The sequence below is a fragment of the Centropristis striata genome, chromosome 22, assembly GCF_030273125.1.
Source record: "Centropristis striata isolate RG_2023a ecotype Rhode Island chromosome 22, C.striata_1.0, whole genome shotgun sequence".
Taxonomy (NCBI): Eukaryota; Metazoa; Chordata; class Actinopteri; order Perciformes; family Serranidae; genus Centropristis; species Centropristis striata.
In genome coordinates this window covers 11730379-12018736 of record NC_081538.1, presented here as the reverse complement: position 1 = coordinate 12018736, position 288358 = coordinate 11730379, and the positions used below count along the sequence as shown (strand labels likewise).

The 288358-nt window shown below is 39.1% G+C and overlaps 1 protein-coding gene across 3 annotated transcripts; it reads left to right on the top strand.

Moving 5' to 3' along the window:
* Window positions 1-110733: 110733 nt before the first annotated feature.
* On the top strand, window positions 110734-286484 carry tafa5a (TAFA chemokine like family member 5a). 3 transcript variants are annotated; one of them, XR_009389667.1, is made up of 5 exons: window positions 110734-111425; window positions 216675-216824; window positions 267578-267705; window positions 276990-277218; window positions 285154-286484. XR_009389667.1 is itself a non-coding variant. In XM_059325636.1 (4 exons), the coding sequence occupies exons 1-4, from the start codon at window positions 111314-111316 to the stop codon at window positions 285160-285162; spliced, it is 399 nt and encodes a 132-aa protein (XP_059181619.1). In that variant the 5' UTR covers window positions 110734-111313; the 3' UTR covers window positions 285163-286484. The 3 variants fall into 3 exon arrangements, 1 of the variants encoding a protein (XP_059181619.1); XR_009389668.1 differs by lacking the exon at window positions 110734-111425 and adding an exon at window positions 168821-169383; XM_059325636.1 differs by lacking the exon at window positions 276990-277218.
* Window positions 286485-288358: the final 1874 nt, after the last annotated feature.

Sequence of the window (288358 nt, the reverse complement as noted above, 5' to 3'; positions counted from 1 at the left end):
CTCAGCGACAGAGTCACCGGTTCACATGGTCTCTCAGCGACACAGTCGCCGGTTCGCATGGTCTCGGTGGCAGTCACCGGTTCGCATGGTCTCAGTAGCAGTCACCGGTTCGCATGGTCTCAGTAGCAGTCACCGGTTCGCATGGTCTCAGTAGAAGTCGCCGGTTTGCATGGTCTTAGCGGGAGAGTTACTGGTTTGCATGGTCTCAGAGGCAGAGTTACTGGTTCACATGGTCTCAGCGACAAAGTTCCTGGTTCACATGGTCTCAGCGACAGAGTTACTGGTTCACATGGTCTCAGCGACAGAGTCACCGGTTCACATGGTCTCTCAGCGACACAGTCGCCGGTTCGCATGGTCTCAGTGGCAGTCGCCGGTTCACATGGTCTCAGTAGCAGTCGCCGGTTCGTATGGTCTCATTGGCAGTCACCGGTTCGCATGGTCTTAGCGGGAGGGTTACTGGTTTGCATGGTTTCAGAGGCAGAGTTACTGGTTCACATGGTCTCAGCGACAAAGTTACTGCTTCACATGGTCTCAGCGGCAGAGTTACTGGTTCACATGGTCTCAGCGACAGAGTCACCGGTTCACATGGTCTCTCAGCGACACAGTCTCCGGTTCGCATGGTCTCAGTGGCAGTCGGCGGTTCACATGGTCTCAGTAGCAGTCGCCGGTTCGCATGGTCTCAGTGGCAGTCGCCGGTTCGCATGGTCTTAGCGAGAGAGTTACTGGTTTGCATGGTCTTAGAGGCAGAGTTACTGGTTCAAATGGTCTCAGCGACAGAGTTACTGGTTCAAATGGTCTCAGCGACAGAGTCACCGGTTCACATGGTCTCTCAGCGACACAGTCGCTGGTTCGCATGGTCTCGGTGGCAGTCGCCGGTTCACATGGTCTCAGTAGCAGTCACTGGTTCACATGGTCTCAGTGGCAGTCGCTGGTTGGCATGGTCTTAGCGGGAGAGTTACTGGTTTGCATGGTCTCAGAGGCAGAGTTACTGGTTCACATGGTCTCAGCGACAAAGTTACTGCTTCAAATGGTCTCAGCGACAGAGTTACTGGTTCACATTGTCTCAGCGACAGAGTCACCGGTTCACATGGTCTCTCAGCGACACAGTCACCGGTTCGCATGGTCTCGGTGGCAGTCGCCGGTTTACATGGTCTCAGTAGAAGTCACCGGTTCGCATGGTCTCGGTGGCAGTCGCCGGTTCGCATGGTCTCGGTGGCAGTCACCGGTTCACATGGTCTCAGTAGCAGTCACCGGTTCGCATGGTCTCAGTGGCAGTCGCCGGTTCGCATGTTCTTAGCTGGAGAGTAACTGGTTTGCATGGTCTCAGAGGCAGAGTTACTGGTTGACATGGTCTCAGCGACAGAGTTACTGCTTCACATGGTCTCAGCGACAGAGTTACCGGTTCACATGGTCTCTCAGCGACACAGTCACCGGTTCGCATGGTCTCGGTGGCAGTCGTCGGTTCACATGGTCTCAGTAGCAGTCACCGGTTCGCATGGTCTCAGTGACAGTCGTCGGTTTGCATGGTCTTAGCGGGAGAGTTACTGGTTCACATGGTCTCAGTGGCAGAGTTACTGGTTCACATGGTCTCTCAGCGACGGAGTCGAGATCATGGGGGTGCGCGAGCTGCCGTTAGGGGGTGTGCGAGATGAAAAATGTAATGGCGGTCTGATAATAACACAGTTACATTTTTTCCCCCTACACAATAAAGAAGTGTAAATTAACATTTCCTTTGTAAAATGTAAAATCAAAAACTGTAATATTAATTAATAAATAAATGCAGGCTATTCAAAATGCACTTCATCTTCAAATGAAGCGTAGAAGAAGTTATCTTCTTCCATTTTTCCAACCTGTGTTATGATTGATGATTATGATGATGATACGATTATGACTGGTTGTTCAGCTCCACGCTCATTTAAACTTGCTGCAATTTTTGTTCAACGCGGCTCAATATTATAACATTTTCCCCTACTTATGTGCTTTCTGCCTCTGATCCTGAGCCTGTCATCATCCTCTTTGCTCTTAATATTGAAACTGTGTTCAGGTTAATTCAAATGCGAGACTGCATTGTTGTGATGGTGATTATTTTATTATATGTGTTCTCATTTAAGCATGATTAAACATTCCGCCTTTAACACGGCTATAAAAAAGCTTATTGCATTTTGTTTTTTTTTTGAAGGTGTGGAGGATTGGGCGTGCGTCAACATGGTTGGGACATAGAAGGGGGTGCGCGGCAAAAAAATGTTTTTTTGGGAACCGCTGAGTTAGAGTAAACTGTTTTCAGTTAAGATGTCTTTGTTGGAGGGGGGGGGGGTTTGGTAGTTAAGCAACCAGGTGGCCAGGTGGAGTCGACCAATCGGAGCAGAGCAATCAACTGAAATCAACTGACGGTGGAGACAGTTCCGCCACACTGAGCAGCCAGAGGTCGACAAAGTGGAAATTCTGGCCTCGAACAGAAAGCATTTTTGGCAAAACCATAATACCTATCATTGATCCGACTTCACTTTGAGCGTCCCGAGTTCTTCCTCAACGTCTACATATGTTGTTTTTTTTAAGAAAAATAAAAAAATGGCTTTGTCAGAGCAATCTAAAAAAACTGTTAGATCTCCTTTTTGTGTGGGTTTTTTTTGCTCTCACTAATTTAGCAATGTGGCTAGCATAGTTACTTAGCCGAGAAGCTAGCGTTAGCATTCATTCAAACCTTACCGTTCTTTGTACAACTTCAAGTGCCGAACAAAGTCTCCGTCTGTAATCTTCGACCTGCATGTTTTGCATACTGCAATTTGTTTTTTGTTGACTACTTCGTAGTTTTTATACCTGAACGAAACTATCTTTGGTGTCATTTTTGTCAACTGGCGCAGTTTGTTGACAGTTCTTCATATTTATACACAGAGAGATAGAGAGGTCCTTAGTAACATACTTTTTAATCTTTGGGTTTTGGGGAAAGTATCAAGTCTTTTCAAGTCAAAAGGCTCAAGTCCAAGTGAAGTCACAAGTCCAAGTCGAGTTGCAAGTCTCATTTTTTCAAGTTGGTTCAAAAGTCATCAAATTCATGACTCCAGTCTGACTCGAGTCCAAGTCATGTGACTCAGGTCCACACCTTTGATTGGTAGTATTTCATGATGCTAACCATGTGTTTAAAACTGTAGTTTGTGTCAAAACACAATGTTAGTATTTGGACTGTAATCCAGGAAAAATGTTTTTCCTTTAAATTCAATTGAGAATGTAGTTTTGCTGCCAATAAACATAAATTATAAGAGACAGTGTTGCCCAGAAATGTCCTAAATAAAGCAAAAATGAAAATGAAAGAGAAAATACAGGCAGAGAATTAGTCACTCTATTCCGCATAGTATACCTTTTTAAAATAAGACATTCAAATAAAATAAGACCTCACTGTTTGAACTTACAGTGAAATTGTAGAGTGATCAAAGTGCAGCTTGTGGGTGTCGCTTATCGTAGTGACACACACAAATTCTGACTAGAGGCCCTTTCACCCCGCAGCAAGATTTTTTGTTATGAACCTGTCACATTGCCTGTAAGAACAAGGTTATTTCAATTTGGTTTGTATTCTTCTGCTAAGTTGAGAGTTTAGTGAGTTCAGCAAGCTTGCTGACAGGAAGCAGACTGTCATTTTATGACTCTAAATATTCATTGATTCCACAGCAAATATAGCCAGTAAGATAGCAACCTGCTAACTTGAATTTTAGCAGTGGTGTGGATGCTAATCTGGCCTTGAGTTCTGCTGTACATGTTCATTAGATACATCTTTAACTGTCCTTATTTTCGACATATAAACAATGTTTAAAGGTTGGATGCTTATATTAAACATGGCCAAAGTCTCAAATGCTAAGATTGAACATGTTTGATTTTGTAGATTTTGGTTTAGAAGCCTTTATTGGAGATTTATCACAGTGTAGTGCTGCTATACTATGTTAAAATCATTCCTGTGGCTGCAGAAACACCAAACAGAGCAGACTTCTTTGGGAGGGGGGTCTTAAAGAGACAGGCACCTAAATTGGAGCGTCTCAGACAGCAGGTGAACAGAAGTGCTGAAACTGTGTGCCGAATGAGAAATAGAAAGTGTTTTATGAACATTGAAGCATGTAAACATCCACCCATATTACAATTACAAGTACCCTATAATACAAGTATAAACCAGAAAATTTGAACAATAGGTCCCCTTTAAAATCCTTATTGGAGCATTGAGGGGCAGAGATGGGACTCAGGAACAGTCAGTTCAACATATAAATGTACATGAATGACCTTGTTTCGCTTCTCCTCCTTGCTACATTGATGTAAAAATATAATATTAACCTATTTCGAAAGAATCCAATACCCCAACCCTGCCACCAACATGCTGCCCTCGTTGTGTATCTTCTCTATAATTCAGGCAGTGAGACAGCAGAGCCTGTTACAGACAATGTGAATTTGCAGGAGACAAAAAACAACTCCACACGTGGGGATTCTTACATGGGTTTGAGAGACGGCTGCCTTATGGACTGTGCCATAGCAGTCCCAGACCACAAACCATGGCCATCTGGCAAGTAAGGCAGGCTAAGGCAAACAGTCGAACTTTCCAAGTGGATTTCAATCTCGAGTACAGAAACCCCACCCCTCTCTCTCTGTCACACAAACACACACACAGAAACCTACGGCACCCAGCATCACTCCATATCCTTGGGCTTTGTGCTTGCAATTCTTGGCATTTTTGGCTCTATAAAACGGGACATATCCTCATTTATTCCCGCTCAGTAAATGCAACATATTAAGTCCAATAAACCAGTTCTTTCATAAGAATTCACTTCAAACACTTCAAAAGTTGTCTCACTGTATTCCCAGCTCACTCATCCCACAAGTTTCCTTCTTGCATTGTTCTAAGACTGAACCATTTTTGAGACTGCTGTTTTTTTTCTTGCTTTGTTAAGATTTTAAACTCCCGCTGAGTTATTTCCACCTACTGTGTTTATCTACGCGTGGCTGCCACAGCATTTCCCTCACTCAGCCGTGATTTGTCAAAGCAGTTTGAATTTCAAAGGAACACAAAGCAACACAAAGAAATCAACAATGTTAAAAACTGTATTTTAATCAAGATTATGTCAGAAACGATTAGACGCCATTCAATCCAGCTTTACCCAGTTATCCTTTTGCCTTCATTATGTCCCTCTGTGCCTATTATTCTGCGGGTTCCTCTCAAAAAGCAGGTAATTTAGTTCAAAGGGAAACACAAAGGAGCTCAAGTGAAAGAAACTCATGTGTAATAGCTGTATCTCCACTTTGAGTGTCACTCACTGGCTTAAATTATTGTTACACAACCTCAATGGAAAATTAAAAAGTTATTGTAATGTAATACGCCTTTTAGGGGATAATTTAGGATTACTTATCCTTATCTGGGCCTTGAATCATTATCATCAGCTCTCACTGCCATAAAATATAATGGAGAATGAGGAAAGCACATTCCTATAATGCAGTGTAGAAACAAATCCACTGCAAACCCTCCGCCTGCCATCATCACCGCCCTGTCACAGTGAATGAAAGAACGTGCACAGCGATTGCATGGAATAGTCTGCTGTTAAGTAGTGAGAAACCATCACAGACTAAAAGAATGAATATAAACAGAGTGGGCAATATAATTAAAGAATGTATGGCAGAGTCATGGACGCTGCATCCATCTACTGCAGTACTTCGTGGTGCTGACAATGGGTAACATAGACATAAATAATCTTATAAATTCAGTGTAAGCACGTTATCAGCTCTGTGAGGCTGTCCTTGGGCTTCAGCATGCCAATGTGCTCGCAATAGCTATTTTTCCATTCAATTGACAAGTGAAGTTTTAAACAACCTTTTAAAACATCAAAGAAAGAAAATTAAGCATATTTCCATTTACTTGTTTGGAGTGAATAAGCTTCAGTGTAGTTTAATCAGTAGTAAGCTACGTATGACAGTGATCTGCCACTAAACACACAAGGTGAAGAAGATGTTGCAAACTGGAAACATAAAGTGGCCTTGGCCGTCGAACCCATCGACAAGAGAAAAATGAGGAAAGGTCCTCAGGAATCTGGTTCAGTTGGGCTACATTTAATTGTACTTTCATGTCAGCCAGTATTGGCCATGTTTCATGCGGTCAGGAGCGTTAACAAAAAAGATGCCTACAGCAGAAATAGCTGATCGACCATGTTAGTTAAAGTTTGCTACATCAGAATCTATTGGGCAAAGGGAATTTCTCGTTTAGCATGTCAACAAAAAAAAACACCTTAAGCAAGTGTATTGCGAGGAAGTTTTATGGAATTTCGCTGGTTTTATTCAGCTTTTCCAATGTGTATTAAAGTAATGGAAACATGGCAAATGACAAGGCTAACATGCTGGTGTTTACCAAGTGTAATTTTTGGAAATTTTACCAACTCAGTTTAGCATGTTAGCATAACATTTGCCAATTGACCAGTAAGTAAACAGTCTAATGGGAATGTCATAGTTTTGCAAAAAAATTATGATTGCTATGCTTATTGAAAGCCAAATGATAACCAACATCATTACATTTGTTAAAAAATATAAAAGTAGGAGGCAAATGTCATGGTAATCCCTTCAGTTCTTGCAGTAATTTACACCAGAAATGTTCAACGTACTGGTGTCCCTAGGGGTAAAGGTTAAGAGACTTCAGTTCATAGGGCTCCATCGTTTGGAAATAATGAATGTCTTTAACAAATTTTGTGACAATCCATTAGGTAGATATTGAAATATTCCACAGAATAGGGGAAATGTTTGACCTGCTGCTGGCACTACGGGGAAAGTCGGGAGATCCCCAAAGTTACTAGAAACATCCTCTGGGAACCATGAACTTCACAGTTCATGGCAATCCTTTCAATTGTTGAAAGGACAAGATATCAAGATATTTTACTCAAAACAATAATTGTCTTCTTCATATTGGTACTAGAGGAAAACTAATGGAATAAACAATGCATAAGGATTCATCCTCTGGGGACCATAAGGGATCATTTTCAGGACTTATAATAACCTCAGTATTGAAGGATACCAACAATGGCTTTGAAATACAATATGGTAGATTATGATTAAGATGGAAAATTTTGCTTATCTTTGATGTTACCCAGTATAAAAAATATGGATTCAACACAATTGTCTTTTCTTTAATTTAACTTATTACATACTACATCTCTTTACTTGATGCTATGGCAAGCTGAATTAAAGGAATGAATCAGGGCTAAAGACACTGGCTCAAAACGTGTACCCTAAGGGCTTATGGTCTAATAATTGAAGCATCAGTGTCTGGTGAAAAGGTCAAGACCTCGTTGCTTCGTCACATATCGCCTCCAGAGGAGTGACAATGCTCTCCCTGTGTGTGATTTCTTCGTTATGACCCTTATCATCTTTAGTGACCTTTTTTCTGTTTTTGCACAGTGAGTGATTATCAGGTCAGTTATGGGTTATTTCCTGCATTTACCCATCCAGATTACCCATAGAATGTAATTATACAGAGGTATATGGAAGGTCTGGGGTTAATGGTTTATATGGGTGTGTGTGTGTGGTGCTTTGTCTATTATATGGCCTCAGACAGTGAACAGTGAGTGACAGTTGCTGTTCAACCCACAATCTGCTCTCCCCAAGGCCTAGCCTTTGGCATTGGTCTATTAGCAACTATTATCAGCAACTGCACAATACAGCTACACCTGTTATCAATAGAAAATCTTGCAGTGGCATTTTTATAGCAGGACCTAATAGGATTTTCTGCAACATTTAGGATGCCCTTGAGCAAGAAGCATAACCTCCTCGCTTCTCCAATGATGCTGCCGATTGGCCAACAGGAGAAAGAAATGGATCGAGTGCATTGTTGAATATCTATTTATTGATAGCTTTTTAAATACATTTGTTTGAGTTATTTTGAATCCTGGTGTTGACAATGAATAAATATTCTCTACAACACTCATTAATACATAATCCAATATTGGTATTCAATTTAGAGGGATGTTAGGGTAAAGAAGGCTTTAAAATAAAGATGGTGAGCACCTGAAGGAATATCTTCAGATCGGATTGTGTTTTGAATCTTATGTCAGATTAGTTGTAAGCAGGTTATAAGCATGGTAATGTGAGGGCTAGTTGTGCTGGGGCTCTAAGTAACACTCGCTGGATAAAAAGCAGTCGTGTGTGTATTTATTATAGACTAATGAAATGGACATAGCCACTGTGATGTTACCCACTAGTTTGTTGACTTCCAATTTGAAGGCTTTAATTTGACATTTTGTCATTGACGTGTTGACTTTTGGATCCAGAAGTGGCCATATTTGGACAGAGTGGAGCTGAGGGAGTATCTGTTCAAAGAGGACTTGATACTAGCGATTAAGACCAGAAACTCTTTAGCAAAATGTTTACTGAGGTAGAGATAATGCAGGTTTAAGGCATTTCTTCATTGAGGCTTGGTTTAACGTGCAAAACTATAGACAATGAATGATTACCTTAGTACTGGTTAGCCCAATTTGGAAAATCGGTATGCACTCTTAAACTTAAACTTGGGTTACCATAGCACTTTAAGATAGAAGCTTGCCCTATGTCGAGAGTATCTCAACAACTACCGAAAAGCCATTCATGGCCACAAGAGGATGAATTCTACAGACTTTGGCGATCCGCTGACTTTTTCTTTCGCGTTATTTTTATTTATCCAGCGACATATACCTTATACTGGCACTAACTGTTATAGAGACAATCACGGTCTGCAGAGGATGTGACCTAATGACTTTGGTGATCCCATGACATTTGCGATTGTGCACCCATGAGGTCGACAAACAATTATGTTCCCCAGAATAGAAATGGTTCATTACCAACTGAAAATGACAATCCCATCAGTTGTGATTTCTATTAGTACTACCTAGCAAATGGTAGCATGCTAAAACAAACAAAAAACCTAATAAACAAATACTCTGGTGAACATTGTAAACATATCTTCAGTATGTTAGCATGATGAGGTAAGCATTGAGCTCATGGCTTTAAACTTTTTGTCCCATGTTTCTTTACGACTGCACTTTTCTAATATTACAGCATCACATCATCACTGATTTAATCCGAAAAGGTAATAATGACAGTGCTGCACAGAGTAAAATCAATTATATAACAGAGAGAAATAGAAAATGACAAAAAAAGACAGCAGAATTAGTGCCAGGCGGTGACAGAAACAATACTGATGGAGGCTAAGCATTATAAATAAATGGATATAGTTGGCAAAACAGACAGAAATTGAGATATATATAGTTAGGTAGAAGCTCTATCATCCACCCTCTCTGTGAAATGTTGTGACAAAAAGAAAGATCCAGAGACAGTTTTACTCTCTCTGTTTGGGTGCAGCAAAGACAATGAGAGTCAATAATTTGTGTACTCCCCCAGGTGCAGACACCTGCAAAAAAAAACTGCTTAGTTGTGTTTTCCCTCCTAGGGACAATAGCTATATCTCTGCTTTGCTAAAACTCACAGATCTGTTCTAATGCCTTACTACGGATACATTAGATCAATCGCCCTGATGTACTGTATCACATTACTTAACATGCAGATCAAATGAAAGCAAGTGAAAGCAAGTGTTTTAGGTCAATATCAAGAGTGATTTTTCTTTAAGTGGAAGAGAGAGAAGATGCATCAGAAAATGATTTTGAATGGATGACTCATCGAATTCGCCTGAAGCCATTCTGTACTACTCAGCTAAATGAACCAAAGGGGGAAATTCACCAGGCAAGGCTAATGCCTCTCTTCCTCTGTTATAACCAGCCTTACAGCAATGTATGTCAGTCAGTGGATGGTAAATCCATGTGAAATGGCTCCATGGGTGACAAAATAAAAATAAAATATAGCAGAAATAAGCTCTAATGTAAAACGCACTGATTTGTTGATCATAAAAGTATGTTGTATCGACCCTTGTTACCCACAATAAGGTATAATCAACGTAGTAAAAGAAAATTGTAATAAAACAAAGAAAGATTGTAATAGCAGTGTCGAGTTGAAATGAAATAGATCACATAGTTAATATACAGTATACACAGCTATTTAATTTGCTCTCATAATTTATATTCCACTATGTTACACTTAATAAATGAGGCTCTGTGCACTACAGGTGGGTGCTAGTAAATCAGCAGTTATTGAATGTTTTTGCCTTATTAACACAAAGTAAGTCAGGAGGCCAATCAGCCAAACGAAAGTGTATTTTAATTAACTGTGTATCATAGTGCTGGAAATTAATAAACAAGATGTATACGCATTGGTGTTATATCAGTTGGATGGTGCTCCATGTACCCAGAAGAAATAAAAAGGTTTAAATATATGTTTTACATAATTTAATATTGTTAGGGCAATCTTATTATAGTTCAGACTCCTATAAAACAACATCCGTATGAGGAAACAGAAATATATCTTTGTAATGCCGTAATGCCTTTTAATGGAATTCCACCCAATTTTGAAAAGACCACGGATGTGATATGATCTGTTGGTCGCACCCCTATGTAAGTTACATCACTAGAAAACCCAGGATTCCAAACGTCTGCATGCATGTTGTTTCAAATGCTGGTCTCATTGTCACAAAGGACAAATGTGAATTCTGTTTAGCTGTCTGCCACTATTGTATTTCAGTCAGATTTCTGGTAAATTTGATTTAGGTGCCAAAAATATAACCATGGTACTAAAGATAACTCTATTGGTCAACATTGTTTATAAGTCTGGTTTACAGAAGTAAGCCTGGCTTAACTGGTGTGAACCAGGACCTTATGTGAAATGTACTGGAAATTCCTCATTTACTTATGTCTTATATGTATTTCCAATATGATTACAGGTCATGTATTGTTTCTACGTAGGGTTGCAAAATGGTGAAAATTTTCAGCTAAATTGGGTAATTTTGGAAATATTCCAAATGGGAAACTTTCCACGGGAATTATGGAAATTTATGGGAATTCATTGGAAATTGTGGGTAAATTAAACAATAATAAAATAAAATAAGACATCAATGCAAAGTAATGCAATTAAAAAAACATGACATTACAACAGATATATTTGTGTCTTTTAATCTTTAAGTTTTTATATTTCATCGAACAATCATTTCTTGGATTGAACAACAAAAACATGAATGTTGAGTTATAAACTGATCCTCCCCCGGACCACACCAATTCAAAAATTATGTTTTTTTCCTGTTAACATAAATTCCTGGTAATTCCAACACTGTAAAACCCAACTTGTTGTTTCAACTTAAATATTTGAGCGTCCGTGCTGCGAAATAATTTTATGTCAAGACAACAAAGACAATGGAGTTAACTCAAATTAATCTTGCTATTTTACACAATATTTTAAGTTAAAATGATTTATTGCACAAATCTTTGTTGTATTGAAAAGGAAAAATTTGTGATAACAAACAAGAAACATTGGGTTTTTCAGTGCATGAAAAGTTTCCAGCTCTGAAAATTTGATGACCTACCCACTCTTTCTCATCACGCAGTGTTCCGTCTTATAACTGACGCTGTGGGGTTGGAACATAATGATAAGTGATGTGTGCTCCTCATGGGATCACTTACATGATCTCCTCCTATATTGTGAGTGTGGATTGTTTTTCTCTGTTGCTCGTGTTAATCTTGTGATAATTGTTAATCTTGCTGTTGGGTGTATAAAACGCCCTGATTCTTGATGGCCGGTTCTCATTTGTGCGTCACATTCTTATCGTGTTGCTGTGAATCCTTCTGCAGATATTAAAGTAAACAAAAACACAGGTGTTGGGACTCTGTGCTTTATTCAACAGAATAAATACAAACGCTTCAGCAAACAACCTTTTGGCTTCCACCATCATTTTAAAAAATAACAAAATAAACAATAATAATCAGCGTCTTGAAGATAGATAGCAGTGTGATTATCCACTTTACAAAATGACCTATGTCACATTGTTGATGGTCTGAAGCCAATGAATAATTTCCAGTTCATTTAACAGAATAATAGAATATTCTGGATGGAAATAAATGCAAATTATTTCTCTTGTTCCGCCCTTAGCCTTCTCGCCTGATTTTTGTATTCCTTTTTAGCTTTGCAATAATAATGATTCTGACTTGCAAAACAACAACAGAGTACACGTGTTTGTTCCCAAGCTTACAGATAATGCACTCAAGTATGGAGCGCCAGCTGTTGCCTGCAGTACAGTATGCTAATTGCCACTGTTTTTGAAAGAATAGATATGCATAAGAGCATACAGTATTGCCTCAGCCTGTAAGATGTTGTGTGAAGCATGGATAAAATGCACATTTGGCTATCGTTTAAAGCCATGCTGGAATTACAATGTGTATTTTCTGCTACATCTGCTTAGATCTGATTGTATATTTAGCATTTTATCTCAACAGCTTGCTCATTCAAATGTTATAGTTTACTATATATAGTAAACTGTTATTATCACTGGTATACAGGTGACACCACCTGATACCACATTGCTTAAAGACTTGACATCAAATGTCAAAATCTCTGCTGTGCTTAGCTTAACCATATATAGTCCTGTAACTCTATTCCTCTGATAGCACTGCTTTGTAACCTACAGTGTGTCTGTGACTTGGCTTGCCAGCTGCGTTTACAACAGAGCAACTTTGTCACGCTGCATGCTCCCTAGTGGCTCACCTCAAATATGTAACATTAAATATTAATCAAACACTGAGTTCTGCTTTACAATCCAGTGCAGCTATGTCACAAACTACAGCATCTAAAGTAACCAATGTTGAAGCAACACCTCCCTGCACAGAGCTAAACAAAAACATGAACATACCTAAATATAGCATATATTAAATCCCCCTTTTCCTGGTAGCATATTGGATTATTCCAACTTTCTGAAATACTATCTAGGCATCTTTAAGACATCATGAATACGCTATGCCCTTTGATGGCTTAAATCTGCTGTAGTTTCAGTTTTGCACGGAACGCGAAGAAATTCAAAAGTACAGTCAGTCGAATCAAACATGCTCTTTGAAGTGGGTTATATACATCTATGTTTAAATAAATATATAAAGCTCCAAATTAATTTGGATAAATCCTATAATCACTTTTTTTAACCCAAGTTTAATTATACATGCAGTACATTTGCTACTAATGTTAGCACATACATTTAGGGATCCTTCTGTTTTCATGGCAAAGCTCCTTTATTATTGAGTATTTGCCAATACTTAGTCCTATCAGATACTTTTGTTAATCTAAATGTCGATTAAATTTCATCTTACGCATTGAATTATATGTGTATATGTGTGTATATATATTGAATAATATGTGTAGCCTTTCATAATACGGCACCCTTTATTTAGCACAAGCTACCTCGTTCAATACTCCTGTACTACAACTACATGGCATAAATTATTAATATGCAGTTTCTCAATTTCCATTTATGAGCACAAAGAAAATCGAACAATGGGTCATTTTTTCATTTCAGTTTTTCTATCACAAAACATTTTTTTGTAAAAGGAATAACCAAAATCAGCAAAGGAGCCATTGCCAGATTTTGGATTTCTTATTTCAAAAGGAAAATCCATTGGCCTTAAGGAAGTATGGTGCCTAAACATAACCGTTTGACAGCGATTGGAGTAGTTAAAATGGTGATTGTGAAGTACGGTAGAATAGCGGTGGTCAGGTGTTATGAATAGTCCCTTTTTATAGTGCCATCCCGCAAATGTCCCGCTATATTGCCGGAAAGATCTGTGCCCTTTCATAGTGCAGTCTAGCGTCGCGGAATGAGGTGGGACGATAGTTGGTGGAGACGATAGTGGGAGGAGACGATAGTGGGAGTGACGTGCAACATAGCAACAGCAGTGCTTCGCAGTAGCACAGTGCTAATAGGCTACACAGTTAGCTCTGTACCAGTACAGTATGTATGTGCTGCAGCATTATGTGTTCAGTTAGCCACCTGCGTTTGTTTTGAAAGAAGCACCGGACACTCTGTGTACAGATAGCATGCCGGTTTGTTTACAATAGGCGGTGGACACTGTGCACAGTAAGCGACGGCAGCGGCAGTGAACAGTGATCGGATGACTGTTGGACAAAGTGGGAGGTGTGTGTTAGATGTCACGCGCAACGCCAAATATCTATAAACACCTTTCTTCCCCATTCCGATGCTCGGTTCAGCAGGTCTTCTTCACCATGTCTACATGCCTAAATGCTTTGAGTTGCTGCCATGTGATTGGAAGGCTGATTAGATCTTTGTGTGAATGAGCAGTTCAACAGGTGACCTAATGAAGTGGCCAGTGAGTGTACTGTATATTGATATCTAAAAAAACAACAACTACAACCCCCTCATACCACATGCGTTGCTTAATTACAAACCTCTTTCCATAAAGGTGAAAATTGGGATCAGGACCTCTACTGCAACATTTATTTACCCCCAGAAACACCCTACTTGTTTGCACAATTCACTCACCCAACACTTCACCTGGCCCTCTCTGTCAATGGATGTTGGGCTTGTGGGCAGAGAGCACACACATACACACACACACACACACATACACACACAACGCAACGCAGGACTATTGATTTGTTGAGCGCTGTGGTCGAGCAGCTCTGACTTGCCTTGCCCCTTGGGTGAGACACACAATCGGCAGCGGATGTGCTGCTCCTAAACTGTCCCTGGGCACCATTTCAAATCCCTGTAGATTCATGATATTGATTTGAACCATTTCTCCCTCCGCCAGCGTCTTCTCCTCCTCCATCATGTCCCCTATCGCTTCTTTTTTATCCGACCTTTTGTTGTTTTGTTTCTTGTTCCCAGAGGAAATTCAGTGATAAATAAAAGACAGGCATCAGTTCTTTTTTTTTTCTTAAGAACGCAGCTATGGAGGAGGGACGAGGGGCGGAAAATCATGACAAGAGTCAAATCTAGTTACCTTTGTTGCGGAGGCAGGGGGAAAGCACTGTTATGCAAAGAGATAGAGGAAGAGAGAAAAAAAACATTAGGCTGGTATGATTGCATCAGAGCCCCTTTTGCAGAAATACCCACTTCCATGTGCTGCTATCTCTCCGTCACAGTGAAGTGTCAACCTGGATTCAATCAAACCGGGATATGTGTTGAATTTGAATTAATATGTTTTTTAAACAGAAAATGGAGGATTGAATTCGGCGCCGTGGAGAAATTGGTTTTGTGTACCCTGGCTGTTTTACATTTTCTTGACAGGTGAATAAAACGGGTTACGATTGTGCTGCTGAGTTCTGCTGAGTGAGACCCCCACCTCCCCTTTTCTGTCAATTTCTCCCTCCTTCTTCCCCCTCTTTCACTCACTCTCCATCTCTCTCAGCTAGTTCTCATTGTCAGAGTGTGTAATTGAGGTAATGCTGTTAATGATGTGTGAGTGGTCTCTCTTTTCCCTCTTACACACACATACACACACACACGCAAGCACTGATGGCAGCAGATAGGGCTCTTTCATTAGAGTTGGCACGGCAAAGACAAGGCAGCGGTGGCTTACGGGCACAGACGACCTCGCCGTGGGGGAGCAGGAGCTTTAAACACTAATTAGGATGACTTTGGGAGACAAAACAGGTAGGGAGGGGGGAGGAAGACTGGAGATTTGAAAAATACAGCAGGGAGGGACGGCATAGGTGATGCGTTCAAGTAAAAATGACAGGGGGAAGGGAGATAAAGACATGAGGAATGACACAAAAAGTCACAATAGACAGAGACAGCAGAAGACAGGTAAAAAAAAAAAAAAAAATCATGGATAATTTAGACAGAGTGAAATTTTGAGAGTGAAATTGGCAGATTTACTGCAATCAGACAGGTCTTGCCAGAGAAAGGAGGCGGATGATGCTTCTAAAAATACCCGAGTACCTGATGTGTCCGCACTGCTATTACAAGGCTGCTGTTCACTTCCATGGTGCTTGTTGGGAAATGTAATTCATCACTCATTACTTCCTGCTATTTTTGACTGCGATAGAGAACAGTTATTATGCCCCGCTGACGTCCGCTACTGTTACCGACGTGACAATTACTGTGAACAGAACACAAGGTCAACTAGTATATTTAACACTCTCGCATAAAGAGCTCAAGGTTGTTGTTTTTTTCAAAAAATAAAAGGTAAAACTGGTAAAAAAAAATGTCTGTTCTTTTACCCACAGTCTGCTTTCACTGTAAATGTGAGATAACTGCACTCTAAAATCCATTATTTAAAGGACAAGGACAGGCATAGAGGGAAATGAGAATGTTTTTTTTAGCATTGGGTGTCCGCCGCTGTGAGGGGGCTGTTTAACACACGCAGGAGATCATCAAACAGGCATATTAAGTAAAGGATTGAGCCAATGTATGCTCATACAATAGCTGTGTTTCCATTAATCAAAGCAAATTTTGAAGAAAAATTTGAGACGTTTACATCAACTGGTTTAGAGCAAATAAACAAAGCTGCATGAACACACTTTCATCAGAAGATGGCAGTGTAATGTATTACTGTAGGCTAATCTGTCAGTAAACAGAAGAAGAAGTAGATTGTATGAGAGAGAAAAATCTACATTAAAAAAGACGTTGCTAATTGGACAACTTTGGCCACCCATGAGAGAAAATGGAGAGTCTTCAGGAATTGGATTAACTTATAATTGTTCTTTCATGTCAGCTTGTGATGACCGGCAGAGCAGAAACAGCTGATCACTCATTTGAGTTAAATGTCCGCTACGTCAGAACTTATTTGGAAAAAGCGTTTCCATCTCCTGTTTAGCGCATAAAGTATTTTTTTAAAAGGACAAAAAACACCTCAAACGAGCGTAAAAATTTTTATGCACATTTTTGAATGAAGTTTCCATCAAGCTTTTCTCATGTGAATCTTCAAAAAGCACGTAGAAATTTGTTCATAGAAACAACTAATGGCTTGTATATAATCTTATGAAAACTTGTGCACATATGATATCTTGTGAAATAGACCAGTTTTACGTAATGTTCTAAAGCATTGCACAAGTGCCGTTTTAAAAATGTGACGGTGGCAGTTTTCAACATGTGGTTAATGTGAAACGGAAGTACCTGTTTCGGCAAAAAATGACAACTTGATTTTGTACAGAACTTGGTGACGTAGTTGCGTAGCTGACAAAAAAGTTATGTGGAATGTTGTGTAGCTATGTACGGAAGTGAACTTGCATCGTAACTTAAAATCAAAGCATTGATTTTCGGTTTCACAGGGAACCAAGTGAGAAGGAGTCTCTTTTTGTGTTGAGATAGGACCGGACTTCTTATACAACTGTGTTTTTGACCCCTGTTTGACTTTTGAAAAATTGTAGGCTTAAAGAACATTTGCTCCACTGCTCAGAGCGGATGTTGCTGTCTGGTTGTAATAAGCTGTATCTCCTGAAATGGGTTTTATTATAGTGCATGTAGCTAAAAGTAGAAACTGTGAATTAGAACAGCCTGGTTGAGTGAAGGTTAAAGGAGTTTGACATTTTGGAAAAACTCACTTTCTGGAGTCTCTGCTGATTGCCCAGCAACCTCACAGTAATGACAATGTAATGACTCCAAGAAGTGGCTGCATCTTGCAAGAAATAATGGTGGGCTTAAGAGGTGATGACATAGATATAGATAGGCTACCTGTTTCCCCTCATTTGCAGTTTGTGCTTTACTTAAAAAAAATGCCCAAAAATATAAAGGTCCCATATTGTCAGAAGTGATTCCCTGGCTGCAGTGATGGTGGTGGGAGATTTTTTGGTAGTCCCCCATGATGTAATATGAAATATAAACAGGAGTTTCATTATGAACGTCATGCATGTCATGTCCTGAGGGTGGGTTTAGGGCATTAAGCCAGGTGGGGCATCCTGTTTTAGTACTGCATGGGTTTATGGATGTCCTGTAGTATTTTGACTCCCGTATTTAGGTCAGTCACTTTTGTTGATCAGGAGAGACAACTTTGCTGATTGTTCTCTCCATGGGACCATGTAGGTTAAGGATTTCGATTCATAACACTGGGTCAGAGAAGTAGCAACTCTCATGCTGGATATAGAAATTTCTCCCACATGGTGCAGAGATGGGCTTTTTCAGGAGGGGGGCTCAAAGAGACAGGCACTGTTTATGTTTCATGTTGGCCATTTGAATTATTTTTTTGTCTTAAGACAAGGTAAAAAAATAAAATAGTCACAACAGTTCAGGAAAAAAGAGTTGTTTTTTCATAATTTTAACAAAGCCAAAAGTAATGAAATACAAATTAATAAAATGTTATAATCCAAAACTCCATATGTCATCCTTTAGACTTTCATCCCCACTTGCTCCACATGACAGGAACAGAAACAATACAAACTAAACTAAAACGTTAAGTTATATTGCATTTTTCACTTAATCTCACAGTACTGCACAGCAGCACTTAATATCTTTTCAATCATAAAATGTGTATTGTAGTCGATGCAGTCACTGGTTCAAGGGCATACATGGCACTCAACAGAAGTATTCTGTTCCCATACATGTTTACAACAACAATCTGCAACGTGTCCGTCTCCATTACATAAACCAACGTGTTCTGTACTGAATCAGTTGAGTGTAGGTGCTAAAGCATGGGTGTTATGGTGTATGTACATGTGCATACTGACCAGCTGGCACTCAGTGTAGTAAATAAAGCTAAACTGATCTACTGTACGACTCTGCGTGTGCCATGTCTGTTGTAATATTAAACAACACCTGCTCAGGGGCTCTGCTGCTTTACTGATGTCAGCCCAAAGCCAAAATACTGCTGGACACACACACACACACACACACACACACACACACACACAAACGACTGCTGCAGCCTGCATATGTTGATATGGAGACATATAGTGCATCCAAATGCAAACACACACAGGCATATGCAAAGGTTAACACAGTCCAAACAAACACAAAGGGACACACACACACACACACACACACACACAGACTAATTATGACAGCACGTGCAAAACCACATGTGATGGTCACACACACCCACATTTGGATCATGACCACACTCCAAGGCCTTGTGTATTCCAGTACAGATAATGCATATGACCATGGATACACACACAGACACACGCAAACACACACACAGATGCACATGCATACACACTTTGCTTTGTTGCTGCTGTCAGTTTAGCCAAATCGCTGCTGGAACTGCTCATCACTACAGCACCTCATGGGCTGCTTCAGCCAGCAGAGGACAGATGCTGCGTAGGAGTGTGATTGTGTGTGTATGTGCAATTGCATGTGCCTGGGAGGTGTTATGTCGAGGAGTGTGTGTGTGTGTGTGTGTACGATGGTGCCTGCCTAGCAGAAGCAGGACGGGCTAGATTAGCTTAGGGCAACAGTGCCACACACACGCACACACACATCTGCCTGCCTCCGAGCCATCTCTCTCTCGCTGCTCCACAGTGCCCTCCCTTCAGCAAATAACACCATTCATTATCTGCATGAAGCCCTGAAATCAGCTCCATGGAATAGATTTGTGTGTTGGTGAATACAAACAGATTCCTTCTTTCTAACGTATACGACCAACAGCTGCTGTTTTGGGAAAACCTTGCAACTGTTGTCTTCAGTACTTCTGCTAATTGAACCTAAAGTTTTTGTAGTGTAATTACTTGTGTTATGTTCTCAGTGTGACACCATGAAACACACAACTTCAAAGTGCGGGTAAAGAACGGAAAGTACTTTTAAAAAATGACAATATATAATGAGGTTAGGCTGCAATGTTTTAGATGTTTTTGAAACAGAACTGGGGAGTTAACAAGACAAGGAGCCTACAGCTATGCTAGCGGCTCTGTGAGGCTGTGCTTGGGATACATACTAATATAAGCATGCTCACAATGAACATGCTGATGCTAAGCAGGAACCAGGTTTAACATGTTCATTCAATGCGATCTGAAGGGAAGTTGTATCAATAGCACTTTTGCATGTCATGTTTAAGCTTTTTCAGCTTTTTACATTTTCGTCCATCTTCCTGTTCTCATTCCCAACTTGTCACATACAGACACGTGGTCAGCACCTTGGAGCCCTACATGTCAAACTATGACCTTCACTATGGTTACAGTTTTTAACATGTAGTTCATGATGTGAATTCGAAGAATACTGCTTAGTTTTAGGATAAGACAATGGTTTAGGATAAATGAATATGCTTGTTATGTAAGAATAATTTAGGTAAAAATATATGTCAATTAAGTTGTGTACATAAGTAGTGTAATGGTAAATTACCACATGGTATAACAAACTGACATGTGCTGCACCACCTGAAACACCAACTGATATCGCAAGTGATGTTTTATGACCTACAGCTGTGTGATCTTGGAGTGATCATGTACTCTATAAAAGGGAACCACAGAACAGACTCGGTACACTTTAGTCTGCAACACTATGTGGTTGATGCGTCCTCTTGCAAGAGTCTTAATATACCACTAAGACCACTTTCTTGTTGTCAGTCAGGACTTCTTGGTGAAAGTCTGACTCATCCCTCCACCCTGACCTCCTCTCGAAGTATCCGGCTCTTTATATTATGTCATTGAACTTGCTCTGAGCTTCTAATATTAGTTTGTTTTTGACACATCACAAATGTTTCTAAAACTCACTTACTGGAGTCTCTGCTGATTGCCCAGCAACCTCACAGTAATGACGAGACTCCAGGAAGTGGCTGCATCTGGCAAGAAATAAACGTGGGCTTAAAAGGTGATGGTAGAGATAAAGGATTTTGATTGAACACTTGGTCACAGAACTAGCAACTCTCAACATGGCAGTTGTAGAAATTTCTCCCACATGGTACAGAGATGGGCTGTTTCAAGAGGGGGGCTCAAAGAGACAGGCACTGTTTTTGTTTTATCTTGGCCATTTGCATTCATTTTTGTGTTAAGACAAGGTTAAAAAATTAAATAGTCATGACACTTTCTGACAGCAGCTCAGGGGGAAGAAAAGTTGTTTTGTAGTATTTTAAACGAAGACAAAAATCATGAAATACAAATAAATAAAATGGTTAAATCCAAACTCCTTATGTCCGTTTCTAATCAGGACAGGGTCAGGGTGGGTCAAACAAACATAGGATTCATACCATGGAGACCAATGTTTATGTCCTGTGTTAAACCACAAGTAAACAATAACTTATCTTTACTTGGAACTGAGGTTAACTTACATGATGTGCTTAACTTCACATAACAACATAGTATTTTTGTTGCCTAAACCTAACAAAGTAGTTCTGTTTTAAATTCAACAAGTAAAAATGTCCCTGCAAAAGTTAATTGAGAATGCAGTTTCATTTTATGGGACTTGTTTTTTGGGACAGGCTTGTTATACCATGATGCAGTAACAATTTTGGGAAAATAAATCGTCAAACATTTCATAGATAATCTAGAACCAGAAAGTACTGTCTGTTGTTGGCCAATCAACCAAATTAAATAACTGAAAAATAAACCCAATTCACCAAAGCAATACTCCTTAAAAATAAAGTTGTGCTTTAAACCAGACCTCATACATTTTAGAAAATTGCCTTCAATGACCTGCCAAGGCCAGATATATTACAGGTAACTAAATGTAAACAAGAACCTCTATCATCTCAGGGCAAAGAACGGAACGTTGCCCAACCCAACTTGAGATTCATAAGCCATCAGTCTGCACTAAAAGCCTCATAATGACTTGCTGGATGCTTATCTGCCAAGCAGATCTGCATTCTGTCATGCATTTCTCTATTATTCCTTGCAGATTTAGGAGCATCTGAGAGCAGCTATTTCAATACAATGCACAGACTCCCAACCAGATTCAAGTCTGGGTTTTTGGCTGCAAAACCTTTACATTCTTGTTCTGAAGACAACCATGGTTTATTTTGTTGTATGATTAACTTGTGGAACACACATTATCTTGTTTGAATTAAAATCTCTTCTAGAATCCATTTCCCTCTATGAATGTGCCTGCATCTGACTCAGTTTATTCCTCCCTCAATAGTCACAAGTCTTAAAGTCCCTGCCACAAAAAGCCCCCGCCTCAGCCTGATTCTTCCACCTGCGTGCATCACAGTAGGATGGTGTTAGATGAATGATGAGCTGTGCTGTGCCGGGGGTTCTGTCAGACATAACACCGGCTGAAGGTCAATTTTTGTTTCATCAGACCACATATATTGTGTCATGCTCTCAAAGATTTAACATTCCTTATTTTTTTTTCTAACATTTGGCCTGCTGTTTTGGGTCTTTGGTCTTCTTCCTCCTCCACCATCGTCCTTCACACACGATTGCTCACTTTGATGATGAAAGACGTTGCAGAAAGACTAATGATACATACCTCTATTAGTGCAGTAAGTTTTCGGAAAGTACCGATTATTGGTCTGACAATGATCTAGCCTCGATGGGCAAGGGCAGAGGTTTCTTGGGTTGTGGTATAGCGGTAACCAGCACATATCCAGATGATGGATATCCAGAGACCAGACTTCATTTTCCATCTGTTGGTCATTGTTTACGGTCTGATTAGCAACTTGAGATGAGAGAATGGAGTTGAGAGATGACAAATATGAATGGATTGTTTAAAGGTAGCCAGGTTATATTAATTTTGGTTAAATTAGCAAAGCTACTTAAAAGCTAAATAGCTGTCAGATGATAGCTGATGGTAAACTTAAAACATCACTGGGTTTGCATTGTCACTGTGAGCATGTTAGCATAGTATTTAGCTACAAGTTCACACTTTAATAACTGTCTTTAGGTATGAACTTGTAGCTAAATACTAATGTCAGCATGCTAACATGCTCACAGTGACAATACTAACCGACCAATGTTTTACGTTTACCATGTTGCCGTAGCTGTAGGCCTCTTAGTCTTGTTTAAGCATGCATTTTCTTCTGAAATTATCATATAGTCATATTAGCTGTATTTTTGGCAAATTATACTTAATAAGCTCTTATTGTTTGTCTTTATTTGGGGTTGTGACCACGTTCCCCCTTTAGTCCTCTTTTTCTCCTCTCAGGCAAACACAATAGTTAACTGACAGATAAATATTTATGGGATCAAGCTGCATCTGGGTTTTCACCAGGGTTCCCTATGAATTTTTCATCCAGGGCAAAACTGCAGAAGTGCGTTGGGAGCTGTTCAGGCATCTTTGTGAACCTAATGTCTGGAGGCGCAGTGGGCCGATGTCACAGTTACTCTATAACTCCAGTGATACTAATGCTGCAGGGCTATGGCAGGAAACACATGTCAGAGGATTAAATTACACACAGGGTTACATTGTAGAGATAGAGTGAAGGGGGCAGATGCTCCCTTGAACTGATACCTGTGTGGGCTTATGTGAATGTGTGTGTACAGATGTAATGGTTGAGAGCATGTCTTCAGCTGGTGCATGTTTTATGCACTCCCCTCTTCAGTCTTTCTCTTCTGTTACACCATTAGGGGTCAAAGGTGACACCACAAGGTTGGGGGCCAGACAATCAGAAAGACATCTGTGTGTAGGGAAGCATTATCTGTCGATGTCTCAGGAAGCCGAGTGGCCAGTAGAGGTCTCGGTTCATGACAGAGGTTACAACCGCACTGCACTTGTGGTTGGGTATTGAATCTGTGTGTGTGTGTGTGTGTGTGTGTGTGTGTGTGTGTGTGCGTCTGTCCTGTTTACAAGGGGTCAGGCTCATTTGTAAGCTGTCAAACAGAGATGCTCGGACAGAGATCAAGAGCAGCTCACAGGGGTTGGTCCTGCTCTCCAGGGGAAATGGATTCTGTTTGATGTTCAGTATGAGAAGGAGAGAGTGATGGTGGGTGGCAGAGTGAGAAGAATGGGGGAGAGTAAAAGAGTTTGGGTACGCAGATGGAGAGAAATAAAGGGAAAGATAAGTAGAAAGAGGAGAGAAAAAGTGAAAGAAAGCAATAGACTGGTTGGGAACTTCAGCAGATTAAAGGCTGATGAAAACAGGGAGAGCAACAGTTTGTGATGAGGTAAGAAATCCGGAGCTTGACTAATGGCTGCCAGGGAAGTAATACCTCTAACTGAAAGGGAGGTGAGAAGAGAGGAGGGAAATGCTTTTCTGCTGCTAATACTCATCAAAGTGTTAATGAATGCTCTTGTATGCAGGTCCAAGCCAAATTTTCATTATCTCCCATGCTCTGGAAACTAAACTTCGTGAGCGGACCACAAAGGGAATGAAAAATGGAAAATCTGGCATAGTCAAAAGCGAGCTACATGTAGATGGAGGCCATTATTAACATCGTTTGGAGTACTCAACAAGGACATTTTCCTCATCAAATATTTAATTTCCTTAATGTTGAGAATATTATGGACTTTTCATACTAATAATAATCATGACTACAGGGTGATATAGATAATATCAGTTCTGCAATGTGTAATTTCTTAATTACAAGATAAAATGATGAGTGACACAGAGATGTCAAAGGGTCGGTTACCATGGTATAAACGGTATGGAAAAAACCTCAGCAGACATATTTATATGATCGGACCATATATATAACACAATACATTGATTAAAATTGTCATGAGTGGTACCAGATAATTGTCATTCCATCATCATTAAATCTGTCACCGCTCAAAGTTTTCTACTAACTCCAATGTAAACCCATCTAAGTGCTCCAGAAGTCAAGTGATTTAGTATAAAGAGCAAGAAAGTCTACATATGGAGGAGGAAAGGGTGGATGGACTGATCAAACAAACATGACTTGTACCTAGGAAACTGCTGTCAATGTTGACTTTTGGTTTCACATGGAACATGGACTTATTTGCATTTACATTCAAGTTACGAAACAAATGTCATTAATGTAACCTAAACAATGATGTTTTTCCTAAACCTAACCAAGTATGTTTCCCAATGTAATCACCACTTGGATTTGATTAGTACCAATAATGTCCGTAATTTATACTCCTACTCATCTCTAATATGTGGGGGGAAAAATGTTTATTAAACTGGTAGGTACAGGATAGTTATCTCCACAAAGGACATAGTAATGGCACATATTCCCATGATACTGTACTATATTTGAATTTTAAAAAAACAGCTCCCCGGAGGTTTTTATGTATAATTCTTGTGGGTATAGGAACGCTGTCATGGCATCAGATCATTCATAAGTACATCCACGGCACTGGAACCCCGCTGGGAATCGAGGCCTTTATAGGCACCATATGGCTAATGTATGAAAATGTGTCATTCAGAATAATATGATAAAGAGCTTTAACAAATACATGATGAAATAGTGCAATTGTTCTTTGTGGTTCAAGTTATGCCAGCAGCTATTATCACTATAGTGCATTGGTTTACAGCCTATTTGGCTGTCAGATGAACTAATATCACGTTACCCCTTTGATGATTCCCGGTGCATTGTCCAACTGTATAACAACATTCGTAACTTAAAAGTGGAATTCATTTTTTCATACAATTGAACTATTAAAATTTAGGTCGGTTTGGTCAGCAATCGTACTAAATATTTAGCTACTATTACTTAATTACAAGCTAATGTTACTACTTGGAGTGAAGCTGGATTACTGATTTACCTGTAGACCTGTTAACTGTTTAGCCATTAATGTTACTTTTATCTAGCTACCTCTATATACCGTTTTTATTACTTTAAGCTCATTGTTTCAACTGTTTAGTCAGTATACCTTTAGCACTACTTCAACCATTTTAAATTACTTTTCAGTTAATTGATTCAGTTTATCCATTACTTTTAGCAACCTATTTTAATCGTTGACCCATTAGCTAACTATTTTAACCCTTTCTCTCAGGCGGCAATCTCCGTGTCTGAGCCACCAGGAAGTGCATAAAGCCTGCAATTCACCGAAAATTCCAGTAGAGGGTGCTAAGTTTGGCTGCAAAAGAAATCTGCCCATTCATTTCAGTGCTAAATTTGAAAACTTCTCACTTGATTTATTACCTCAGAAAAAAATTTCAGGGACAACATTATGGTCTCAATCACTAGTAAAAAATCTTCTTCAAGACAATTTGATGTCAATAGTTCTAATAATGGCCCCATTTAGAAGAAAATAGAAGATAAAGAATCGTATGATTTGGGGCGTTTCTAGCTTTGATTGACAGGTCACTGACAAGGCGAGCCGTCACCAGGAGAGAAGCAGAGCAATGCGTATCCATGGAAACGTGTCAATTAAGTTATATATAACGTTATATAGATAGAAAAGAGGACGTTTACTGATTTGATCTCATAACTTTGACCCTTTCACACTGTATTTTCACTTAATGACAGTTTATTTGAACGTTTTGTTCAGTAAAAATGTCTTGTTCAGTGTTTGGTTGGACTAACAGACACTCCAAGGAGTTGCTGCTCAGTTTTCTGAGGTAAGAAAGATACATTTTGTTTTTGTTTTTTGCTAGCCAAAACTACCATCCCAGTTAATGCTCCAATTAATGCTAACATGAATTAGCAGCGGCTTCTCTCAGTCGGGTTGCCGGTGTAGAGAGGCTGTAGTCAGTGTCGTCAGATCCCTCGCGCTCCGCCACAGTCCAATTATGGTCTGCTCCGCGTATCGGAAACAAGATTGCGACGCAAGATGGCGATGAGTATAACGCTGAACTCGAGGCTTCCAACGGGCAGTCCACAAACCAATGGGTGATGTCACGGTGACTACGTCCATTATTTATATACAGTCTATGCTTTCTCTCCATTTTTAAGCTAGTATTAATTATTTGAACTGTTTTGTTAATACTTTCAGAAAACTACTTCCAGCCTTACTTTTAGCTAGTTCCAACATTTATTCATACATTTATAAATCTTCTTCATTTTCATACTTTTAGCTAGGCTGACTGTTTAAACTTCTGTGCTCCCTTGCTGACTAAATTTCAAACACTCTTACATAACTTAACATGTAGTTAAATTTGACTTCATTTGAATATGTGGATATATTCTTTTAATCAAACGATCATTTCTATTTTTTTTTTTTTTTCAAATTAGTTGAGCTACTCCATAACCTTTCCAAGTACCAACTGGCAGTTGGGAGAAAAGTTGGCGGAAAGTTGGAACACTGTCATAAACGTAAATAAAACAGGATAAGACTATTCCTTGTGACATATATTACATTAAAAATATTAGAAAGACATTACACTGTAAAAAAAGATAAACAATAGCTACTCAATAAAATTGAGGAAACAGATTGCATGCAATATTATTAATTAAATCTAACTACATTACAAGTTGAGTTAAAAACAACTTAACAGGAAGTGACTGTCAGTTAAAAGAATATATTTAATGTGGTCAAAATAAGTAGATTCTATCTCAAACATTTTTATATTAAAGTTACTTAAACAACTGCCTCAAAATCAAGGACGCATTTATATTAATACATTTTATCAAATATATTAAGTAAAATCAAATGACTACAGAATCATTTATTACAGTGTATATTTTATGTTCAAACCATGACTTTTGCTATTGTAAATATACACTAACTAAATTTGACGCACACATTTTATTTACACAGCATCCAAACTTAAAAAAAAATCTGGATTGTAGTTGGGGAATCACTGTACAAAAAACTATAAAATGTCACAGAGCAGACATATACAGGTGATATATTGTAAAGGCTGCCATATCTTTTTTCACAGGTGGCTGTGAGGGTGAAATCCTGGTCATCATCATTTTGTAATTACACTTCGACACTTTGAGATGGAGTGAGAGGTATAGAGTCCTAAAGCGAGAAGAAATAAGGTGGGGGGAGTCTATCTTTCTGTTCGTAATACCTTGTAACATATCTCCATGTGTCTGCTCATCATCTCCTCTGTCAGCGCCTCTCCCTCCCCTTCTCCTCTTCTCCTCTCACTCCCTGATTTTCCTATCAAACTTTCTCCACTACACTGTCTTGCTTTCTGTATCCATCTCTCAGTCCCTGTCTGAATCCCATTCCATCTCATTCTCACCTCTCAAACTCTTACCCTCCACTATCCATCTCCTCCTCCGCCCCCTATCCATCCTATTCTACTTCTGTTGGCATGACTGATTGCTCAAACTGGAGCTGATTCTCCGCCGCGCTGCCTGCAAAGTATCCCTTACAACCACAACTATGTCACCCCCGATACCCAGCCTCAGCGTGCATTGATTACCCCACATTGCACAGGGATAATCAGTGGGCGTGACCAGATTTTGAAACATGATGGGTCCGTGCTTGTGTTTAAATGAAGCTGATCTTGCTGGTTTTTAATCAGAGGCGCAGAGGACGCTTAATCAAGCAGTATTTTGATGGATTCACGGAATGGGAAACCCATTCATCAAGTCAATTACACATTAATCATGAGCTCACCCACAGATTTGGGAGTGAGACACAAGGAGGGGCTCCACTTTGTTCATGGAATGAATTGCAAGCGGCATTATGTAAAACCCTCTTATCCATGGCAATGAGTCTCTGAATTATTGTACAATAAAATTCGGCCTGTTGAAGGATGTTGATCAGCCAACCATTTGTGTGTTTTACAAAGACGGATTTTTGAAGTGCCGCCATTTGATCAATACTTTGTAAATGTCGCTGTGAGAATATTAGTCTACATCAAAGGACCATGTACAGGATTGTAATGAGTCCAGAATGCATTGATTGCGTTGTCTGTACAGTAATACAGAGCTCTGAACGATGTACACGAAATTGGATGTAAATTAAAGTCCATTCAATTCCAAGTGTAGACACCGTGTGATTGATATTTAAATATTGATTATCATATCCCCTCGCCTTTGGACTGCATTGTACAGAACATTTAATTTGCATACGTCTCAATGCCAAATCCCATTGGGGTCACAGGTGAACTATTCCCACAAACCTCTCATCAATAAATCATTCAAACTGACAAGCTCTCAAGGCCTGTCAGGAAATCAAGGATAAAATATAAATTATGAAAGCTATGGCAGAGATAGTGTGTGTATACAATGATGCTAGTTGGCTCTAAACACAATACATCTTGGCAGCAGCTGAGGTGAACAACTGAGGATCTGAAGAGCAAAAAAGGAGAAAAAACGTACTCTGGTATTTCTGTAAATTATGTACATCTCTTTCTATAAGCTCCACATACGCCTAGGAACTGACCTGAATATTCAGAGCTTGTGCATATTCATAAAGGAACACTTATGTAAAAGTTTTTTTTAAATATTTTTTAACACCAAAGACACTCGCAGATGTAGGGAAGAAGTTAAAGCTAAAAAACTCTTAAAGTTTACTTTGTGAAATTCCTATTACAGTTCAAGTATAAAAGTCAATCAAAAGTTTATCATAGCAGTGTATACAGAGATATATGGTCCTCGTCTGATAAATTTGTAATGTTATGTTGTAATGAGGTTCTTTGATTCAAAGCCAGTTTGACAAGATGTGATTCAGCTGCTTATAATTTTATACTAATGTCTATAAACAGATATAAATGAATTTGAATAACAAATGCAGAATTTGCAGGCAATAGAACGAGATTTTGGTATGGTTCTCTGGTCTGAGTAGTATTGGCCAATCACATTTGAGCAGGCTTGATTGCATGCAGGTAAACAGTTTGTGTGGAGACCAAAAGCTCATTGGCCAAAATGCAATCTAAGAACACATCAGCTATGGTCTGAGGACAATTTTAATCTAGCTGCATTCATAGGCAGGGAAACAATCCAGCTTTGTGTCTCAACTCCAATATGTATTCCTAAAGGCTAAATCATTGTGACGACACATCTTTGATTACAATGGTTCCACTCAAAACTGGTGGAAACATGGACCAAGGTTCTAAGAATCATGAGTAAATTCCTTGGGCCGAATTTTGTTCCTATGTACTTTTGTCCACATAGTTAGTGAAGAGGTCATTCTCTAGCACAACTCAGAAACAGCTGCTGAGACACTCACCCACGCCTTCATCATACCCAGACTCGACTACTGGAATAGTCTACGGTTCACCATCCAAACACTGAAGAAACTACAATATACCCAAAACTCTGCCGCCCGTCTTCTCACCCACTCCCGCATTTTTGACCACATTGATCCTTTCCTCCATTACCTCCACTGGCTCCCTATCCCCCAGCAAATTCACTTCAAAGTCCACACCATTAGCTACAAAGCCCTCCATAACCTGGCTCCCTCCTACCTCTCTGAGCTCCTCCACGGGCACACTCCATCCCGCACTCTACTGTCTGCCGAGGCCAACCTCTTTTCCCTCCCTACCAGGACTAAACACCACACCTGGGGTGACAGGGCCTTCTCCATTGCTGCTCCCACCCTCTGGAACTCACTCCTTACTCTCCATCTTCAAGAAATCCCTCAAAACTCATCTTTTCAAATCTGCACTGCAAAAAAGCCAACTTGTATTTTTTGGCCTAAAAACAGTGATTTAATTTGGTAAAACTTGGAAATATAAATTATTGACATTTAGGGCTCAATTTCGTTGTACTTGTACTTGTACTCTGTGCAATGACAATAAAGGGTTCATTCATTCATTCATTCATGTAAGTTAGCACAACAAAGGAAGCCAGTTGTCTGCTCAAAAAAAAGTTTTTGAGTTGTTGTTACTTATATCTTTAAGTTGGGGTTCACAACAAGGGACAATAGTTCTGCTAACTCTTATTTCTTTGTTGTGAAATGCGGGAAAGCGGTGAAATTCGGTCATTGGTGACAGCTAGCGGCTAACTGATGCTAACGGCTAACTGATGCTTGTTACAGCTACAAGAGTAGCCGTTAGCGTATCAATGCTAACTCAAAATTGTGGTCGCAATATTAGCTGACATTTCATAGCGCCGTTACAATCGTGCCAATTCAGCATGTTGCAGAAGTTAGCGGAAGTAAGGATTAAAAGTTATTACAATGATAAATAAAATTATAAGTTAGTACGACTTACAGTTGGGTTGACAAAAATCTGAATTCATGGTTGAGCAAACTGAAAAACAAAACGTAAAATATTTAGTTTAATTGTCCAACTTAAAATTTTATCAAAGTTTGTTGCCTTGAAATTTTGAGTTCATCCAACTTTTCTTTTTTTGGCAGTGTGCCTATCACTGGCAAACTGTTCTTCTTCTCCCTTCTTTTGGACTAATTCATTTGCATACAGTTTTTTTGTTGTTGTGGATATAAAGTGCCTCGGGTATCTACAGAAGCGCTATACAAATTGAATGTTTTATTATTATTATTATTATTCTTTTTTTAACTCCAATGCAAGAGATTGGGGACAAAATCCAGAGGCTGAATACATTTTTCCCAAAGATCACCTGAACCAAATAGGCTCCTTTTTTTTTTTTTTTAAATGAGTAGATCTTCCCAAGTTTTACTCTTTTTAATGCATATTTCCCTCTTTATGTTTCAAACATTGTTTCCATGCGGAACTCCTGTGTAGGGATAGTAACACAAATATGGAATTTTGTACCAAGATGACCCACCTCCTATTACTATCAACTGAATTCTTTGTTCTGTGATTCCCATGTAAGACATGTAGGGCACAATGGGATCTCATCACAGCCTGTATAGACAGGAAGTATAATGCCAATGACCAAAAACCAGTTTAAAGTATACATGGGCATGGGCATATAAATACTGTGCCAAGACTTGAAAAGCATATCCTTTAATCTATGATCTGAGCATGCAGGCTACACGAGACAGAAAGTGGCTGCACAATATTTCCTTGTTGCTAAGACGTCTTTTTTCGTTTTTTACATTCGTTTGCTGATTCAGGTTGTGGGAGAGATTAACATGGTGTGCAGCAGGTGTTAGTCCTTATCTTTTATAAATTGCAATTAACCTGGAAATCCGGTGCTCCTAAACAAGCTTGATTCACAGCAAGAGGACTGAATAAATGTATAATTACAATAATGAGTGAAATTAAAACAAAGTCAATGACTTCTCAAGGGTACAGTACAGATCTGGACTGAAGGTGCATTGCGCGGCTCATATTGGTCATCTGGTTGCAGTTTAGGGGATAACACAATCTTTTTTTTTTTTTTTTTTACAGCCAGGTTGTGTAGTACATGATATAATGCTGAACAATATTGCAGGCCTCCTTTGGTTGATGAAACATTTTCACCCCACTTGATTACAGACAACATTCACTTCTCTTTTAGAAACCAATGGTGCATATTATGATACTGCGTGCATAACTGTGTGCAGTGTAGCAGACAGTCTGCTGTGCACCTCACATAAAAGCAAAGAGAAACCAGGGTTTTAAGGCGTTTCCAAGAAGGAGCCATCTATTTAAAATATGCCCAAAATGCTGCTAAATGGACTAACTCAGCAGCCGACATGTTGCGCAACCACATTTGTCAGAACCACTTTTGCATCACAAATGATTAGCACAGTGATGGAGCATTATTTTTTAATCGCAGAAAACCAATTCATCATCCTTAGGTGCCCTTAATTTAACATGAGTGCAGTCAATCATGGCAGTTACATTTGGGTAAGTGGACTTTGCTGCAAATTGTGTTTTAATAGCTGCCTGTTCACCTGCAGAGTGACAGAACCTAATGTACTCAACTCAATGATATTTCTCTTTAAGATGTGTGTGTTTCTTCCTGAGCATGAGCAGATATGGCTCTTTCTGTGAATATATATCAGTCAAATAGAGGAGTGGTGCATTGCGTCAACAGATTTACACACAAATATAGCAGCAATAAGGCTGCCACTGTACATTGTTAGGAATTGTGTACCATAATGCATTGGTTACCAACCTTTCTTTGTCTGAGGTACCGCCCCAGCCCTGTCGGATGAAGTCATGTATAATGTATAACACTATTTATATATACTGTTAATTTTTTCATACACTTTAACTGTTATTATATAAGAGTATATATAAGAGTGAAGCAGATGTTTCAACCATTTATCCATTAGGCTACTAACTATTTAAACTGTTTATCAATTAATGTTACGTTTAGCTCACTATGTCCACAGTTTATTTGTTAGCTAATTATTTGAACCATTTAATCAGTACTTTTAGCTAACCATTACAGCTGCTTGTGCAATACCTTTAGCTAACTATTTGAACCGTGTTTTTTGTTTTTTTTAAACTGATGGTTTCAACCGTTTATCAATTAATGTTACTTTTATCTCACTATGTCCACAGTTCATCCCTTGGCTAATTATTTGTTCCATTAGTACTTTAAGCTAACCATTTCAGCTTTGTGTGCAATACTTTTAGCTAACTATTTGAACCATGTTTCCATTACTTTTAGCTAACGCTTTCAACCGTTTATCAATTAATGTTACTTTTAGCTCACTATTTCAACATTTTATCACTTTAGTTTATTATTTGAACCGCTAACATTATTATTTGGTTCAGCTAACCAGCAGCTACTTGTGCCATAATTTAAGCTAACTATTTTCACCATTCATCAGTTAAGGTTACTTTAGCTAACATTTTATACATTACTGTACTTTTAACCATTTTGAATTGTTTAGGCATAACTTTTAGCTATTTATACAGTTAGTAATAACTGTTTTGTGGGCAAGTGAAGACATTCTATGTGTAACGCCTGTATCAAGCCACGATACTACAACATGGTTAATAGTCACATTAACTTTAAGCAACAGTTCACTTTTGCTTCGGCTTCTTTATCTTGTAATTTTAGTTTCTATATTATGTTTAAGATAAGTGTCCTCCCTCAGACAGCATGCCTGAAGAAAGTCATTATGCTGGAAATAGTTCAGTCTGTTTCTTTATTGTGCCTGATGTGTTGTGATGAATCGCTTCTACCAGCAAATAAAACAGTTGCTGTACCATTTGATTAAATCTGTTCTATTATTACATCACATTTAGAAATTGGGCACATCACATCAGAATATCTTATCACAATGGTGCTGATTTTGAGCTTCTGCCGGGTCAAGCCCAGTCCAAGTGTAGCTGGGTGCTTTCATCCTCCCCTGGATTTTAAGCCATGAACGGTTGACTGTTGTTGGCCAACCTTGGCCAATAGATTTTTCTCCCAGAACCCCTTTCTCCTCTGGCAGTCCCCAAGACCATATTTCTCCTGTCACTTCACGTCCAGACCTGGAGTAAGCCAGCTGGCCTTTCTCAATCACTGTCCCCAGCCAGAAAGCCATAGGGCTCTCTATCCGCCGAACAATTTCAGCCAGGAAAAGTCACACTTGTCTCCCTGTGCCAAAACAGCAACGAGCCATATGCACATTAAGTTCTCGATGCATGGCAGAGCTACAAAAGATTGCATGAAATGAAAAGACCAGGAACAAGCTGTCATTTTCACTTTTAATATCAAGTGAAACTATGTAAGGTCCGATCAAGCTTCACCTATGAAAACTTATTGACTTACAATGAAAGTGCTAATGGCTCAAAACTGCAGCCACACTTGGGAATCTTTATCTGTCTTTGCATTCACCCTGCTTTACTTTCCCATATAGATTTTTGCCTGTAAATCCTCATTGATGTGTCTATCCACACAGCCTCTGAAGCGAGATAACCTCAGCAAAGTTGGGTCACATCAGTCAGATATCTTGGCCCTAAAATCGCAGAGAAACTCACTTGTATCAGATACAAAGCTACTTCTGTTGGTGCACCAGATGACAAATAACTTCCCAGTCATGATGGGCCATATATTCTCAGTGAGGAAAGTAATATAATCAGCTTTAGGGAACAATGAGCTAACAAAGACTTATTAAGTGTTGCCGAAACACATTGAATTTCAAATACGAGGATCACAACTGTAGAATTATCTTTTATTTTGGTACGGCTTTGACATTTCCGTACTAAAAAAAACACATCTTCCTTTTCTATGAATGTATTTTTTTATACATCTCACTTCCTTAGACGATATACTCTATTCATTTGGAACATAATCTTTTTCTTCTGTCAGATAACCAGCCAAAAGAGTGCTGAGCAACATGCCTGTGATCAGGGCCGCCGGGTCCAGGGACCTGACTTTGAATAATGGTGCTTTCAAGCTCCGTGTAGATAAGACTGGCTAGAAACATACTGTAGGGATCTATCTGACCAGCCAAATGAGACACCCTAGTTTGCTCAGTCACTGGGCTGAAGCCAGAAGAAAAAAATATATTTTTCTGTAGCCACCACTCGCCAAATGCACTCTCACAAGGCGTCTCTATTATAAAGTCCTGCATATCCTGCATCCTTCCCTCTATTTCAGAAACTTCAGATACTTAAAATATGTGTTTTTATTTTTAAGGTATATTCAGATCATGAAAAAATTTCCAGAGCACTTTAAGACTTATTTTAAATGTAATTCTCAGGTTTACTCTTGTCCAACACGTCAATCTTTTGATCTTCATCTTCCAAGATTTCTTAGATGCAGAGGTCAATTTATTGTTACATTTAGGGAGACTAAATTATGGAATACCTTTTCCCATCTGGCAAAGAACTCCATCTCTATAATGTTTCAAAAGATGTCTTAAAGTCCATCTAACTGCTGTTTTAAAATTCTAATTCACTCACAAATACACATTTATATCATGTTAATTTATATATTGTTATTTTTGTTATTGTCATTATAACTTCTTGATGTTATACATATGTTTTTTCTATTATCAGTTTGTTATTACTTTCTTATAATTAACTTATAATTATGAAATTTCCTGCACTTTACATTATTTGTTATCTTCGTCATTTTATGTCATTATAACTGTGCAAATAAATAAAATAAAATAAAATAAACGTGTGGGACTAACTATTTTTGTGTCATCCTCACTCAAATATATGGCTTTATTTTGCAAAAAAATACATTCACCAATATCTCAAAATATTTCCAATGCAGACATTAATCATACATAATTTTATTTGACTAGTTTAGGTTTTACACCATATTAAATTCTGTTGTCAAAGGAAGTTTTTAAATATGTTATCTGTTATTGCCTCAGAATAACAATGGCCTTCATGGGGCTTTACAATAAAATTTTTTTTCCTGAATTAGTTTAATTTCACTGAATTTGAAGCCAAGGCCTCACAAAGCACAGTGATTGGCAAATGTAGTAAACCTGCTGAGTTGTTTTTCCGTCAGTGTGTCAGGTTAGATGCTGCAAACTGGTGATTACAAAGAGAGAAAAACAGTCCCGTTATGATGCTTTTACAGGAGTTAGCCCACAATTGACTATTTAAAAGTTACCATTCTTATGATTTTTATTCAATACAATCCCATTTTTATACTAAATATGGTCTGCATTTTTGTGCAATAGCAATTAAAAAACCCCTTTGAACGTTAAATGGCTGTTATCAGTTAAACTGTACCTACCAGTTTGCTAAAAGATGCATTTCCAATGCTATTAAATGGTCACAGTTTCGTTGGGTTTAGGCGCCATTGTAAGAACTGCCACCAACTCTTCTTATTTAGCCCCAACTAAACCATTATTTAAACAATTGCAACTACTTACAATTTATGAGGTCAATAAGTATCAAACAGGGGTTCTTGTGAACCTTTAGTTTTTGTGATAGAGAAGTGTGTGTGGTTTTACCTAAATTTGATTGGAAACATGATGAACACACGTTTAATCTTGTACTGGGAGAGTACCTTTTCTGAAATTGGAGCTAAAAGACAATAAAATCAGGGACTATGTTCTAAGAACTTTGTTCTAAAACAATGAAAAAGCTGGTCCAAAAACACCTAGAGTTTGATGTGGAAAATTGATGTTCCAATTTAAGCTTCAATGTGGTTGCAAACTGTAGCTAGGCTTCTTTTTCAATGATGGTCTATTTAGCCTCACACACAGTGGGGAAAGATTTAAATTGGTGCCAAAACAATTAATTGGCTGTTCACTTGCCAGATGTTTTACTGTCATTTTGAAAATTGATGATCTCAGAGTCAAAATGCCAAATATTCTCTTTTTTTTATTATATAATTGTGGATTCAATCTCTTTGGATAGGAATTTAGACTGTTGGTGGAATAAAATAATCAAATTGTAATGAGCATTTTCAATATGTTTTTGACATTTTCTTGTGTATAAATTCATTTGCCTTCCTGCTTCTCTACCTATTTCTTTTTAATCATAGTTACTTTAACTTTAATTCTCATGAACATCTTACAAGAAAAAAGAATTACTTACATATTCCTTTCTGTAGGACCTCTGTTGCTAAATTGTCATTTGTCTATCAAGGTGCAGTGCTGTGGGATGACATACAAAAATCTAACAGAATCATGTTCCTCTTTGAATACATTTGAGACCAAGCTAAAAAAAAATCCCTACAGATGTTATAATCACCTTTGTATCATTGTTTTGCTTGTATTTTTGTTTGTTATTTTTTTTATTTTCATCTAGCTATGTAATTTAAGTAAAGGATAGTTATTTATAGGCTTAAGAGCGAGGGTCTCTTATAAGCCCTTTGGGCTTTTTGATCTATCATGCACATTTTTATCTTGTATCTGTTTCTTGTACTGTTCTTTCTTTATGAATTTTTTTTAACAACAATAAAAAAAAACCACATAGTTAGAATCACTGTAAGGTTATATAATAAGTTTCATAATGAAATGTAACATAATGTGATTAATTATACATTACTTACGCACACATTAATGTACATGTTAAAATAAGTCAACATTGAATTTTGGTTTCACACAGGATACAAACAGTCTCCTGTGAAAGTCCTGTATTTTTCTCCCTTTATATCACGTCTTCCTTCTCCACTTGTGTCATAATTAAGATGGCCGCCTATCAATAAATGTAAGTACAGGAGGTAGTAAATGTCACTTGTATTGTAATGTTGATCAGTCGTCAGAATGATAATATTCTTCTGAACCTATTAGTAGGTGTAGCAGGACCCTTCTAACCCGTATATATGAGTTTAATAATCACTGATAATGTCCGTTCAAGTAACTGATAACATTTGAATGCACAGCATTTATGTTTTTTATACTCTCTTTGTAAAGTAGTTTTCATTGTTGGCAGAGGAGTCAGCCACTCCTACGCTGGATTCAAATGGCCTTCATACATAAATATCGATTCACAAGAAATAATGATAATCCAGCTTGAATGAATCTTTGATAACAGCCTTTGTTAACTTTACACTTTCATTGCACCACTTCAGAGCTGTCAACAGTTACTGCTAATGCAAAGTGTACATCCAAGAGTTCAGCTGAATAAACACAGGGTGGCTTTTATTGTGAAACAGACAGGAAAGACTGCATTTGTCAGCGCAAATCACATTTTGATAATATATTAAAAATGTGTGTTCAGGGCAAGACCTGGTCGATTTCTCTATGTTAAAAATATTTTCTATTATATGTATTTTTAAAGCAATGTCAGCTTGTTTGGCTGCACTGTGAAACAGATACACCAGCTGCTTTTCTGTTTCTGTTTCTGACAAAGTAGCCTTCGAAGAAGTTTTTATATTATTAACCAGATTGGAAATTTAAGAACACAGGTAGAAAAAGTGTGTATTAAAATGTTGAAATGATTAGTGGATTAATCTATTATTCATTAATTAGAAAATTAATTAGCATTTCTTTGAACTACTTCATTGTATTTTTTTAGTACTTTTTTCAAGCAAAAGTGTCGCATTAATAGTGTTTTCAAGCAAAAGCTGAAATGATTTGTGGATTAATTTGAGTATTCAATCAATAGAAAATGAACTGGCAACTATTTTTTTTAAACCATTTCATTGCAGTTTTATTTTACTGATTTTTTCCAAGGAAAAGTGTCAAAACTTTTGTATCCACTGGGAAGATTTGAATATTTTCTTGATTATAAATTTAGAACAGTTGGTCAGACAAAACAAGCGACCACATTATGCTCTTGGAAATGTTAATTGGCTCTTTATATTATTTTCTGACATTTGATATCCTAAATTATTAATCAATGGTTGCAGAAAATAGCAATAAAGATAACCATTAGTCCCAGTCATGGTTTATTTAAAATATTTGTCGATATCTGTGTCAGAATGTTACTTTTTAACAGTTCAGTTTAAAAGTCTTACTTGCCTCTTGCTTTAAGGAGAAGAACCTTTTTGACCCATTGCAGGCTATATATACCGCAGCTGTATCTTGAAGTCACAGCCAAAAGCAAGGGCCGCAGTGAAAGCAGCACACTGAGCAGTGACAGCGCTGCTCTGCCTGTAAATCACAGAAATACCCAGCAACAATCGGCAGCTGTCCTCGAAAAACTGCCAGTGAGCAAGTGGAAATTGTCACCATCTATCATTAATTGTTGAGTGGTGATGGATTACCTTAACTGTGTCATTGTCCACATCAGTTCCTGGCATGTAATAACTGGTGAAGATACAGGGGGCCACGCAGATGTAACTGTTTGGAAGGGGCCTGGGGGTTTAAAATGCCAGGGCGGATTAATTCACCTCCTGCCATGGCGGCTGCCTGCTGTTTAGATCCACAGCCCGACAGCTGTCCTCACTGGCTTTGATATGAGAGGGCTGGGGACGCCGAGACAAGACGGGAGGGAGAAGGAAGGAAAGGATGGAGGGAATCAGAAAAGAATGAAGAGACAGGGAGAAGGAGGATGAGTGCTTTCTATAACCAAGGACAAAGTCCAGATTGGAGGGGTGTGCGTATGATTGACAGTGCTTTGCTTTTGATCGGCCTGGGGAGAAATGGGATGGGACAAGTGTGAGTGTGTATGTGTGTAGCTAGGAGACAGTCCCCATGGAGACAGCTACACTAAGCATTCAGTCAAGAGTGGAAGTGAGCACAGAGGGCAGTGTGTGTGTGTGTGTGTGTGTGTGTGTGTGTGCATGTGTGACTGTGTACAAGTGTGACAGTGATGTGATGAGACTGATGTCCAGTTTTGATCCTTTGGTTCTGGACTGTGGGAGCATGTTTCTACTGCTAATAGGAACATAGTGCTATGATGGGGCTAGTGGTTGAACACGTAATCTCATGTATGACCACTACAGAGTGTATACACAGCATATATAGTGTAAATATAAGGCCTGTTAGAGACTGAATATGTGAGCAGGGAAGTTAGTTATGTTTCAACCTGTTGTGTATGAATGTGCAAAAAAGACAGTTCATTGAATGTGCTCATGTTTTTGGTAAGAAGATTACTTTATTAATCCCACAATGGGGAAATGCAACCTCTGCATTTAACCCATCCTTTTTTACACACAAGTGAACACACCATGCAAGGAACAGTGGGCAGCACATTACTGCGCCCAGGGAGCTGTGCAGGTTGCCTTGCTCAAGGGCACTTCAGCAGTACCGGGATTCGAACCGGCGACTCACCAGTTGCAAGCCCAATTCCTAACCTCTAGGCCACAGACTGCCCTAAACACCCTCACTCACCCTAAACGGTGATGGGAACATATCAGTTTGCAAGAGAGTGAGTATCATATCTATGACCCTGTTTAGACTGTTTTAAAATGTGTCATGGGCAATTGGATCACAAGTGGACAGATGAGACACATCACCGTTGGGGTGTCTGTGGTTCAGTCGGTAGAGCGGACACTCACTGATTGGAAGGTTGGTGGTTCGATTGCTGACCATGGCAGCATACATGTCGAAGTGTCCTTGGGCAAGATACTGAACCCTAAATGGCTCCTGATGCTGCGTTCATAAATGTATGAATTAATTCCCAGTGGTGGCAGGTGGCACTGTTTACCCTTTTACCATTTACCGTTTATACCTGTGTGTTTCATGCGTCTTCAACAGTGTCCAGCTGACCTCTTGTGTTGGGATTTCGTTTCTACGTACATCACTTCCACGTCCACTTCCCTCTTAAACAGCATGGTAACGATATGAGTCGTCTGGTTTTCTTCGGATTGAATCTTCTGCTCAAATCTGGATTAGACATCTGGTTTCAATTGCACCCCAACCAGGTAAATCAGTGCTCCATATTCATTTTTATGACCGTTGGCGCACTGTCAACGAAATGGCCACCACACGGCCTGCATTGACGTATTTTCCTGTTACGTCCTTGTCAGGGATGCATCAGCGTTTATACTACGAAATGTGGGCACATGCGTCCTAGACCACCTTGGCAAGTGGTTTGAGTGATCCAATCACAATGCGTCTTGCCCAAGAGGCATTTTAAAATCAGTAAACGAGGTCTATGATGCCCATGCACTGTTTTACAGAGCCTGACATGCCTATGTTGAAATGTTGCAACTTTTAGTTTTTGTGATAGAGAAGTGTGTGTGGTTTTACCTAAATTTGATTGGAAACATGATGAACACACGTTTAATCTTGTACTGGGAGAGTACCTTTTCTGAAATTGGAGCTAAAAGACAAAAAAATCAGGGCTATGTTTTAAGAACTTTGTTCTAAAACAATGAAAAAGCTGGTCCAAAAACACTTAGAGTTTGATGTGGAAAATTGATGTTCCCATTTAAGCTCCAATATGGTTGCAAACTGTAACTAGGCTTCTTTTTCAATGATGGTCTATTTAGCCTCACACACAGTGGGGAAAGATTTAAATTGGTGCCAAAACAATTAATTGGCTGTTCACTTGCCAGATGTTTTACCGTCATTTTGAAAATTGATGATCTCAGAGTCAAAATGCCAAATATTCTCTTTTTTTACTATATAATTGTAGATTCAATCTCTTTGGATAGGATTTTAGACTGTTGGTGGAATAAAAGAATCCATTTAAAAATGTCCCCTCAGATTCTGCCATATTGTAAGGAGCACTTTCATTGTGTTTTTGACATTTGATCTACTAAATGTTTGGTTAATGACGCATTTTCCCACAGAAACCAATAGCTGACTTTGTCACAAGGATGCTTATTGTCACCCTGCAGATCAGTCAATCTGTCATCAGAAGCCTTCATAAAGACCGTCCCATCATGCTTCATCTCATTGTCCAATGCCGCTAAATGGCAGATTTGTTCTCAGATACCCTCAATCAAAGAGCCACGGTACTTGACAGTAGGTCAAGGAAAAAGGGCGAAAAGACTTACAAATGCCTCTGGGCTCCCAGCGGCTATATATATGTACATGCAGTTTCGAAGCACTTCATTACAGCAATCAATACTTCCTGAATCAGAGATGAATATAATCAGTGAAGTCACTGAACTCTAATGAGTCCTTTGATGGTTTATAAATGATACAACACCAAAAGAAAATTTCAATTAAACTCAAATTTGTGCTATAGAAGAGTGGGTTGATGCATTATTTAATCTTAAGATGTATTATTAATGCAGGTTAATGAATGAAATGGCCAGAGAACATTATTTAAAATGTACTTTTTTCCCCCACTGGTGTTAATTTCATCCATGCATTCTGGTCACCGCAACACCTTTTTGATGTATACAGTATATTAATAGCAAATAAATAGAGCAGCACTGATTTGAATTGATTTTTAAAAAAACAAGGTCTAGGAATAATTTCACATTGTGACTCAACAAATGGACCATGTTCTTAATGCGTGTCATGCTGTTTGATTGATGTTGAATGATGAGCTGGACCATTTCATTACCACTGTTTGTGACGGCCCCTTCTTGGCAGGGTTTTCTGCATTACTAAAGGAGCCTAGGAAAGAAATTAATCATATTTTAGGTTCTCAATTCTAAGCAGGGGCAATGAATAGAAACTATAATTCAAGTGGCAACATTCTCCACATAATCTTGAGGACAACAAACCGACAAAACGACCTCCCCTCAGAGAACATCTCCTCACAGTGGGTCTTCCATGTATCCCATCCGAACACCCCATCAGGCCCATATATCAAACTTAACTGCCATTTGGCAAAGTCTAATGTTGCATCAGCAAGTCAGATTTAACAAAGGTAGCCAATTAAAAGCAAGCTGTACATGTTGGGTCTAAGGATGTCGTATGCTGTACAGGCTGTAAAGCCCCTGAGGCAAATGATTAATAACATTGGGCTGAATAAATAACATTGACTTGACTGTTTGAATAAAGTAGGAATCCCATTTCAGGCAAAGTGCTCATGTCATCAACTTTAGCCCTTCACAGCAATGAAAAAGTTACTTGATGGAGGTAGCTCGCTCTGTCCAGCCTCTTTAACACACACACATACACAATCGTGTACAGTGCATACTAAACAAGGCTGAGCATCTTAAGGCTGAACTGGTGGTGGAAAAAATAGAATACATTCAATGCATTGGAAATGAAACCCTCTACAACAACATTCAGAATCAGCCAGCAACAGCTTAATGAATCCAAAACTGACTCGCCAGATTGGGCTCTCTAGATCTGTAAATGGAGGCAAAATCCACAATGAACAGAATATCCAGGTCTTTGCCAGCTGGCAAATCCTCAAAGAATGGAATTTTGAAATTAAGTTATGGTACTTGTTGAAAGTTCTCAAAAAGTATTACTCTGGATATTCTATGTAATGGACGTTTAAAACACATCTGCAAAGAACCTGGCTGCACACAAGGTAGAGGATGTCAAACATGTGGTCAACCGTATACAGGAAGTCATGTGACATTAACAGCAGGAAGTGGTAGCTCTTTATGTTAAAAAAGCATATAAAAAACCTTTGCTTTGTATGTTTTAAAAAATAAATAAATAAACATTTGAAAATCTTCTTTTATTTATTATACATTTCTATCAAACATATTAGTGACCCTTCAGCGTATTTATAAGACACACTCGGCCTTGAAGTAATTCAAATCCACATCTACAGTCATGGAAAAAGTGATAAGACCACCCTTGTTTTCATTCATTTCTTGTTCATTTTAATGCCTGGTACAACTAAAGGGACATTTGTTTGGACAAATAGAATGAAAACAAAATTAGCTCATAATTGTTTAATTTAAGAGCTGTTATTCAGCCATTTTCCATGGTTTTCTTGATAAGGATTTTGGTTATTATCAAGAAAACTATGGAAAATGGCTTTTGTCCAAACAAATGTACCTTTATTTGTACCAGGTATTAAAATTAACAAGAAATTGAAGAAAACAATGGGTGGCCTAATACTTTTTTCCATGATATTAGATGCTTCAAACTGACACTCTTTATTTCCCTTAACTAAATCCTAACCATGTCGGGTTTTTTTTGTTGCTAAAACTAAACCTATTTTTTTGTTTGAATTTAATATTAGCAAATGTAAACTAATGTAGGTCACTCTAACAGCCTAATACCATATCACAATGTGAGCAAAAAATGGATATTTAATTGCAATACTTTCTTTCATGTTTCTAACCAACAACCCAGCATTTCTTGTTTTCATTAGTCATGTTTCTAAGTGAATGCCTAGCTGAACATGTAAATCTAATAACATGGGCCTAACAAAAGGTACACGCAAACAATATGGAGAGATACTTTTGGCAACATACTGTACGTGTAATCATACCATATTGAAACACCATTTTAAGCACTCCTGCTGACCCTGCTAGACAGTTAAAATTGGGACATTATACCTCAATACCAGTTAAGATAAGTAACAATGTTCACCACCTAGTTTTACAAGTATGTCTTCCTTCTCTGTGGAGTGAAAAAAAGATATCACCCAGAACTATCATATTTTTAAATCACTTTTATTTCTCAAACAGCATGACTCACAGTAGCATGACTTTGTCAGCCTCAAACTGTCTGAGGGCCTCACAGGTCAGCAGGACTCTGGAAAACACAAAACATTAATTAGAACAGGGCCAAATATTCTGTAATACTGCTTTAACATGGAATATTATTAGGTCACAGTGTCTGTTATACAAAGAGCTGGTACAACATCACCTGAAAATTTTGATTAATTATCACGTTTATCTCAGTAATAAATAATGAAATAAATGTTTTCTTATTTACCTCTCTGTACAATATTCTTAATCCTCACAGTGGGGATCTTTATTGATGCATTGCACTCAATGCAGTAAATCATGGATTATATGATATTGAATAACAATCATTTTATATATTCAGTAGTTAAAAACACTGGTTGGGATTTGTTTGCTAAAATAGGTTCACATCTATAGTCTACAAAATAAGTTATACTACAATTAGATTTGAATAACACGCTCATTGCTTCTGTAATTACAATGCATCTGCCGGATGTTTTATGGAGTGGCAGTATTTGAACATTACGGTGACATTATTTTACAGGCTTGTATAACAGACTGCTGCATCTGAAACAACCTGCTTAATGCTCCAGACTGTCACAGGGGAGACTGCTTTACAGCTCCCATGTGAAGCTGCAGCTATCTTCAGAGCTAACCCCCGTCACTATTCTCAGCTGCTGCTACACAAAATGCAGGAGCTTTGCTCAGCTCTCAAGGAGCTCTAGCTTTTATTTCTTGACCAACTGGAGCTTATAAACATTCACTCACTCCCGTCTGCACAGACACACCATCTCTCATTCACTCCACACCAATACACACTCAATTGGGATGCTTTTAGTTTCACGCTACAATGGCTAATAAAAGGGTCATTCAAATTCAATAGCCACATCCAGATTAAAGAAGTGGACATAGCCACTCTGTCGTCACCCTTTGGGCTGTAGACTGCTGTTTTGATGGGCAGTGTTGCCAACTCCTCAGTCAGGAAAGCAGCTATTGGCTGTCCTAAAAGTCGATAGAAGTCGCGAAATGACGTCATCGCCTAATTTGCATAATTTACCAAGTGCATGTCATTGTAATGGGTGCTGTAGGAGAGAGGAATAACGTCGTGGGAGGGGCAAAAAGTGACTAAAAAACACCCTAAATATGTTTAGAACTGCTAATGCACTGTCCTCTGTCACAATTCCAACCCTCCTCCTTTACCCTACCTTGGGACCAGCAAAAATGACCCAAAAGAGACACTCTGACTGTAAGACAGCCAGTAGGGACTTCACACATGCGTGATTTATTTGCAGACTTGACGTGAAGGAGTTAACATCTCCTGCTCTGACTGCAGCTTTAGGACGGGGAGAAGCCGCTGGCAGCCCGGCTGCTGGTTAACAAGCAGTGGTGGAATGTACTTTTTGAGGTACTTGTACTTTACTTGAGTATTTCCATTTTATAACTTTATACTTCTATTGCATTACATTTTAAGGTAAATATCGACTTTTTACTCCACTACATTTAGCTGACAGCTTTAATTACTTAAAATGAAAATCATGATACATATGAAGTAATAAGATGGTTTTTTTTTTAATGAAACATCATAGTAGTATATTAAGTAGTTAAAATGAGCCCTATCTTGAGGAAATTAAAATGCTGCTTACATAAATGCATCAATACAAATAATCAAATAATATATTTAGAATATATAAAACAATCAGAATTGGTCCATTCTGCATAACGAGTACTTGTACTTTTGACACTTTAAGTACATTTTAAAGCTGATACTTTTGTACTTTTACTTAAGTTAGGTTTGAATGCAGGAGTTTTACTTGCAGTGGAGTGATTCTGCAGTGTGGTATTAGAAGCCTACTTTTACTTAAGTAAGGGATCTGAATACTTTTTCCACCACTGTTAACAAGAGTAGGAACGAGTCTCCAAAAGTCTCCAATAAAACCAGAGAAGTCGCTAGATTTATCGCTAATCGCCTTTTTGAAAAATAGTCGCTAGAGGGGTCGGACACAGTCACTAAGTTGGCACCCGCCTGTTGAAGGGATGCCACTTGAAATGTTTCACAGTTTACCAGCCTGGCACGGCTAGGTAACATTAGCATAGTAAACATTAGCATAGGAAACGCTAAGTTGCCAGCTAATGCTATTGCTCGCTAGCTTGACTAGCAAGGTAGCAATGCTAACTGTGATATTAATTTGAATGTTAAATTTTGCTAGAGAAAAACTTACTAAGAAGAAAGAGAAGTTCAGGGCTATTTAACGTACACGTTGTCATGGATGCTCATTGCTACACCTCTATGCTGACTGACATGCAGCTGTGCATCACATACGTGTGGGGTCCACACAGACAGCTTTGAGTTTGTAGGAATAAAGAATATATTCAGATTGGCTGAGTTTCTAAATTACGACCGGGTTACTTAAGTTCAAACTGAAGGCATGTGTAGGAGTTCAGCTCAGGCCTGGGCTGTGATGAGAAGCAGGATAGGGAGGAGAGAAAGGATGAAGCTTCAGCACACAACAAACACAAACATAGATTTAGGTCAAGGAGATGTCAAATCCTCAGATGCACGGTTAAGGGGGGCAACCGAAAGCATCCCACAAAAAATTGACCAATTGCGTTAAAAAGCCCACCCAAATGTACTGGGTGTGCCCAACCCAAGAAGAGGAATGTAAAATTTGTAATTACTCTGTCTTGTGGTGCCATTGAGATCACATTGCAGAGTCCAGCGCTGAGCATTGCATTTGGCTATTATTCTTTCAATAAATGGTTAACTTTGTGAGTGTTTTGTAAGACCAAGTTTAGAAAAAAGAGCCCGGGTGAGCGTTGGAGGCTTTAATAGCCCATGCTCTAACAACTTGCTGTGCTGATACAGTCAGCCGTGTCTTTCTATGTTGAATTCTGGCCATCAGTTAAGAATGAATTAAAGTTTGTGTTAATAAAAGAAGGGATTCTGTCCATAAAAAGCCAGAGGGATTTTAATTTAAAAATGATAACAGCAGTCGTTAACTTAAAAAAAGGCCCCAAAACTCTAGATGAGCCACAGCCAACATGCAGCCTAGTCATGCCTGAGCCATGCTGTTCAGGTGGGCTGTGTAGCTGCTTTAACTTGCTAACATGGCTGCCAAAAAAGAAAACGAGCCTCCGTGATGCACACATGCTGTTCAGGTAGACAGGGATTACACATACATTGTAGAATAAAAACCTTAAAGAAGAATCACTCACACCATTGTTGCAATGTAATTTCCTGTTTACAAATGATCATTGTGATTGTCATCTGCCATCTTGTCTAGAGGGAAGAAGGAGTGGTGCCTGAAAAGGGAAGGAAAATTTGGTTTATTCACCGCCATGCACAGTTTATCCAACTGTTAAAAATCCCCAGCCTTTAGTACATCTTTAGTTTCTTTGTGCATGGCGGAACACTTTAGGAATTAAAGTTAGTTTGAAAGCACCAAGAAAAGCCACAATAATATTTGACACCAACCAAATGAGAAGGTCCAAACACATTTCAGTAATTGTGTACCCAAACGACAGCAATCCATATTTTTGTTTTAAATCTTCTAATGGACATTAAGACAAAGTGAATCCGACAGAATCTTACTCTCCTATTCAGCAGATGACAACTCTCCACATTTCAATGCGACTGAGATTTCATCATTAAAATCCACACTTCAGCCAAGTCATTACCAAGGTGCTAGAAAATGAAAATCCTCTCAAAGTAAATGCAGCTTCTTTTTTATTACAGAGTACCTTCATTTAATTTTTTCCCCCAGACGGTTAGGGGAAAGGCTGAGCACAGCAAATAGCTCTGGTTTTTATTACCATAACTTTTTGTTCCCAAGATGCCTTAAAACTTAATGAACAAGAATACTAAATGTTTTATAACAATATTTGGTGAAAAATCTCTCCACCTATCTCCTGCAAGAAACCCCTGTAAAAATCCACATCCTTTGGGGAAGGCCTTGTTTCAAATGTCATATGCTGTGCATGCAGACATTCTGTACAATATAAATGAAAAATAATAGAAGTATTAACATTTTAGACAAATGCCAGGTCATTAAGGCATGGTTTTGAGCTTGTGTTTAAAAGATTTTTAGCTCACCTCAGGTCCTCAGGGAGGCTGTGGCTGTGGGAACATAGGATCTCTGCTGCCTCATCAAAGGTTTCCCTTTTGTACTTTGGCGCAGTTCAAAGTCTGCTCCCATTGGACCTGACCCACCTTGTACAGGCAGGAGCTTTCAGACATGTAGTTCAGGGCTATGTTGTACTTTATAGTCCAAGTGAGGAAAACATATATTTCCATACTGAATATTTGCCAAATATAGTGATTTAGCCCTGGTTTGTTCCACTGTTATGCAGTACAATATGACAGTACACAGGTAGACAAGTACAATTACTCTGTTTTGGTGAGTATTGGCCCATTTCAAGCACTGCTGTCCAGGGTGTTTCCCTGCCTTCTGCCCAATCTTTTTTCCAATGCTTGCAGGGTTTGGCTGTGATCCCTGCTGTGATCCTGAACAGAAATAAATGGGTAAAGATGGTCAAAGAATAGTGACTCATTTCTTACAGTCTGGTGTTGGCCGAATAGCAGATTGTAGGTGTGACTGCGTCATACAATATATATAGAATCACAACTCTAGGGCTATATGCTGGAACTTTTCAGCAGTGGAAATGTTATAAATTGAGTTTCAAACACTTAAAACAATTTGAGTGGGATTTTGAAAGTGTGAATAATGTATTTTGGGTTTGTGACTTTTTTCCCGAAACATACTGGAGGAACCGTCATGCCTGATTAAGGTAGGGTCTTTGAAAGGGATTCAGTGGGAGATAACCAGCAATATATGTGTAAACACTGCATTCTTAAGGTAGCACACATTTGTTTTCAACCTATGCAAGGTCTGTTTGAGGATCTGGGCTAGTGCTGCCTGTCGAATATGCAGCTGTCATGAAGGAGGGAATTTGTTCTAGGGACCAAATCCCTTCTTTTGTATCAGCCTGTTTAACAACAACAGGCAACAGTTTATTTTTGCTGTAAAGTTTGTAATTTTAACATGGGGGTCTATGGAGATTGACTCACTTTTGGAACCAGCCTCAAATGGCTATTTTTAGGAACTGCAGTTTTGTTTTTTTTTAGCTGTGGAGGTTGCTGCTTGATGTTTTTCAATTTTTCAGAAGAGGACATTCCGATCAGTTAAAGTTGTCCGTCTCTTTACAACATTTAACATTTAGGATGACTCTTCCTTCATCTATAATCCAAAATGTTGCCACACAAGTGACAATATTTTGCCATCATTATGTAAAGCTTGAATGGTAAGGCGTGTGCACACCACATGGACTTCATGGTGCATTCAGGTGCATCTCGAAATCTCTGAGAAGTTCAAGCTGTTGTTGTAAAGTACCTTTCTGCCATCCAGTAGCTTTTTTTGTTGTTTCACAGTTTGTTTTCAGTTGACTGTTGAAAAGATTTTTAAAGTATATAAATACCAAATGGAGTGTAGTGCATTTCCCCCAAAATTTGGCAGTTATGTCACATATGATGCCATGTAGCCCATGTAAATTGCGTATAAGAAAAATTGTGTTGAGTTTGGTGGTGCCTGTGGATTAAAACAAGTGTTTCCATGACTGTTGTTAGAAAATCTCTGATTTTATTGTAGCAGGGTTGGACCTCCTTTCCCTCCAGCTGGCCAAGGAAAACTACACTGGCCTCCAGCAGCGTGGTGTTGGTGTTGGCTCCCAGAAGCATGTGTGGCAGTGGGGTGAGGCTGCTGCCATCCGTGGAGCACTCCACCTACTACTGAAGCTCCATTGCCACACACTGCAGCTCCAACTGCAGGTTGAAGGCGACAGCAAAGCCGGTCCATGCATGGCGGGCTGGTCACTGGCAGGCCTGGCTGAAATCAGACCTTAAGGAGGTTCTGATGGACCTGCTTGAGTTTTTTTTGTCAGAATTGGACTCAATGGTACTGTTGGATGCATTCTTTGTAATTGTACCTGAACTGTGTTGACAAGCAGACCATAAAAGGACTATGTTTAGGAACCTTCAATGTACCAAAGTAACACTAAACACTAAAGATTCATTCTGAAGCATGCTAGAACAGAATCTGACATTGTGTGGATTTAATGTGCATTGAACATACTTCTTTGTTTCTTCTCCTTCATCAAACCACAACATAATGCATCCTATCAGGTACCATGGCAAACATTCGGAAAACTATATACTGTATATATCAACAATATGCTGAGGGTCTCGTTTGCTTAAAATTACCAGTTAAAAGTTCCCCTGCTTTACGGAAGTTATTTCCCCCACAGCACAATACATACTCATCAGCAGCCCAGATGTACAATAGGTCAGTAACTATGGAAGTGATTATATAATATAAATAATTTCCTGCTCATTTTATAAACCACTGCAGTTTTAATATATCACTGAAGTGATTTATTCTTATCTCTAATTTTATGCAAGAGGAAAGGTCTGATTTTACACTATATTGATCTCTTAAATAAACATTCACCATCTTTACTCTCTGACTCTGACACTTTTCATCTCAATCTGCAGTACTTCCTCTTCTTTTTCACTCTTTCTCCCACTCAGCTGATCTCCTGCTCACTTGCTCACACACACACACACACACACACACACACACACACAATCTTGCTATCCTACTTCTTATGGTGAACTCTTCAAGTATTACCAAACCATCCTGTGAAAATAAACCCAGTCGCGCTTTCTTTGTCAAAACAGCTCATTCCCTCCACAATTCACCAGCTGCCATTTAAAACAAGTTCGAACACAGAATAAAAAGAGTATCAACATAACACCTGTCACCATTTACAAACTTACAACTTGAAATGGGAGGCAGTGTGAAGGAAAACACTTGGCAGACTTGCCTGAATTCCAATCATTTCTGCTTTAGGAGCTTAGGAGACAGATGCTGCATAACGCCTTTAATTGCAACCTTCTGCTTGTTAATTTACAAGATATGTTTTCTAATGTAAATGAGAATATGGTTGTAGGAGGAAGGGGGTATATGGGAACAAAACACACCTCTGGGAATAATATGTTGGGCAGGTTGTTTGCTGGAGTAGAAAACATGGTGCTATTCACCCTTACACCTACTCTTAATAAGAGTTATTTGGCACCTGTGCTTTTATTCTTTCATATTACTCATCGTTAAATGTCCTTTTGAACTTCTCAAATGCAATCAATCATTCAAATTAACCGTAAAGTGTGCAAACACATTTTTGTCATCCTGCCTACGATCACTGAAAAAAATTAATTGTGTTACTGAAGCACAGAACAACAAAAAGAACTGTTGTACATAAACACTTTTTATTGTTCTTGCACCTAAAAAGGCACAAATATGAATATGGAGGATGCACAAAGAGTCCAAGCAGTCATAAAGTGCTGTAAGTGTGCAAGTAAAAATTGCAAACAGCACTTTCTGCATCATGGTCCTTGACTACTTGACACATTTGTTGGATGTTTTCTACCATATTTGCAGCGATAAATAACCAACACAAAACACATGTCACCACCCACATCACTGCTTTGTCAGAGTAACTCAGTTTGTCGACACTGAATTGAGGTCACAATGCTTCCCGTGCAATCACAGTGTGCAGTCTGTGGTGGGATTTGTGATGTGTAAAAGCTATGAGTGGGCAGGGGAGGGAAACTAGCTGAGCAGAGCCGTTGTTGGACTCGGAGTGGGAGTCTTACTTGACTGGAAGCTGCATGTACTACTGTAACAAGGAATAAAAAAATGTGCCTAAGATTTGTACTATTTAGCATGGCACCAGCTGTACGTGCCACAGCCCTGGGTGTGCATGCAGCTTTATGGAAAGTAATGGGGTCGATAATCTGTTACGTGATATGATTAGACCAATTTCAAGCAGGTTTATTTGAGGTTTATTTGGTTCTTTCCATGCCAGGCACAGCATGAGAAACACAGATGTAATTAAAAACATAAACGATGGCTCTATTGCATTTAGTTTGTGCAGTTTCAGGGGCTATGAATTGTGCACACTGGCTCTCGGGCATTGAATATTTATTGAACAGATCAACTATTATGTACAGCAATATGTACATCTGTGCGTTTCCTACTGAGACAAGTTAACGGGCCGGTTCACCCCAAATTAAAAATACATATTTTTCTTTTTACCTGTAGTGCTATTTATTAGTCTAGATTGTTTTCGTTGCAAATTGTCAAGTATTGGAGATATTGGCTGTGAAGATGTCTGGTTCCCTAGGTAAGACAAAAAATACATATGTTCATTAAAAAAAAAAAAAAAAATCAATCTAAATTGTCTACCTTGTTTTTGCACTTGTGACCTTTTTGAGAAATGATTATGATAATACTTCTATTTGATTGTGAACAATATTTAAAAGAAAGCTTTGCATCTTTTTTTCCCAATGAACAATAAAAAAAAAGCTTTTCTTCATGGTAATATGAATAGTATGTTAAGTAACCAATCATGGATGTATAGAGAACACAAGATGCAGCGTTGGAGGCACGGGGCCCTGTTCATTCCTATGAAAGCTGGTCTGTGGTATATGAAATCAAAAAAGTTTGACTTGGTATCTCTGAGGAGGAAAGTGAATCAGGCATATATCCCAAAATTTCAAGTTTCTGCTATACAACTTGGTTGTTCTGAATCAAAGCCTATCTTTTTAAAAATTGATAGATGAAGTTAATATTTTGATGTTGATGATGAGGAAGTTTCTTCAGAAGTCATATTTGCATCATTATCCAACCTTGATGTCTAAGAGCTGTGCAGCTTCACCTAATCCAGTGTGTGTTGTTTTCTCCACTTGAACTTGCATCACTCTTCCAATCAGAAAAAGACATAGAAGTGCTTTTTTGCCTCCCTTGGTGCAATGTGTTTAGCATAAGGCCTTGGTGCCCGACATATGGTCTCTGAGAGCTCCATTAAAATCAACAGATGGGCATGGGCCTTGACTTCCACAGCTTTTCTTTTCGCCTGCCACCTCAAAGCTCAACTCCACACAAAGAGTCCTTTTAAAGGATTTTGTCCCAAGGTTACACTGACCCCTCATTCTTCAAAAGGCCAAATTTCTTTTTTATTTCTCAAACAACCACTGAAGCAGTGAAATTTTTCAGGGTGATGATGCCATGACTTTAACTCAAATCTGGCCGAAGGTTGCCATTTGATGGGAATTTTAAATTGGTAAAAACAGCAAGAGAAATCGGTGATGGCGAGGAAAAAAGATGCTAGTGGACAACAGACCAATTAGAGATGACAGACGGAGATTGAGTGTCTGTGTGCCTGTCATTGTGTAGTATATAAACATAATTTTTAAGACACAGGAGAGTATTGTGTGTGTAGACAGACAGGTCAAAGTAAATGCCTTTATGCAAAAAAAATTTGATTTTTTTCCCGCTACACTTTCCTGACTGGTTTCCTGTGTCGACTTTTTCCTGACGATGTATTTGTGTGACTCCATGACTGAGTGAGCATGTGCATATGTGTGTCTCTGTGTGCAAAAGCTCATCTCTTTAATGGGACCCATCCTTTGTCTACCACTGACAAGCGTGACCACTGTCCCAATCCCCCTCAATGTAGTTTCATGCATGGTTGAAACTAATCATTATGCATGTGGACACAGTGACAGTTTCACAGGGAAAGATGAAGGATATTTCAGTGGCGTGAAAAGAGAGAGCCAGGCACTGCGCTCTATGTAAATAACACATTTAGAAAAAAATCTCTGTTATCATAGACACCTTCAGCTTGAAGGATTTATTTTGTATTTTCATATTATGAAAGTTTAACTCCTGCACTTTAAGCTTCATAATGTGTGAAAATATTATAACTGCTGTGATATTATTATTCTAGTGCTATGTTTGCTAAAATTGTATTATCTCAAGTTAAAATTGGCTGAGGAAGATAGTTTTGCTCATCCCAAAAGCAAAAAAAATTGGATTAAATATTGATTGAGAGAAAAAACAGTTTAGATGAATAATGCTTGCATTGAATAAGCAATTTACCAATTTCCAGACTCATGGTAATTTTTTTATATGCAAATTTACTACTGATTGATATTTCTGACACTTGCCAGTGCTCCCTGAATCCTTCCAGCTGCTTTTATTTCTACTGTCCGCTGATGGATTCTGACATTAACGGGCGATTTTGGCTGAGACGTTTTGCTTTCTTCTCTCTGCATGCACTGGCAGTGTCACTACAGCTCATTTTGCTATTTGAGTTTAGATTCAAAAGACCTCCCAGCGGGATCTTACAAGCGACCTCACATCTCAGAAGCTCGGGGCTGGTGCTGATAGCGCTGCCGCCTGGCAAATGCCCAGCTGACACTGGCAGAGTGGCGAGCTGGCCAATAAAGAGAGCTGCGAGGGGCCAACAGGTACACTGCAAAAAAGCCAACTTGTATTTTTTGGCCTAAAACAGTGATTTAAGTTGGTGAAACTTGGAAATATAAACTACTGACATTTAGGGCAATAGTGTAAGTTAGCACAACATAGGAAGCCAGTTGTATGCTCAAAAACAAGTTTGTGAGTTGTTGTTACTTATATCTTTAAGTTGGGGTTCAAAACAAGGGACAATAGTTCTGCTATCTCTTATTTCTTTGTTGTGAAATTTGGTCATTAGCGAAAGCTAGCGGCTAACTGATGCTAGCGGCTAACTGATGCTAGCCGCGCTGCTTGTTACAGCTACAAGAGTAGCCATTAGCGTATCAATGCTAACTCAAAATTGTGGTCGCAACATTAGCTGACATTCATAGCGGCGTTACAATCGTGCCAGAGAAATTCAGAGTTGAGCAATCTCAAAAACAAAACTTAAAATATTTAGTTTAGTTGTCCAACTTAAAATTTTATTGAAGTTTGTTGCCTTGAAATTTTGAGTTCACCCAAGTTTTCTTTTTTTGCAGTGTAGACTCCACTGGTAATATTTATTTGGTTCCAGCTCGCCACCAATGCTGCACAACTTCTCCTAGCTTGGCTGCATAGACAATGGATGCTACTCCACTACTATGTCCTCTGCTGCCATTGGCTTACAGCGCTGACAGGGGTACTGACAACTGAGGACAGAAAGAGTGCTCTGCAGAGCATTTGGATTTAAAAAGATTACCATGTATCTATTTTAAAATCCTATTTGACTTGCTCCTGGCTCCTTGCACACTCCCGGTTATTTTGGTATTTTTTATGATATTCACATCTTCCTGACAATGTGGATTAGCCACACTGTTCACCAAATATTCTTTGACAACAATTTTGTGCTCAAAACTAATGATGTATGGCAATAAAAGAGGCTGCGGGTCATGCATCATCCTCCAATCTTTTGTTAAAAGGTGCACTGGGTTGAACTACACCTTGCTAAACAGGCATGACAGTCTTTTGCCAACAACAGATACATTGAATCTTGCAACCTGTCATCATGAGTGAGCAACACAGCTTCAGGGAGGAAAAACAAAATAAATGATGCACTGGATCACAGTTTTAAATATGTGATTAACTTTGTGAATACTAAAACAAAGTACTTGGTTAAGGCTAAGCAACAACATTAAGTGGTTAAGTTAAGGAAACAAACGACATGGTGATCTTTCTTATTACCTCTCGGCTGGATTATTGCAATGCACTTTATTTTGGAGTTAGCCAGTCCTCCCTTGCACATCTCCAGTTAGTTCAGAATGCTGCCGCCCGTATGCTAACTGGAGTACGAAAGAGGGAGCACATCACACCGATCCTGGCCTCCCTCCACTGGCTGCCGGTGCACTTTAGGGTTCATTTTAAGATTCTTTTATTTGTTTTTAAGTCTTTAAATGGCCTCGCCCCGCCCTACCTCTCTGAGCTTCTCCACCCCTACGCCCCTGCACGTTGCCTTCGGTTGGCCGATCAGCTGCTCCTTAGGGAACCAAGGTCCAGGCGTAAGCTCAGAGGGGACCGGGCTTTCTCTAACGCTGCTCCCAGCCTTTGGAACAATTTACCTTTGCTCATCAGGCAGGCCTCCTCACTGTCTGCTTTTAAAATAAATCTTAAAACCCATTTTTATTCACTGGTTTTTAACTCAACATGAGCCTTTGCTCTGTTTTATTTTTTGTTTTTATTTGTTCTTTGTGGTTTTTTAAAATTAAGATTAATTTGAAAATTGAGATTCATTTTAAAACCCACTTTTATTTACTGTTTTGTTTTACCCAGCATGAGACTTGCTTTGTTTTAGTTGTTTTTGCTTGTTCTTTGTTTTTATTGTTTTTATTGTTGGTTTGTCCTGCCATGTACAGCACTTTGTATCAGCTAACACTGTCTTAAAGGGCTCTATAAATAAAGTTGATTTGATTTGATTTGGTTAATGTTCAGAAAATGTTCACACTGCAAATTATTTGGTTCTTACCAAGAAGAAAAACAATTTTTTTTAGAAGTGTTGGATAATTTATTTTGTTTTAAGAGTTAATTTCTTATTTTAAGTGTTCAACATGTTTATTTCTAGATTTAAAAATCTTAATTCAAGAAATCTCTGTCCATGCAGCAAGGTCATTTCCCTCAGGCTTAGTGTTTCTATCTTGTTTTTAGACCCTTTTTTGCAGTGCAGGGTTTGGGTTAAAAAAAAAACAGTATGTATCTACTGGACATACAGTCATGGGAAAAAATATTAGACCACCCTTGTTTTCTCAAATTTCAACTAACTCTACATTTGTTCAGACAAATATAATGATAACAACAAAAATAACTCATAAGAGTTTGGTTAAAGAGCTGATATCTAGACATTTTCCATGGTTTTGTTCATGATGATTTTGGTTATTATCAAGAAAACCATAGAAAATGTCTAGATATCAGCTCTTTAATTAAACTCTTATCAGCTATTTTAGTTGTTATCATTATATTTGTCTGAACAAATGTATCTTTAGTTGTACCAGGAATTAAAATGAACAAGAAATTAAAGAAGACAATAGTCTAATAATTTTTTCCATGACTGTAGTTTAAATATTTTTTAAAACAAAAAAAAACACTACTGGAGGCAGTTTTGAATGTTGAGCATGATTAAGAATGTGACGTATTTACATATGGCAGTTAATTTACAGGTAAACTTAAATATAGTAACTTCAAATTGACTTTTGGTGTAAAACCGGACACTAACACCAGTCTCCTCTCCTCTAATCTCGTCTGGATCTGGGCTTATAAACAGAAAATTCACAAAATTCAGTGCCATAATCTGTCTCCTAAAATACTATGTTGTTAGATGGTTTGATATAAACTGTGCTTGAAAAGTTGATACCATCTGGTTTCCATGATAATCGATTATATCAGGCCATTATCCATTTGCAAAAGAACTGCAAAGAACAGAAAAACAAGAAGTAACTCTGGCAGGAGTGGGGCTTTAGAGGCATTGGAATACTTTACAGACTTTTTTATGTTTACTGGATCTGATATAAAGCAAATGTGTGTCTGAACATTATGTCTCTTACCCATCTGTTTTTACTTAAATGTAATTGCAGTCACAAATGAACAAAGTTTTATGAGGTTGAACTGTACAAAGCAGGTCGTTTCAGGACATTTGTGATGATCAGAAAAAGATGTTCATATACAACAAAGGGAGAAAGAAATCTCAGATGATTTATAAAAAAACCAAAGAACATAATTCAACAAATGAACAGACACTAATCATGTAAAAAAAAAAAAGAAAAAAAAAAAGAAAGAATTTGACATAATCAAAAACAAATTAGCCAACATAAATTAAATGTGATGACTATTTCTATTTAGGATTTTCAAAGGATAGCAAGCTATTCTACACTTTGAAATATGTAACCACAATACCTGAGGAAAGTCTGGCTATATTTCCTTTTGTAGGAATAAAGATGAAGATGATCAACCTGAGAATCACATTTGTAGAAGCTGCTAAAAGATGGTGGGAGCGAGAGTGGAAAGAACATACATTATCACTGAAGTAAGGCTGAATCACACACTTTATGTCCTTTGTTAGTGTGATTTGCTAGAGTTTCACTTCATGGCTGTGAAATACCAGCGAGGGCACTCAAATCTGAAGTCTACAGGTAAATTTGACACTTTTATTGCCCGTTGTGTTTTATGTTTGTGATCAGCATCCAATACTCAAGTGTCCTCGAGCTTGTTTCAGAGGAAAAAGTTAAATGGCAGCAGGAGAAATGCCATGGGACCAATAAGACTGCAGTTTCTGACAACAGGGGGATGATTGATGTGGCTGAGCCTGATGGGAAGATTGTGTTTGACATAATCAGATAATTACTATAATATGGATGACTGCATATAAACGGAACGATTAATGGGATATTCTTTCCCGAGAATCAAAACACAATAATGAATGCATTCACACAGAAGTCATTGATAATTTACCAAAAGCATCAAAATTTTAATTGTTTCCTCTAGAAGTCTCGCACAATAAAAGGCGAGAAGAACCAAAACATTGTTTAATAACTATAAAACCTTGAATATGTCTGTTAATGATGTGCTCGTATCTCGAAGTGATTGCTTATTTCCATTTCTAGTGTCTTCATTAGGCTTGATGGAACATATAAAATTCAATAACATATAACAATACACACCAACTAGGCACAGCGCTAAACTTGGAGCTCAATGTTATCTTGATCAGCTAATTAAACAGCCATTGTCAGTGCATACTTGCCTAATGATAATGAATTCTACCGTTCGTGTAAGTTTAATGAGCACCACGTGTCATCACCTTAAGCAAATTGTACAATTATTTAGCACAATAAACAGTGGAAAGGTCAGAGTTTTGTGGAGAAGAATAGGATATTTACATCCTCATTTATAGTTTATTTGTGTAACATCTTTGAACCATTGAATGGCCTTCAGCTGTATGTGAGCTCCATAATGTGGTAATGAATGTTTTTGCATTGAATTTTAATGGCACTCTTTCACCTATAACTCCACATTATGCAAGTATAAAAAAATCAGGAAATAAGAGCATTAACATGAACTTTTGATTTTGCCATTTATTCCTTTTCAACAAATCAATAATGCAAATTAAAAAAAGATTATGTTTTAAGAAACAGTGCACATTTAGTGTTCCCTCGGAAGTTGAAGAGATCCATAAGTCAACATAAGGAAAGGTTAGGCTACGGTTATGGCTATTGGGTGGCTAACAGCATGCTAGCAGCAGGTCGGCACCATACTCTGCCGAGTTTCAGACAACTGGGAAAAATTTCAGACCTCCTACGAGAAAAAGTACAATGGACCACCACTCAAAGTCAGAGTCCCTACTTGTAAACTTGGAATAAGTCCATCTACCCCAACTCGCACATTATAAATGGTAAAACACCAATTAAAAGGTTGCATAAACTATATTTGCCTTTATTTAATTAATTTATTACAAACTGTAATTTTGTAAAACCTCTTATGATCTACATAGACTTAATTTCAAGAGTGTGGGTTAGCTGAGGCGGGCCAAATGAATCCTGGTTTCTGAAATATGCCACACTCTGATTTATGCACAACACAAAGACTTCCTATAATTAAAGTTATAGTTATATAAAAATTCAACCCATTTACTGTTTTCCTGAAAGGGGAAAATAGCTTAAAACACCAAAAATGTTATTTTTACCACCCTGTAAACATGTTGATTTCTCATGTAAAGTCAGGTATTTTAACATGGTGGTCTATGGGGAATGAGCTACAGTTTCTGGCACTTCTTTGTTGACTTGCACCTGCACTGAATCAACTTCATCAACAAACTACTGCTGAAAAGCATCTTCCTTTTTTTTTTAACAGGAAGAAAAAACTAAATTGCTGCATAATCAATTATGAAATCAATTTCAATTGAATTTTCAATCAAACATTTCAATATGAAAATATTTAACAAAACTAACTACTATTAGTTAACAATATAAAACTAATATTTAATATCTAACATTTTCCAATAATTTATCCAATCATTGTCATTGACTATACACTGTCCTAACACCAAAATATGAACAATACATTGTATTTAGGGTAATACAAAAAGTCGATTCCCTGATTACTAAACCCCCTGTCTCTACGCCGATCATTGGTACAGTCCAAGTTCCCTCTACTGTAAAGCCCATTGGACCCTTCTGCTTCCTGTTTGGCAGTTTGAATCCATGGCCAGCAGGTAATCTGGATGGGAGGTCCTTAACAAACATGTGGGTTGACTGAAGTTGCATATAACCAATAAATGAATGTGAATTGTTTGGAATTTACTTAGCAGGTCAGCATGTTATACCCACATGTGCTAACTATGCTAGCATAACGCAACCAAGTTTTGAAGATTTGTATCTAAGCTTCAAGATAACTTCAAGATAGCATGTTGTCATGTTGTCATGGTAAACTAATTATTTTTATTCTTATCATGCTAAATTTTGTTCATTTAAAGTAGGACTGAGAATGGATTTGTTAATTCTGGAGTGTGTATTCATTTCAAAATAAGCCTGGTCTTATTTTGAAATGGAGGCGACATTAGTAGAGACTTGAAACCATGAGCAGCTTTCACATGTCTTGCTGAGTACTGGTGAAGTATTGTTGTTTTGTTCTACATTGTGTTCCATAATGTTTCATCACAGTGAAACAGTCTGAGTGATGCTGCTGCATGCCGAGTGAGGTTCAGACGAGCGAGGCACTTTTAAGTGATCATCATAAGCCTGTTATGAAAATTCAACCACAGTAATAGCTCTTAAAAGCAGCTTTAATTACATAAACAATTTTCAGCAATGTGAGTTTTGCAGTCAATCATTTAATACATTGTAGTGTTGAAATTACATCAAATTATATATATATATATATATATATATATATATATATATATATACATATATATAATTTCTTTTTTTCTTCTGTTTTATCATGTTAAGGTAACTTTTCAGTATCAGATGACCTGTATGTTCGTATATGAAATCATTATTATATGAACACTATCATTATGAATCTAATAAGGTGAGCCAATTGTATTAAGAATAGTTATGAACAATAGTTCATGAGGTAAACCGTTTTGGTCATGATCCAGCCAGCTGTCTGTGAGACTGACCTTTTGCTGGTTTGGACTTGTTGCTCTGAAAAAAAATGAAGACAGCTTCGAAAAAAACAACAAATCCAGACGGAACAACAGGTCTCAGGGCTGCACAATGTATCAACACACCCAAGACAACAGACATATTGTGCCAACAGGGTTGGATAAAAAAAAAAAAAAGATCTGCAGTAACTAAAATATGTTTGGTGAGAGTGCAACCTGCTCAAGCAGAAGTCTTTATTAGAAGGGTTATGGCTGGAAAACAGCTTAGTTTATTTTCTCAGTGACTGACCCTTTGAAAAAAACTTCCTCTTGTTGCCTTCACAGAGAAAATCTCTTGCACCAAAAAACTGACATAAAATGATATATTAGTAGTATTTTTCACTTTAACTAAGTTCAATCTTTTAACCATCTTCGGTTGAGATCATGACCAAATATTAATATATTTTCAGAACTTTAACCCTTTAAATGTCAGTTTCCCGTGTTGGCATTTAAAAAAACTCAAAAGTTGAATTTTCTGTGTACAAAAATAATGATTTTGATGCATTTTTAAGTGTAAGAAAATAATACTCCTTCCCTTTTTTTTAACTGCTAAAGAAGAAGTGCTATATATTAAAGGTGCAGTTTGTGATTCTGGAGAAAGATTTTTGATTAAACATTTTTTAACTGGCAACAGTCCTGCTAATCACTAATTTAATTTTATTTACATAATGTCACTGTTGTGAAAAAATGCTCAAAATAGTTTACAATTTACTGTTTACTCACAGCATGGGATTTTTGGTAATTGGGAAATGAGAAAATGGGAATTTTTCCTTTTTTTCTGCTCTGGGTTATATCAGTGATTTTGATGCATTGCCTGAAACTTGCAGTGCTCCATTATACAATGGGAAAATAGCATAGGGCAAACATACTAAACAATAAAAAAAAATACATTTTCTAATTGAATAGCTAAATAAATAAATAATGTGTGATATAATGCTCTAATCGCTGTGGGGTCAAAAACTCTGGTTTGAATGGCTTACAGTTTATTTTTGACTAATTATAGGAGCTGAGGTTGTTTCAAAATTCAAAGAAAAACTCACACTCTTGCCAATAATGTGCATTATCACAACCAAATTGATAGAAAAATAGAAAAATGGAAAGCCAAAAATGGATCTCTAAGGATGCATGAGTACAAAGTAAATAACACATTTCCCACCAAAAGAAATGGCAATACCTTTACAGCAAAGCACTGAATCAACAAAGCCATTCGTCTAGCTTTTATAGACTGATTTTATGACTTTATTAGTCCTAGTTCAGTTTTTTCAGCTTCTTTATCAGGTTAACAAAGCTGTATGTTGTCAGTTGTAGTTTAATGTTAAATAAGTGAACTTTAGCTCATGTTTGAAATGCTTTCACTTGGCTGTATTAAACCTCAGTTGGCCTTGATGTGGAAAAATGCCAGTGATTGGATTTTCATCACCCTGCACACACTGAGCTAAAGTTCTATCAATCATGTTAGGCTGCTTTTTGTGTATTTTTCTGTTTCTTTGTGTGATAACTGCTCTCAGTTATTAGGTCTCAAGTCTCTCATTCCTTCTACATTCTTCTCTTTCAGTGAATTGAATCTTTATCTCTGCCACGTGTATTTGACAGTTTACATTCTTGTATCATTTATGTATGTGTACACATACTCTTTGTGTACAACAGAGACTCCATCAGATCCAAGACTGAGGCAGCTTTGTCCAACCTGTGCGGCCTGGCGCCAAGCAGAGCAAGCAGCAGATGTTTAGACCTGCAGATGAAGGCGCGTCCATGTCTGCTACCTCCAGCTAAGGAAAGCTGCTGTTATTGAGGCATTTGTGCCATCGAAGTGTTTTCTGTGTGTGTATCTGAGGTTTGATACCATTTTAACCCTACAAAAGGAAGGACTGGATTTTTTAAAGTGTCTGGTTTGGGGTTTTTAAAGATTTTTTATTTTTTTTATTTTGGCATTTTACTGCTTTATTAGATAGTGACAGATAGAAAGGGGGAGACAGAGGGGAAGACATGCAGCAAAGGGACCTCAGGCCGGATTCGAACCCGGGTCCGCTGCAGCAAGGACACGGCCTAAATGGTACGCGCTCTACCAGTGTGAGCCACCGGGATGCCCCCTGGGTTTGGGGTTTTTGTAATTAGATTTTAATCATAGAGCTATGGGACCACTGTCCCCTCCACGACACTGAAGAGGCATGCCAACCATGACAGCCCAACAGTGTCCAGAGCCTTCAGCATGTCAGGGCGAATCTCATCCAATGCCGGCGCCTTGCCGCCGGGCAGCTTTTAAACTACCTTGGCGACTTCTACCAGGAATACTTATGAGTCTCCCCCTGAGTCTAAAGACTCAGGGGGAGACTCCTCTGCGGACTCCTCTGCGGAGGACGTTTTGGCTGGATTAAGGAGTTCTTCAAAGTGCTCTTTCCATTGTCTGAGGACATCCCCAGGTCGGGTCAGCAGATCTCCTCCCCCTCTTAACACAGCTTTTCCAAGCCCTGCTTTCCCTTCCTGAGTCACCCGATGGTTTTCCCAAACCTCTTTGAGGCCGACCGAAAGCCCTCCTCCATGGCCTTCCCGTATTCCTCCCATACCAGAGTTTTTGCTTCAGCGACAGCCACATCTGCAGCCCTTCTGGCCGAACGGTACCTGTCCGCTGCTTCCGGAGACCCCTCGGCCAGCCAAGACTGAAAGGCCCCCTTCTTTAGCTTGACGGCCTCCTTCACTGCTGGTGTCCACCAGCGGGTCCTCGGGTTGCCGCCACGACAGGCACTGACGGCCTTCAGGCCACAGCTCCTACCAGCCGCGTCAACAGTTGAGGCTTTGAACATGGCCCATTCGGACTCCATGTCCCCAGCCTCACCCGGGATGCTGGAGAAATTCTTCTGCAGGTGTGAGTTGAAGACCCTGCAGACAGGGGTCTCTGCTAGATGTTCCCAGTTCACCCTCACTACACGTTTGGGTTTGCCAGGTCTGTCCAGCAGCCTCCTCCGCCACCTGATCTAACTCACCACCAGGTGGTGATCAGTTGACAGCTCTGCTTCTTTCTTCACCCGAGTATCCAAAACATGCGGCCGCAGATCTGATGATACGATTATGAAATTGATCATCGATCTTTGGCCTAGAGTGCTCTGGTACCAAGTACACTTATGAGCAACTCAACGTTCGAACATGGTGTTTGTTATGGACAAACTGTGACTAGCACAGAAGTCCAATAACAAAACACCACTTGGGTTCAGATCGGGCAGGCCAATCCTCCCAATCACCCCCCTCCAGGTACCATCATCATTACCCACGTGAGCGTTGAAGTCTCCCAGAAGAACAATAGAGTCCCTGGGTGTTACCCCTTCCAGGACACCACCCAGAGACTCCAAGAAGGCCGGGTACTCTGAACTGCTGTTCGGCGCAAAGAGGCGGCCCTCTCGTTCCTTGGGGAGAACTCCAACACAGCGGCGCTCAGCCAGGGGCTTGTGAGTATCCCCACACCCGCCCGGCACCTCTTACCCTGGGCATCTCCGGAAAGGGAGAGAGTCCAGCCTCTCTCCAGGAGTTTGGTCCCAGAGCCCACGCTATGCGTGGAGGTGAGCTCAACTATTTCTAGTTGGTAACGCTCCACTTCCCGCACAAGCTCGGGCTCCTTCCCCGCCAGCGAGGTGATGTTCCACATCCCCAGAGCTAGCCGCTGGAGCCGGGGGTCAGCACGCCCAGGTACCCGCCTTTGCCTGCTGCCCGACTCACTATGCACCTGACCCTTAAGCCTAACTGGTGGCCCACAGGTCGGTGACTCCATGTGATTTTTTTGGGCTGAGCCTGGGTCTGGCTGCAGGAGGGGGCACCGGTTTAACCGTGCTGGGCGAGGTACTCTGGTGATCGTGTTCCCGCTTCATAAGGGTCTTTGGTTCGCTCTTAGTCTGGCCCCTCCCCTGGGACCACTTTGCCTTGGGAGACCCTACCAGGAGATATTTCTCCCGACTACACAGCTCCCAGGATCACTGAAGCACACAAAACCCTCCACCGCGTTAAGGTGGCGATTATTGGAGGAGAACGTAGTTGTAGTCAACTTAATTTATCTAGTTACTGCGGCCTCTCTTCTCTGCTGTTCACTGACTTTGCTATGTGTGTATGCGTGTGTGTGTTTTGGTGTGCACCACGTGGTACCTATCCATACACAATGAATGGCATGTTGGATTTTTAGAAAAGATAGGACTCCATTCACTGACTTGAAAGCTACACTTCACAGAACTTTGTAAACCTCTAAAATTTGTCTTTCAAATGTAGAAAAGTAAAAGTCTTTTTGTTTCACACAATACAAGATACTCAAGTTAAGTACAGGTTCTGAAATGACTGTTGAACTTAGATAAATCACATTTTGAAGCTTAAACAAACATTCTTTAACCAAAATGGAAATCTGTATTTGAAAACATGATAAAAGTGCCAAGAAGCTACAGAAACCGGTAAAAAGTAATTGTTTAGAAAGTCGCATAGTGTCGAGGGGTCAAGGACATGACTCTCTGTAAGTGCTGTTTACTCTCTGCTAGCTTTTCTTTCTCTTTTCTTTTAACTTAAGATGTCCCTACATTCAATGGAGTTATTATAGCTATGCTTTACCTGTGGAACAAATATTCTTGTTTACAATAAAAAAGGCCATGTTTCTATGAAGGACACTGACATAATCGTTTCTTTCTGACCCTTTGCATCTATGTTTTATGTCGCTTTATACTGACACGATGATTCTTCCACATCAGTACCTCATGTTTGTGCAGAGAGTTTCCTTACAAGGAAAAAAAGACAGCAATGCACAGAGACCTCTGCTGCCCTGTCCAAACATCCTTTTCAGACCACGGTAAACAAGATATGTGAGGGTGGGCTCTGACCTGCTCTGTGTTAATCCACTCACAGCACACACACATGCACACACATACACATGTTTTTCATTCAAACCACATTCATCCAATCTATTGCAGCAGACTCAATGTGTTTGCAGAGCAGACAAAGAAGGTAGAGACTCAAGCCAATCAGGGCCTTGCTGTATTTGTATGGTCAACAGGCTCCCTTCGCTACCTCACTCATCAACACTGAAACTAAGCTTGCAAAGCCTTTCAAACCAGGTGTGTGTTTGTGTGTATAGAAGTGAGTTTCCAAGTTGTCCCAATTGATAGGAAAAAAAACTAAAAAAGGGCAAGAAAAACTAAATTTCTAACTACCAGTTGCTACCTAAGTGCCTCTGGCATTAAGAAAATGACCACTTTCTAATGACAGCGACTTGAGAGAGGCTTTCATTTGCGAGTGTTTGTGTGAACTGTTGAGTTTGTGTTTAATCTTGTCACCCTAATAATATCCTCTCATAGTTACTTTATGTAGAGCATTTGAAATTGCAGGAAGCATTGGTAATTGCTAGTTGGTCAAATGAACCCATTCCCTTGGCCAATTATATCTCTTTAGCAATTTTTCGGGTTGATACCATTATTTACATAGATGTGGTGTGAAATTTTGCATTTTTTTGTTTAGTAGAACGGTAAAACGATGATTTGGATTTTTATACAAGAATGGCATTTTTCGACAAATAAATGGCGAGGACAACTGCTGAGAAACTCCCTTGTTTTCGATATACCAGGAAGGCTATATATCCCCTGAATGTCCCAGGTCTGTTTATGTGTTTGTAAAGTTTTTTTATACAGTGGGGTCAAGTTAAAAAAGAAGCTCTCATGGAAATGAAATGGCTACTATGTGAACTAACATCGTGAATATGATTGGGATCAGTGAGTCTCCGCTTTCCAGGCATACCCAATGTTTCGATCAGTCAATCAAACTTTATATATATAGCACTTTTCATAAAATTAAAAATAACATGTAACAAAAAGTGCTTCACACACAATAACAATTTTAGTGAGGAAACACCAGATACAATTATATAAATATATGAAATAACATAAAAACAAATAAATAAGTTATACTAAAAATAAATAAATATAGATGATAATAATTATTAGAAAATAGTAATAATAATAATTATTATTATTATCATTACAATCATAAAACCTGACTGAAGACTATACTAAAAAAAATAAAAAATAGATAATAATAATAATAATTATCATTACATCATGAAACCTAACTGAAGACTATACTAAAAATAAATAAATAAAATAATACATAAATAGCTAATAAAGCTCTATGAAAAAGCGAGACTAAAACAATACAAGACAATAAAAAATTAAGAAATAAAAATAAAATAAGAAAAAAAATGAAATTAAATATAGATTGATAGATAGATCAATAAAACTCAGTTAAAAGCAAGACTAAATAAATAGGTCTTGAGTTTTAAAAATATCAACATTCTCTGCTGCCCTCAATTCCAAGTCTGTTTAGGGACCCCAATAGGCAATCATGTGAAAAACAGAATGTTTTTTGCCCCATGGGATTTGCATAAATTGGACATGTGAGTATAGATTCCATAGAACCCATTTTCATTCTGATATCTTGAGGTCAGAGGTCAAGAGACTCCTTTGGCATAGTTTTGGAGCAAGAGGGGCCCAAGCTGGGAAAGAACCGCAAAATTCTCCTGCTGTAGGGCAACACTGCTAACCACTGCAAACTTAGGAAATTAAAAAAATAGATTATTTTCATAATCACTGGAGCCAAAATTTTAATTCAAAATAAAATAAAATAAAAATAAAAATTTGACTCCTCGCCCAGCCCCCTTGGATATTTTTGTTTGATATACTTTGATCAGGCTCATTAATATGTTTTTAATACAAACTTCCGAAGAATGCTGCTGGTATTAATGAGGGTTAAAGGGATATATAAGTTGGTATATGAGTTTAATATAGTTCTACTATACATCTTCTACTTTGTCCCACAGCTCAGAAACATAGAAATTTCCCATGAATAAATCGAGCAAAAAAAACTGCAACACTGAATCTTTTATTTTGCCAGGGTCAGATAAGAAAGCAGCATCTACTTGTAGCTGTCGCAGTTCTGCAGCTTTGATTTTGTTTTACTGCAGACAAGATCTATATTTGACAGCAAGGTGGAGCAGATGACTTGTCTCTGTATGATGTATTGAATCCTTAACTAGACCAATTGACAGTTACATCCTTCAATACTATCAGACTGCTGGCTGCTCTGAAGTCTTTGCTGTCTGGTCCCAGAACAACCTTTGAAAAATGGTCCAAAGGGCTGTGCTCTTTTGTCACAGTTAAAACATGAGTCCAGGGGACATAACCTGTAATTAATCACTTAATTATTGAGGTAAACTGACACATGTTGAGTATAACTCATGCGAAAAAGCAAGTAGTTTCTTGTATTTAATCATGGACTCAAAGTCATATTTTCCAAATGGAAAACAAAACATTTGAATAGAAGGTCAAATGGGAGCCTTTGGCATCATGAGGTATAATAGTCTCAGACAAGACTCTGCTGCCGTGGGATGAACTGGGTCATGTCTGGTTTTGAACCAGAGCTTGTTTTATTGTGCATTCAGTAGAATAGTTTCCAGGATGTGATTTGGCATCTGGAGCGGACATCTCACGGAATAAGATGTGCAAAGGCTCAGCCCCATGTGTGTGGGTGGAAAATGGACCTTTGCACGGGTCAGGGGCAGTCTGCATTGGCTTAGACATGGATCTTAAGACACTGCATGCCAATTAGCGTAATTGCAAGGCAGAAATTAAGAGCAATTAAAGTAGATGTAATGAGATTTATGACATCTGTAAAGTCCACGGAGGAATGGTTTGTAAGTGTTTGCATGGAGAAACCTGTTTCATGTGTCTTAGGAGGATTAAGTGCAGTTTATTTCAGTGGGCCCACTCAAAAGAACCTGCTAGAGGTGGATAAAAGGAGGACTAACATGCCAACAGCTTGCACTACATTCGTACAGAGTCACTGTTGTCACAAACGCTGTTTATCAAGATGCTAACAAGAAATCGGCTGGTGCCGAATGGTTAGAATCTGGTGCGGAAAATTCCAGGTTGAGTGGTTTGATTATAACTCGGGGTACTCATACTAAAAATAAACATGTGGCAATTTGACAAAATTGTCTACTAAAATCCATAGAATCCCACCTCAGAGCCATTTGAACACAGCAAGAAGATTGCCTCTTCATACATCTTTGAAGAATGCCTTGTTCCTGTGATTACTCACAATTTGAGGAGCATGAGCTGTCTGAAAGTGGTTTTATTTTAACACACTCGCACTGAGATTGGAGGCTTTTAGTAAAATGTCGTGGATGATGTAGACATCACTGAAATGTCAGATTTGTGTTTATATAATTGACATGCAGCTTGCCTTGTAAAAGGGCATGCACATATGTGTTTATTAGAGCAAGTGGTGTTTGTCTGCAAGCATGTGGATGCTTTTTTGGGTGAATATCAATTTGGACCAATTTTGGTGATGCTTTGAGAGTTTAGCCGACTTGCTGTGTTAATATGGCACACCAACTGTTAGGGAAAGAACATCTACAGTCATGTATGTTATAACCTTTGTATAATGTCCCGTTTGTCTGATAGGGATGGCACTGTGAGGACATTTTCCCACCAGTTAGTATACTTGTGGCAACACCAGTAATAGCAACTACACTAAACATTTTAAAAGAAAAGATAGTCTTATTTGTCTTCAGTCTAAAATACTGGCAAAAAGGCACTTTTGCTTTCCATTTTGACATGAAATCCTCTGCAGTTGTCTGAACCAGGCATGTGATAAGTGAAATCGGACTCCTGCTTCTGTGCTGCGACACTGCTCAGGTTATAATTGATTCCACGGGGCGCATCTGTGCTGTTTTCTGGCTGGGTTTTGTTCCATTCAGCTACTAGCATGGAAACCAGTGGAATCTGCTGAGCTTGTGGTTTATTTGCTCTGGCAGATGAATCTAGTCACTCTCCTATTCACACAGATTTCAGATGGTCTGGTCCTGAGCGGGCCAATCACAACTGTTTATCTCATATAAGGCAGATTTGATACAACGACTATATAGTGAACGATCAATTAATCGGTTAATTGCTGCATGAAACCTGGGCAAAATAAAAGATATATACACAGTGCTATGCAAAAGCCTGTTTTGATAACGGACGCTTTTATTTTGAAAGGACAAAAATAGACTTGATCCTGTTGAGCGTAAAACTAACTTAACTGAGATTAAACTGTAAAGATAACGTAAAAGAGTTCAATGTTTTATGTTTTAGCCCCCGAAGAAACATGAGGTTAGTTTTCACAGTAATCTTCATATTTAAATGTGTTTTGTGTTTAAATAAGATTTGGATACAATTAAACCATAATTCATGCTAAGGTTTGATGCAGTAAGCTGGTTTTGCTCCAATTAATACTCTTGTGTTCTGTGTGTTTTATAATTGTTATTGTAACTTTCAGTTTGAAAACTGTAGCTTTATCCAACTTAATTCTCAGCTCATTGGCTGATTCAGGCTCGGCTGTGTTTCAGTTCAGTGAGTACTGATAAACAGTCATAGATAAAATAAAAAAACACACAGATCGATTCAAAATTCCATGTGATCGACCAAATTCTTAACGACCATTAATCGATCATAGATTAATTATTTCCATCCCTAATGACAAGCATCCAGCACAGCTCACAAAATGTAAATCAAACTAGGCAGCGCTGATCAAATATGAATCAAGATTCTGTTCATGAATTGCCTATATATATATATATATATATATATATATATATATATATATATATATATATATATATATATATATGTATACACTTATATTTCAATTGAATATCTCACAAAGGCGAAGCAAATGAATAACATTCTGTTTTATTTACATTTTTTACAACATCCTAACATTTTTGGAACCAGAGTTGTATTTTACAAATTTGTTTTTTCATTTGACGAACGTGGGCATTGATTTGCAAAAATGAATTAAATAACTTTTACTTTCACAGGTAAATACACTAATTTAACATGTGTATGTTGCCAGTCAGCACACCCACACACATTTAACAACATGATTTCATTAAATCAGTTTATTATGAAAAGTCTTTTTAAGTTAAGTTACATTTTAAACAAGTGATGAGGCAAATAAAACTGTCAGAAGAAACCCATCATTAACATATTGATAACTTAACTGAGCTGAGCTTACTGGTCAACATTCACTTTTAACAGATCACTTCTGATTTCATAAGGCTCATTCGGCAAACATGATTTATTATCATTTGTAATGTCAATATGTCAAAATGCTTTTCTGCAATTCACATATATGCGAAGTAGTTTACATATTTTTATAACAGCTAATCTATTAATCTTCCGTCCAGATAGTGAGTAGAACCCTAATGTCCTCGTTTGATCAATACTGTCAGTTGTTGACCATTTTTTGCTTGTCTGTTACTTTTCAGCAATAAAAACTGGGTTAATGAGAAATGAGTAGCTGCACTGACTGCACTGGTCTTCCTGCTCAAAGCCAATAAGCACTGCTATGACCCTTTTAGCCAAGCTTTGCCCATTGGCAATCATGGACAATTAGCACCTGAAAACTGGCCCAGACATAGCCCCCCTGAGATATAATCTAGGGCCAGAAGTGACAATGGAAACAAACCCAGCCTTTGTACGTGCTAGCTTGCCCGTGGTGGGTGGTAGATGAACGGTGGGTAGCAGTGACGTGCGGTGAGGTTGATGGCTGGTGGGGCACTGACTTCATCACAATCAGATTTACAACATATGAACCCTACAGAGTAGCTAATTCATCATTTGATTGGCAGCAGTTAACAGGTTATGTTTAAAACCTCATATCTGCTTTCTATACACGTACACATAAGTGTTGCACACAAAAACAGCACATTTAATAAAAAAAACACATTATTATGATCTTACCTTTACTTATAAATGAAGTCCATGTGCCGCTCCTTCTGAACAAAAGCATCGATAACTTGTTTGTAGAAGTTTTAAATTTTTTTAAAATAAACAGATGGCTGCACTTGACTTGCTAACTGTAGGTCGTAGCTTGCTGTCACTTATTCTGCAGCCAAGGAGTCACAAGAAGAATCAGTGGTATCATGAGTGCCCCCTACCATGAGGCAGGAGAACTGCTGACTCACTTAGTGCCTTTTCGCAGCCGTTTTATTTTTGCTCAGCACAAGAAACACGTTACACACATATAGTAGTTGACAAAAAACATTGTACATTATATACATCAGCTACACTATGGAAATTTAGTTCATATAGCAAAAGTGTTTGAACATTTTGATAGCGACATACAGAGAGACAGCAATACGGTCTTACTGCCTAGCGTGGCAGCACAGTTAGCCGAGTCATTGTCAATCCATGGTGAGGCTCATCTGGCTGCTGCCTCACCGCACTTCTCTTATCACTTTTTGAACAGTAAATGTTAAAATTCAGCGATTTTGAATAAAAAATAATCTAAAACTGGTGGAGTTAGATTAAAAAAAATACTTTATATAGTGCAAATCACTGGATAATTATTAATTGTTTTTTTCATTTTACATTTCATTCTTTCCTTGATGACAGGTGAGGCATGGCCTCTTCTGCCTCCCCTGACCGCAAGTCACTGGTGGGTAGTGTGGCGGGGGGGGCAAATCATTCAGATCGATCCTCAGGGGACCATGAATCTCTCTGAGGGGTTGGAAAAAGTGACATTGCCATAAGAAGGAAACGTGTTGTATTATTCTGAATTGTTGAGACTTTGTGTACAGACATGAAGCCGGTCACACACCCAGTGGTTTAGAAAATGACTCATTCTGACCTTAGTCTCGACTAACAGTGTGTAGGAGCTTCATGCCCTATAAACTACACAATAGACCCAGGCAGGTAAACACAGACGCACCAGGAAAGGTCACCCTATACAGCTCCTAACAAGATTAAAAATGATTCATGAGACCTCAGTGATGCCTTTCACCCTCCTACAGAGAACTCTTCTTCACTTTCCCAGCGTAGGGGGAGGAAGAAATATATATTTTTAAACTTTTCATATACCAAACTATTACGAAGGTGAAGCAGTGGCACGCTTTCCCGGCAAGTCGATCTTGAGAAAGACCTTATAGTAGAGGGTATTCACCACGTATAGCAGTTTAAAATTAGATAGAAGCATAAACTGGTGCCTTCCTTCCTCCACTGCAATCGATTCACATCCACCCTCAGAGTTCAGATCAGGCAAGTTTGTGCCTGTTGGACCGTCTGTGCACATGAGCCTGTGAAAATATTGTCTTTCCAATCTGCATGTGTATATTTGTGTGTGCATGTGTGCATACACAGCATTTGCATCTGTATATATGAGTCCCAGGACTGTGGGCCATTTTATTATCTAAATGGGCCCAGGCAGCGATGGGCTGGAACCAATCACACCAACCTGCTATGATAGGAATCCTGGGGGACGGCATCAACTAAATTCCTTCACTTTTCCATCTCAAATGTGGCTCTTCTTTACTTTATATGCACATGAATCAGCCAAATATGTCCATTTAAGATAACAGCAGTCATGAAATTGTCAACAGAAGAACACCACCTGCATACGCATTGTAGTTGAATACAGAGTCATCACAAATACATTTCTACCTTGCATTTGCATGCACAAAGCCAATGCCTGTATGCTTTTTATTTCCAAAATTGATAACAAAGAACGACCTTTTATGTTATACCTGCTGTCACCAGGAGAAATACAAATCATAATAATAGCCCGGAACAAATCAAGTACAATTGTGTCTTTGATTGTCAAAAACTGGCGTTACTGTGAAGCTTCCCCAGTGATTATGTGGTATGAACTGTTTGTTTCATTTGTTGTCTATAAATTAAATGAGAAAGTTCACTTCAACATAATGAGATGTTCAGGTGCTATTGCTATGTTTTTGTCACACAGTGAAAAATGTCACCAAGAGTCTTTAGCCATGCTGTGAGGCTGTGCTTAGGCATAGCTGTGTGTTATGTTAAATGCCAAATTCTTACAATGACAGTGCTAACATGCTGATGTCAAGTATGTGTAATGTTTTACCATAATCACCATGTTTGTTTAACCTGTAAGCATGCTCACATTTGATATTTAGCACATGCCTTCAGTGTGTGGAAAAATTGAAATGCTGACCTTACAATGTCACAAGATGAGAAATTAAGAACACTCCCATTAATTTAGCATTGCACTCCTATAACATTATCAAAGTTACAATGTACCGTTTCAAAAAGTGATCAACATTGATACAGCAGAAAGGTAACTTCCGGGCATGAACAGTGTAGCCAAGTGCCTTAAACCTGCATTATTTCTAATGGCCAGCAGGGGGCGACTCCATTGACTGCAAAAAGAAGTCAGTTTGTATGTAAGTCAATAGGTAAATTATTGTCATTCTCACTTGGTTTATTACCCCAGTAAACATTTTATAAAAATGTAATAGTCTCAATAGCTAGTTTCAAGTCTTCAATATAGCATGTTTGTAATTTATGTTCCCATTTAAAGTAAAATAGACAATTAAGCAGGGTATACTATATATGGATGGAAGGATGGATGGATGGATGGATGGATGGATGGACGGACGGACGGACAGATAGATAGATAGATAGATAGATGGACTGAGGCCTTCATCATTTGGTGTTCAGTGCCTGTATGGCACGGGGAATAAAAGACCTCTTATATGTGTTCTGGCTGGCCATCGGGGCCCTGAGTCGATGGCCAGACGGGAGCAACTCAAACTCAGAGTTCAGTGGATGTGAAGGATCTACAAATATCTGTTTAGCTTGCCTAAGCACGGCACTGTTAAAGATGTCACCAAGGTCTGTTTGTGGCTTGCCAACCATCTTCCCTGCAGTCTTAACAATTGTGGAAAGCTTGTTCTTGTCCTTCACAGTCAAATTACCAAACCAAGCAGTGATATCAAACTGTAGAATGCTTTCAACCAGTCCCTTGTAAGCCATCTCAAAAACGTGTTGGCTTACACCAAGCTTCCTGATTAAAAACAGTCACTGGTTGGCTCTCTTAAAAATACTCACAGAATTTTCATGAAAACTTAGAGTTTGATCTAAAATCGTGCCCAGGTATTTTAAATGCTCCACTACTTCAACAGGCTGGTTGTCAAATTCAACAGGGTGGGGCTACCTAATGATTGAAGGTTTGCTAACGCAATGACCTTTGTGTTTCTGTTTTAGAATTTTTACCCTTTCAGCTAATCTAAATAAGCTAATTTCACCATTTCAGCTAATCAACCTTCATTGTAACAAGCTTTTAAATATCTTCAGTTTTTGGTTGGACTAACACACAAAACTACCTTGCCAACCAATCTAGCTAGCTAGCTCTAGCATTAGTTAACAAAGCACTAAACGGTGTCATTCCAGCTCCTGAACCATTCCGTGCATGCACTGGTTCCAAAGAACAATATGGTGACGGCCATAAACCAAGATATCGGTGGTAACGAATGCAAGGGATGACGTCACAATGACTACTTGAGTAGAAACTGAGATATTGTTTCTTTTATGACATGCATTCTTCTTCCTCAAACCTTATGCTTATATTACATTTTCATTTTTTTCATTTTCATTGAGACCATAACTCAATAGGAAAATGTTTATTGAGGTAATTAATCAAGTGAAAAGTAGAGCCATTTTCTTCTTGACTTTCATAAATCATGCTGGAATCGCCCCCTGCTGGCCATTAGAGAGAATACAGGTTTAAATCTTTTTCTCATTAGCTTAACTTTTTCAGACCCCGAGGTAGCCACTTGGGACTGACCAACAGGCCGACACTGCCATCCATAGTGTGGCTGAAAAACATTCAGTATTCACTATCCCTTCTTCAAAGCCCAGAGAAGAAGTAATTACCTTACACAAAATCTGTCCACAGCCTCTGTTTATTGCATTCATAATTAAAAAAAAGAGTACAGTCATGAAATGCAGAAGCATATTACTCATTCCAATTTTAAAGTGGTTGGAAGGCATTAGAAGTATGAAAGGAGATTTCTAATCTCAATAAACACCTGCAAAGCTGCTACTTAGCTTCAAGGGACTTACACAATTATTCCATATTAGTGGTGTTGTCGTGACCATGGCTTTGTCTCAGCATATGATAGGAGGGATCTGGAGAGGAAGTGATTCGTGAAACGTGGTTTGTTTGCTTTACTTCCTCGCATCGATGGAAGATGGAAACTGCACCGAGCAGTTGTGCTGCTAAATGTTTCATACAGCATGAATTAAGAATGTGAGGATCCCAAAGGAAAAACAAAAGAAGGCAGACGGGAAGTGAGAGGAGAAAGGTATTGAACACTAGGGGGGATTCCTTACAGAGGCGTGTGTGTGTGTAACTGTGTGCTTTTGCGTGCAACTCGTAGATTTGTTTTCCTGGAAAGCCACTGCACAGATACATTAGCTTCCCTTCTGAGGCACGCACAAACTAATGTACACATGCAAATGAAGTTATTCACACAGACAGACACACACACTTAGTAGAAGTCCACTCATGCATATCTCAAAGTGTAATCCATCCTGAAAGCCGCTTTGCTCGTGTCTTTAAACCTGTTTCAAAGCATATGATTCTTTTGAATTGACGCTGAGATCAAAACCCGTTCAACCATGTTTTGAATCTCCTTAATTCAAATCAATAACAAAAAAGCTTGCAATATCTCCTAAGGCTATTTTAGAATTGGAGAGACGGAGCGAAAAAGAGAGCAAGGGGAATACTGCAGACAAAGAAGACAACTCGCTGGATTAAACTTTATTCACAAATTCATGCACATTTATCCAAGCCAACGTCTGTGATCATCAGACACATTTCTCTTTGATCTCATTCAATAAAACGAAAGCGAACTTGTCTAGACTTCAATCTTTTACCCATTCAGCACATCATGTTTGCAATCACAACATGATGCCTCCTGTTGTGAGCCTCTAATAACACAATTTTATACCAGTTACACTAAATAACACACACTATTTTCTAATGGTGATTTAGAAATAAGAGTTTTTAACAGTATTACTTTTATATTTCTTGAATAAATACAATTTCATGGAAAGTGAATACAATGTTACTTTTAATATAAAACTATTAGTTATGAGTTCAGTGTATTTAATTTTTTAATACAGTCTAAAGCATGAAAATTAAATGCAATGCAACTTAAATATTTAACCATGACTTGTTCATTTAATGTTTTTAATTTTAAAATAAGGTGCCATCAAATGGAAATTAAATGCAATTGTATTAATTGTAACTTTTAATATTGGTCTACTACTCACCAAGTAAATGTTTTTTATAGAGACAAAAGATTTCAGTTGGCATTTTTATTTTAGTGTCCTAAATTATGCTTTATTTACAATGTAAATAGTAAATATGTCCGTGTGTGTGTGTGTGTGTGTGTGTGTGTGTGTGTGTGTGTGTGTCAAGGTGTGTATATGTCATTGAGTGCTATTAGTTTTCGATTAATTTTATAACACCCACCCCTCATGGTATTTAAACACATATTTCTAGCCAAAGCAGTAAAAAGCACAGCCTGATTTAAAGCCAGTGGGTCTTTTCAGGTCGTGTCAGCTTCAGGCATCAGCCTCACACCTTCCTTGTTTATAGACGATTGAACTACCACTGGGCCAAGGAGCGAAAATACACTTGATCTAAATGAGTGCTGAGAGAGAAAGAGAGAGATAGAGAGAGGGGGAAAGAGAGAGGGAGGATTGGGCTTTCCAGGAAAGTGGGCTTTCTTTGAATTCAGTCATGGAAACGAGTGTTGGCTGTAATGGGTTCATTAAGGAGTTTGCCAGCATCCTGAGCACTGGCATCGCTGCTCAAATTGTCCTCCTTTCAGTGAATTCCAGACAGTTGCTTTCCTTCGGGAGGAGAGGTGAGCAGAAAACCAGGTGGCGGGAACAAGGTCTATGGAAGTGCAGAGACAAACAGAATCTGCTGAATTATTGAATAAAAGTTGGGTAGTAGATGAAAAAGATGGCTGAAAATCAGAAGGAAGAACCAACATTAAACAGCTTCAAGGCCCGGGCACAGGAGCATTTAAAATTTCTTGCTAAATCAGTTCCTTGGATTTTCTTAGTTAGGGTGTAAAAACTTTTTGGACTCACGTTCACTTTGGTGAACTTTGATCCACAAATCGGCCCTTTGTCGAATAACGAGTAATCTTAAAAGTGCTGACCTTTGAAGGAATAAAGAGCAAGAGAGTCCAAAACACAGAGGGCTATTATAGCTTATTAGCTTTGTAGTTACACCCACTTTTGTTTAACCTCCTCTGTCAGAGTAGAAAATGCACAACAAAATAAGGATAGTTTGTTGACAGTTAAAAGACACAAGTTGATGGTAGAAATACGCCTTTAAATAATCTCAGTGGACCTGTTGTTGTCACATTCGCTTCCAAACCAACAAGGTGTTAGCCAGCTCATTAGCTCTGAGCTCAATAAAGCTTGATGGAATGACATAGAATACCACGAACAAAATGAATAACCAGCACACTACAGACAAATAGAAAGAACCTCAGGGAGCTATAATGAGACATTGTTCGCAATTTCCCCTTATTTTGACGCAATTTTCTGATGAGGCCCCACTATCAGCAGGATGACAATTGTCTTCTGAAACTGCTCAAAAAATAAAACCATGTTGTGATCCGACACCTCTACGGTTGAGATTTGGTTATTTTTAGGCACTGAAATTATTTGGTTAGAGTAATAGAAAGAATATGGTGGTTAGAATCATGGTCAGACTATGGACTGAGCCAGTGCCCCGGGGGCTTCAGACTACCAGGACCCTCCAGGCCTAAAGTCACATGCAAGCTGCATGGCCCACTAGTTTACCACAAGGGATGAGCAAGTATGTTATTTCTACATCCTTGAGTTGGTGAACTTAATTATTTATATCTGTACATCTGTAGTTTAAATGAGAAGAAGGTGGAACTTGGGCAGAAGTTGATCTTTCAAGCCTGAAATTAATATGGGTTGATCAGAAGTTGCTATATTCATTACTTTTTAGATATTAATTCATAGAACCGCCTCAGCTTTAAGTTAACGGCTTTGATCATAAGAGTAAGAACAATTTCCAGAACATCTATCCAGTGAGGATTTTATTCACACATTATACTTTGATACTTTTACTTGTAAAAAGTATATTATCTGTACCAGATACTCTTTTCATCCAAATACTTGAGTCAACCCTACTGACCACTAGGGTCCCACAGACCCCTTAGCGCCTACAATATGAGGGCCCCCATGCTCCTTGGTGTTTAAAGATGTAAGATCACCACTGGGGCCCCATGGTCTCTTGGTGCATATCATTTAGAATTCCACCTGGGCCTCTTGGTACATACAGTGCATGTTTAAAACGAGTCTCTTGAATACTACATCTCTCTACTGAGCCATTGGTTTTTCAGGCTACAATATTCAACAACAAGTCAGTTCATTATGCATAACAGGACAGTTTGGAGGCTGGTATACTGGCAAGGCATTTATTTTACTTACCGTAGCTTTATTGTAGCTTGCTGCCCATTTTCCCTCCTAGATGCTCAAATTAATTCCCCAAACTAAACTGGCTTGGACACTTACAAATACCCCTTTTTGACCAACGTTAACTCAGTTCTAGAGCTGGTGCTCATTCACAGTCGGTTCAACTTGTGAACCTTTTCAGAACCTGAGTGCTTTTCCACAGAGCCATGTCACTGAAATGCTAGTCCAACTTCAAGCATGATAACAACAAATAAATTGCTGTATCTGCTCAAACATTGGCTTTGTTCTCAAAGCTCCCTCCAATTTATTTTTAACTTCTGTTGAGGACCATACTGCTAGGAGACATTTTGTCTCTTCCACAGACCACTGCTTTGATTTTGCGACCAAAGTGAAGCTCTGTGTTTTTAAAAATTGCGTTCACAACATTTTTGTTGATCTTGTTGGTCCAACCTTGATGTAAGAGGTTTGTGGTTCAAGACCAGCAAAGAGTTGGTGCCACTCTGTAATCAGTCATTTTCCTGGCCGAAAGCTGGTTCTATGGCTGAACCAGCTCTTGAACTGCCCTGGTTGAAAAGGTGTGATAGACATGTGCCCAGGGGCCTCGCAGTAAATGATAAATGGACTGAACTTATATAGTGCTTTTATCCAAAGCTCTTTACACTACTGACTGCACTCATTCACCCGTTCACACACACATTCATGCTGGCGGCCGAGGCTACCAGGGCACACTGGTGCCACCAGCCACCATTGGGAATTCATTCACACACAGATGAATGCAACCATTTGGGGTTCAGTATGTTGCCCAAGGATACTTCAGCATGTTGGCTGCCATGGTATGGGATCGAACCACCAACATTCCGATCAGTGGACATCCGCTCTAGCGACTGAGCCACAGCCGCTCCGGGTCCAAAAATTGTTTTAAAAAGTTCAAAGAATCCAATGTTGAATGTTGATAGTTCATGAAAAATGAATACAGTCCAATGGCGTGTTGACAAAAGTCATAATTTCTCCAGTCTTTGAACATAAACATATCTCATATTTGGGCCGTTGCTTGAAATAACTGATACCCTCTTTTCCTTGGGATGACATTCTCTAATAGACATACAAAACACACAGTGGGCTAATTGCCTAAACTTTGCCTCACACAGTAGTTTGATTTGGTGCACACAGCCAGAGATCTTTGCAAAGGGCAGGCAGAAAAACATAGTGACATTTTAGGTAGCCTTGCAGTCATTCACTCATCTCTCCCACTTCTCCCTCAGACTCCCTCTGTAAACCAATACTGATCCCGAGCCAGCAGAGTGGCTGACTGAGAGGCTGTCTGGTAGACACACTGACTGTGCCCAGTGGTGGATTAATGTGGTTACCATTGAATACCCGGGTTAGCTATTGATCTCTGTGTTCGTGGCATGAATGAATAAGGAGGATAGATCAGTGGGCGAGTGCTTTTTTATGATACGTGTGGGTGTGTAGCGCTCTGCAAGTATGTTCATGTGTGTGTTTGGTGAAATTGTCATGACCTTTAAACTGTGCTTCTGTCTTGTCTACTTCAGATGTGTGTAGAGCATTGATTTCAATCCGCTGCTCTTTTTTCGTCTTTTGTTTTGTCTCCGTGTGCACAGCTTCTAGCCTTCTTGTTAATTGTATCTGCGGGTCATGTCTTTGCTGATCACCTGCCTCCATTTGGACGATGGATGGAGGGCTGATGCCACGATAGGTTTCTTCATTGCCCGATACAGCTCTATTAAATCTAGTCTAATTTCATTTTCCTTGGTGATTTGGCCACATGTCTCCAGCAGCATGGGTCTCAAATGAGCTCTAGATTGAATTGGATCAAGGCACATCAGCTTCTGAAGAGATCAGACTTGCCTTTCCATGGCAGCAGGTGGGTGATTTGTATTTTATTGCAGTTGGAGGTATGATGTGTATGCTTTTGTATGCTGAATCACAATATACATACAAACTGAAACTGGAAATAAACCAACAAGAAGAATTAACATCCAACTAATTGTCCTAGCTGACCCAACACATTTACAAATCCATTTATTATTGTGTTTTCTCAATGTGGCTCCCTTTTTTGTGCTGTAACAGCTGTTATTCTTGCACAGTCATCTCCAAATGACTTTATTAAGATTTCATGCTTTGTCTTATCAGGTGTTCTGGGAAAACGGATCACGCTCTTGTGGTTTTGTTTTAAATTTTTCAGCTTGTAGATTAAATCAGTCTCAAATCAAATCAAAGTTGTAAAACCAAGGAGAAGAAAAAAATGTCCCATCTGGTCTGCTGACACAGATTGATCAGTTATCATGGCATTTCTTTACATATATTGTTCAAGGAAGTATTCATTATTTCATTTTAGTCCTTTGTTACTGAGGCTTTCAAGACTGGTGTTCATTTATTTATTAACGCCTTTATTCACTAATCACTGATACTGAGGATTTGACCGTCGCCAAGTGGTGTAAATAATTGAGACAGTGTAGAATACACATGAAAAAGTACTTATAATAAATCATTTTATAACCAAAAACGTCTGTATGATTTGACGGCGGATTGTTGACATGCACTATATATTTCATAACTAATCTCACACAAGGATAAAGACAGAACACACACACACACACACACACACACACACACACACACACACACACACACACACACAAACACACACAATTCTACAGTGATCTCTCAGCAATTTTGGCAAAATTTCTCTACCACCGCCTCCTCCTCCCACTCGCCAGTTATCACCTCTGGTCTCTAAATCGGTACCTCGCAGTTGCTTCCTTCCAGCCGGCTGCCTCAGTGTCTCCACGGGTGGCTTTCTTTGACTAAGACCATGCAGCAGCGTGCAGCCGCTGGTGATGGATTGTCCCATTACTCTGAGACTTCCCTGCTGTTTGTGTGTGGTCTACCATAGTGTGTTAGAGTGGATTGTAGAGTGTTTGTGTGTGTGTGTGTGTTCTTGTACTTCCTACATAGTGAGGACCGGAACTTGTTTTAAACCAACAGAGTGAGGACATTTTTGCGAAGTGAGGACATTTTGGTCGGTCCTCACTTCTTTAAAGGCTTTTTTGAGAGTTCAGACTTTGTTTTAGGATTAAGGTTACAATTAGGTCTATGTTAGGATTAGGGTTGGGCATTTAGTTGTGATGGTGAGGGGTAAGGGGCTAGGGAATTCACTATTCCAATGAGGGCCCTTACAAAGATAGAAGTACAAGGATGTGTGTGTGTGTGTGTGCGTGTGTGTGTTTGTGTGAAAGCCCTTTTGTATTCCGACAGTTATGAGGAGAAAATTGTCCAAGTGAAGACATTTTTTGCTTTTGGAATTAGTGAGTTTTAAGATTAGACTTTTCAGTCTAGATAAAAGCTGCATTCATGTGTTTAGTTTAGCCGCTTGGGGGAACAAATGAAGATTTGATTTGCGAAAACAGATATCTTCATTTTAATTTATTTTCATAAATTGTGTTGTTGTTTTTTTGTACTGCAGTTCGGGGAATTTCAATCAAACAGATGTTAGGTTGTTAAGATAAGACATCTCAAACTTTTAAAAATTTTTCTACAACCCCAAACTCCCAAAAACCAAAATGAATGTGAAAATCGGCTAATCCCTTTTGACACATATTTAATAAAAATACATTATATATAATGTATATTTAATGATCAACTAAAAGTTTTGATATTAACACATACTCTGAATTTTGAATTTGATGCATTCTGTTTTTAATGTTTTTCACAGCTTCACAACTTTTTCTTAAATAAATCAAAATACTGTTGGCTTATTAATTTAAATAAATCTGTTTTTGCTTATGAACTCATCTAAACACAATATTAAACTGATTCAGTAAGTAATTCTCTCTGGTCTTGTCACTATGAGAAGGGTTTCACATTACACATAGTTATGTGATTCATTGTTGACATACATATGTTAAAGTAATGCAGATTTAAGGTTGTTTCTTGTTAATTTAAGGTCAGTATATAGGTTGAAGTAAAGGTTAGAACTGGGATTAGGATAAAACTAAATGATGGATGATGAAAAAATGTTGAACACTTACAGCAATACAAATGTGTGTTTTTGAACATGCATTCTGAAAGTGTATGTGTATGCATGAAAATCCATGTGTGTTTGTGTGTGTGTGTGTGTGTGTGTGTGTGCGCGTGTGCACATGCGTGCTTATCATAGGCATAAAAAGTCAAATTTGTAGACATAAACACTTTCCCAGAATCCACACTGACAGAGAAATGACATCCTGTATGAATTTGCCTGCATGTGCATTACCAGAACACTGAGACCACGGGTTGCACCAATAAACAATCATGAGCATGGTAAATGATGTGTTATTACATTGCATTTACAAACAGACTGCTCAAATGTGTTTTGCTGTACCGTATTTCCAGTTGGTGTTTGAAGAAGGTCTCTTTTTGAAGACTGCACACATCCCCTTGCTTTGATTTTTAACCGTAACGGCCCCCACACTCATTGGATGTTCTCCTACACCCACCCGCCTCCACATCCCCTTGTACTTAGTCCTCCCACCAGCCGGTATTCTGCAACAATTCCCATCACATGTCATGTTAGTTCTGAAAAGCTCTATTAGACAACCCAAGTGCAGTTGAAGTTTTACAAACACCTGCTTTTTCCCAGCTTTTGCTGGTGAATTATGACATGGCCTCCTGTGCTCACTGGCAGCAATGGACAAAGAAACCATGTTTCCTTCAAGGCCAGCCTGCCCCACACACAGCATTTCAAGCATCCAGGCCCTGAGGCTACTTATTCTCTTTGTTGCACTTCCTCACCATTAAAATCATATTGGGCTGCATACAAGTGCACGCTTTGACGCTGACAACATGTAATAAATGTGAGATGTATTGCCCAATATGGAACCTGATATACTGTACTTCATTCACTCTCATATTTCCCTTCATTCATCACCCTCTCAGCCTCTTGGCTCCTCTCTATTCACATATTTTCCTGCTTCCCTTTATTATCTTATGAGCTTAAATCTAAGAGGCAACTCCCTCCTGATTAATTTCATCCAATCAACTAAGCCTAGAGCTACCACTCCTCACAGGAGCCAATCGCTAATCACTATCCTCTTTATCAATCCAATTAGTCGCACCTGTAGAACACCGCTTCTAGCCTCTCCTGGCACTAATGCAAACATCCAGCTGTGTTTGGATTCCTACCACCGTGGCACATTGCTGTTGCTGCTAAGTGCTGTTTGCTGTGCTCTGTCATCTTGTGTGAAGTGGGAGAGCGAAATCTCCAGAGGCACCGCCTTCAGCCTCGATGTAAACCTGCTGTTGGATCCCTTGGAACGCAACAAAGTATGTTGATTCTGCCTCAAGAAGGCCTGTTAAGGAAATCAAAGTGTTTGCAACACCACTCCCACTGTTGATAGTAGAAGTACAACTTGTTGCTGATGATGTTCATGATATATAGCCTGAAAAGAATGCCATCCGCGTTGGATGCCAGTTTAAACCAAACTCACTGGATAGCAAAAGGAAAACTAAGCTGCTAAAACTTGTCACAGTGGGGCGATAAAAGTTGAAAATGCATTTTTTAATAACACCGACATGAGCTAAACCCTCTCCTCTTACTTTCATGTTTGAAAAGTGAAGCCAATGTGGAAGTGCATTCTTAATAATAGCCAGGGGGAGAGTCCATTGGTTGCAAAGAGAAAACTGATTGTATAGAAGTCTATGAGGAAATTACCGCCTTCTCACTTCATTTTTTTTATTTCAGTTAACATTTTCCTAATGAGTTAATGGTCTCAATCGCTAGTGTGAAGCGTTCATCAATACAACATGATGTCTATTTTTTATAATTTTTGGTCTCATTTAGAGTAAAATACAAGATCAATCTTGAGGATGGGGCAGGGCTACCTTGTGATTTACTAGTCGCTGCCAGGGAAACCTTTTTTGTCTGAAACATTTTTGACCTTTTTACAGTGTGTTTTCAGTTCATGAAAGTTAATTGCAGCACTTTGGTCACCACACTTTCTGGATCAGGTTGTACCAAACTTACCAACTGTAGCCTACTAACTTTAAGGTTTTGGCTGATCAATTTTTTCTTTTAAGTAACATTTAATTTTGTGTCAAGCCTGTTTATCACTAGCCAAAATGACCACCCAATTAATATTCCATTTGATGTGAATTAACGATGCACTTAGCTAAACAAGCTAGCTCGCACTAGAGTTAGCTGGTTTCTTAGCATTTGCTATTCGGCATCAGGCACCAACCAGCTGGTAACCACCATCTCATCCAAATATGGTCACTTCTGTCACCACAAAACAAGATAGTGAAGGCCAAAATGCCAAACTAGAGGCTGCGAAAGGTATTCCATATACCAATGGGTGCATCAGAGTGCCTGCGCCCACTATTTTTATGCAGTCTATGATTTAGCCTCTATTTCCTGAGGTGAAGGTAGTTAGCTTAGCTCACAAGCCTTCACTTATAGATGAAATACAAACCTTGTAGCAAGATGGGTCTTCCCAAATATTAAATAATCTAGAATGACCGATGCCCTATCATCACTGAATTGTGAAATCTTATACATGTTGAGGGCATTGTTCCCAAAAATATCTCCAAAAAGATTTCATCTTTTTTTTTATTATAGTTTGTATTTCCATACACAAAGTGATTGGGCCTAATATTTAAGTTGGAATTTAAAGGTTAGAAAAAATGCATTAGCTGGTACCATAGCCTTCTACGCAGAGAGGGGGAAGAGGAGAAAACTACTGCGAAGCTGAAATACTTTTTTTTCTCTTCTGGAGGAAAGAACAGTTGGTTAGATTCTAAGTGAGGGTGGTTGAAAATAATCCCTCATTTGACTCATACAGATTGAGGCTGTGATTGGTTACTACAGTAAGAACTGCGGATTAATGATTAGGAAGCTTTTTTTTTTTTACCCGTGAGCTGTGCTCAGGAGAGTTATGCCATTAAAATATAGGCTCTTTCTCTCTTTTCCCACAGTGGGTTCCTGGCTCAGGAAATGGCTTTACAGAGTAAGCTCCTCAAGTATTTGGACAGTGACACACTTTCTTATTATTCCGGATGTGAAATGACAGCGTCGCTGCTGACTGCCAGCTTTAATTTCAGGGTATTTTTCGAAACATACTGGTTGAAAAGCAGAGCTACGGTCCTTATTTTCACATCTACCCTTATTACACTGCGCTTAAAAGAATTTCAACAGATTAGGATTGCAATGAATTATCAGGTCTCCTTTTTATTTTTTTATTTTTTTACTTGTCAGAAATTCTTCATGTGCAATTACTTTTGGTAGGAGAGCCGGAGAGATGGCACTCCATGCCGATTTGAGACAAGCAAGGTGACACAGAAAAAGACAGAGATATGGAGACAAAATTAGAGAGGGAGCGGTGAAGGACGGAAAAAGACAGATAGGCAAAAAGAGAAACACCTGACAGCTCTAGCCCTTCATTCCACTTTGCCAGCATGAAGCTTTACACCACGGCAATATTTGCCCCCCCAAACAGCTCCCTCCGTGGGCTGTCAGCCTCGAGACTGTCCCTCTTCACACCCAGTTCGGATCCACAGTGTGACAGGCATGCACAAAGCCTGACGAACACACAGACATGCATACACGGCCACAAATCTAGTACACAGGTATGCTGTCAGGTATACGTACACACACCCCCCCTGATGGCTGCACACACATAAAAACCCACGCAGACACACTCATAAGGCCAAGAGAGGTGGAAGAAGAATCCTATCAGCTGTCCACCTACAGATTGAGAAAGGCTGGAGCAAAACCTGGCGACACACACACACACACACACACACACACACACACGCACACACACACTTGCTTGTCACTTTAACTGTGCTAACTTGCTGAAGCTTGAATCTGATGCTGAAATGTGGATGACAGTGTTCACCCCAAGTCCTCTGCATCCATATAAAAACAAACAAGTAAGGTGAAGTAAGTGACAGTGTTGCATTACAGTTAGCCAAGACAAAATCCTGCCTCCAGGAATCGGTATTGCAGCCATCAACTACTTGAAAAAAACACTTAACTGTTTGATAGGCATGAAACGATTTCTAAACTGAAATTAATCTGACATTATCTCTCTGGCATAATATTCTTTTCAGGTGTCAACAAATAAAAACAATGAGCGGGCAGGAAGCATGACAATTAATTTTTGTGTCTGTGTTTGATTAAGCCCACTCTGGTGGTTTTGGCATTTCAAAATAAATAATAAACACCACGCCTAATCGATGACAATATGTTTCACAGTGCAGCCAAATAGTGTGACACAGGGGGTGTTATTAATGCAATCATCTCCTTTCATGCACAGGTTGTGATTTTGTGTACTATCCCACTCAGATCAAATTTCAGTCTGGATACTGAAATTAAATAAATGAGAAACCACTTTTACAGGTACAAATTCTGCTGTCATCCTCAGTGTCCCATCCATTCTGACATCTTGCAGAGAGAAGAAAAATGGAGACGGCAGAGATTAAGGGAGTGACAAAATAGAAGAATGAGGTATTTAGGGATTAAAGTAAATAAGAAAATGATTAAATTAAAGATCTAGACCGGAACAAAACAGTTGCACAGTGTTGCACACGCTGTGGTATATTATTGAGAATAAGCTGAACTTATACTGACAGCATAAAGATTTGACTGGTGTTGTCATGTGGATCTTGACCTATATTGTACTATTTGCTTTTGGTATAAAACAACTCAGTCAAGTCAGTCAAGGCTCTAAAATAAGAAAAACATAATTAACTTTGTTGGTTTCCATAGTGATGGCAGCATGGTGCTTAGCCTAACAGTGCATCTAGCTGTTTGTATCTGATGCATAGGTTCCTAGGGTCCTATGTTCCAGTTTCTTATGTTCCCAGAGTCTAAGGTCTTATGTTCCTGGGTCTTAAGTTCCTGGGTCTTATGTTCCTGGGTCTTATGTTCCTGGGGTCTGATGTTCTCATGATCTTATGTTCCTAAGGTCTTATATTCCTGGAGTCTTATGTCCCTATGGTCCTGTGTTCCCAGTTTCCTATGTTCCAGGGGCCTTATGTTCCTTGGGTCTTATGTACTCATGGTCCTTTGTTCCAAGGGTCCTAGGTTCCTAGGTTCCCGGGGTCTTACATTCCCAGTTTTCTATGTTCCTTGTTCCCTATGTTCCTAGGTTCCAATGTTCCCTGGGTCTTATGTTCCTGGGTCTTATGTTCCTAAGGTCTTATGTTCCCATGGTCCTATGTTCCCGGTTTCCTATGTTCCAGGGGTCTCTTTGTTGCCAGTTTCATATGTTCCTGGGGTCTTACGTTCCCAATGTTTAATGTTCCTTGGGTCTTATTTTCCCGGGTCTTATGTTCTCATGATCCTATGTTCCCAATTTTATATGCTCCCAGGGTCCTGTGTGTCTTGTGTCCCATTTTTTAATTTTCCCAGGGTCATTGGTTGTTTGGTGGCTTAGGCAGCATGTTAGTTAGCATAACATGTTGTTAGATTAATTCGGTTTTTGGCAACTTTGCCAGTATGCTAGTTAGTATAACATGTTGTTAGACTAATTAGTTGTTTGGTAGCTTAGACATCATGATAGCTAGCTAAACATTTTGTTAATTAGGGCCTCGGGGCAATCACACCGAGCACTACTGTTATACTGTGGATTTTTTCTTATTCCTCTTCCGGATGCAATTTCGTCCCGCTACTAGTCCTACAACTTGAAGAGTTGCAGGACAAATTATATATCAAAACGTGCGGTTTGAACGGGATCGGTGTGCTATTACTTTTCTCTACAGAATACGAATTTTTCGCGACATAAGTCGCGAAAAACTGCCCAAAATTTTGCATTGAAATGAATGGGACGGGTGACAAAAAATGAGCGAAAAAGAACAATAATTGGAGATTTTTAAACGTCTACTTCTCCGGCATAATTTCACCGAGAGACTCCATTTAAACTTTGAACAGTAGACACAAGTCTTGTGTATTGGTGTATTAATTTGCGTTTCGATAGGTCATATAGTTTTTTATCAATCCCTGTTCAATGACCATGATCATTTTTGGAGAAATTCTGAGATTATAATGGGTGTGTATTGCACGGAATGTTCGTGTCACAGTGTGTGACATCATTGCCAGAGTGTAGAGGGAGAGAAAAAATTGTCAAAAAATAAATTTGAAAACTGCACTCCAGGCCGCAAATTCCACTGAATTGTGGAAAATTTGTCTTCTCACTCACAATCCTCTGGTAAAGCTGTCAGAGTTATAGTTTGGGTGTACGCCGCACAGATTCGCCAACAAAACCACCAACAGCCTCATTGGCTCCCATTTTAAAAACGCAGGAAGATTTCGGAAAAAGTGGGATTTTAAATTTTTTTTTAGATCGCTCTAACAAAGCTATTTTTTCATTTTTCTTAAAAAAACCATATGTAGACGTTCAGGAAGAACTCAGGACGCTCAAAGTGAAGTCGGATCAATGATAGGTATTATGGTTTTCACTGTCAGGTGTCAGTTAATTCTGTTGATTGCCTTTGATCTTTGATGTGATTACAGTTACAGATACACACACACACACGCGCGTAAGCGCTCACACTCCTCACACATGCATACACATGCTTCAAACACACATGCGCGCGCACACATACAGGTAACTTCATGTGATTTTAATTACACACACGCACACACACACACACACACACACACACATTTTGAGGTTAAAGGGCATAGTTTGAAATCTCTGAAGAGTCTCATCATAGGGTACACACACCGGCAGTAGCCCCCATGGCCCTTTCAAAATTTCCCCAGAGGAAAATTTCTAGTTGGTTTTCTACTGGCTAGCCTGAATGAAAGATTTTATGCCATATTTTTGTTAGCTTTGGATAGTGACTCTTGGTATTTCTTGGTATTTCCCCCTATTACAAGTCCTTTATGCTAAGCTTAGCTAAAACTCTACCTTCTTTAACGGTAGATAACATGTACAGGAGAAAGATTAATGGCAGAACTGCTATTAGCAAATATGAATGCAGTACATACAATCCAGTTTATCTCTGTGACTCACGACAGCACTCCATTTAACCAATTTTGCAGGAAGCAAACAGACTTTACTGACATTGCTGAGACAGTAACAGTGACATTAGACTGTTCCCACACAAAAATTAGCCCATTTAACGACCTGCCTCTCCGTGTCTCTAAAACATTGAGCTAATATGTACAGCATATCCTCCCACCACCAGTCATAAGGTCCTTACAGTTATGAAAGGATTGTGAATTGTGGACGGACACCACATGATTGACAATAATCCAGGCATGACAAAACTTAACAGCGGCTCCAACAAACTTCACAGCTCCTGTAAGATCATCTCTCATGCTATGAAAACTCCTGATAGCGGTCATTAATCATTCCAGTAATTACGAGGCAGAAAATAAACAGTGGGGGTGTGCAGCTCCTTCACACTTTTTTTCTTTCTGCCATTCACTTAATCTCGTGTCCTTCCTTTGAACATCACATGGTGTGCCTTTGTCTCTTCCTCTTGCTTCAACTATGATCCACACTCTTTTTTGCTCTTTAGCCATTACTGACTATTCCCTCCATCTCCCATTCCCTCCATCTTGCCAATGCATTGTGTCTGTTTCTGAGAGACAGAGAAGACACTGGCAGGTAATTTGAGAGAAAACACTGTTCTGTTCTATAGACTGATATGCCAACAACGATAGTCACCAACTCAACCTTCTCTAATTACTTCCCAGCCAGACGTAGACACTGTTGTTTACTTGTGTGTGAGTTTTTCTGTGCATCTCTGCTGCATTGTTTGCAGTTGGGCATTTTTCATCGGAATGGGACCTTGTCTCCAGAGCTCGCTGGCTAGCTTTGAGCCTGGGCAGTAAAACCCATTTGGGGGGTATTATGGACTGAGCGAGAAAGGTACTGTGAATGGTGGAGTAGATTATGGAGCGATTCCCTTGAGCTCTCCTCCGCCTCTTCACATTACAAAGCTAATACACACACAGGCTCGGTGGCATTGCTTGTCCCCTGGATCAAACCAGATTTTTATTCAGTCAGCTGGGAGCTGGCCAATTCACGGTGCACTCAAAAGTATGGCTAGGCAGACTGTTTTCCCATGGATTTAAATTTGTTCGGCTGTCAACACATTTTGAATATAAGAACAGGTTAGGGCTTGGCTATGTTGCACTAGGAAATCACAAGAAAATGATCCCACCTTTGCAATTTGGAGCCACAGGAATGAGTTCTTAAGCCTCGAAGTAAGTTACCATTTTAGCACCATGGAGTCTAACCTCTCAAACTCAATGGAGATTCTGAATTGGTTGGTGTTTAGATGCCTGAATTAACATCTGTGGTCAACACAAGCTTAAGAGATTTTCGCGTTTTGTTATACGACATAAAATACATTAGGAAATACCCCCACTTGTTGGAGTTTTTACGTGTCCTTATAAAGGCGGTCGCTAACAAGTGGCTAAATGAGACTATCGTGGTTGTCGGGGATAATAAACTTCATAACGCCAGACATGGATGGCACCTCTCTAATTAGAGCGCCTTACTGCTTCTAGTTGTGTTTTTCACTGCTCTTGCAAACTCTTATAGATATTAATTATGTTAAAATAAAATGTATTTGGCTACAGATTCTTTAGTTTGTCAAAACCGCTGGTTAGCTCAGAAGCTAACAGTAGTGACATAGAAGTCATGCGTCCATGGTGTAGTTTGCTATAGCCTAACGTTAGCTTTTAACTTTCATTGGCTACGTTAACACTTCAAACATAATACAGGTGGTGTTCATTTGTGAAGATTATCCTGCTGAACAAAACGCATAAGCATCAGAAATGTGTGTTTCAATAGGTGTTGCTAGCTAGCATGCAAGATTTAATCATGGCGGCAAAATTGAGCACAATCCTAACACTGACATTAGACGCTTTTTATGGCAAATATTTTGTCTTGTCAAAGCGGGAAAAGAACAGGTGCATTAGCAATGGCTGCATGGGAACAAAGCCTGGGCTCAGGCTTTGTTCTTGCTCAATCAATGACTGGGACACTTCATGGAAGTCTGCCATGAAATGGGTCTATTGCTCCCTGAACTATATACTATACACACATACCTATTTTACAAAATACATTTGAAAAAGGGTGTGTTAAAATAAATGTCTGTTCTAGTGTAATGGTTAATCAATTAACATACTTTTTTGTATTGTGTGAATATTATATATCGGTGTGCAAAAGCAAAGTTCCTTTTTTGTCACTAGGTTTAATGGTATAATGTGATTTATTTTTCGAGGATGAATTGTAAAACTTGCATTAATTTTAATATTATAGTTTTTATTAGTGAAAATGTATGAATTGTGCACATATAGGATTCCTCTATCAAAAGATGACGAGCGTAACGAGTTTGAGTTATGAAGGAAAATGAAGACATGTTACAAGGGCCCCCGGTCTCCCCTACAAATATAAAGAAGAAATACCCACCAAACTACCAATTCCTCCTGCAGGCTCTTATCCCCTGAGTTGACTGTATATTGCTATTCTAGCCGACTGAGATTGTTAGATAGCGCAGACACATATCCCATATCCCCGGATCTCTTTCGGGGTTATTTTGTATTTAGCCTTCTAGTGACTGGTCTCGCATGGCTGCACGAGCCTCTTGCTCAACGCCGCGCCGAGAATCCATAAAGCCACCCTGAGGATTCAGGCCTGTCAATTTGTGTTTTTCTTTTCAAGAATACTGATTCCTGCCCTTCATGCTTCTCCTCTATTGCTCAGTCACGGGTTGAGATAAAAAGAAAGAGGCAGAAAGTAGAAAAAGAGTGGGCCAAGCCAAGGAGACTGGAGATGTAAAAAGAGGTCTGCAGTTTGAAAGAGAGGCCGAAGGTAGAGTTTGGCCGTGAGAGAGGTCTTTGGATTTGACAGAAAATATGAAAGGGTGTGATGTGGAAGCCATGGGCTTGGGGGGAGCACAGAGCAAGGATATTAAAATGCTGGAGGGGAAGCTGGGGGCACCAGAATGGAAACAGTCTGAAGGGAATGTGCGGAGCGGTGGAAAGAGCGGAGATAGAAGCGGGGCATTGGGGTTGGAAAAACAGTCTGGGAAGTAAAAGAGAGTGAAGGAATGGCTGGGCACAGTGATCAGGAAAGTTAAAAAAAAGTTGTCTCAGATTGGAGATGAAGGCAGGGGGAAAGGCTAGAGCCGGGCTATGGCTGGAGGAGAGATTAGACTGCTGCCTGGCTGTCTGGGATTGATCTAATACACAACAAGATGGCTGTTCCTGATCGAATATGGATGATAAGCTAGCAGATTGCCAAACAGCCCAAAGCGTGATGGAAAAATGAAATCTTCCTCCACTCCACATGTAAATCTTCGCATTTGTTTATGATCTAATTCAAAAAGTTCCTAACCCATTTAGAAATCAATCATGTTTTCAAAAAGGGATTTGTTTTCACTGAGACACGGTCTTATTACGGCAAAACAATGCCCGTCAGTTAAGTTTCTGTAGGGAGGCACACTTTCCCTTCTATAAATGGCCCTTTTACAGGCTTTAGACTGAGCGTGGCAGATTTAAACCAACGGGAAATTTACACACAATAGCTTTGATAAGAGCTTTGCTTCATACTCGCCACCTATTCCCAGCCTTCTATTTCCAAGCATCTCATAGCATGGCTTCCAAAAAGCCCATATGGGATCATTTCAGATTTCCCAGAGAAATATATTCATTACCATGCAAATTAGTTTGGGAGTCGTTGACTTAAAGCATTCGCCATACTTCATTTCAGAGTCTGTAAATGCAATTAATGGGACCTCGTTCACAAGAAAGAGAATTGCCTGCAGATAATTGTCATTGTCGGGATCCTATTAGAAAGTTTCTTCCCCCCAGTAAAACATAGCGTTGAGTGGAAACGCTAGCCATCGCATCACTGCGACATAGGCCCCATAATGGGATAATAAAACCTCTTTCATCTGCCATGAATGGAGCGATATTCACAACAAAGCAACACAAAATGATCTCCGACATGATTTCTGAGAGCACCCCATTCAATTACCATTCTTGAACAATCTATGCAAATAGGCTACCTGCAGCTCCCAGCTACAGCAGACACTGTGTGAAATCCTACTTAGCAGGGATTGGGGAGGAGAAATATTGAGTTGATGGAGAGACATAAAGAGATGTATGCAATTGGAGGACAGAAGTAATCCAAACAGAGGGGTGCTTTCTTTGAAATACAGCTTTGTCACATGTCAAATCTTGAGGAGGAAGCAGAAGAGGAAGAAAAGAAAGAGTCTTCATGTTTAAATCTGGGCCAGCCGCTCCATTGCTATGGTTCTAATCTATGATGCAGCATGATAGGGGTCAGCAGCAGGTGACAGACAAACAGCCCCGAGCAAATACACATCGAGTCATTGGATTCATGTGTTTGTGCTCAAGCTCAGCAAATCTTTGCTATGGAGACCAAATAACACATGAACTGTGATTGTTTTTCCAAGTATTGGTTGGAAATGTGGCTTCATTGGTGTATTAAGGTCACAACATGAAGTATTAACTTGCTTTTATTAACATTCATTCAGTTAATAGTAAATAAAACTGCAACACAAAAGTGTTTCAGCTCATTATTTTGCTTTTCTATTGCATTTTGTTCAGTCTTTCTTCTCTCAGCAGCACAGTTTCCAGCAGCAACAGGCAGCCTTTTTCACCTCACAACCTGTGATGATGATATTTTTGAGATATTTTTTGAGGAGTAAGTGAGGACCAAAATAGAGCTAATACAGACAGACCCCTCACCAGTAACACGACTCCAAGTGAATGCTGATATTGCTCTGCATCTGCTGGAGGTCATTTTAAAGGATTGCTTCAACATTTTCCAATATATTTGCTCCCTTTCCCAGATGTAAGGATCAATAGCACTTTTATGTTATCTATTATCTATTAAATATCAAACAAGCCACAAGAATTAGCTTAGCTCTCGTTAGAAAGCAAAGTTGACATATTTTTCCTAAATATTGAAGTCTACTACAACTTAAGACTTGATTTGTTCAGGCTGAGTGTCTGTCAGTGTGGAGTTGACCATGAATTGATTAATGGCAAAACCCCATTCAGTTTCAGATTATTTTTTTTGTGCTTCTGTCACATTTTAACTCACTGTGTCCTCGTTTAAAGTCCTGCACCTCAATGAGAACAGCGCAATCATGGCCAAAAGTAGAACCCAAACTGAGAACCCAAAGGGTTTTTTGTGCAGTATCACTTAGCTATAATGCAGTGGTGGAAAAAGTATTTAGATCCCTTACTTCAGTAAAAGAACTAATACAACATGAACCCACTCAGATTGTTTTATATGTTCTAAATGTAGTATTAGATTATTTGCATTGATGCATTTATGTTAGCAGCATTTTCATTTTGTAAAGACAGGGCTCATTTTAAATACCTAATATACTGTTATGAGGTATAATTTAAAAACAAATGTCATATCATTTTGAATGTATCATGTTTTTTCATGTTAAATCTTCACCCAAAAAGTAACTAAAGCTGTCAGCTAAATGTAGTGGAGTAAAAAATACAACAATTGCCTCAAAATGTGGTGGAGTAGAAAAATAAAGTTACATAAAATGGAAATACTCAAGAAAAGTGCAAGCACCTCAAAATTGTACTTAAGTACGGTATTTTAGTAAATGTACTGCATCACTGATATATGTCACATAAAGTCATAAAAAAAACACAACAACAAGTTCAATTTCTGTGATACTTTTTCAGTAAATTTTTGTCATGTGACCATTGGTCTTGAGTCAATCATGGCTTACCAATTGCGTTGAAGACTCCAGAATTAAATGTACAGAATCAAATAAGTACAATTCGTCTTTTGTTGAATGGTAATGGGACATGTGGACTAAAGCACTTTTGTTAAATATCATTAAATCAAGCTTTTGTCACACATGGTTTATTCAAGGACTGTTGGAAATTTGAAAATCCAATGATAACTTCTGTTTTTACAGTTTTGTTTTTTTGAAATAAATAATGATAAATTATGTAATTTTGGCCATTTCTTTGAAGGAAAGCATGTTCGGGGTTCAGAGGACTGTGTTGTCAGTGTTGAGATTGAGTGCTGAAATGTGAATTGTTCCAGATACATTGTTTAATTTAGAGAAATAGCCAATAATTGTTATCTTCCATGTCTGTAGGTTGTATTTGCAATAACATGTAGCTCATTTACATGTAATTTCTCATTTGTGTTCTCTTTCTCCCTCCAGGGTTGATCTTTCACCTTATGTTGAATTCATTAATATATAATGTGATGTGGTAGTTTCATAAAACACGAAAACAATAATATACAAGGTGCAGCCAGGTAATGTAATTTCTATATTATAACTTTTCCTATCCATAGGCCCGTATATCTTCAACAGAACTAGAGAAACAGTTCTAAATAGATTCATACAATATGTGATTTTTCTTTTATAATTGTGGCATTATTCCCCTTCTCCAATTATTTTTTTCCTCCGGCTTTGGGCCTGGTGCCAAGCCAGGAGGCAAAATGAGCAAATGCACCTGTTATCCATTTGTAAATGACAGCAGAGAGATCAGTGCGGGGAACAGGTGGGTCACTCTGTTCCCACCATGTTGTTTACCTGGGATCAGCATTCACCCCTGCTGCTGGAAGGCATATTATCCCTCAGCTGCATTTCCATTAGTCAAATAGCTGTGCTGAAATGTTAATTTGCTGTAAGAAGAGAACAGAGACACGTGGGGTTCAGCATCCTCTGCACTCGGGTCAACTTGTCGATGGAGTAATCATAACTGTCAGCACCATCATCAGCACCGGTGAAGAATGTTTTTTTTTCATGGGAGAAGATACATGCATGCATTTATCGTGCAGACCTGTTCCCTGTGGGATCTAATGTAATCAGAGATGTCACGGGGTTCTGGAATAGAATGTATTCTGATTGTAGTCACACATTAGTCAAGAGGACAATTACAGTATATCATCATGCCATCTCAGAGCAGGGTGTTCTGGGTTATAGCCAGCTGTCAGATAATGTTAACTCTAGATTGAAGTGTGGACAAATTATGTTTCCATTCCATATCATAAACACAGTGTGAATTACAAGCCAAAAACATATTTTTATTTTTATTTTTTTACAGATTAAATCAGGATATTGAATACTAGGTTGAAAAATTAAATTACAACATTTGGCTGATGAACTATCTCCATGCATCACTCAGCAATGCGGTAATAAATGACACATAAAAATGACGCCGGTTTATTTTTCACACATACAATATAAACAGTATATCAGAAGAGGAGGCTGATGTGAAATAATGGATTGAAATTGAAGAGTTCATCGATGATTTAGTGTTTTCACAGCTCATATGTCAACAGGGTAATAAATTAGTCAATAAAAATGCATGTTTTTCCCAGTTATAGGTAGGATATTGACGTCCACCATGACCTGAGAGGCTTCAGGAATGAATGATGGGTGAATGATCAGTGGTACATATTAACTTCTTCATTGCACTCTCATCGCCTGCACCAAACAGCAATATGGTGCAACTGCAGGAAAAGTACTTTATCGATCTTTTGAGAGATATCATTCCCATCCAGTGAAAACCATGTGTAGCCCTATAGGGAATGTGGAATATTTCAAGATCTAAATGTTTACTGATGTTCTGTGTTACATAAACAAATTAATCCCACTTGAATATCAAAGAAAAAAACACTTTCTATAATATAAAAACAATGCTGTTTGTAGCTTGACTTTCCCTCTGATTGAAAGTTTTAAGTGAAATGCCTCCCCAACGATTGAATGGATTGCCATGAAATTTGGTACGGACATTCACGCTCACATCTTGTTGTCAGTATTTTATTAGACCCTTTGCCAAGTCCTGCCTCTTAAATGCAGATTGGCCAGTCGTAGCGTAGCATTGGCTAGCTCCGACAACTTACTCCATAAACTCTGGAGATGCGGCATCGATACAGCATAGTATCGTGATATTTTAAGTGGCAATATCATATCGATTCATGGCCGCCATGTACCGATATTTAGTGTTCTGGCGGCTTCAGGAATTTTTGCCGTTTTCATTTTTTCTGGAGGCTGTAGCGACTGACTTTCATGTCACATCAGGATATCGTGTCAGGAAGTTGTCAAAATAACGCTGCAAAGTTTGGCTTTTTTTATGTTTCATTCAAAAATATTCAGAGCAGTGAAGCTTAAAGTTGAGTAAAGTTTGAGAGAATGCTGCAATTGTTGTCATCCATACATGTTTGATATCAGTTCAGTTCAGTTTGACTGAATACTTTGTTGGTCAGTCTGTGGGTTTGAATCTCATTGTGGAGAAATAAAAAGACTGAAGTGAGATGAATAGACTGAGAATTTTCTCTCATTTGACAAAAACAATTCTTGACTGAATTTAATATTGTGGACACAAAATGCAGTTAAAAAGTTAAATCGCAATATATCGTATCGCAGAATGCTTAAAATGGCAATAATATTGCATTGTCACTCAAGTATCAGGATACTCTGATACTTCCTCTGGTGATTCCCACCTCTACTAAACTGTCTTGCAATTTTTAGATTTCAATGTAGTCATGGTGCAACGCCTGGGGTACTTGTTACCTGGAGATGTTAGAAGAAGATTTAACCTAACATGGAGCTAACATTAGCTAACATTAGCTAACAGTATAGAGCATCACTTCTTTGCTACGCTACTAACAGAAGGTGTACTCTGCAGTGTCCAGAGGGGTCAAACTCTAGATGCTGGGTCATGTAAGGGGACCATTCAAAAGTCTAAAAAGTTGGTGAATTATGTCATACCTGAGTTGTCTGCATTCTAGTACATCAAGCTGGAAAAGGTTAGCCAGACCAGTTTAGCTATTGTTAGCAATACTAGTTGATAGTAATGTATTACACAGTATGTTGTGATACAAACACTGTAGCAAATGTGTTCACAGACAGAAGTTGTATGTGTACAACTGATTTAAGTCACAAATAAGACAGATGTGCTAAAAAAACAGTATATTACCAAAACTTTCAATACTGTTGCCACATGGAGCGGCCATTTTGGATTTTGATGTCAGGTTTGATGAGGGTCTTACGAATTTTGAGTCAGATATCCGACTACAGGGAGCATTTCAGTTGACAATTCTTCCTAGAACTCTGACATTCTGACTTCCCGGTTCAAATTTTAACTGATCATTAGGGTTGTTTAAATGTTGTGACTGCAAAGCTAGAAGTTGGGTTAGTTCCATTAACTTCAAAGTAAAAAAAAAGAAGTATGTTTTCGCAATTCTTCCAATTCTGCCACATTGCATGAACATTGGCCTGCAGGTTAGCAAGCTGATGTTAGCATTTAACTAAAATACAAGTACATGTAAAGCCTCATATAGCTGCTACTGTTGCTGCAGACCCTTAATTTAGTTTTAACGACAATGCATTATTAATAAAAAGACAATGGTGGGTATTGCCTTTCTTCACTGATTTTGTATTTACTTTTCAATTTTATTTTTTCCATTTGAACAAACAATGTCAGCTAGTTGTCAAAAAAGCAGAATAATATTGTACTTATCTGTGTTGCAAAGCTTTTTTGCCACGTTGATATTGTTTTCATTGAAAGCCACAATGAGACGATATTGTCGTTGCTGAAGGCTAAAATGAGAAATGTTACTATAATGCTGACGTGTTATCAGCACAGCAATTAACTTGCTGACTCCATGAAGCTGTTCAGCTCTAGTATTAAGTCTGAGATATCTCTCTTCCTTTCTCTCTGTGGTGAACAACTGTCTCCCAGATATTTAGAGAGCTGAAAGGGCTTCTCGGTTTCCTCTCTTTCTCTTAATCCATGACAGTAAGAGAGAGCCTGCTGTGGTACCAATAAGAACACTCTGTTCACTTAAATCACTGAGTGGCAAGCTAAGTTCAAAGCCCTCCTCGGTGGCCCAATAAAGAGGCAGTGGCTTGTGTCTGGATGGATCAAAGGGAAGACGCACAGAGAAAGGTCAGGTCCCGGACGCTCCCACACTGAGAAGCTCAGTGCGATACAAGCTCCCCACAAAGTTTTCTATTACTGACACAATGGATGCTGCTAGGTTCATGCTAGGTGATGTGTTATTTTACATTTTGGGCCCTAATTTATCTTTGCACAAAAAGAACAAAGAATAAAAGCCTGGGCTCTAGATTGTCTCTGTATACTCAAGATATGTCATTATTTTTAAGATTCTTATGTACAAATATACAAGTGTCATCAGCCTGAAACCAAAGTGCCTCAGTATAGATAAACCCTGTCACATCTAATTAAGGCCTCACAGACTCACCTTGTTTGAACCCAACAGTCCTGTGATCCAGGATTTCCAGGATTTAAGGTGTATGCTACTTAGGCCTCATCCACACGTACCACTTTTTTTTCCCTAATCATAGCTTTTCACATGCTTCCAGGGTGAAGATGTACAGAAACTCTGTTCAGCTTGTGCCATTCAAGCAATAATGGACATGGCCAAATGTTTTGCTATTTCTAACTTTGCTCACAGGACATTTTAGATGTTTACACCTAAAAGTACAGTTATTATACAGTCACTCTTCCAGTATATTGAAGAACAGAGGCAGCAGAATGCACTACAGTGGTCACTGCTATGTTATCCAACACTCCTACGATGCAAACCCCCAAACCACCAACAGCGCTGGTTTTGGATGAGATGCAGTCAGACCTCTAGTTGGTGGGACAAGTTTGAGAACAAAGTAAGTAAGAGTTGCAAGAACCATTGCAATAATAAACAAAGCAAAAAAGGTCTTGGATCAGAAATCACTCCACACTCTTTACTGTTCTCTGGTTTCACCATACTTTCAATACTGTGCTGAAGTTTGGGGGAATAACTATAAAACATCTCTACAGCCATTAACCATCATGCAAAAAAGGGCAATACGGATTATTAACAATGCTGGCTATCAGGAACACACAAACTCATTATTTCTACAGTCCAAATTACTAAAATTTACAGACATTGTGGGCTATCAAACAGCTCAAATAATGTTCAAAGCAAAAAATAATGTATTACCAATAAATATACAGAAATTATTTAGTATTCATGAGGGGAGTTATAATTTAAGGGGTAAAAGTAACTTTAATTTAGCGTTAATTCGCACAAACAGGAAGGGTTTTTGTGTCTCAGTGAGCGGGGTGAGACTGTGGAACAAGCTCAATATGGAGCTGAAGCAATGTCCAAACATGAAACAGTTTAAAATTAGGTACAAAGACACTATTTTCCAGAGGTACATGGATGAGGGAGATGTTGGGTTGCACCAAGTGTTATGAGGATACTGTGTTTATTTATTTTGATCTTTTTACACTGGTTGTCATTTTGTGTTATTGTTTCTTTTCCGTGTGTTGTTGTTCTTTTCCTTGCGTTGTTGTTTCTTTTCCTTGTGTTGTTGTTTCTTTTCCTTGTGTTGTTGTTTCTTTGCCTTTCATATGTATGTGTGCATGTGTTTGGGTATGTATCCAAATGTGGGCGTGTGTATGTATGTATAATTTCGCTGTATAGGTAAATTATATTTATGTTTTTGTAATACAAGACATGTTTAGATAAGGATGTTAACTTGTCATATTTAAGGAGAGGGGGTGGGAGTTTATAAGTTTTACTTCTCCTCACTCCTTTTCGAATATGTATTCTGTCATGTTAAATGTTTTGTCTGACTCTTTTTTTATTTATTATTATTTGTTTTCATATTCAAAATAAACTTAAATCAAATCAAATCAAACAAAGTGGTTGTTGCTACATATCCTTTCCGTAATAGCTTTTTTACAGGCTTGTGATTGCCCAACATCTTCTTCTTTTAGTCATGGCTTTAGGGTTAGTTATATCATTACATGTTGGTTTGGCATGTTCTTGACTTGAGATTTTGTTTTTAAAACTGCTTGTTTTTTCAGAAGAAAAAAAAATTCTCTCTAAAATACCTGTGTACACATGGACTAGGCTTAAAGTTATCATTTACTGGGACACAGCTTGTTTTGCTCACAGTGACCACCCAGTAGAGGTGGAATCAACACGATACGATTATATCCCAATATTTGAGTCACGATACGATATTATTGCGATTTTAGGCATTTTGCGATATGGTGAGTACTGCGATATAATATTGCGATTAAACTGTTTAACTGCATTTTTCAATTCAATCAAGAATGTTTTGTCAAATAAGAGAAATTTCTCAGTGTATTCATCTCACTTCAGTCTTTTTATTTCTCCACAATGAGTCAAAACATCATCAAAAAATATCAAACATACAGACAACAACTGCAGCATTTTATCAAACTTTCAAAAACTTAAAGCTTCACTGCTCTGAATTTTTTTTTATGAAATATAAAAAAACTTCCTGACACAATATCCTGACACATGGTGCCTATAGATTCCTTAGATCTTCTAGTTTCATATGATACCAGGATCTCCAGTATATTGCTAGAAGGGGGCCCGCTAAGGCCTCTGGAAAAAACAAAAATGGCAAAAAATATTGCCATCAGGACACTAAAATCTATACTTGGCGGCCATGAATTGATATAATATTGCCACGCAAAATATGGCAATGCTATTCTGTATTGATTTTTCCCCCAACTCTACCCCCCGAAATGGGCTTCTAATCCCTATCGTAAGAGTTACTCAATGTCAAATCACTTACTAAAATTCTATGGCTTGTCTGTACTTGCTTATACGTACTTCTATCCAAAGTATAAGTCACTTTCCTGCAATGCTTATACATCGTAACACTGTACAACTGTGTAAAGTTCTTCCTGTTCCTCCACTTATTAAATGGTCTTATTAAGGTTTCACTGACTCGTAAAATCCTTAAAATCAATAAAACATTGTGTTGACTGCTGCCAGTAGCAGACCAGCAGCAGGAGGATTATCAATGGGAGAGGCTTGCAAATTGAGACTGAAGTATAGCAATTCAATATTAAATAAATAAAAAATACAATATGAAATAGTTAATCATATGAATAAAACTGCTATTTAAATTTATTTTTTATAATGCCATTTTCTTTATTTCACTTTTCGCAGATTCACTTTTGTATTTCATAATGTCACCTTCATGAATCACATTCCCCCTGCCTTCTTATATATTTGGTAATATATAACCCTAATTCCTAGGAGACAGGATTTAAAATTCACACTTCATGTGATGAGCTTCCTCTGGCTGCAGTACAGAGTGCATTATAAGACTTAAATGAAAGTGTTAGACAGAGCAAACAACATGCTGATGATATAGCTGTTCTTAGAGCATTAGCTGAATGTTAAGTTTGTCCTGAGGGATGGTACCAAAAGGAAAGGTCAGGAGGTCACCAGAATCATGAGGGATTCATCTGGGAAGAGATTTGCTCTTCTGTAGCCAAAGGGTTCTGTAACAATATCCACATAGTGGGTGTTCTTATAGCGCGAAACTTCTTTGCATAAAGACGAGAAACAGGGAAACAGCTGGCCTGACACTGTCCACAAGTGAAAAACACACACGCAATAACAAGTTATGTGTTTAATTTGTGGAACACCAAAGAGTAACAAAGAACTTTTGCCGTTCCATTTTGGAGTTATATGCCCATTACAGACACAGCTGCCAGACAACCACTGGAGAACCAATAAGTTACTATTCTCTACTTAATATCGATCACTTGAAGGCTCCATAGTTAGAGGGACTGATTGATGTTCACAGTCCTGTCACCAGAGGACTCCTGAGGACAGAGAACTTCATGGACAGGGGTCTGATTTCCTCAGGATTTTATTAAAGTTAATTTTACAAAAAATGATCATAATTGCTTGTTTTATAAATATTGTTGGAAGGAATTCAGGGGGGGGGATGTCAAAGTAAATTTAATTTTGTGAGTGGCTGTTGCATCATGATGCCTATGCAAGATTCCCAGTATGTTCTGAGTGCAATGTGATTTTCTTAATTTATGCACTTTCATTATGCCCTTGCAACATTGTAAATCACATCTTGTCAGCACCATATGACGTTTTGTCAGCAAAACAATATGACAGTATGAAGAAATGAAGGCTACTTTAGTCATCAGAGTAACTACACTGACAGCACAGAACCCTCACTCATGACAAAACCACATTTTGAAGTGCTGCTATTAAAAGCTGCATCTGAGCTACATTTTTTTCATGCTGGAGACACTTTATTGCATAAGTAAAAGAAACCATAAAGGGACGGTCATTAGCAAAAATGACCAAATGGCCATCACGTAAAAGCATTTCCATGGCAAGGTGTGAGATCAATGAGCCTTAATGACAAAGACCTGATTGCTTCTTATTTGTTTCTCTGTTGCTCTAAACTTGGATGCAGCCATTAATCATTTCTCATTGCTTCACCTACTGCAGTTAATTTTCTTCATTGTTTAGAAAGAGCGATTGCGTGGTCCTTGTATTAGCTCCCCCCTTCTACTTTCCTTAATTCCATTCAATTGACCGATCTGAAGCCCTACCTCCCTTGGTTGCTGTTGCTAGGTCAAAAAAGCTTGACAAAAAGGAAACATGGCTCTGCTAGGTCTGTTTATCCAGGTGCTACAGTGTATATTAGATTTTGGGCATCAGACAATATAGCTTCATAAGCCAATGGCATGGAACGCAGCACGCTTAGTGTTGGGTTAGTGTAACGTTGTGTATCTCCAAAAAAATTCCTTTTTGGCAGCACACGGCCTGTGATGGAAGAAGTTATCAGATCCCTTACTTAAGTAAAAGTACTAATACCCAATATTACACTGCAAAATGACTCCAGTACAGTAAAAGTCCTGCATTCAAAACTTACTGAAGTAAAAGTACAAAAGTATCAGCATCAAAATGTTCTTAAGGTATCAAAAGTAAAAGTACACGTTATGCAGAATGGCCCCACTCAGATTATTTTATATATTCTAATATATTATTACATTGTTTGTATTGATGCTTTTATGTAAGCAGTGTTTTAATTTGTAAAGATGGGGATGAATTGACTACTTAGTATACTGTGATAAGATTTAGTTAAAAAAAAAAAAGTCTAATCAGTGGAGTAAAATATTTGCCTCAAAATGTAGTGAAGTAAGAGTATAAAGTTACATAAAATGGAAATACTCAAATAAAGTATAAGTACCTCAAGTTTCATGATGCTGTAATTCACCTAGATGCCACTGCAGGTAATTTATACACAGAGGTCCAGGTTTATGAAATGCTACTATGCTGACTAACATCATCACACAGAACTAAAATTGGGCTCACAGAATCAACAAGAGTCTCAGCTTTCCAGTGATACCCAGTTTATGCAATTTGAGGACAATCTAGGGACCCCAGTATGCAGACATATTCAAATTCAATAGGTGAAAACAACACATTTTCATGCATGAATAAAACAATATGGTTGTTACCTTAAACTGCATGTTATTAGCATCACTAGAACCAATTTTCATTCAGATATCTTGAGATCAGAGTTTAAGAGACCCCTTTTAAAATTGCCTGTCAGTTTTTCCCTCTCTAAAAAGGTCTAATTTTGAGCATCCTGACAAGATATAATAATAGAAATAATGGTACTCAATGAATTCCTAGATTGACCCATTTATTTTTCATATGAAACTTATATCTTCTCTGTTGTCTTAAGACTGAGTTTATACAGTGTCTGTAAGAAAAAAAACCAGCAGGTCATTTTGATGCTAAGGTGTTAATGACATGCTGTATTTTCCAGAGCCCAGGGGTCTGCCTAACTGAGTCAAGCACCATTATTTGATTGTAATCATTACAGATTTCTGAGCAATTGAGGCTCTTTTTATCTGCTATTCTTTATGTAATACCATCTGTTGATTTAATTTGATGCAAGGACACATTTTTTAAAAGGAGGTGGCACTTGGATGTCGCCTTTGGAGCCAACATTTCCTGAAAAGCATCATTAGGCATCGAGTAAACAAAGAAGAAGAGAGCTCCTTCGCTGCTCGCTTATCTCTGTGCTGCAGTAGTTGCAGGTATCATTCATTGCTTCCTCTACAGTCAAGTCTCTTTCTAGTCTACAGAAGTCCTGAGCCTGCTGCTAAGATGCAGGATCATATCTCCACCAAAGGAAAATGTTTATTTGATTTTTCAGGAGCTTGTTACACTTGGCAGCAGCGTGTGGATGTTTCACTTGGATTCCTCATCTACGTTTTAAAATACCATTTAAACTGCACAGATACTTTACAAATCCATTTGAACTCAACAGAGGCCAGACCTCAGCCCTAAGCACCAGTGAACACAGAGACTCAATAGAACCAGTGCCACAATGTTGATTCATGTTGTGAAGGAATAAGATAATATTTTTTGATGGTTCACAGCCAGAAAAAAGTGAGTCAGCCAGTATCTTTGTGTTCAACTTTGAAGCCTCTGAAGGGGGGGGGTAACATCCTCCAAAATAGCAATATCCGAGTCAGTGTTTTCATGCCTTGTGTGCTTCATTCTGTTTGGAGTTTTTGAAATGTTATGTAAAAGTGAAGGAGGGGGATAACATATGTAGGCCACAGCTCATGCATTATATCCCAGCAACAAAGCAAATGGCTGCTTTTGTTAGTGTGAATGTGTGAGAGAAAAACAGACCGACAGAGTAAACTGGCGTATATGTGCTTAATTGCATAATTTGCATCGAAATAATGTGTGTGTAGGTTTGTGTGCTGGTGTGTTTGTGTGCGTGCCAAGGAAGCTTTGGCCTCACTGTTCAGTTAGTGCCACAGTCACTGACACAACACTATGTAAGAGGCACCATGCCAGTGCTTTCCCACCAGGGCTGTAATTGACTATCTACATTGAGTCCACTGTTTTTAAAGATCAATGCTGCAACAGGGAAATGGGGAGAAGACAGGAAGAGAGGTGGCAAAAAAAGAAGGGGAGGGTGAAGCACACATGATTTGGGGTAAAAAGTGTCCACTTTTCACATTCTTACTAACTTAGAGCAAGATAAAGCAATTACATACAGAGTTAGAGCTTCACAGGGACTGATAGGGACAAATACAACAATTAACTACTTTACTTTTAAAGATCAGCGATGCAACAGGGAAATAGAGAGAAGACAGGAAGAGAGGTAGCAAAATGGGGGAGGGGTGAAACACAGATGATTTGAGGTTAAAAAAAAGTCCACTTTTCACATTGATAGAGCAATTATGGACAGAGTTAGAGCTTCACAAGGGCTGATAGGGACACATAGAACAATTAACTACTCTACTTTTAAAGATCAATGCTGCAACAGGGAAATAGAGAAAAGACAGGAAGATAGGTAGCAACAGGGGCAGGGGTTGAGCATGCATTATTTGAGGTTAAAAAAAATTACTTTTCAGGGACACATAGAACAATTAACTTCTTTACTTTAAAAGACCAATGCCGCAATGGGGAAATGGAGAGAAGACAAAAAGAGAGGTGGCAACAAGGGGGAGGGGTGAAACATAGATGATCTGTGATAATAAATCCACTTTTCACATTCTTACTGACATAAGTTACCAAATAGAGCAATTACATACAGATTTAGAGCTTCACAAGGACTGATATGGACACATAGAGCAATTAACTACTTCACTTTTAAAGATCAGTGCTGCAACAGGCAAATGGAGAGAAGACAGGAAGAGAAGTGGCAAAAAGAGGGAGGGGGTGAAGTACACGTTATTTGGGGTAAAACATGTCCACTTTTCATATTGTTACTAACATAAGTTACCAGAAAGAGCAATTACATACAGATTTAGAGCTTTACAAGGACTGATAGGGACACATACAGCAATTAACTACTTTACTACACCCAGTGTGGTTTACAGTCTGCTTTACAAGAGCTCCAGTCTAGTGAACATTACAGCAAGGCTAAGCAGGGATAACTTGGAATCTCTATAAAGGAACTTGTTGGAAATGATAGCCCAGCTTTCAGGCTGAGCATCTCCATTTCCAAAATAGAAGCAACATTTTTGGGCTTGAATATTGAGTTATTCATGCTCATTTGTTCCCTATAGACCACAAGATGGTATGAGCACAGGCTTCAGGTTTAGTATGCATGGTAGGGGTTGTTGAGGTGAATGCACAGAGGCCTCCAGAGCTTCACTGCCAGCAGAGAAAGCCAGCTCCAGCTTGACAGGAGCAGCCAGAGTGTAGAGAGCTCAGTGGTGCTGCAACTCCATTGTGGGAGTCTTGGGGCTGAGCATCGGGGCCTGGCTCTGTCCAAGGTACAAACTCTCTCCTGTGCAGCTCATGTGTACTGTCCATGGTGCTGAAAGCCCCTTGGTCTACTACACTATTCTTTAGGCTGTTAGTCACTGGTGCTGTCCATGGTGCTGAAATACCCTAGCTTTTCTGCACTGTTCATTGGCCGACTGGTCCCTGGTGCTGTCCATGGTACCAACTCTCCATTGGTGCTGAAACCCCTTTCTCCATTGGGCTGTTTGTCACTGGCACTGTCCATGGTACCAACACCGCCATTGTGTTGCCCATGAAGCTGTCTGAAAAACTGAGGCACTGACAGTGGCTCTGTTCATGGTCCTGAAACAGTGAACAGTATTCAGATCCTTTACTGAAGTACAATTTGCAGCAATATGATGTAAAAATACTGCAAGTATACAAGTTAAAATCCTTCACTTAAAATCAATCTAACATAACCTGCATTAACTGTTTTCTTGTATTTGCCACTCGGGGCAGCAGTAATACATTGTGAACTCAACACTGACACATAATCCCCTATTGCACTGATGCTGCAAACATTTGCTTATTTACTCATGGTGAAAGATTTGTGACAGACAGTTTTTGATTTTCTATTATGTCCCCTTTTCTGTTTTAAAGTCAGATTGTATGCATATTCTAATACATCACAATATATTGAATCATAACACATTGACTTGTTGATGTTGATTATCACCAATACAGAACCTTATTATTAACACATGTAGAAGTTGTAGAGAAATATTATTGTTCATTTGGAATATTTCTGGCCACTTGTTGAATGTAAGTTTAATATTCACTGTCTTTTAGCCTCCACAATCTCCTGAGGGAAAATCGTCTCTTTAGCAGCTACATGCTGCACACTGTTCACAGGATAGGTGCTAACTGTCTGTCTGCTGTTTGGTGCTAAACAGGGATAGTAGATTGACATTTGCATAATATAATATACTGCACATGTTTCAATAAGATATACGTTTTGGTTAGTTTAATCTATGATGCATCATATTTTAAAAGATTAGAATATCATACAAATGTGTTTTTGTAAAATTCCTGAACTACAAAAACCCAAAGCCATCCGTTACATGTAATATATATATATATATATATATATATATATATATATATATATATATATATATATATATATTATTATTATTATATTGAAATATATATATTATTAGATTATATTATTATAATATATATATATATATATATATATATATATATATATACATTATTATTATTATTATTATTATTATTTTCCATCTGAAATGTAATAGACATATAATGGCATAAAATGGAAGTAAAATTACCTCACTTTCTTTTTTTCTATTTTCTATTTAATAAAGTATTTTAACTTCCAAGCACACAATAGAAGGAGCAACGTTTTCTTTTATTTATCATTTTATATATTTATCTATTTCAGGAAAGTCTGGTTATTGTAATAAATAAAATAAAATAAAATACATGAGTGGGCTCAAGATGGCAATAAAGTCAATTTAAAAATGCAATGTAGAGCTATGATTGTTTTAACCATTCAGTAACATATTCAGTCTGCTCTGAATGTCACATGCATCTTTAAAAATGTCTTTATTGTGCTACATATGCTGACGCGGAGATACCTTCATTCCACAGTAAAATATCTGAAAAACGCATACCTTTGCTGCATAATTTGAAAAAAAATATCTTGGCGCACTCATTATGTGTGAGCTAACTGAATTAATATAAGGTTAATGGGCAAACATCACAGTATCGATTAAAAAAATCAAACAGGCATAATATATAAAATCAATAAAAACACATTGAGTCTTGATTCACGCTGAGTGTATGATGTAAGACCCGCGCGCAGCATCGAGCTGTAGTAATATGACTGTAAACCGCGACCTCAAGTGGCTTATTGCTGACGTAATATCGATTATTTGAATGTTTCACTTTGGGGGAAAAAATCACTTGGAGTCGCACAGTGCGCACTTTTCCTCCCGCTCCTTTCTCCCACAGTCTCTCTGTGTCTACCCATCCATTCTCCATCCTCCGTCCCCTCCTGTCAGCATGCTGTGATCCTCATCTACTTCGTCCCCCAAACCGAGGACTTTTCCCCCCCTCTTCTTTTTTTTTATTACTACCAACCCTGCTTCATCCACCCGGGCGTTTACTCAGCGGATTTTATTGGACCGCGTTTCTTTTTCAACCCCCGGTCTTTGGGCTATGCCGTCGGGGGCTGGTGAGGCTGGAGAGAACCGAGGAAACCTACCACAGGTGAAAGGAGCTTTTACGACGCTGCGGTATACATGATTAAACACTTTGAGCGTTAACTCAGCCACCAGCGCTTTCTTTTACTATAATAAAGGACGCGGAATTGAGGTTAACACACTTTGGGTCAACTAAAAAGGACGTTTTCTAACTTGTGCACAGAAAAAAACACTGCGTTTATCCCCCAAATGGGATTCTTTTAAGGAAAATGTGACCTTTTTCTTTTGCGCACCGGCAATTCGACTATCTTTGGAGCAAATATCTGCTTTTCCATCACTTGCTCCGTTTTTTTGTGGGATTTACACGCATTGTGACAGGCCGAGCTGGATTGTGAGATCTTTATTTTTTTTATTATCACTATTCGTCTCTTCACACAGAGGAAGTGCGTTCTCCGTTTGTTCAATGGCTTCGGTGTCAAGGTTGGCAAGGCGCAAAGATGCCAGTCGCTGGCCGAGGATGTCGTCAACTTTCTGGGCTGTGGTGCTTCTGACAGCGCTACTGCTTCTCTACTGCGGTAAGTCCCCGCCGCTTAGTTGGTGACCACACATATCGGCGGCTTTTTAGGGGGGTGGGGGGGCTGGGCTGGTGCGCAGTGGGTGACCGTGTCATGGAGTTGGGGACAGTAAAATCATATGCCTGGTATTGGCATTATTGATCTCACTGGTGTCATTTTTAACAGGCACTCGCAGCTGCGCGCAAACGCCATCACCCAGCCTTATTTTTTTCCCTCCCCACTCATGCAAACAGACAGAAAAAAGACAGAGATTTGACTCAGATAAGAGGGAAATGTGTCTTCTTGTCTGGTGGAGACACTTACTTAGGACAGGAGGTTGAACTCAAGGGTCCCAGAGGCCTAATTAAGTCTCCTGTGGCTCCTTTTCATGCTCTTCTCTCTCACACAAACACACACACACACACACACACACACACACACACACACACACACACACACACACATACACACACACACACACACACACACACACACACACACACACACACACACACACACACATCTCTGTCCTGAGGGCTGTGTTGCTGTCAGACTCACTTACTGAGGTCAGACAGTCATGCATCTGTCATCTCGTCTCTGGACTTAACACTGGTTGCAGGAGATAAATAATCCCCACGAGGCATGTACAGTATAAAAAATGATTTAAAGAAAAATGTATGAATCTGGCTCTTTTAGTTGGACAAACAGTAAGTCTTACTGCAGGCTGTGATTCAGCTATCGCCTCAGGGGAACCTTGTTAGGGAAATGTATGCGTACACATGGTCACACAATCTCTCTCTGAGTCTACTTCTCAGGCCGGAGATGCCTTTTTTCATTTTCTTGTTCCCTCACTGGCATCCTCACACCTTCTCTCCCTCTTGCATTCCCTTCCCTGACTCACTTTTGAGGAGATATCCAGCTGGCACACTGTGCTCCAGTCTGCTATGTGTGGAGACAAAAAAACAACAGAGGCTATGTGCAATAGCCACAATAAAAAGAAAAAAAATGTAGGTATTTCATTAGCCGCCGAGCTAATGATTAATATAATTGTCTTGGAGCACATCAGCTAAGCTGGAGACACATTAATGACTCGATTTTCTTGAATTTTCCTCTCAGCCACCTGCTCCTTTTTCTGATTTTTCACCCACAATGGACACAAGATTGAGTTTGCTTTGTAATCATACAGACCCCGGGTCAATCAATGCTGGGGGCTTGGTTCATAATAGCGAAAGCTTCTGGATCGGGTGGGCTTTTTCTTCTTTTATGGTGCCTTCGGCCATGTCGATTGATCTTCTGCTTGTGTCCAATCAATGGTGCTTGGATGTTTGTTTCAGTCAGCAGTCTTTGAGCCCCCTCTGAGGATCGCAACCTGCTGCCCGGCAACACCTAACCCCTCGTGGAAGTTAATATTGTGATCTTTGATTCCTTGCTGTGTTTTTTTCCTCCTCTTTTATAAGCTCCTCACCCCGTACTGCTCACAGTTGTTTGAAATGCAACACCGAGGCTTCAATCACTTTTTCACTGTGTCAAAAAAACAATCCAGTCCAACAACATTTCTTTTTCCTTACCACTGATTTTCTTGTGTTAAACTAAAGCCAGAGAGCCTTCTTGGTTTTTCTTCTTGGCTTCTCTTTTTTCCCTTTAAAAAAATAGCTTTTGTCTCAGCTTGTGGTCTTTCTGGCAGATTAATCTCCAATCATGTGAACTCACAGCTCAGAAGCTTTCACTGCTTTTAGCTTTGTCTTTCTTCTCATCCATTTCCAATTTGTTTGACCTTCCTCATCTGTGCTGTCTTTCTGTTTTGTCCTTTTTTTATATAGTTATCTCACCCTCTCCTCTACTTTATTCTTGTGTCCTTCGCTGTCCCGGTCAGCCGTCTGGTCCAGCTCCCCAACGTTACATTATATATATTTTAATCAATTTCCAACATTTTCATCTTGATTTTCCTGATATTTTAATCTCCTTTAGCCTATTTTTGTTGCACCTTTTATTCAATTTTCTTCCCTTTTCTTATTTCTTTCACATGCTGTTATTTTTGGGGCTGTTTTGTGGTGCAGGGCTGAGCTGACTGCTGCTTGTTACTGTATGTCATTCTAACTGAGGTCTCTGCTCTCTCAGCAGATTTTCTTGCCCCTCTCTACTGGCCTCTTCTCTTATCTTCAGTCTCCTTCAGCCATTCTCATAATACTTTGACAACACTTGCATTCACAAATTTAAAAAAATGTAGCCATAAATATCCACTTTTTCTTTGGATTGAGTTGTTGATAAAAGTATGTTCCATATTTAAAATGAACACAGACAGTATAACTCATGCTCCAAGGTTTCGACATTTCAGGGCTGCAACTGATGAATATTTCCATTGTTGCTCATTGCCAATTGAATGCTGAATGCCAGTGACAAATCTTTCAATGCTCAAGGTGATATCATCAAATATTTAATAGTTTTTACAGTCTAAAAATGAAAGATATTCACAACTGTATTGGATGCTAGGACTCTGCAATATATATATATAGAGAGAGGAAGAACTGTGTTACGATGCTTAACATTCTCCTCCATGTGGTAGTAAACCATTGAGGCACTGTTTTGCTAACATGGGAGACATGCTATATCTTGATGGTTAACTTTATAAAGATGTGTAATGACATATATCAGGATACATTAGGGCTGGCTATATTACCCAGTCCTAATGTGGGAAAACAGGGAAGGCACACGAACAGGGGAAGTAGTCAGTTCCCTCATTTTAAAAGCTGGAACCATCAAGTGTGTCATTTAAAAAAAAAAAGTATGACAATAGTTGCTGATTCATTTCCTCTTGATCTATGAATCAAAGCAGTTCTATTACATTTGACTGTATTCCTTCACACAATAGTATTACAGTTGCAAAAATGATGGGGTTTAGTGGCTTTTGAATGCTTTTTTGAACATTTCTTTGCCATAAATACATGTTTGCCTCACTTCTAATTAGAGTGGTGTATATATGATATGATATGGCCAAAATCCTCAAGTTGACATAGATTAATTTCATGTATCAATAGTGATATATATCATGATAAAGCATGTTTTCTGGAATTTTAAATAAACAATAAATAAAAAGTAATGGTGAGGCCTATTTTTGTGTGAATTAAATACTCAACAAATTATAAGTATTTTCCTATTTTATTCAGACCTTTAGTGCAAAAATGAATGTGTCACATGAAATGATCAAGAAAAAAAATACATATTTCAGGCTAAACGATGACTCTCATTATGTAATAAAACAAATTTTCAAATAATGTTCCTGCAAAATATTTTAAATCAGCTCAATTTACCTCTGTATGATTTATATATGACTTCTTGATATGATTCCATTGAAATATTATAAATAATCATTTTGAACAATCAGAACTACATCTGATAACACATTTATATGAAGAAAACCCATAACTGCAACACTGACTGTTAACATATGCACATATACAGCATTTATGCATAAATATGGATAGGAAAATGGTCTGCAGTATTTACATGGTTCCATCTGTTCCATACATTAAGGTGCTTTATGCAAATCTAAACTACTTGCACACATTCTTACCGGACCATGTGGCCATTATTTTGCATTGTAATATGCACATTTCGTTGTCTGAATGACTCTTATTCCGAAAGTGTTGAAGGCTGCGTGAGAGCGCGGGAAGAAGTACAATTTGTAAAAATTTACATGCATGATGTGTACTGTATAGCTATTGTTTGTACCAAGGGCATTTTACTTTGCAGTGCTGCTGTGTTGTGCAGCCAAAAGGGGGTGGGTGGTGGCGGCGATCGAGGGGGAGCTCTGTGATTATGGCTATGACTCATATGGTGCCTGTCACCTAGAATCAACATCCAACTTCACACGATCTGCCGTCCTCACTCAGGCCCTTCTCAGAGGGAGAGATTTAAGAGGAGAGAGAGAGAGAGATGTGGTGAAGGGAAGGGAGGGAGCGAGGGATAGAAGGAGTGGTGTTGAAAGAGGTGAGAGCAGGAGGTGGCTTGATATCCCGGCTAATGCCTTGATAAGAAAGGGGAGAGGTGTGGGGAGAAGAAAGGGAGGTGAAGGCGAGAGGAGGTCGAGGCTGGGACTGATGGAGAGGAGATTTGGAGGATAGAAGGAGGGAAGAAATGGGAAAAGAAAGGAGATGAGCAAAGGGAACAGAAGCCCTGTTGAGGGTGGAAAAAGAAGGCAGTGGAAAAGAAAGTGAATAGATGCCGACAAACAAGCTCAACAATTTAACCGTTTATACCGAAACTTTAATCACACGAGAATGCTTGAGTGCCCTCTGATTACATTACAAAAGAAGAAACATTGTATTCTGTGCACTAGCTCCCTCCTCTGGAAGCTCTCAGCCATGCATTTGTTTGCTGATGGTGCTATTATGTATTCATGAGGCTGTAGGCCTGCATGTGAGCTTGAGGGGGGGCAAAGATAGAGCCACAAGGCTAGCTAATCAGTATGCTAATCTTAGCTTTGGATGGCTAAGGAATGTAGCCACGGCTGTGGTCCTGGTTTGAACTGCAAAGAGAGAAAAGGGGGAGGAAGTGGTAGAGAAAAAGGTTCCACTCTTACAGAAACCACCAGTGTGAAAAATGTGGCAATTGCTGATTCACTCCAGCCTTTAATGTAATCCAATGTGTGCATAAACACACCTACATGCGCAGACAGTTATAAGCACTCAAGGGCAAATACATACATTAGAGATAATAATGAATACAACATCAAAGAAGACACACACATGATTGCATCAAAGCAGTTTTTCAGAGGTCGAACAGACATGAACATCACCCAGATTTTAAGGTTGCACACACATGAGCACACATTCCGCTGCTGTCAGGGACAAAAGCTCTCTGCTGCTGCTTAAATCTGTCCCCGCTCCGTCTCTCAGCGTGGTCTCCTGTGTTCTTCCTTCTGCCTGTTTGTTTATGACTCGCAGTTGTTTCCGCGCCTGAATCGATGGATTGTTGACTGTTGACTGAACCGCAGCTCGGGGGCATCCATGGAGAAAAGATGGTGTGACGCGCCCAGGCATCTCACCTCGCCGCCCGAAGAGCTCAGAACACATAATCACACGTACAGTCGGGTAGTGATACGGCTAGAATCTGCACACACACACATGCACACACAATCCGAGTCATCTGATTCACCAGCAGAGAAAAGGGGACTCGGCTGACCTCGAAAAACACAGAAACTTAAAGGTGAACGCGCGGACATATTTGAATATCTTATTTTCGGCATAGCCCCGAGCATCTTCCTCTGCAGGGAGGGCGACGGAGAGAGGAGCTGCTGTCAGGAAGCGGTAGAAAGGCCTGCCGATGGCCTGGGGACGTAAATTCATAAAGGGAGTCAACTTGTTGAGTTTTCCACAGAGAAAGCGAAAAGCCACATTACGGACCCCCGGAAATGGGGCCAGAGACCGCATGCATATTTGAATGGCTTTTTAGAAGGCTGCTTTGCAAAATTTAAAGACCATGATGAGTGTCATTTGGGCGGGTGTGGCGGAGTGGTTTGCTGTTATCGCGTAATGAGCGTGACACAGATGGAAAGCGTCAAGTTTGGTAAGGCAAGGAAGGAATATTAAGAATTTTGTGACTCGCTGTATAAAATATTAAGCAGCAATGGGATCTCTTTCAGCGTGTGCAGGGACCCATTGACATTAAATGGGAGATGGCAGGGTGGCCACAGGCGCTGTGTTTTTTTTCTGTGCTGCCTGCACTCATGTGTCAACCCTTTCTTGCTTCCCTTTGTCTGGAAACGAATGAAGAGTACAATTTAGAGTTAAGGGAATGCTTGTTGATGGGAATCTTCAGGCATATGGTTGCTGCTCTCGGCCTCTTCTGTGAGGCAGTGGGCATCCATCATCCTGTATGTTTTAAAAATGTGTTGATGTTTGCACACTTTGGACTGTGGAAAGGCAATTACATCAAACCAGGGACCCGTTTTTTGCTTTAACAGTGACATAGTGCTAAAGTTGACAAGTAGATTGCTTCCTTTCTGAACAGCATTTCCCATTTTTACAGCGAACATCTGTTATACTGCATAAAGACTTTGCTGCTTCACCTTGAATTCTAGCAAACTTCAAGCTGGCAATGTGGCTCTATGGATGGCAATGCTGGTCTGTCAGTCTGTTGGCTGGTCCTGACTGAAATGCCTTATATATGAATGGATTGTCAGCACCGCCAGCAGGTCGGCACATTGTGCTTAGATGAACCTGGAAAGCTGGCAACCTCTGTGTCTGAAAAGTGAAACCAATGCACAAGTTTCTTAAACATGCATTCTTTCTAACAGTCAGCAGGGGGCAACTACTGGTTGCTAAAAGAAGATTGTATACAAGTCTATGAGAAACTGGCCCTACTTTTGACTTGATTTATTACCTCAGGAAACATCTTCCTAATAACTTTATGTTCTCAATCGCAAATTTCAGGTCTTCTTCACAGCATGATGGGGTTTTGTTTTGTAAAATATGGTCCCATATAGTGATAGATGATAAAGCAGGCCAGCGTTTGAGCATGGTTATCTAGTATTTGTTCCATCTAAAGACTGTATTTTTGTCTTAGAACTTTGACCATTTCACAGTGTGTTTTCAGTTAATGTAAAATAATTTAAAGCGTGTTAACCCGGCAAGCATTAGCTGATTACTTAACGCCCCCCAAATCAATCTTAGAGAGTAGCTGGCATGGCTGTAGTCAAAATTCAGATACTTTATTTAGTATTTATTTTAGTATTTTCCATGTCCTACACCGTGTAGTGCATGAATTTTGACAGGGCAATATCATCTCAAATTAAGGATGGTTGTTTGCACTTCCTGGAAATAACGATTGCTATTTTCACAAGTTTTGTGGTCACTTTCCTTCCACTACATTGCCCAGATATTGACCATTGAGACGGAGAATAATTCAATGTTCCACACTTAACTTTTTGTCGTTATGAGTACACCATCATTCAGGTACTGAAAGCGACCTGCATTTTGTCATGATTGGCAGTGTGAATTGCACTTAAGCACTCCTCAATTCAATATGAACTGAAACACAGCATTAATCTTATTCCATTGTGGACCACAGTTGTATTGAAGATAAGCAGCTGCACTGAATTCTCTAAAAAACAAAACACTTTAGTTTTTTACATGGAAACACAGAAATCAAACAGAATTATTTTGAAACGACATTGCAGAGAACATTATTCTCTGCAGCCTCTTGCTGAATCAATGAATGCTGGCCTTTTCGTTGACAAGCCTAACACACACAACACTTATAAATGCAGGTATGCAATCAATTACAGCCTCAGTGCTTCTCGTTTCAATATCACCACTTTGTGCGTGCCCGCCTCTTGTTACAGCTATTGATCGCAGGAAAACACACAAGGAAAAACTTGTTTAATAAGAAAAAGATGTAATGTCATCCTCTGGGGTAAAATAGCATGTATATAACAGTATATGCACATGTACAGGCCATTCCATGTATAACGAGTCCTGGCAAAGACACAGTGGCAAGCATTGTGGGCTTTCCGCTGTAACCACACTAAATCCTACAAGTCAGCATCATAGCTGTGTTTTGCAGTTTTGTTATCATAGCTTCATCTGTAGTGAAACAGCACACAGCCTGTTCCTCCCCAGCTGCTCCACAGTCTCAGAACAGTTAACAGCTACAACAGTTGGTGCACTTGTTTACACTGAGATGCAGTAAAAGTTGCATTAAAGCCGCTTCTCTGTCTCACTGATTCTTTTGTTCCTCATCACTTCATCCTCTCCTCTGTTGTTTTTCTCACCCTTTCTGGGTTTCAGGTTGCTTCCACCTGCACCTTGGTGCACCCAGACCCTACTGTGTAAAAAAACAAAACAAAAAACATGCCGTAATAGCATGCTAATATGCTGTGACATTTACTTAATGTGAGAACAAATTGTGAAGTGTTTGGAGTTTGCAGTTAGGCAAAGTATCGCCGTAGCCGCCTCCATGGCTAATTGCACCTTAAATGCTCCGTGTCCCATAGTGAATTAATTTGGTGTCAATGTGACTTTAATTACCATTAAAACTGCATGTATAATATTTACATATCATATTGTTAGTGGTGTATGACTGCGGGGCTCAACAGGTCGCTGTCAAAGAAAGGCTTTGTTTGTGCATAACAGCTCAGGATTTTCTTATTAAAATGAAAATACGTACAGAGAATGTTAAGATTCGGGAGCCCCATTTGGAGCCGTTGACAAAGAAACAGTGATTAATGGTAGGTTCCTGTGACCAATCCTGTAAATTATGTGAGACGGCTTAATTGGGTCGGAATCCGGACAGAGTCTTGTAGTGTGCTCCGCCTCGAGAGGATTCACGGATGTGCACTTGTGCATGTTTTGCCTAGGGCCAGTAAGTCCATTCAGAGAGAGAGATGCTAAAGCTACTCCCTCCTTTATTACTGCAAAAAGCAATTGCTTGGAAGAAAATGCCAGAATGGTGCTTTGAATTCCTGGAGGGGCCCATCACTGAGACGCGGCCCACGGAGCTGAGACAGCTAGCATCTGGAGCAAAGACACGGCGGTAAAGTGGAGAGAGAGAAAAGAGTGGAGGAGGGAGGGAAGTTGGATGGAAGAGAGGCAATGAGAATGGGAGAGTAGGAGAGACAGGCAGAGAGCAACAAGGGAGGCAGAGAAATGGCGAGTGCGAGACAGAGCAAGGGGCTTGACGAGGGAACAGTAGAAAGAGCTTGGGAGAGAAAAAATGTCTGCGCAGGCAATGAGACAAAAGACAGACAGACGAGAACACTCAGACGGTCGACCAATTGACAGCCGGTTGGGGAATAAAGTCAGCTAACACAATGAAGCAGTCGGCAGACAGACTCGCCGTGGAGTAGCCGAGAGGCTCTCAGAAGTAGAAACAAATATTACATTAGAAGAGACAGAAGCCATTTGTCACAGTGGGAGGCCTGAGAGGTAGTTAAGCTCCAGAATATAGGGACCAATGGCCTGGTTGATACATGTCGCCACAAGGAGGAAATTGTGCTGAAGTCAACTCTGTTCAATCAATTGTCTGGTGTCCTTCAATGACTCCAACACTTAACAAGATAACGCCGGCACAAAGTTTTACCAGCCCAACTCTCGAGAACTTGTTATGGGGCCTTCAGGGCCTCCCCTCATTCCCTCTCTCTCTACCCCGTCCTCCCTCCTTTCATCCCCCTTCCTGCCAGCTTGTCAGCAGCACCACCTCCACATCAAGGCCCGGTGACATGCCTGCTGACAGCCACGATTCAATGTTAATGTTTCAGGAAGATAAATCTGCTGGACATTTATGGCCTAAATGACAGCTGCACTCTGCTTGCACCCGGATGTCAGAGACAGTTGAGATTCTGAAACCGTTTCAAGGATTGTTAGAGACAGACGGAGGGAAAGCCACTCAGTCAGTCACCTGGTCAGTCAGTCAGTATGCTTCTGGCTCTGTGCCACAAGGTGCATTACCTGGCTCTAAATACGCACTGCTTTATTAAATAATAGCTGGAGCCTGGAGTTATTATAAATGTTCATAATAACAAAAGCATTTATTTTCTTCTTCTCCCTCTCCCATTTTCCATTTCTTTCCCTCTTTCCTTTCCCTCTCTTTCTCCCCGAGTTCAGCTGCTGAGACTATCCGTGATTGATATGGAAATTACAATGTGCTTGCCCTCATTTATCTTGCACTAGTGCTTGTTGCAGCTCCAACAACCATTTTGGGATGCAGAAACGATGAACTGATTTGTGGCTGCTGTTGTACGGAGCAAAAGGGATATACTGTAAAGATTTGATTTGAGACCCTGTATAGCCCAGAGGATGAGGAAGGTTTCCTGTTTTAATGGAAAAACAACCACTGCCTGCGAAGGAGGCAGTAACCTCAATATTTCGAGAGGCACATATAGAGTCCCAGAAGCAACAAATGTCACTAATCGGATAAGTTAAATGTAGCAGTGAATACAAACATAAATAATGCAATGCAGTTGAATAATTTATAAGTATGTTTGTATGACTACAGAAGACTACGATTTAAGTAACATTCAGCCATGAATTGCGATGAATTTCTAAATTTTTTGTGGCTCATAGCACACGTTAAATTTATTTACTATTTGTCTAACACAACAGTTTCCCCTTATTTCCCCTTAGTTCCTCTGTATGTTATGGATTACAATTGTTCCCAACTTTTTTGTCTGACATACCATCACAACCCTGTCAGATCTGAAGTGGTACCCTTCATCCACATTTTGATTGGTCCTTAACTGGATGCCATTTAACAATATTCGTTTTATGAAAGTTGGTATCAGGACAGTAGTTTTCATATACTTAAATTGTTAACGTTTTGGTCTGTTTGGTCACATTTACATTTGTACTACTACTACCACTATTAGTGACTGTAGCTGTATGTTTCAACCATATATCCATTTGGCTGCTTTTAGCTTTCAGTTTAAGCAATTTTCCTCGACTTATCCAGTATGATGAGCTAACTATTTTAACTGTTTAGCGATTAATTGCTATCTATTGTAGCTATTTATTATTTACTCTGTTTATCTATTACTTTAGCAAACTATTTAAACAGCTAACTTTATGCTAATTCAACTGTCTTTTCATACATGTAGGGTTAGCTAACTATTTCAACTGTTTATAGAATACTTTTAGCTATTTTAGCTGTTTATTCATTGCAGTTAGCTGTACTATTTGAACCATTCATGTATACATTTTAGTGATTTCAACAATTGATTCCTTAGGGTAAGCTAACTCTTTCAGCCGTTTATCTATTAGCCTGCTTTTAGCTATTTCAACTGTTTATTCGTTGCGGCAAGCTAACTATTCATACCGTTTATTTATTACTTTTAGCTAACTATTTTAGTTGTTAATTCATTACAGTTAAGTTAGCTATTTCAACTATGTATGTCATACGTCTGGCTAACCATTTCAACTGTTTATTCATGACAGTAAGTTAGCTATTTCAACCATTTATATTCTCAGTTTGGCTAACTACTTCAACTGTTTATTCATTACAAATAGGTTAATTATTTTAACCATTCATGTTTGGTACGTTTGGCTAACCATTTAAACATTCACTGCAATTAAACTATTTAGAGGACTCTGCTCACTTGCTAACTAGTTCTCAGTCACAATATGTAGTGTAACAGCGGTAAAATATTGAGTCTACATTTCATCCAAATATTGAGCTAGCTGACTCAAGATGTGGATTTTTTTTTACTGCATTTTCTATTTTTTAAAGTAGTCAAGCTACTCCACAGTCTTTCCATGTAGTCTACTCCCTGGCAACTGTATAAATTTTAGGAGCCTAAAAATACATTAGCCTATGAAATACCCAACTCTGTTGAAGACCATCCATCAAAAGTTTTTTATCAAGCCAAATTCACTCCCCTTCATGAATATGTTGTATTATTTCGCCTTATGCACATGATTTACTATCTAATCCAACAGAGGGGGGATGTAACATAAGTGGAAAAGTTCAGGGTAGTCTATAATTAGCAACACGTTTAATATGACATCAAAGCTTAAAAACTCAGTAAAGTTTTTTGTAATAAGGATGTTGGAGGAGAAGTTAAGATTAAAAATCCTTGAACTGGATAAGCCTGATCTTGCGCTACAGCAGCAGAAAAGCGAACTGCTATGACAGAAAACACTGGAGGATGCTGCTGCCTGGAAGGAGACGAGGCAGTCTGATGAAATAAGTAGCAGAGCTGAAATGTTACGGTTTTAGCTTCTTTCAGAGTTCTTGCTACAAGATTCTATCTCAATTTGATAGATGGAGTGTGTTCGCTTTTCTAAATTTAAACTGCGTCGATGTAAGTCAATGCAACAGACATACTGTACGAGTTTAAGTTTCAAGTTCATGTCAATGTTTTGACAGAGACAACAGTCTATCTTGTGTGTAAGCAGACACCTTCAGAGTCTGTAGTATCACACCACTAGTTCTTCTGCGGGGGAAAATGTTGAATCTTTTTTACAGCTGATTTTTTCAAGTTGGGTATGAACCAGGCCCACACTGGTATGCATCCAGGAAATCTCCACTGCCTCGATCACTGAATTAACAAAAGCTTTTGACTTTTCCCACCCACATTTATGTTTTACCAAACTAACCTGCAGTGATCAAGATGGAAACAGCCTTAAGCAGTCCTGGCTGCAGTGCTAGAGACCCATATACTCGTCTTGACCTGGCTTGACTCGGCTGTTGGTGATATAAGTTTTTGTACGTACTTGCTGTCCTTGAGACTTCCTGCACATACTGAACTATTGCCTGTATGCCATAGAATGGCAAAGAAGATACAGCTTGGGGGATCTGGGGCCTTTCCACACTCTTTCATGTATTGTTATCAGACAGTAGCTTAGTGCTTGGTAGCCTGTTCCGGGTAAAACAGGGCTCCCTTGTGCTGTTTTGTAATGCATGAATTTGTTAATTGTTTTGCGTACTGCTTACAATACTATGTGTTTTTACTTGCCACTTTTTTATGATACAACATATATACATGTTGGGTTTTTCTAGACACACAAGCAGCATGTCCAAGTCTGTGGCAAAGGTTCTCTGCCAGGAAATGCTCTATTGCTCCCTCCAGGATGAGAGTGGGTGAGTTCAAGTATCTCAGGATCTTGTTCACGAGTAAGGGCAGTATTGCTGATGTTGTACAGCACCATTGTGGTAAAGAAGGACCTGAGGCGGAAGGCAAAACTCTCAATTGTGTAGCCCATCTAGGTTCTGACCCTCACCTTCAGTACTGAGCATTGGGTAGTGACTGGTAGTGACTCATGGATACAAGTGTTTGAAATGAGCTTCCTCTGAAAGGTGGCTGGCCTTAACCTTCGAGACAGCGTGAGAAACTCAGACAGTCAGAGTAAAATCGCTGCTCCGTTGTATCGGAAAAGACCACTTGCGGTGGTTCCGGCATCTGATCAGGATGCGTCCTTGGTGGCTCCCATTTGAGGGTTTTTGGGCATGTCCAACTGGTAAGAGGCCCTGGGTAGACCCAGAACATGCTGCAGACGTTATATATCATGACTTGTCTGGGAACACCTCAAAGTTCCCCAGGAAGAACTGGAAAGCATTGCTGGGGAGAGGGATGTCTGGAATACTTCTTTTAGCCTACTGCCCCTACTACCGACCTTTTGTTAATTGGAAGAAAATGGATGGATGTTTTGGTTGATGGACAAGCAGTTTGACTGTGAATTAATATGATTGTAACAGTGAAGTACTTTACACTGTTTGAATGTTTGTGAATGGTCTGGTGTATACTCAGGCAACATTACACTCAAACCTCTCAGCACTTACTGGTTCTTGGTTGGTTCTGTGATGTAAAATGGGTGAAGATGATCCCTGCATGCTCTTTTTCTCTTTAACTCCTCTGACAAAGTCTGGGGGAGAGAAGGATAACATGCACGAATAGAGACCGAGAATGCAAGTCAGAAATCCAGAAGAGTGTGAGAAGCGGGGTGGGGCAGAAGGTTAGCATTGCTGCAAGGGACACAGTGAGAAATGTTGCCTGAGAGTGCTCAGCGAGCTGCAGCAGTGTAAACCAGCTGATACTCCTTTTCATTCTGAAACATGCTTTGGTTATGCATGCATGACAACTGGAGGGCATTTTTCTTTATTACATTCATGCCCTCGCACTATCTCAGTTTTTTTTTGTATATAGTATTTCCACCCTCCCCAATCTCCCCAGCGCCTGCTGCTCTCACTCTCTTCCCCCGAGCCTTTGGCAGTGATAAACCCCTGCATTGTCACAGTGACAGCAGAACATGCGAGTTATGCCTGCCTCTCCAGGGTTGAAGAGCTCATTACGACTTCTCAGCAGGGACCCTATAGGCAACAATATATGTGATGTGCATGTGACACAATCAGTGAAATTCATGCAAATGCTCTCTGTTGTGAAGGATATTGTTTGATATTGCTCTTTAACATTCACATTATAGCGGGGAGACCTCATGTTTCATGTGGAGCTATGCATTTACACCAGACCAGCGTGATGGGTACGGTATTCAGATAAAAAGCCCAGCATGGTTGCCTTTGATTTCATGCTTTCCCCCACATTTTCTGCCCGTTTTCTTTCCATGCGTGATATCATCTTGGAAAATATTTAAATGGTATAAGTGGCTGATTGTAAGAACCTTGGTGCCATTTGAGAAAAACTTTTTTTAACTCTTATAATTTGACACCCCCTCTGAGAATCACCACCTTATCGCAATGGAGGGATTTGTGCCATTGTGCCATGCTGTTGGAGGCAATAGGGCCTGCTAGGGTCTCCCAAAGCAAATTGGACCCTGGTGAGGGACCACACTAAGAGCAATTCAATGACTGTTCATGAAACAGCCAGCACCTCTCCTAAACCAGGAAAATTGGGCTTCTCCTGGAGTCCTAGCTGTGGTTAGGGTTAGGCTTCTGAAAGACTTTGGTTAAGGAGAGAAAGTTCTTGGTTTTAGTGAAGCACATCCTGTCTGGCACTTCAAGTCAGCATATATATTTAAATGGTAAACCAAGACCATTATCTTTCTGTAAGTGTATTGAGGTAGTTAATTTTATGCTACTTAAAGGGGGACATATGATGCATATTTTTAGGTTTATACTTGTATTTTAGGTTTTTACTGGAACATGTTGGTCTGGAGTACTTTGCTTATCCTACTGCCCCCGCAACCCGGCCCAGGATGAAAATGGATGGATGGTTGCTTTAATGTTCAAAAACACATTTGCAATAGTGTCTGTCTGAATGTACTCTCTCTAAAATGCTTTGTTGATGCCCCTGTCTCTTTAAGCCCCCCTCCTAAAAATGCCCTGTCAGCTCTGATCGGTCAGTGTTTCTTGGACTTCTAAATCTGTGCTCCTTGTTCCCTGCACTGTTATTGCAGCTGGGGAATTACTATGATGACACTTTAGCAACACATTTATATGATATAGATGCAACTTCACAACCTCGCAAAAGTCCTGACAACATAAAAGTTTCTAAGAGACATGGACATTTCATTTTTTATAAATGGTGGGATGGGACTGTTAATAGTTTTACTTTACTACATTTTAGAGGGAAATATTTACCAGACAGCTGTTGTTAAAAGCATTGAATTAAGATTTTGTATATAAAGCATATGATTTATGATGCACGATTGTAGATCGAACTTTACAATACAACCATAAAAATGTGAGTCAGGTTCTAGTTATGCAAAACATTTAAATATGAACATTTTCAGACTTTGCAGATGTATAGGTTTCATTTATTATGCTGGTAAGACATGGATCCCAGGCAGCATAATTCCTCTCTTCAAAATCTTGATTGACTATTGATCTTGATAGTCTAACAATGACAAAGCAGTCAGTCAAGTTTACATCAAAAAATGAATCAAATCTAAAAACTGGAAGTCCAATTGAATCATAGATATGGAGAATCGTAACACGAATTGAATAAAAAGAAATATGCTGTTTCATATTTTGAATGACTTCCTTTAAAAACTCACATTTTAAATATCCAGACCATCTAATAAATGCTTTACCAGGGTGCATGTTTTATATTAACGAGCAAAACATCAATGACTGACAAGGTATTTCTCCAGATTTTCTATCATGTCTCTTACACTAATTAACAAACATATTTCCTTTAGCTCAAAGTAATTGCTATAGATAAGAGTTTAAACTTAATTGTATATAATCAACACAGTGCTGCATTGAATTCTGAACATAATATTGGGGGGTGATTTCATTTTGGTAAAAAATGATCTGTTATCACAGGAAGACGCATGTGTCACCAGCTCCCCAATTAAATCTAAAGCTCTTGGTAGCGAGCGTTGGTTGATGAATCAATCCTACACACTCACATAAATGTAATTACTTCATTTGTCAACGTCTGGGGAGCCAACGTCGAGCCACGTGTACTCACAGCTTCCAGCGGAGAAATGAATGGAGAGAACTCCTCGCCATTTTGCCCTCCTCCTCACCTCCTGTAGGGTCTGTGCTGTACAACTTAATCACAGCTATAATCACTCTGTAAGAGCAGAAGTTATCATTTCATCAATTCCCTTTGGCCCGTGGAGGACATTACAAGCGGGAGTTTCACATCAAAGTGGATACTACCTCCATACACACACGTAAATGATTGCTGTGCTCTCCTGAAGAAGGGCATGCATTATTCAACAACATGCTAACATCAATTAAAGAAGGATCACATAAAAAATGAGCCTTTTTTATGTATGTGGGGGGTGGGGGTTGGGGGGTGGTTGACATCTGTTGTTATGGGTGCTGTCGCGGAAAGGTGGTGATCAGATGATGGGCGTTATTTTTTTGTATTCTAATCCCATATTGCATCAGGAGGACAGATGTTAGCAAGCTAATTAACAAATCCTTGGGCGATGTCGAAGTATGTCTTCGCATTCAGAGGCTGCAGGAGGGGAGGGAGATGTTTTGTTGGATCATACACAGTCAGCATCTCAATACACAAGCATACACATATTACTAGTGTGTCCTGCCTGTGTGTGTGTGTGTGTGTGTAAGCAGGAATGTTCACTTTCTCCCTATACTACAAACCACCACACTCTAATCCCCGGCTTCTGGAGTGACACATGAGTGCAAGTGAAACCAAAGTGAGAGACACGAGGCGGAGAGGAGGTGGGGTGACTCGTTTTTCCATTTCCTGTTGACACACTGTGTCATCAGCAGCCATCAGCTGATGCTATTTTATGTGAGATGAGACAGAAGCATCACAGCATTGCTTTGATAAATAAGATAAAAGTAAATACTGAATATTTCAACATTTTTGCATCAGAGGAGTATGTAATTATTATAAATCCATTTTCTCAGAAGTTGTAACAGCTACAGTTTACCTCTGTTTATCAGTTATATTCCACATTTCTTTAAAGGGGTACACCACTGATTTTAGCAATAAGTCCTCCAACACATATGACCCCATAGGTTGTTTGTTTCGAACAAGCCCCTAGGAAGAGTGCTAGGCTTTAAAGCCAATCTGACATAGTGACCAAACGGTGGAATTACAGCAAAAGTCATGTGATGCCTTTGGGCCCATAGACTTAAACTGGATAGAGATGTCCTTAAATTAGCAGTTCATTTTTTGTTGCACGTCATAACCACAGCGGCGTATTAGTTAGCACTCTCGGCATACAGCAAGAGGACCGTGGCTTCAACCTGCAGCTCGTCTGTGTGGAGTTTGCATGTTCTCCCGTGTCAGCGTAGGTTCTCTCCGGGTACTAGGGTTGTCAAATGATCCCCCCCCTGCACAGCATACAACCTCAATATATTGTTATGATTTTTCTTGTTTATTGTATTTGTTTATTTTTTGCACTACCTAAGACCTGAAGCTTGTTATCATAGTTGCAGTTTCTTTTTGCACAACTGTTTTTTACTATAAATATTTAGCCTGTGGTTCTGTTAATTTTTACATATTGCATTTTTCTTGTTAAGAAAAATATTTCTGTAAAATTTTGGGGTCTTTGTTTTTATCCTTGTGGTATTGAAAATGGTATTGAATATTTTCCTGAGTATTGGTATCGAGTTGAACATTTTAGTATTGTGACAACCCTACCGGATACTCATACTTCCTCCAAAAACATGCAACTTGGGTTGAAATGGTGACTGTAAAACACCCATAAGAGTGAATGAGAGTGAGAATGGTTGTCTGTCTCAACATGTCAGCTCTGTGATTGTCTGGAGACCTGTCCAGGGTGTACACCGCCTCTCAATGTCAGCTGGGTTCGGCACCTGTCCCCAATGACCCGAGATTGGTTCAGGATAAAGGATGGATATTACCGCAAAATGAGAGCATAAGACATTTTTTTTATTGTTAAGATGATATACATTGTTTAAACATTAAGTTGAGTTAAGTGAGGGGAATGCTACTTGCCATGTGAAAACAGATGTAATGCATTTTTTGTGGATTTTGTTAAACTTTCTCCCCCCCATACAGTGGGGTTTCAATGCTTTTTGATAAAGTTTGGGGCCATACAACTAAACCATAAACTGAAACTTGCTTAAAGATGTGTATTGAGCAGAAAGGGGAAGTGTGTAAGAATGCAATAGAGTTGCATCATGGGAATTTTGTTTTTTCATTTTTACAGCTGGCTACAGACTGGGAATTAGCATATATTGTCTGCATTTTACTTTTTTATTTTGAATGTATAAAAGGCAGTATTACATTGCTGGAGTACCCCTTTGATTCATAGGTATCTGTTTTTTTAAATGTTCCTATTACATAGTTAAGAATTAATTTTATTTAAAAAAAACAACAACAGCACGAATGCAGTGTACCAATATTGGTACAAGCTTTAATTTATTTTGACCTAGAGTCACCCCTGTGTGTACTACAGCATACACACAGTTTGTCTTTTAAAATGTTGAACTGTTTTCCCTCTCACTTTCTGTGCTGATGACTTGACTTGCAGTACCCTCTGGGCCTCAGGGTTAACACTGGCTTTTAAGCCAGCACTTTAGTTGACTCAGCTTTGAGCAGCTGATGGGAGGTCTGAATGTCCATTCACCCTCACAGGGAACTGGGGCTGCCCTTGTCATGGCGGCGGTAAACCATTAGGTTGGTGAGTAGGAAGCTGGCTTATAGGGCACAAGTCTTTCTCTTGAACACCCACGTGGTGTACACACACAAATATATACCATGATATACAGTCAGATGAGGCTCTCTTACTCTTTTTATTGCTGCCTTTTATTCATTTACACTCACATTGTCAGTCTTCTACACAGTCCTCCGTTTGAATTACAACCTGGAGGTTACCCTTAACCTCAATATAACCCCACTTCTCACCCCAGCTACAGTCTTAAGCTTTGTCCTCACAAGTACAGCTAAACGTGATTACACTCGTATCCCCCCAACACACACACACACGCACACACTCATCCATATACGCAGAGTATGCAAATTCATAAGATAGTAGCGAGAGGGTACCAAATAATGAATCCTCTTCCTACTATTGCAGAGAGATGAATGGCCAGGAGGGTGGAAATAGAATTTCTCGATTTCATAACCCCGTTCTTTTGTTGTATTGTCATCCTCCGTAACGAGGTCACCTCTCATCGCTCCTCACCCACTGGAAATCTGGGAAAAGGAGTATGTTAAGGGAGAAAAGAGGCGAGAAAGAGGGCAAAATGTAATGTCAGAAATGTAGTGTTCTCGAGGGCCAATCTTAACTGTGTAGATTTGGAAGAAAATGTGTTGATGCCTTTGAAAAGCTGCGTTTTAACCTGTGGCATCGAGCTCGGATTGAGCGAGAATTGCACTGCTCATTTTAATGTCCGGCTGGAGTGTGTGTGGGAAAGCAGTTTTGTTAAGGTCTGCTGGTGGAGCATGTGGATGCATTGTATGACTGGAATGAATTATCAGAAGCTTACGAGGGAACATACCTTTTGAATACACGCACAGGCTCACCCCATAGACTATAAGCACACAGCAGTGCATTACAGATTCACTACTTTAGCTTTTACATTTCAGAATAAAAGCCCTAGACCTATACACTGCACGGGTCATTCCTGTTCCCCAGCTCTATATAGCACATAACGGGAACCTGAAAAAGATGTTCCCTAGCTCTAAATACACTTAATATGACATGACTGACAAATTTGTCTGCCTTGTTTTTTGGGGTTAAGGTTAGCAAAAAAAAACATGTTCTTAGCAAATAGGATCCAAACCACATTTGGAGGAGGTTTGAAATGCAATTCCAATTGTATTTATAAAGATGCATCTCAGTCCGGACGCTCTGACTGCTCAAATCGGATTTGATGACGGCAACGGAGCCCGACAACTGGACCAATCACCTTACACTTACATCACTCATGGTTCCTCTTAGTTCTTTTTAGAAGCAAAATAGTATCTAGTTCTTGTGGTGCAGACAGAATAAAAAGGTGTTTTTTAGAACTGTGGAAAAGTTCCTCTGGTCTGAAAACACCTATTGACTGTTACGTACCAAAAACTAAAAAAGTGATTATCATAGACAAAAAAACCCCGTCAGAATCAAGGAGGCCTACTCGAGTAGTGATGCCCATCCCTACTTTTTATAGCATGACGTACGTATAATAAAAAGCTGGGGCGGCTGTGGCTCAGTTGGTAGTGTGGTCACCCACTGATCGGAACGTTGGTGGTTCGATCCCTGACCATGGCAGCCAACATGTCGAAGTATCCTTGGGCAACATACTGAACCCCAAATGGCCCCAGATGCTGCGTTCATCGGTGTATGAATGAATTCCCAATGTTGGCAGGTGGCACCAGTGTGCCCTGGTAGCCTCGGCCACCAATGAATGTGTGTGTGAACGGGTGAATGAGCGCAGTCCGTAGTGTAAAGCGATTTGAATAAAAGCACTATATAATTTGCGATTTACCATAAAGACCAAACTACCTAAAATGAAAGAAACCATCTTTTTAAATAAAATTATTTGATGTATATTTTAGTTTTTCTCACTTTGGCCCATGTTCCATCCGCTAACATGCAGGGGGCGGGTCTTAAGATTTAATCTGCAGCCAGCCACTAATGGAGGTGTTTCAGCTACACTTTTGTGGAGCTGTCAGGTCGCCCATCTTTATATACAGTCTATGGCACACATAAATGCTTTCCACTCAATTTTTTAATCGTTCTCACTGTCCCATATAGACGCACGCATCTCTTCCACCCTCCACCTACATCCACAGGAAGGGGCACTAAGTTCTCATCTCTTGGGAACCACCAAGAGAGATTAACGTGAAGTATTTCTCCCTCCACGGTGGTTCACTTCGGTAGCACTGCTAATCTAATGCACACATTATTCAGCGAGGCCCTGCATCTATTAATGGAGAGCCCAGTCAGATTTATCGCCCAGGTTTAACTGTATAGCAAAATAGCGCATTAAGCAGATGATATCACGGCATATATGAAATGATTATGCAGGCTAGCAGGTAAGAAAAAAAAGAAAGAGGCTGAGGGGACCTGCTTAATTAAATGCAAGGTCCACTGTTATACATCATTGGTTTTTCTCGTGCACAGACCACTTAATGTAAACTGTGAGGAAGTGAGCTGTTTTCCTTTTTGCTTCTCTTTTAATAGTAAAGAGCTGATCTGCAGTGTTTTATCCCTCTGCCCACTCCTCCTCCTCTTATTCTTCTTCTCTGCTGTGTCATCTGCAGAGCCGCTGTGCCCAAATTGTGCCGCAAATTTCCTCCTGCTTTCTGATTTTCACAAAAAACTCCAGAAATCTGTTGTTTGTTGTTGTTAAGCTCACAGTTTGTACTCTACAGAGCTGAAAAGGACACTTGGAAAACGGAAAATGGAACAAAATGCGTTAGCACTGGAAAGCTGTAACCTCTCCATGAGGACACGCACTCCGCCAACCCCGCTACACTCCCCGCGACTGCCCGTGCCTGCTCTAGTACAACAAGACGTCCCAACACTTACACGTCCCAACGTCACACTTAACAATGTGCCATGCTACTTTGTAAAGCGCTGCAGCTGTTCCCGAATGAGCATGCAAAATTTAGGTCCTGTTTGGGAAAGACGGATTTGAGCATAATGCAGAAAGCCTTTAAATAAGCCATACATTTCTTCTCTGTTCTTTATCAGGGTAAGCACACAAACCCTGAGATAATTCAGGCAGAATTGAATGCTCACTCTATTTTTCCATCCTGCTCCTCTGAGCTCCCTGAAGCTTCTTTATTGAATAGCCCTAGATGTTGTAAAGGGGAAAAGTGGGAAGGGACCACCAGTGCTGCCAAAAATGGAACAGTGGCTCCAGGGTGAAGTAGTCAAAGTATCAGCATCTGCGCGTACTGTTGGCGGTGGGGGGTATATAATATATTATATATATATGTGCATGCTTTTTATTATATATACAGCACATAGGTATTGTGTGTGAGCAGAGGTGGAATGGTATCATAAGAATTTGCTTCTCCCTACTCCTTTTTTCAATAATGATCCAGTCCTTAATGTCTGCCCTGAGCAGGGCCAGAGCCAGACACTATAAAATTGTTGGGCTCATCCAAAACCTAGAGAGGTCCAGGGTCATACCTCCCCCGAGGTTTTTTTCTTAATCCCATTCATGGCAGCTTTATGCATTATTTGATAATAGAATTCCTAAAAACCTGTTTATCTTTTGGGAAAAAACATGATATTTGCCGAGGAAAAAATCCTCCTTTGAAGCCTACATCATGTTTTGTATCTAACAAAAATGATAGTTATAATTAATAATTGTAAGCCAACTGTCTTCATTGTTATAAAACCATAACACAGCAAATGTTGAGGATGACTAATTTTCACTCCTGCTGCCTAACAATGTGGCAAACACTGTCGGATGTTACTATTTTTAAGTTACATAACATCAGAAGGGTAGGAATGTGGCATAATCAGCATTACTAATCTGGAAAACTACTTTTGTTATACTATGCTGGAGTAGAGTTCATAGAACAAATGTTAAGATGAAAAATCTGCAACATTTGAATCCATCCCATAATAATTTGGGCTGCTCTGATTGCAAATAAAAGGTCCCTAACAAATGCCAATTGAATGTGGTCTTTAATACTCTGAAATGAATATTAGGCCAACAAAAGAACATTTATGCTCAATTATGTTAAGCGATATTTCCCCAGTAACAGAACATTTTCAAATTTAGGATTTGGTACTTGTCTCTGGATGTACCTGTCTTGACTTGGGATCTGAGTGCAAAGATTTGAGACTTACCACGTGACTTAAAAAATAAAGACTTGCCCCACCTCAGCCTTCACTTATGGGAGCCCACAAGAACAGTTACAGTTGTTCCTTAGCAGTGCGAAAAGCTACATTAGATTAGTGTTTTATAAACTATACTTTTGATGTAGTGCTTATAAAGGTTACATAAGGAGGCACTTAGTAAAGTATTCCATGTAGCAGAGCATTTTATTTTTCATTACTTTTACTTTGCAAAATTGATGTTAGTTGCTCATTTTATATCAGTTAGGGTTGGTTTAACAGTGGGGTTAAGGAGAATACAACTAAATGTAATTGCAAAGTGCTTCAGAAAGCTGTGTTCTGTGTGATATTACTAAACTGTGAGCCAAAACCTTTTAATGGTTGCATCATTAAAAAAAATAGCAAAAAGGGAGCTTGATCTAAAGTAGACACCCCAGCTGTGAAGAGCCCTTTGAGATAGTGGGAGACCTTGTGTTTGCTGCCAGGCAGCCCCTTGTGGGCGCTTACCTTGTCTTTAACTGCTCTGTCTCTCTCTCTCTCACACATACACACACACACGCACACACACACACGCACACACACACACGCACACACACAGGTTGTGATTCAGGTTACCTTGACTGACAGTGACTGGGAATGCAGCCATTTAGTCAAGTGGGGAGATAGACCTTCTCATGTGAGCTTGCACTTGTTCTCCACAAGAAATGGAAGCATTTGCAGAAAGATAAACACAAACAACTTCCGTCAGTGTGTAAACCAAGCTATAACTCCTACGGAAAGTACGAACTTTGTTCCCCAGAAGAAACATGTATGCACATACATATACAGTCGCATGCAACATGTTTCATTGTGTTAAATAAAAACACATAAGTGACTCCCTTGAGAGTGTGTAGGTGTATATATAGGGGGCATTTCCGAAGCCCAAGGCACAGTAACTCACTGCACTCTTAGAAAACAGTCTCCTAATATTATAGGCTTTGCCTCAACTCAGTGGGAGTGAGTTTAAAAAAAAAAGAAAAACAGAAAAAAAAGGTTACAATGAAAAGAAAATTCTCTAATAGCACCCAAGATAGTGTGTTGCCATGGGAATAAACAGGCAGACGTTGTAAAAAACAAGCTGTAGTTTTATAGGTGCTGCCCTTAGGGGCTCGATGTATGTGAAAGTGAATAACAGGGAGATTATGTGGCTAGTGGTGAAAACTTTTAAATTGACAGATGCAGCAAACTTCTTTTATTATGTTTGGCAGGTTCTTTCACACCATCTTATCCCTCATATCTCTTATACACTCTACATTCTTAATCTCAAGTTCCTTTCATAGAAATAGAATAGGAGTGGAACGGACATTCGCATTCAAATAGGCATGGCAGGATGATCAGAGTTGCGGCCATTTTTAAGTGCACAGTTGCCATTACTGATTTGCTGACGAAACAAGCAATGAAGTGGTACAAAGGCATGAAGAACCAGGCGCTAAATGTGTAAACATACATGTACACGTACACGTTGTCACATTGTAGCAGTGAAAGCATGTTGCTATTGCCATCTGAGTATCAATTTATTTTTTGTTAAATCAAGGTGGAATTAGCAAGCTAGCTAGCTAACTCATGGGCGGCTGGCTAGCTTGCTAATTCCACCTTGCTTTAATGTTACATTGGTTACAGAAAATGACCCAGTGGCATTATTGAGTCTAACTGTCTCAGGAGAAGAGTGCTAGCTAGCTAACTAGCCAGCAGCTCTGGAGCTGCTGACACACTTTTATGGCCCTGCTAATGTGTTATGTCAGCATAGGAGTGCAATGTTCGCTCTACTCCTGTTTCGATGCCTCCTTCCTTCTCTCCACTTCCCTTTCTCTGTGTCCATCTCTCTCCTACCGCTTAACAGGCCCATCAGCGGCAGCAGCAGAGCTATAAAGTGCTTTATGTTACTGTAAGGCTCCTGGCCCCAAACAACTCTTGGTCAATTTTGCTTAGTCATGCAGTTAAAATCTGTGTCACAATTGCAGTCCAAAACATCAGTTGCTGTCACAGGCAGCAATTTTGATGTGATTTAAATGGAAAGGAAATGTGTACAGAGGCCAATTACCGCTGTGTTTTTTCTTACTAAAGAACCTCAGGTCTACTTCCCTTGTCTACTTTTTCTCTATTTATCCCTTCATCCGAGTCAGTGGAGGGAAGAGGAGTGGAGTGGGGAGAGAGGGAAAGTGATGGCGAGGAAGATGAGATAAGAGGAAAGTAGAGGATGGAGGCACATGTGGAAAATGGAAAAGGGAAAGCAAGGGAAGGGAGTAAAAGACAGTGGATTAAAGATAAAGTACTGAAGAGGAGTGAATAGAAGAGGAAAGTAAACTTGTCTGGGTTTAACATAGAAGAGGACTGGACAGCTAAAGGTGACTTTTTGGTTTAAAAAAGCACTCTATTGGCCATTGTCATACACTGCAAATGTACATGCTGTTCAGGATCAGAATGAGCTCATTGAGTCCTGTGGGAGCATCATGTGTGGGAGTACATCCATGCCTGCAAGACACCATGCATCGTGGTTCATTTTGCAGTCTTTTCAAGAATGCACCATGTTCTCCACACTCCAGTTGACTCAGAATGTTATGACTCAGAACATTTGGAAAATACCACGACTGGAAGTTTGAAAAAAAAATGTTTGGTCTGTCATTCATCCTCCTCACGCCAACAAAATATCTTTTTTTAACCATGTCCATGAATTAATCTAATAATAAATCATGCTTTGTATTTGAATCAGAGCTGCAACAATTAGTCAGTTAATCAGTATTAATTTGTCAGTTAATACGCAGGATAGAGGAATTATAACATAAAAATACAAGTCAGAATTGTGTGAGGTTAGGTATATAATGTGTAATGTGTACATGGTCTGGAAAAACAAAACAAAAAAACTGATGTGAAAAACATCCTTGGCCCATTTGCAGTCCCAAACTTCAGCACCTCAGTTTTCCATCTCACTTTTTAGTCCTGCAAGGTTTCAGGCTTCAGCATTGGATCATGAGTTAAAAATAACCCTTGAGTTAAATCAGTGCAGTGTTGGGAAAGGAAGTCAAATGCATCATCTCATTGGTCAAAAGGAGTCCTGTCCCCCCTACATATATGAGGTGTCCCTGGCAGAGATGCACAAAGATCTTGGGCGTTGCAAATCAGATCTGGGCCTGAATCCTGGTGGCCTCCAAGTGGCCCAGTTTAACAAAGCCTGCCAAAAACAAAGACCAGGATGGCTGATGTCAGTGTCCCGGAGATAAAAGAGGGGCTGAGGTAGAGGATAGGATGGGAGAGGACAAGGCAGGACAAAGGAGGACAGGGCACGGGAGGACAAGGAATAGAAAAGGCTTCATTTTATGGTTTTTGCCTTGAGAGTGTCCTTGTGTGCTTTGCATATTTATGATGACGAGGGGACAGGTAGAAAATCAGAGGCAGGATTTAGAATAATTCCCAATTGACCCTCCTGGCAGTAAAATTGTAATAATCCAGAAGCCATCTGATATTCAAAGGTATATTAACTTAGTGGGTTCACTGTCTCTCTTCTCAGTGGCTGACTATGGACTGGCTGAATGACTGACCATGCTTGACTGCGCTCTTGCGTGACTTTAATTTTATTTAGCTTTTTTTTATTTTGAGCTTGGAGCTGGTTTCATTCCCCAACAATCCACTGTGGCTTTACCCACCTAACCTCCAAATGTGGGCAAGGTAATATTACTTATATAGCTCCTTTTAACAGCAAGGTAATTAAATGTGCTTTACATGAAACAGGCATTTAAAAAAGAGAAAAGAAACACAAGGCAATATAAAAAGAAAATGCAAAAAGCCACACATAAATATGATTGTGAAGAGAGGAGAAGTGATCAAAGTCAATAGACATTTTCCCAGATGATCTGGCGTGAGGTGGGGACGGTCCATAATGGAGAAGCAGATCAAATAGTATTTTGCGTCATAACCATTTGGTGCTTTACAAACCAACAGCAGTATTCAAAACTGATGGAACTGATGAGATCCACTCTCCTGGTTCTACTGTGGACTCTTGCAGTAGCGTTCTGAGATATTATTGAGATGACAGCAGGCAGATTTTGTAATTGTCTTAATGTGAATGTTTATTACACTTAATAAGGAGGCACTAACTTTTAATCTTCCTTTCTATTAGTCCTAACATAATCATTTCAGTTTTATCTTCTGTTAACCTGAAGACATTAAGGCACATCCAATAATTGATTGTTGGTACTGTAAATCAGTGTGTCGTCTGCATAATTACAAAAATTATTCTTTTGTCATTTTCCATAATCTGCACTAGTGGGATCATGTACATGTTGAACAGAAAAGGTCTGAGAGAAGAGCTTTGGGGATCGCAACATTGTGTTACTGACACAAAAAGCCATAAATGTTATGTCCTAGGTCTTTTCCGAACCACCTTTCTATGACCTTGCTTGAAAATGTTAAGAAGTAAGAAAAGGATGTAAAAAAAAAAATCATAAGGACTTAGGAAGAAACCCCGAGTGCTTAAGGGAGTCCATTTGCACTTACTCTAGGCTATGTAAGTATGCAACAGCACAATGTTTTTTACATGGGTCTGCCATCATTAAACTACCATTTTTCAAAGATGAACTAAAAAATTTAACATCTTAGATACTTTGTCCAGTTTGTTCTTACTGTGTTGTCTCATGAAGGAGATATACATGTGGATAACCCAATGAAAAATATTACTTCATTACCAAAGTTGGAAATTAAATTTTAAAAAAGAAGAAAAGTCTCCAATTGCAAAATGATTTAGAATGATGGCTCAATTTCACTTACCTGTCCACTCATATTTATCTACATTATTCCCAATGGGCAGAACTGTATAAAAATTTAATTTACGCAAGATAGATATGATGTTTCATGTTTACATGTAAAAATCTGGATTAAAAAAAACTCTCAAATCCTTTTTTCTTGAAAGGCAGTCTTCTGTGTCATGGTTGATATGATTATGAACAGCCGTATGGTGAGTGGCTTTAAATGTTGCTGCTGCAAGGAATTGTGGCACGGCATTACCTGGATGATCCAGTGTTCACTACCCTAAAGGGGATAAGAAAGGAAGCACTGAAGCACCTTTCCTTAGCGTTTAGAGAATTCGACCAGCTCTTATCATGGCTGCCACTTTGATACTTCCAAGTCATTTCACTCACTTAGGAACCTTCTTAAGCAAAAAAGACTATACGACTGCAGCCTAAGTGGTCCCTGTTCATCAAATAGGATTAAAACCAGAGTAGCACTGTCCCAGAAAGTCCAATCTAGTATTTCAATCTGTCTATTAATATGTTGTGGTTGACTATGGTTAAACTTTTCCACTGTCTGTATTTAAGTAGCTGTCAATGAAGACCTTAACAAGAGCAGTCTGTGCTGTGGTGTGGTCCAAATCCTAACTGGAAAACATAAAAGCAACTATTTAGGGCCTAGAGGGTGGTAAGCGTTTGAAAAACAGCTTTTTCAATTGTTTTATTAAAAAATGGGAGGTCTGATATGTGCCTGTACTTGTTCAATAGCGAGTTGTCTACATTATTCTTTTTTAAGAGTGGCTTCATAATCGCAGTTTTCAGAGCCTGTGGGAAATAGCCAGGGAGTAGGAAAACATTGGCTGTTTGCAGAAGATCTTATGCAATGCATTTAAAACCATTCTTGAAAGAAAGCCTGTAGGGAGAATATCAAAGAAACAGGATTTTAGATGTAGCACGATTTCTGATCAAATTGTGTCATGCTAAGTGAATTGGTTTTAAGTGGACACAGGGGCAATTCAGACGCCATGCATGATGTGGAAGAACTGATGGCATGTCTAATTTTCAGAATAATGGGGAGTGAGATGTCTGTCCTGGGCATCTTTCTGCACTGCTGCCAGACAGATTTTCTTCATGATGATTTAAATGGTGCAGATTCTAGATGTGGCAGTGCAGCTTAGTGGCATCCATTAACATCCCGTTCCGTAATCTCTGATCTCGGCTTGTTAGAGATGTCCCAAAGAGGAGGGAAGTTGGGGAGGAGACTGATGAGGCAAACTTTCGGTGACCTTGCTGGCCTTATCAGTCTCATCAGCCCGGGCAGGACAGAGCTGTTCTCTCATTTTGTCGTCTTCGTTATCAGCGAGGTTGATGTTGCAGAATGTGCTTGGTTGGGGTGGAGGCAGACGGCGTGGCAGTGACCGGGGGTGAGTTTAATGCCAGCGTTAACCAGCCCTTCCCTTTTATCATTGAATCACAAAAGGGGTGAGGCAGGGGAGGAGGAATTAGGGGACTGATCCATGAGCTGATTGTCAGGGTGCATTATCTCAGGCCTGGCTGATGGGTGTCAAAGGCTGAAACAAAACTCTGTAGGTTAGCACTCTACATAATACTCCCATGTCCGCTCTTATCAGACACAGCCATCCACCTTCTGTGTCATTGAGATTTATGCATAGGTCGAACCTGTTCCAGTTGTAATGCCGGGGTTGACTGTGGTCTAAGTTAATGCCCACCTTTGTCTGTCTGGGGTCAAAGTTTTATGAACTGAATCCATAAACCTTAACCACTGTGGGAGTCCAGTCTTGCACTTGTCTTCATGTATTGTACCCAGGTCATGATCGAGCAAATGACTTTACTGGTTTAGTCCAGTGAGTATTGGGGAGGTTGTTGTGTCATTTAGAAATAGCTGTCCATTTAATCTAATGGAGTTCTGATGAGCTAACTCACTCTAGTCTAGGGGTTACACTCACCTGTAGTTTACAAGTACCACAGTGATCTAAGTTCTTGTCCTGTGTGTTGAATGACACTTTGGAGTTGACATCATTATAAGCTGTAGCACAAACAAACAGAAAATTATAACAGAATTCTGATTTAAAAGTTAAGAATTTTGGAAAAGTGAAAGCCCTTGTCTCCAATTTCAGTTGCACTGCAAAAACAATCCAAAAATTAGAATTGTCACTTTTTAAGCATGCTGTGAACTCCATTAGTGTCACCACAAACCCGCATTCTGGCTTTGGTGTGGATGATGTTTGGCTCAGCTGTCACTGACTGCTCGCCATCTGTGATAGAAGATGGGATCATCCGTTGACCCAACCCTAGCAGAGTTGTCTCGATTAGTTAGTTATTATAGGAAACCTTAAATTATGTTGTTGTTTTTTGACATTTCTGGGTCACACTATGAATATACACTACAGATGGCTTCTTTTCATTATTTTCAAATGCTACTGTGATTTAAAGAATGCCGTTTTTGTAAGTGCTACAAGCAGTGTTTATAAGTGACCAAAATACTGGGTGTTAAAAAGACATACACCTCCCCTATGGATTAGGCTCATGTTTGACATCTTATATCACACTCTTTCAATATATTTTGTGCTAAAATCAAGTAAAAGTACTTAAGACATAACATTTGTTTTATGGTATTTGACTTGAGCAGATCCCAAGCTAAAATGCTTTCCAAAAGTCATTCAATCGGCATTTATGAAAAAGTCAAAACACTTTGGCACATTTATGTCATATCAACATCATTCCCCGGCCTCATCAAAACCCCTTCAAACTAAGTCCCTCAGCAGGAACCTGTCAAGCAAATCACTGAGGACTACAAAGTGCATTGAAGAACCTTTTTCCTAGTACAGATCAATTTCCTTTGTGATCAGCCGAGCTTGATGAGATAAAAGTGTTTCAAAACGTTTTAAAGGCAAAGCTGCTTCCCTCTCTGTCTCCCCAGTCAGCCACTTTGAAGGCTTAAGGCTTTTTTTCCCTTTTTCTTCTCTTTTGTTGACTACACTGAGGGTGTAGAAGTGGGCTTCTCATTTTGCAAGCACAGCATGAGACAGCAAGAGGCCACCAGGCAAAATATCATACAGTTATTGTTTGAGACTCAAGAAGTGATGCCATATGTGATATTTTCATTGTTAAACATTGAGAAAAAAACCCTGTCTACCATTCATTCCTTTTGTTTACAAGGGCGAGGTCTTAAATCAAAGCACAGAATCCCTCCCGATATATTATCCTCTCTAATTCAGACATATTTGCCTGTGAAGAGGGAAGAGGCTGTATTGTGGCATCACAATGTGGTTCAGGATTTAAACCTGCATGGGTGGTGGCGGCCTGTGCAAGCGCCAGGCTGTGGTGTTAGCCACTGGTCCTGCCAAGCGAGGCCCCGCCACATAAACAGGATTTCCCCCTTGGCGGGCAGGCTGGCATAGCGGGGCCCGTGGCCCTTTGAAGTGACAGGCTCCCTGAGTCCCCTGGGAGAGGCTTGGGATCTGATCCCTCTGCTCACACACAGTTGCCAGGACACAAATACACACATATTCGCATATTCACATTCGTGCGGGCACATCCGCAAACACATAATCTGTTCTCGCTCAATCAAGCACCCAAAAAATATGATCTACCCTCCGTGTCCGGCACACACACACGCACAGGCAGCAACACACGAGCCAGACTTACATCTCTGGAGCCAGTGCTGATAAAGGGCAAGCAGGAAGCTCCCAGAGTGCACCTGGCTCTGTGTTGATAAAGGAGCAGGTCGCGGCTCCCAGCGTGCGTCCAGGGTTGGGCCAAGGAAAAAAGGATGAGGTTGACTGACAGAGGGGGAGGGGGATAATAGCAAAATAAGATTTGAAAGCAGCTTTATCTTTTCCGTTATTTTGCTATTTTTTTAATTTCATCAACACTTCCGTAACTACTTCTTCCTTATATGTATTAATCATAACCGATAAAGAAATATCTGCATTTCCACCAGTTGCATTTATATTTAACCTTTTGACCCAAGCAGTTTCTAGCCATATTTTTTCTCCCGTCATGTTTTTCTCACTGTGGCCACTGTAGATATCCTTTCAAAATTACATACCTGTAATGCCATAAATCATGATTTTCTTCAATAATGTATTTTACAAAAATTATATATACAGGAATCTCTTCATACAATATTTTTCCAAGTGCTTACAAGTGTTACCAGTGTTAATATTGACATTAATTGTGGGTTCCACATGCTATACATATTGAACTATTTACTCCTCTCCTCTCTGCTCTGTGTAAACAGCCTACAGTTAAGTCATAGCTTCATTGAATTTTCTTCAAGTGAGTGTTGGTTTTTACACTTTCTGGCAATGATATTGATTTAATTTTAGCAATGAAAAAAATAAACACAATCCAGAGGGTTTGGGTAACAACACAAAATCAACACATTTTGCTAAATAACTATTTATGTCATATGGCAACTTTGCTTGCCACTTGTTATTCATAAGTTTTGATTGCTTTACATTTAATATATCATCATAATGAGGCAAACCTCCTCACTATGTCCTCTGTGGAGTTTGAGACACTTCCTGAATTGCCAGTGAACACAAAGCAATTACATTGCTTTAAAATGCACTAGGAACTAACATTTTATAATATATGGATGTAATTTCAAGGAAAAGGTGTTGCAGATGGAAGCTCACCCACATGCATCAGCAAGCTGCTCTATGCTTGTATTCAAGCACCACACACAGACCATTCTTTCAGCTAAAATGAGCCAAATAAACTGTTGAAATACTTTAATTAATTGGCCCTCCCCGTCAAGTGTTTTCCTACATGATTTAAATACTTCTCGGCCTCTGAATTTGCAAATTGACAATTATAATTATTGGATTTTGCCTAGAGGGGAGAAAGCTAATGATTTGAGCTCATTTTATTGGGATTAATTTAATTTATATTTTGAAGATTGTGTGTACTAATTGATTAGCTTTAATCTATCTAAATGTGGGAGTCACTTTGCCCATGGCGGTGTGGATTATGTCATGCTGCTGGGGCTTCACTTGGGTTATTAGACAACACACTTCCTCTAAATGTGTTCTATCACTCATCTGCCCGCAAACTGATAAGTGTTTGTTATACACAACAGTGGTAGACACTGAGATTGATTACACTGCGAATGGTTGAAAAGATTAAGAGAGAAGAGAAGACAGAGACATAAATAAAGACAGAGCTTGGTGGGAAATACAATTGAAAAGTGCAAGAGAGTTAATCAGAAAGATAAAGGGAAAGAGAGAGAGAGAGAGGCCAGAAATCAAGAGAATCAATGAAGAGAGAGAGAGGCTATCAAAAGCTTTCAACTCTGCGCCGAGCTTTGAAAGGGACTTCATCAAAATTGCTCTTCTCACCCCCCCACAGCCACCACCTTCCTGTTGACTGTGGTGCGCTCCATCAGCCAGGGGCTTGGCAGTAGCAATGGTAATTGAGTTGCCTATTATTGATTAGCTCGTGGCAGCCCTCCTTCATTCTATCTGTCACCATTAGCTCTGTGAGTGAGCGGACACAGGGAGTATGAAGGCAACATGGGACTTGGATGGTGAAGCGCGAAGAGGTAGAAATCAAGACAGTAGATTGAAAAAGTAGAATGTCATCAGAAGGCAGTGTGCTTTATCAGGGACTGTCATTAAATTATTTGCCTGGGGAGGGGGGGGGTCAACCTTATGTTCCACTTTCTAGAAAGAAAAGTTCTTTTTTAACACTCTCTTTGACTTAAAAAGAAAGACTTAATGCAGCACCCTCGCTGCAATATCTTTAAAAAACGTTAAGAAAGTACCCTGAGAAAATAAATTTCCTTTCTGTTGTGATGCAAAATAAATGACTACTGTATGCTTTGGAAATACTTATGTGCCTTTTGCTTGAGATAACATTCAATCACAAATAAGATCTGCATTGTGTTGAAAGCAAAACAACATAAGCAATCAAATGAATAGCAAACAAAAGAAACAGCAGCCATTCAATTGAATATATTACAAAGACAAGATATCTAATGTTCAAAAAGATAATTATTTTTTGGTGTGTACATTTACACTCTGAATTCTGAATTTGATGCATACTGTTTTTTATTTACTTTTTTACACAGCACTACAACTTCTTTGAAATCGGGTTTGTATGTGATGGATAGAGATGGAACAAAGGAAAGCATCAGAACAATACATTATGAAGAATATAAGACTAAAACAAAAGAAAGAATGGTAGGAAAAGGAAGAATGAAAGTTAAAAGCAGTGCTGAATAAATAACTTTTCAATTGTCATGTAAAAAACTAGTTAAGAATTAATTAATTTATCAATGGATTGTTTTCAAGACCAATAAAGAGATATTTCAATAATAATGTCAACTTGAAATAAGCACATTAATATGTTTGTTTGTTTTTTTGCATATTTTAGGGATAGGAATGGCTGTACCTTTGAAATATTTGAAATGAAAAAAAAAAGCTGCTTTGGTCACCCCTTTTAGATGTCACGGTAGTCAAGGATAATACTGAAACTTGTGAGTTCCGATTAAAATATAAATGAGAACTAGAACAGTCAGTTTTCATTCATGTGTTTGCTGCAGCCAAACCAGTTGTTAAATGGCAAATGGTTTGGTCATTGCTTGGATTCAATATACAGCTGTGTGTCATCAGCATAGAAGTAAATTGTTCTTCTATTCTCTGATAATATCACCAAATGGAAGCCAGTACAACAAAAAAGCAGAGTACCAAGGCAGCCTCAATACTAAATACTCTACTATACTATAATTTTCATACACCCTTACAAGAAGACTATAGTCTCATAGCAAAGGTTTTGTTTGAATTTTGCCATTTTGCACCGCACACTTTAAAAGCAGTTTCATTTCTTTTTCACTCTTTTGTTCTTTATTTGTTCAACTTCTTTTCTCTCCTATAATCCCCTTTCATTCTCATTTTCTTTTTTGTTTTTCCCTTATTTCCTCTTTTCCTCTCCGCTTCTGGCACTCGACAGCCCATCTCTATCTCCCCCTGCCTTGTCAGGTGATTGAAAGGCATGATGCGAAGGTGGGAACAGGAAGGGTATAATAAACCCAAAGATGAATCAGAGCTCAGGCAGTGAAACCTATATCTCTTCTCTCTCAGTGTCTCACTTCTCTTCCAGGCACAGAAGGGTGTGGTGATGAGGTTGGCAGGGTAGTGGCAAGAACTGCTGAGGACTCACAAATCCTTGCACCTGTTTTTCTTTTTTAAAGGCCCTCCACCGTTAAACGCATGTAAATAGTCGTGTTTTGTAAGCAGTCCAGATGACAGGAGGCAGATGTTTACCCCAGGGCTCAGTAAATCACAGGTTAGTTACTTTGATTATGGACCCTACTCAGTCCCCAGGAGGAATAACCTGACAGGCTTAAAGGCAAGCTTGTGGACTGGATTATAAACAACACGGTCAGGTAGTTACTGCTCTTCAATGGCCATCCAAGGAAACTGTAAAGCCTTTTTGCTTCGAGAAATAGAGCAACACTGAAGCTTAAGATATAAATGTGACAGATTAACTGATAGAATACCTTCATAGAGTCCAACAAATGTCAAATATGTGCGTTTAACAACCCTGTCTTCTATAAAATGCATTTATATACCATTTATTTGTTTGACAACCACTATATGTGTGACAGTCTTATACTGCATAAAAGTCATAGAGAGGACGTTATGTATAGAAACCCAGAGTGGTCAATATAAACATCACATGACTGACTAGATATATGCAATATAGTAAGGTAAAAGTCAAATAATAAAAATTTAAAAACAGCTTATACATTTTTATTAGTGCTACATTCAGAATTAAGAGCCAATCACAAAACAAGTTGTCTTTTTTGTCATTAATGAAAATTGTCATTTTTAAATAAGAGTCTCAGCTTTCCAAGTTTTTCCACTTGATTGATTTCCAATCAATGATTGTTTAGGAATCCCAGTATGCAGAAACATTTAAATTCAATAGGTGAACATGCAACATTTTACTGCATGAGAAAAATAATTGTTTTTGCCTTAAACTGCATGGTAGTGGTGGGCATGTATGCAAATAAGAAACCAATAGAACCATTTTTCATTCTGGTATCTTGAGGTCAGAGGTCAAGTTCGAGCTTTCTCTTTTTCATCTTCGGCAAAAAAAAAATTAAGACATAATTAGGAAGCATCATATACTTCTGTCATTATGTTCTAAACCCTTGTACACTGACCTTCTTATTATGAGTAGGCATCTTACCAAAACACAATTGTTATTGCAGATGTATGAATAGGACTTCTTGACAAACACTTCTGAGCTGCATCTCATATAAGTCTTCAGGTTCCCAGCCTCCAAACAATGTACACCACCTTTATGTGACATCTACTGTTGACCTGCTATCTCCCCCTTAACACCCCTTGTTCCCAACTAAAACAAGAAGGGGTCTGTGGTGGGTCTCTAAGGGAAAAAAAAAAGTTTTAAAATATTGATAATTTTACAATTTTGTGCTTAAATTATATATTTTTCTGTACTTTATATGACTATTTATGCAAAAAAAAAAAAAAGATTTATCTAATATTGAGCACGATAGGCCTCCATAGTTGGGGCCAAAATTAGAGGACTTTGATGCTGCTAAAATATTAGCAAAGCAAATGAAAAAAAAAATGTTTTTCAATATTTAACGAAGACTGCAATGTTTCTTAAAGCTTAAACATAACCATAATAATGTGAATCATGCTTTAGTTCACAGAATATTGTAAACAATCTTTCTTTCTCTCTTTCTTTCTTTCTTTCTTTCTTTCTTTCTTTCTTTCTTTCTTTCTTTCTTTCTTTCTTTCTTTCTGTGTTTGACATGAGATCCTTAAAGCAGCCAGTGTTTTCTTCCTCATAGAAGAGCTTTCCGCTCAGTTGGTGGGAGCACATTGAAGCCAGCACAAACTGCCCATGTGTGTGCGTATGCATCAGTGTGTCTCTGTGCATGTATGTGTGGCAGCCAAGCAGGCAGTCAGGCATCACGCTGCCACTGTATCAAACAACAGCAGTGGATGCCAGCCACACTTCCGCTCCTCACATGAAAGGAGGCAGAATGGAAATGGTTGTGGTTTAGGGGAGAAAATGGGGGGAGAAGAGGTGGGGGTGGAATAAGGGAGGGATGGATGGGGCGGATGGAGGGCCGAGCGGCCCGAGGAGGCTGCCAGGCACCCAACTTCCCTGCACAGATGGAGCCCAACACTGCCCGGCACCAGCCAAGTAGTCCACAAACCGTGTGTGTGTGAAAGATGTATGTGTTGGGAATTTTAAGGTGTTTGGGCTAATAAGTGTTTATGAGTTTGTGTATGAGAATATTGGATTTTTTTTTTTTTTTCTTTAGCTCTGAGTACCTCACAGCATTTGTATGTGTGTGTTTGAGTGTGCGCAGCATTTGCAGAGATATAGGGAGTGGTTATTTGTACAGTAGAGTAGGAAGGAGGGGGTGGTTGGAATGCAAATGCTCTTTCGAAAGAGAAAACTCAGGCCTCAGCTCATTTTTATGCATTTTTTTACGCTTACTGCGCTTGAATCAATCAATAAATAAAGCAAACGTGGGAAAAATAGAAAACGCACATTTGTGGGCAGAAAATTGTTGGTGGATAAATATGTAAATGCTTACTGCTGCTGTGAAACATCGGCATTGCCCTCCAAGCATTTTGGGCCTGCTTTAGATGCAAACACATGAGTGATCAGAGTCAGAGCCTTGCTTGATAGCACTCCTCTGGAGGAAGCTTTCATGACATGAACTCTCTTTTTTTTTCCCCTCTCTCTCTCTTTCTCCCTCTCTCTCTCTCTCTTCTTTATCAGCTTGCCCCTCTCACTTTCAATTAATCAACCTCTCTCTTTCAAACTTCCTCTCTCTCTCTCAATCTGTTACTCTCTACCTCTTTCATACATTTAATTAACCCACCTCTTTCTTTTTTAGCCTGCAGACTTGAGTCACACTAGCAGTATGTTGTTGTCATCACTCCTGTGGTTCATGTAAAACCTGCACCTTTGCGCAGTGAGACAGAAGGTGCATTTGTGTGTGTGTGTGTGTGCGTTTAAATATTAATACCTTTAAAGTTAAATTATTAATTTTTGAAGATTTTTTTTTTTACCATAAACAAACACTCATTAAATGAAAGAAATAGTAGTATACTGTGTATACAGAGGTCCCCTCTTTGATTGGAACATATTACTTCAGGATGAAGGTCCCTCTTGGCAATATCTTTGTAAAAAAAAAAATGGAAAGCACATTTGCAATGATATTATTGGAGAAGAACTTCAAGTGAATTTTATGTTCATTTTTTTGTTTTTACATTACCAGAAATAGAGGTCCTCATTTTGTTGGTGTAGATTGATAGTCCCCACTTGGTAGTATAGGAATGTATGTATGTATGAAAGCTGCATTAAATATTAATGGCTTTAAAGTTAAATCATCAATTAGATGAAATAAGTAGTACAATATAGTGTACTGCAGTATATAAAGGTCCCCTCTTTGATATTATGGTCCTCACTTGGTTGGTAGCCCACGCTTAGGAATGTGTGTCTGTGTGTGTGTACATACCATATCAAAAGAGGCATTTGACTCCGTTTTGACTCCACCTTGACTCCTTCATGGATCAACCGCTGCAGTGAAAGCAAGACTAGACATTTATGCCCTTGGCAGCTACAAAGGGAGATGATTATCAGGCATTGAGGTGCTGTGTTTGTGTGTGTGTGTCCATAAATACTATATATATGTGTATTGTGTGTGTGTGTGTGTGTGTGTGTGTGTGTGTGTGTGTGTCTGGAGAGATGTGATGATGAATATGTTAGAGGCTGCCTTTGACTCATGCAGGATGCAACCTTGTGTGCTGCTGCGCCTGTACATCTGGGCGTGAGCACTGATCTATAAATTCTCGTGTGTGATAATTCTCTCGTCTTTTTTCCCCCCTCACACACTCTCTCTCTCTCTCTCTCTCTCTCTCTCTCTCACTCTCTCTCTCACTCACACATACACACAGAGATACATGTACAGGTTGCAGGGGAGGCAGGCCAGCAAGCAAACATGTGGCACTTGCCAACACCCCACAAAACTAATCTCATATCTACTTTTGCTGCTGGGAGATTGTTTGTGTGACGGCCCTAAGGAGAGCCGAGGAGGCAGAGGGGGGATAAAATCAAATCTAGCTCTTGTCACCGACTCAATTCTCTAAGTGATATGTGTGTGTGTGTGTGTGTGTGTGTGTGTGTGTGTGTGTGCGTGAAAGCTACATGAAGTGAATGTGGGAATGAACATGCATGTGTGTGCTCCCATTCGGCAGAGAAAATCAGGTTTAAGGTTTGCGTTGGTATGCCAAAGTTACAGAATGAATGCGGCTGCCGCTTGAAATGAGTGTCATCCATTCTCCACTCTAGCTCTGTTTGCCCTTCAACTAAAGAGCCTCTCGAGCCTATGAGAATGGGTGAGAGGCTTTTTTTTTTTTTTAAGGCTGGAGCTTCAATATATATATACAGTGCAGGTGGTGCCATACCCTCTGTGCCGTGGAATAAGAGATGAAGATGAAGCCCTCACATCTCTATAGCCGGGGATAATGGGATTCCAGGCCATATTTTCACGGTGTAAAGAGACAAAGCCTGGTTGGAATCAGGGTTGATCCCCTGTCTTTCTAGTGCTGTCAGAGGGAGTTTGAGCCCTCGAGAGGCCAGAGGATGGTGCTCTATCTTTACAGTGTTTGTCTTCATTCTCATATTCCCTCTCTCTCTTCTCTCTTCTGTTTCTTTGTCCATGTCCATCTGTTTTTCCTTCCTCTCCCTCATAGCTCTTTCTCTTGTTGGCACGCTGCTTTTGTCTCCTATTGTCTGTTTCTCATCTTCTCACTATATGCTGTCACAGTCTTTTTCTCCCTGTTAGACAATATTTTAAGGTTGACTTGTCAATGAATTGCCAAAACATTAGTCTACTGATTGAAAATGCCTCTATTTGCAGGTCCATATCAGCGCGTTTTGCTCATTATAGTAACTAACTAGAGACAATCGACCCATCCCTGAGGTCAAATAAGGCCGGAGTGTAAAAGGGGGGTGGGGGAACTCAGCCTGTAAAGTTTTGTGACTACATCTTGTATGGTTGTGGCACTGTTGTGGTGACAAAAGATGTCAAACAGACTTAAAAGCACTGGCAAGTACTCAAATCCTTTTCTGTTGTACTTCCTGCAACAGTAGGTATCTCCAGACCACATTTCACACACACATGAATGTTCATAAGATGAAATCAATACCAGCATTGCTGTCAGGACTGGCAAAAAATAATTACAGTGTATATATAGTATTTTCTGATCTTTTTTCCTTGCATGCTTCGCAGATTTGCGGGTGTATTTTTAACCTTGACCAAAATTAATTGATCTTTATCTGCATTGTCACACAATACACATCCCAAGTAAGCAGAAGCAGGCAGCTCTTTTTCATAACAATGCTCTAGTAAACCCATTGTACACTGGGCCTGCACAAATAATTAAAATGTTATCAAAATTGCAGACTGGACATGTGCAATATGCAAATTGTAGGAGGAGCAAAATTTCTCAAATGCCAAATAGTATCATAGTAACATTCTGAATTAAGTACTGTGGGGCAGCAGCAAAATTATAATTTTATTGTATTTTTCAATTAAATTGTAAAAAAAATATGCTAAAATTATCATTCAAACCAATATCATGAATCCTATCGCAAATGTAATATTAGTCATAATAATCACAATTAGGCATTTTATCCAAACCATGCAGCCCTAATTTACTCTGTGTAGCATCAAATAGAAAAATGGACAAAGGTGGTATAAAAAAGTTTACCTATAGATTACATAACTATTTCCCTCAGAAGCTGGTGGAGACTAAAAACAGGGTTAGCAGAGTTTATATTGGGCATATATTTTGCTGGTGGCCAGAAGTGCAATTCCAAATTCCTAATAATCCCATACAATATTTATTGGATGTGTAAATAAGCAGCTGTTACCATATCGACTTAAAATGTGGCAGGAAAAAGTATTATTGTTGGTTTAAGTGCAAGTGCTTTGTTATAAATGGCATTAAAAGGCTAAAATATATTACCTAACCTCACAACAAAAATACAGAAACACTGAATCTATTTTTGGCATTAGTAGCACATACTCTATTCTATTCCAAAAAGCAAGGACGGTTGGTTCAGAAGGCCATCAGCACAGAAAAGCAACAACACACTGCACATAAGAGTAAGCATAAAAACACATAAAAGCTTCTCACTATTTAATATTGAGCTCGCTGTGTGTGCCTTTATCCCCAAACAACCCCTGACTGCTAAACTAAAGGCCGTGTGTCTACAGTGAAGAGCTGCAACTGAGCAAAGAGGTGGTATGTGGATCCAGTAATGTGTGTCCATCAGCTGCCTGTGGTGACAGACAGACTGTGTTAGTGTCTGACTCTCTACTCAAGCGTTGCTGCAAAATTGTGAATCATCTCACCCTTCATGTCACTCCATACGCTTTACTCCCTGTCGTCCTCATGCGCCAAAAGACAAAAATTAGTTTTTCTATGTCTGACTCCCCTCCTGCTTTTTTTTCTTTCTCTATGCCTCTCTTGCTCCATTCTGATCTAATAATCACATTTCTTTTCAATTGCTTTTCTTTTTTTCTCTCTCCTGGATGAATGCAGGCATGCCAGGGTGACTCAAGGTTACAGCAATTGAGAGAAGAGACTGCTCTTTTTTCTTCTTCTTCTTTCTTTTTACCTTGCCAGACAATGCTGCTACCAAATATTATCATCATCTGCTCTATTTTCACAATTGAATTTTGTTTTGTCCAGAGAGGCCACAGCCTCTCGTGCTATAAAGCTATTGCTGCTTTTCAATTTCCGTTGTATTGCTTTTCATCCCGCAGCAGGTGTACACAAAGCCCGCTGTGCATCATTTATTTACAATGGGCTTAAAGCTGCATTGAAATTCTATGAAGTGGGCGATTAATGACCCACCAACCATTAAAAATACATGTTTGACATATTTCCCATAATATTCAGACTTCACCGGTTATAAATCAATATATGCTAAGTGTCATTACCACACCTTTTACACGATCAATATGCATGAACTGTGGCGCACATGTGCAGTTGTGACATATTGTCACTAACAAAGTGACATTTTATCAATCACAAATCAGTACGCAAGCAATGTCATGTGTGAATGCAAGGTGCCTACAGAGTCTGTCTAGTCATAATTAGGGGGGCGTCATCGGCAAAGAGAAAAACAGTCAATTTCCCGAGCATAGAAATACTTGGAAAGGGCCGCCTCTTTAAACTTGCATGCTAATATCAGCAGGGTGGCAGGTCTTAAATAAAGTCCTTCTGTCACTTGACAAACAACATCACATTCAATAATTAAACATTATCCGTATCTCACAATAGATTGCTTTGATGATACGTTATATTTCACAGGGATTTACACACAGTGCGACCTTAAGAAGTACAGATCCTTGGAGGCCCATGATTTTTTTGTTGTACTCTAATATAATATAAATAACCTAAACTCTGTATTTTTATGTTTATTTGACGTTCGGAAAGCCACACATTAGCTCTTCAGCATGGTATCGAATGCTTTGTTTCAAGGAGTAGCTTGTCATTTTGGGAAGTATGTTTTGAGAAATACACCAGTTTAAAAAAGGTCTTACCCCTCTCATGCCTGTAAAATAAATATGAAGCTTAGCTTAGCTTAGCAAAGAGACTGAAAACGAGCTAGCGTGGCTATACCGAAAAAGTAACTATTTCTGCATTCATGTGATGTCCAAATATTTGGTAAAATGTGTTCCTGACTGGGAAAACTCTTGTCAGTGCTGCAGGATTTGGAACAAAACCTTGATAAGTCAGAAAAAGTTTAGGAGTTGACAGAATTTGCAAAACCATGGTGGAAAAAGTAAACGTCTTTTCAAATTCATCAATGTACATTTTTTAAATACTTTTAAAAGTATTAGCATTAGCAAGTATTAGTCTTATTAATGCGGAATGGCCATGTCACAATAATGTATATCATATCATTGGATTTTTATTGATATTTGATATATTATTGATATATTGATAATTGATATATTCATGTGTTCATCACGTTGACGTAAAGGTGGATTTTACCTTCTTAATAAGCTACTAGCAGAGTAGCTTAATCTATCATAGTACATCAAAATGTATTAGTTGATTCAGTTTTATATTTCATTAATGATAATTAACGATCAAATTAATGTAGTAGGGTAATGCAACCCAATGAAATGTAGTGGAGTTAAATATAAAGTAGCAGAAAATGGGAATACTCAAGTAAGGTATACTCAAACACAATACTTATAGTTGGTTACATTCCATCATTTTAATTTTGTCTCAGGTTATATGTTCGTGTAGAGAGACCTGGACTAATTAGCATGTTAACACAGTGAAAGCACTTATCAGGCAAGTGGGAGAGGCTCCAGAAAGTCACTGCACCCTGCCAAGTATCCGCCCTTGAAAACCACAAATTGACATTTTCACACGTTGTCTTTTTGCACAGGTTTAAAAACAAACAAACATTTAAGGTGTTAATTAGTGAGCTTTAGAGTTGCTGTTATATTCCGACAGACAACATAAAGTTTTTTGTTTCATGACCGCCTCGTGTCCTGACCCAGTTTTATTGCTTTTCTACGGGGCAAAGAGACATGTTATCACCTGGATCAGTGTCCTCCTCTTTTCCTCCTTTCTCTCTGCCTCCTGTCTCACCTCCATACATCTATTTCCCTGCCTGCCTTGTGTACACAATCCCTCGTTGTGTTCACCTGGGTATTCTCACTGGAGCATGTCTGTATGCTGAGAGCTCATACAGAAGGCCAAACATCCTTCTTGAAAGATTTTTTTCTTTGTCTTTCCCCTCCCAGTGCTCCGTGAGGTTGAGGTGGTCTGTTCCTACTTGTGCCAGTTGGAGATTTTGACCACATTTAACACCAGTGAGGATGTTCCACAGACAATTGGTATAAAAATTGAGACTCGGGTCAATTAACGCCATTCCAGTCGATTCCGAATAAAATAGAAACTGTGGTTCATTTAATGTTGATAGGATATTGATTTTTAATTACTTCTTAACAGATTGACTATGACATCCTCATTACAAAAGTTGATCAATATTGAAATGATGAAGTCAGCTTTCTTCCTGAATTGCTTGTATTGAACGTGAGCTGAAGCCAGACTTAGTGAGAGGTTGACGCTGATGTGAGACACTTTTGTGGACTTCATAATCAGGGCAATCTATCAGTGATGGCAAGTTTTTGGCTGTCAAAGCAAAACAAAAGCAAAATAGTTCAAACTTGTAAAGCACTTGGAGATTGCAGACCTTGGCCAAGGCCATGCCCTCGAGCTCTGTGTGGGACTGTTTTCTAATCCCTCTCCAACCCGCAGTGTGTATGTCTGCTCTGGATATGTGCGGATACGTGTTTGGCAAAATCCACTGGTACAATTACATTCACCATCTTTCCAGGATCTGTCCAAGCAACCCCTAAAATTCGTCAATAGAGCTGCCTTGGTATATTCATTGGTTTTTCTAATGGAGTTCTGCTGATACCGACACCAGCACAGAGTGGGACTGTAAAGCATTATTTCCTGCTTGAATCTTTCGACTAAAGAAATGATTTATTTTTTCTTTGATGTAGGGCTGGGCAATATATCGATATTAAAAATATATTGATATATTTTTTAAATGTGATATGGAATTAGACCATATCACATATATTGATATAGTTAAAAAAATATTTCTTTATTTATAAATGCTACCCTTGCTAGGGTTTGTCATATTTAGTTATTTTTCAAAGTTGATTATTCTTTTCTCATATAAATATATTTATTTCAGAAAAAGATTGGCCTATTTTATTTCATAGGCTATTTTTATTGAAGATATATTTTTTTCAAATGTGCACTTCATGGAGCTTTGATAAAATAAAAAAAGTACTTCTGTTGTTATACAGTATTTATGTTCCCTCAATAAATGGTTTCAATAAAAATACTTGTGACTTGTCATATTGGCATAGTGGCCTTGACTATGACTGAACATTTGCTCTCACTTTGCGATAAAAATATTATATATATCGTATATGGATATTCAGCCTAAATTGGGATATGACTTTTGGTCCATATCGCCCAGCCCTACTTTGATTCTCAATGTGCAATCGTCAAATAACAAATTAATTGTATTTAAATTGAGATGTGCTTGTCAATTTTTGGAAATAAGTCATTCTTAGTCGACCAACAAAGAGGGTGCAGCCCTATTTCTGTTCAACTTTATTTGATGACTAGACTGCACATTCCGGTTAGTGCTAGCTAAATATTGAAAGCTTTATTTTTTGACTGGCTGCTCCTACCCACAGCAAAGCTCCCGCAGGATTTGTGTCAATCCCAATGCAATCCTCTGTGTCCTATCTCTCTCTCAGTGTTGAAAAAAAGTGAAAAATAATTTGTGTATCCACCCTGTGATTCAGATCCACTCCAGAATTGAATGAGTTCTTTCTTGGCCCATGCTACATGAATCAAATCGTGCCAGTAATTTTCCCATAATCCTGCTGGAAAAATGACAGACAGACAAACTGAGCTAAAAACAAAACCTCCTTGGTGGGGGGTAGCTGTCTGTGTTGCAATTTAGCTTGATACTAACTGGAAACCAGTGCCTATTTATTGAATTGTATACAGCATCATTACCACCACTTTAAGAGAGTTTTCCGTCTCGTATTTTTAAGGCTTATTGATGGTATGTTGTCAGTAAGCAAAATTACATTCAAAAGTCTTGTCAGAAAACAAAACATTTAAGGTCAGTATATATATATATCAAGGGTACCTGAATCTTACAGATATTACTGTACCAAATCGTTTGCCCACTTCAGACTATAATATATGAAATGTATTAATGGGAAGGAGCGCAGACACTTTATATACCCCCTCCTACTGAACAAACTTGGTTTTGCAAAGATTGCACTCTCAGAGACAGTGTTTACGATCTGTACTCTCCTTATTAATAGGAATCTTTACAAACCTGGCAGTAGCGAGCAGGGATTAATGGCAAATAAGCACGGTTGGTTAACTTTACAGTTTTGTTTATTTTGTTCTCTTGTGTCATTGAGATTGAGTGTGATTTTATTTTGAGTTATTTTAGCACATTTGAATGTATATTTTGTCCTCTGGGTGTCATTAGCCACACCTCTCCCCGGAGACAACTGGAAATGGTGTGTTTGATGCTGCTGAGACATTCTTGGTAAATATTTAATTGTCAATGTTGTTGCTTTATTTGTCTTTTGTCCACTGAGATGTCAGATAAACAGGCAGCAGGAGAGAGCTGCAAGAGATGATTTCTTTATTAGCTATCCATTTGGGGCCTTATTTTATCTGTTTAGGCGTTTTAATGTTATCTGCACAAAGTTTGCTTATTTGCAAAAACAGTATGCAAAATGTAGTGCATTCTCTAAAGATACACAATGGAATGAAAGAGATGAGAAAGCAAATATTTCAAGGCAGCAAACTTCAATAGCATTTTGAGTTGGACAACTTAATTAATTTTGCCTTTGAATTTGTCCTCAGGATTCCCCTCATGTTACCTTCAGTTGGGGTAACTCATTTTTTACACCTTCAGAACTTTGAATTTAACTTCTGTTTATATCCATATGGTTACGATACTTATATCTGTCACTTGGAAGTCCCAGTTGTTAATAGAGCTTGATCTGTGAGTATATTAATTTCATCACTCATATGAGCTGCATTGTGGTATCTGATTTTTGCAGTGTTTGCTGTATAAGCAACAGTCACATCTGGATCAGGACTGTTGCTGGAAAGTACGACACTGGATTGTTTTAATTCTAAAAATAAAGCCGTGTGACTCTAAGACCCTGTTTAGGTTTTAAAATGTGTCTTGGGCAATTGGATCACAAGTGGACACACCTGTGTGTATCATGCGTCTCCAAGGGTGTCCAGCTAACCACTTGTGTTCAGATTTCATTACTGCCTATGACACTTCCACTAGAATTTGAGATTGCCCCGTGGACATTGATTATGTAAGATAACAACAGCACCTCTAGTCACTAGTTGCTATCTTGCTAACATTAGCAATACCCGCGTGAATGGATGGCCCAGGAACGGTATGGAGTCCTCTTTGTTTTTACAACAATTTGCACTCAGTCATCAAAGCGACCTCCACACGGCCTGCATTAATGACACATTTTACTGTTATGCCCTTGTTAAGCATTGTTGTTAACACTAAAAATATATGTGATGAATTGCGTGCTAGACCACCTCGGCAAGTGGTTTGAGTGATCTGATCACAATGCGTCGTACCCTGTTTATACTTATGCTTGTATTTAGCGCTGACCTCTTGTGATCCGATCGCCCAAGACACAGTTTAAAACCAAGTTTAAACTGACTCTCTGACACATGTATTAAAGATACTAACAAAGTGTTCATAAAATAGTTAATCGAAGCTAAGCTAAATAGCTCTAAGGACGAGGGCAGCAGCAAGTGTTAAGTGATATTTAACAGGATATTTAAAATATTTTCACCCTTTTACCCTGCCGTCAGACATCCCTGCTAAACTAGCTGCGTGGCCATTTTTTAGCGGTTCTATGGTCAATGCTACCAGACTCTATTGCCAACAGTACTTTTACCTTACAGAACAAGGGAGTTGCTGGTCCAGTCTACCACTAAATCATGTTTGTTGGTGTTATTGTGTGACTTTGGTGTTTTTAAGCATCAGTTCGGATTACGTTTTTTATACCGTCAGCACATCGAACAGCTGCAGTGGCTGAGACCCACAGCTCATGGAGACTATTGAGGTACTTTAAAGCAGCAGTGTGTAGGATTTATGGCATCTAGCAGTGAGGTTGCAGATTGAAACCAGTTTATTTTTCATTTACCTCTCCCTTTGAAAGTGTTGGTGAAGCACAGAGAACCATTGTGGCCTTCAGGTAATGTAAAGACGCAAAAGGCCAGTGTTTGGTTTGTCCATTCTAGTCTACTGTAGAAATATTGGTGGACTCTGTGGAAGGGGACCCACTCCCTATGTAAATATGGATAAAGGGCTCATTCTAAACAAACAAGAACAAACTGATTCTTAGTTTAAGTTGATTATATACTAATGAACGCATTTTATAATACATGTCTGCCAATAGATCACACTAAATTCTAAACTGATGAACTTTACGAATTTGTGCTTAAAATCGCACTGCTTTTCTAAGTCATAACTCAGTCATAACTCAGTCATAACTCAGCACACAGACATAATACACATCCTTTTTAGATTTAGTCCCAGTGACACTTTATAAAGACATTGTCATCTTCTATGAATATGGCAAATAAATGCCCATAAATCTGCTGAGGAATTAGTGAAAAAAGACACTCCTTATAATTCCAGATCTTGCCTAAGAATCTTTACATTTTTATTTATTTTTCAGAATCAAAGTCATCCATTGATAGTTCTTTGTAGATCCATGTATACATTTCAAACAGGAAACACTAATAGCTAATTCTGCATACTTTTAATGGTGCCAATTAGTATGTCAACAAACATAGACTGATGAAAACACAGGGCTAAAGATTAAAAACTGTCACTTGTGTCGAAGCAAGAGCCTTTCAAGGTTTGCCAGCACATCTATTACTACTCGAACTAAGAACATAAGTTGGCATTTTTACAGTGAGTCAGCTTGGTGTTATTTTTCCGTTACTTAGTTTATCACTTCTGTTGACGCCAATGTCATGGATTCACATTGCCGTCAAAGCAGTGGCTTCCACTCTTTATATGAAGCTTGGCCGAGGAAAAGTGATGAAAAATGAAATGAATAATTAATAAAGTAAACTTAATACAGCCTATAATGCCACTTATTCTCAACGGTACTGTAGCACTTAACTGGTAACTAATGGCCAGGTGAGCCTTCAATGCAGAGGGATGATGGATGAATGAAGATCAGGCAAATGGAGAGTAAATGGAGAGGAAGCTCCCGGGTGGGTGCATGTGGGTGCTTGTTTGTTTTTCTCTGACTACAGGAAATGTAAGAAGCTTAGTGAGGGACTCAAGAGGATGAGTCTATCTCGTGTTTGTCAGCTCGATATATTGCATTTCCTATAATAAGACCTAATTAAATGTGTGCTCTGTGTGTACAGTTAATAATGAATAGTATAATAACTTTGTTGCTTAAGTCAGTGTGAGTGACACTGCTTCCAAATGAAATGAGCAAGATGCTGAGTATTTTAGATGTTAGATTCAAATGAAGGACTCTGTCATCACCTGTATTAAATTACTAAACTAACAATCTCCTTATGGGCAATATAGATATATCAGAAAAAATCTCTTTTGTTCAACTAAAAGAGTGAAGTCATAAACTGCATAACAATTTCCCTCAAACTTCTTGGCATAGATTCTGGACATTGTGTCCTTATAAAATGTGCCAAAGAGTCGGAATTCTTAGAGTGGCTACAAATGTATGGACCAACAATATGAAGCTGAATACCATGCACCATGCACCCTGTCTACCCATGTTAACAGAAGTGCAAAATAATTTGTGTGTCTGCCCCACAGGAATGTGCACAAGGCTGGACTTAAGTTGCTTGAGCAAGAGCCCATTTGCCCTCTTTGGCTGAGCTGCCCCTCTGGAGAACTGAAATAATAATTGTTTTATTTTTGCTGTTATGGTTGCATAAATATGAGTAGCCCATAATTGCTAAAGTTAGACCAAATTAATCACCATATCGTCCAACTTTTTATTACTTTTTGATTGGCATGCCTCCATGGGACACAGATGGGACTACCAGTAGACGTAAACATTTTCACACATTTGCGTTTTGGCGTTTGACCATGAACATGGCATACCCACGCGGATCCACTCCAAAATGTAATGGCTTCCTTCTTGGCCCCTGCTGCACCTGTCCACAAAGTATCATGAAAATCAAAAATTCATCTTTTATTTTAGAATGGGTACAATATTCCCCAAGAATAGGATCAAATTAAGCTTAATAAAAGTAACTTTTCTTTTCTTTTAAGCTAATAATAAGCCCTTCATCAAAATAAAAGAACCATGAATGACACTGGTATATTATTATAGCAAATATATATTTCTATATTTAGTTTCCCTCTTGTCACATTAGGTGTATAAATGCAATGTGTGAAAACAGACATATTCATTAAAAGCACACAAAACTTTATGATGTGGAAAATTACCTGACGTCCCAGCTAGCAAACATTTCCTAAATACAAAGACATGAAGGTGACAGATGTCTAAAGTGACATGTTTTTGATGGATTATTTCCTGGCATGCACTTTGTTTCTTTCCTGTGGGTGTCAGGTGATTGACAGTAAGCTTAAAGAAACACAATGCTATATGAGACAATCAATTTAAGCACGAGGAAATACTGATTAAAGAGAGTTTATTTTAAAGCCAAATCGGTGCTTTGTGTTTACTTTGATGGATTACTTCACTTGGGTGATTTTTACATCTGTAGTGAAGTTGTGTTTGATTGTGAGAAGTGTGAGTGGCAGCAAGAAGCCTCTCTTGATGGAAGATTGATTCATGGTGTCTCGATGTATCCATGGTATCTATGTGCATTCTTTTGAGATGATGTAAAGGAGAACAGAAACTTTGAGGTGTGTTGACCTTGTGATGGCCTGCCATTTCTTTCTGTTGCTGCTTTGTCTGGCTTTAGAAAATCGAGCCTGTGAAAGGAATAGGGATGGGCATTTGGAAAAAACCTGCCAACTTGAGCATCTATAACATTAACAATCAATTCATCACTATTTTCATATTCCAATGTGTATAAAAACATGCATACATGGGCAAAATAAAATATATATTTATACAGTACTATGCTAAACCCTGTTTTGATAATGGACGCTTTTTTTTGAAAGGGCGAAAAGAGACTTCCTGTTGATCGTAAAACTAACTCGAGTGAGATTAAACTGTAAAGATAACGTCAAGGAGTTCAATGTTTTATGTATTAGCCCCCAAAGAGGCCTGAGGTTAGTTTTTTAATGTTGTGTATTTAAATGTGTTTTGTGTTAAAATAAGTTTTGGATAAAATTAAACTCAGTAATTCATGCTAGCAAGGTTTGATACAGTAAGCTAGTTTTTGCTCAAATTAATGCTCTCATATTTCTGTGTGTTTTATAATTGTTATTGCAACTTTCAGTTTGCAAACTGTAGCTTTATCCAACTTTATTCTCAGGTCATTGGCTAATTCACGTACAGCTGCAGAATATGCAGTCAGATCAAATGAAAATAAAAAAATACACAGATTGATTTAAAATTTACACGCGATCGACCTAATTCTTTAGTCGATCATCAATTAATTATTCTCATTCCTAGATGGGAGATTTTGGGCAATCACATGTCATTTCAGAGAGAGGGTGTTCATATTGGCTCATAATTAGACCTGTGGTAACAGAACAAGACCTGACACAAACTCCATTGACCCTGTAAACCAAGAATCTGAACGCAAACAGATCCCTAGCTGGGTCTGGATGGACCCAAACTTAGCAACTTTGCTGTAGTCGCTTTGTGGCTGCTTGATGTGTAAATGGGCAACTGTAAGTTAGCAAGTTTGCTTTATAAATTTTAAAATTGAATATATCTGATGTGATAGCAGCTTGTTTCTGCTGACCCCAAGTGGCCAAAAATATATAATTATGTTTAACTTCAGAGTAAATTTTTGCTTGTCTGCTTTCACCCAACTATGTCATACTTTTATTTTTCATTATAAATATGAATGAATAGACTCAAATATCAAATATTTAATGTGTTAGTGTGGAGAAGATGTATTTGCATCACAAAAACTTTCTCATTTTAATAGAGTTAAGGAAGTGCATGTAAAAATTCTGCATAATGTAACATCTGTCTACCGGATAATGTTGCATTGTTGTCGACTGACCTTCCAGTCCTGCTGTGGAACTTCCCTGAGTAATTCATGGTTGATGAAACATTTATTCAATTATATGTCTATTAGGTTCTTAAAGGACTTTATTTAGAGTCAACCTCATCCCAGAGGCCCAGAGGCAGCCACTGTTTCATGACAGAACGCAGGAGTGTGTTCATCTGCCCAAACAATAATGGCTCCACCTGTCAGAAGACAAAGTGGGTCACAAGGGAGGCCATATTGGTGGCTGCCACCTCAACTTTTATCTCTGATTAAACTGTAAGAATCTTTGTGTTGGACACCCTGCTGGACATGAGCCGTATGTTCCAGCTCTTCCCTCTGATTAAGCCCTCCGTCAGATTTATTGGCCATGGGAAATAATGGGAAACACAGCGAATGGAGAAGTTTTAGGCCATTACTCATGGCTTTTATTGGCATGGGCTCTGTCTGGCACACAGCCAGTGACCTGCACAGAGGACAAAGCAAGTAACGCCTCTCCTGGCTCCTGGCAAGGAAAAAGCACTGGTGAGGGGGTGGCAGTATAGAGGAGGAGAAAGTGAGAGAGGAGACACGGTGGCACTGTGGGTGGGTGGTGGAGGAGAGAGGGGAAGGAAATGGTTTAATAATTTGCAAAAAAAAAAAAAAAAAAGAATTCCACTGTGTGCTGAAACATTTCTCAAAACATTTCTGCTGTCCCAGTATTGTATAAAAAAGTTTTAAAAAAAGAAAGGGGAAACATCTAACAGGAATTTATAATGGTGTCTAGACAGATTAGTTGGTCCCCAAGGCAGCAGTACAAAAATGAGCCCCTGTGTGCATTGTGATAAAACTAAAGTTCAGAGACGAACGTGGGATATAAAACACTAACATACAAATAATTAAAAGGTAACCTATCACGTAATTGTAAATGTAACATAAAGTTTAATTGTTTTGGGTCCTTGAGACGTGGGCTCTCTTTAACAACTCTCTATCTGATAACAGATGCTTCTTGTGGCTGATACAATTACAGATAATTTCATATTTTTGTATTTTAAAAGAAGTTCATAACTATTAGTTTAAGTACTCCTGAGGGTAAAAATGTAGTAATGTAGTCAGAAATAGATAAATGTTGTTATGATTGCATACCTCTGACCTAATCAAATCTAACTGACATCATCACTATTGTTAACACAATAAAAAGAACAGTTCTGAATCTTCAAATGTTTATTTATTTTTCATAGTAAAGTACATTTTTGGAAATAATTAAAACATTTTGCCCTAAAAAGTCAAATTAAATGCTTTGACATAATCTGTCAAATCAGACATGTAAATGTAATAAATACTAAAAAATAAAGGTGATTTTTTCAAAAAAATTAATATATTTCCCAATATTTGCCGATATCATCCCAAAATGCATTCTAACATAAATATGTTTATCAGCTTGGCACCTCATTTCTTTCATTTTGGAGGCTTGCTTACAAATCTAATTCTAAACTGATGACACGTTTCAGACATCTAGGGTCTAAATTACACCAAATATAAGTAACATAACTATAACCCCTTTTTCCAAAATAATTGGAATGCTTTTTAAATGTATATAGATAGAATTTGTCGAATAAGGGATGAGTGTACCAGTACCAATCAAAAGTTTGGACACATTCGATGATTTTTCTTTATTTTTATTAAATCTTCTACATTGATTAATATTAATATTGCTTTGATGGCCTTTAACACATTAAGAAGGCAATGCATTTCACAAATTAACTTTTAACAAGGCACACCTGTTAACAGCAGCTCACAAAGCTGATTGAGACTGTCATCAAAACAAGAGGTGGATATTCATATTCTGGTTTGTTTCACTTTTTTCTTCACAACATAATTCCATATGTGTTCTTTCATAGTTTTGATGTCTTGAATGAGAAGCTGTGTCCAAACACACTCATATATTTATACATATATTTCCCAGTTTGAGCATTAGATAATAAACTAATCATTGCGTTCTGTTTTTATCGTTTTTCACTTCTACTCATTTTTTTCGGGTTGCATGTAGAACACACTGTGCATTTCTTGGTCTGTGATTGGCTTGTTGAATATGTAAGTCTAGCCTGCCTGTCTCATGGTTTATTAAATAGAATCTATGTCCCCGCCATGGCTCTGAGTTATCAGTAGCTTAACTGTGCTGTGTATCGATAAATATGTGGTGCTGTCCGTGGTGCTGAAGTAGCAGGGAGATTAGTAACTGCAACTTTTTCTCTGAATCCTGCGCTTTTGTCAGTTTTGTCTGAAATCTATAATATTCTATACACAGCCTGTAAAAGGTCTTGTTTATGTCTTTTATGGTTTTGAAGGGAGCTTCCCTTTGTTTTTGAAAAAAAATGTCTTTCTCAAGTCCCCCATATTCATGGATTTGTAATACTATATTGCTGTAGCATCCCTACAGAAAAAAAACAGTTGTTCATTGTGCAATTATTGTAATTATAACTATCACATATGCAGCAACAAAGAGGAAGAAAATCCAATGTCAAGAAAACACAAGGGTTGAGTGCTTGAGGCTGATAGAAGTAACTAAAGTATATACTTTTCATTCTGCTTTATGCGTAACATGCATAAAAAAATGTATGGCCGCCTCTTCTCCTGCCCCATCTTTGCTGAAAATGCATGATGGCACTTGACCTATAAGGAAAAAACATAAACACATAAAAGCAGCACATATCCTACTGCATCTGCCCTGTATACTGAGCCGCTGGTGCACTGCCTATAGAGGTTGTTCTATACTGAGGGAAGCAACAGAATGAAGCCAAATGTTGAAGTCACACATTTTATAAATAACTTAACACAAAAGCCTAATTACTGTAAGGTGTATAAGCCGTATTCAATTCACGTTTTAAATTTTTCCTCACAGTTACATAAACCACCTTAAACTGGTGTTAAAAAATATGTTCCTAAAACTGTACATATGGTTCGGGTGCTTTGGGACTATTTTCCAGGTTCAAGTGCTGAGGCGTGATGTCAGAAGTGCATAAAGATGGCAACCTTGTGAACTGTTGTAATTGGCTCCACTGGCATATCAAACAGTTCCTTTCTCAGTGTTTCCAATTGTTTCCTAATTAGGCTTTATGCACAGTTATATTTAGTTCACCTCCTTTTTTGGTGACTAGAGTCGTATATATGTAGGCTCAGCAGGATGATAATGTTCGACATAGACACACTCCAACACACACACACACACACACACACATGCAGTCACAAGCACACATACAGTCTTCCCTCCCCAAATCCTTGTAGAGGTCAAGTCTCTGTTAATTGCTTTCCATGCAGTAGATGGATGGATCACAGCGTTGGAGAGAGGAGGTGTCAGGAAAGTGAAAAAAAGAGGCCCTCTCCAACACACACACTCACACATCCTTGTACTTCTATCTCTGTGAGGACCATCCATTGACATAATGCATTCCCTAGCCCCTTACCCAAACACTAACCTAATTAAATTAAAACAGGCCAAAACAGGCCTTAAAAGAAGTGAGGACTGGCCAAAATGTCCTCACTTCCCCAAAAGGTCCTCACTCTGTTGGTTAAAAACTTATCACGGTCCTCACTATGTAGGAAGTACAAGTACACACACACACACACACACACACACACACAAACATGCTATAAACACACATACATAGAGGCATTAAAACAAACATGGACATTCAAATTATGCACAAAAACACATACACTGTCTGGCAAGCACGCTAGACAACTGAGACTGTTATCAGCTAATTAGTGCTAGTAGCTGCAGGAGCCAACCTTATTGACACTGCAATGACAGTTTTCTGGTGTGAGTGGCACCATCAGTCGTCCAACCATGTCATTTAGATTCAATTATAAATACACAGACGCAGGGATAAAACTCACAAGTAGCCCAAGGAGAAAATACTGCTTTCAAATGCTGCAATCACTTGAGCAGCCATATGGGTAATTTTGTGAGAACTGACCAGTTCCTTCCAAATGACTGACTGAATAAATGAATATTCCACGTCATGTGAGACTCAAACAGCCTAGAAATATACATAAAGGAGAAACAATAGCTGCGTTGGCGCTCAGCGGGTGGGGGGATTATACAAGCCATTGTTTTGCAGCTCAATATTGGTCCTCCTCCAGTACCATTGCTTCCACTTACAGGATCAAGATATCCTTTTTCAACATCAAACTGAGAACAGAGAAGAGGCTTTTTAAGAATTTGCAACGGCATTAATTCTTTATGTTTGTAATATGATGAAATTTCAGAATACATGTGTAATAGGTTTCAGGGGGTGTTGAATATTCGTGGAAATGAGCCCCGGGCTAGGCTACCCAAAGACTATTGCTTGTTTCAATAACCAGGAGGCTCTGCTAATATGGAGGTGCAGGATTTACTCTGCACACTTTTTACCTTTTTTTTTTTCATTTGAGGATGGAGGAAATCCACCTAAAAACAGGACTTTTTTTACTTTGGATTTGTTGAATGGATATTGCACCTCTTTTGCCAGAAATCATGGAGGGAATTACTGACCAGGTCTACTGGGAACAAGCCCAGTGGGCCAGAGTGTAAATTCCCCTATGGTCTTGTCACTTAAAGAGAACAGAACAACTACAAAGACATGCAAAACAACTGCAAAGAGACTCAGTGACTGACAATGACTGTGAAAAGCGGTAAAACAAAAGCCAAGAGACATTCAATGAACACAGAGACACAAAGCAACTACAAAGTTACTCTAAATGACCACAAAGCAACTACAAATATACTCTAAATGACCACAGAGCAACTACAAATATACTCTAAATGACCACAGAGCAACTACAAATATACTCTAAATGACCACAGAGCAACTACAAATATACTCTAAATGACCACAGAGCAAATACAAAGAGACTAAATGACCACAAAGCAACTACAAAGAGAAATGACCACAAAGCAACTACAAAGATACTCTAAATGACCACAGAGCAACTACAAAGAGAGCCCAAATGACCACAAAGAAATGCAAATCCACTACAAAGATACTCTAAAAACACAAATAGACACAAAACAAATACGGGGAAACTCCAAATGACTACAAAGAGACAAGCCACTACACCTGGACTCAAAATTAATACAAAGAGACACAGAAAAACTACAAAATGGGGCAAAACAACCACAGACAAAAAATAACTATGTCTACAAAAAATCTGTGTCTATGTCTCCAAATCTATTAAACAACCACCAAGATGAGGCAAAAGCAACACAATCTGTCTCGCTCCCATGCATGAAAGATAGTGAAGCATTTTCCATGTCTGTGCCCAGGGGCCCATTGTCTCGTGCCAGAAATAAATCTTTATGACATAATTTTAATAAAATGGGGGTTTGATTTGAACATGACACACTCTTTCCAAGTTTGACTTTTGGGATATGGTGATCACCTGCAGCCCACAGTTTGCCTAGTTTTATTTATCAGTGGAAACATCCATTCACAGCAGCACTATCTCTTGCTTTGTAGCTGGAGGAGATTATTTGGGGGAGTTGTGACGTAACCTGGAGCTAAGCAGAGATAAAAACAGTCGATGTCTGTATGAGGAACACACACAGGGATAGATAGAGAGAGAGGGAGAGATGTGGCGGCATTCACGCCTGCAACTGTTCTGATCTTACAGATTATCTGATGGGAGAACAAACTAGATAGAAAGAACCTGCGCAGCCAGGTCTTTGCTCAGTTTGATTTTATTTGCCGTGGGGAAATTGCCATCCACAGTGATTTGGAACAAAAATGTTTTCAAGGGGTGCGACGCGCACATAACAGAAGAGCAGGGATTATCCAGGAGACGCATGAAACTGGCAGTTCTCGTGCGTAAATGGCAAGAGTTGCATTGGACTGAATTAAGAGGGGAGAGGGGGGAAACCGCGACAGAGAGAGAGGAGAAGTGACGGAACGACGGAGCAATATAGTGAAGAGAGAGAGAGGGAGGGAGGGGAAAGAGAGAGAGAGAGAGAGAGAGAGAGAGAGAGAGAGAGGAGAGAGAGAGAGAGAGAGAGAGAGAGGGAGAGAGAGAGAGAGAGGGAGAGAGAGAGAGAGAGAGAGAGAGAGAGGGAGGGAGAGAGAGAGAGAGAGAGAGGGGCTGCAAGGCGACTTGGTTGGCAGTGTTTGCCTCTGCCTCCCCAGCAGTGGGAGAGATGTGCGTAACATGCAGCGGAGAGCGGTGATCATCATCTGCGCGCCGCATCGCCGTGGACCGCCGTGCGCACTCGAAGACGGAGACGCACCGAGGGGCGCAGCCCGCTCCGCCGAACCTGTCGCGAGCTGAAGACGCCAGCAGAGCCGCACTCTTGAAGACACGCAGGGAAGAAGGAGAAGTGGTTTGAGGGAGAAACATGTCAGCCCTTCAGACGGCGATTGGGGGTTAATCGCCCTCCTGTTTTCTTTTTTTGGAGCCACTCTGACGCACCGGCGGCGAATCAAGAGCGCACATTTTTGTATGTCACGGAATCCCAGCCCTCTTTATCACACCTAAACCGGACTATCTAAGTGAGGATTTTTGCTCTTTTTTTGGGATGATTGCTGAATTCCATGGGCATCTAAATATGAGTCGGCGCGTGTCTGTGAGCTGAGGTGGAGTGTCTCTCCCGCTTGCTCGGCTGTCTCGGTCCGCCACAAACCTTCCTACGCCAGGATGCAGCTGCTCAGAGTTGCGTGGGCACTGACCGGAGCAGCGATCTGCTGCTTTCTCCTTCTCCTCATTCACTCCCGCCTGCTCAAAGAAGGTAATCACTCCGAAACTCCACCGAATTCCTTGTCAGTTTTGCACCTCTCATGCGCCACCGCCTTCCAGTGTAGTTTATATGAAGTTTTCCGCAACGACAATCCCAATGCAGAGCGTGTGTGTCGCTTCGGCGCAATCAGATGTCGACTTTTTTAAATTATTGTCGCTGTTGTAAATTCTTTTAAAAAAAACAACAACCTAAAGCTCGTTATTTGCATGGAGCACACGTGCTATTGTGATTCCCCCTCAATTTTACTTATCAACAAGTCATGATCGATTGATCCATTTTGATCAGAAATGTGCAGCAAAAAGCCAGCAGATCACAGTTTGTATAGAATGCTGATTTGTTGTAAACGTTTTCAATAGATGGCACTAGAGTCTAGCTTTAGGGTAACATTGAGGTCAAGCGGTTTTAATGTCGTTCCATTTACCTTTTATTGTGTTTTTTTTTAGTCCATTTCTGCTCTAATCGGGATCGATTTTAATCTCGATCATCAGTCACACATAACACAGTGAGGCTTGAATACACTGTGTGTACAGTTGTTGCCATGCTGTGTGGAAGGCATGGCACAGCCTGCGGACATGCCTGCAATGTGGCATTTTGTGTGTGTAATTAATTGAGTTCTTCTCATTCAGCTGAGTGAATGACATTTGATTTAATGACCAAATCCATCCAGTGTGTAATGAATCATTAATTCCACATACAATTTAGCATAATAAATACACGTGTCCACTGGGAGATCTTCACGCAGAGGTTGAGTACACTTACTGCTCAAACTCCATATGAAAGTCAAATGGTGTAACCGAGGGAGTTACTGTACTGTATGAACCTGGCATAGAAACAGCACTTAATATTCCCTTTGTACATGTAGCCTATACCCCTGGGCGAGCAGACTCTGTTTGGCACTTGGGTTTCCTTTGTGCTGCTTTTTCCACAAGAAGCGTGGCTTGGAATGGCCTGCCACTCTCTCTGCCTCCGGGCCTGGGCAAATATTCAGGTCAAGCAGTGGCAAACACTCACCGTGGTGAGTCCATGACGACTGCGGGGTAGGAGAATGTCCAGCCATACTGAAAAGGGGGGTGAAAAAAAACTTGTCTGTCAGCCAGAATGTGAGACAAAGGGGGGAGTTCAGGATTTTGTACTGGCACATGTCCCGAAGCCTTCCTTTGGAGTTTTAATTTACTGTGGCATGCTTGCCTTTTTCCACAGAGGTCAAAAAGAGGATTGTGTGGCCACCTAACAAAAAAAAAACGCTGCTTATGGCTGTGTTAATGCGAGGGACTCTCATTAGATTCAAGCCATCAGCATTGTCAGGCTGTTGACTGGCAAGGCAATATTTTTGACCTTCACCACTGCCGACTTGTTTGTCTGTATCATGTTGTGCTTTTACGCCGAGGTGTTTTTTCCCTAAGCCTGCATTTTTCTGCACTCTCAAACTTGACACCGAATAGCTTTTAACTTCAGAGGGTGGAAAAGCTGTCGGTTGACAATGCAATTTAAGTTCATTATGGTTCATGAGGTTCCTATTGAAATCTACTGGGGGAGAGATGGAGGCACACAAAGGAGGGCTGAGAATCTGCTCACTTTAGGCTACAAGAATGGCCAAGGTCACAGCCAGCTGTGAGGCCTAATAATATGAACTGATAAACTGAATTCAAAGGACTGCATTAGTGACAGTCTTTTGGGGATGGGGATAATGAAAGGCATGCACAAGGGGCCTTAAAAAGAACAGACCCCTTTTAATCTTCTCTCTCATATTCCTTCATGTGAAGCACACATACGGAACCAAAGGGAAGTGTATTTTTAGTCTCAGATTGATGGTCTGTATCTGTGTTTACATGCACGTTGGTGTGAGTGGAATTCCTGGTGGTGCAGATGTGTGTGCAGGTGGTATACAGCCTGTCAGAAGCACACATCCTAGCTACAGATGGTGATTTTTGGGAATGGGAAAGCTCCAGAAGAAACCAAAAAATGTCACCAAGCTCCTTCAGTTGGCCGAACACGCCAGCGAGAGTATTTTTGGGAGTCGTACACCTCATTGTGTCAGCCCCTCTTGCATAATGTGACACAGGATCCCGTGCAATGAAGGATGAGGATGCGGAGAGGGCGGATTGGGAATGGAAACGTATTAAAACATTATGCATAGGGAATGTGGATGAATTTTGCACCATAAATTTCTCACACTGTCCACTTCAATAATTCAGGCAATGGAGCAAATCCCATTTTGCTCTTCATTGGCCGAGATATTTGTCACATGGCAATAGAGAGGCTGACAGGTTCGTGGAAGAGTTTGGATTCTCTGGTGGATTCAAGGCGATCTTGAGTTTGAGGAATGAGTTTTGTTGCACAAAGTAGATAAGGTACTCTGAGTTTGAGAAATATTTTGTGATTTAATGATAGTTAATTTTATCAAGAAATTACATGACATAAATACACATAAATGGACATGAAAACAGGGATAGAATGCTATTCCAATTAATGACAAATAAAACAAACATGATAATAACTACAGACAGACTAATAGGGGAGTTGTGAGACTGATACCGACTTTTATTTTTGAGGGGGAAATTACACTAATGAATTCTACAGCTGGAATGAAAATAGTCTTTTTCTATGTGGATTTGCACCAACGTGACCAAAGGTTCCCAGAAGAATGCTTTCTGAAACTGATAACTTTATTAAAGAATATTAAACATTATTATACATTATACATACAACACATATAATCATCAACCAGTCCTAGAAGTGAAAATTGAAAACATAAATAATGAATAAAAATTAAATAAAAAATCAGAACAGTATGTTCGATATCAGTCACTTGCTGACCATTTTAATAATAATAAAAAAATAGCTAAATAAATAGATAACACCATTTCTCCAGTCATCGTTTTCTGCAGTATAACCCTGATTCCAAAAAAGTTGAGACATTGTCTAAAACCTAAATAAAACAGAATACAATAATTTGCTTATCAATTATGACATATTTTTGATTGAAAACTGTACAAAGACAATATATTAAAACTTATCTACTTTTTGTGTTGTTGTTTTTTTTTGTTAATATTGTTTTTTTATTTTATTTACATTAACAGTGTCCTAATGTCTTCGGAATCAGAGTTTTATATGTTCTGTAAAAACAAAAAAGTTTTAATATTGGCACATATTGGACAACATATACACTGATACTCATATGTCTGTCATAGGCCAATAAATAAGTCTGGTTCTTAATAATAATAATAATAATAATAATAATAATAACAATAATAATAATAATTATTATAATAATACAATTATAGAGAATAAGAAAAGTAAGATGCAAATATAATACATAGAATGCATTACATAATATGGAAATTAAAACCCACTGAGGGTCACATGACACTGAGGCACCCTGTGAATTACAATAAAGTTATGTAAAGCAGCTTTTATAGTTACATGAATATTAACATCAGGCAAGATTCAGAGATTTATTTTTATATTGTCAAAATATTAAACCATTTCCCCCTCAATTAAGAGCATCAATGGAGGAAATGAGCTCCTTAAGTGCTGTAAATCATGAGGAAACTTTAGGGCCCCCAGCTATAGAGGACATAAATTGAATCATTCTGAATGACTGATCTGTATCTGCTTCTTGATGCACATGACACCAGCAGGAGGTAATCTAACATAGAATGATCTGGGCCATTTCTAAAATGAACATCGTCACAAGTATCCAAGAAAGCAGCCTCGAAAAGACAGAAGATAGAATTAGATTTAAAGCAGATTTCAAATAAGCCAGCACTTTTAGACATGTGGTGTTATGAAGAGAATCCCTGGTAAATCCCTCTACTAAACTCCCTTTTAACTGTACCCATTTTGCTAGTAGACACCATCGCTGTTTCATACTTCAAAGACAGGCATATTGCCTAAAACGCCTCAGTGGCAATGACAAGTTGAACTGGAGTACTGTTGCACATTTTCTTTTTATTCATTCATAAAGCCTTGTGTGTGCCTGTCCCAGTGGCTTCTTAAAGTCGTCCCAGCAGTTATTGATCCTCAGGTAAAACCACAGGGTGAGCCGTGATGGCCCACACTGACAGAGATGTGTATTCATACACTGCGTCTGACATCAGGCGACCGAAACCGGCTTTCATTTACCACAGACAGGAGTGCGGTCCAGGGGATCCTTGTTAGAGAAAGGGAGTGGGAGAAAAAAGAGGATATGGATTAGAATGGCATTCTGTGGCGTGACAGCTCTGCTCGGGGCAGCCCGAGGCAGATTTGGGTCAAGCAGTGGCAAACGCTCGGTGTCATGCACGTACGTGGCCCGTGGAGAAAGGGAAGCCCCGTCACGTCTTTGGACATGACTATGGGAAGGAAGGCAACTCGTGTCTGCACTCCCAAGTACCTTCTGTCTGTCACCCTGGCATGGTCAGCCTGAGCTGTTTTCACTAACAGAAAGGGATAGAAGGAACATTTGGTATCACTTTCTACGATGCCCATGTCTATAATGCTTTATAATGTGTTATAATCTGCTTAACCCTTTATCATAACTATATTTGGTAACTTCAGGTAATATTTCGAGAAAAAAGGTGCAAATTAACTAGATTAAAGTGGCAAATCTACGAGAATACTCATTGAAATACTTGCAAATTCCAAATTTCAACCCTAGAGAATAATGGAGGATATTACATACTGCCAGAATGTATAAAAAAACATACGGAATAATATTTTGAGAAAAAAGTTTACGAGATTAAATTGGCAAATCTACGAGAAAAAAATGTGTAGATTTATGATATTTAAGGTGGTGAATCTGTCAGAAAAAAGTTGCTTTTTCCCCACTTTTTTCTCGTAAATCTGCAACTTTTTTCGCGCAGATTTGCCAGTTTAAATCTCTTAAATCTGCGACTTTTTTTCTCGTAGATTTGCCACTTTAATCTAGTAAATTTGCAACTTTTTTCTCGAAATATTACCTGAAGTTAAAGGGTTAAAGCAGTTCATTGTTTTAGTCATAAGCACTCATAGATATCCATAATGCTTTTTAACAATAACTATATCACATTATACAGCATTTTATAATGACCCTGTGTCTATAATGCATCATAAACATACTTATAATGCATTTTAATCTGCTTAGATAACTGTATACATATAACTGTAAGAACTCATAAATATTTATAATGCCCGATAACAAGTTATAATGTTATAAAGCATTGTAGAATTATTATAATGTTTCATGTCCCAAGTATATAATGCTTTATGAACATGCTTATAATGTGTGATAATCTGCTTATAAAAGTTCATTGTTATAGTTATGAGCACTCATAACTATTCATAATGCTTTTTAACAATAACTATATCATATTATACAGCCTTTTATAATGAGCCTGTGTCTATAATGCATTATAATCTGCTTATATCATTTTAAAGCATTTTAAAGTGCCTTATGAGGTCATTAATACTTATTTTTCATAATTGCTGGCCACTTACTGACATCATTTGCAAGCCCATGTCTACAAAGCATCGTAACCATTTCTATTATGTGTTATAATCTGCTTACAGTACAGTATAAATATAGTTATAAACACTCATAGCCCATTATACAGACTTTTATAATGAACCTGTGTCTATAATGCATTATAAACATGCTTATAATGCATAATAATCTGCTTAGATCACTGCATGCTTAAACCTAATACATATTTATAATGCCTTATAACAAGTTATAACACATTATAAAGCATAAAGCTATAAGGTTATTTATTAAAATGCTTCATGTCCCATATCTATAATGCTTAATAAACATGCTTAAAATGTGTTATTATCTGCTTTAAGCAGTTCATTGTTATAGTTATAAGCACTCATAGATATTCATAATGCTTTATAACTATAACTATAACAAATTATACAAGCTTTCACAATTAGCATAGATAACGTGCTAATTATTCATAATTTATAATGGCGTATAACAAGTCATTTGAGAATGGCTGAAAGTTTTTCGTACTTGCTGGCGACTTTTTTGCAAGACCATGTCATAATCTGCTCAAGGAAGTTCATTGTCATGGTTATAAGCACTCATAGATATTCATAATGTAAAATAGTAACTATAACATCATAGCATTATATACAAGTTCATAATGCATTAAAAGCTGCTTATTTCACTGTATAATTATAGTTATAAGTACTCAAAAGTTCAGAATGCTTTCTAAAAAATATAAGAAAAAGCATTACACAATTGTTATAACACATTATAAAGCATTTTATAATGAATTATAAGGTCAAGACAAGTATTAATTTCTGGTCACTCACTGATCTTTTTGTCATGTCTATAATCATTATAAACATACTGATACTGTGTTATAATCTGCTTGTATCACAGTATAATTAATCAGGTAACGTAGAATTGTTTCAGGTACTGTCTATAATTTGAGTCACCTTAATGTTTAGAGGGTTTTTGTGTCGTTACTCAATTACTGTTATGATCTGGTAAACAAATAAATTAATTTCTCATGGTGTTTTGTTCTTGCATATAATTAATAAAGCAAACAATGGCCATTTAGAGTCACTACAATCACATTGTACTGCATTCCAACAGTAATTATAATGCATTGTAAAAAGATTATAATGTATCACAACTATGGGGAATTAATAAACTATGAACACAGTTAAGAAATAAATGACACTTCACCTTATACATTATTCTTAAATGCTTTATAATGTGTTATGATTATCCTTATAAATCATTATGAATATAGTTTATATGAAGGAGTTAAAAGATAACTATTATATTTATAGAAAATTGGTAAATAGGTTCAGATCAACAAGGAAGCAGGTTAAAAATCAGTAAAATAATCAAATAACTTCTGGAAAAGTCATCAAGTGGTTGTCCATTTCTTCACCTTCTGTAACTATTACTTGTTTGTATTACTTTTTTTTTACATGCTCAAAATACATTTCCAAACAAAATATGAGTGCTTATAACTACAATTATACAGTGCTATAAGCCGATTATAATGCATTATAGACATGGGTCATAGCGAGTGTTACATAAAATTCTATCCTCTATAGGTTTTTTGATTGATTGATTGATTGATTGATTGATTGATTGATTGATTGATTGATTGATTGATTGATTGATTGATTGATTGATTGATTGATTGATTGATCCTTAAATATGACAAGTTAAAATCCTTGTCTAAACATGTCTTGTATTACAAAAACATAAATATAATTTACCTATACAGTGTAATTATACATACATACATACATACATACATACACACGCCCATATGTATACATACACAAACACAACCACACATACATACAGGTTGTCTACGTTCAGAGAATGTTGTCAGATGTTTCACACCTTTCGTCAGGAGCCAACCTTCAAAATGTGACCTCATTACCTGCCGCCGAGCGCTAGATTCATCAAGCCTTTTCTGCAGGAATTGGACTATTTCTACACTAAGGCATTGTTGGCTTTCTGCACCGTAGTTGCCAAACAGTGACTGGTTACGTAGGCTACTGAAGGACTGCTACACAACTGTTGTTTACACTGACAGTGTTTTCCTCTTTATGCTACACGATCTTGTTTGCCTGCTCTCTTCTTATTGCAGAGATTTCAGTCCAACAATTCAATTTCCCCGTGCCATCTGTGACTGTTTCTTTCCGTTCGGAATATTAACCGTGTTTGTGCTAAAGTAGCAGAATGCTGAGTAGACTTCGGGCCCGGTCGTGAAAAGGCGATTTTATTCGCAGAGGAGCATCACCTGCATCTGAAAGACTGTTTAATTACAGTCGAAGCCAGAGCGAGCTGCAGTATGAGCTCTGACTTGAATATGACTTTGAGAGGTAGTCATTAAGTATTTCTTCCTTTTTTGAAGCATCTATTATTAATCTGCAGAAAGGAAGGATTTTAGGGAATTTAGCCCCGAAGCACAGCTTTAGGCTCAAGTGACATAAAGATAATATGCATGTATTTAATGCCGCAGTAATACTCCTTTAGCATACAGAATGTCACAATCGCCGTGTTTTATTTAAATCCTCAGTGATGCCAAATCCCTCACAGCGATGATATACAAAGGTAACATTCCTCCGCATGTAATCTGCTGTAAACTGCTTTAAATTGAGCACAATTTATCTGTAATGGTCAGTATCAGCTGTAATCCATAAGGGTAATGCACATAAATCAATTGCTTAATTGATTCATTACTTAAAGGGTTTGTTAATTAATGCACTTCGATGAATCAATCACAGCTGCAGCAGAAACCTGTGGTGCTTTTCCAAGGTAATCTAAGCGCACTCCAAACGACCCCCTCGAGTCCGGGGGCACTTTCATCTTATGTGTGTGTGTGTGTGTGTGTGTGAAATCGCCAATATTTACTCATTGCACAGTTCCTATTGATCGTGGGACAGTAAAAAGTGTGCACTATTGCACCCAGTTTTCCTAAAGTCCTATTGATTGCGTTTTGGCAGTGCTGTGGGACAATAAAAAAAGGCAGCGGTTGGGAGTTGGACTCTAATGAAAAGCTGGCTGTGAGGATCCTCTCCGGGTTCCAGTTATTTACTGGGGAGACTCATTGGCCTTTGGAAATAGTGATGTCAGAAAGACATCGACCTAACACACTTCATTCCTGCCCTTCCACCCATGAAGTGCTGTCTAAAAGTCCCCGAGGCCCTACCAATCCAAGCTTGAAGACGCAGAATTGAGCTACTCAGTAAAACCTTGAATCAGCAAGGACTTGCTACGTGTTCCGTCCTTTGGCGCGTTAATACAGATGCTGCTGATAAGAACGTGTAGTAGATTCCAGTTCCTAGATTCCTGTGATGTGAGATGTGAGGGGAAATGCATTAAGGAACTGAGCGATTTTAATAACTGCGGCTGTATCTTTAATTAAAACCTCATGCATGCTTCATGGGAATGTGTTCTGGTCACTGCGATAGAGCTCGGCTCTATAAATTAGTCATGTGTACACACACATATACGAGATTGGATGGAGGAGGAGGAGTGTTTGGCACACACACACGCTGAGGAGTAGGACAAGAAAAAGGAGGGCCAGTAGTTTGAGAGGTTAGAGACGAGCGAGGCCATTTGTCTATCTGCTTGTCAGCTGGTAGGAGAAAGATCCTCTCAGATCAGCGTTTTCGGCCGAGGAAGGGCGGATTTCTCTGGGCTCATTCTTGCAACACCGGCAACATGTCCATCATGACCATCTCTCAAAGAGATCGTCCCTCCCCTCGGATGATCTAACCCCAAGCTGGGAGTGTATTCATGAAGATATACAGGCTCAAAGAGTGCTGATTTAAGGGATCTCGGAGAGATCTCGGCCTCTGTGCGTCCTATTCATAAACTAACTCTCCAGACTATTGATTGTGTGACCCATCAGGGGTGCTTGAGTGTGATACATCCACACACTCTTGAGGAAATGATGGGTGAGAAGTGTGCTTACCCTTCCGCGCTTTCAATTTGTGACTTCCTGCTGTGTCGAAAGGTAGAGATGAGGTCATCCCCGTGTTCGATCAATCGCCCCGTCTCTGTTCATCTGGCTGATCAATAGACGCTTAAGAAGTTTGATCTCCTTTGTGCGTGAGATCACAGTCGTTTGAACGGATTTAGAAACTCGCTTCTTCTTTTTTTCTCCTCCCGTCTTCACAAAAGCTCACCCCTGGAGGCCATTGTGACACAAATGTGGTGTGTGTGATAACAGGCTTGGTCATGCTTTATGGATCCATGGCGTTGGGAGCGTTTTTCCATTTCCATCTGACAGAAATGTAGGTTTAATCTTACATTAAGGTTGGCTATAGTGCATTAGCTTTTTGTGTCAAAGGGGCAGAATATTACCGATGCTATGCTGCTCCACCAAAACAAATTGCATGTTACTCTTTAGAAAACTAATGGAGGCTTTATCGATTCGAACAAGGCCAGCCACTTGCTTTGTCTCGGCTGTCAGATTGTGTCTAAAGCAATTTCATAAAGATCATTATTTTCTTTCTCGGGATGTCTTGCAGCTAAACAAGATCCTCCTTCGTTCGTTCCTGCCTTTTGTACTGCTTACGGCAGGCAGCTCTTATGGCCCAATTGAAAATGAATTAGAATAGAATGACACATAATGAAAATCACTAAAAAACATTGGCACGTCACATCCCCTTAGCTTGTTGCACCCTTGAATAGATTGCTTGTGGGGTTCCAATTCCTATTCTCGATCCGACGCAGTGAGAGAAAATGGGTTTAGCTCACTGTAAAGGACAAGCCATAACATTATGGGTCATAACGAGCGCTGCCACTCATTTATCTTCTAATGCCATTATAGCGTGCGGGGTGGTGGGGGGGAGAGGTGCTGACATGGGTGTTAGTCATGCAACAAAGCGAGATAACTCATTGCGCTCGCTGCACTTATGGTGATCATCATTGGCATAATTGACGTTAGCTGGCGAGCATCACAGTGTCAAATTGTAATCCAACAGGTTGCCGGAATAACATTATTCAAATGATTGCATGTTTTATCTTGTTTACTCATTGGAACACTCTTTGTCTTATGAAGTTGTGAGGGAGTTGGAAGGCAGAATCTGTGGCGCATGAAATTCAAAACACAGAACCGGAACCTGCAGTCTCTGCAGAATTGATAGTGTTTGAGTACACAGAGTAAGACGAACTCATTGTGAATTATTAAAGTTTAAAGATAGGAAAAACAAATAAGTAAATGCTTTTAAAGTTATGCTCTGTTGAGAAAAACTTACAGTGCAGATTTTAAAGGGGAAACGTTGCAGGTGAATGGAATGAAAATTTAATTAGAAAGCTAATAAGATATCACCATGAAACTTCCCCAGATGATTACTTACATTTAGACAGCTTCTCCCATTGGGTTTTCTTAGGTTTTGCATTTAAATGCAAATGCAGTGCAAATAAAACCTTTATCTTATTTAATGTGTGCTAATATGCATTCATTTCCATGAAAAAATAGTGTGAACATTGTGTAAAACAAGGTATTCTTGTTTCATTTTGTTGACATTCATTCATTCATGCATTATCCTTAACCGCTGGGACTGGAGCTGATCCCAGCTGACATTGGGCGAGAGGCGGGTATACCCAGGACAGGTCGAGACTGCTAACCACTACACCACCGTGTAGCCCCATTTTGTTGACATATTAAAGTGAAATGTTTTGACAGAGGGAATGTTGGTTCCTTAGTAAGTTTTGATTTCTTCTTATCACTCCATAAATCAGACAAGACTGTCCAAAAAAAAAAAAAAAAAAAAAAATCAATTTTCTCCATGTTTTTAGAAACCAGGCCACGAATGAAATCTGAACAAACACCTTCTGTAAAAAAAAAACCTTCAGAATATAGATGAGAATGAAAGTGGAAAGTTTGGTGAATGTAAGTGCTCCTGAAGTGGAGATTTCTGGTATTGATGATGTGAGAAAAATACATATTTTGTAGAAGAAGGCCTTCAAGGCTGAATGTCTGATTTAACACAGAACTACTCACAATAAATCTTGATATATAGTTTATTTTGTTGTATCAGCCTATTTGTAGTACTGAAAATAACTGATTTGCTTTCAGTCGATAGTGTGCATGAATAAAATCACCATGTAGACGAAGTTGCAATATCCAATATCTGCAGCACCACCTGAGACTCAGAAAAGCTAAACAACAGCAGCATATGGACATAAGAATGTAGCACTGTATGCATCTTTGAACGCTTGTTAAAATCAGGTAGAAACAGCTAAAGGACACACTTCTAGGGCTGTGGCAATCACCACATCACTGTAACACGCCAGTCATGTGGCGCTTTTTTGTCGAGTCGATCTCGTGTTATTCCACTGAGCAAATTGGTTTGAAATCATAGCTTTCACACACGTGCCCAGCCAGAAAACCAGCCTCTTATTTGTAGCCAGGTTAAACCAGAATCATTGTGGGGACTGCTAATGGATGTCAAGGAAAAATAGATAAGTAAAAGATTCAGTGTTGCAGTTCAAGGCTGAAGCTTCTGAACAGGACCCGATCACACCAGAGCTCTTCTTGGAACACCACAACGGTTCTGTTAGCATGCTCGGTTCTGAACCCTCTTCAGCTTTACAGCAGTCAAGAAAGAGCAGATGAAATTTGGTTTTACTTACTGCTTACTGCTAAACTTTTTTCACTTGTATTCACCGTCACTGTCGCTTCCTGCCATGGTGGTTGCGGTTAACCACAAAACTTGATGGCCAGCAATGGTAGAAAAAGTTTTCAGATCCCTTACTTAAGTAAAAGTTCTAATACCACACTGTGAAAATACTCCACTACAGTAAAAGTCCTGCATTCAAAACTTACTAAAGTAAAAGTACAAACGTATCATTATCAAAATGTAGTTAAAGTATCAAAAGTAAAAATACTCATTATGCAGAATGTCCCCACTCAGAATGCTATATACAGTCATGAAAATAAATGTTAGACCACCCTTGTTTTCTTCAGTTTCTTGTTCATTTTAATGTCTGGTTCAACTCAAGGTACATTTGTTTGGACAAATTTAATGATAACAACAAAAATAGCTCATAAGAGTTTAATTTAAGAGCTGATATCTAGATATTTTCCATGTTTTTTTAACATGATTTTGGTATATATAAACAAAAACATGGAATATGTCTAGATATCAGCTCCTAAATTAGCGTCTTATCAGCTATTTTTGTTGTTATTATATTTGTCCAAACAAATGTACCTTTAGTTGTACCAGCCATTCAAATGACAAAGGAAGCAAGGAGAAAACAAGCTTAGTCTAAAGTAGTCTAATTTTTTCCATGACTGTATAACGTTTAAATGACCAATAAAAAGGATGATAATTGACCATCAGTTAACTCCACCAATCCAATTTGACTATGTAGATTCTTTGTCGATGACACCCCTACGTGTTATGAAACCAAAATAGTCTTAAATTTAAAAAAAGAATAATAAAAATCAACAGTGCTTAAAAAAACTGAAAAATCTCCCCTCAAGTGTTTTCTGTAACTACACCTCAAACTGCAGTGTCATTTGTGCATCTGTAGCAGAATGCCCCCCCCCCGCATCTGTTAATAGCTCTTTTTTTAACAGTTAAACCATTGCTACATATAGTTTTATGCTTATGTTTACAGCTTTGTCGATACAACAGCAGGGGGTCGGGGGGAGAAAAGCAGCCGGCGATTCTGCTTCATCATAATCATTACGGTCCATTCCACATGGGGGAGAGGAACTTCATTATTGCACCTGCAGGGACTGTTAAAACCAAACTCATGAATACAGAAAGCTTTCTTCCGTCGTGTGTTTCTTTACAGTGCTGCCGCTCGGGAATTTTAAAAGCCACATTCTTCACTTACAGAGAATACATATAGAATGCACACAATAATTTACATGGCGGGTTCACTGCAATGGCTGCTGTCAAAATAAAAGTATGTATAAGGAAGCGGTGGGGTCACTGCTTCTTCCAAACAAAGTGTTTCATCATTATTTTCCTATTTGGTATGCATTGATGTGCACTGACGTGATCTGCCACACATCATTTCCCTTTCAAAACATTGACATAGCTAGCCTCTTCCGACAGTCCCTATATCAGAGGTTATTATCACCAAGAAATTCAGAGTAAGAGCATGAATCAGACGTACTCTAGATAGCATTTTCACCACACAGTGTGAAACACAAAAAAAGTGGCTGAAAAAAAAAATCACATTTTAATAATGATATGTATTCAGCAAATGAAATATGCCAGGCTTGCACATTTGCCTTGCTGAACAGACAATAAATTATACCTAGTGCACTGCCACATAAGCCCAAGGATAATACCACATGCAATGAGTTGAAAGGAAATAGGGCTTGTGGGATGCAGGAAACAGAATGCCCTTGCTTAAATCAAACAGCAGAAGAAGGAAACGTTGACGTGTCGGTCCTGTTGGCGCGATTTACCACCTGATGTACCTCGGGGCAACATCTGTACGATGAGGCTGGCATGTAAACATGCGGATAAATGCGGCCACACATGCAGAGGAGTAGCTACAAATGCAGACATATGCACACACACACACTCCATCAGGATATACGCGGCAGCTTGACAGACTGTATGCACTATCTTGTGTTTGCTTTAGTACATTGCAAAGCAAATTCCTGTGGCTCCAAGTCTAATTTATCAAACAGATTGTGTGAGTGCGTGGCGTGTTTTTTGTAAGTGTGTGTGTGTGTCTGTGTGTGTGTTTCATCATACATTCCGAACACACAGTTGTCTTCAAGATAGTGAATAAATGCTGCGAGCGAGTGTAGATGTGCACACACAGGCACAGAGGCAGCCGTGTATACATATGCATACACAGCCACAAAGGGTCGCTTCAACACACACACACACACACACACACACACACACACACACACAGAGTGCGGCAGGTTCTTATGGGACTCTGGAGAGGATGAAATATTGCTGCAGAGGCCACACACATACACACAGTCCACATCGAAGCAACCAAACACACACGAAGGGTTCAGTGAAGCAAACTTGCCAAAGATGGAGATCCTGCACGTCTTGTAACCTGACACACATCCACAAGAATGTTTGCATCATCTGTCATTTGGTTGCAACACACTGACAGTCACAGCACTTGACATAATCGTACACACACACGTAATACACAGTCCCGTCTGACTCGGAGGCGGACGAAAAGGCAAGAGTGACATCACGGAGGCAGGGCACAAGCAAAACCAGCGACATCTCACCCTTAATAGTGTCTGATAGGTAAACAGAGCATAGCCACCCACCTGCCTTTTGGCCCAGGTGGAACCACTTGAGCAAATTGCCTTCTTAATTGATGGACTTGAACTGGTTGCTGTGTGCTAGCTCGTGTGTGTGTGTGTGTGAGGTTTCTGCCGGTGCCTGTAGCTAGGGGAGCAGTAATAGTGGAAAGAGAAATCTGTCAGCTGGTAATGAAATAATTGGCACAAACGGTTACACACGGGCTCCAGCGCACGCACGCACGCACGCACACACGCAAACATACACACACACACACACACACACACACACACACACACACACACACACAATTGTACTAATAAATAAATGCACATGCACGGCAAAGACTTCTCATGGATTTGCGACCTCTCGTGTGCACTCACACACACACACGCCCAGCTCCAACCATGAGTACAGATAACAGTGAAGTGAAGGAGGCTGATGCACCATTTCCTCTGGTTGTAGCTACAAATGAACTAACCCAGTGGCTGAATATGGACAGACTGTGACAGCAAATGAGGCGGAAAGAAAGACGAGGGAAAGGAGAGGACACTCTATGTATCTCTCTATTTCTCCCAACTATATATATATATATATATATATATATATATATATATATAGGCCCGAGTAAAAAAGGCATGAAATAAAGAGTAAAAAGTCGAATGATGACGGAAGAGGAGGCGAGAGCGAATGAGACAGACAGAGAGAGAGAGAGTCACAGGTTGTTGCCGATGGGTTGCTTCCTGAAATAAATTATTTTTGGGGGGATGGTTGCCATGGCAACTCAGGTAACGTCAGACAGGGAATGGTTGTGCTAGTAACCTGCACCGGCGCTGAGAGAGCAAGAGAAAGAATATAATCCAAATTCTGTGTACAGTTTCTGTCTGTGTAAGATTTGTTTTAACTAATGTTCATCGGAGAGATTGGGACTGAGATTATTAGTCACATGTCTGTCATTTACTTGTTGCAAAAGAATTTGCTGGGTGTTGCTGAGAGTTAATCGGTACTTCATGCTTCTCGCTGTCACTATTTTGAGAGTGGCAGAGGTTGTGGGTTTTGTGTATTTGGGTTTTTAATGTGCTCAGAGTCAAAATTACTGCCAGTAAAGAGACAAACTGTGCATGACTAAAATGTCACAAAAAGAGGTTTGACTGTTGCAAACTTTAATACATAATATTTTTGTGAGGTTAAACTGTGGTGGTGGACGTATTCAGATCATTATAGGTAAAAGTGGCACTACTGTAACATAAGGAACATTACAAGCCCTGCTTCAAAACAGTCACTTAAGGAAAAGTGCATTACATTACATTAATGTCATTTAGCAGACGCTTTTGTCCAAAGCGACTTACAATAAGTGCATTCGACCTGATGGTACTAGACATAGACCATAGGATTCAAGTAAGTACATAACTTTAAGAGCCAACTGTAATCGCTACAGGAGTGCTATATGTTAACGAAGAGAAGAAATAGAAGAGTAGAGGGTTTTGTTTTGTTTTGTTTTGTGTGTTTTTTCATATATATAGGCGACCATGACTTAACCAAGGTATTATTGGAAGAGGTGGGTCTCCAGCCTGCTGCGTAAGATGTCTAGGCTGTCTGAGGTCCTGATGTCGGTGGGGAGCTTGTTCCACCATTTGGGTGCCAGGACAGAGAAAAGTCTGGAAGTGGTTTTAAGGCGAGTTGACCCACGCAGGGTGGGGGTTGCCAGCTGTTTAGCTGAGGCAGAGCAGAAAGGACGGGCAGGGGTGTAGAATTTGACCAGATCTGGGATGTAAGCTGGGCCTGAACCATTAGCAGCAGAGTCGCCAGAGCTAGAGTCTTGAAGCATATCCGTGCAGCCACCGGTAACCAGTGGAGGGGTGTTGTGTGTTAAAATGAGTCATTAGTATCAGCAAGATCACTTTTTTAAATTATTAATATACAACCCCAATTCCATCTCAGATTAGTATTTAATTAAAGTACTTGGGTTGAAGTACTTGTATACATTCTGCCATTAAAATTATAGAGCTAATGAGTATAATAACTAGTTTGATATAGTTTTTATACATGTGTTGCTTTAATATCTAATGACTTCTCTGTATATTTTATCTCATTAAAATATTCTCGCAAACTATCTCATCCTGAAATACACAACTTTATCATCTCGATTGCCATCTTGCATTGATCCTATTTTAAGGAATCAATCTCAGTCAAACACAATATCCATTGTTCCTAAATTCATTGTTGTCTGGACTGTTGAATGTCCTGAGCTCCCATTAAAAGCAGAAAATTGTCCTGTTCCGCTGGGGTCAAAGGTGAAAAACGTTAATGATGCATTGCTCCTGGTGCTGGTCTGGATTTCCATCAGTCAGCCTCATTATTTAGAAACCCAATCTGGGTAAAACGTCATGCAAAGTATCATGCAAATTTAACATTAGACTTTTCGAATCATAAGTACCATTATTTAGAATGCACTTGTGCTTTTTATAACTTGTCCTTTGTAGTTGTTTCATCATTAATCTCTGGCTGTTTTTCCCTCTTCCTGATCACTGATTAAGCCATACCATTACTGTTTTTAAAAGCCTGTATATAAATAGTTCCCTTAATGAATTCTCATTCAAGCTGATGTCACATTTTACTGTGCGTGAGGATGCAGCAGTTTGAGTCGGGAGCGGGTCGCATTTACTCAACATCCTCAAAATAGCTCCATAATGGTGCTGCACAAGTACATGTGTCTTGTAGTGTAGCCCTCTGGAACTGAGAGGAGATAGAGGAGAGGACACAGGGAGACTGTGTGTGTGTGTGTGTGTGTGTGTGTGTGTGTGTGTGTGTGTGTGAAGATGCAGATGTGGGGAAGCTGCGCCAGTGAAAGTCTCCGTAGGGGGCTTTATACGGTTGTGTAATGTCTGTGTGTGTGTGTGTGTGTGTGTGTTCCATCAGGCAGGTGTTCCTCCATGCTTTCTTGTGTACATATGTGTGTCTATATGCAGTTGTGTGTCATTACAGGCTCCAGTAAATGTGTGCAGTCCTATTGTGTGTGTGTGTGTGTGTGTGTGTGTGTGTGTGCGTGCTTAGAAGCCTGCAACACAGCCAGTCAATAATTAGCACAGACGGCAGGGGGAGGACGATGAGAGAAAACAAGAGGGAAAACAAGATGAAAAAAATGAAATGAAATAAAATAAAAAAATAATAAGAGCAGCAAGTGTAGCCGAGTCCCCCCCCCCCCCCCCCCCCCCCCAACACACACACACACACACACACACACCCACCCTCTGGTTACCGTGGAAATCCAGATAAGGATGTTTCCACTCTTATTCTGCTAACAGGGCTCTGCATTGGCTCTGACAGAGCCTGAATACCAATTACACTGCCCTGGCACCTCCTCCACTGGAGATAGAGACAGAAATAGGGGTTGTGGGAGCAAGACGGAGCGATGGCAGGGGGGGGTGGGGGTGCAGGGAGGGACACAGGGAAATGAATGCCAGGAAAGAGAGGGACAGAGTGGATGTAGCTGACTGTATAGAATAACGGGCCAGTGAGGGGAAGAAAACAGGGCAGAATAAGGGAGTGCATGTGTCTTTTGGCGTCAGAGGAGAGGCTCAAAAGGAGGGAAACTAGGAGTTTTGAGAGCACTTAACTCTATCAGCACTCCCTCTGTCCGCAACCCTTCATTTTCTAAAGCGAGCATAACAAGGTGCCCCCCCCAGCCCCCTGTCCTTTACTGTCCAGGAACCTTTTTCCGTCAAGTTTTGTCTTTAAACGGCAGCTGACCATCGAATGGTAATAATAGCGGAGGCCTGATGATAGCTCTGGTGTTGAAGCCAATGAATAATTTATCTTTTATGCCGCGCCGCAGTGAGCACATAGTCTCCTTTAAAGCACATTGACTGTCTGTGCTCCAGCTCTAGCCCCTGGCTTTATTACTAATGCACACACACACATGTGGACATGCACACATGTTTTGAAACCACACATATTCATAAATGGAGAACTTCCCTTACATACTTGACATGCATCTTCTTTTTCCTGCTTCCCTGTTTCCTTCCTTTGTTATGCAAAATGTTGCCGCTATAGTAAGTGCTGTTTCCTCTGTGCGTGCTGGCAAAAGCTTGGTGCGGGATGAACTCTTTGGGAAAAAAAAAAAAAAAAACTGGACGAGGATATGCTAAAGTCCTCTGAGACGAGCTACAATGAAGCAGGAAGTGCACTCTTTAGCTCCCAAAGTGCTAACATTGTGTCACTACTTGGTGTGATATACAATGCCTTACTGTATCTCTCCCTCCTCTCTCGCCTCCCTCTATCAATGGTAGCAGCAGTATTATTTTTTCTATTTTTTTTCATTGCAGGAGTCAATTTACCTTTGTGACTGACACAAAGACTTTGTTAGCTTTGAAAAGCAGCAACTGTGGCGAGCCATCCGCTCCTGCTCATCCAGTTATTGTGGATGAGGTGTGTGAGGGCCACGGCATTCTCTGCTGCAGTGGAAGTTATTGTCCTCATCCCATGTATTTGATTATGTGTTTAGCACTTGGTGTTTCGTTGAATGAAATGATGAGTTTTTCTGCTGTAAGCAGGTTTACACAGTGACTTCATGTCGACACAGTGGGATAAGGTTGAGCAGTGTACTCAGACCTTTTATTGAGCCCAATGGAGTCGCAAAATCTTCATATCTTTGGCTGCAGAAACTGGCATGATGGGGAATTGATTGTAAAAAATGTATTGCACAATTTTTTTATTGATAGCAACATAACTCCACTTTTCTGAGATTCTTTAGAAATGGTAAAGGTTTGTTTCTGGTAATGCTGTAGCTAAGACCACACCATGAACTCTGGACAATGTCCGGAGAATTAAGAGTTACCTTTTACACATGTATCAGACAACAGGAGATGGAGGGGACGGCACCTGGGAAGAATGTACAGGACACCGATTATACCACAGTCATGTAGCCGGTTCATAATTCAGCCATAAACAATTAAGTCTTTTGATGTTTCTTGACTTTGACTAATGATTTTGGCCTCAGCCCTTATCAACAAAAGTTCCTGAATCTCATTGTCTCTCCAGTTAGAGATTTTTGTCTGCATTTTCATGTAAATTACCCTTCTTCTACTTTTTCTTCACCCTAGCTTGTTTCTTTTATTCTGTTTCTTGGAAGCCACATGCTAGAAACGGCAACAACACGCCTACTGGCTTACTGTGATTTCCCTGAACAATGACTTGCTCTATTCAAACATTGGCTCAAACTGGTATTACACAGACTTTGTATTGGCGAGATGGCAGAGTAAAGTCTGTTTGTTGTCCGGTCCGACGGATTCGGACATTTGTGTTCTCACATACAGCTCCTTTGGGTAATGTCTAGATTTCAGGGTAGCAGTGCATGTGAGAACGGGGCTCCAGTCTGAGCAGTTCCAAGACCAAGTTATGGCAAGTCAAGACTAGGGCTAGGATTAGGACTAGGGCAAATTAGCAAGCTAACTAGCTAAAGATAACATGCTAATTCCACCATGCTTTCATACTACACTGGGTACCAAAGTTGTTTAGACAGAAGTTAGTCCACTACAAAAGTTACTATCACATCGGTACATACTACACAGAAACCCTTCTAGGTCCCATTACATATCTATGATTAGTGGCTAAAGCAGCTAAAGCTAGCATTAGCACGTCAGGTAAAATGCTACTCCAAAATTCCCAAAGATTTTGTGGTACCATATTCCTCTTTCACAATGTTGTTTGCAGTGTAATTCAGGCAGAGATGGATACACGTATTGCAAGGAAGCTAGCAGAAGTAGAGAGAAATATACTACCTACTGAACTTAGTTGAGGCCAGAAACTTCATAGCCAAACTCCTTGTTATACTTCTACTAGCAGAAGTTATTCAGCATTGCTGCCATGTTTGATCAGTCTTTAACAAGACTGGGGTTTTTTGAAAGTCAAATTTTAATTCCACTGACATTTTTCGAGGGGGGTCACATCAGCTGCCTCTAACAAGGTTGCATAAGCTAAGTAAAATAATTTCACAGTGACTCACATGCATGAGAAATGAAGTCGAGCAGTTTTTTTTCCCGAGCTGCTATGGTAAGACTTTAATTAGCTCTGTCACATATTTTGCAGTGATTTTTATTGGTTGCCCTATGGAGTATATCCAAATGCATAACCTTAATATTAAGCACGGTGGAAGTGAATATTAAGGTAGCAGCATATCCGTCACAGTGCTATTACCAAGGCATCCTCATGCTTGTAAAATTAGCATTTTGTGTTTTTTTAAGTGACCCACCCTGCTCAGTTTTAATGCGGAGAATGTATTTGCCAGTAACTGCAGCACTATGGCTACCCGGAAAATTGTAAAAGCACACAACAAAACCTTCTCTTTAAAATGAAATTGTATCCCAGAGGTTCCAACATGGTGTCCATGCCAATCTGCACCTCCTTCCTGCAGGGAATATTCCAAACTATTTCAGTATTTTCCTGTGTGCATCTATTCTTCTTCCTCCTGGCTTTCCTGCACCTGAGGCACCAGATTGCGATATCTCTGCAACCACGGGGTGGGCAGTAAGGTGTGTTATCACTGTTGACACACTTTAAGGGGCAACACATGCACAAATGACACACACATACAGGTACTGCATAGCACAGATAAAAAAAAGATTGTGACAAACTCCTTCTCGGTGTACCTCAGGGGTAGAAGAGAAACAAACCACCCAGTCACACCCTGAAAATGGCAGAAATGCCATTACATATTATTTCCCACTGACGGTTCAGTTCTGTTTGCTTTGGTTCTGTTCAAATTTACTGTTCTATACTCTGTTTAAGACCAGATGGCAGATTTATCAGAAATCATGGTTATTTGTGTATATGCCCTTGCACATGCTTCTATTTTGCATGCATGCATTCTGTTCTTCATACCAGTGGCCAGGTTATCTCCTCCTTTATCATTATCTCCTACACTAGCTCATAAATCTGTGTGCTGATAGCGCTTGCTCCGGCGTCCTAATGCATATTCATAACGCCACTACCTAAATATTCATGAGCAAATGTCTGGCCAAACAGCTTCCCCCGCCAGAATAGTGAAATATAAGACACAGTTTGCCTTTTTATGTGCTTGTTTTCGCTGCTGTTTGTGGCAATGGGTGGGGAGTTTTGGAGGAGATGATGTATTTGCATGTCTGAAAGAGAATTATGGGTGCAGAAGTTCCCCCACCGCCTATGCAGACGACTTCACCGAGGTAGTTCCCGCTTGTGGTCTTTTTTTCTTTTCTTCCGAAATTGTCCAGGGGGTGGTGGTTGAAGGTGAAAAATGAGCAGAGTAACAACTTTTGATGGGTTTATTTTGCAGAGATGGCACACATATATCACAGTTAGAACAATAAATGACATATTACCATGCAAATTAGAGATGCATGAATACCACTTTTTTTACAACCAAACCAAATCAGTAAACATGTATTTTTTCAGTTGAAATCAAGTATCCCTCTGATACCTGCCTGTTTTTATTGAACAGTGTTGTGTTGCTGTAAGTCAAATTACTTTGGAGTTCTAATCTCTTTTTGGTGCTTTCTATTGCCACCCTGTTGTATGTGCTTTCCAATTGAAATCATCTATTTTTGCACAATAAAATGAAATGCGAGTATTGACCTTCATTCACTCCGATTCTCATATAAGACAGCAGACAATAGAGAATGCCATGTCTCAGAGATGACATCGGATAAACAAAAAAAAAAAACACCTAAGATGGAGTGAAAGTGTTTTTTTTTTCATTTATTCACCTCAGTTATTCTCTGGATGAATAACCCGATATCAGATTGATGGCCGGCTTAGAGAATGGGAGGAGAGGGATGCCAAGTTGTCATACACAGGAAGATGTTGTCAGGTTGTCATTTTTCCATTAGTTACAAGTGTTTGCTACAGTATATTTGCAAAAGCACCACAGAGTCAGTCACGGTACACAGTCCTTTCAATGTGATATTATCCACAATGACATTTAAACCCTATTTAAAGCATCACCCCACCTTTTAACCTTTACTGTCACAGCTTTAACATTAGGAGTAATGATCGGTACAAGAGTTAGTGAGCACTTCCTGTGTTACCAAGGTAGCCAACTAAGAGCGCTTCAGATTGGCCTCAAAGTGTGTTGAAGTCAAGGAGACATCAAAACCTACAATATTAATGGTCATCTAACCTTCTACTGCTGCTCTTCCTCTTGGTTATAACATGAATGGATTACTGAACCGGCTTACCAAGCACAGAGCCAGGGGCCCAAAGGGTGGTTCCTGTTACAACGAGGAAGAGACTTAAAATGACCACAAAAGCACATAAAATGACTACAAACAGACCTAAACAACTACAAAAAGACGCAAAACAGCTGCAAAGAGACATAAGGAGACCACAAAGTGACTTCCAGTAACGATGAAAAGGGAAAAAAAACAAAAGGAGACCCAAAATTACTACAAAGAGACAAAAAAGAGATTCAAACAATTGCAAAACAGCTACAAAAAAACAACTACAAAAAGGGGCAACGGTCTGTGAAAAGGGGAGAAACAGTCACAGGGAGACACAACATGACTACAAAGAGACACAAAACAACTACAAAGAGATGCAATGGGGCAAAAAAAGAGCTTCAAACTATTGCAAAACAGTTAGAATAAGACAACTATGAAAATGGGCAAAACAACAGTAAAGAGAGACAAAAAGACAACAAAGAGATCAAAACAATAACAAAGAGATGCTAAACTACTACAAAGAGATGCTAAACAACTACAAAGAGATGCTAAACAACTACAAAGAAATCAAAACAACTACAAAGATAAATAAAACGGGCCAAACCAATAATAAAAAGATGGAAAATAACTACAAAGAGATGCAAAACAACGATTAAAGGGCACAAAGAGACTCACAACAACTATGAAAAGGGGCAAAAGAATAATAAAGAGAGACAAATGACTACAAAGAGATACTGAACAATTACAAAGATATACAAAACAACTACAAAGAGACAATGATATGTAAAACAACTACAAAGAGACACAAAGAGACTCAGAACTACTACAAAGAGACGCTAAACAGCTGCAGAGAGACACAGAGAAACTCACAACGACTATGAAAAGGGACAAAACAACCACAAAGAGACATAAAATGACTACAACGAAATGCAAAACAACAACAAGAAGCTAAACTAACTCCAAAGTCTGTGTGTCTTGCTCCTGTGTAGGCATCAAGGTGGGGCCTCTTGCTTGTCCTTGCCCAGGGGCCCATTGCCTCTGATCCACCTATGGGTTACGACCCAGAAGACATCCTGGATATTGATAAATGAGCGCCTTTTAGGAAACCTGATGATCCAAGCTTAGCTGAATAAAATGGCTGGGCTTATGATATTGGGGTAACTGCTAAGTAACCCAATTATATATGCCGTGCAAAAGGGCCTTAAGGGAATTCCTCTATTAATGGCCTCTTCCCTACTGATGCTTAATATGCCGTGAGTTTTCTATTTCTAGCACTTTCATTTTACTTCAGCCTCAAACATAAATTATAATACATACACAGTCATTTACCATTGTTTATGATTCATTGAGTGTAATTACATTACTGTAACAACTACTATAAGTTACCAATTAAGCTTTTACACAAGAGGCTGTAAATCCACAAGGAGTACTATTGATACCGCAGTAAGTAGAATGGTGCCGTGTTGGTTGGTGAAGTGTTGGCTCAGTAATCACTTCACTAACTAACATGATGTGAGGGAACAAGATCCAATTTAACAATAACCAGTGTAGAAAAAGCTCCTTATCTGCAAGTTAGAGACCAAATACTGTGTCGTAAGTTTTCATTCTAAACTTAAAGTTCCCTTCCACTTGGGCACACTAATGATGCCATTGTCCCCTATACTCCAGTTCAAATAAATCCAAAGTAAAACAGAATTATTTTGATCTGATCCTCCCCAGCCTCAACTGGTAAAATACATAAACATATATTGTTGTCAGTTTGGATAGTTGTAATTGTGTAATGCCTCTGGACACCCAGGGAGCAAGAGAGACGGAGAAAGTGAGCGCACAGGGAGCAAAATGCCTGTATATTAATCAATATTAATTTTGAATTCCAGCACATCATCACAGCTTGATCAGTTAAAATTATAGTAAGTTAATAGGAGAAGCCCTTAAGACGAACCTCCCCTACCAGGATGCATTGTATTGGATAATTGTTGTGCAATTCTCTATGTATACTGATCTGCCGCTATCAAATACACATGAAATTAAATTATTTGTCCATTGCGATGTTTTTTATTGCTGTGGACATCATGTTTACGTAGAGTTAATTTTTTTCAGGTGATATTGGTCTACAACAGATATTTTGGTATTTGGTAATGTAAAGCAGAAAAAGATGCTTGGGTGATTTAGAAATGCTGTCATCGCAAAAATGTACATCCAGCAGAGCAGGCTATAACTGGTTTTGGTTGCAGGCAGCACAGAATAAGAGACAAAAAACTGTTACATGAATGTAGGCCTATAGGCTACTACATCGGCTGATACATCAGTATAGGTATCTTATCAATAATCTAGTATCAGTCGGGCTCAAATCGATTATGGTAGCATACAGCCTGTTCTCCCCTCAAAAACGTCAGTATAGGTTGTGTATACAGGCAGAGAAAAACAAGCTATATTTACATATTTTATTGTCTGCTGTAATGTGTCCGCCACCATCTTGCTGATGTAGTAGTGATTGACAGCCAAGTAAAGTTAAAAAGGCAGATTGCCGCGTTTGGCTGGACTTTCACCCAGGAGAGTGGGGTTCATGTCCCGTATGAAAATAAAAGTAAATTATTTTCAACTTAACTTACGTTTTTTACGTAACTTGCGGTTGTCACGTGACCCTCGTAACTACTTCACTTTCGGCATTTACGTACATTTATTTACTGATTAAACTGTCTTTTATAACGCCTTACCAGAGTGTTTTTTGCCCTAAACCTCAGTCATTTTATAACATAAATCCACAGAAACTGCTGTGTGTGCTATTATTAGAAAACGGCGACGTACTGCGAGCCGTGAAACACGAGCTGTCGTAATCTGTGGTACTGACACACAACCTCTTCTGTCGTTTAGATTGATGAACTTGTTGTAGTCTATCGAATTGGTAGACATCGCCTAACCTGCAGCTTAACTGTGCAGATTTTTGTACAATATGTATAGAGTTTTTACATTCATCTGACATACACATGCAGGATTTGTGACATCCTGGTCTGGTGTACGTCTTGCACAAAGATGATGCAGAAATGTGGCTCGTCCACTGAACAAATGTTGACGATGGAGTTTTCAATTGCATGTCCAGCAGTTAAACTTTTAAAAAGAACCAATGATTTATTCATAGCAGGAGGATAAGATGTCATTTTATGGCATTTTTTAACAAAGGTATTGGATTTTTTTGGGGAAAAACTGTATCGGAGACAATTATTTTGTGGTGTGGACCCAGACAGTAATTTGGTTAAGGGTTATTATAATGTACCAATCTTGATTTCAATCTTGGTTGTAATTTTGTTATTGCACCAGCAGCCCAGACATGCAGCTCCCCCTCCAAAATTAAGATATTGGATATTGTTGTGGGACTATGACAAAATGCCTGACAGCTTGTCCCTACATCTGACAGCCTTATCGTCCTGCACCCCCCACCCCTCCAGCGGGCATCATACAAATTATTCATCTGTGGAACATTTTGAAATGGAGGAAAAAAAGCAGAGGAACAAATATCTTTCTTTGGCATCTTTCAGTCAGATGGCATTCCTGGGTATGGGTAATTCAGTTTCCAACGAGCCAAGATGTGTCGCAGTCACTGACACGCGGCTCTGAGGGAGCGAAGCATGCGTAAGTGTGTGTGTGTGTGTGTGTGTGTGTGTGTGTGTGTGTGTGTGTGTGTGTGTGTGTGAACATGAATGAAAGCCACCCTTAACAATGGTCTGACATGAGATGAGCTGTGTGCTTCATGCTCTGCGTAGTTGTCTCATTGTCAGTCAGTCAGCTGTCAGCAGCATTATTGCGATGATTAGGAAGAGGCCTTTTGTTCAGATGAGAGAATCATCTCTGTTCAGCTCATTTGGAAGATAGAAGAGGTGGAGAGAAGAGAGGACTGATAACTCTGGCTGAATAACTAGGGTCAAAGCATAGACCGTACAGTTTTTTACTACGACTTACTTTTCTGTCCATTTCTTGTCTTCTCTCTCTCCTTCACTGTGTCCCTCTCATCTGTCTTTGCTCGATATTTTTTTACATTTCCTCTCCATCTCTTTTTCTCCCAATCCTCCTCTCACGCACATTGACACCGCAGACATAGCAACACAAATTGCAAACTTTGAAGTCTGAATGCAGTGACAGCTGCATGCTTCCTCTCTGTCTGCCCAGCTTTTATTGGCACCCTAACTTTGCGCGACGGTAATTGGGTAAGCTGCTAATGAGGCACGTCATAGCATTTTTTTCAGCTGAAGGCATCTGGTAATTGACTTCCGGGTCTGTCACATGATGTGGCCCACGAAGACTATTTCCCTTGGCCTAAGTTTCATGAAGACGGCTGTGAATCAGCTGAATAAGCTTAAGCGACATCAACTTCCCATTGGGAATAATAGAATAGCCCTTATTGAAATAACTATGTCCTGAATATTATAAAAACTGCTACTAGCCAAGGCCAGAGCTATTATCCTTCTGTTCATGTGAATGAGCCCGAAACCAGTCATCGTTTGGGAGGCGGGCTTAAAAAGAAGCGTGAGTGAGTGCATTAACAAACAAATATGGAAGATCTGGGTCATTTTAGACACACACGTCAAACCGTTTTGGTTTTATGCGCCACTGAGCAACTTTTAAATGATTAAACCCGACTCTACCTCCAACACTGTATCCCATTCTCGTTATACATCCACAAGTAAGCGATGATAACAGAGGTGAATTTATTAGTTGAAATTCTTAGTAACTTTTCAACAATTGGTTCTTGATTTCTATCAGAGGTAGACAAAAACACTTCCCCATTTCTAGCCAGCAATAGCCAAACAGCTTGGAATGACTAAATATATTCAAATAACAACTGTTAGTGGCTTTGTGATAGGCAGCTAGCAAATGTAGTCATTTTCAATCAAAAGTAGGCTCACTGAAGGTGGGCTGATTTTTTGAGGTGGGTCAGCTCTCATTCTCATTTCAGTGACAAGCTGTTCTTCCAAGATGGACTCCCTGAGGTACTTCCCCAAAAAGAAATGGCAGTCATATCATAGTTGATAGGATGTAGCCTTGTTGTTTTTAAAGAAGAATTTGAAAAGGACAATGTTCAAGGCTTAGAAATAATGACCCGGGGCTCTTTACTAATCAGAACTTGGTAGTCTAACCATGGTGTGGTTGAAAAAAAAAAAAAATCTAAAAATCCAAAGTCTGACGGAATCATTCATTTGGAGAATCTTAAGAAACCTCAGAGCTAACACTAACCTCCCGTAACTCAAAAAGAGCTAGACAGAGTTGCTAATGTTACCTTAAAGCATCTAGGACCAGCTTCCAAACTACTCAGTAGTGTGCTTGTCATGAATGAGGCTTTTTAAATGTAACCTGTAACCCTAAAAAATCTAGTGTTGACCATTATTGACATGCCCTTTGGCTTTGGAAGTAACATTATGTAGCTTAATGCTGCAAAAAGTCTCTCCAAAACCTTTAAATGCAGAGTAATGCTCCTACAGCCTCAGTCCTTGTTTGACATAATGTGTTGCACACATACAGATGCTACACAGTATATTCATGCATTTCTAAATAGCAGTTTTATGCTTCACCCGCAGTTCCATTGCTTCTAAATGTAGCCCCGCTGCTGGGACGGTTCACCTGAAAAGCAGCCAAAAGCCGAGACCCATCAGCGAGAGTGGAGGTTCTGATCGGTCGCGTCTCTCTGTTTTCATCTCCTGTATCCCAAGTTGTGCTTACAGCCTCTTTTTTCCCTCTGGGACACGAAAATATTAACTTTCAGCCTGGTGTGGCTGCCAATTTCCTGCACCTAACGGCGCATTCTGTCCATCAGCGGGACTGCTTTAGACGGGCATCTCGTGGGTTCTGGCAGTGTTTGCTACTTGTGTTTTTTTGGAGGGCAGTCACCGGATACATTATCTTGAAAATGTGTTACACCAAGCCTGAAGAATTGTCCAGTGTTTCCTCTCACTGTGCAGATGTGTTGGGTTTTTTTCTTGCAAAAAACTCTATAATTGCATTTTACTATGCCTCTCTTTCTAAGACTGCAGTTATAGAGTAGTAAATTAGAAATGCCCTTGCATCCATATTGCCTGCTGGAGCTGTTTTCTTCAAGAAGTACGGGGTTGCCTCTTCATATATTGACTCTCTGCCTGTAAATAATTAAACACATAAGACCTGTTATCCTCTCCCTGTGCTTGGGTCACATACTGGGTTTCCACATACAGTACAGCACATTGAAAGGCAATGAGGGAGGAAACAGTCTTCGTTACACTGACCTGACTGTTGACTTTCAGGCATTTGTCACGTTTCTAAGACTTGTTGCACCCGTTGGTCTTTACATTGACAATAATTACCAATTTACCTGCACTTCCTGTTTGCCATTTGCACTCTATAATGAAAGTGACTTCTGAAAAAGTCTGACACTTTAAACGGATGTGTTATCTCGAGCAAGAATATCTAAATGGAGCTGAATAAGGCCCCGGTAGCTTTTTCCGCTGTCATCGTCCCACCGCAATGAATCAACAGTTAATGGAATTTGCCAACGTCTACATACAAAACAGCAAAAATAAAGAGGTACCTGTAGATCAGGTGAAATTAAATAGAGGAAAGGGAATCTGGAGATATGAGAAATATAAAAAATAGACGTCTTTTTGTACTTGCTCCAAGGACAGAAGCAATAAGAACAGAAATACTGCAGCCTGTTGATTTTGGCTTCCTTTTTTAGCATCCCTGTTATGAAAGGTGACAACGCTCAGCAGTATTTAGAGGAAGAGTCTGATTGGTATACGCTTCTCCAATCTGTTTCATATCAGCCCAAAAGTCTAACCTGCCAGTGGGGCCACTCATGCACACTTCATAGACACTTGTATTCCAGGATGAAGAGTTCATTTTGAAATGATGAGATTTCAGGAGCGTGGATACGGCAATAAGACGATCCCTTAAACCTTATAAAAGAGTGCTTTATTGCTAAAGATAACTGCAACTGCAAGCCAACCCAAACCACACTCGCTGATCTTATTATATGCAGCCTGCAACGTTCCCCTTTGGCTTATAAAATAAAGTGGATCATGCCCCAGAATTGGCATTGACATGTACTTAAGCTACATAATACCTGGAAGGAAAACTCCTTCAATGCACTGGGAATGCGTGACAGTTTGGTGCCGTTTTTTTTTTTCTGTTTAGGTGTAGATGGAAGGTATAATGTTCATTTTCTTGGATATATTTAGTTTCCTTGCTTAGTCTGCTGCCCTCGCGACCCGGCCCAGTATAAGCGTAAGAAATTGGATGGATGGATGGAGAGATGTTCAGTTTTTTTATGTAGAGGAGAAGCAAAACAGCCGATGGGAGAAAGACAGTAGAGTTGGGGACACACCAACAGAAAGACAGACAGATCAGACGACAGATAGGAGCGGGAGAGGCAGGCAGACGGAGCAATGTGTGTGTATGTGTGTGTGTGTGTCTTTATGCCCCAGCTGAGCCTCGGCAGAACAGCAGCACAGAGGCCAAGTTAAATGGGGAGGGGAGATTAAAGGCAGTGCCGGGGCCTGCAGCCTCTGTATTCAATCACCGCTCTCCCACACACCTCAGCCTGCATGCTGATCAAGCTGCAGTGAAAGGAGCCATGCACCCTGCCACTCCCATACACAAGTGCACACACTACACACTTGTGTCGGCATGATATTGGATTTTTACCGTATGATGATCAAAAAATCATGACTCAACATCATGTTTATATTATTCAATATATTCTTTAAGATTGGTGATAAAAATCTTAGTGGTGTGTGTGTGTGTGTGTGTATGTATGTGTGTGTGTGTGTGTGTGAGCAGCCTTGTTATTGTCATAATCACCACAGGGTCACTTTTCACTCAACAAACTACAACATAAGATTTATGCTTTTCTATCAAGGTGTTCCGTTACTGGCATTGGACCAAATGTATTTTTAGTTCAGAATGAAAATTTCACCTGTTAATTGTTGCAGCACAAACACACTGTGAATGTGTCATATCAGGCTGAATGTTGTCCTTGATTGTGAACTGTTTACTTACAGAGATGATTAGGGTCAGGTAGGAGAAAAAAAATCAGAGAAGGAAAAAGGAATGGTCATTACGCACTTCGAGAAAAAAGTCGAAATGTTGAGCATAAAGTCAACTTTTTGAGTTTTAGTAAAGCAGACTGCAAGCCTGATATTCCTCAATACATCTAATATAAAAAAATCACATAGCTGTAGTGGCCTTCTACAAAGAATAGCTTATTTATGTGTCAGGGGATTTTAGTACCACCGCCTTCTTAAATATTGTGGTTATTGCTGATTTTATGACATTGATGAAAATCAGGTTGGAGCTTGCAGTCTAACTAACTGTTCAGTTAGACGTGTCGTTTCTCTAAATCAATGTCCCTCTGAGGACTTTTTGACACAGGGACAACAAATCTGAAATTTTATCTTTCCAACTTTACTTAACTCAAAAAGTTGACTTTAGCCTCGACATTTCGACTTTCAACTTTTTTCTCGAACTGCATTGCAGGAATAAAAAAAAAAAAATCAGTTTACCAGTGATGCAACTAATGATTATTTTCATTGATTTATCTGCTGATTATTTTCTCGATTAATCTTTTTGCCTACAAAATGTCAAACAAAGTGAAAAATGTCCATCCAGTTTCTCAAAGTCCAACATGATGTCTTTAAATGACTTGTTTTCTAAGTCCAATACCATGTTAAATATGAAATAATTATAAATGAAACGAAAATTAGGAAATCTCCATTTTTGAGAGGCTGACAACAGCATTTACTGCCATTTTTGCATGAAAAATGACTTTAACGATTAATCAATTATTAGTAGTTGACCTTTATTTTTTTCTTTATCGACTAATCAATAATTCTCATTGCAGCTCTATTAATTACTTTCCAGGAGTACATGATTGTTCACCCAGGATTTCTTGCCCTAAATTTTGACAGATACTCAATCATAAAAAGACGGTTACTAAAATTTTCTCATGTTATAAATGGTCGCCTATAATGTTAATTCTGTTCATCTACTAATTGAGGTTTAATTTTCATCGTGATATGAGATTAATTCATATAGTTTTGAGAAGATATACACCTTATGTGTCATAATAAATCACATTGTCAAAATCATTTCATGGAAAGAGGTGAAACAGATTTTATTCCAACTTTATGGGCATTGCATTTAACAACTTTTGCATGTTATTTTGGTGGTTTTAGGAACTGGAGCGTTGCTTATTGACATTTAATGTGTAAAATCAGGATAATCTTTTGCATTCAGCTGCTCTGAAAGCGTTCCTACTGTTCAGATTGGGGTTGCTTGTTAAGTCATCTGCATGGTTTAACATTTACAGTGTTTGCACTCAAATTTGTTAAATTTAATCTCAGGATTATTTTGCTGAACTATAAACAGCCAAGCATGAAGGGCAATTGGCATTACTGCATTTATTCAATATCATATCCATTTAATTGTACGCTATTTATTATATATTCCCCGCTTTGCATCGCATCACTAGACCAGAAACTCCCTGATTCTGCTTATTTTTTGTCAAACTAGTCTGGTGGCTTCAAACATTGTGTAATATACTCTCTAAGTCATGTCATGCATTAATTATTTACCTGAAATAATTATGTTTACATTTTAAACTGAGAGTGGCTGTACAGAGAGGAGAAAAAATGCACTGGAAATGGCTTTGAGAGATCAAAAAATATTGTTTTGTCTGAATAAAGGCTCTGGGATTTTTTTCTTTTTTCATGGCAGTTTCATTTTATCTTCATTGCTCACAATCTCTGCCAGCTTGAGAAACATGCAGCTCAACCTGACCATTCGCACTTCTCCCGGTCTCCATGTTTGCGGACCTCTTAGCCCCGAGCTGCAGTTACATTTTTGAAGAGTTGCACCTCAGCTCCAGCACCGCCTCCAGCAGAGCGACAGAGGCTCTGTGACACCCTGCTGCAGAAACACAAGTCCATTACTCTTCCTGTGTGACTGTGACTTGTGGTTTGCCGTGTTTCCTCCTGGCCATCACTGTAGCTCTGCATTCTTCTGCACGTCACGTTTGACTCAGAATCCAAACGATCCCCACAACAATGAGTAAACCCTTTTTGAGGTTGGGATAAAGACTTTCCTTCTCAAAAAAAAAAAAAAAAAAGCTTTGTTCAACTGATATTTTGTTGGCAAAGCGCCGTAGAGGTTGTAAATTGTGAATGTCCCGCCCCCTGCTGCGTGCCTCTGTGTGTCAGTGAGAATAAATGGAAGAGAGTGCTGCAAAACAACAATTTTTGAGAAAAATAGAGCGCAAATACAAAGAATAAAGTTTTCAAAGTAAAATGGCAACAGCAGTTAAGCTAGCTATCTCCTGAGCATGCATGAACAAGTCCGTGCATATGGTTCACACACAACAGTGGGTGCACACATGCAGACGCTTTATTACAGATTTCCACACATTGGAGCCCAGCCGGGTGTGATCAGGAGCCTAACACATTCTGACACACCTTGCCTCTGTCCCCCAAGGGTGCAGAAAGAGAGAAATTATTGGACTTTCACACGTTCACCCAGGGGTCTCTCATCTGCAAAATCATAGCAACATTTATAGGACTTCACCTTATCATCATTGCCCTGTTGCGATGCATTCTCTGGGGGAGGAAAATGTGCTTAATTGCGGTGGTGAAGTGGCACTGGTACACGTGTGTACGCACATTAGCTTTCCCGTGTTACCAAGGGTTACCAGGGTCATTTGTTTTCCCTTTTCTCCCGCCGTTTTAATTGATGATCATTCATTGTTTCACGGCAACACCCTGTTATTAAGCAGAGTTCATTATTCTAAAACACTAACGCTGGGGAACAGAGGGCGTCTCATGGGAAAACACCATTCTTTGCGTGCTTTACACAAGGTCACTGTAGGAAAAAGGGGCCTTAGCTTCATTATGAAAACCCTATTAAGTGACACGGGAAATCAGTTGAATTTATTTTAATCGTGAGAAAAAAAATGCATAAGGTTAATAAGAATATGTGTCAAAGAGTCTGTAATGTGAATGCACTTGAACAATATTAGAGACATCCAAGGACATTAGTAAGATGCAGATCTCAACCAACAGGCAGGCATTTCAATGTGAAGTCAAGAAAAAAAAAATTATGTTAAATTAAAATACATTTGGTGCCAAAAAAACAGGTATGGCCCTTTTAACCCCGTAGCTCTCCGGTGTCCTGCCTGCGGGGCATCAGATTTTTCTTTCAGAGGCTGTACAAATGTAACAAATGGTATCAACTCCAAATTTGCTGTGAACAACTTATGGGACATAGTTCATCATGGACATGGAGTCAGTCATACCTTAATGTTCTGAACCCTTATATACCTTAAAGGGTTCATTTAATTGATTGTTTTTTGAAGACCAGAACAATTTGACACACAGTGCTGAGCTGCATCTCCAAATCAATCTTCAGATCCGCAGCTTTCAGATGATGTACACCACTTATTTGGCATTAACTCATTACTTGCTATCTCCCCCTTAAAATCCACTGCCCACAACCCCCAAATCTCAGTAAAAGGGAGCAGACTAATAAGTGGTTAAAGGAGTTCCTTGACCCCTTTCTTCAAGATAGTTAAATGAAAATTAGTTATAAGGGTACCCATGAGTTTCCCCTTTACTTACATGCCCACTTTATGCTAAGCCCATGTAGGTTTTATACAAAAAACATTTTCCATGTGCTATTTTATGCCAATTGTGGAAATTATATATCTGAAAAATCTCTGCATACTTTTGTCTCTAAACTTTCTTGGAATTGTATAAATAGGGTATGACTGGAGACAATATAGGGCGTTTGTACAGGCAGCAAAATACTACTCATATTTATGTTTTCGACTGTTGACTGTTTTTTACACAACTTACATTTCTTTACGTAACTTCCTTTTTTTTTTTTTTTACGTCACCCTCATAACTAATTCACTTCTGACATTTACATACATTTACTTACTGTTTAAACTGTCCTTTATAACGCCTTTCCAGGAAGTTTTTTGCCCTAAACCTATGCCAGTGGTTTTGTAGCTTGTATAATGACGTGTGTGCTATTTTTTAAAATGCTCCACTGTACCGCAAGCCGTGAAATGCTCTTATGGGTCATTAATGGGTGGTATTGATAAACGGTCTATTCTGTCATTTAGATTGGAGATCTTGTTGGTCTGGAAAAGTGAGACTCTTTCTGGGTGGGGGTGGGTTATTTGATGCGTCTAAAAATTTCATGTGGACCCAGTCGATTAAAAAAGGTTTGAAGTGTACAATACTAAGAGTCGAGGAACAGCCATGCTTTGAGCTAAATGCTAACATACTCCCCATGACGATGTTGACAAGATAATATTTATCAAGCATCTTTTTTTTTTTACCATATTCACTGCCTTAGATTTACAGCATGCCACAGTTTCCTGTTAGCAAATATAGCATTATAACAGTGTAGATAATTGTGGTGGTATCTGGCCCTACACCAACGTTTTGGACAATTAATACAGCTCTGTGTCATCCTGTGTGCATAGTCTTGTACTTTAAAATAGCTTTTTGAGAACATGATAGGAGCAGAGAATTATTTTCATGAAACATGTAGGAGGTAGAAGAAGTTTAGTTACAGCTGCGGTTGCATGGCAACATTCACTTAGCTAATGTGCGTTTGCATGAGACAGAGGGAGAGGGACTGAGGTCTATCTCGTGGTTATATTTGGCATTTATATGCTGCATTTGTGCTTCTATTTTTTTAAGTGCATGTGTTTATGTTGTAGTGCGTGTGTGTGCGTGTGATAGTGCTTCTGTGTGACTGCTGCTTGCTCAAGCATTTTAGGAAAAAAGGGGCAAAAACGGAAAATCAAATCATTTTTCAGAGTGGCTCCACAAAGCAAGAGAAGAGCTCAGACAAGCTTGCTTCACCCAAAATAGATCAGCCAGACCCTCTCTCTCTCTCTCTCTCTATCTCTCTGTCTCTCTCTCTCGTCATGATGAGACAGTGGTCCCAATGAGAATTGTCTCCAGAACTTTCTCTGACTCATGGCGGCATAGGCAGGGTATTGTGTAATAATTCAAGCCGGCTTTATGATGAGTTTTTGGTCACTCTATCAATGTTGGAGGAGAAAAATGAATGTCTACTGTGAGTCTAAGCAGTTTGAAGGGTGTTTGATTCTCTCTAGTAGCAATCTACTGCATGATACAAGATGGTGGATCATTATCCGTATCTGTAGATTTTCTTTCATTTAGCCAGTAGGAAGTATGTATTCGTATAGTAGGAGATTAAGTAGACTTACTTTTCATAGGGTACGCACACCATCCAGCACATACACATACACAAACATTGATATTCGCTGGAAACAAGATATTCGAACCTTAAACTCCGACTAGACTTACAGATGAGATGAGTCAGGTGTGGGAATCCAGAGTGAATTGGGTTACTGACCAGGTGTAGTCTGAAAAAAAAGGCATCCGATCAAAAACAGTGCAATGCTGCAACACGTCCTACGTAAATAATTATATTTTTAAATTCAAAAATCTTCAAAATCGAGGATGCACACCTTTGTGCCATGTGCAAGCAACATACGAAATCTTAGGTCAGCGAGATATGCCCTTGACACACATACACACGCACACACACACACACACACACACACATAGATAGATTTACTGTAGTAGTATGGGGTAGATCCTGGTTTCAAATGATGCAGTATTACACAGTTGTTATTATTGTTATTATTATTGATATCAGTTACTGTGACCCTTAAAAGAATAAAGACAGAAGGTTATTTTGCTTGAGCATGCATAAAAAGTCTGCACATCTCCCATTTTAACTAAATAAATTACAAGGAAAGAAGAGCAGGACCTTTAAAAAGAAGTGATCTCACTTCGAAATAATTAAAAATGTGTGTTTGTGGCACAAGTTGATTCTTAATTAAAGAAAGAAAAAAGACAACCAAAATGTTTCAATTAACTTTGAAATAAATTTAAAAAACACTGAGGAAAGGTTAGAAAACACAAAATCGACAAAAACACACATAGTACTGTGGTAGTGACATGTCAATTACAGCCCTGCCTTAAGCATACCCTGCTTTATCATCTATTTTACACTACCTGGGAGCCTAACCTACAAAATAGACATCATGCTGCATTTAAAGTCCAGGTAAAGGCAAAATATAAATGTGATCTAAGATTTCCACACCACAGACAAATATGTTATTAAATACACAGCCAAATTTGGAAGAAAAAAAAAGCAAGTGTAAAACTTTAGGTTTCAAAACAACATGGTCTCACAGGAATCTGTGAAACAGCCATGGATTTGCTTAACTCAAAATCCGTGGAATAGCCACGGAATCACTCAAATTTCCGTGAAACTGACATGGATTTTGCTACAATGCAAGTTAATGACAGTCATATCCCTATTCCAACATACAAAGTGATTATGTACATTCACTGAGTGAATATTTACAAAATAAAACATATATTTCTCACTAGAAATGTGATCAAATTCCATTTTTATGCAGAAACTAAGTCAAAATATTGATTTTTTTTCACTAAAAATGAGAGAACTGTCCACCATGTTTTTTGTTCTGACCGCCGGGAACATACCAATAGGAAAAAATATCCATGGAATAGCCACGGGATATGACTGTCATTAACTTAAATTGTAGTGAAATCCGTGTCAGTTTCACGGAAATTTGAGTTATTCCATGGCTATTCCACGGATTTTGAGTTAAGTGAATCCGTGGCTATTTCACGGATTCCTGTGAGACCAGGTTCTTTTAAAATCGTGAAAAAAGAGCAGTTTGAAACCAATAACTCATTAGGGAAATGTTTACTGAGTTAAAACATTAAGTGAGTAGTAGGGAATTTTGTCATAGACTTCTGTACAATCAGAACACTTTTTGCAACCAGTGGAGTTGCCCCCTGTTGGCAATTAGAAAAAATGCATGTTTGAGACACTTCCATATCGGCGTTACTTTTCAGGCCTGGTGGTTGCAACTTGCTGCCACCCTATTGTAGTGAATATTATAGAGTATGTGTTTGCTTTGATGGAATAGTGAAATAATAGCATCTCTACACTCATATCTGCCAGTTCAATATGAAAACTGGAGCCAGCAGCTGTTTAGCTTAGCTCATCTTAAAGATGGGAAATGACTGGAAACAGTCCAGCCTAGATCAGTTCAAAAGTAACAAAATGAGCTTTCCACCACCTCCAAGTCTCACTATATCTCATGTGTTGATGTTTATTCACAAAGAGGCTTGCTGTCAAGTGTAAAAACAATATGTTAGGGTTTGACATTGAGTTATGCGTCAAACAAGTTCTTAAAGAATTCAGAGCTCCTGGCCAAGAAATAGTCACAACTTGTTTTTATGGCTCATTTTTAACTAAAGCAAACAAGATATATGTTGTTAATTAGAGAGCTTTAGAATTGCTGGTATGCGGATTGTGTTATCTTTATACGAAGCCAAGTTAGTTGAGCTGGCTAGCTAACCAGCTGTTGACTCCAGCTTCAAATTGAACAGACTGATACCAGTGTGGCAATCTTCTCATCTAACTAGACGAGAAGGCCAATGAGCATATATCTCTGAATCCTCCCACTTTTTCATTCAACCATTGTGCTCACTGATCATGATTCAGGAAATTTGACCTGATCAAAATTTCTTCAAATATCTTCTTCTCGTCATAACACGTTGCTCTGAACTGGAACATCACATCACAGATATACTGTACTCTCTTCAAAGGCTTTCAATTACAGTCAAGGTCCAGACTCCAAATAAATTGTAGTCCATGTAAGTGGCCTAATCCATTGTTTCTGGACCTCACTCTGCTTTTGCTCAAGCGTGGGTCGCTTTGGAGATTTTACTCAGGCCCTACATCATCCGACTGCTCTTTTACCTAAAGGTTTAATTTAGTCTGCTCTGCTCTCCTTCCCGTTACGCCACATGCTGTTCAGCTGGCTCTTCCAGCCTCTGATTAGGCTTGTTAAAAGGATTCATTTAAAAACTAGTACGCCAGGCCTCAGGGTAGAGGGATGACATCAAGGTTCTACTAATGCAGCGTTTGGATCCAAAATGGGATTTCAGACTCACAGTCTTGGCGCCGGACTCTCCTCTCTCATTCTGAACAGCTGTAGCGTGCTGGAGTGATATAGCATTTTAGTCTGGCAATGTCTAACATGTACACACACACATGCACTCTCTGTCCTTTCCAGCAGAACAGATGTGTTGCTAGATTCCAACTACATCAAGCTGCCATGTAGTGTTTCTGGGTTAAGTGGAGAATATGTGGAAAAGAACATTTTGTTTGCAAGGCTTTTGCCATTAAATGCATCGTTTTGATGTTTGAAAAAGACCATGTCCGTGCGTTGGCACCCTTATAGTTCATTTTGCCTCGCAGCCAAATGCACACACGCACAAAGACAGACAGGAGTCATTTGGCTCCGCAGAGACACCATGACAACACAGTTTGCTTAATACACAAATCAATATCTTATATTTTAGCATTTATTGGTCTTCACCCTACACTGCATATTTTTAGCCCTGTTAGCGAGATCACAGAAAGGATGACGATGTCAGTCGCTTGGTTTGCTCAAACCACGTTGGTCTGGATGTAAAAGGCAGTATGGCTCCTTTGGGCTACTAGCATGGTTTTTAAATTCATGTTTTGTTACTGAATTCAATCAGTCTACTCTCAACTACTCTCAAATCTTTAAGTCTGTGTTGGAACGTATTCCAACACAGACCATTTTTGGAAGGAAGAAATTTACGATTTAAGGACCAAATGCTACTAATGTGTCACTGATATTTAGACAAGAAGTGGAAAAAAAACAGCTAAGACAAACTAGGAATGCTAACGTTTACAAAAAGGTTAGCTAACGTTATAGCAGTACCCAGCGAATTACACGTAGGTGTAACAATAACTTTGCTATAAATGTTTAATGAAAATCAGCAGGAATCAATGCAAGAAGTTGGCTAACTATCCCTAAGTATTTGCTGAAGAAGGTGGGCTGAAGGTTTATGATACCTGTACTGCTAAGCTAGCTAGTTTGCTAACATTGATCTGAAAAGAAACCCTGTGGCCTCCTTTTTATACTATAGGCTATAAAAGATTTTTAAAAATGTATTTTTTAAAATCCATTTAATTGTAATAATCCAATATATAACGTGACAAAAGCTAATATAATTTCACATTAATTTCATGTCAAATATAGCCTACATCATTTATTGCCTAGGACATGCAGTGCTGATGTCCATTTCCTGATATTTTTTGGATGCGCTCCCTCGTCTTTTTTATGTACGCTGCTACAGGTATAGCTGCTAATTAAAAAATAATTCTGCAGTTCTTCAGTAATTTCAAGGCAGATATATTTTGTGTTGTTGACTTTAGAAGGACACAGCAATACTTTGGAAGTAGCTGTTTCTTGTGCAGCACAGTATGCAATCCCAGCATGACTCCAGCACACTGCAGATTTTCAAAGGACAAAATAAAAATAAAAATACTACACCTACCCCTCCTACCAAGCCTAAACCACACATTTTATAAATATCTTACCATTTGATTCAGCAGATTGGGATGCAAGAAGGCAGTTGTATTGGCGTCTCTTGAGCAGCAAAAACAAGAATAAATCTAAAAAATGAATGAAAAAGAGGCTCTTAAAAAACATGCTCTCAGCCTTCTGTGCAAAATGTACAAAATGTCATGTCTCCCAGTGGTGTAGCTGTGTTGGACATTTGTCAAATGTCCATGTATGGCAGAGCAATTGTAATGTGCTGAGGAGCGGGAGGAGAAATAATAAAGCATAGGAGCATGTCAATAACATTACGTTGTATTAAGCCGTACGCTCTGTCACATGAATCCATCTTCTGCCACAGTCAGAGCTTTCATTTCACTCTAGGGTGGCCACACATACATTTTAATCAGCCATTTGGCTGGCCAAGCTGACAACTGCTCGACAACAGAAGCTGATAAGGGTGATGATAAATCATAGCGCTACTGGTACAAGCTTTGGGTTTGTTTCTGAGAACACCTGCTAGTTTTAGATTTTTCCCACTTCATTAGGCTATTCCAGGAAACAGGATTACGGTTTCCTCTCTTCGTCGTCCAATTTCTTCAGTGAAGAGATTGGACTACATCTTGCTTCTTTTGTGTATAAAACACACGTTGCAATTTTAATTCTGAGCAGATATACAGAAGTCCTTTTTTGGACCAAATTTGTAGTCATGATGTCTGGAAATTGCCTTGTTGGAGCTGTGAATCCTGTTGTATATTCTAACCTTTTCTGCAGATCCCTCTAGGCCAACACAAAGACTTCCTTGTGTTGGGGAGGTTTGGTTCACTTCATTTTTTTTTATTTGTTTAGTCTTGCTATGTTTAATAGTGGCAATGTATGTTGTATCCCTGGTACTGTGCTCTGGAGGCTCAGCCACAGGGACGCTTGGAGCAATTTGTTTTAGGAAAGAAGGAATGGAGTCGACTCCTGCTTTTTTTGGGGGGACTGAGACCAGCGTGTCCTCAAGTTCTCTCACATAATGTTTCGAAAGACTGCAAAACCCCGAGAAAGCTTCCAGCTGAAACTAACTTGTTGAAAACTATAATTCTCCTTTGCAGTTCTCTCAGGATTTATGTGTCTATCATTCCAAATACTTGAGATGCACGCCCCAAAATATTAAACTTAAGAAGCGCACTATATTTTAATATGTTTGGGGAATAGACTAGATAAACGCATTCCTCAGGGTAATAACACTGAGACATATTTAGTACTAGCTTTTTTAACCATTACAGCAGCTTGGCTTCATGGCAATGTCCGTCTGTGGGTTGGCTGATTGTTTGGTTGGTTGGTCCACCACAAATATTGGATGGACTTCCATGAAATTTAGAACATTAATGGACTACAAAGAATGTCTCCTACTGATTTAGATTTCGTTGACCTTATCCACCAGGTCAGTTTTCATATATCCAGTAAAATGGCCCAGTGATTTGAAACCAACATTAAAAAATACAAAAAAACCTTTTACAGCTATTCGTGGTTCCCTGGGGATATATCCCATTGACCTTTGGTTGGCCCTCTGACTTTTCCTCTGGGACCACCCTAAGATTGACATTTGTGGAAGTGAGGGAAATATCTGACTGGTTTTGAGTAAATCTATTGGACGGATTGATGCAAAAACTTTGGGGACCTCTTAACTCTCTGAGTAAGCATTGCTGCAGACTATTAGATTGTTGCATTATCATGATTTTCACCAACCATGTGCTTGTTCTTATAATTAAAATATGTAGGGGTGTCACAATTCCATTAGTCTTTTGATTTTAAGCTCACATTTCAATCAAATTGTTCCATTTAAACATTTTTCTTTCGCACAGAAAGTTATGCCATTGATACACTATCGAGTCTTCATTCAAGAGGTCATTGGTTTTATGTTGGGATAGGCTTAAGTGTAATGTGTCATATTTCTTGTGTGAATGTATCACACTAAAACCATATGGCCTGTCTTGTCGATTCTTTTGATTTCAATAACTCAAATAAAAAGATAATTTCGATTGATTTTCAATTTAAGATTGAAAATGTGACAGCCCTACAAAAAAGTGCCTTCCAACAGTTTCAACAACAATCTGCCAAGTTTGATTAAAATAATTGAGTTCAAACATGTGCAAGATACAGTGATTAACAGCACAAGTAGCAGAAATAATACATTCATTGTCACCTGGTAAATATTTAAATTAAACCTGCTATCCTTGACAAGGACCTACATTCACAATGCCATTAGAGATGTTGCAACTAAAGTGTAGGCAGGCAGAGCACAATTATTTTGTTTTCACACTGTGTTTAAAATTAGAAGATTCTTTATCGTCTCCATAAAGAAGTCAGTGCAGTCATATAGAAGACAACATACATTGCAAGACAACAACGTGGAAATTAAATTAATTCAGTTTCCCTGCAGCTACAGCTGTGACAGTATACACCAGGCCCCTGTTTGTTGTTCTTCTTTCTTGACTCGATGGAGCTCATTAATTGCCTACATTTCATCAGAGAATCACACCGTCAAATCAGCCCGTCTTTGAGCTTGTTGACTTCACACATGGTATCTCGGCGCCACATCGATCGGCGCGATTACATAACACATCCAAAAAGTCTTTTCAGCTTCTTGCAATGGAAGAGTTCCAAAGGAGATGGAACTGACAAAGACTGGAAGCTAGAAGAAGGCAGCGAGGAGAAGATCTGCCGTGATGGTGGGTGGGGTAGGATGCAGGAAGTAAGCGCGCACACGTACACACATGAACAGATTTACGTACACACACAGGGGCTTACATGACAAGTCATTATCTGGCATCACCCGGAGAAGACAGAAGAGTTGCAAGAGGGAGTTAAGTGAGGAGGCATGAAGGAGAAAAGAGCAAGTAATGTAAGGGAAGAAAGGAGGAAGGCGAGGAGAGCTGTGGAAAGGGGTGGTGAAGGTGGGGGCTTTAGGTCTTGATCTCCCAAGTGCAAACGACATGACAGATTGGATTTGTTGGCGTGCACTTCTGAGCAAAGACATCTAGTGTTAAGACATCTTTCAGCACATTTGTAATCACCCTCCCCTCTGTCCTCTAAGTGGAGCTGTATTTATAGGCACACATATGCCACTAATGTGTGGCTACTGGCTTCAGAGCTGTCACACTACAGCAGAGACAGACATGGCTACAGATTTGTTGGACTTGGATGTTGTGAACACATCTGTGGTGAATTAATTGGCCACTTTCAGTCAGCATGAGTACTTGCAAATACACAACCTAGACTTACTCCTAATGCTTTTGTTCCACTTAAAGATGAATTACATTTGATAAAACATGAAAAATCACAATAAGCAAGTTATTGTCACTGTCAAAAACAAACAAGCCTCCTATTTTTTTTAAATAATTTGTACATTTTCAGATAAGCTGAAAAAATAATGAATAAATACCTATTTCTTAAGCTAAAGCAACAAAAAAAAATCATTAAAAGGTGATTCTTTGGAGATACAATTTTCACAGGCCAGTGATTAATGCAAGTATTGGTACAGTTGGTGTAGAATGAGGTTTTTTTATTGTATATAAGTGTATTTCATAGTATTGGTTATCTAGTAATGTATGCATATGCATATACATGTGAGTGCAAATGTGCAAATGTGTGTTAAGACTTTACTTGTTACTGGAATCATATCCATATGCAGCAGAATTTACATCATGTCATTTATTTCAGTACCAGAATAAAAAATCTCCAGTTCCTCCCACTGTACAAAAATGGGACACCTAAAATAAAACAGATTGCAACTTGCAAATCCTTGGAAAACTGGGGATTTTTTGTTTTTCCAAACTATATACGCTCCATACACTATATATACATTCTGAATTTGATGCATTCTGTTGTTATTTACGCTTTACACAATGTCCCACCTTTTTTGGAATCCAGGCTGTATTTCCATTTTTTCCTAGGGACCCCTGAACTCCCCCAAGGGCCCTGTTGTATCACCAGTACTGTCCCCATCAAACCCTTATGTGATGTGTTGTTATAGTGGTGCGAAATGACAAAACAGGATGGGGATTTGGCGCAGGTTAAAGGCAGACTTTAGTTGTATTAAATCTTTAAGATTTTGTTTATTTGCCTTCAAAGAAACAAGAAGACTGTGTATTATTACATTTATAGACACAACTTTTAAACGGCTCCACACTGTATGCACACTGACATTTTCCCTGTCTGTGGCCGTGGCTGCCACAGTGTGCGGATGAATCCTGATAGATCCCCATTACCCCAGGTGTGACCCCTCACAGCTCAGTTCATTAAGCCAGCCACCCAAGTGTTCGGGACTCAAGTCCAGATTTAATCACAACTTCCATCCTCTTGCCAATCACAATTAGATCCTGATAAGCCTCTCCAGGATGGCACCCGAGGGCCTCCACACACAGACAAAGGTTAATTTGCGAGCAGCAAGGGCCCAGCTATGAGGCCGAAGGTCACCTGATTGAATACATGGAGCATGTGTGTGTAAGATGGGGGGGCTTGGCAGCAATTACAAAGTTCATCAGTATTCATGTGTTTCATTCATGGCTAATGGGTACTTTACCTTCAAAGAGGTGTTCTGATAGGATGTGGCCCTTAATGAGAAATAGCTGGTGGGTAGTCTTTAGGTAGATGGAGTTTAAAAGTAATTTCCTCATTGTCTTTTAAAGTCCCTTCACACATGTAGTCACATCTGTGAGCTGCTCAGTGCCTCACAGTTTTCCTCTGTCAGCCTCTGAGCACTTCCACTGGAACTGTTGGGGGTTAAGGATCTTTGGTCTGTTAAACCTTAAAGAAGCCACATCTCTTTTTACATGAATGTGAACTAGGTATGCTTGGATTTTATTTTTTATGACCGATAGCTGACCCTTTCTAACTGATCATTAACCGTTAACAGACAAGGAGTCAACTGAGTCTTAGTTATTCTGTAAATACCACTTACAGCCAAAATGACAGCTGTTGAGTCTTGGTTTAACCACAGACTGTATAACACATAGACATAGTCTCTCTGATCCATAGGTTTCTTTAGAGCCTTTGTGAAGCTCAGTGTGGTGGCTCTGACTGTCGCCATCTTGGCAGTGCCTGACTCCCTAAAATGGGCAAAAAAGTGGAGTGTGGGTGAGCTGAGGCTGGCTGAATGCTGCAGCTAGCCACCTGTAACGCCACCCACCTGTCACACAGAGCAGTCATGCCTTTATTAACATAACAAATTATGCGTCAGCATAATTTAAATTGTTGAATTTTATATAAATCATCTACTTACCAAAACTGTGTACCAAACTTGTTTTGGACAATGTTTATTTCTGCTGTAAAGTTGGGCATTTTAACATAGGGATCTATGGGGATTGACTCAAAGTGGCCATTGGAGGAAATGCAGTTTTTGTAAATTCTGGGTGGGCTTAATTTTTCATCTCGGTGGTTGCTGCTTGGCTTTATCCTGTCTAATTATCTATTGTAAATTAGCTTATGGCATTTTTGCATTGGATTTGGGATCATTGCAGAAAATAAGTTAGAATAATGAACGAAAATAACGTTCTGAGACGCCTGACCAATCCACCCTGTGAGTCAGCGCGCAGGGCACTTTGCCCTCAGTAACGCTCAAGTGACACAGGGCAGATCACTATGGCTGTTAGATGTGGTACAGTTTATACCCCTTTCTTTTCCAGTTTCTTCTTTCGGACTTAGCAAACTTATAATATGTGTGTCGCGCAAAATGTAAATTCTAACTGTTCCCGCTGTCATGTCTCAATACCTTGCTATGTGTGGAAACGCCAACATACGTTTTTTTCTGTTCTCCGTGATTAGTATGCTAGTGTGTGTAAACTGTTCAGGTTGCGACGTAATAGTCGCTTGAGTGACTTTAAGAGATTCATAACGAAGCACCTCTGTAATATTGCTGTTGCCCGGGTTTTATGATACTGATGAAAGATGTGTTGATAGTTCATAACTTGTGAAGAAACGTGTATTTGAGTTGAGCTACAATTGTGTTGAAGCGTCGACTGGCAGACTAGCTAATTGAATAGCTACAGGTGAGGCTAATTGTCTGTTGTGTTTACCTGTGTGATGCTGTCATGGGAACTAGGCCAGTTCCACTTTAGCCATAAGTCCATATACATTAATGTAAATCACTCGTTTATTGTTCATGACGCTGGTCTGTCATGTATGATTTATACCTTTAATGTGTATTGTACAGTCAAATGCTTATCTTTGTATACAGTCATGGAAAAAAAATATTAGACCATTGTTTTCTTTAATTCATAATTTAAGAGCTGATATCTAGCCATTTTCCATGTTTTTCTTGATAATAAGCTATTTTTGTTGTCATCATTATATTTGTAAAATGTACCTTTAGTTGTACCAGGCATTAAAATGAACAAGAAATTCATGGTCTGGTATTTTTTTTCCATGACAGTATGTTGAAATGTTAACCCTGTGGACAGATATACTATGGCCTGTAATGAGTAAATTGAGTAAATAAATCATCTAGATTTGTGATGCAACGCATATCTGATTTTGTTCTTACTGGACCCCAGTAAACAAGTCTGAAGTATTTAATTTTTTAAATTTTTAACAAAATCCTTGCTTTGTAGCAGGCTGTTGACATGTTCACTTCTGCTGTAAAGTTGGGCATTTTAACAGAGGGGTCTGTGCAAAATTAAAATGAATGCTGTTACAGTCAATAATCTAATCAAATATAGTATTTGCACTAGTGTCAGTGGTTCCAATGAGGCCCACTGCCTCGAAGTTGGTGTTGTTTGTGCCATGCCAATTGAGCTCCAAAGGATTCTGATTAATGACAGCGCTACACCATTGAAGATGTGACAGAATACAAATGTAACAGGAGTTTATTTTGCCCTGTTTATGATTTCATCTTTCTGACCTCCCATCCTGTGGTGCAATGTCTTTTCCAGGCCAGCTGGCAGCGGGGACATGTGAGATTGTGACGCTGGACAGGGACAGCAGCCAACCACGGCGGACCATCGCCAGGCAGACGGCCCGCTGCGCCTGTAAGAAGGGCCAGATCGCTGGAACTACAAGAGCCAGACCTGCCTGTGTGGACGGTAAGAGGAGGAGGAGGGGGGGGGGGGGGGGGGGGGCGGGGGGATCCCAGCTTAGCTCGCTTGCTTTAAGGGGCCACTTCAGTGAAAACTACTCAAACATGAGTACAGTTTTCCCGAGGCATGTCTGACTTTTACATTGGATTATGTCGGTGTTGAAGCACATGAAGAACATTAAGTGTAAAATTTAGCAATAACAAAGTGCTGAATCATGTCATCAGGGCAGTTGGGGCTTTGGCTGTTTTTAAGACGGGGCTTAAGGTGGATAAACCTACAATGTGGAGCAAAGTGGATCACAGGGCTGTCTTTGTGATGTTAGTAAAGCCTGCAACAAATCAATTTACAGTTGAATCATTTTTAAAAGTGGCTGCAGGGGGGTTTCTAAATCCCCCACCAACAGATGGGCTCATATTTCATGGAATAGTGACAGTATTTGTGCTTTAATGTCTGCTTTCGCACAGAGTGTTTTCTATTAATATTATTATTAATCAGTTGGTTAACAGAAAGTTAATTACAACTATTATTATTTATAGTAGTAATAGTGTGTATATATATATATATATATATATATATATACACATATGCAAACATGCAAAACTAGCCATTTTGAAGTTTGAAGATTTTTTTTAATATTCTCTGACATTTTTTAGAACATATAATTATTAAATGATTTAAGAATGGTTTTGGAGAGAATAAAGCCAAATTCATAATAGAATTCCAATTTTCCATGCATGTTTACATTTAGAAGACATTTTGTCATTTGCTTAATTTATCACTTAATATCATTTCTTATAATATATCTATCTATACACCATTACTCCACTATAAATTTGTTTGAAAAATTCAATCACATCAGATAAATATAGTTTTCACTGAAGAAAGAAGAGAGAATTTCAATAAATAAATAAATAATAGCAATGCACTTTATGTACAGTGGAGAGGAAGAGTGTCATCAGTTGTTGCCATGACTTTCCTTACATACAGTCATGGAAAAAAGTATTAGACCACCCTTTTTCTTCAATTCCTTGTTCATTTTAACAACAAAAATAGCTCATAAAAGTTTTATCTAAGAGCTGCCATCTAGCCATTTCCATGGTTTTCTTGATAATAACCAAAATCATTTTCAAGAAAACCATGGAAAATGTCTAGATATCAGCTCTTAAATTAAACTCTTATGAGCTATTTTGTTGTTATCATTATATTTGTCCAAACAAATGTACCTGTAAGTGTACCAGGCATTAAAATTAACAAGAAATTGAAGAAAACAAGGGGGGTCTAGTCATTTTTTCCATGACTGTACGTCTAATAGGGAAGAAGCTTTTTCCTTGAGCCTCTGAGTCATTCCTCTAGTCACCATTCTGCCTCCATGACAGCTCAAAGAGTCTTCAGACGGGCTTGAGCGATGCTGTGACTCTGGGTTTTCTTACATCTATTTATGACATCTTCATTGCAACCCCACTGCCTCTTACGGTCCCTGCCACCGAGTCGCTCTATGTCTCACATGATGTGGCCTCCCTCCCGGGGTGGGAGTGGAGGTTATGTGCTCAGGTGACGGCAGAATAAACAGCTCTGTTAGTTAGGAAGGACCTGCAGTGAGCTCTACCTCGTGATGTCTTGTTTTGCCCGTGATTCAACTGTGCCTTCACAGTTGTGTCTCCAATTGGAGGAGCTGCCTATTCTCAGCGCGCTGTTTGAATGGTTTTACCTGCTGATCAGAAGAGGAGGAGGCTTTGTAGAAGTGGACAGAGGCTTATTCCTATTTGTGTGGCAGGCACGACATTTGAGATTTCCTCTGAATTCAATTTCTTCCTTGGGCAAAACTGCTTCACACAGAGATTTGTGCACTTTGTCTGAGTCCTATAAAGAAAAATCTGATCTTGTAGACATGGCCACATGCCCAGCTGCTCTGTGGAGTCGCTTTGCTGTCCTTACACATGCCTAAAGTGTATGGATGCTGCATAAATCCACAGTATCCAGATAATATCAGGTGGTATTTGTCACAACGTGGGCTCTGGAGACCTGTGGCATTTTGTGTGGGCTTGATACTACACTCCTTCTGAAGAGAGCTTAGGCTTATCAGCTGACTTTTTTCGAGACCTGCGCAGGTGGATGGCAGGTGTTGAGGACCGCAGTGCAGCCAGCTACGGCAAAGAAAAATAAATAAATGAAATGAACCTGCAAATAATACTCAGTTGTTTTGTCAGTATTTTTATTGACGATAAACTGTACCAGCACGGTAATGAACTTAAGGCACGGCAATTTTTATTTCTGCACATTTCATACAGAAAAGCAATTCCAGGTGCTTGACATAATGCATCAGTGCAAATAAAACCGTTTTCAAGAAATTGAAGAGATAAAGCAGAAAAATAGATAACAGACACGTTTAATGACAACGTTAATTTGGACTCTGGGAAGTTATCAGATGCTGCTAGATGACCTGAACGACCCAGAGGGATTACACTGTGATAATAGACAGTTAGAGCTGGGTTGGGGCCTATAACTTAAAATCGCATGTATTAATTTTTTTTTATGTTTATCATTTTTTCATTTCTTTTAATAGCTTACATAAAATGAACAACTTTTAATTTCACACTACTTCAAAAATACTACTAACAAAACTTCAAAAATCACAGAATTTGAAGAATTCTAAATCCCATATGCAGGTTTATTTTACATATAACAACTACCTTTAATTATAATGTTTCCTAGTAGATATTTTTGAAGTATGGGGTAAGGCTGGGAGATCTTGAATTCCATTTTCAATTGGGATTTTAGCTTTCATCAATTATGAAAACAAGATAATCGATAATTATTGTACTGCAATTTTTTCCACAGTGCTCTTGTTTTGTCTTGTGCTGAGTAATTGACTGGAATATGATAAACATACAGAAGTTTAACAATATATACGTTGAACATATATATAGGAGTTTTCAGTAGGTTTTGCAGTGGATTTTTTTATCTGATCTATTTTGTTCTAATTTATTTTTTATATATTATGGGGGGTCATGTTGGTTGTGGAAGTGCGCCGCGGCTACAATATAATATTAATATATATAATAATATATATATAATATTTTCTACTGTTTAAATGTGTATATGTTTATAAATTATTTATTTATTTGATTTCTTTAAAAAAACATCACTTTAATTATCCTAAAAGTTAAAAAAAAATCCTGTTAAAAAGACAAAGTTTTCTTTAAAAGTAAAAAAAAAAAGCATGTTATTTCCATAGTAAATGAGTAATCATGTTAAATAATTGTGATTATGATTTTTTTCCATAATCAAGCAGCCTTAGTATGGGGCATAAGTGGCTCTTGGTGGCCATTCAGTAAAGAGGCACTGGGATTAAATTTCAACTTGTGTGGAGTCTGCTGCGTTTACCGAATGTTCCTGATTACTGCCACAACTCAAACACATACAAGCTGATTTGAGACCACTCATAGGCGCGAAGGTCATTAGGACTACTAATTGTAATTGTAAGTATGATAATTAAATAATCAGAAGTGTTGTAATGTATGTTTGCAGTTACATAACCTGTTACAGTAAATAACCTGCATAGTCTCACTTCACTTCTTGGCAGTGGGGTTTATTGTATAACAGAAAAAAATAATTTAAAAAGCATGCAGCCAATCATGATATTCATGTCATTGACTGCAAAGAGCTGTCTCGAGGTAAAAGTCAAGAAACAAAAGTCTCTTATGCCACTGTCATTTCACAACCAGTTCCAATACCAGAGTTTTATTTGTTCTCATCCATTTCACAGCCGTCCACAAAACTCAAGTAGCTAGCTAATTGATCACACACAACTATAAATATGAACTGAAACCACCAAAGTACACTCAAGTAGTGCAATTATAAAAGTACACTTTTAGGATGCTTTTATTTGAGTCCTTCCATTTTCTTCTATTGTAAATTTAAGGTCATATATATTCAAACAGCTCCAGTAATATTTGCAGAATAATATTTTTTGCTTCTGTCACATTTTAGTCATTGTGGCCTTGTTTTTCACTGCAATATATTAATTCTGCACGTCTATGGAAACAGCACAACCATGGTTAGAAGTAGGGAGAACTCAAAACTGTCTTTTGTGCAGTATAACACAGTTTAAATAATAAAATAGGGGCTCAATATGTTATACGTATTGACCTATGGTATTTTTAAAGCCTCAACGTAAAACCTCTCTTGTCCACTCCCCTCTGATCTGTGTAAACCGCCTGCATTTAAGTTCATATGCTGAATTTTTGTCATGTTACTGTTGGTCTCAACTGAGTTGTGCTGAGGAGTGCAGAATTTAATGAAACATTTTAAACAAGACATTTTAATGAAATATTACTATTTTAAGGTTAGATTTGGTTATTTCTTCCTTCGTCACGCATGATATATTCAAAGACTAACGCTAAGTTCAAAATTGGACGACGGTGCCTGTTTTTATACTTTCTGTCTCTGAACAATTAAGTCATTTTGGCAATTTATTAAGGAAAACATGATTTTCAAGCCCACTGGTGGAGTTCAGAGGGTTAAAGTGCAATTTTATATCTGGTTTTGATAATTTAACATATGCATGTACACAAAGGCACTTCTGTGTGTGCATATTTTCCATGTCAGATAGCAATTTACCATTTCCTCCCATATTCTTGCATTGCTTCCCATAAAAAAACAACAGACCCACACCCACGTACACACACCTTTATTGCTGTTCATATTACAATATCCCACAGCTTGATGTTATTGCCATGCAAATCTGAGATGCTTGTCTCCACAAATGCAATCTTATTTGTTTATTCAGACTCAGGCTCTGCTCACTTTGGGGACACGGAAAGAGAACGAGCGCAGCAGAGAAAGCTGACATAAAAGACCCCAAATGCCACAAATGGGATTTCAATCAGTTTTAATCTACTTGAGTCCTTGAGGTCCGCTCTCTGTTGTAATATGCCTTTGCCTTGGCCGACACGATCTGTGTCCTTCATGCTTCAGACTCTGCATCCCATGCACGCGGGATAATCCATAGCTCCATCAGCGGACTCGCTGGCTTCCAGGAACAGTATGTGGTAATGAAAACAGAGAGAGCGCTGGAGTGCCGTTGATCCTGAAGAGTCACTCTTTGTTGTTGTGCATTTCTCATCTTCCAGTTGCTCTTTGTGTGTTTATTGCTTTGAGGAGGTGAAAATGGGAGATAAGCCGTCGACATGATAAGCTCGTCCATAAGGAGAGTAGCTCGGGAAAAAAAGACAACAAAACCTTCACAAATCAAATCTCTGCGGCATGAAATGCTGTCTCACTCTGACCCTTTCTCTCTCTCCATTTCTTATTTCTTTATATCTGCTCTTTTTTCTCTCTCTCTCTCTCGCTTTCACACACACACCCATACAGTCTCCTCTCTCTTTACTGTACTCTACCCATTTGAGGCCTATATCACAGCCTAGTGTTGCATAAGTACACCCTCTCTCATCTGCAATTTCATGCTCTTGAGCCTTTTTACCTCTGTGCTTGATGACTTTAAGAGAGCTGATATTGATTCTTATTAGGAGGGTGAGAGACCGAGAGAGGCTATTAGAGAGAAACAGAGAGTGGCCTGCTCGTGGCGGCTGCAGGAAAAGAGTGACAGAGCTGCAGAAAAGGGGGCAACTCCAGGGACGTAGAGGAGCTTGTTGAGGGTCACTGGTTGTGGCGGTGGCAGTGCTAGCTCAGCGGGGAGTCCCTGCCTGAGGTGAAGGTGTTTGTGTTTGCTCTCCTTTAGCTGGGATGCTGACATTGATAAAACCCTAAAGGTGACCAGTTTTGAGAGGTCCGCAGATAATACCGCAAAGAAACATTCCCATGCATGCTGGTTTGAGAGAATGACACAATAGGAGCGTAGGATTGACGTCTGCCACTCCCGTCTTATGGAACTGATCCACTTTTATTTTATTAAATGTATCAATCCACAACGGCCCCCTGCAGGTTTTCACGCTTCAAGCTTGTTTGTATTGCTTTTGGTGAACCATAATCTGCACAGACAGCTGTTTAAATCACACAAATATCCCGCTGTATATGCGTTTTGAACTTATTAACTGTATCTAAATTGATTGATCAAAGCTTCCAGTCCGCCTTTGAGCTTGCCTGTTTCTCTACAAATCAAATCAAAATAAAATCAGTTAATCACCACATACAAAAGCTGTCGATTTCTTCCCATGAAGCCAACATGAAAGCTATTTTATTATGGTTAAGTGGATTTCTGCTGTCAGTCAGTTTGGCAAAAGTGGGCGAGCCAGCCACTGTCCACTCAGCTTCCAAGGAGTGTTGGGAGAGACATGAGTGAAAAATGCTTTCTTTATGGAGTCTCACTTCCATTGTGGATGCCCAGTAATCCACATCAATGCAAAAAAACAAAGTACACTTACTCAAATACTGAAAAACAAAATTATTTCCACTTCACTTCGTTTTGCAGCTGTGGCTCGGATGGCTCGCCCATTGATTGGAAGGTTGGTGGTTCAATCCCTGACCATGACAGTCTGCATGTCGAAGCATCCTTCAACCCCAAATTGCTCCCAATGCTGCTCCATCAGTGTGTGAATGGTTATTTATGATGATGGCAGGTGGCACCTAGTCAGGCAGCCTAGGCCACCAGTGTATGAATGTGTGTGTGAATGGGTGAATGATGATCTGTAGTGTAAAGGCGCTTTGAGTGGTCGATGTGATGCGCTATGCGAAGTCCAGTCCATTTAACCAAGTATAAGAATTTCAGGATGACAATTTTCATACAAAAAATGATGGAAAATATGCAACCCTGGCCTAAAAATGATGTTCGCATACAGCAGAATTCTCACTTATACATGGTTGCCCTTAAAGTTGAAATTATTTTGTTTTCACACACAATCCTCTGTTAATTGTGGTTTTATTTATTTATTGATATGTTTGGAAGAGATTGATTAATAAAGTTTTGAGAAGATATTAACTTTATCCGTCAACGATAAATCACATTGTCACAATTTCAGATTTCATGGAAAGATGTAAAAAATATTTTATTACAACATTATGATCAAGGTTGTATGTTGAGGGAAAAACATATTTTCTCATAGATTATGGTTGCAGTTTTTAAACACAGTTTTAAAATTGTTAATATTTAACTATTTGATAAACACAAATGGAAAAGCTTAAAACAGAGTTGCTGAAAGGCTGAAATGCATCAATTGGGCTTAATTAAGTTAACATCTTCAAGTTTCTGTCAACTTCAAATGTGAAATACAACCTAAATTTCTAACATGGCTCCAAAATAATAATAATAACTCTGACATGCTTTATGTTCAAACTATGCAAATCAACACATCCTTTCTATATAAAACCTCAGACCCCTTTGCATTAAGGGAGTTTTTATTTTGTGGTCACAATTGTGTCCCTTGACCTCCAAACCTGTAACTATATACAGTATACGGCTTCAGCTTGTTCCTGGCTGGCAGCTGGTTATTGCATCAGTATTAATAATCCTGTAATATCTCATATATATATGCATACTATATCTCATATATATATGCATAATATGCATGCATTACACAATCAAAGGAGCATTTCTGTCTGCAGAATGAGTCATTTTTATACTTGAAGTGCATTTTGCTAAAGCTTTTGGATGTAGGACTTGTGCTTGTAATGGAATATTATCACTGTGTGGTGTTGTTACTGAAGTAAAGGATCTGAGTACTTCTTCCATTTCTACTTACACATAACTTGCATCGTCATATCTGTAAAGCTGCATTGCGAGCCATGAAAATGACTCTAATCCCGCTAGATGCACATCCCTGGGTAGCTTGCATATGAGGAATTGTTCCAGTGAATCAGGCGGTGATAGAGACAACAGTATGCGTCAGTCTCAGTCTCTGGGCTATTAGACCGTACCAGAGCTCCAATCATACTGCATCAGCCCACTGGTTTGATTTGATGCAGGGAGGAGAGGAGGGGGCCGCGGTCTGTTGGGGAAACATGTCATGTCAGCTCCGGCAGCCAGTTAGCAAGCTAGCCGCTACCGCAGCGCTGTCCAGAGGGACCGGGACTGGAAAAGATGGTCCAGTGGTGAATGTTTAATGTCGCTCCTTCTCTTGATTTTCCCTTTCCTTTGGCCCTTTCTGTTTCACATACACACATGTACGGCGCAGACGTATAAGACTGATGACCACGGGGCTGCGGCCTTGTCAAAGAGAGAGGAGCGGGAGAGGGCACGCAGATGGGGACCGCAGCCTGAGGTGGGTTGCTTCTCCTTGGGTGTGCTGGTTTGGAGGCTGTAGCCTCTAAACTGGAGCGGGACACGAATCACACGGCACTTTTTATATACAGATCACACCCACGATACACATCCAGCATCTATTTTACATCCTGTCTTTTCTTATTTAAACCGATGCTGTCGACAGAATGCAATTTTTCCACTCCAGAAACCTCCAATTTATAATTTGGTATTGCTTAAACGTGGCATAATAATAGATTTTCCACTTGCTGTTTGATTGCTTTTGTTGTGTTAAAAGACACAAGTCCATTCCTTTATATTCATAGTTTCATGCACGTTACAATTTTGCCAGCTGAAATTGTTGTTTTCTCAGTTTTCCCCACATCAGAAATAATTTTGAAGAAAGTGTAATAAGTGCAATTTTGTCCAGATACTATACTATTCATTTTGGCATCAGTTTTTTGTGAACTGATCCAGTATTTGTGTTGTTTCTATGAGGTCGAAATTGTATATAAGCTTGGTGTTGCCTGTGATGCTTTTTACCAAATAACATGAATTGAAATAAATGCAGTCATCCAGTAACAGAGGAAGAAAACAAATGCTAGGCTGTATATGATATAGCAGGCATAATAACAAAAGGAAACCATTTCAAACGGCTGCAACTGACTGATTTTAAGGTCACTGTAATGGAAGAGACATACTGCAAAAGCTCAGTTCTGATGGGACACTGTGACACGAAACATGATGGTATAGGTTAAAAATAAAAACACAACTTCTGGAAGGAAGGAATCTATTTTATATTCCCTCTGTGAATTAGGTCAGAGAATAAAGTGTCAGAGTGAGATGAAGAAAGGTCCGGCTGTGCTTCCAGGCAGGGGAATTACATTTTTACTGCTATGTTTTTAATTTAACAACTTCTAAGTTATGTTGCATCAATCACAAGCTAAAATTTGTAAAACTTTTATTCAGAATTGAGCAGTTGGAGATTTATCAATTACAATATCACTGTTGGGAACAATCAAGGAACACAATATTTTCACAGTTATAAATAAGGAACTCTTTAAGGAATTAAAACAGAAGGTTTTTTATTATTATTGAAACTTTAAACCACTTTTATTGAAAGTACATATAAAAGTTCTAACTTTTGGGAGTAAATAAAATATTTTATACTTAATATATAATTTTTCAGTATTATAGATAAGCAAATGTACATGGTATGATATCAGTTTTCATACCACAGTATACATTGAAAGTGGAATTTTGCTGCAACCCTACTTTTTTATTAAATTAGCTACTTTTTACGTATCTGTTTTTGACCATTTCCAATGTGGGAATAAGCAGATATTTGATCATATTACTTGAAAGAAATTGCTTTTTATATAGTTAAGCTTAATTTGTGGGTCCATTTTCCTTTACACGTGTGAGACAGAACGACAACTAAAGTCCCTCTCAGGTGCATTTGCATGTTCTTTTTGCTACGTTCTCTCTTTTTCCCCCTTTTTTTTGGACCTGGACTTTTTTGGAGATATTAATGCAGAGATCTCCCTCAAGATTTTGTGGGTTTATACACAGAGAAATATTGAGCCAGTTTATGCTTAATTGTATGACAAGCAGAACGCCTGTGTTCTCCCCGCAGGGTGAAATAGCTGGTTGGACATGCAGGTTTTTGCCCATTTCCAGTGGATATTCCATTTTAACTAACTGAATTGGTAGTTTAATAATTAGCGAGGTTATTCAATAATATTTATGGAAAATAAATTGTTTTAATTATAAATTAGTTGTATTGCCTTATTTTTGGGTCAATTTTTATTTTTTACGTCAAGAAATAAGCAAGTCATTTTCCAAAATTCCCTTTCAGTGGTGTTTCTGTTATTGGTTTTAAAACTACAGGAGCTTCCAGAAATTCTGAACTAAAGATGTTGAATAAGAGTTGCTGTTTTTCAGATCTCTTCTCTCCTTCCCTTTACACTCCCTGAACATTATTGAGGCAGATTGCTCCGACTGTCAAGCCAGCAGCTTTACACGGTGTGAGTGAGAACGAGAACCAAAGTTCCAAACAAGTGTCTGTGTGTGTTTTCTCAGGGTTTTTTTTTCTCCTCCTTTTTTTGGGCACTCTGAAATTTTTGGAAAGTATTAATGCCAAGCTCTCCCTCCAGAGTGACTGATATCAAAACAGCTTCTTTGTGGGTTTACATGCACAGAAATATTGAGCCGGTTTGTGTTTTTGCAGTATGACAAGCAGAAATATAATACAAAGAGAGCTAGTGTTTTCCCCGCAGGGTGAAATGGCTGACGAGTGGTGCACATTAGCATAAAAATAATGCAAAGTGTCTGCTCTGGCTTTCATTCTGTGGTAGAGTTACAGTAAGTTTTCCATCCATTAACCTTGTGTTATGTTGCTTTATAGCCCTCCTTCCTGCCCAATTCCTAATAATGAAAATCCATTTTACGGATCTTTAAAAAATGACCTGTTTTTTCAATTTCTCATGGATGAATGACTTTACAAAATATATGCATAAACTGAATATATATATATATATATATATATATTCAAGTATATATATTATGTTGTTCACACCTTCTTTAAAGCCCATGTCTATGATGCATTATAAATATACTTTGCATTATAAGGTGCTTATGGCACAGTAAGATTCTAGTTATCATTACAATTATCATAGCACACTATAACACTTTTTTTAATGACTTATAAGGTCAAGTACCATGATATTTTATAAATGCCTCACACTTTTTTGCAAGGTCAAGTCTATAATGCATCATAAACACACTTATGATGCGTTATAGAGTTAGAATCAATCCCAACTCTACCCTAAAATCACACAATTATGCGTAACATCGTAATAAATTAAAACTATAATAACTTTAATACACTATGATTCTTGCAAAAATAGGTATGATAAAATGACTAGCAATCATAAATAATAATAATAAAGTATTACGATACCTTATATGTCACTATAAAATTATTTTAAAATGTTACAATTGTTATAAAGCATTCTTAATATTCTTTGGTGCTTATAACTGTATCTATATAGAGCGATAAGTGTCTTGCGATAAGTGTATGATTAAAACGCTACAGACGTGAGCATCATTAAAAGTGTTACCATTAGTCTTATAATGAAATACCTCATCAAAGACACCGAGGTTACATTACTTAAGAAATTCCCTTTCACATCCATCCTCAGATGATATTGAGGTTATGCAATCCTTGAAATTGTTGCCACTCTCCGAGCACAGACTTTAAATGGCTGATAACTGAGCTAATGTATTTCATTACATCTTACTTTGAATCACGCGACCATTTTTGCAAAAAAAAACTGTTTGCTGCCATTCCTTTTTCCTCCCTATGATGGATGTTAATGCAGCTGCACATGAATAAGTAGTCCCCTGCATGTGTGTGCAGGAGTAATTTCATATGCATACATTGACTGTAAATATTTAATATCTGGGATGATATAGCTCATACAGATGCCATAATGCATTCAGACGGGCTGTTATGCTCTTTCTTAATGAAGCTGCATTATCCACATATCCCTTCTGCCCGAACCCATTGCACTCGCCGTTCATAAATCTAAAGGCGCAAGGTGATGAAGTGGACCCAGGTGTTCCAAGGTTCTGAGTTGATGATAACGTCAGAGGTTATTGATGCCCCATTGTTGTGCATCTTGCTCTCTGTGTTTTATTATAATTAATCCGGGTCCAATGAGAAAGAGGCCAGTAAAGTCCTCTTAAAAAAAGTGCTTGATAAGCACATGTGAATATAATGAAAGGCAGTTAAAACCTGCATTTACCTGCAGCTTTCACTCACTTTGGCTCTTTTATTTTGACGCATAAAGCCCGCGTTACTTAAGCAACTGTGAGTCACATTATGTTATGGAGGTGGTGGGGGAAAAAGAATTGTATAATTCTTTCTATGTTCCGTGCTGATTGAATGCCAAATCATTCATCTGAAAATCAACTCTGCACTAAGTGTTCATGAAGAGGGATGTTGGCTCGGTAGATTGACTTCATGTGCTGCGTCTGGCTTTCAAATGAGCCATCAGGCTCTTGTGTTGAAGTATTACGGAGCTCTTCATAGAGCCGGATTCTTAGCAAGGCCAGCACACCAATCACTTGGTAAGCCCATCAGAGTCGTCCTAACATCTCGGCCTTATAAATCCTCAAGAGCTAATGTGTCTCAGCTCAGCTGTCACTCACTACCGCCTTGTCTTTTACATCCTTTTAGAGCACACACACACACACACACACACACACACACACACACACACATAAAACAAAGACACATGCACTACACACGGCAGCACACGGATTAAATAAATGACTACATGAAAAAGGCAGTCCTTCTCTTTCTCTCTTTCTATCCTCATCCTCGTCGGCAGCCGAGGCCGGCCGGCAAACGCAGCCTTTTGGCTCGGCGCACCACAGAGCCCCTGCCGCCTGTCCTCCCCGTTTCCCACAAGTCCGCTCGCCGGCGCTGCCGTGGTTGATGGTCCGTGCTCTCACCCTCTCCACCTCGCTGGTCTAATTGGAAGAGAAAAGTTCCTCCGCCGTGAACGCATGTCCAAGGGGCTATGTCTGTTACGCGAAGCTACGGGCTATGAACAATTAATTAATAATTACAGCTTCTCACTGGCCCCCTCAGGGCAGAGGATACAATTTACAGCCGGAGGAGGGCGTCGAGCAAGTCTGTAGTCTAAAGTATGGCTGAAACATTGAGATTGCATAATGGTGAAACTGTCTCACTCAAAGATCTCTTTTTTATTAGTTAGTATTTTAATGAATATGAATGAAATTTGGCTCATGCTAACAACCCAGTACCTTATTTCTTTACTTTCTTTACTCTTTTTGTTCCTGGGCATGATTTTTTATCATATTGAATTTTTGCCCAGCCCTACTTTTGCCATTGTATATAAGTCCACATTAAGCAGGCATGCTGAGGATCTGTCTTTCAAAAACATTTTATTTCCCCTCAAGAATATTTTTATTGCATTTTCAATAAATCACTGAAAGATAAAGAGGAAATCTGGAGAGTGTGCAACCAAGTTTTTATTTCTTTTAGTAGTTTGCATCTTTTTTCTATTGTGTGGGATAAAATTGTGATTGTCAATGTGAAATACACTGGAGCTTAAAAAAACATACAGGAAAAAACTGATGACATCTTCAGTTTTCCAATTATTTCCTTGAAATCACCTCAGGAAAATATATAGTTTGTCATCTACAAGCATTTCAGACTCCTTCAAAGAAAAATGCTCCAATCTCCCAGCGCCATACATACATACACGTAAATATTTTGCCTTTGGCAAGCACCAAGATGCGATATGTAAAAGGACAGCTTGTTCTCCAGTAATTCACTGTATTTGTCTAAATGTCAGTCTGTGACAACGTCGGCGAAACATGTCCGCGTTGGATTGTAAAGCGGCTTTAATTGCCAGTTCTTGCTGGAAGCCTCGGACGAGGTGGGCCAATCATCTCTCGGGTCCTTTTGCCATTTGATTTCTTGCTGTCTACAGAGGGGCTCTGCCAAGGAGCGTTCATGCACTCATTCCCTCACTCTTTCACAGCTCCGATCCAACCCACACGAGCCCATCTGGCACTGAGAGAGGAAAGCGCTTTCCCTTTTTAACCCCCATTACTCACGAGGTGCTGATTCCATATGATGGGTGTCGGAGCCCTGCAGTGTACATCTCCTCCACTCTCCTGCACCCACTTATCTTCCTTTCATCTCCTCCTCTTGATTACAGTTTTTCCTAAGAGCCAAAGGGAACCACATGGTCGTGGCCCCTTGTTTTCTTTAGTTGGATGTATAGATAGACGGACGGATGGATGGATGCAGGGGACACATAGTGACGGACCAGCAACATGATATTACAGCTCAGCCGGGAGTCAAGGATCTGTGCGAGCTTTGACTGCCGGGGACGTGAGGGGAAAGTCAATAGGAGGGAATAGGGGAGGTGATCTGCACTGGTCTTTATTTCTATGGTGTCAAAACACAAGCAACAAAACAGTGAAAGCAATTACCCGTTGCCTTGTATCAAGCTATTAAGCTCATGTTGGCTAATTTTCAGCACACTTGGATGTGCGCTCTAGTGACGGAAAAAACAAGCCGCATTGTTTTTACACATTTTTTTTAATGTTGTTGCTTAAAATATGATGGGACCGCAACTAGGGGCCTTCATGTGATTTGGAGGTTGCGCGTGTGATGCTGCGGCGGGAAGTAATTTGGTGGTCGGTAGATGTAAATATAACACGGATGTGATTATTCTTTATCTTCCTCATTAAAGCAGAGGAACAGCTGCACCAGTACACTGGGCAGCTAAAGAAGGGAGGCACTCTATTGTGACTGAAATGATAAAATGCATAATTAGGTAGTCAATGTTGTGTTCCATCTCTCTCTCTCTTCGCCTCGCTCTGTCTTGCGCTGATAGGTGCAACTCGGTGTTTCCTCTCCATTTTCAGAAATGATGTTGTTCATTAATGCAATGCAATCTCGGGGCAGGGCCCTCTCTCTTTCTTGCTGCCGCATTTTGTCTTTGGTAATTTAGCTTTATTGGCTGGCTTAGCAATTTCATCTGAACACGGGTTCATTTAATAATGTATGCGTCTTGTTGTTGTTGCACCGTTTCCAAAGCCCCACCTGTAATTGTCGTGCAGCTGGGTGCACTCGGCCGGATGGATGCACCAGCTGAATGCGAGGACTTGGTGTGGAAGACAGGAGGACAAATATGAAAAGGCGGAATAAAAGAAGGTTCTGTGGCATTGTCTTGATCTGAAGATGTTCAAAGTGGCAGATATATCAAACCAATTTGATTAATTACATTTTTTGTTGCAGCACAACGTGTAAAATGGGGCTTCTTACAGCTTAAGGCAAGACAGATTAAAGACTTTTTAAGGCTTCTGTAATGCCACTCTGGTTTACATGTAAAAGCAATTTTACAATAAACAAAACTGAAGAAAAAATAGTACATAGAACAAACCAAAATCAAGGGTTAGGGAAATTCTTGCCTCCATTTTACTGTATCATAAAAAGCATAAGGGAAGAACAGAACAGTGGTGACTTCATGTTTCTCACTCAGCATGTGGGATGCCACTGCCCTTGATTCCCATTCTGTTGAGTTCAAAAACATTTTGCGTAACATATATCTGTAGCCTCGTCAACCAAGGTACAGTGACGCCAAGCTAATGTGCACAATGCTTTCCTCTGTCTGTACTGAAACAGATTACTCAATTGTGCTCGACTTTTCTGTATGGGAAAACCTGCATTTTTTTTTAATATGTCAGATCTGCAGGATGTGCAGGTCAGTTATTATTCTTGCTTAACTGCTGTCTTGCACATGAACTAAAAAAAAAAGTTCCCACTGTTTTGTAGGATTAGAAATGTATTTAATTATTCAATCATTCATATGCTTAAAAAAATAACAAGATTATATCTATTTGTTAGATATATTAACGACCCAGATGTCTGTCCAATTTTGTAACCTTTGGACAAAGCCAGGCAGTTTCCCCATTTCCAGTCTTTATGCTAAGCTAAGCTAAGCTAACTGGCTGCATATTTAACTTACAGACATGTGAGTAGTGTCAATCGTTACATCTAACTCTTGGCCAAACAACTGTGCCTGTCTCCCAAAATATCGAATAATCTCTGTAATGTGTGTTTGTGCATCGCATGAATCTGCATTGGTTTATGCGTGCCCTGTGTCCTTATCTGTGCTGTGTGTTTGTGTGTGTGTGTGTACTGTCCTGAAACCCAACTGCAGTCACCCTCCGCTCTCATCTAATTGTTCTGCAAAGCCCCGCGAGGAGGATTGTGGTCACAGTTGTCTTTGTCCTTGGATTGGAGCACCACTGGCTCACCTTGCCAGTAATAAAAAAAAAAAAAGCACCAGGCCTTCTGTTAAGTGTGCACGTACATAAAAATATGTGTGTGCGCACATGCGTGAGTGTTAGTGTGTCCCTCAGTAGGAGGACAGACATCATTATCCCCACCCTTCACACCATCCTGTCCAGGGGAACCTTTTAATCTCCCCGTAAAAAAAATAGAATAAAATCAGATGAATGAAGTAAAACAGAACCCCTCCCCCTTCTCCCTGTACACCATCCTAGCCTGTCGCGCTGGGGCAATTTTTATAAGAGCCAGTTATGGGACATCACATGGCCAAAATAATATTAGTATGGTGGTGACAGGCATGTGAAGGCAAGATGAATCTAGGATAAAAATAAAGGCAAATGAATACAAATGGTGTCTCCTTCACCTAGAGGGGCGAATAAATCATATGTGGACTAATGTGGTGTGTTCTCCTTCCCTCTCTCCCTCTCTCTCTCTCTCTCTCTCTCTCTCTCTCTCTCTCTCTCTCTCTCTCTCTCTCTCTTTGTCGCTATCACACACACACACTCATTCCCTTCCTCTCTTTTTTGTTGCCTTTCATTCTCCGACTCACTTCATCTGATTAAGTTAGCTACAAAGTGTCCTTCTGTATTAATAACCCGCTCAGAAAGGTGAGGGGGGAGGAAGCGGAGGTATTTACTGTATGTAAGTGTCAGAATGTCACTGTGGAGAAATGCAGCAGACCTCGCTATCTCACTTATGAGTGGGTTGTACGACGCTATAATTGTGTTTGTTTCCTCGATCTTTTTGTGTGTACTTGCCTACATGTTTACTTATGTGGTCCTCTGGTAGCTAAAGAGCACGGACGCACAAATAAACCTCTCAAATGTCAGCTGAAGTGCTCTCCTGCTGTAGTGATAGTGTGAGTAATGCAGTAATGCTTTTTAGAAAAATTCAAACAGCAGTTTCCATTTTGGCAAACAAAGCTGTGCTCTTAACCTGACCATATAAAGCTGTGTTTTGACTCATAGTGTGTATGTTTGAGATTTTAGGGGTAATTTGAGTACTAGACCAGCAGTTGTTCATTGTAGAGCTGTCAGCATCCATTTGAGTTTCAATATAAAACCTATTAAACCCTTTAATGTTTGACCCTTTTATATGGGAGTATAGGCTACTGTGTTTTTCAGTTCAACAGCACACTCCCCTACAAAGCCAAAATGCAGTTTGTGAAACATTAGGAAAAAAACCTATTAATATGTTATTTGGACAGAAATGTATAACCTTGGTGAGACGGCATTTAAAATTGTCACAGAAAACCAAACTGGACAGCTAAAGCAGGAAAGTGTATTTAATAGAAAGCTAGCTGGGGAAAATAGCCACAGATAGTTAGCTAGCTAGTAAGCTACTTACGTTTCCTTAGCTTTAATCTGCAGTCTAACAATATCAACTTTTATGATCTAACATTTGTATTTCAGTTTCAGTTTATTATTCCACATAACTAAATAAGTGAGAAGATAAATTGAGTTATGATAAAGAACAGATGAAGAATGCTAGCTTAGGGTAGCAGTGTTGTTAGGCATCCAGCAGCTAAGCTAAATTCATCCGTTTTACTTTGGATAACCTTTAAATCATATTTAAATGTATTAAATTCTAAATTAATTGATGTTTGACTTAAATATACTGTTAATACTGATATAAGAACAGACAGGCATCTTGCAAAAATAATAATATAGTCACTTTTGACTTTAAATAACCGCAATATCTTGATTTATAAGTGGATTTGCTTAAAAATAATTGGTTCAGCCAAAAGAAAAGGTTTTTTTTAGACTCTGTTTTGCACTGATTGTCCAAAGTAAGAGTGTATTTTCTGTATTTATTCTATTCTATATAAAATGAAGGCCATACAACCCTTCTATGCGTTTTATTGTTAAAAAAGTTTTCTTAATTTCACTCCTCCTGTAGTTACCGCTCTTTGTCTTTCTAGTACTTACAACACAGTTTCCCTCCATGCTTTGGCACGTGCCTGCCAATTTGATGGTCCCTTTTGGAGCAAGTAATCTGTGCAGTAATCCACATGATTCCCCATGTCCATCTGCGTGTGTTTGATTAATTAATCAACTCCATTCAGTTGTCCATCTTGATGTTAGTCTGGATTAAACATCTCCTGACACCACTTCCAACATGCAAACATGGAGCTAAGCCAACACATGTAAACTAGAGAGGAAACAGCTGTGAGGCTACACGAGGACTTTGTCTACTGATAGGTAGAGCAGAGGCTAATATGAAGAAAAGGGAACAGGAAAATATGACATTTTAGTTTAATTTTAGTTACATTTTAGTTTAGTTTAGTTTATTTGATTCATAAGAAGGTAGAATGAGACCATGTGAGGCTGTGTATCTGTCATGGCAATTGCCTGTATAGCCACAAGGTTGTGACTTGTAATGACTGGGACAATGTGGGCTATATGTGGGGCCCAAGTGAGCAATAATGCTCTGGCTCCATCCTGCCCCTATTTTGTGTCCACTTACAAATGTAGGCTAATGGACCTAAGTTAAGTTTCCTCATGGGCAAAACTAGGTCTCGGTAGAAAGATTTTTTTAAACCTCCAAATCCCATCAAAACCAGTTTGTTGCAGCGGCGGGCTTATCATTCTGTCCCGTCTATTACCATTTTAAAGCATCCAACATAGTTAAGTATTTAGCCCAGTGGTTACCATCATTTAACCCATCTGGACATGTTCAGCACTCACTTGTTGGATATATACACACCAATGTCCCCAAGTAACTGTGCACAATTCTGACAGAAAAGAGGTGACTATGGATAGAATCAGTGTTACCACACATGTTGGCATATACATTTAAACTGTCACCACTCAAAAATATCGATCACATCCCAGGTTACAAATTGAGAGTCAAAGTTTTGAAACATTTCTTCTCTGAACCTGTAAAGATGCTGCAACAGCTACCTTTTTCCCTCTCTGAAAAATGGATAAACTGTGGTGTAATGGGACCAGGCTAGACTGATTTGAGGGTGCAGAGGGCACGTCCCGATTGATAGATGGAAGAGGAAGAGGTAAAGCCTCACATCAGGTGATTGTGTGTTGCATGCACACCCGCAGGCAAGCAAACCTTGCTCCCCGCAAATCTCTCTGAGTCTTAACAGAGGCCAGAGGTTTGGTCCCAAAGGGAACAACACTTTGTATGAGCACTTACCGTGGATATAGCACTTTAAAGGCCAGGCCTGTTGAAATGTGTTGTGTACCAAACTGTTTTTTTTTGTCAAATTGTGATTTTATATTCTCTGGTTTTGTAACAGGCCACTGTTGTGAAACAAGGAAGCAGAACTTCTAAAGGATAGAAAAGTATGAATTCATGGTGCTAAAGTATAATTGCTTTCATATAAACCTATGGTTCATAGCTTTACCATGGCAAGCCTTACATTCATTCCTTCGTACTTCATTTAAGGCAACAATTCAATTGGAAATAATCTTTCATATTTCTCTGCAGCCCTTCGGAACATTTTCAGGGCCTTAGTTTGTTATAGAAAAATGCAGTGGTATGAAACAATTTAAAGAAAAGCAGTCTTTTTAAATTACATGCCTTGGGATAGAGTCCTTTAATTCTAGTTGTCCTATCAAGGACTGTTTTACACCTGGTATTTCAGTTGAATGCAATTAACTAACATAGGCCAGAAAATCAGTAGTATTCCAAGGCCACAATAAATTAAAAGCAGTAATTGCCGTAAAAGTGTGCAGATTCCACTTGACATTGAACCTGTGCCACTAAATTTAAAACAAGAATGTAAAGAAAGACTGCCATTTCTTTGGCTATGGTCCTTGTAACTGTGTTACTGTCTAAAATATATATGTGGTCGTGATTCATTGACGTTGAACACTAGAAATAAGACTTACCAGAACAATCTAGAGAAGGCATTTACTGAAGCAATTGCAGTGTGAATGCTGGATGTTGAAAGCCTCTTAACTGGATTGCTGCCTTTAAAAGTTGAATTATAAAGCAATATATGATTCATAAATATAAAAAGAATGAAAGATGTAAAAAAAAAAAAAAACTAACAAAAGGACTACCAACTTAACTATGTCACTTATGGTTCTCAGGTTGTTTTGGAAACAACTTCACTCATCATTTATGTGCATTTATTTTACTTTTTGAACTATCTTTTATAACACATAACCACAGTCTTTTTTCCCTAAGCTTAAAGACGTAGTTTTGTGGCGCAAACCTCACTAAACTGCTGCCTTTTAACTTAACTTAGCTGCTTATTTTCTAGCAACCAGCCATTGAATATGCTGATAACGACCTACTACACCAAGTAGAATGTGGAGCAGGCCACTATGTGCCCACTGTTATGGGAATGATAACTGCTGATAATGCCCATTCAATTATATATTTGGTATTCTAGCTCAAAGTATGTATGATTAGATTGTGTGTAGAATTTATTAGAATGTGTCATGTGAATTTGTCAATTTTTCATGAATATGTCTATAACTTAGAAGATATGAATGATAAAAGTAAGGGCACATGCTTTAATTGAAGTAATGGGTGCTTCCAGTATTGACACCCAATAACTAAAGAAAACACAATTCCCGATTGCTTTGTGAACACGTTGTTTATGCTGTTTCTTAAGCAAATATGGCAAGGTAAAAACTGTCTATCTAGTGGTTTATGTGTCTCCTTTTTATCTTTTTATTTCAAATGAAGGACTGGCAGCACCAGCAATCTGATTAGCTGTTAAAAAGGTGCACCGTCTCAATAGGTCTTCAGTCTGTAAATGGTGAAAAAGTGAATCACAGACAACAGCACAGACAAAGTATTCACAGAGCACTCTGCAATTGGAAAATGGATCAATAACTCTTGCATCTCCTCTTTTCCACCCAAAATGGCCTCCTGTTCCACTATAAGTAACATTACATTTCACATAGAGAAAGCTAAAGCATGTACACACATATTCTTGCACTTTTATTCTTATGAGGACCCTCTATTCATTATATCTCATTGCCTAACCCTTTCACCACCTCAGGCCTAATTTATCTGAAACTTAACATAATCCTTATTCTTACCTCAGTCCTAAACCCAAAGCCGCTAGTGTGGATTAAAAAATGTTACCACACACGGAAAATGCTGCTTCTATAATGGTTGAAACTTGTCTTCTTCAAATATTTAAATAAAGTGCAAATTATTTGAGCAAAACACCAGTCACAAAGTCTTATCATTGACTTAATAGCTTATTATGGTACTTCCTAGTTTACTAAATTGAAAATGAAAGTGCTGTTTAAAACACCTCATTTTCATCTTACAAATGCTGCCATTCAACATAATTTTACTCACCTTTGCAGTACTATCTTAAAAGTAGTGCATTTATTTTGTTTAAAACCTGTTAACAGTCACTTGATAATAAGAGACCCAGCCAGAATAATCTGACGAGCCAAAAATTCATTTATTTCGAATTTCTGAAAACAAAATGGTTCTCACAAGAATAGAAGTCCAGGAATACACTTGCACACAAACAAAGGTGTGTATGTTATTATATGGAGTCCAGCTGTGTAGGATGGAGCTAATGAGTCAGTCAGTGGCCCTACCCCCTCATCATTGGCACTAATTACACTCATTAATATTAACGAGCTATTTTGCATGCGGACAGAAAGTATGATCTTTATGAGCTACGTGTGCATGTTGGAGACGGCAGAGAGAGAAGAGATGAAGGTCACTGAAACTAAAAACTAAAGAAGTTTGAACAGTTTTTTATACACAGCAGTCATTCTGTATTTGTTTCTTGGGTGTTTGATATATTAAGATTATTAAATTGTGTTTATTATTATGTTCTTTGTCACTGTAATAAGCTAATTTAGTGTTTTTGTGAAATAATGGTCTTGATGAACTTTTGTACTATCCTCCCTTGAATAAAAACAGAGTGGGCTGATGATATGAAATTAATCCAAATAAAACTTTGGTGAGGTTTGATATGTGAATTCACACCACCGACTAATAGCAAGCTGCCTTGACAGTGCTGACCTTTGTGCTAAGAGCCCAAACAGAGAAAGCTACCATAGCTTATTTGCTGGGTTACAGCATTTACTTTTATCCAACCTCCTTTGTTGGAGTAAAGAAAATAAGCCGCAACAGTTATGACATAAAAGTAGGTCATACAAAAGTGGCGTTTGGGTAAACTGTGTCTCGTTGACGACAGAGCTAATTGACCGTTAGCAAACTTGTTAGCTTGAAGAGCCTTTTTTGCTGTCCAGTAAATTTTTGTTAAAAAAAACGGTGTCCAACTGTGAAGAAAATCCAGAATGAACAAAGCAGAAGAGAGAAAAGCTGCAGAAGCTTTTGTAACTGACTGACTGACTAGCGCTAGCATTGCCAGGCAAGTTAGGGAGTAAATAGTTAGCTAGCTAGCAGCAACAGTTCTCCTAGCCCTGCAAGTTACAATGGTACCAAGCTTCCCGTATGGATGGGAGAATGTCAATTTGTGGTGTGACTGTGGCTCAATAATCTCGCAAATTAGCAATAACATCACTCACCTGTGATGTCAAGTAACCTATAGTTATTAGGGCCATGGGGCCAGAAATAATTTATACGTAGAAAGGTAGGGAAATTTGTCTTCTCACTCACAATCCTCTGGTAAAGCTGTCAGAGTTATAGTTTGGGTTTAGGACGCACAGATGCGCCACCAACACGCACCAACAGCCTCATTGGCTCCAATATTAAAAACGCAGGAAGATTTCTGAAAAAGGGAGATGTAACAGTTTTTTTAGATCGCTCTAACACAGCTATTTTTTTTCATTTTTCTTTTAAAAAACCATACGTAGATGTTCAGGAAGAACTCAGGACGCTCAAAGTATTATGGTTTTGCTAAAAATGATTTCTGTTTGAGGCCAGCAATTCCAGTCTGTCCACCTCTGGCTGCTGTCACTGTGCTAGAAGCAGTGGCGGGCGGTGCATTTCACACTTAGGCCTTCAGTGATGTCCAACTTAGTCAATAAATACCTTTCATTATGCCAGCGTTTATAACACCAGGACTGGAGAGTAGTTAGAAACACACTTAAGCACTACTAGGCATTGCATCACCTCAGTTGTGTACAAAATGGGCTATTATCCGGCACATTTTAAAAATCAACAATACCGCATTAGCAATTAAAACATAGCTGATATGCTACTGTCAAAACTTAAAAATAAAAGGGTCTTTAAAATTATCTGTCCAAAAAGTTTTATTAAATGAGTCCACAAAAAATATGCAAGTTTTAACAAGATTGTACAATAAATTGCAAAATCACAGTTTAATATCAGAAAGACACTAACAAGACGGCCATACTTTGGGGACAGCGACACAATAAACAATAAGTCTCTTTGTGAAAAAACTTTTTCATGTCAAAACGTGACATATCACGACCGACTTTCTGTGACCTGTTGACCACACAGCTGCGCCAATGCGCCAGATTATTTACATACCGTTAACAGTCCCGGCTGTGACTCTGTTGATCTGCATAGCACTGCCGTGGCTCAAACTAGTAAGTATCCATATCCAATCACAGGACGCGTAAATGTCACATTCAACGTGAGGCCAGCTAGAGGGCCATACTGACACCACTCGTGATCTTATTGGCTATCGCAACTATTTATCACCTGTATTTGCCCGTTCACTTACAGTGCACAGACGCCCGCATTGTTGATTCTGAAGGCCCGGGCAGATTTCATACAGCCTGGCAACATAAGATAGCTGAATTCTGATTGGATAAAAAACAACAGCAATGGAAGGAGCATATTATGACATGAGGAGAATATGAATACTTTTAGATATTTAGGGAAAGTAAATGAAAAATGAAATTAACCTTTATCATAATCATGATCATGATTTCTGGTTATGTTAGGCCAGCAGAGAAGGCCTTGCTGGCCCTGACGGCCCACCACTGGCTAGAAGATTCCACAGCTGTTAATTCTGTTGATTGCTCTGCTCTGATTGGTCGACCGCAAAGCCTTTGATGCTTTGATGTGATTACAGTTACAGATACACGCACGCACACATGCGCGTGTAAGCGTGCACACTCCTCCAGATACACATGTTTCACACACACACATTTTGAGGTTAAAGGGCATAGGTTGCTGTATAAATAAATACTTGAAAAGGAATGCTTGTTGTAGGTGTGCTCCTTGTATATTTTATAGTATCATAACATTACTAGTATTAATTGTTTGAAATCTCTGAAGAATCTCATCATAGTGTACACACACCGGCAGTTGCCCCTGTGGCCCTTTTCAGAATTTTCCCAGAGGAAATTTTCTAGTTCCTTCTTGTGATTGTGGATGCTGATGCTAACTTATAGAAACACATACAAGACTGCCTCGTCAAATCCTGTATATCTTTATATAGTGCTTCCTGTCACAGTCAGATTCTGAAAACATGATTCAAGCATTTATTCCCACTTGACTAGATTACTGTAATGCTCTTCCTGTTGGACTGACAAAGAGGGTATTCAATAAACTCCAGTTTATTCCAAATGCTGCAGCAGCATTAACTAAAACCAAAAGGTTTGGACACATTACTGCTATTTTAAGTTGACATAGTAAAACAAAGATTTTAAAATTCGTATTATTATTTTGGAATCTATGAAAGGACTGGTTACATTCCACACCATGGACATGCAGACTGAATACACACCGTCTCCTCACTGAACTATAGAATGAATTCAGTTTGGTCTTTTTCTCTGGAAACCTCTGCTACATGAACCAAGGTTTGCAACAACGTCTTCTTTTAAAGCAAATTAAATACATCTTTTTCCACAAGCGTTTCTTTCTTCCAACATTTACTGTGGAATATCTTCTGTAAGGTGAGCTTTAGATGCCTGACACTGAACTGCTTCCTGTTGAATGCACTTGTTTGATGAACAGCCCACACCTGTATCTGCCTTTGTAAATTTGATGCTGAGCGTTTTGCTCAAGGACACTCAGTAGGGGGGCTGCTTACTGACATTAGGACTTAACATTGGCTGAGTGGTTTGTCATTGTGTTTGCACTTACTACGTTGTAGTCCTTTTACAACTGTCCAGCCTAATATTGGCGATGTTAAAGAAAATATTCCTAATGATATATCCTTTATCCATTTGTTTAACATAAACACACAACATAGACATTTTTTTTTTATCTCTTAAATGTGGTCATTTGGTTATATTCAGTTGGTTTGACCAAGATGCAGCCAATGATATAATTTTCTCAATTAATACATAAAAATGTAATAGGTAATAATTACCTGTCCGTGGCTCTAAAAGGATTGTTAAGGTGCAAAATCAGCACAAAATATAAGCATCTGTTTACTCATTATTGGTCAAATGTTAATTACATGTTAACTGATGCTATAATTTGGGCTTTTAGCTGAAGCTGCACTCTGTTTTTTAAGAAAAAACTGTGATCAAACAGGCAAACACTGCAACACTACGATACTGTAAGGTGTTGTGATATTGAATCCACCAGGAATATACAGTTCCCCTAGTGTGTGTGAGAGAGTGTGTGTCTGTTTTTGCAATATGTGCATGGGTGCATGTGGATGTGCATGAAAAGTGGGATTCCCGTGGGAGACGAGATCATCTCCTGAGACAGGACAAAGTCAATATGGAGAGTAACACGGAGCCCACAGGGAGCAGGCCACCAGAGGCCGGACTTATGCCAACAGATAAAGATAGAGAGGGAAGGAGAAGAGGTTTCACTGTGTGTGTGTGTGTGTGTGTGTGTGTGTGTGTGTGTGTGTGTGTGTGAGAGAGAGAGAGAGAGAGAGAGAGAGAGAGAGAGAGAGAGAGAGAATGCAAGGACGAGCGGGACAAAAAATGTTTTGTTTACTGTATATGCGGTACACAGCTGTTGGTTTGGAAAAAAAAACAGCACAAGCACAGGTATGGGAGTGATAAATTCTCCTTTACTGTTGAGTTGTCATGTATTTAATCAAGCATTTGAAGCCAAAAACTTCTGTTACCCGTTGGGAACTGACGGTTTGGAAACATATCATTTCTGTATGTGTGTGTGTGTGTGTGTGTGTGTGTGTGTGTGTGTGTGTGTGTGTGTGTTTCTGTATGTGTCTATGCATAAAGAGAAGATTGCAGCAGGTAAAGTGCAGCTACACTCATAGAGTATGTTGTGTACCTAATAACCTTTTTTTTAATTGATATATAAGAATATTGACATAAAAATCCCAGTTATATGATGGTTATTCAATAAGTTTTGTTTTTAATGATATGCAACACCCAGTGGATTTGCAGATTCATACATAGCACATTAGTGGTTTCATATATTGAAACTAAAAGCATCATTAAAATGCGGTAGGTGTTTTATTTATCTCATGATTGTACATGCACTTTAAGCAACCGCTTTGCTCATTAAGGAGAAAAACAACAGAACTCTGACCTGCTTTGTGTGAGACTTTATACATTTCACAGTGTTTCATGAGTGTTTTCATTTTGGTTTTTTTATTTCAATGTATCTATTACTTATTTTACCTTTTATGAGCACTGTATTCATTTTAATTGTAAATATATTGTTCCTAGAATAAAATTAACAATTTTCAGTAATTGTTCAAATATACTAGAATAAAACAATTAAGCAACTTATTAAGCTATGATGTGAAAGTTGCCATACATGACATTCAGAGCATTAATATAGCAGTAAAAATAATATTTGCTATGTATAGATATAGAGAAGTAATGGCATCCTGAACAGAGAATAAAGTCACTCTCCCTCTTCGTTGTGTTAGCCGGCCCTGCCGCGCATGCACACTAGTGTACGTGAGTAACCACTTCATTAAAAAGTAACGCCGAGGGGTGTGTGACGAGTCAGGAATGAGAACGAGAGCCGTGTTGAGGCAATCCCTGCTCAGACTCTGAATGTCATCTACAGCACCTTTAAAATGTAATAACACAATAGTTTGTATCGTAATCTGCATACATTGCAACCAGCAAAATAATGAATAGGTAATATATCCTGTTTTGAATATATTTTTGGATGTGTGTGCTCCACTCAACCATCCAGCCCAAATGCCTGTGTGTCTTGGTAGTCATTTTTCTTTGCTATAATCAGTGTATGCTTTGGCACTTAAAAGCCTCTTGTTTAGGTGATTCACTGTGAGTGGTCCATTATCTCTGCTTCACCGTGATTCATCCACAATGCTAAAATAAACTCCACTTGCCCTTCCCTGCCTAGCATAGGTACATTTATTAATGGGACTACACATATTTCAGTAGTCAGTAGTTCAGTGGTCAATGTATCCACCGTGTTCCTGGAAGAAGAAAAAAAATAGTTGGCTAGTTTTCCAGCTACTGAAAACAAATGGACAATTACAGAAAAATTTGAGAAAAAGTCAAATGTTGTGGAAAATCTCCAACATTCTAACCCTTTAGTTGAGAATAAAATACTAGGCTATCTATCAGAGCTCCCCAAAATGGATAACATTTCCATCTGTAAGGGCCAAATTATGTTCAGGACCACATTTACCTTTAAATGGTAGTTTTTGGATGAGAGTTTTTTTAAATGGATTACTCTCTGTTATGTTGGGGAAACACAGTGAACACAGCATCAAGTCACATCACATAGTAGCTCAGTTTGGATTATATTAAATTTTAGTGGCCGAAACCCCAACAAATGTTACACTATCCTCAAAATGTTAGCATTAGTCACTTCGACTTGTAAATGTAGTAGGTTTTATTAAGTTTGACAGTTGAATAATGTTACATTGGTTAGCACAGGTGTAGTGGTTAACACTCTCGCCTCATAGAAAAATGCTTGCAGTTCAAATCCAGCTTGTGGGTCTTCTATGTGGAGTTTGCATGTTCTCCCTGAGTCAGTGTGGGTTTGCTGGTTCTCCAGCTTCTTCCCACAGTCCAAAAACATGCAGGTTTAAATGGTGACTCTAGGTTGACCGTAGGAGTAAATGAGATCATGTTTGGTTGTCTGTCTCTATGTGTCGTCCCTGTGATAGTCTGGAGACCTGTCCAGGGTGTACCCCACCTCCTGCGACCCGAGCTCAGATAAGTGGTTAAGCATAATTAATTATTTAAATGATGGTTTGCACAGTGGTTCCTAAACTTTTTTGCAGGCCCTCTTTTTTTAACAAACATTTTTTTCACTGGGCTTTCTTTTATGTAATGGGCAAAAAAAGGCTTCTTCAGATGTTCTTCCTTTGTTTTTGCATTTGTGTGTTTAGTATTGGTGTAAACTCTTCCTCGGCTTTAGGTTTACCTTGCCTTCACAGTATTTATATTTAGCCTTGCCATTGGTTTGGATGTTGAAGTTGATGTGTTTGCCATCTTATATTGCCAGGTTGCAAAGGTTTGCATCATCCCTAAAATTGTCCTGGAAAATAATCTCTAGATCGAAATTGGGATTCGGTGTCATTAGGACATTAACGATTATAACTTCAACAGATTCACCTGTTTGCAAAAATATTCCCATCTAGGGAATAACAAAAAGCCCTTGTATCATAGGAATCATTTCATCATAATGGGCTGAATTTCTCTCTATCGTTGGATGTTTAACACTTGATGCATGGTACTTGTTGTGTCTGAAGAGCACTAAACGTATTTCTGCTCATCTTTGCTCGTCATCATGTTCATACACTGCTACTCGACCTCAGCCTCCACAAGCTCTTATGTAGATATCGAAGCAGATGCTCAGAGTAGAGAGGGGATGAGTCTCGTGTATTTCTACAAACTAAACAGAAGTTAGCATTTTGTACCTGGAAAGAGAGTTTAAGCAAGGAGTTTACACGTCAGATGTGTGGGTGGTTGCGAGTAAAAAGAGAGAAGATATCCACCTTGGAAGTTGTGATAAAAGTTGCATGGCTTTAGTGAAAGAGGGAAAGAAAAGAGGGAGTGAAGAGAAAGACAGACCAAGCCTTCCTTGTACCTACATTCTCCCATGGTGCCGAGTTGTTGGGCTGCCTTTAAATTTGTCCAGGGACAAAGCGGTACAAGGTATAATCCACCTGCCAGTCCCGTTCAGCATCAGCAGCACTCTGGCAGGAACATTCTGCCCCCCACTTAAACACAAAATACCATCAGTGCGGAACAGTAGAACCCATTCTCCTCTCCACTCTTTCTCCTCCTCCTCCTCCTCTCTGGATTACAAATGCACCGCGGGAACGCAACGTGGGTGGTGTTGTAGAGAGACAGGAGAAGAGAGACAAACTCTGAGACGGACAGAAAGATGCTTCAGAGGCAGAGCGAATATTAGTGACAGAAGGAAAGAGATGAGCAAGGAAAGGAGATTAGACGCGGGGAAAGAAATGAGTGAGAAAAGGGAGATGGAGCGCTTTTCCCCCCGCTCCTTCCCCACCCTTGCTCGCTGGCGGGTAGGCCCCAAGAGAGAGGCGAGATTGATCGGTTCATTTGGATTGGAAAAGTGGATCTCTCCCCCCAAAAAACTTGTTTCCTTCCAAACCAAATGACAAATGAGCCTATCGATTTGTTGTTTACAATCCGGGGTGCACAATGCCCCCTCAGCGCGCATGATGGACCTCATAATGGCCGGGTCTCGGAGGTTTACCATTGCAGCTAGCCGCTAACTGACAGCTCTCCAGGCCGCAGAACGCCCACTGCAGTCCTCTACGTGAAGCCCTGTTGTTATGTCAAGCACTCCGAAGCTCTGCTCCGTGCAAAATGACAAACAAAGGCCATTCTGATAGGCACTCTAGAAAAAAAAACTAGAAAGATGGCACAAACACTTGTGGCTACTGTAGGTAATAGCCCCTCTTCTTCTTTCTCAACTCCCAGAAACTAAATAGACCTCGCTCATGCCCTGCAAATGTTTTCAGTGAATGCAAGGAACATGTCAGGATCAAAACATACTCAATGTCTGCCTGTCTGCTGTGTCCAAACACAGCACAGTTCTTGATCGACGCAGGTGAAGGATATAGGGTAAAGGCGGCGAGCGATCAACAGCCACAGGCAGACTTCCTGTACAGAGCCTCACAACATGCCGGAAGGTGATTGTTTTCCCGACCTTTGCTATTGATCCTCGCTGATCCTTCGAAATGTCAAGGTTAAAAACTCCACAAGCCTCAGCAACACTTACTAAATGCAGAGCCTGCACGCAAACATGCAAGATTTAACTCAAGCTACAGAGAGAAGGAACATGAGAGGGATTTTTTGACCTAATTTCATTGTGAAATGTAATTATAAGACAACATTATTGTGTGTCGAGTGCGTCTAATTACGGTAGTTATTGCTGTATTGCATGATTTCTGCGGGTATGAAATAATTCAGAAGCCTCATAATCATCAGTCTATTCTTCCGTGTCTTCATAACACTGTTCATTACCATCAATGGGCTCATGCAATGGAGATTACTTTATTGGCCATTTTACACAAGACTGTGTGAAGTAGTTCTGTGTTGTGTTCCTCTGACATACACGCACATATAACATTGCCTCATTTGTATATACATCCCTCAATAGGGTATTATATGTAGTGGTATGCTGAGCCATTTAATGTAAATGCCTGGCTTTGAAGCATTGTTTTAGTAGTGGAAATGAAATCTGCAACATAAAATGCAAATGAATGGATGGAAAGGCACATTATGTGGATAAAATCAATTGGATTTATCCAAAGAGGTCACAGCTAAAATATGTAGTTGTGAATTAAGTATTCGGTTCCTTCATTTCAGTAAGAGTAAAACAATTTAAAACGTACACCATAATAAGTAAATGTGCTTAAAGAATAAATATAAAAAATACTCCTCCTGCAGAAATATGGCTCATGGGACTGATAGATTATCTGAAATGACATTATTAGATTGAAACCATAAACTGTATAACCGAGGATGTAGCCAGACTAGTTTGGGTTTTAAAGCCTCGAGTTTGGCATTTTGAGGAGGAGGATACTAAGTTATCAGCTAATGCTAGCTAGCTTGGTTAGCAAGGTAAAATAAAATGAAGAACTGACTTCTTAGAATGTTTTAGTGTAACTCAGTGCTGAACAAGACATTTTTGGGCAACCTAATGTTAAAATGTTTCATGAACTGAAAACTCACTGAAAAAAGGGCTGAAACAAACAGTGTGCCAAAGACGCATCCTGTCGATCACAATGTAGCCACATCCTACAGCATTGCCTACTTTATCATCTATTTGACTCTAAATGGGACCATAACTTACATCATGAACATCATGTCGTATTGAAGAACAGTTGAAACAACTGCAACTAGCAACTATAGCAACTGAGACCATAACTAGCAACTGAGACCATAAACTTACAAAGAAAATGGTCACTGTGTAATGGATCTATATAGTGTGTTAATTCCACTTTTTGAATTGAATTACTGACATAAATAAACTATTCTATGATAATCTAATTTATTGAGATGCACATGTACAATAATTTCTCAACCCTTTTTCATCCTTTATATTCAATTTAAAACTGTGTGAAGACGATATGTTTCAAACTGTAGTTTCAGTGACTGTATAAGCAGATTGAGTTGGTTCCAAACTTAAATAGTAAATCTAAAGGGAGGTGACATGGTTCATGGTGGAGGAAGACGATAAAAAACAAAGTTCTGCTTCATAAATTTGCTCTTGTATTTCAGACTTTAAACATAAACACCAGAGATTAAAGTAATTTTACATAATTTACATTGTAGGGCATCCACTAAAGAATCCTGCTGACTCTTCTGAAAGTTGAGGTGCCTTTTATGTTAAAGGGTAATCTTTAACAATGCATTATATCTTCTAAACTGAATCTGAAATGTAGCGAAGTGGATTTGTTAAGTAGCTGAAAGTGGAAATACCCTAGTAAACATGAGTATCTTACAGTTAAGTACAATACCTGACTAAATGTTCATAGTTATATGGTGTGTTTTTTTCCTGAGACCAAACAAGGAAACATTCCCGCTCTAACTTCCCCTCTATACTTTAGGCTTCCTGCAGCACAAAGACAATGACGGGCCATATGAGGCAAAAATACATCAGAATGGGGGATTGGAGAAAGTTCCGACATTAATCTAAACTTGGCAGTTTGATAGAGAAAAAAAAGGAAAAGAAGAAAGATAGAATCAAGAGTAAAGGCAGATTGGCCAGATTTTGATCTGTAACTCAGCACTTTTCTGCCAAGGAGTGAGGGTGAGGCTGCGGGGGTGGAGGAATTGTGTAGGAGTGAGAGCTAGATTGCTTCCTGATGCGGCTGCCATGCCAGGTTGGGAGGAAATGACATCAGACATCGGCGGAGAGAATAGGCGAAGAAGAAGAAGAGGAGGAAGCAAAGGACGGAGAGGGAAAGGGACGAGAGGAGGGAGGTGGAGGATGGATACAGAGCTCAGCCAAGCACTACTCTAAATACATAACTAATGTTCCTTGCGGTGCAACTAGAGTCCCGGCTCATTTATTGTCTCAATAAAGCTTGTCTGACGGCCTCTGCATCGGTTATCAGTCACAGAACCGTCTTAACTGGGTCAAGACCGCTGGGGTGGGGGCGGGGATGGAAAGGGAGGCGGAGGAGGAAGGGGGGATCGGTTCAACCTCCCTCTCTTTCTCTCTCTGTCTTCGGAGCAGCGGTGGTGGCAGGAAGCACAGCTGGGGCCCTGTTATCGCTCACACTTAATGGAGAGAGGTCTTGGAAATTCAGAGTACCAGGACAGATATATTTGGACCGTTTATCCTTTGAAATGCACACATGCGGCCGAATGAGGGACACCTGGTGCATCGAGTCAGTACCCCCTTTTTGAGTCGCTATAATGTGTTTTGTAAAAATCGCAGTTGAATGTCTTTTAATACTTGCTTCATATTTTAGTTTATATTCAAATGGCATGTTAAGAGGTAGTTTATTTCCTTAAACGCAGCTGTTTCTCACATAAGAACAAGTATAATCGTTCTTTTTATCCCCCTGGCCTTTTCCATTCTAACATATGTCAAAGGAAATTAATAACAAGTGAAAGAGGGGAGAAAAAAAGGTGCAATTTTAAAAGTACCAACTGTAGGATAATGAAGCCTGATAAGTCTTTGTTATAATGGGAAGAAAAGGGCCTGTGAAAAAAAAAAGACTGAAATGAATCATCAGAAAAGGTAACACTCAGAAGCACTGTTAAATAAATCGAACAGCAGCTACAGGGCTGTGAAAGAGTACTTTTCTTAAACAGTCAGTTAAGCATAATGGGAGAAAATGTGTTGTCCTTTTGAAATTACAAAAACGAACAGAAGAACCATTTTTATTACTAGTTCATGCAATCAAAAGAGCATGCATTGTTGTACAATATGAAATATTTCAGCCAAAGGGATGGAAAGTGTTCATTATGAGGAAAAATGGCAATATCCAAACAGTGGCTTATGATGTCAAATATCACTTTAGTATCAGAATTCAGCAAAAAGTTAAAAAAGATGAGCAAACGAATAACTTTTTTATTATTCATTACTTTTTGCACGATGGCCATTTCCCTGATAACATTTAGATTCATTTGTGGTCCTGTTATTTTTTAAATCAAAGCATACGATTATTATGTGACTAACATTGTGAGTTTTTTTGTTTTTTTTAACTAAGGTAATTATCTAAAGCGGGAAGTGTTTTGGCTCAAAATATCACATATTCCATTACTGTTTCATTTTGTTTTCTTGCTCTAATTATTAAATTATCATACACTGTCGCAGCTGAATAGTCAATGAGTTCTTAGCTGGTGGCAAATAAAGAGAAAGAAAAAAAGCTGAAGGCAGAGAAGTTAACAGAGGCACTGTGCTGCTCACAGCGGCCAGCCTGCAGCCAGCAGCCACAATGAAAATGACACAACAAGCTCCAGGCAGTGAGGAGCTTTAAACATTTTTAAGGGATTATCTATAATAAATACCATGTTCTATAAATATTTTACATGCCATTTTTTGGCATTTAGCTGGCACTTTTAATGAGCACAGTCTGCAGCAAGTGAACACTTTTGGTCAAAGACAGACTTTCTGCGAATAAAAGCGCATTGAGATGCTTTAAGTTAGAGAGAGATCGTATAAAACTCTGAACAGGTTTGTGGATGCTGCTAGTCATGACTTTTTGGGAGACCAGAGAAGGATCTTTAAACTTTTGCTCACCCCAAATGAATATTTCAGCTCCCTCTTGCATGATTAATTAAAAAAAAAAGGATCATATAGTTTCAGATGGTGGCAGTGGTTCCTTGCTATAAATTATGCAGAAGACAACAAACTCAGGGATTAATTATCACATTACAGTCAATTAGCTAATTAAACCAATATTTCAGTTTTGTTATTACACTAGGGTCATTATGTATATTAATTCTACCAATTAAGTAATAAATAAATAAGTTCAAGATGTGAGGTGTTGGAATGTTTATCATTTTGTTGAATTTTCCATTAATTAAGATTTCCATTTCCAATGTATGCATTGGTGGCAATTGTAAAAACTATTTCCATTAACATATTAGGTTTTAATTAGATTATACCATCTCCAATTCTCTTTGAATTGCCTCTCTTAGTTATAAGGAAGTAAAAATCCAACTCAGTGCTTTAATTTAAGAATTTAGTGGGAGAGGCAGTGTTTCTCTCTTGGTGTAGAAGGAGAATCGGAGAGGGTATAGATTAATTAAAACCTAATATGGTAATGGGAAATATTTTTCACTGAGAGGCAAGAGAGAAAACTAATCTATGATTATGACTTAAAAATTGGGGGAAAAAAAGTTTTTGTGTTTGTTGCTGTAAAACTCATTTTGGCCACATGCCCTTGTGGTTTGAGTTACAGGCAACCCCTTAGATTTGATATATTTAGTGTATTTAAACCTCAGCACTCACGACAGCTGTATGCATTTTGTTTTTGAGTTGCCGTCCCTCGATATATTCCATTTTCAGGAACCCCTGGGGGGGGATTTCTTCAAATTTGGCCTTAATGCTCACTGTCATGAAAGGAGTGATTAGAATTGATTAGTCAAAGGTCAAGGTCACTGTGACGTCACAAAACATTTTTTTTTGCCGATTAAATAATGCAATTATGACATTAAATTAATCAAAAGGTCAAAGGTCAGCTTTCTGTGACATCATAATGTCCTGCAAAAACAGTTTTGTGGACATCATTCATCGCCATAACTTTTCACATAACATATAATACATATATATCATTTGTATGTGTGGGAAAAGTATGTAACATATAACATCTTCCACATCTGGTCAGATATGGAGATTGAAAGACTAATCTTGTGTGCCGATTAGAGGTGCGAATCAGTGTATCGGCCCCATGATACGATTATATATTTGAGTCACGATACAATATTGTGATTTTAAGCATTTTGTGATATGGCGAGTATTGAGATACAATATATCGTGATTTAACTGTTTAACTGCATTTTGTGTCCACAAAATTGAATTCAATCCAGAATAGTTTTGTCAAATAAGAGAAAATTCGCAGTCTATACATCTCACTTCAGTCTTTTTATTTCTCCACAATGACAGTACAATTGCAGCCTTTTCTCAAACTTTACTCAACTTTAAGCTTCACTGCTCTGTATAGCTTTGATACGGCTGTGTCCGTGAAATAACGTCACGACGGATCCCATACCTGGGTTCCAGTGTCTTTAGCATGTAGCTAAAACCCTCATGAATTTGCGTCCTTATTTCGACAACTTCCCGACACAATATCCTGACCTACATGGTGCCTATAGATTCCTCAGATCTTCTCGTTTCATATGTTACCAGTATCTCCAGTATATTCCTAAAACGGCGAAAATACTGACTGCCCGCCGGCATTCAGAACGCTTAATATCTAGTGCCTATCTTGAATCTGTGGTGATTGTTCACATATTTTGTGTTGCCTAGTTGAAGATGTGTGTAAAGCATTCATGTTTTAGATTTTGTTGCAGCAGCATCCAGATTTGAATTATCGTCTATCGTCATGGCTACATATGAGCTTGGACAGGCGTTGATGTAAACTGCAACTTGAATGTTGTTGGTGGAGGGATACAACCATTAGTTAATACTATTTATGTCATCTTTTTTCTGCAAAAGTTGCAGAAAAAACATTGTTTGCATTTAATTACCTCTCTGTGTAGTATTTTTCTTTGCAAGTGGCGGAGTTCGTCATTTCTGATAAGTATATTTCAACATGTAAAAACAATTCTCACACATTTTCTATGTGGATACAAAAACAGGAATGATTGCAAATGCATTTCCTGCTGAGTATTCACAAATGACCTGAAAATAATAAGGACTAACTAGATTCAAGTGAAAACGAACAGTCTTTTATAAGCTGCCTTACACATAACAGCAATGATTATGCTCTTATCTGCTTTGGGGACTGTACTGAGTTGAATTATCATTCATGCTGTACTGCTGTTTTGCTTAATGGAATTTGTTTAGTGGGCTTTGTAAGGGAGCAAACAGGGAATAAACAGATTTATGGGGAGCTCTGCCAAGTAAAAGGTTATGCATAATTTAAGGCGGATTAGTTTGGATGTAGAGGTCAATAAGGCTAAATAGACAAGAATCATCAACATCCAGGAAGGAGAAGGGGTGTCTTGAGGGTCCGGGCCTCCACCAGCTGTACAAAGTCTTTATTAACAGACGCCAAAGGGTGCTCACATGCATCCAGGAGTGTGCATTAGCTTGCATTAACACACTCTGCACACACACCTTACTTATACATCAGTACACACATGAGCAGTTAACAGAAGGCATACTATAGGAACTAATTATAACAGTGTGTTTATTTCTGTTTGCAGCCTGAAGGCATTGTTCTACTTTAATCTAAGTATGTCACTGTGTCATTTATCATCAACTTCAACGTAGTCACCTTCATTACCGTCGGCCACATCACGATCACAACTGTCATCATAACCCATCATTACAGCACCATACTATCATGCTGTCGTGCATGTCCATTTGTCACGTTTCCCGGCTGCTCGCGTTGTTTACGACTTGTTCACTCAGCTGCTGATAATGGCAGTATAAGCAAACATTGTTTTTTTTTTCGTTTATTATAAGTCGTCCCTGTCAGACAGCGGTTCAGCACGCGAGGCAGCGAGTCTTCGAGAGGTTGAGATAGAAAAAAGGACCGATAGTAATGATATGGTAATGGGCTGGAGTCTTCACTTTAGTTTTTTTGCAATCCATTTTGTGCTCTGTGTTAAAATAAAGCAGCTGGAACTGTATCAAGTTTTAAAGTGCAGCCTCATCCCCATTTTAGCTTGAAAAAAAACCAAACACATCTTGAGTGATATGTTTTAGGCTTTTTTAAATGCAAAGATATTACATATCTCTCTAGTCATAGAACCGTGGTTACATAGTGTATGTAACCTTCATTTTGGGGCGTCCCAGTGACACACCTGGTGGAGCGCAAACCACAGGGGCTGTCCTCGCGAGCAGGGGGTCCGGGTTCAAAACTACCCTGGAGCCCCTTCCTGCCTTTCGTCTTCCCCTCTGTCTCCCCCTTTCAATGGCCAGACAAATAACTTAAAAACAACAACAAAAAACTCTTTTAATGTCTACTGTATGCTGGCCAAAGTTTAACTGGCATAACCTCTTCTTTTTTTTAATTATTAAAAAGTTTTTTAACCAGAACTGAAGTCAGTAACAGTGGCTTCAGTCCCCCTTTGTCCTATTTTGTCCAAATCAAAATTTAAACTGTAAGCTTAGTATTAGGAGTGTAACAATCATCAATTTGTATTGATATATTCAATGATCCAGCATCATCGATGCAAAGTGATAAATATCGATACATATAATCTTTTAGATATCTACAGATGCATCTCAATAAATTAGAATATCATAGAAAAGTTTATTTATGTCAGTACTTCAATTAAAAAAGTGGAAATAACACATTATATAGATCCATTACACACAGAATAAAACATTTAATTTCTCCTAATTATAATGATTATGGCTTACATTTAATGAAGACCTAAAATGTGTCTCAAAAAAAATGTGAATATCATAGAAGAACAATTTTAAAAAGCATGTATAATATGGAAATGTTGGCCTCTGAAAAGTATGCCCATCTATATGCACTCAATACTTGGTTGGGGCTATTTGACTTGATCTACTGGAAATGGACTTTTCCATCATATTCTGATTTATTGAGATGTATTTATTTTGAAATTCCCATGTCACAATTGTGTTACCATTTCCTTCCTCAACATTCAAACTGTCCTATGCTAGCAGGCTTTCACCAGTCAGATAATGGCAAGCAGCCATGAAAAAAGACAATGAGCATATTCACTAGTAATGTTAAATCATATTTTAGCTGCTTGTCTTAAATGGATAGACGTTATTGTCACATCTCGATGGCCCTGAATTTAAATCATATTGTTGTGCAAAGAATCAATATTATACCCATACTTAGCATTTCATAGTGATATAGGGAAGTGATTTTTGCAGGTTAACATTTAGAAGACATCATTCCTGCCTTCTCTCTGGAAAAGAAAATATAACCTTTGTTGTAACAGACACAGAAAAACCGGACCACACTCAGTTGCTTGTGTACACATGATTTACTAATTTGAAAAAGTGGATTTGTATTGTCAAATGCACAAGCACAAAACCTTTATTTTGTGCCTGCATGACTGAAAATGTATAAATTGCCTATGTGCATGAGAAAAGCTATAGGGGTAAATCAATATTCTGTTTTGTTCATATCTGTTATGTAGGTGTATGCATGTACTTGTGACAGATGATCACACTGTACACTTTGCTGCACATGAGAAAACTCACACATATCACACATAGTAGGCTACATGAGTAGTTTTCTGCTGTTGAAGCCAGGGTCGTTTCTGCACTGCTTTTTCATGATTGAACGGCCTCAGCAGAGTCATATGTGGCTGTTTTAGAATGATACATTTTGGCAGAATGGGTCAGAAAAAGGTAATTTCTCCCCCAGATTTTGTTCTATTTTTATTTTTCTATTTTATCTGCTCATTAATAAACCCAAATCACACGGTTAAAGAGCAAATGTCATGCAAATATATTTTCCGTATAGGAGTTTCGAGAGGGTAAATGTGTGTTTGCCAGCTGCTTCCAGGTGTCAGGGCTTTGCCATTCACCGCTGATGTACTGGTGTCTCCATAGACACTGGTGTAAAATGATCTCTTTCCCACAGACTCCTGTTCACACCGACATTTCCTCCCCTGGCTCACAGTGCCTTTGGGCTCTTCTTTGAACGTGTGTCTAGTGGACGCACATGCCTATGTGTGTGTGTGCGCGTCCACAAATCAGGGGTTGCTGTTGGCGTTCAGCTGTGAGGAAATGTCAGAGCACATCTGCGAATGAACGATATCAGCAGTACCTGGTGGCCTGTACATACACACATGCACACACAGTGAAGAAAAACAAGCCCAGAGCAATGGCATGCCACAAAACCTGCCAGTTATGCACCACAATGGCACCTAGCATAAATAGTATGCAGGCAAAGGAGGATGTAGCTGGAGGCAGCAATGTGGCATCTGGACTTCAGTGTAAACATTTGGACATAGGAGAACAAAGAAAGACTTATTATGGCATGAATCTTTTTCAAGTTTTTCACTATGAAATGCATCATCAATTCATGTATTATACTTTAAATGTTGAAAGATGAAAAGAGGATTGAAAAAAGTCATAATTTTGTCATACAGCTATTGATTTTAAACTACAAATTTCTCATTATAATTATTATTATTATTTTTAAATTCAAGAATATGCCAAAATGTTGAATTTGAAAGTGAAAGTTTTTAAATGTTTGACATTTTAGGAAGTATTTATTTTCTTGTTGAGAATTAGATGTGACATTGATACCACACTCGTGTCTGTAAAGTCAACATGAAGCTACAGCTAGCGGCTGTTTCGCTTTAAATAAATGAGATACAACTTGTTAATTAGTGAGCTTTAGAGGAACCTAATTAAGATTAGCATATTTTATTTCCTTTGGACAGAGCCAGGCTAGCCGTTTCCTCTGTTTCGAATCATAATGCTATGCGAGGCTAATGGTGACCTGTGTCTAGCTACATGCTTAAAGTTTAACTTCATCTGTATTTTTTATTTGGTTTTTCAAATGAAAATCCACACTCAGTTGTGTGCAAAAGGCAGTGACATAGGTCAAATGTTTTGGCTACGCTTTGCCATGTGCCACAGTAAGCTTATCGATAAAGTTATCAATAATGTGAATGCTAGCTCTAGCTGAGTCACGTTTGTTGTGTTTGAAGTTTGGAAATAGCTAAAAGTGTTAGTTTGAAGTTTTGAAGTTGGGTTGTTATCCATAGTCAGTGTATCTGACATGCTCCCAGCTATAAAAAACAAACAAACATGTTAATTAACTTCCAAAAGTCACTATAACGTAAACAAACTAACAGATAATGGTGGTAGACCACCAAAAAAGTTAAACAAAAAAAATGCTGGAAATGGTGAAAATGTTCTCAATAAAGCTTACACTTCAACTGATATTTTTTGGCTGGCTAAAATATTTGTTGATGCAGCCGCATGTCTTTTTTTTTTTTTTTTTTTTTTAAAAAAAAAAACAATGGACAGAATAGTAACAAACCTTTAATACATTTGATCCAGTGCCACCATCAGAAGTAATGGCTTGACACTGAAACAGGTATTTTGGTGGAATGACACAAACCGATATTAAATTTTCACTTTACAAGGACGAAGTAAAGATAGATAAGGAGAAAGGGAAATGAAGAGAGATTAAGAGAGCAATACTCTGTTGCAAACTTTAACTTTCATTTAAAAAATGAGAACTGTAATTTCAGTTTTGTCAATTAAAGTGAACCCAGTTGTAAAAAATGACTGTCTTTTCAAATTAAAGATGTTCATTTAGCACATCAAACGACTGAGCGGATGCAGTTATCACTGTTTTGGGAAATTTGAGCAATGACTATCACATTAAAGCTGTGGTTTCCTTTTTCTTTATGTTTTCTGAGTGTTTGAAATATCAGAATTTTAAATAGCATGGATACATGAAGGAGGCATGTAACATGTTTGTTACCGTAGATGTTGTATTCACGGTGGTAAAGGTTATTAGCTGACTCGATCTTGTGAACACACAACTGGAGACACCCACACAAACATACATGCATGCACACAGACACAGGGCTGAGGTCTGGAAATGTCAGTCAGCATGCTATCTCATTATTTCTGCCTCTTGAAGTTTCATGAGTGCAGAGGAGCTATTTGGGACACAAATTCACTTCACCAAAAAACCTCAGGCTTTTTAAAAAGGGGCTTGACAGCTTTTAGTGTGCAGATACTCATCAAGGCCGCCAAACGGGTGGAATAATCTTATGAAAATCAGCAAAGGCAATAGACTGGAAAGGAACAAGCATGGGAAGGGGGAAAAAGGAGGTAAAGAGAGAAAAACAGAAGAGGGGAGATGAGATGAAGAGGAGAAGGGAAAGAGTAGAAATAGAGGGCAGAGGGAGAAAATAGTGATTGTGAGGGAGGGAGGGGGAAAACAAGACAAGGGAAAATTATCTGAGAGGAGATGAGCTGAGAGGAAAGGGGATAGAGAACTGGTGGCTAATTACAAAGCGCAGGGATTTATTTCTTTGCATTGGGTTTTTCCCCTCACATTCCTCTGGGGCTCCTCCTAATTCCTGCCAGGCTCCATTCAGGTTTAGGAAAACGTCTGCCTACAACGGCAGGTCAGATAGTACAGTTAATTATCCAGATAGTATATCCACTGTAAAAGGAGACATGGGAGGGGATTTCCATGATGAAAGCAAATCTTGGAGTCTTAATGGCACTCAGTTGGGCTTTTCAAGCCGTCTTTTGTTTGACTTTGTTGCCTGACATGTCCGCAAAGAGATTATTCCGTGTGTCTCTGTGGGTGTGTTTTCGTATGTACATTGGTGTGCACGAGTGAGCTTTTCTCGCTGACATCCTTATTCCCACCAATTTAAATTAAGTGCCGCTTAGAAAAAAAGACACAAAAAGAAGGCAAGAATGCTTTGTGTGTGTGTGTGTGTGTGTGTGTGTGTGTCTGTGTGTGTGTCTGCGTATGTGCTGCAGGGAAATGTGCACCCTTCTAGGAAGAAGAACTACATAAGGAGAATATTCTGACAGATTCACAGTACTCATTTGTGAAATGAAGACACAGTGAATTTGCTTAAAAGGCTATTTGACTCGCCATTACTGGGCACGAAGAGGACTGAGCAGCACGTCGATGCATTAGAGAAACGAAGGTGGGCAGAAGTGGCAGCCAATTGACAAACAGGAGAAAGAAAATGCATATGAATGCTTATGTGTATGTGAGGTGTGTGTGAGAGAGAGAGAGCTCCAGTTCGCAACTGGCTCATTGCGGTGAATCAGGAGTGATGTTGATTTGCTTCTGTCAGACAGAAGTTCAGTCCTTGCAGAGTCACACAGGCATACAAAGTGTTGTGTACCACCTCACTCACTAATGTGGCACAAAACTGTGTGTTAATGCTAGATAAATTGTCAAAACAATACAAACGTATACATGTATTTTTCTGTAATCTTTCTATCAATACGGATGGACTAAAACAAGCTTTACCATGTGATTACGTCATATCTGTGTACTTAATTACACGCTATATGGTAATATATTGTTATTGAGATATGAAATTACTGTGCCCAGCCCTAACAGAAATAAACAAATACATTTTTGGGCTCAGGAGCTTCCAACAGCAAAAATTCTAAAATTGGAGGGTTGGATTACTAGATTCCTGAGTATGTGAGGCCAAACAATTCAAAAGCCTCAAAAGCTAGACACCACCTGAGCATGTCTGGGAAAGGACTCAGCCAGATATTTCTCCATTTTCATCTGAGATGGGCGGCATAGCGCTGCAGTGTTTCCCCTCGGTCGACTGCTTTAGGAGGGCAGATGGAAGGGTTCTGCTCCTCACCATCATTACCTTAAGACTGTCACTTTACCCTGTTTAAATTACAGAAGCTTAGCAGCTACAGTAGTAGACCCTCTACTCATAGCGTACGCATATTTCTTTAGCCTCACAAGGTTGAATCAGAGCAGCAACAAGTTAGCAGATTGCAACTTTCTCTCTGTACGTGTGCAAAACCCCGTCCTTGGTGAAACACAAGATCAAAAAACATAGTAATGCAAAATGTCTTCCAGTTAATTAACTATGATTTTTAATTCATTTTTGAAATTCTGTTATTTTACAGTATCATGGGGGGAAAAAAATCAAAATTCATAACCAAATTCATACTGACAAATGAATATTCAAATATTGGCATCCAGCCCTAGTTAAAATGTGATGAAAATTTAAAAAAAAAAACGAATGTGCAGTCCAACCTTATCTGGTGTCCAACATCAGCAGACCCTGACACACTGCTGAATCTGCTACCTGTCCGGGCCATATCTGATCGGAACAATTTGTAATTATCTTAGCACATCTTCTTATCTTAGCACCATTTCTTGAAGAGTGCTGAACTGCATTTCTTACACCAGATCTGATCTGTCTTTAGGTATACTTTCTGTCTGTCTTGTCTTCTTTCTTACTATCTTCCTGTGCTGTACTCTCTCTCTCTATCTCTCTCTCTCTCTCTCTCTCTCCTTCCTTCTCTCTCTCAGACACACACACACACACACACACACACATCTTTTCTCCTGTCGTCCCAGGCTTGGCATGGCACTAGACAGAATTTATTAGGCCAAGATGCTGGCTGTTGACATGAGTGTGATCTACCATTTGGTGCGAAGATAAGTGTCCCATGGAGGGTGTAATAATGTTCTCTCCCTCTCTACTCCTTATCTCCTGCTGATGAAACCACGACTGATACCTTCCCTTACACATAGCATCCAACCAGTGTGTGTGTGTGTGTCTGTGTGTGTGTGTGTGTGTGTGTGTCCAAACATGTTTAAGGGATGTTTTTATTTCATATCAACCTTGAATCTCAGAAGTTTCAACACAAGCAACTGCCCTCACACCATCACATATATGATATGGTCGAATGGTGACAGATTGTGTCACTATCAGCCAAGATGTTACTAGGAGATGAGTTTAGCAAGTGACGCGAATCCAAATGTGACAGATAAGGGCTGTGTCTTAACTTGTCTTAACAGTTTCTGATTGCCCATATTATAAATCACAGTTATTGGACCGGTCTCCTGTTAAACTGCCTATAAGGTCCTTTAAAACTAGGGATTCAACACACAGGCTGCTGCATTTTCAATTACAGGATGTGGCCATTAAGTGCAAAGCAATAAAAACAAACTTATCATTGATATGAAATGAAATGGTGAGAGTCAAATAGTTTGACTGGTTGAGTTGTAATCTTGCAGCAAATAGTATCTTTCCAATCTGTTGAAGCCAATAAGTTGTTTTCACACTGTTTCCTCGTGCCAGTTAGTTTTTGGGTATGTTCTAGGGGATTGGATTAGAGTTTTATTCAAGAACCGCCATAGCTCAATATACACATTATGCATTCAACCAGTCAGCTGTCATTTAGCCATAAATCAGTTGAAATAATAGTGTTGTAGAAATACTGAGTATACAGATGGTAGCAGAGAAGTGGAATATACTGCAGAGGTAGTTTGAGAAGTTTCTTTGGATTTTGACTTTTATTTCACTGAAACTGGGTCACTTGGCATCCTTTGTAACTTATTTGAATCCAAGCTAACTACAGCTGACATCACCAACAAAGGAGCAAGCAACAACATTTTCAGAGCCTTCTTTTAAGTCTACAGGTGTGGGTGTGACACATACAATTTGGGATTTAAGAGACTATTCCTTTTTTAAATCATTAAAATCCAATGTTATGTCTCTAGATGACCAAATCAAGCTATTGTGCCAATAATAGCTTTAATTTCACATAACAGGAGTTGAAACTTTGGGATTTTGGACTCTTGTGAGCAATGCAAACAGCTATAAGTTAGCTTGAACTGCTTAGTTAGCCGACAGTTATATTCAAAGCCATTGGGCCTCATGCAAGAACATTTTCATATTCTTATCTTAACTTTCTCTTACTTTATAAGTTAGAATTTCTACAGGATTTCTGGAATTGCTTCAAAGTAATTCACATACAAAGTGAAATACATAGGCCGTTATTGGAAACTTGCACATGACAGGACTGGAAGGGAAAAATCTAAATATGAGAAAGTTGGTGAATTTGGAAAGTTCTCCTCAGTTAAGTACAAGCTACTTAAAAAGGAGTCTGTTCGTACGAGTCGTTCTTGCTTGAAGCTCATTGTCTAGCCACTGTGGTGATCCCACAGATTAAATTAACTCAATCAATAAACTCTAGCGTTACTGTGAAATATAACATTGGTTTCTCCATCTAGGGCAAATTACTGACCACAAAATAAAAATAATTCAGCTGGCATCAAAAACATACAATGACATTTTTTTCGGCTTAATGATTGACTGTGTTAACTCCAAAACAGTCAAATGTGTAGCGGTTGCACATATTGAAAGCAGCTGTTGAAAACATGAACAGAACATGTTGGTGTCCTCATAAAACCTTTAATTTTATTTTTTGGAACTAAAAATACCAAAACAGAAAGCTGTAAGATGCTTGAATTCTTCCTAGAGTTGTGGCTTTGTCACAACAACCAAAACCTTTCACCATAGTCATTTGAGCCATTATTGATAGAGCATATTGATTACAGCAGCTTTTTGTTGTTGTGCTGTTATAGTCATAACTTCATGATGTCAGTAGCAATTATGAGGAAATCTGTTCTGTCAAGATGAGATTTGTTCAAGGTTCAGTAGACAGGCCGTTAATAAGTCGAATACTGAGAACTGAGTCATCACATTGAGTTGTTTTATAGTCATTTCAGTCAAAAATGACATTTTTTAACACACAAGCACTAGCACTATACATAACAGCATTCATTGCCTCATTAATATTATTTACCTGACGTCGCTATACATCTTCATCAGCTGAGGGTCACCCCACTGGATGGTAATTTAGAAGCGAAACAAAACCGGTTAGTGAATTGTATAAGTGACCTTGCTGACAATGTGATAAATTCCCAGTAATGGATTAAATAAGAAAAGGATGGAAAAAAAAATCTTGAGAACACTGCCAAACCTTTGGCTATTACAACTGACAGGTTTTTCCTTTCACCTCACCGAATGGTGTGTTTTCAATATGTCCTCTAATTTTCTCTTCTGCTCACTTCTTTCCCTTTTCCATTTACAAAGCCTGCACTCTCTCCCCTACAATACACTTACCGGTGCTGACGTACCCTGGGTTGTAGATGCAGATTCAGAACACTTTCTTGTCCTTTAGATTTACATAAAATGGAAATTCGTCTTTGGCACCGGCACACTTCACACAACACATCAGGAAAAACCACACAAAAGACAAATTTGAAATAATAAATAAATATGTGATAAAATGTTAAAAAGATGAAATAGGTTCTTAAAAAAGGAAAAGATGAGGGCTGGGGGAGTCATAGTGTGCGTGGGTGTTGGGGTGGGGGGGCGCTTAAAAAACGCACAGTGAATGGAATAAAGGATGCCTTGAACTTGGGAGTTAAAGTGGGTGGCTTATTCAGAGGATGGGTGCTGTCACAGAAAAACTGGATTACTTTTTTGATTGTAGATTGATACTGCAGTTGTGGCCTGTCTTAGATTAATGTTGTTTTGCTTTATTCTGATCTTTCCATATCATGAAATGATATGAAATGAAAAGGAGAGAACATGCTTATTCAATTATTATGGGCAGGTATGAAAATTTGAATAAAATTGTACCAGAATGTGGATTATAAATTGTATGCAACTGAATACTTCCAAGATGAGCAATGAATGAAGCAAGAAAATGCTATCAAATAAAGTACTCAGTTTTTATTCAGTTGGATCACTTGTATGTACTGGTATCCTCATTTTTTAAATGATACACAGCTGCCAGTGACCTGCTCCTTCTCATTTTGTATTATTGACACGGCTCCTTCTGACCTTTGGGGCCTAAGAAGGCTGAAATTTTCTTGCCAGTAGGAGGTTCTTGTTTGCAGCTTACTGGCAACCAGGATAATATCATCAGCATACATAATGAGGGAGAGATCACTGGTTTTACACTGCATGACATGTATGTGTATGGAGAAAAGCAGGGGAGCTAGAACACATCCCTGAGGAACACCTGTAGGCACAAGCTAATCAGAGGAAGGTGTTAAAGTCAGGGTACGCTTGTAACAAACTAGTTTGTAGGAAGTGCTGTCTTACTACTCAGTTGGCATAGGATTTTATAGACTTTCATATATACATCTTATCAACTTTACTTAAAAATGTTTTGTCTTCAGCTTTTGTGATTAAGTTAGTCACTAAGCTCTTGATAGTTTGCTCTGTTATTGTTACTATTATTAACAGTATTTATCATTTTGTACACAGTAAATTTGATAATTTTGAATTGATCACCTCCATGTCTTAGATAAGTGTTAGCAACTTTAGCTAGTCACTCAGTTTAGCACCAACATTAGTCTGTTTTTCTCATCTTGACACTAGATGCTTGGAAGAGACAGCAAAAATTAAAGGAACTGACATACACCATCATGTAAAAGTGAGCAGTTAAGCTCCAAAGTCATTGCAGGATGAAATCAACATAATGTTCGTGCCACACTGAGGGACTAGCTAATGGATCACCAAGGTTGGAGGCAAAGCATTACTGCAAAGTTGACAGGACGTAAAAAGATATCCAGTCCGGTAAATGGATATATGTCACACAACATTGTGCAAGTAGAGAATAGCTCTGTGACTCGGGCGCACATTTCAAATTGTTGGTTTGGTTACAAACATTGTCAGCTTTCTAAATTTAATGGAAGAAAAGTGCAAGGCAAATGGGTTTCAGGCATACTTACCACATTATGATGCCAACTTAATTGGGGCACAAAAGAAACTAAAGACCTAAAGACCTAATAGGGGCTGACATTAAGGACGGACAGCTACTAAGCATTTCTGGATATCCAACATGGACAGCCAACTATTAGCTTTATGGTTAAACTGCAACGTTTAACTTGTGTAGCAGGGCTGATCTGGAAAAAAAATAGTGCTGACAACACTTAATAGTTTTTATAGTTTTCCACTTGTAACGTTGTCCCTGAAGAGAAAAAATACAAGTCACACATGTTTTAGATTGTTATTGTGCAGCTAGCCTTGAGGCGAAACACAGAAGCGCCAAGCAATTCAACCTCAAGTAGCATGTCAGCAAAATGCACTCAACAATAATAATGCTTTATATTGTTGTCAATTTCGAGCTCACACTTTATTGTGCTGACACAGTGTTCATCGTACTTTTCATTATTTAGCCATGTAGTGCTTGAGAAGGTAGACCTATTTCGTGGATTGATTGATTGATGTGTATATATTGTTTATGGTGAACAGATATTAGCACTGAGTACAGTGCTCACTGATGATCTACATGTGAGTTTATGGCAGCTACTGAAGGTGCCCTTAGAGCAAATTTATAGATATGGAACAGAGCACAATTCCCACATGCTTTATAATAGAGCCAGCATGCCATGAATGCCATGGCAAAGATAATATGATGTATGTATGCACTATAATTCATTCTTGGTTTCACTGTTATCCATTAACGAAAGCTATTTTCCATTCATACATGCATAGGAATATGACCATAAATGTATGTATCTGTCTTCCTATTTCGCCCATATTCTGTAATGGTCAAGAATGTTCTCATGATATGCTTATTCGTCACCAGTCATCTATGATTCCTTCTTTTATTTTTCAGTGTTTTTTAAAGCAATTTCTGATTAGCAGATTTGAAGATTGCGAGCCAGCCCAAGACACAGGGCTGTGATTAGACACCTTATCTGTAGAGAAGTCTCTTAATACACCAAAATGCACCTCATTACACTATGTACATAATGACCCTTAAATTCACTTTTTCTTTCTGTGTCTTGCCTCAAAGGGCATCATATCCATAGAGTTTACATAGAGTAAAATCATATTTATTTACAAAAATAATGATTGTTTACATAAAATCTCCACAGCGTGCCTTTAACGTTTAGGAAGTGGCAGGATAATTATTTCTATATTGAGTTGTACTTTCATTCTGGCTGTCATTATATAGTCTAATGCTGATATGTTATTATAGAGGCACAGGTTTAATGCAAATTTGTGAACCATTGACACATTGTTTCAAATGCTCATTGATGCTTCATTCTGCCTCATTGCCTCTTATGTCTGGTTTTATTTCACTGGTAGACTGCTGTTGCTATGGACGATAATGAAATCATTGCTGATGTCTTAGTAGGACTATAAGAAGGTGATAATAGAGCAGTAGCTCCCATTTTTTCCTCCATAGCCCTGTCAGATGAGCTCAAGGACCCTTCATTAACATCACCTTTCATATTCCAAAATAGCTCATTTAAATTGATTTTTTAAAATGCAATATTTACCACTGTTGACGATTTAAAAAGTAGATATTAAAATTGTATTTTTTCAAGTTTGCAGTACTGTAATACCATATGGAGTGGTAGAAGTTGGCAGTTTCTGACATATATTCATTATTTATTCTCGTGTTCATTACTGTTCAACACAAATATGTGAATATATATATAACACCTGCTGGGGTATGAGTGCCCCTGGTTGGGATTAGCTACTCTTGAAGCTGGTGGTTGTCACTGGAGCTGGTTTGAGACAATACATTTAAATCTGAGCAGGGGGAAAACATCAGGCACACCATTCTATCTCAATTGTGATTAATGTTCACTTAGACAAGACACTTAACCATCACACACAATCATTTAATCAGAGATTGTTGTTTTTAAAAGAAAGAAAACTTTTCCTCTATGTTTTGCCTGTCTGCAAGGGAATATGTTTCAATGCAATGTTTGATAACTAATAGTGTCTAGACCAATCACAAGATAGTTATTTAGCGGCTGTGTGCTCCAATAAAAACTTGTAGCATTCAGAGGTGACAGTATAGAGTAAAGAGAAAAGCTGTTTGGTGAAAAGAAGTGTAGGATCACATGGCAGTGTGCATGCTCTACACACCAACAATGAAGGTTGGCAATGAGTAGAAAAACTAATTGAAAGATTGCACTGCAGCTGCAACACACTTTCCTCAGCCTGAAAAACTCAGATTTAATTGTCACTATATTTATCATTGTTATGTCTCGGTCTATAAGTGAAGCCTACAGTACAAATGAGTGTAATACGCTCAAGCCTGGGGCTTTTCTGGGAAATGTGAAAACCGAAGTCTAGAACTGAAATCCAGCAGAGCGGGTTGAAACAGTGTTAGTACTCAAAAAAAGTACAAATTACAACAAGTTATGACAAAGTCTTGCGGTTAAATGTCACAGATTTTTAACTGTGTATGAAATATGAGCATTTTTTGTTACAAAATATTTCATCCGGTTTAGAATGTTCCAGAATGCAAGGAGCAAACTTGCTGAATATCATTTGTGATGTTTGATTTTATTTACCTGACTGATCACATCCCTCCATCTCCCTCCATCTGTCTGATTCTCTCCATCTTTCCCTCATTTCTCCCTGTCATCCCCTGCTCCCATATCTCTCAATTGTCTCTTTACTTCATTGCTCTTCAACCAGCTGCATTTCTCATCTCTCTTCCAATCCACCCCGCTACATCCCTCCATCTATTTCACTCCATTTAAATGTATTTCTACATTTTTCTCAAATCTCCCCTTTTCCATCATTTTCCATCGTGTTAAATCTTCGCCCATATCTGTCTTACTCCATCTGTCATCCCTCAACCCACTCTCTCTATTTTAATCGTTGCATCTCTGCATCCACCTCTCTCTATCATTTCTCTTCATCTGTTTATTCCTGCTATTTTTTCCCTCACCTCTCTAATCGTTCTTTCTCTCTTTTTTCCCTGTGTTCTCTGCAGCTGGTATTGTTCGGAAAAAGCAGTGGTGTGAGATGGTGCCATGTTTGGAGGACGAAGGCTGTGACCTGTTAGTCAATAAATCTGGCTGGACTTGTACACAGCCCGGAGGCCGAGTCAAAACCACCACGGTGAGTTCAGGCTCTCTTTTAGCCCCCCAGGTTACACAAACCACTCACAAACCAGTAGGTGTGTGCAAAGATGTTTGGACTTAACGCAGCAGTGCCTCTGAGAGCAACATGAGTGTATGAGCTGAAAATGAAGCATTTGCATAGAAAACCAATTGTGGTGTAAATCAAACCAAGGACACATTTTATGTAATTTCTTACAAACAGTTGTGCTTGCCAAACATTACTGTTTAGAGGCCATTTTAAAAAACTGAATCATTATACAGAATAATAAAAACACATTTGAGTATTGGCTTCCATAACATGCTCTAATCTACAGGCATACATTCAGTATAAAAAAAGAGTATTTTATTGTGCTGTTTTTGGATATTAATTGCGTGATGAATTTTTTGGTGATGTCTGTGATGTATTTGGTTTAAAATATTTTCATTCTAAAACTGCCTGACCTGACACTTACTTGGTAATACTTTTAAAATAGAGATTTACAATTAAAAAAATCATCTCCTTGATTCCTAATGAAATTAGCTTGCAACTTTATCTATTGTAATCAGCGCTTGCATTGACATTATAAATACATTTTTCAAATTTGACCATATGGCCTTAGTGAGGTACATCCCAATAACCCAATAACTTGGCAGAATTTGAAAATGTTATATAAAGTGGTCAGGGCATAAAACCAATGTCATGTTGATCTTCAGCTAACAATGGCAAAGACCCCCGTGCTCACGAAAAAACCTTTAAAAAAATTGAAAGTCACATTGAATGGAGAATCATGACACTCCTATCTATACAAAGTTAAACAGACACAGAGCAACATTGGCTTTCATTTGGATTTATGTTTCTGGCCATCCAGTGGATAAAGGTCCAACATTCATATCTCTTTTAGCTCTGTTTTGGTTTCCACCATATCCCATGGAAAAGGGATATGGAAAATGTTTTGTTTTATCTGTTTGTATTGCCCCAATCCCCCAGAGTCACGAAGAGCGACACCTTTTGAATATGATCATTTGACCCACTGTTAACATGAGTTTTGGCTCAGTATTGGCTCTGGTTTCTTGGGTAGTACAAGAAAAAATGAATGCTCATTCGTTCTCACTCCTTACGTACCCAACTGTTGCCATATTTCAGTACTTTGGAACAGCTTGCACGCGTTCAGCCACAAGTACATTGATAACAGCAAGAAAACCAGTTGAGCATTCAGTTCCCAGTCTCTTGAAAGCGTTTTTCTCTCGCCTTCAGCTCATCTCCACAAACCGTACGCGGTTTGTTTACTTCCTCATCACCAGCAATTAGCCTGAATTAGGGACGTTCCTAATGTTAATGATGGCAGCAGATGGGGAGCCACCACTTGTGTTTGCTAAGATGCCGCCCATCCATTCAACCGCCCGTCCTTCAAAAACCCTATCTCCAGCTCTCCAAGCCTCCTCCTCTCCACTTCACCCCCAACACACACACACACCTTCTTATCGCTTCGCATCCTCCCACTGCTTTACAAGACACGTAAACACTGTTGCTCTCCCGCCTGTATGCGCAGCCTATACTGTAGCAATTAAAGAGGTCTCAGTTGAGAAACGTGTTACACAACACACACACACAACACAGCTGCCCTATCTGTGAATGTCAATGGGTGAACACTGAGGACCGGTGGGGCATCATTAATGCATCTGTCATGATTTAGTCATCAGCTGACTAACTTGTTTATGCCTTCCTGCTAAAAGACAAACACATACTTACACACAAGCACGTAGCAGATGCACACACTGAATGCTGAACCCAGAAGATATGGTTTGTTATCAGTCAGCTTCTACCTCTGTGCTCATACTGAGTCTGACACCAACCTCAATATACCTGGTTGTGGAGACGGAGGTGACAGCTGTGACATGGTCCACCTACAATGTAATTTGTTATCTGGGCAGACAGATAGCCCCCACACACACTCATAGGCAACATATAGCTGGATCCATTTGTTATATTTGACAGATAAACGAGCTTGTGTGTGTTGGAGGGGGTTGAGTATGTAAATCTAGCGGTCACTGTGCATCTGAAGGCTAATGGTCGCAATGCATGTGCATTCTTACGCCTATGTTAACATGCTCTTACTCATGTTTTGCATATTCAAAATTATGAATATGTGTCCCTGCATTCCTGTAAAGGCTGGCCCTGTTCGCTTTGGCCTACATGCACATCTCACATCCTTCTTAGGATGTCAGTCAATGTACCTCTCATCGGCTTATGCTTGACAATATGTGAGATGTGACAGGTATTTCTTGCTTGCTTCATTGGCTACTTTAAGCTTGGTGACAGCTAGTCAAATGGCTGGACAGCTATGTGCACTCATCTGTGCCTGTCCGCGCTCGTGTGTGTGTCTGAGTGTGTGTGTTTAAGCAGCTTTCACTGTCAAGGATTCTAATAACTTGCAACATGCAGACTCGAGGCCATTGTTTAAAATTCTTTTAAAAATATTCATTTATGTGAAAGATGAACTGGCCTAATAAAACTGCTCTGTTTAATCAAGTTGAGGAAAGTTTGGGAAGGTTTTACTTAACAACCATGTGCGTAACCTAAAATTGCCTGAAATGCTTTAAAGGTTAAGGCCGATTCTCTGAAGCAAAAATTACATAAACCTCTTGTTATCTGCTGACCCTAGGGAGAATGACGGGCCAAAAACAAAACAAACAATTTACTCCTCAGCCTCCCTCCGGTTAACTTTGAACAAATGGCCCCTTCCCTAAGGCTTTTCAAGGTTAAACCCAAACTGCGGCTGCCCCAATATCGCCTAAGGATGACTGCTGGCTGTGCACAGTCCAGTGAGCATGTCCGACCTGTCTGTCAGGTGTTTGTGCGAAAACATCAATGCAGACAAACAGACATGTCCCTCGGGGCATTTGACTAAGCCAAGTCAATCTGACTCAGCCCCATAGCCCCATAAAGGGCTATTTTGGACAAATGTCAGGAGGCGGTTTGCGTGTATTGGTCAAATGTTTGGGAGTTTGTGTTTTCTCTGTCAAACAGAAGGGAGATTGTTGTTCAGGATGACACCGCTGCCCTCGTCTCTACCTTTGGTTGGCAACGCGGCTCGGTATGAGCTGCAGATTAGATGTATGCTGCGCGTTCTCCCTCAACCCCTCAGCGGCCACCATTTGATGTGCTTCTGTGTAAAAATAACTTCCTCGCATTCTTGTTTTCCCTCAGCTTGACTCCTTCGCAGTCTTTTTCACTTTCACATTTTCTCCCTCCTTGTCTCGCACTTTTTCTCTCCTCCTCTCCGTGCATTCATCTTAGTCTGACCCTGCGTTGTAGAGTACATGTTGTTCCTGTCAATAAAAACACAATATGGATTTTCCTAGGGGCAGGCTCCAGAAGAAACATATGAAGATTGATATGTACATTGCTTATTGTTGACAGTGACGTTTTGAGCGAGGTTACTTTTATTAGCAGCGCGCAATAGCCGCAGCTGAAAAGGACACACATCAAACAGAGGTGCACTTGTGAAGCCACGACACATAATTTATTTCAGTATCAAGAGTCTCGCCAATATAGTGACAAGTTTCTCCTCTAAAGGGTTGACCTAACAGAAAATGGAATTCCTCAGATGAACCATATCGAGCTATGAGACTGTAAATGAGCTCCTTGGGTTCACTTAACTGTATTAATGAAACAATAAAATGCACATGGACACTCAACTGCATGTCCATCAGTAAGCACTTTATTCTGTTTTCTTGTTTTACCTGAGTACATAAAAGTGAGTGTCTGCCAAAAAGCATGCTTTATAGCAACCCGTATGGGCATAAAAATGATAAATAATCACTTACAGAAATGCTGGCCAGGGAGATCTATCATAACATAACAAATGAAGAGTACTAAACCCCACCCCTGAATAGCATTTGTCCAATCATAGCTCAGCAGCTGTAACTAAGCATATTTTCTCTTGTTAAAATGTAGCACTCCTTGAAAATACATTTTAAAAACATTAAAGGGGACCTATTATGCACATTTTTAGGTTCATACTTGTGTTTTGAATCCCTTCTGGAATTTATTTACATGCTTTAATGCTAAAACATCAACCTTTTTTCTCAATTTTAACTCTTTTCTCCTACTGCCCATGGATGCTGCATCTCTATTCACCCTCTGTCTGAGATACTCGGATGCCTGTCTCTTTAAGTCCACCTCCTGAAAAAGCCGAGTCTGCTCTGATTGGTCAGCGTTTCAGGATATGTGCTTTCTGTGTCTCTGTAGTGGAGTATAGCAGCACTTTTTGCAATAAAGAATCACCAGTGAAAGCTTCAAAAAGGAAAAAAAGGAAAAAACAATCTAATTGAGCTAGCTACATGTAGCAGTGTATGTAATTTAAAAACGTAGAGTTAAATGCTTGGATAGGATGAACATAAAAATCCATCACAAGCTTATGTTAGCTCAAGTCAAGAGTGCAAAAAGACTGTTAGAAACCCCAGACTTTTGTTCACATGGATCACATTGGATCGCATATGTTTAGTGCATTATTTGAAACTCTAGTCATGTTTAACAGGAACATTCAAATTTTTACAATATACATTTAAGTTAAGTTTTTTTATTTGTAATACTGCACTGTCACACCAGGGCTAACAAGCTCAGTTTTTAGCATTATGTTCATTATTTATCCAGCTTATCCAAAATATAAATTGACCAAGATGTAAAGACTTAAGGGCTCTTCTCTTTTTTTTAAACTCAGAGTTTAACGTTGGAATTAGTTTAAAATAAAACAACAGATAATTAAAGGTGCCTTCGTATCAGCCAACAAAATTCAATGTCAGGCCTGCTGTTGCTTATTTCTGTGTGCAATTGAATACTGCAATTGTTTCAAATATGACTACCAAGCTGCCTTATGTGCCATTATACTCAAATGCCAGCAAAAGTAACTAAGGAGGGCAGGTAGAGGAGATTGTATTATGGACTGAATGTACTCTTATTAATCAGATATTTAAAACACAGATTGAGTATGACATTTACCTTGATTTTCTAATGCTGTGCTGTGTTCTATCCTACAGTGCAGTAACTATAATCACATTTTGGCCAAACTAACATGTTAGTGTCGCAGCGTCCTGACGACACACTATGCCATGTTCCCTGAAAAGCTCATCTGCAATAAATCGGCAGCTAGAGAAACCCTTTTCTATAGCAACCAGGGGTTAATTCCCTACTCCCAATATACTTTCCTCCCCCCATGACACTAAATGATGTGAATTTACATTTTATCACACAGTTACCACAGTCAAATGCTGCCTTTGCTGCCTTTCCAAAGCGCTCTCTCTTGGCAAAGCGATATGTAGTCTCAGCAGTCATCTCCTATACCTCCTTCTCTCAGTGAAAGGCTTACTGCCGTCTCTCTCCAGAGAGGAGGATGCTCTGCATTGTGCCCTCCACCATTTTAGACTGGCAGATGAAACGGCGCAAGGAGCTATCTCTCTCTGCATGTGCCGACGCGGGGAGCTCGGCGAGTGAGTGCGCCATTAGAGGAGAGAACGAAATCACCTCGGGTTATCTGGCGGCTTTTGTGACAGCCCGATAAGACGAACAATTTAAAAAAAAGAGACAGAAAAGCACTGTGAGGGAAGAAAAGAGCAGTGTGAGTGAAAGACAGAGAAAAGAGATTCTGGCCAGTAAGACGCACAGAATCGTAAAACATTATTTAAGTCAGTTGCTGCACATCAAGCGAAGGCTCTTGTTGTTAAGCCTTTCACTGCATAAGTCCTTTCAAAAAGTATTTTTTTCTTCCACTAAGTTATAATCCAACTGCAGGAACAAACTGGCAAGATAATTTCTCACTTCTGTCATGCTGTTGACATAGCATCCAATAGATTACACATGCTTTAGCCAGTGTTTTCAATGATTCATGCACAGCAATATGAAAGCATTTGTTATTCTGAAATTCAGTCAAATGCATTGACTTGTTTTGTTGAGCGCTGCACGTAATGATACTGCACAGTCATTCTGTAGATATTGTAGGGAACAGTGACTGAAAGCGGAACAATTGAAATGACTAAAGATCATTAAATGTGCAACTAGGTCTTAATCATACGTTCCATTAGGTCGGCCCTGATTGGGGGTATTTAGGCTGTGAACAGAGTGCTATGAACAGAAGTGGCACCAACTGAGAGAAAGACTGTGATTACTGTAATCAAGACTTTTTCAGAGAGGAGAGAGTGATTCTCTAGAAGGGAGAAGAGGATGAGTAGTATGTCGTTGGATACTGCAAGCTCATGCATATTTTATACACTCTGGAGGTATACTGTAAGTACCTCCAGAGGCTATGATTCAACATACAACGTGTTGTTATGTATATGCATGGAGATGGTGGCTTTTTTTCAACTTCACACAAATGTGAAGTTTTTTACAAAGGGTGTCGTTTACACATGACAATCCCCAGGCCAGTCTGTGTCTCCCGGTAAGCTCCCAGAGTATTTACGCATGTATGCATCTGCCAGCGACAGCATGTGTTCGGCAGAGTATGAAAAAGCTGTTTCGATTGGGGTTTGTAAGCATGTGCTGAGGGGCCTCCCTCCGATACCCCCCACCCCCCTACCATCACTTCCTTTCTTGTTTCTTTCTCTCTGTGGATCCGGTTTAGACTAGGTCTGATGGGATCCCCCAAAGCCCTCCCCCTCTGCGCCCACCATCACCATGCCCCCCTCCCCCCTGTGGTTCTGGGTCGGTACCGGCCTTGGTAATTGATCCCTCTGGGCCCTCCAGGCACATCCAACAGTGGGTTGAACAGAATCACCACTAAGAAGACAGCTGCTTGGCCACCCCAGACAGGCCAAGAGAAAGGGAGAAAGAAAAAGAAACCCTGTTGCTGCTAACCATTAGCTGTGTCTGCCAGCTTCTTTCTAGAGGGAGCCAAGTCAGCACATCGTCCCTCCGCTTGGAAAATACCAAATCCTCCATTTTAGTGGAAGGTGGGAAAGATATTGGGACGGACGACAAGAAAGACAAAGTCTGTCTTTTTAGGTTCTTATTAAGAGCCTAAGAGCTCTTGGGATTGAACTGTAAAGTGAGCAGTGTTGCTTAAACCAAAAGCAACTGGTATCCAATGAAAGCGCACCTAAGTGTAGTACTCTGCCCAGTTTTTAAATTTCAGCCTTTTCCATGTGGCCAAAAAATGTAATTGATTTCAGTGGTTGCAGGCGGTACCCAATTATAAGAGCTGTGAGTTCATTCCAAAAAGGTAACAACAAATGCAAAGATAGTGAATCCACTCACACACCAGGAATACAGAGTGTTGTTGCAACTGAAAATCATGTGTTTATCCATCAAACCGCTCAAGAGCTGAGAAAATCAGTAGTGTTTTTAGTTTTGTGATGATGCAGAAAATCCAATTAATCTCATTAATTTTGGAGATATGTTTTTTATTAGATTGTGATGCCAATTGATTCCCTTAGGTGGAAGTGTTCTCTGGGCTTCAAATACCATAACAAAAAAAAGTCCCATGTGCCTCAAGACAAAATGTAGTATGATAAGACAATAGCTGCATCAGAAACTACAATGAGCACGGTCAAAGATATGCATATATGCAGCATAAGAACATCCATATTAAAAAATGTTTTATAAAAGAATAATTTTTCTTTTTTTGTATCTAAAAATGTCAAAGTTGTCTTTGAAGTATTTATGCCAAAATGCAAGACTTCCACCAAATGTTATAAATATGCATTCACCAATGGGTTAATGGAATAACAAGAGTCTACATCTATACTAGCAATGCTAATATGCTTACACTAATAATATTAACATGCTTGTTAGGTGCACAGTTTACAATGTTGACCATCTTAGTTTTGTGTGTTGGCATGATGCTGATAGGTTGTCATTATGCAGCTATTTGGTCATAGTAATCGACTATTTGATCTGTACCTGATCATGGCACTAAAGACAGAGTTGGGGGATCACCATCTCGGATTGATCATCTGGGAACCATGAATGTGTTGACGTGTTGATCCATCCAGTAGATGTTGAGATAGGACCAAAGTGGAAGTCACAGTTGAAGTGGCTAAATAGATAGGTCGTATTAGAAAATCACAAAGTACTTTAAGACAGGGCTCGACGGTGATGGTTGACATAGTGCTTTTGTCAACAATTTCGGGAAATTCATCGGATTACTTTGTTCATTCAGTGGCAACCACTTTTAACAAATAAATACAAATGCAGCAAAACATGCAGCAATCTGTGCACCCTGATTTTTTTAAACGTTTGTTGCATTGGTCATAAATATATGGGTCAGTGACAAATAAGGGTTGGCAAGATGTCAAATGGAGTAACCACAAAATAATTTTTAAACATTTTTTTTAAAGAATATTAAACTTTTTCCACCTACGGTGTATTTAAGTGGACTTATACATATAATTACTTTTTTTAAAAACATTTTTCTGAGAATTTCTACATTAACATATTTCGTCAATATTGAGCAGAACATATTTTTAAAACAACCATTTTTTTCTAAAGTTTTGACAAATTATGTAAAATTTGTTATATATCATAATGTTGCAATGTAAACGTGGATTGTAATTTTTTTTTTCTCGTTTTGGTTCACTTTTGTTTTCCTGTATATAATCAGATTTTTATGAAAAAAAAATACTGGTTACACCAACTGACACTGGATCAGATCATGTCATTAACCCATATAGCAATTAAGGGTGGACACAGCTGGTAGTGTAAGATTCAAATTCAAAGTGTCGAATAAAACGCAAGCTACCAATAATTTGTGTTCAGTTACTGTAATAAAGCTTGTATTCTTTTATGTCATAGTTTCATTATTAAGATGTAACTACATTGTGTCTTAATTTCTCAAAATATGATGTTACTAAAAATGGCAACCATGTTTTCAGCTGATGCCTGACCACAAACCTGGCAACCACTTTTTAAAGTTGGCGTTGCGCCCTGCTTTAAAAATAACAAATCCATGATTTATTTTATTGCACTTTATTTAACTTTATTATATAACAAGTCAATGGTCACTTAAAAAACATCACAGGAAAAACACAAGCCTCTTTGTACTTTGGTTTTGTACGTTTCCCTCCCACACCTCTATATTTAATAAGCAGAAAACATTTCCTTGTGATACACAAACACAAAACAGCTCATCAGGGTTTTTTACAAAGTCAAGCAGGCACATTGTCAAGACACCTTACTGAGAAAATTTGATAATGGTGGTGATGGTGCTGTGACTGTGTCTAAATCTGGAACCTAATAAAATAAAAACAAAACATCGTCATTATGAGCTTAATAACCATACCACCTTCCCCTCTCCCTCTCTCCCCCAGGCTCTATGACGCGACAAGAGTCCCCCTCGACACTCTTGCACTATGGAGAGCATTGATGACCCCTTGACAGACAGCCAAAAACCATCTGCCAACACCACCCTACCACAGCCACCACCACCACCACCACCACCACCAACATCACAACTACTCCACCCAAACCCTGGTCCCGCAAAGGCAGGAAGCAACACAAGCAGCTACAGAGCACCAAGGGCCTCATGGAGGCAGCAAGGTACAACAGCAAGCCCCTCCCCATTTAACCCTTTCCTTTGACGTTGGACTAAGACAGATTGGTAACGCTTTATAATAAGGTCCTTAATAACCATTAATTAACAAGTAATAAGGCATTGTTCTTGCTTTAGATCCTGACCTTGCAAAAAGCATAGTTAACTTATAGTTAACTTATAATAGATGAGCAATAAAGTATATTTTAATATCAATCAGCAAACAAAATAAGATTAATAAAGGCATGGCAAAGATATAATGGGTGGGTCATGGGTGTTTGTAATGCCACTATTAACACTTATATAAGCTAAACACACAATAATGTTAATAAGCATCTAGTAAGGACTTACAAGGGCCTTATTACTTGTTAATTAATGGTTATTACAAGGACCTTAATATAAAGCGTTACCGACAGATTTTGTGGTAGTCTTGCCTCTTGTCGTTGTTTTACATGTTGGTGGGGTTTTTTTTTGTGCATGGTCGTTTTGTGTCTCTTTGTGTTTGTTTAGTCCGTTTTGTAGTTATTTTGTGTCTCTTTGCAGTTGCCAAGTGTCTGTGTGGTTGTTTAATGTTTATTTGTGGTCACTTTGTCAGTATTTTGTGTCTGTTTGTGGTCTTTTTGTATCTCTTAATGATTGTTTTAACCCTTTTTATAGTTTTTTTGTGTCTCTTTGTGGTTATTTTGTGTCTCTTTGTGGTCATTTTGTCTCTTTATGGTTATTTTGTGTCTCTTTGTAGTCATTTTGTTTCTTTGTGGTTATTTGGTGTCTCTTTCTAAGTGTTTTGCACCTTTTTGTTATTATTTTTGCGTTCTTTGTAATTTTTTCATGTTTTTTTTTTGTGTGTGATCATTTTGCATTGCTTTGTGGTTGGTATTTGTTTCTTCAAGTCCCATTTTGCTGATGAAGGCCCCCTGATACTTTGGGCCCCTGTGCCTGCTAGGCCAGTTCAGTAATCCACCCATGGTCTTAAATCTTTTAAAAAAAATTGTATTTAAAAAATAGCAAAAGTGACCATATGTCCCAGTGGTCACTTTCAGAATCAATGTTCCTTGTGTGTTTGGGGGTTGACAAAGTGGGTAATTGAGCTTTGTTCCTCATAGATTTTTATTTTTTTTATTTTTCATAATCTGATAACTATCACTCATTACAACTAGTATTATAGTTGTCTTAGACCACAAACACATCATCCTCCAGGTTTAGCAGAACATGCAAGCGTGGACACACACATAAATCCAGATACAATTTAAACAACCGTCTGCCTGTTTGATGCCTTTATTTGCCTTACTCATTTTTCCATAAGCTTGCCAAGTCCCCAGTGTGTGTTTAACCACAGAAAATCCATGTGTGCAGCAATACCAGTAAAACCTGCCGCTTTATTTCCGGCTTGTTTTTGCTTTGCTTTATTGGCATGCCTTGTATATTGTCTTTAAAGTATCGTGTCAGATGGCGCCTTGCGCTGAAGTAAAATAAGGCGCCAGCCAGATATTAATGCATGTGATTGGGAAACAGAGAGTAGCCATGTAGTAAATTAAGCGTTCAGTGCAATAAAAGGGATGAGGCTGAAGTCATAAAAATGCCCGCTCTCATAGAGTTTCTAAAAACCAGGCTCTTCTCTCGGTCAATATTGTCAGCATTTATGGCTCATGTTATGATTCGCTTTGAAGAAAAAAATCTGATGCAGCTGTTTTTCAGGCCAGACAGCAAGTCTTCAGCAGATTTGAAACTATAAATAGACACAGGATGGAATGCATGCAGCGAACCCAGATCCTCTCACAGTGCATCATATAGAAGATTATTGTCTTTTTACCAACATGGAAGGCTATCTAAGATTGGATTTAAACATTTGATCCCATAATGTGGTGTATAAAGGAAAGCAAGACCACATCGCCTGCAATCTTCTGATGCTACGCAGTGGCATGTGATACAGTAGCTTACAATACAAGAACAGATAGAATCTACACATTACAGAGTATTGAGGGACATCAGGGAACATTTCAAATTGTTTGTATCTAAAACAAATCAATTTTTTTCTTTCTTTCCTGGTAGGAGTGTGATGTTAAATCTGTTCTAATGTCCCCCCTTGAGCATTAAAGTTCTGATCATATTATAGAATGCAGATACTGAACTGTGTTTGCTTTGATGTTCTGAAGAAATGCAATATGAAAGGGTTGATAATGACATAACACCCAAGATAGCTTTGAACTCTCCTAATGTGGAATGGGGCCTAGTGTCTGGAGGCCCGTGCATACATGTTCATGTATTTTGATCTCCACGTCTGCTTCAGGCATTATCCGACTTCATAGCATGTAATGAGCGATTTCCCATCCCTTATTAACCCGTGGATCATTCTTAACCTACAAGTTCACTTATGAATATTCATTTAGCGAGCTATTGTGCTGCCTGCACACTCACAATCCTGAGAGGAAGCGTGCTCGGCTGCACGAGGCTTAACATTAACCAGCGAGGGCAGGAACAAGTATTACAAACAAGAAGTTGATGCAAAAAGCAGGAGCACTTTAGAATGACAGATGAGCCGCAAAGCAGCTATTCCATTAGCCGATGTTTCGTCGCCACCTCGCCGCAAAGCTTCCAGCATGTACAAAATCATCCAATCAATCATACATCAATTAATCAACATAGTCCTGAGATTCTGCATTATTCACATCCATCTGAGTCCCGTATGAAAAGTTTGGAGAGGCAAAACAGATCAATTTGCCTTCATGCGTGCCCATTCACACGTTCACCGTGGGCCACAGTGCTGTGACATTTTGAAGGCAGTCAGCAAGAGTTCACGCAGAGAGGAAATGTCAAGCCGGGGCCATGTGTTCGGGTGCACTCACTTTAACTCCCAGCTGGAGAGACTCCATATGCATTGTGTATAATTTCCTTTAGCTCGAACAGATGTGGCTGCATGTATCTTCACTTGAATGCACATGCAAAATGCATATGAAAGCCAGCACATATGCAATCTCATTTATACATCAAAGCATTTTAGCTTTGCCCGGAGACAGGAAGCTCCAAGTAACGCCCCTGAAATCAAATGTTTAATGTTTTCCTTGTCCTCGATTGAATGCTGCTGGGTGCATATCAATATGTATTGAGTGGATTGCCTGCTAGCTCCATAACAAGAGGAATGTGCACAAATTGGACATTAACACAGATGGATTCTGTCCCCTTCTGTTACTATGACACCTGCAGCAGTTATCAGTCTCACTTGAAAAGTCTAATTTTCTTTTGGGTCTTGTTTGGACAGCCAGAGCCCACTGTACTCACAGTTTGTCCGTGTGTTCAATAGCCAGACGGGCCCTGCATCACATTTCTCTCAGCTCTTTGCATTCCTCTGGCGCAAGAATGTAAAATATTCTCTCACTGTTATAAGATATAAAATAGAGTAATATGGTCGTTTCCTGATAAACCCGAGGTAATAATCACCTAGGGCCTGTGAATTTTATTCATAGGGCAAATTCATCTCATATTCATCTGACATTCGTTCCTCTTTTTAATAGAAGGCTTGCATTTCCCTGAGATGAGATTTGTGTGTGAGATTTATGGGGAACCATTTGCCACAGTGTGGGTGTGTGAAAAAAGCAGAGGAACACAGAGAGAATATAAGAAAATTACCATGGTAGACTCCGACTTCCATAAAACAGGACCGTCTATGCCTGGGCGTCTATTTAAATTCATTTGCATTCCATTCCTCTTGAGAATCCAACAACTATGGGCCTTTCTCAAGCGACCCCCTACACCCTCTCCTTACCCACTTCCACTACGTTGGTCCACCATATTTGAATGCCATCCCAAACAAATTAGCAAGGAGTGACACTTTCTATGAAGCCCATGTCTATAATGCAACACACTTATGATGCATTACATGGTTAGGATTAGTCTAACCCCCTACCATAATCACATTATAATGTGATATTAGAAATATCACACCATTTTATGTGTTATAGGGTTAGAATTAGCTTAACCCTATAACGCATAATTATAATGCATTATAACAGTAATTATAATGCATTGTGAAATACACTGTATTACAGCTATGACAATCGAAACACCAATATCCTTACAAAAAGTGAGTATGCAACCAGCATTTATTAATTATAACCCTCGACCTTATTAGTCATAAATTGCTTCATGATGTGTTATAATTATTGATAATAGGCATTACATATATTTACATGTGCGTATAAAGTGCTCATATAATTATATGGTGCTATACTTATGTTAATAATGCATTATAGAAATGGGCGTCATAGAAAGTGCTGCCGACGTCTGTATCCATGCTGACTTACTGACCACATTAAATGCCACTTTGTGTTCATCATGGTCCACACTCCGTACAAATGTACTTCTGTGCAACTAGCCATACCAACGCTTGCTGCTCAAACTAAGCTAGGCATTAATATCGCTGTACAGACATCAAAAACTTAAATGTTACACTGTATTAGGGATAAAATACACCTCTGTCTAGTCTAGAAAATGCTATAACTGTTATTTTCACTGTTGCAAAAACCAAGCAGCTCATTAAGAGTGAAAAATTAGATGTTTATCAGAAAGAGAAAGGAAAGAGAGAGACAAATGTGACCTAAAAACTTGGAAGTTTTATTTATTAGACTTTTTTGTTTCTCTGTGCATTACATATTCAATTTAATTATTAGTATAGTTTGAACCTTTGCACCTCCCCAAAATTATATCTTTGTGTATTCCTGCCTCGCTCATTGACACTGTAAATACTTTTTTTTTTAAAACAGAATACTTTTTCTATATTTTTCTATTTATTTTATATTAGTCTTGTTTATGCACCAAAACAAATTGTTTCTGATTCAGATTTTTCTCCATAGGCTTAGTGTTTACAGTTACATTCACTCTACAGTTGGACTGTTACTTTTGTAGCTTATTGGAGGAGGTGATGGAGAGATGCAATGTCAAGATGTTCGAGTACATCTTGAAATTTCCGGATCATCTGCTACACAAAACCTTTATGGACCAAAAAACAGCAGCGGACAGCTCTTCTCTCTCTGTTGCAGGACGGAGAGATTCAAAAGATCCTTCGCTCCTCCAGCCATCAGGCTGTCTCATTCTAACAGAGTTACCAGACTAACTGAATTTAGCCTCGGGGATAATTAAAGTAATTTTTATTTGAGTTTTATTAAAAAGTAGGTAGTAGTAGTGTAGTATTAGGAGTCCCGGGGAAGACCCAGAACACGGTAGAGGGATTATATCTCTCACATGGCCTGGGAACGCCTCGGGGTCTCCCATCTGGAATGCCCTGCTTAGCCTGCTGCCCTCGCGACCCGGCCCCGGATAAGCGGATGAAAATGTATGAATGGAAGTAAAAAGTTGCCGCTTGATATGAAACCATTGTTATGAAAGATTATGACATTTCCTATTTCCAACAGAAAGGAAGTTTGATCGGAAGCAAATATAGGACCTAAATAAAGGACGCTTCATTCAGTCACAGAGACTTCACTTCATAACAGAGGCCAGTTTGAGAAAGACCTATACTTCTATGCAGTTATTCTGTCCTGCTTCCATTTTATCTGTAGCTTTTTCACCATTTAGTGCCACAGTAATCTCAGCGTGCCCAGTAGGAGGCGTTGAGTTATAAGCACTGTGCTAACAGTGGGATTAAACACCTGTTTGTGCAGCAGTCACAGCCGAGCAGTTAGCACAGCCATGCCCCTGCTTTAAGCTGTTACACCTCTGGCTCATTTCATGCCCAGCTCCAACAAAACCATGACATTATCTCTATTAAGCCCCAAGATCATTGAGATGTTTTTTATTCTCAGAGCATCAGACGATGTCATCTGTGATACATGCTAGTATTCCATCCAACACCTGCCCCTTTCATGGCAATTTGCTCCCTGTAAAATCATCAGGTTCATCATTATGAATTAAACTTCAGCAGTCTTGGAAGGCATCGGCAGCTCTGTCAAGTTGGCTTTGTGACTGGCGGGGGCCAGATGGTGAGGAGGATTCCAGATTTGTCTTTCTGTTGGTAGATTTATTGTTTCTCAGTCGCTGCACTGCGAGACTCGCTTTGTTATTGAGTTACACCCGCTGAAGAATTCTAAATATTTGACTGGCAAAACACTTGATTTAGACAGAGAGTAAGCTGTTGGGTTTTTATTTTTACGATTCTACCAGAGTGCCGTAATTAACACCTCCATTTGGTGAGGAGCAATGGGTATACACATAAGGCTTATAGCATAACACAGTGTGCAATGATTGTTTTTTTCGTTTCACATAGTAGTTCAACATCTCAACAATTTGCTTTCTTGGCAAGAGTTAATGAGGAGATTGATACTATTACAATGTCTGTGTGTTAAATGCGGAGTGACAGCTTCTTTTAGCATAAAGACTGGAAACAGTTGGTGGCTGCACTTTGGTTCTTGTGCGGATAAAACAAACGTTATATGACCTGTAAGTTTTAGAGGGCCATCATATTTCATAACTTCAGACAGCTGTTTCTCAGTTCCAGTTTTTATACTGAGCAAAGCTAACCATCTGCTGGCTGTATCTTCATAATCAGCATGCAGACATAAGAATCCCATCAATCTTGTCATCTAACTCTCTTCAAGAGAGCAAATAAGTTTATTTCATGAAATGTTTATGTGAGTGAGCCAGTGCATTTATACTGCAGAGACGAGCTTCATTCTAAAGACTTAAAGGAGAAGTGTATAAGATTTGGATCTCATCACCTGAAACTAAGAATGGTTGTTTTCCGTTCGCTTAGAATGAGCCCTTCATATTTACAAATTCCTCTTCTTGTTCACATTCATGTTGGACTGCCATGTTTAAACAGTAGCCCAGAACATCCAAACCAAGCCCAACAAGGGCTTTTCGTCTTTTTGCGTTACCCGAAGGCTGCTGTAGTTTCTCTACATGCCTGGAAAAGGGAGGGGGAAGTAGAGGTCATCAGTTGGTTGCAATCTACAACCTCACCACTAGATGCCACCAAATCCCACACATTGATGCATTACTTTATATAGTTTCTATTGCGATGCTGATAAAACAGTGACCCAGCTGAGTAACGGACATTTTTTTACATAATTTAGACAATGCTTTACGCCCTGATCTAAAGCTATGTCCAACCATAGAGGTGCTGTTGTGCTAACATGGAGTATCAGGTATACAAAAATAAGCTTCACCATGCGGTTATGTCATTTAGACAATTTATGAATAACCAGAAAACATCCTATATATGATATATATTGTTACGAGATGTGAAATTTATGTTTATGGAAAAAGATGATTTTACCCAAGTTGCCCAGCCCTACTGGACATTTAAAGGAATTGTTCATTGTTTTTTTTGTTTTTGTTTTTTCAAATATACGATTCTCTTTCTTGATGACGTTAGATAACAATATTGCTCTCATGTCTGTATGCCAAATATAAGGCTGGATTTACACTTCAGTTGATTTGTACGGATAAAAGAAGCTATCGCAAGGTAATTAATGAGATTTAGATGAGTTGGAAGACAGATTTTGTTACCTTTAAACAAGCAAGGGTGGCTGTTTCCAGTCTTTACAGACGTAAGAGGGGTATCAGTTCTTTCACCTAACTCTCTGAAAGAAAGCGAATTACCTTTTTTCCCCTCAAAATTTTAAACAAATAATTTTCTTTTGTTTGAGAGAGCGCAATTGCATTTATTCTGCAAAGACGAACCTGAATTCCAATGACTTGGGTAAATGTCAAATATCTGAATTGTTAAACAAACTGTGCTGTTGCATGTAAGATTTCAGATCGTATTTTCATTCATATTTCAAAACATAAAATGTTCAATATTCAGACGGTACAGAATATTCAGCAAATCTAATCAGAATGATGCCTTTTTACATTCAGGACGTGATTTAAATCCTGTCAGGAGCTGAGCAGACTGTGCCCGTGTGCTGAAACAATCACCTGATGTTTGCTCTGTTCTTGTTGATTCACAGGTCTCATAACACAGCCAGAGACGGGAAAACCAGGGAGCGACTGTTTAAGGGACACTGGACAAACTACTCGCTCTAAAACACTTTCCATTTCCTGTGAACGGCCCCTCCGGGTTTGTGACTGCTCCCTCCTGCTATCTGTCGTTGGGTCACAAAGTTTGCGTCCACCTCCTTTCCACTCTATCTGCCTGCTCTGTGAAATTAGCAGCACCCGCTCGTGCCACGGAGGATCGGACGTCTTAAAAATCCCATGAATGGTTTTTGCCTCATTGGAAGTACTGTGTGTGAAACTGCTAACTGCTTCGAATAAGGGATTTCCCCCAACATCTCTCTCCTCGCCTCTAGAGCAGGAGTTCCAGAGCAAAGACGGGATCATTACAGACCGGACCCTGTTGCTTCTTGGACCGTTAAAAACTGAACTGAGCGCTCTCTGCTGTGAATAGGCCTTCTGCTGGAGTAAACCTCCCATATTTTTATAGACCAAAGAGCAAAACAACAAATACGATCATTACGCCAGAGTGGACCATGTGGCAAAGACACACAGAGACTTTGTGAACTTGCTGTTCGTGTCGCCACCGACTAACGACTGCCCCCCCACAGAGACATGGTGCACAAGTGGACCGGCGCAAACCGAACGGTGGAACGTGTACCGAACACAATCAAAGGAGTACTTTTAAAACTTTCCGGACATTTTTTTCTCAGACTAAGCCCACCACTGTATTTTGGAACTGGAGATATAGGTACTACATACGTATAACTGTGTATCAAAAAAAAAAAAAAAAAAAAAAATCTGATTTGCATTTTTCAGTAGCTACGGTTGGGACAGTTTGCAGGAAGCGTTGTCGAGCGGATCAGGAGCGAAAATCATATCAAAGAGACGAAGAGAATATCTACAGAGAGTATAAAAGCTATTGAGTCTGAAAAGAAGGAGTAAAGAAATGTCATTAAATGTATTTTGAAAGGCCCTAAAAAGTTATATATTTAACAGTTTTATATGTTGTACCTTTGTAGAGAAGCTTATTGGACTTAAAATGTGGTCACAATGGCAGTTTAGTAGGATGTGAACAAATGCTGTTGTTCTCATTACTGCTGGCTCGTAGTCCCAGGTTTTCTGTTCACACCTCAGTAGCCGCTTTCTTTTCATGGTCATCTACAAGTCACTGTCTATCAGAACCATTAATGAAAAAAAAGGAAAGTGACACAATTTATTGAGGACTGATCTGCAGCCAACTGAACATTGTAAATCTATGGTAGTCAGTGGAAGCCATTGAAATCTGCTAATTTGCTATGATATTGTATTGTACACGGTGTGGAATACTGACTTATTTCCTCTCTATGGGTTTTGATCTCTTAATTTATTTTTGTGCTTGTGTTTGTTCTCGCACAAATCTGGCCTCTCTCCGACGGCGACAAATACAACGAGGAGAGAGAGAGAGAGAGAAAGAGAAAGCCGAGGAAGCATCGCAGAAGTATTAGAGTCATTTACATACATTTTTTTATCATGGAATATTTTAAGAATAAATTAAATTCATGAAAAGAAACGTCCCCTGCAAATTTAGATGGTCTTGGTGTTCAAGGTCATCAAAGGAAAACTCAGATAATCTTATTCTGGTTTTATTTTTAATGATGTATGTGTTCTGACACAAAGAAAGTGACTAAAAGTGAAAGTTTTCTTTTCCAGGTGATCAGGTGGGTGTACGACCAGATCATTTCTGGCTCAAAGGGAAAATATATGTGGCCAAAGGCATCAAGAACCCTCAATCAGCAAGTACAGAGACATCCTCAATCAAGTTTATTCCTTTGCTACACCAGTTACTACAAGCTCCTGGGCATTAATACACTCATAACCAAGAAAAAAACAAAACAATGAAAATTTTATTTTTTAAAAGTTTAAAATGAATCATGAGCCTCTACAAACCTGTTGAGAGGTCAATTTAATAATAATAATAATAATAATAATACATTTTATTTATAGAGCACTTTGCAAGGTACTCAAAGACACTTTGAGTGAAAATGCAATTGCAAATAGAAACAAACAATTAAAATCAACAACATTGGTCATACATTAAAAGCAGTCTTGAACAGTTGGGTTTTGACAAGCTTTTTGAAGGTGAGTGGACGTGAGCAGTCTCTTGTTTTTTGGGAGAGAGTTCCAGAGGGAGGGGGCGGCTATTGAGAAGGCTGTCGCCCCAGGTTCGGTGCTTGGTCCTGATGGGAGGAGCAAGGAGATTTGCTTCGGAGGAACGGAGGCTACGGGAAGGGGTGTGGTGATGGAGGTGGTCAGTGAGGTAGGAGGGGGCCTGGTGATGGAGCGCTTTGTGGGTGAGGAGCAGGATTTAGAAGTGGATGCGTTGTTGGATTTACAGAAAAAGTGCACTTTCAACCACCCTGACATGCATATATTTGTCTCCAATAAAGTGAAAGTCAATACACATCATCCAATTCTTGGACATCCCATAATATGTTTTTTTTTCCTGTCATTTATAGACAAACTACGCTGTAATATGTATCAACAGACTATAATAAAGTAATTTGTAGCATTTTTAGCCATTTTAAAATTTGACCACTTATGACAAAAAAGGACATACTGTTTTGTCCAATTTTTGGACATCTCATAATATGTTTTATTTCTGTTATTTTTGGACAAGCTATGCTCTAATATGTATCAACAGACTATAATAAAGTAATTTGTAGCATTTTAAAATTTTACCACTTTTGAGAAAAATCGACATTCTATAGTATGACTTTTTCTTTTTTTATGCTGGAAACTACTATATTATCGGATGTCCAAAAACAGACTATAATGAAGTCATTTGTAGCTTTTATAGGTATTTTAAAATTGAAAAATTGAAAGTCAATACACATCATCTTCATATGAACAAGAGCAATGTTTGGACCCTCATAACTGAATGTTTTACCTTTGAAACTTTTTTCCCCCCAAAAGATGCAGTTGGTTAAAGTAAGTTAACACAGGTTGTGTTATGATAAGCCTTTGAACAAAGTTGGATGGCAACTTGATAGCAGTGGGTAAAAAAAAAGAAAAGGTATTGGATAAAACTATTTTCTATGAATATAAGTGAAGCTCTGTCACTACTGTGTTGTTAATTCATTTCGAATAATAAATCTGCATATATTTGCACAAAGCAAACATATTGATCCATTCCCATGTTGCTGAGAGTATTGAAAACTTGAAAAAAATCCCTTTAAG

Excerpts from the sequence above, each read along its gene's own strand:
- tafa5a (XM_059325636.1), top strand. The coding sequence starts at position 111,314 with ATGGCTTCGGTGTCAAGGTTGGCAAGGCGCAAAGATGCCAGTCGCTGG. Across the intron at positions 111,426-216,674 it reads GCTACTGCTTCTCTACTGCG|GCCAGCTGGCAGCGGGGACA; the intron begins GTAAGTCCCCGC and ends TGTCTTTTCCAG. Across the intron at positions 216,825-267,577 it reads CAGACCTGCCTGTGTGGACG|CTGGTATTGTTCGGAAAAAG; the intron begins GTAAGAGGAGGA and ends TGTTCTCTGCAG.